The 284,208-nt window shown below is 48.4% G+C and overlaps 8 protein-coding genes across 14 annotated transcripts in view; 4 read left to right on the top strand and 4 right to left on the bottom strand.

Moving 5' to 3' along the window:
- The first annotated feature begins 12,168 nt into the window (after positions 1–12,168).
- Positions 12,169–147,295, top strand: Evl (Enah/Vasp-like). Of its 5 annotated transcripts, none has more exons than XM_051196586.1 (14): positions 12,169–12,379; positions 99,309–99,477; positions 111,396–111,573; positions 132,932–132,995; positions 133,881–133,942; positions 135,344–135,573; positions 136,076–136,197; positions 138,909–138,969; positions 140,333–140,396; positions 142,064–142,130; positions 142,218–142,280; positions 144,998–145,064; positions 145,281–145,338; positions 146,813–147,295. In XM_051196586.1, the coding sequence occupies exons 1-14, from the start codon at positions 12,375–12,377 to the stop codon at positions 146,848–146,850; spliced, it is 1,248 nt and encodes a 415-aa protein (XP_051052543.1). In that variant the 5' UTR covers positions 12,169–12,374; the 3' UTR covers positions 146,851–147,295. The 5 variants fall into 5 exon arrangements, with proteins under 5 accessions (XP_051052543.1, XP_051052540.1, XP_051052541.1 ...); XM_051196583.1 differs by lacking the exon at positions 12,169–12,379 and adding an exon at positions 53,518–53,797; XM_051196584.1 differs by lacking the exon at positions 12,169–12,379 and adding an exon at positions 83,387–83,542.
- Positions 63,303–64,344, top strand: LOC127231134 (3-hydroxyacyl-CoA dehydrogenase type-2-like). Its single transcript, XM_051196591.1, has 2 exons — positions 63,303–63,914; positions 64,044–64,344. Exons 1-2 carry the CDS (start codon positions 63,320–63,322, stop codon positions 64,232–64,234), a joined length of 786 nt encoding a protein of 261 aa, XP_051052548.1. The 5' UTR covers positions 63,303–63,319; the 3' UTR covers positions 64,235–64,344.
- A 600-nt stretch (positions 147,296–147,895) lies between the features above and the next one.
- Positions 147,896–159,833, bottom strand: Degs2 (delta 4-desaturase, sphingolipid 2). Its single transcript, XM_051196592.1, has 3 exons — positions 159,665–159,833; positions 149,403–150,145; positions 147,896–148,300 (listed from the first exon to the last, which is right to left on the bottom strand). The coding sequence occupies exons 1-3, from the start codon at positions 159,744–159,746 to the stop codon at positions 148,154–148,156; spliced, it is 972 nt and encodes a 323-aa protein (XP_051052549.1). The 5' UTR covers positions 159,747–159,833; the 3' UTR covers positions 147,896–148,153.
- Positions 159,834–207,983: 48,150 nt separating this feature from the next.
- Yy1 (YY1 transcription factor) lies at positions 207,984–235,449 on the top strand. Of its 2 annotated transcripts, XM_051196606.1 has the most exons (6): positions 207,984–208,802; positions 221,771–221,933; positions 228,129–228,189; positions 229,787–229,945; positions 230,554–232,645; positions 233,573–235,449. In XM_051196606.1, exons 1-5 carry the CDS (start codon positions 208,130–208,132, stop codon positions 230,734–230,736), a joined length of 1,239 nt encoding a protein of 412 aa, XP_051052563.1. In that variant the 5' UTR covers positions 207,984–208,129; the 3' UTR covers positions 230,737–232,645; positions 233,573–235,449. The 2 variants fall into 2 exon arrangements, with proteins under 2 accessions (XP_051052563.1, XP_051052564.1); XM_051196607.1 differs by lacking the exons at positions 229,787–229,945; positions 230,554–232,645; positions 233,573–235,449 and adding an exon at positions 229,015–229,205.
- An 11,625-nt stretch (positions 235,450–247,074) lies between these two features.
- On the bottom strand, positions 247,075–254,354 carry Slc25a29 (solute carrier family 25 member 29). Its single transcript, XM_051196608.1, has 4 exons — positions 254,160–254,354; positions 251,009–251,052; positions 248,076–248,159; positions 247,075–247,833 (listed from the first exon to the last, which is right to left on the bottom strand). Exons 1-4 carry the CDS (start codon positions 254,191–254,193, stop codon positions 247,075–247,077), a joined length of 921 nt encoding a protein of 306 aa, XP_051052565.1. The 5' UTR covers positions 254,194–254,354.
- A 2,493-nt stretch (positions 254,355–256,847) lies between these two features.
- On the bottom strand, positions 256,848–257,358 carry LOC127231142 (40S ribosomal protein S14-like). Its single transcript, XM_051196609.1, has one exon. It carries the CDS (start codon positions 257,347–257,349, stop codon positions 256,894–256,896), a length of 456 nt encoding a protein of 151 aa, XP_051052566.1. The 5' UTR covers positions 257,350–257,358; the 3' UTR covers positions 256,848–256,893.
- Positions 257,359–263,711: 6,353 nt separating this feature from the next.
- Positions 263,712–269,454, top strand: Slc25a47 (solute carrier family 25 member 47). Its single transcript, XM_051196610.1, has 6 exons — positions 263,712–263,806; positions 265,964–266,007; positions 266,316–266,387; positions 266,852–267,034; positions 267,925–268,249; positions 268,631–269,454. Exons 1-6 carry the CDS (start codon positions 263,779–263,781, stop codon positions 268,909–268,911), a joined length of 933 nt encoding a protein of 310 aa, XP_051052567.1. The 5' UTR covers positions 263,712–263,778; the 3' UTR covers positions 268,912–269,454.
- Positions 269,455–272,596: 3,142 nt separating this feature from the next.
- The window catches only part of Wars1 (tryptophanyl-tRNA synthetase 1), a 32,204-nt gene continuing 20,592 nt past the window's right edge, over positions 272,597–284,208 (bottom strand). For both annotated transcript variants that reach the window (XM_051196604.1, XM_051196605.1), the window contains exons 7-11: positions 280,852–280,952; positions 278,990–279,102; positions 278,635–278,808; positions 275,305–275,445; positions 272,597–274,052 (exon numbers count right to left, since the gene is read on the bottom strand). In XM_051196604.1, coding sequence (XP_051052561.1) covers positions 273,891–274,052; positions 275,305–275,445; positions 278,635–278,808; positions 278,990–279,102; positions 280,852–280,952 — 691 coding nt within the window. In that variant the 3' untranslated portion in view covers positions 272,597–273,890. The remainder of the gene's footprint in view (positions 274,053–275,304; positions 275,446–278,634; positions 278,809–278,989; positions 279,103–280,851; positions 280,953–284,208) is intronic.

Below are 284,208 nucleotides of genomic sequence, written 5' to 3' on the forward strand. Positions count from 1 at the left end.
TCCAGGCTTAAAAAAACAAGTAGGTGTCTTAGCATCCGTACGTTGAAAGCGGTAGAGGTATTTAGCTTCACTTTGAACTCGGATTAAATTTAGTTAGTACTTCCTGAGTCCTTGGACAGCTCTGCTGTCAGGCGCGTCCTGCCACCTAGTGGCCAGACAGCAGAACACAGTCCATCTTTCCCCTCAGCACTGTGTGGAGATCTTAGTCCGTTGAGTGGTCTCTGCTCTGTGTAGGGGTACGCACAACCTAAGCAGGAAAAGACGTCGGGTTTTCAAAGAGTGACTTCCTCCCTTGAGGGTCCCCCATCTGAGGCTGGAGGGGGTGCTACTGGGCGGGAACCAAGGTAACATACTCCAGCTGTCTTGCATGGAGGAGGCTCAGCTCCTGTTGTTCTCACGCGCATGACACCAGCTTTTTCTGGGCACATGGCTGAGAGCTGATCTCTTTCGCTGCCACCCTCTCCCCCAATAAATCTTCCTCCCAAATTCCTTTAACATATTTAAAAAATAATTTGATTGCATTTGTTGATTCAGTGGGGGGGGGTGCAGGTGTGTGTACCTCTGTGCACATGTGGGAGTCAAAGGCCAGCTGGTCAGTCTGTCTGTCAGTTCTCTTTTATCCTGTGGGTTCTGGGGCTTGAACTTGGCTCCTTGGGCTTGGCAGCAAGCACCTTTGTCCACTGAGCCATCTCTCTAGCCTGTCTTTTTTTAATTTCTGATTCCCGGCCCTGTATGTCTGTCTTGTGCATGAGAGAGTCTAAGAGGCTCCCTGGGGTCTTTTATAGCCTGTATCCTGACCTGTGGAGCCTTTGAAATGCTCTATTAGATCTTGGCTCAAGGTCCAACACCTGCTTACATCACCAGTGCCGCTGTGACAAGCCTTAGACGGTTTCTTTGTGCATCTGTGCGGTGGGTTTCCATCTTCTCTGTCCTTCCTTACTGAGGAATGGTTTGGCTGTGTTCCGGCATGGACCCTGAATATTGACAAATCGTCTCCCAGAATAAAAGCAGCAGCAGAAAGAGGCAACCTCTGTTCTGTTTCTCCACCACAGCTGGGCCCATCATTTCGCTTTCAATAGCCCAGCAGCCCCAGAATGGTAAACTAGCTGCCTTCTGTGAGCATGAAGCAGCAGACGTGAGGGGTCAGAGATGCTTGCCCAGGGTGTCTCCAGGGCTGGTGGCAGAGACAAGGGAAGAAGTCTCAGTTTTCCCAAGCCATGTCCCACAGTTCTGTGTGAGCCTATCAGAAGAACCCACCGGAGTCCATACTAAGAGAAGGACAGAAGGTAGTACATGCTATGTGCAGTCTGCAGCGTGCAGAATGAGGGCCAGCTGCCTAGCCTAGGTCTGGACACTGGTGTGACTACAGAATTGGCCATTTCCCCGACTAGAGCTCTGGACATTTTCTCTTCCAACACCGATTATTGGATCAGGACTCTACACATACCATCCAGGTAAGTGCTAGCGTGGGACACAATTATTGTGATGGTTAATGTTGATTATGAACTTGATGGGATTGGGAGCCACCCTGGAAACAAATCTCTGGTCATATCTATCAGGGATTATCTGGATTAGGTTAACAGAAGCGAGAAGATTCATTTTAACCGTGGTGGCACCATTCCATGGGCTGGGGACCTGCACTCAGCAAGTGAGCTAGCTGAGCAGGTGACCTTCTCTGCTTCCTGCCCACAGATGCAGTGTGACAAGTCACCTCATGCTCTTGCCTACCACGACTTCCCCGGCATGGTGGACCGACCCCTTGAACAGTGAGCCAAAATAAACCCTCCCTTCTTTAACTTCTCTGGTGGCAACAAGACAAGCAACAAATATATTCAAACAGGCTTAACAAAAAGGAGAAAGGGAAGTCAGGGCCCACCCTCCTCCATCCTCACCTCTCCAAGCACTGGGTGGGAATGAACCAGTGTGTGGGGTCCTCATAGTTCCCATCAACTTCTTCAGGGTCTCGTGACAAACATCTTCAGCAATGGAGCGGGCTCCTAGACAAGGGAGGACTCCCCAGACAAGGGAGGACTCCCCAGACAAGGGAGGACTCCCCAGACAAAGGAGGACTCAATCTCAATTCTCGTTGGTGAGTTGCCATGGCAATAGGCGAGCGGGACAGGCAGAACGAAAGACCCTAAAACAAATTTGGTGATATCATTTCTGCTTATAACATAGCAGGCCGATCATTCCCCCTTCCCAAACCTGAACTAGGAAGTTGAATTTCTTCCTGCTCTGTGATATTTTGGGACAAATGAGTTTCTATAAGATTGCCAGAAGACACTCAGATCATGGCTACTGGAAAGGAGAGTGGGTATAGCCCAGCATCCTGCCCAGTTTCCCAAGTGCCCCCCATCACTCCCACAGTGATCCTCTGTGGTCCATCTTCCTCTAGCGTACACAGAAGTGGCAGGCTTAGATATAACATGTTTGGTCAATGTCTGCATCTACAGCAAGCCATGGGAGAAGCCAGACATATCTGTGACCTTTGGGCTCTGGGGGTCACCCTATCCTGACTTTCAGTCATTGCTGGTTTATGCATGGCTTTGGCCAATTTTAAAGCATCCCCAGACACCGACTTTTCTCTCATTCTGGTGAGTCCACTCCTGTTCACCTTCCTTCCCAGGAGAGGAAGATTCAGGGCTTAGGCACCAGTGGAAAGCAGGAGAATTCCCAGCATGCTCAGGGCAGACAGGCAGAAAGCTATGGGGCTCAGGATAGCCAAGCAGCCACCATTTGTTTTACCATCCTAGAGATGTCCTGGCCAGTCCCTGGCACAGTTGCAGTGAAGCTGAGGGATGGGTAGTCTTGGAGACTATCCCACAGAGTGTTTCATGGACCACTGATGCCAGAGACTCCCGATTTGGAAGGCACTCAATAGACTCTACTAACTTACACCATGAGTCCAGAGTGGATGCTGTGTCTGTCTGCCCACCCACGTTCTCTCTTTTCCTCCATTCCTCCCTTCTTCCCTCCCTTCCTCTGAGCCAGGCATGCCCTCAGGCTAGGGATCTCCCCCTGTCATGGAACAGTGATTGGAGTTGGTGGCAGAGAGGCAGAAAGGGTACCAGATAGGCAGGTGAGCAGGGATGGAGGCTAAGCCTAGCACTTGAGTGACCTTGAGCAGCCAGGACAGTGGCAGAAGGAGAGAGCCTAAGCCTGCAGCCATCTGGGGGATCCCTCAAGCCCTGAGGCATTCCAGCCATGTCCTTCTTGCACCATGCCGCCATGCCAGACCACGACTAAGAGCACACCATGGGGAGACAGCCTCCTCCAGATCACTTTTGTTAGCAACAAGGGTTTTGTTTTGTTTTAATTTGATTTTCTTTCTTTGTTTGTGTTTTAATACTGAGAATCTGGTACTCTGACTCAGGGTCTTGCAATGCTAAGCAAGTGTTCTCCCATTGTATTGAATCTACATCCTTTTCCCTTACAGATTAGAAGTAGATTTGCCCAAGGTCAATATGATCTTCTCGGGGACAGTACCAACTGCCCTGTTTGCTTCTCTTTATAAAATAAAGGCACTGTTCCTTTAAATGATAAAATTGTACACTCTTATTATAGCAAACTCAAAAAGAGACTCAGCTGCTTCTACTACCCCAAAATAGCACAATTGCCTCTTAGTGTATGTCCTTCCTATATTTTCTCTCTATAGTCAATCTTTAGATCTATTTCCCTGGTTGACATTTTGCATGCATCAAGCTATATAACTTTATGTGTATTTCCCATTACAGTTTTTTATAAATAGCTCACGTATATAGTATGGTGATCAATAGTGTGTGACCTTGACCGATGCTCGCACACTGATGATTATGGCGATGGTGGTGGCAATGGTAGCAATAATGCTAGTAGTGATGGTTATGATGATGATAATGGACCTGATGATAAGGATGGCATTGGTAGTGATGGTGACGGTGGTGATGATGAAGAGGATGGTTGTGGTAGTGATACTGACGGTCATGGTGGTGACGACTGACAGTAAGATGATGGGGTGATGGCGATGATGACAGCAATGAGGACTGTGATGATAATGGCGATGGTGATCTTAGTGATGATGATGGTGAGCCTGGTGGTTGATAAGGACAGTGAGGATGATGTTAAGATGATAGTGGGGCTGGTGCTGATGACAGTAATGTGAACTATAACGATGATACTGATGATGGTGTTGATGGTGATGATGGCAATGCTGATGGTGATGCTGGTGATGCTGATTTACCCAAGAGTGGGCCTGATTTATTTAGAAGAACTTTGGTCTCTTGTGTTCTAATCTAAAAGAAGTCTAGTCTAAGAGAGTAGTCTAAGAAGAGTCTAATAAAGAATAGAAGTAGGAGAAGTCCTGAACAGTGGCACCCTCTCTCTATATATATTGAACAGCACAGCAAATGTAGTAATGAAAAGGAACAAGAAACCTTTGTCCCAGGCTCCTACTGTAGTCTCAAAGGACAGAAAATTGACCCAGAACACAAGACAAAGCCGCAGCTAGATGTTATCACACTATACCTACATGTGGTTTCAAACATATTGGGACGCTGGCATTGCTTTTAGTGCCTTGCTGCTTTCATGCCCCTTATCCCACCGACTGATTTCCAGCCCCTGGTCTGTAAGGTCAGCATCACAATCACCCTGCCCAAGCTATCACCTAGCACAGCTGGAACTAAACTGTCATGTTTAGTGAGCCTTGACGGACAAATATGAACATTCGAGCGTGTTTTGCATCCATTCTCTGAGACCCCTTCTAGAGCTCAATATCATGAACGTCCTTTCTTGGGGGCAAATGCCCAGGGGTGGAGTCACCCACTTAAATGACAAGAGTGCCTTGATGTCTCCTGACACAATTTGAAAAAAATAAATAAATCCAAAATTCCAGTGGCAACGTGGTAAGCTTTCTCTTTTTTAGCAGTTGACTGCTTTATTTCCTTTAAAGTGTCTTCCTGGAGGAAGGTGCCCAAAGCTATTTTTTTTTTTTTTAACCTAAAGGCTGTAAACCACCTCATGCTCAAAGGAGAGTAACAGCAAGCGCGAGGTCGCTGTCTGCCAGCCTCACAGCCCTGGCCCCACTGGTCCCTGAGCCCTTGCCTATTTCTAGGTCATTCGGGAGAAGTATATTTAAATTATGTCTCAAACTAAGATGTGGCTTTGGGAGAGGAGCTAAGTATTATGGAAACGTGAATGCCTTTTCTATCAAAGGGTTAAAAAAAACAAAGGAAGCTCCATTTTTAAATAAATTCTTAGAGGGCCATCTGGGGGATGTCCTCCCCTCTCCCTCTGAGTCAACTTTTTTTTTTTCTGAGATCAAAGCTCCCTTCTGCAGAGCTTTTTACCCTTGCCAAAATATTTGACCTGTATGGTCATTTTCTGGAGAACCCAGACCCATTTCTAACAGCGGTGAACATTTTTTTTTTTTTTTTTTTTTTTTTTTTTTCCTGTTGCTCGCTTGCTTGTTTGAGACAGGAGCTTGCTACATAGCTCTCACTGTCTTGGAACAGACCAGATTGACCTCGAATTCAGAGGATTTGCCTCATGAATGCTGGGATTAAAGGTGTGCACCACCATGCTCAGCTTGGTGAACATCTTTAAGAAACTAGGAAGCAAAGCCAAGGAACTGCAGGAGAATGTTAGAGGTCAGAGCAGAGCGGGCTTGGGAGTCAGGGTCATTAAGTTTTCAAACAGTCCACACAGACACAGCTTCCTGAGTGTCAGCCCCAGAGGGCTGGGGAAGCACCATTTCGGGATGTGTCAAGGACAGTGTTTCCAGTAAGTGAAATGACCCACCTCTCCAGTAGCTGAGCCCCTGAACCCAACCAAGAAATGGAGGGTGAGTGTGCTCTGCCTCAGCAGTGCCCCATCTTCTGTGGTGGGTTAAGGCTCCTATTTCTCAAGCCTTTGTGCTTAGACTGGGTCCTTCTGGTCCATCTCCTGGTTCTTAGAACTTGCCATTTGCATCAGGATTTTGCCTGTTCTCTTTGCGTTAGATCCTGGGTCTTCTAAGCCTCCATGATTATAGGTTCCAGCCTATCTCTACAAAAAAATCCGTGGCTCTCTATACCTTGGTTCTCCAAGGAACCCTCAGAAGCACAGTCTTTCTTCAGACAAAATCCTATAGGAAAAGCTACCCTGCACAAGAGTTGCCATTGTTGCTCTAGCTGAAGCAGCCAGAAGGGCAAAATAGCCCGGAAACACCCATGCTTGTCCTGCCAGCGTCCTGTTGTAGTTGATTTACTCTTAGCTCTTTGAGGGGCCTGCCACCCAGCTCCCAAATAAATCACACGGAGGTTTGTTCTTACTCATAAAAGTCCAACCCTAACTTGGCTTATTTCTAGCCAGCTTTTCTTCACTTAAATTCTTCCCCTCGTGCCTTTTGTCTCTGGGATTTTGTCTTTCTCTATTTATGTATTCCTTTCTTCACTTGTTAGTCTCAGCTTGCTATGTAGCTGGGTGGCTGGCCCCTGGAGTCGTCCTCTCTTTATTTTCTTGCTCCTTTCTCTTTCTAGTGGTCTTCTATTTATTCTCTCTGCCTGCCAGCCCTGCCTATTTCTCTCTCCTGCCTAGCTATTGGCCATTCAGCTCTTTATTAGACTATTCAGGTGTTTTAGACAGGCAAAGTAACACAGCTTCATGGAGTTAAGCAAGTGCAGCATGAAAGAATGCAACACATCTTTGTATCATTAAAATAAATGCTCCACATCATAAGCAAGTATAACACATTTTAAAATAACATTCTACAATACCTGGTCCTCACCCCTGTCACTGGCTGTCTCCAGCTGCCCTTCTAGAGTCTACTGCCTTAAATGTACCTCTGCAGGAAACAAATGACAGGACCTCATGACCTGTCCTGCCCAGCTCAGAATGACTCTCTGGAATGCTTCCTACAAAGACACTTAGAAGCTTCTTTTGCTAAAACAGTGCTGATCACGCACTTGGGCTCAAAGATAAGTAACTACAGAATGAAAGCCCGGCCTCTGTGCCTGCGTCCTGCCTTCTGTCTCCTTTACTCTGGGTTACCTGCTAACCCCTCCATGTAAGCATGCTAACCACCCAAGCATGGCCTAGGAAGGACCAGTGATTCCAAACTTAGCTCATCCTCCCTTTCAAGTCTGAAGCCACAGAGATCAGAGAGTACAGGACATATCTTACTGTCTGCTTCTTATGGTGACCTTTTGCAGACTCCACACAGGCTCCACAAGGTGACACCTGCCATAACCGTTGACTCTCAACAATAGAGCCTCACAGACCGCACACCACCAAGGAGCTGAGGGAGGCTGCCCAGGTGCAGAGACCATTGTCTTCTAAGAACCAGCGTGTCTCCTCAAGCAATAAGGACCTCCGCTGACTACCCATTCGAATCAAAACTGAGGCAGAGATGGAAAAATAGACTCCCTGACCAAGGGTGTTAGTTCCACATATGTCTTGCCCTCCCCAGTGCTCTCTGTGTCCTAACCTAAAGCTCATGTCGGGGAGTCAAAAGGCAGACTTGGGGTCCCTGACCCCTTTATCTGCTGCCCCCATGCAGCCAGGCAACTGCCAGCCAGATAGGCAAGGAATGGAACATACAGAGAGAAAGAAAGGTAAAAAGCCTGGAGGCAAAAACCGTAGGTGAAGAGAACTAGGTTAATTTATAAAAGCTAGCAAGAAACAAGCATAAGATAAGGGTGGGAATTTGTAACTAAGAAAAGTCTGTGTGTCATGATTTTTTGCCAAATGTAGCAGGCTTTTTCATTTGGACCACCAACCAGCTCCCAAATCATGACCCAGAGGCTTCTCATTATCTTTGCTCTCATTTTAATGTTTCTCTTTATCTGTGTTTTTCCTCGGGGCTTTTTAAATGTAACATAAACAAAAGTAACTCATCTTTACACAATTAAAGCAATATTCCGCAGCACAAACAATTGTAACACATCTTTACATAGTTAAACATTCCGCAACAGGGGAACACATGGCATTTCTCATATATTCGAGTGCCTTTTTCTCACCCCCAGATGTCTGAGCTTAGGGGCTGTGATGCAGGTTACATGGCAAAGGGGAATTATAGTTGCTAGTCAGAGGGCCTCTGTATTAACCCATTTTCCATGTTATCACAAAATGTCCTAGTAATGTGCAAAGAGGTTTACTTAGCAGTGTTGAAGTTGGTAGTCCAAACTGCTGCTCACCAACTCTGTCGAGGGCTACTGAGTGAGAGTCCGTGGGCATGAGTCAATACACGTGGGCAGCTTCTAACACATGGACAGGTGAGGGACACAGTTTACCAAGCCTCCAGAGGACTCAGCTCACCCCACCCCTGCATCAGACATCTGTAGAACCATACAGTCATACTATGTTCTGTTTCAAACTGCCCAGACCTGTTTATTATTTGCTTGCTATGTCTGCCACAGACATGGATGCAGAATGTGGAAGACAGATTTAGCATGGCCCTCAGGTTTTTAACTGTGGCCGAGAGCTAGATGCTCAGGGGGTCTCTGAGGGAAAAAAGACTATGGGCCTGCCTAAGACTCCATTTAGTATAGCAGAGAAAACAAAGGTTGGCATGCCTAAAGAAACCACGTCTTCCAAATCTGTTTTCTCCAAAACCTGGTGACTTCTGGGTTTGGTTTGTTTGTTTGCAACCTCACTGAGCTAGAATTTGCATCCTCTCCAGCTCACCTGGTTAAAATGTGCACTCAGTGATTGTCAGCATATTCTAGAGTGTACCAGTGTCACTCCTAATTTTAGATGGTTTTTCTCATCTCTCCAAAGGGACCTCATTTGCTAGGGCTGCCATGACAAAATACCATGGGCGTGTGATTAAACAACAGCTGCTTATTTCCCCCACAGTTCCGAGGGCTGGAGTACAAATAAAGGTACCAGTAATGTTGTATGTGTCATAAGCTCATGTGTTTGAACACTTGGTCCCAAATTGGAAGATTGTGGAATTTGCAGGAGGTCTTGCTTGCAGGAGGAAGTGGGTCACTGGGGGTGGGCCTAGAGGTTCTGTCGCCCCCGCCCACTTCCGGTCCATTAGCTTCCAATAATGCAAATGTGTTGGTAGTCAGCATCTGAATATAGAGAGCTATGTGTAACTTGATGTTTCCACTGCTGTATTTGAAAAGGCCTTGATTTATGGCTTTCTTTTGTTCTGCAACCCTACCTACTATTTTAATTTTATGTGCAATGGCATTTTGCCTGCATATTTGTCTGTGCAAGGGGGTTGAAACTGGAGTCAGAGACAGTTGTGAGCTGCCACATGGATCCTGGGAATCAGTGCTTTTAACCATAGAGCCATCACTCCAGCCCTGTTTTGCAACTCTAAAAGCTTCTTGAAACTGTTACCATGTTGGAGCATGGTATTTGAGGTAAGCTGAATCTGTGTTGCTGGGCCACATTCACTCATATTTTGCTCCAGAATAAACTCTCTCTAATTTCCTTTGAGATGACAGCTTTGCTTTTGAGCTGACCACAGAAAAGTGGGCTATTTTTTTAAATCCTAGATAAGTGTCTCTTTTTATTTTTTATTGCCTCCAATTAATTTTTTAATTTTTTGAAATTATGTATTTTTTGTCACAATTTTTTTTAATACCCAGATTGCCCTCATTCAGTGTCTTCCTGTCTTGGGATGATGAGATGGCTCAGTGGGAAAAGGCATTCAGTTTGTTGCACACGAGTAAGACATTCCATTAGCAGCCTTCAGCCTTGTGAAACTCAGCATTGTCTACTCACAAGGTCCCTCTGAGGTGCCATGTTGCTGCATTGGACACTAAGTTCCTAAAACCTACTGTTTGGGAAGCACATTGAAACACCGTAACAAGGCTCCTCCAGAACTTCTGGCCAGTCAGCCCCGGGAATGTGGTTAGCCTTAGCCGCAACCCTTAGCTTAGCTCCAGGCAGGATTGCGACTGCCATGTTTTTCAGTCTCTCTTCAAGACCAGCAGCTCCTTCAGGACAGCCATCCTAGGTTCCCTCCCACCTCACCAGTCTAGCCTCCCCTCAGGGGTTTCCTGTCTTGGTATCTTCCCAAGCAGGGCAGACAGCAAGGCCCTGGTGCAGGAATTACTCCCTTCCAAGCTGTGCAGTATAATCTTAAGGACAGTCACCAGAGGAACAGAGGGACTCAAGAGGGGATGAGTCAAAATAGAAAGCCCAGGCTAACCTCAAGTTGTGAGAACAAAATGGACGAAAGGTAATTTTTACTTATTGCCAGAACCAGAAAACAAGCACCCTTTGTCAGTCTTCCATGCCAACTACAGCAAGTATTTCTGTAGAAAAGGAGATAGATATTCTGCGAAAGGGAAGGTGATCATCCCCACACCTCTCAGTGAATTCATGAAATTAGCAGTTCAGGCCCTAAGGAAGTTTCTCCAATCTGTTTATTATTGACAAGGCCACCCCATCCTCTGCTGTGCCCTGCCTCCCTGTGCAGGATGCTGATCTTTGTTTAAACCTACTCTAGGATGCCTGCAGCAGCAGACAGATGCTCCACATTTAATGCCATGGGAGCGCAAACCTCTTCAAGGTCCTCATCCAGTATGAGGGAACCCTAAAGCCACCTGACAGGCTGCTGAGGACCAGTTGAGGCACCAATGTCAGCTGAAAACAATCTCTATTTAGCAAAGCTTGCACTAACAGAATGACAGCTTTATTCCTTGGAAATAGAAGAATTTGTGTTTTCCACGCTTGATAAAAAAAACGTTACAAAAAGTTAATACTTTTGAAACATGTGACCTCAAGAAGATTTTCCTGAAGGCCACCAGTCCTTGGCTTTGAAAATGGTTTCTCCACAGTGTCAATGATTCTATGACGCGTGGTGTGTGGGGTAGAGAGGAAAGACAGTATCTTCACAGCCAAAACTTGATATTTCCCTCCAAGTTACAGGATGGTGACAACTTGTTAGACCCCAGAGGTAGCAGGTAAGAAGACACCGACCGGATCTGGAGATCAGTGGCCACGTGCAGGAAGAGCAGCAATAAGCCAGGCAGCAACCAGGGCTAACCCCGTCTCCCCTGAGCACACCTGGGATGCCCTCGGGTGAAGCGAGGCTTGAATATCATCTCTTCAGTAGCAAACCAAATCTGGATCCCAGGAAGACAGGAGCAGATGAGGTTAGCAGGGCTACAACCTCAGGCACTGCTACCAGTTCAATAGGTTAAGGAATCCAGTAGAGATTGCTGTGTTCCAGCTCTGTGAATGCCCTGGAGAGCCTGTCCAGTAGGGCTCCACGTGCCACCTGGCACCCTCCCGGCTCAGTCTTCCTCCCCAATCACGCCCTTGGTCCCGCCACCCCTCCACCTGCCCTGCCTTCTCTTGGCTCTAGCATCATCGGGGCTTCCCTGGGGGCTCCGCCACACCCGGCCCCGCTTTGCTCCATGTCTACGCTCCCAGCTCCGCCCCCAGACCCACGACCCCCAAGGCCTTCCGGCGGAGCTCCGCCCACTTTGTCTCTATTAACTTCTTCCCCACGCCTCTCCTGGATCCCCACTGCTCTGTCCCCAGGCGTGGCCCTGATCGACAAGCCCGGTCTCTAGACACCCTTACCTTGCGTTTTAGCCCTGCCCCCTGCGCCCTAGGCCACGCCCACTACCCCGCCTCCTAGATCCGAGACCCCCAAGGCTTTCCCGCTGAGGTTGGCACCTGTCATCCTTTTGCACACAAGGTCCCACCTGCTGCTCCGACTGACCTGGAACTCAGTGAACCTGTTCCTCTAAGCTACAATTTCGCCTTTGGGCCCTAGGCCCCGCCTCCTTCCCCGCCCCCAGGCCCGATTGCCCGGCCGCCACCCGTTCCCCAAGGCTTCGCCCCGCCCCTCTGGACTCGGGCCCCGCCCCGCCCCGCCCCCTCGCGCTCCGCCCTCCTAGAGGCGCGGACCGTGGCTCCCCGCGCCTTTTGTGTGGAGCTTCGCCGCCGCGCGCGCCCATTCCCTCCGCGGCTGCCGACCGGGGGGCGTCGGCGCGCGCAGTGCTCTCAGCGGGCGGAGGGGCCCTCCGCCCCGCGTGCACCCCGCACCCCGCACCCCGCACCCCGCACCGGATCCGCCGCCCGGAGTCTCGGACGGACGTCCGCGCGCGCGCGCGCCCTCGCTCGCTCCCGCCCGCCCGCGAGACCCCGCCGCTCGCCCCCTCCCCCGGGCCGTCGGCGGGCGGCACGCGCACGCGCCGGCCCGGGCACGCGCGCCCGCCAAGATGGCAGGGGCCGGGGCCCAGCTGTCAGTCGCCGCCGCCGCCGCAGCCGCCCTGCTGCCCCGCAGCTAGCGGCCCGGACGCCCGCCGGAGAAGATGAGCCCCCGCCGCCGCCTGCAGCCCAGCCAGACGCGGAGCCGCCGCGCCCGGGGCCGGCTGCCCCGCTAGCGCCCCGTCGCGCCGCGCCTTCACCCCACCCCCGGCCCCGCGCCCGCCCGGCAGGCAGCCACGATGAGGTGAGTCGGGGCCGCGAGCGCGGCGAGGCCGAGGGCACCGGGCCTGGGGGGGCGGGGTGCCCGAGATCGAGGCGGCCCCCCGAGCTCCGAGCCGGCGCCCCATGCGCCCGAAGACGCGCAGGCCGCGGAGTCCGCGGGAGGCCGCGCCCGCCCCGGTGTCTTCCCACCGAGCGCGCCGCCGTCCCGCTCAGTTTGCCATCGGGAGCCCTCCTCCATCAGGGCGCTCTCCTCTTCACCTTCCTCATGACCTGTCTGTCCCTTTTCTCTTGCAAACCTGCCATCCTGTGTAACCCCCGGAAGGAATGGCCACTGATGTGCCGTTCAGCCCGGGAGCCTTGTCGACACCCAGAAACTCGCTCTTTCGCAGCACCCTCCCTTCTCCAGGTTAATCGTGTCCTGATTTCTGGGGTGGTGGTAGTGGTGGTGTATGATTGTTTTTTTTTTTTTTCCCCTGTGTATTTTTTATCTTCTAAAAACGTCTTCCTTAAGAACTGTAGTGTCCAATTGTAGATTCATCTGTTTTGTGAACTGTATCTAAATCAAATAATGCTCTAAGTAATTTTGTGTCTGGCTTCTTTTATCAAAGGTATTTCTGAAGTGCATCCATCACTATGATCTACCGCCCTACATAGTATTATAGATAACCCACAGTTTATCCATTCTACTACGTTAGTGGACTTTTGAATTGTTCGTTGCTTTTGGCTGTAAACGCTGCGGTGAATATACCTACGTACTGTATACTTCCTAAAGCCTTCGTTTCTCTTGTATAAATTATACTTACCCACAAGCAGGGTTTATTTTTATTTTATTTATTTTTTTGTTGTTGTTGCTTGTTTGTTTTGAGACAGGGTTTGTCTGTGTAGTCCTTGCTGTCCTGGAACTCACTTTGGAGACCATTCTGGCCTCAGACTCAGAGATCCACCTGCCTCTGCCTCCCCAACATGTGTATCTTCTGCTGTAGTGGATAAAGCAAAATTCCCAAAGTGGTGGTCCAGTTTACACCAGCAAGCATTTAATAGCTCTTGTTTAAAATCCTTGACACCCCTTGCTAGTGTCTGTTTGAAATTTTAGCACGAGTGACAGTCCATCACTGTTTTAACTTGCAGCTTCCTGCTGACTAATTAGGCTGGTTGCCTTTTTGTGTTTGTTTGGCGTCTCTTGTAAAGTGCCCATTTAAATACTGTCTAATTTTTCTTGGTGGGCTTACTTGTCCTCCTCCTAATTTGTAGTGTTTCTATTCCCAAGTGAAGAAGATAGCTTGTTGACATCTTGCAGAAATCTCAGTGTTTTGCTTTTCACATGAAATGATATCATTCACCTGGAATTGATTTTTATACGATATATGAAATAGGAATTATGTTTCATTTTTACCTCGCACCGTTTATTCCTTAGTGTTTAGCAAGGCCATCTTTTCCCTCAACTGCATGGCCGCCTTTGCCATTTTCTCCCTGCAGAACTTTTAGTGTCTGACTGTTGCAGTATTGGGTATCAGACCTGGAGTCTTGCATGCCTCCACTGAGCCATAGCTGCTACAGCTTTTGTATCTTTTATGCATATGTGTGCATGTGTGCATACTGTTTGCTTGGGCGGGCACACACAGGTCTGAAGTTGGCATTGGGAGTCTTCCTCTGTAGCTGTCAAACTTATTCACTGAGACAGGGTCTCTCAGTTGAACACACAGCTGGACAGTATGGGTAAGACTCAATAACCACCCTCTTGGTCCTGGCCCTTCTAACAAGGGGGCTGCCACACCCACACAACTTCCCCGTGTTTGCATGGCTAGCAATTTATCCTTGGGACCACCTCCTCAGTTCATCTTTGTGTTTTTCAGACAGGGTCTTGTCCCATAGCTCAGGCTGCTTAGGAACACAGTAGCTCAGACTGGCCTAGAACTCACCATCTTCCCTGTCTTTCCTGCCTGCTGTGATTCTGAGTGTATACGGCTAGGCCCGATCACTTTAGTGTGTGTGTGTGTGTGTAGGATTTACTAGCAACAGATTTAGATTTTTGTTGAAAATGTTTTATCCTTTACTTTTTTTCTGGTTCATAAACAACTTTATTGAGATGTAGCTCATACCACAAAACATCCATTAAAGCATACAGTTCGTTGGTTTTTAGACTATCCAGAGTTGTGCAACCATTTGCATTAGGACCTTTTCCTCCACTTCAAAGAGTCTTTTCATTAATTTGTTGCAGAACTCAGGATTTCCATTGCTCAAGTATTTGAAAGCCTTCTGGTAGTCTGACTTGATTGTTCCTGTTGAGAGTCACTTGTTATGTTGTTGTTCCTTTGATAATAGTTGTTGATTTAGATAGGCGCTCACCCTGTAGTCCATGCTGGTTTCTATTTCAAGGCAGCCCTCAGCCTCTGGAGTGCTAGGATTACAAGCCTGGGCCGCTACACCTGGCTCTGGTGTTTAAGCATTGTTCTTACCTTTGACTTTCCGTACCCCCGCCTCGTCTCTCTGATGCAGTCTAGTCTCACCCACACCGGCCTTGAGCTTGAGCTCTTCCTATTTTAGCCTCTCAAGGTCTGGGATGACAAGTGTGTATCAGTGCTTAATCTCAGTCTCCTGTGTTTTTGTCTTTATAGTTGGGTTCTTATGGCTTCTTCTTTTCTTTTTTCTTTTTTTTTTTTTTTTTTTGAGACAGGGTCGTTCTGTAGCCCTGGTTCCACCTGCCTCTGCCTCCTTAGTGCTGGTTTACCACGGCCTGCTCCCCAGGTGTTTTCTAATACAGCCCAGGACCCCCTGCCTAGAGGTGGCATTGCCCTTGGTGGGCTGGGCCTGTCCGTGTCAAACATTAGTCAAGAAAATGCCTCACAGACTTGCTTACAGGCCAGCCTGATGGAGGCAGTTCCTCCTCTGAGTTCTCTCTTTGCAGATGATTCTAGTTTGTGTCAAATTGACCAACTGCCTAAGTACCGTCTCATTCTCTGACAAGCCCTCCCGCAATGGCTCTAAGCAAGTGTTCTGTGTTATCTCTGGTGTTTATGGTTCTATTTAGCTAAGGGATTCTTTTGATTTTCTTAGTCTACAGTTATCAGAAAAGTCCTTGGTTTTTGCATTTTCCAGAAAGAGTTCGAGTCCAAACTCAGTTCTGGAGATCTGTGCTGCTGAGTAATAGAAGCTCTTGAGAATGGTAACAGGCATTGCTTGTGTTTTGTCCCAGCCGTGTTTATTTGTCTCTATTAGTTTGTTAAATGCTTTTGGAGTTGGAGCTTTTTTTTTTATTATTATTATTCCCAAAATGCGGACTCCTTTTATATATAATTAATTTAATAATGGCCTTTTAGCTCAGGGATGTAAGTAAAGGATTTGGGGGGGAGTGCGTTTTCCTTCCTGCTTACTTATTTCTCCTGTGTGGTTTCTTTAGTTGTTGATTTGATAAAAGGTTATCCTATAATGGGATCTTCTGGAAGAGACTCTTCAGTGTTCGACCAGAAATAGCACAATTCCCAGTCCCTGTCACTGGGTCTAGTCAGAAGGCAGATTGTAGACACATGAGTTCTTAAATGATTTCCAGGATGAGTTGTTCATTCACTTATTCTTTGTCCTTACATTTCATTTTGATATGGTTTTAAAGTAGTTTAACTTGGATCATTGTTGAGAATATTGATAGCTGGGTGTCTATAACATTTATATTTACTTGGAGGTATTTGGCTTTTGCAAATAGTGAGACCAGGGTCCTTTAGTCTGTAGTTAACTGTTGATTTGATTAGGGTCTTTGTAAGTACAGGAAAACGAACTATCTCTCCTCCACTTTCATGTCGTAGTGATCAGCATAAGAGGCATGCACCTGTGGTTCCCAGGAGGCTGGGGCGGGAGGTCCGTTTGCCTAGAGGAGTTCAAAGCTAGACTGGACAACATAGCGAGACTCCTATCTCAAAAATAAGGCACTTTACAGGAAAAGAAATGGAAGGCTTTTGTGACCTCAAAGGTGTGGAGATTTCCTCCACTCTGCAAGAGTGGATACCAGCGAGTGTCCTCCAGTTTCATCCAGTCCTTTTTCTTTGTTTGGACTTGATTTTCTGAGACAGTTTTCCTAGTATGTGGCCAAGGCTGACCTGCATATCTCAAGTTGTCCTGGAGCTTACACTCCTCTTGCCTCTACCTCCTGATAATGTCTGGGCCAACTCCCGCAAGCCAAGGACGAAGTCCTCAAGACTGCGCAACAGAGAGCTACCGTACCGAGAGAGTCCTGGAACTTACAGGCTTGCTTCTGTGCCCATTTAAATTGGCAGTGGTTTCCACTGTCATCCAATCTCGAGAACAGTATTGCTGTGTAACCATTCTTCCTTCTTACACACTTTAGTCATTTGTCTGTTGGGAATACTGTCTTCTGTGAGCATTTCCCCAATCTGCGTTTTATCTTTAAAATATTTAAGGTATAGGAATTTTCCCTTTTTATGTCGTCATTTTCCTTGTGGTTTTCCCATCATTTTTACACTTTAGGATAGTTTTGTCTAGAAATTTGCTTATTAAATTGGGTGGGGTTTTTGTTTTCTTCAGAATTCCTGGTCAGACACTTGACTGCATCAGTGATTTATGTGACAGCCCCTGCATTTTACTGGGGAAATGTGAGAAAATGTATGTTTATACTCTACAGGGTACCAGTGACATACCAAAGAAATGATCCCACCCAAGTCCAGCTGGGTGAACCAGTGTGAGTGGGTTGGGCAGCTGCACCACTGAAAAGCCCACCCCAGCATGGGTGATAAACCATGGAATCTTCATTCCTGGAATTCTCTGTATAACTTTCAGGTAGCTCTACCCAAGGGCCTTTCCTTTTTCGCAGCCGCAGCCATTGTTTACTGCTGTTACAACCTGAGAAGTGCCTTGTTCAGTGTTTCCCAGCCTCCTTAGTGAGATTGCTGACTCTTAGGAACATCTCTCTAGAGGGAATGTTTCAATTCAGAGGAAACGGCTACACAGCAATAGTGTTCTCTAGATTAGATGACAATGCTAACCACTGCCAGAATCCAAAGGTCTTTGATTGTAGCAGTAGTGTCTCATGAAGCGAGGATCCTGTAATCTCCAGAAATCATACCTGCCTCTGCCAGGACCAGCTGTGTTTGTGTAAGGCATGGCTAGTCTAGCACATGAACAGGTCTGTGTAGTGTTGGGAAAATGTGGCCCAGGGCTCTGAGCTAGTTGTGTGTTATGTAGAATGCTTATATAGTAAAGGATGCTCAGATACAAACAGGCCTTGTCTATTCATCATTACTGATCACCTCTTGCTAATTTAGCTGCTGGGCCACATACCTTTTTGAACTTACTGCTATAGGCTGAGGGTAGGATTGAATTTTCCAGATGTTTTTTCCATTATGTTAAGATCAGTTTTAAAGGACATGGGTCATCCCAAGGTCGATCTCTGTGTGTGTGTGTGCGCGCGCGTGCGTGTGTGTGTGTGTGTGTGTGTGTGTGTGTGTTTCTAGGTTCCTGGTTTAGGGTCATTGTACTTCATGGACAGTGATGGACATGTGGTTCAGTGGTAGTGTGCTTGCTCAGCTTATGAGAGACCCTGGATTCTACTGTTAGCACTACAAAATCAATCAAAAATCAAATCAGCCAGTTAGTAGATCAGTCAGAGGCTCACAAAGTGTTGTCAGTATTGTTTGGCTTAATCTACATTTTTATTTTGCTCATCTGCTTTTATAGACACAAGATACTGAGATTTAGTTTTAAAATTATGAACAGTCTCATGAAAATAAATTAACCAATGTTGTTTCCTTAGGTAGTCCCTCTAAGGGGACTCTGTACAGGGAGGGCTGAGAAGCCCTACAATAGTCCTTACACTTGAAGAAGACTCTTGAGTGGTAAGCAAGTCCTAAGTGCTGCACCACGCTCAGTAGTAGAACAGGGCACCTCCAGTGCATGACCTTGGATCCCTGAAGCAATCCTAAGTGGAGGTTTCTCCTATAGCCTAACAGAACCACTTCCACGGAAGTAGTTCCCTAGCGGACATTTTCTTTTTCTTTTTTTTAAATTTAAGAAGCTCTATTTAAAAAGTCATTAAGAATGTTGGCAGTGGAGCTGTTATCCACTGCACGACACTTGAATAGACTTGGTGTTGTGGTATATTGCTTGTCAGGCATATTTCCTTCCCTTCCGTGGATATTCTGTTGGGAGTAGCTGCAGTTCACGCAGTTTGCCCGAGCCCAGGCTAGAGCACCTGTCTTTCCAGCTTCGTCAGTGTGAGTAACACTGGGATGAATGCCTGTGTGTACCTCTGATTATGTCCGCAGGGTAAGTTAGTAACCAGATTGCTGGTGCCAAAGAGCATAAACATTTTAAGGCCTATCTATATGCCACCAGCATGTTACATCTAAGTGAGGGCAAAACATAGAGCTAGGGAGAGCAAGTTTAACCCTGGAGGTTTACGTCAGAAGTTCTCCCTCAAGGCGAAGGAAGGGCTCTAGTGAGGTAGAAAGGGAGATCCGAGAGTTATCCGTAGGTGATGACTTGGGTGGTTAATACAGAGACAACAGCTGCCTGAAGTCAGAGAATGTGTGAATGTAGCGTTTGGCCCTTAAGAGGACCCCCCCCATGTGTGTGTATGTCTGTGTCTGTCTGTCTCTCCCCGTTCCTCCCCCTCCCCTCCCCCAGGACTCAGGGGCACCACAGAAAGAACGTAAGCACCAGAGGTTAGGGAGGTGTGCTTTGAAACCACGTCTTCTGAGCATGGTATGGCTGATGTACTCTCTTAGCTCGTCTGGTATCCTGCACAAAACCTGTAAAAATTGGGCCTCAACAACATTTCATCATGGAATGGGGAAGGGCTCGGAAGACCCTGTCCCTCCCTGTGGGACAGCTATGGTGGCTGGGGGAGGGTGTCTTTCTCCTCATTGGTGTAGCCACAGATATGTTCCCCATGCTCCTGTAGGCGGCCGTCTTTAGACTCTGGGTCACATTTACACAAAACACAGGTTAAGTATAAGGAGAGCTTGCTGTGAAGAGTAATTTCAGGGTTTCAGTGTTTTGCTGGGATAATAAGGGGAGGAGGAAGCTAGGTAATAGGGATCGAATAGGACTAAAATTCATTAGATACCTGTATGAAGCAGTCAAATAATTAAAAATATTAAATCAGAAAAGGGTGGGTGGGTGGAATTAAGGGAAGGAGCCTAGACTTAGAATGGTGTAGTTCCACCTGTCCACCAGTGGAGGGAGCCCTGTTCCCAGTTCCTCTGTAGGTATTATTAGCCCTTTAGGGCTGTGTGAGTGAATGCAGCTTTTTATTTATATTTATAAATTTGAGTTTAATTTATCCAGTATACTTTTAAGCATCCCTAGTTTGAGAGTCAGGAAGCCTTGGATTCTCCCCAGGTTGCTGCCACTTAGCTAACCCACACTGAACAAATAATTTGACTTCTATGAGCCTCCGTTTGCAAATGAAATATAAATATGGCAGTCCCACTTCCCAGGGTTTTGTGACATCAAACGAGAACATAGTAAAAGTTCTTAGCTGTGATGTTTATCCCACTCCATCACAATTCTTCTCTGAGGAAGATAGCCCTTGGAAAATATGAGATGATTCTGATTTCAGTTATTTTCCTCTTTTGTCAGATCACAATAGAATGTCCTCCATGTGTGATAACCTAGGAGGGAGGGGTTAGAAACAAAAGCTGTTACTGGTCCTCAGTATTTATTAGTTTACTTATTTAATTTCTGTGCTGGGGGTCAAACCCAGGTTTTACACATGCTAGATAACAGTCTGTCGCTAAGCTACATCTCCTGTCATTGGTTTGTTGTTGTTATATAGACTGGCCTGGAATCCAAGCTCCTCCTGTCTCAGCTTCATGAGTGCTGGGATTACAGGTGTGTGTTTCCATGCCTGATAGACACCTCAGTTCTAAAATGAGTCAGCATCATGTTCTATAAAAGTCACAAAAGGTGACTGTTTAAAGTAAACAGGAGATCTTGTTCATAGGTGGAGAAGATAATAGTACCAGAAGTGCAGATTAAGGAAATACATACTGCAGCTGAGTACACGTGACTCTAAAACTCACAGAACACACCAGACAAGAGAACCTCATAGAACACATCAGAGCAGAGAACCTCACAAAACATGCCAGACCAGAGAACCTCACAGAACATGCCAGACCAGAGAACCTCACAGAACACATCAGACCAAAGAACATCACAAAACACACCAGGCCAGAGAAACTCACAAAATCCATGCCAGACAAGAGAAACTCACTAAAAACAACAAAAACAAACAAACAAAAAACATCAGACAAGAGAAACTCACAAAAAAAACCACACCCAAGAAGAGAAACTCACAAAAAAGCAACAAAAATATCAGACAAGAGAAACTCACAAAAAACAAAAAAACAAAACAAAAAACCCCACACCCGACAAGAGAAACTCACAAAAAACACACCAACAAGAGAAACAAAAAACAAAAACACCAGACAAGAGAAACTCACAAAAAAACAAAAACAAAAACAGAAGAACCACACCAGACAAAAAAAACTCACAAAAAGCCACACCAATAAGAGAAACTCACAGAAAACAAAAACAAACAAAAAACAAAAAACCACACCAGACAAGAGAAACTCTCTCTCTCTCTCTCTCTCTCACACACACACACACACCAAGAGAAACTCATAAAACCACACCAGAGAAACACACACACACACACACACACACACACACACACCAAGAGAAACTCACAAAAAAACACACCAGAGAGTCTAACAAAATCCATGCCAGACAAGAGAAACACACACACACACACACACACACCAGACAAGAGAAACTCACAAGATCCATGCCAGATAAGAGGCCTGAGCCGCTTACTCTGGACTGTGAGACATGCTTTTTGTAGCTCAACATGTGTCTTCTTCACATCTTTCAGAATAAGGACAGTTGAGCTTATACAAGCTTGATTTGGGAAGCCTCTTCACACCGTCTCTGTCTTTTGCCCTGACAGGTCTGCCCTTTAAAGGTTCTGCCTACCACCGGTTCCTGTAAACACTCTATATTTCAATTGCCATACTCATTGCACAGTTGATCAAAGTCTTGCCGTTGTCACCTTGCTAATTCCCTAGCCTTCAAATCTGGACGTGGGGATTTGGCTTAGTAGCATCCCTAGCTCAGGACCACCACCACCACCACTATCCACTTCCCTGAAAAAAAATTCAAAGCTTGCATGTCACTTCCTTGTGGAAGTTGTCCTTGCTCCATAGCCTGCATGAAGGACCTTCCCTGTTAGTTGCCTTTGGACCGTCCCATGTTTTCTCTTACATACATGTTTTTAATACTTAATACAAGCTTTGCAAAAGGAGAAATTGCTCCTCTTTTGATAACTGTTGGACCCGTAGGGCCTACCATTGTGCCTGGTACTTGGTAAATGCTTTGTAAGTATTGGCACTAACACATACAACTCAAGTGTATAGTTTACCATGGCATCGTTCCAGCTTGGCTTAGATTTTCCTAATTATGATTTTGTAGACAGCCGCGTCAATTGGTAGACATTGGCACAGAGGCAAAAGCTGTTTTCATTGTGCTTAGAGAATTAACGCATCGCTGGGTAGCTGTTCCTTTGTCTGGTGTCATATGGCTGCCATGAAGTATTTGTTTGATGACATGGTGAATTTCCCCCATTATTCCCTTTGTGACACTGTAACACTCAGTACCTCAGCTGTCCCTCAAACTTTATTGTGTGTGGAAATCATTAGAAGCAAAGTGAGTGTGTGTGTGTGTGTGTGTGTGTGTGTGTGTCCAGCTGGAGATCCCAGGTCCCCTCTCTATAGAGAGGGACAGAGGGAGGGAGGGAGGGATGCTCTTCATGTTTTAGGGTTTCAGTTTTGTAGAAGACAGTTCCCTCTCTTGCCATCTGGTGCATTGGAGTCAGGCTTCTATTGAAACAGTATTAGCTGGTCTGTGTTTATTCATGGTTTTTGTTTTGGATCCTTTTTTATTCCTCAGGCTCCTCTTGATGGTTTCCTCTTGAAAGTTTCTCTGACTTTCTCTTTTCTTTTTTTGACAATTTATTTAAAATATCTTGATTGCACATATACGTGTGTCTGTGTTTATGCACATGTGTGGAGGCTGGAGACTGGACTGATTGGAGTCACAGAAGATTGTGAGCCACTGACATGGGTGCTCAGAGCACACTACACTCTTAACTGCTGGACCATCTTTCCAGCCCCTGGCCTGTCCGTTCTTTCCCTCACCTTGACTGCTTTGGGGGACTTCTGGGTGGGCGATGGTGAATGTGTCCTATTTGCTGTTTTTTTTTTTCCAGTGGTGAACCTGGGATTTTAAATTTGGAGGAGAGGGAGCTGCAGAGGTGGAATGCTGGGTTCATCCTTTACACCGAGGGCAGGCACTAGACCTACTGTTGCTGACCTTGGTCACCTACTGACGCCATATTCTTTCTTTCTTCTCTGCTAGCTTCCTCTTTCCCCTCTGTGTTACTTTTCTCGGTGAACAAATACCTCACGGAAACAATGCCAGGCAGGGAAACTTTGTTGTAAAAACAGGGTTATCAAGGGCGTTGATAGGTACTGGCAGCAGGGGGACCTGCCAGGGACAGACAGGAAGGTTCTTCAGTTTCAAAGGGTTGCTTGCCCCACACACATGTGCAGAAGCTCATGGGGACGGGAGCATGTGAGAGGAACTTCTGCACCCTGATTCAGGCAGGAAGCATGCGGAAGCATGCGGGAAGGAAGAGGCCCAGGGGACAAGACCCCACCCCCAAGGACATGTCTGCAGTGACCTACTTCCAGCTCGGCCCGACTCCTTAGTTTCCAGGACTCAACATATAGCACCAGCAGCTGAGGCCCAAGGGTTCAACACATAAGGCTGTGTGACACATTTCATAATCAAATAGTGACACCCTTCACGCTGCACTTTCTCCATGGAAGCCATTGTGCGCAGCCCACGTGCAAGTGGTAGGCATTTGCCACGCTGGTCAGTGGTTTTGAAATGTTAACAGCATGTGTTTATGTTAGTGCATATTAGACAAACATCTGCTAGTGTTTTGTGTATTTCCCAAGAGGCTGAACCTGAGATCAAGGCTTATGTGAGAGGGATGTAGAGGGAGAGACCACTGTAGTTACCCAGTCTTACAGGCCCTGACATCTGAGAAAGGGGAAAGCAGGCATGTGTTAGCTCCTACCACACTTGTCAGAAGTAACCCAGCACACCAAGCACCTGAGCCGGGCGATAGTCATGGGGGGGGGGTAACAAGAGGGGCTGCCACGACATCTTACTGGGGCAACAGCGGAGACCCCAGGAGTAGACTCTTGTAAGCACTTGTTATTCTTTTAAATAGAAGGAAAGCATATTTCATTTTCCATTCTTTTCAGTCACTGCTTCTCAGTTTTTAATTTTAGCCCATAAATTCTATACACAACTGGATTAAAGTCAGCCATTTTATTTATTTATTTATTTATTTATTTATTTATTTATTTATTTATTTAGAGATAGGGTTTCTCTGTGTAACAGCTCTTGCTGACCCAGAACTCACTCTGTAGACCAAGCTGACCTTGAACTTACAGAGACCCTCTGCCTCCTGATTGCTGGATTAAAGGCGTGCACCACCACTGCACACTTCCAGTGTTGGGAGTGCAGTTTTGTTTTTTTTTTTTTGTCATAGATAATCAATTGTACCTGTTTCTAGCTTTTCAATTTTGTTCACCTGGTCTGTATTTATCCCTGTGCTGATACTAATCCCTGACTTTTAAGTTGGCTTGAGCTTTTTGTAGGGTTAGCACTACCGTTGCTCTGGTTAGAGTCCATGAGGTTGGATGTCTCAGCTGGTTTTCAGTATACTCTGGACTCGCAAAGAAGTAGGCCACAATGGCAGCAAAGGAATGGACTTACCAGGCAGATCAAAAGCAAGCCAGCAAAGAGGGCAAGCATCCTTCTTCCAGGTTCTTTATATAGGCAGACATGAGAAGGGGTGGCCCTGACTAAAGGTGTCTTCCTACCTCAAACATTCTGGATTCACTGTGTTCTTCTCACTTCAAAGGACCAGGATTAAAAGTGCATCTTCCCCACCTCAAATGATTTAATTAAGGAAAAAAAAAATCCCTCACAGGTATAAAGCCCAGTAGCTTGGATTTTAGCTAATTCCAGATGACAACCAAGAATAGCTATCAAAAGTCAGCCTTCGTCAACTTGATACACAATCATATCTCCTAATCATGCTGAATTTCCAAATGAAAGCAACAGCCAGATTATAATTACACCTGCTGTAGCTTGATTGAATGAGAATAGGTTCATATATTTGAATGATTGGTCATTAGGGTGTGTCAACTACTTGAGAGGGATTAGAAGGTGTGGCCTTATAGGAAGGAAGGATCTGGCCTTGTAGGAAATATGTCACTGGGGTGGGCTTTGATGTCAAAAGCCCACATCAAAAAAGAAAACACAGTGGGTGCAGTGGCACACCCCTTCAGTCCCAGCACTTCTGAGGCAGAAGCAGTCAGATCTCTGAGTTCGAAGCCAGGCTGATCTACATAACTAGTTCTAGGACAGGGTTACAAAGAGAAACCCTGTCTCCAAACAAACAAAAGCCCACGCCAGGCCCTGTGCCCCCCCCCCTTCCTGCTGCCTTCAGACTCAGATGTAGAACGCTCAGCTACCATGTCTGCCTGCACCCCCGTGCTCCTTGCATGAGGGTAATGGACTAACCCTCTGAGAGTGTAAGCCAGCCTCAAATAAACCCTCCTTTTTGTAAGAGTTGACATGGTCAACATTGACGGTGACAATACCTAACAAGGCATAACCGTGCCACAAACAACTGCAAACATATTATGAATGTGAGTAGGTGGCAATGTCTATTGAGGGACATTCTTTTAGTATCTCAAACTTAAAACTGAAACCACTGATATTCTCTTAATTGATGTTACATGATAAAATGAGGAAAGAAAGCACAAATATCTGTACAAATAGATTCTTAACAAACTATGACAGAAAACCTCATATTAATTATAATCCTTGTATCTGGTCAGATGGCCTTAGCTGGTTTTCATAACTATCTTCCTCTACTACCCATTCTGTATTTTTTCCATCCTCAGCAAGCATCTCAGGCAGGTGTTGACTCTTTTCCTGAAGGGTCAATGACCTTTGTCATCTGCCTGGATTGCCCTTTAATCACAGGACATGATAGCACAAGAGAGACCCTAAAGCAGTGGTTCTCAACCTGTAAGTTGCAACCCCATTGGAGGTTGACTGACCCTTTCACAGGGATCATCTGAGACCATTGGAAAACAGAAATTTACATTATGATTTATAACAGTAGCAAAATTAAAGTTATGCAGTAGCAACAAAAATAATTTTATGGTTGGGAGGGGTCACCACAGCCTGAGGAACTATGTTAAAGGGTCTAAACATTAGGAAGGTCGAGAACTACTTGCTACCCTAAAGGATCTCCTGCACTCTAGACATAATGTCTTACCTCCATTGTAGAGGAGTAATCCAGTTTCCCTTTAGTAATCTGGGTCACTTGCCATTCCTAACACTGTTATTATTTCTTTCTTAGCTTGTTGGCTTAAGGGCATCAGAAGCCCAAAGTGGTTATTGGGAGTCTGAGCTTCCAGTTCAATAGGATATTCACTGTGGCTCCTGGAAGGAGCATTCCCCACTCTAGAACCAAAACTTCTGGGCCAGCAGAATTTTAGGAAGCAAAAATTCTTAGAGTACTTACTGGGGGTGATACTGTGTGGGACTATTCCAGTTTATACCCCTTGATTCTTGGACCCATGGATCCTGCTGTGGGGGAAAACATACCATATATTGGACACTGACTCAAAGCATATACCACCGTCTGGGGAACTCTGCCTCAGCCCTCCAGGCTGCGGTCACCTAATTGATGATGGTGTAACGTGTCTTCAAAAGGCCATTCAATCTTTCTAACAGGCCAGTTGCTTCAGGATGGTGGGGGACATGGTCAGACCAATGGATTCCATGGTCATGGCCCAGTGTTGTACTTCTCTGGCAGGGAAGTGAGTTCCTTGGCCAGAAGCAATACTGTGTGGGATTTCATGTCTGTGGATAAAGCATTCTGTAAGTCCATGACGGTAGCTTTGGCAGAAGCAATAAGTATCTACTCCAGTAAGGACAGCGCGCTGTCCTTTCCACAGAAGAAGTGGTCCACTGTAGTCAACCTGCCACCAGGTTACTGGCTAGTCACCCTAGGCAGTGGTGTCACTGGGGCTCAGTGGTGGTCTCTGCTGTTGGCAGACCTAGCACTTAGCAGCAGCTGTAGCCAGGTCAGCCTCCGTGAGTGAAGTTTGTGTTGTCTAGGCCATACATAACCTCCGTCTCTGCCACCATGGCCTCTTTGTTTATCGGCCCATTGGACAATGACCAGAATGGCTTGAGAAAGAGACTGACTGTCCACAGGATGGGTCATCCTATCTATTTGATTATTGAATTCCTCTTCTGCTGGTCTCTTTTGATGAGTGTTTACATGGGACACAAGTATGCTCACATCCTTTGCCCATTTGGAGAGATCTAGCCACATACTTCTTCCCCAGCTGTCTTTCTCACCAATGTTCCATTCATGCTCTGTCCTAGCCCCTCACAATCCAGCCAATCCATTGGCCACAGCCCGTGAGTCAGTGAATAATCACACATCTGGCCATCTCTCCTCCCAAACAAACTACATGACCATATGCACTGTCCAAAGTTCTGGCCCCTGTGTGAAGATTTCCCTTTGCTGCTGTCTTTCAGGGTTCTTCCAGAAAGGGGTTGTGATGCTGCAGCTGTCTGCTTCTGGGTGGCGCCTGCATAGCGTGCAGAACCATCAGTAAACCAGGCTCTAGTCTTCTCTTCCATAGCCAACCAATCACAGGGCACACCCTTTGAGACTCTAGGTGCATGCTTGGCAGCAGATGGCTTTGTAACGGGAGTAGAAACCAAGCCATTTGGGCAACATGTAATTTGGTTTTGCCTTCAGGACCTGCTCAGGCCCAATCACAGTTACATCACTTCCATTTATTAATGGGTGCATGTCCTGTGCATGCCCTACTTTATGACTTGGTGAGACATATAACACCCAGGTTATGATGGGAAGCTCAGGTCACATGATAACTTGGTGGCCCATTGTCAAACATTTAGTTTCCACTAAGGCCCACCTGTAGGCCAAGAGCTGTCTTTCAAAGGGAGAGTAGTTGTCTGCAGATGATGGTAGGGTCTTGCTCCAAAACCCCAAGGGTGACTTCTATGATTCACATGTAGGCCTGCCAAAGGCTCCAAACAGCATCACTATCTGTTACTGACACCTCAAGTATCATCTTGTCTGCTGGATCATATGGTCCAGGTGGTATAGCAGCCTACACAGCAGCCCTGAGCTTGTTGAAGGATCTGCTCCTGTTCCAGGCCCTACTCACATCTAGCAGCTTTCTGAGTCACTCTTGGTATATGGGCTGGAGTAACACATTCAGATAAGGAGTTTACTGTCTCCAGAATCCAAATAGGCCCACTAAACATAGTGCTTCTTTCTTGGTTGTGGGAGGGGCCAGGTGCAGTAACTTACCCTTCTCCTTGGATGGAATATCTGCATGCCCCACACCACTGAACTCCTAAATATTTCATTAAAAACCCTTGAATTTTTGGTTGGATTTATTTCCCACCCTCTGATGTGCATTTGTGTTACCATCAAGTCTAAAGTGCACCCACTTCATCCAATCAGCATAATGTCATCAAATAGTGAACTAATGTGATGTTTTGTGGAAGAGATAGATGATCGGGATCCCTTCTAACTATGTTACGGCACAGGGCTAGAAAGTTAATATATCCATGAGTTAAAACTGTAAAGGTATACTGCTGGCCTTGCCAGCTGAAAGCAAATTGCTTCTGGTGGTCCTTATGGACAGGTACTGAGAAAAAGGCATTTGCACGATCAATAGCTACACACCATGCACCAGGAGATGTGTTAATCTACTCAAATACCACATCTGGTACAGTAGCTGCAATTGGAGTCACTGCTTGACTGTCATTTTTGACAATCCATCTGTTCTTCTGTACTGACCAGAGAGGAGAGTTAAAGGGATATGTGGTGGGAATCACCACCCTGCATCTTTTAAGTCCTTGATGGTGGCCATGATTTCCACAGTTTCTCCATGGATGCCGTACCGGTTTTGATTCACTATTTTCCCTGGCAGAAGCAACTCTAATAAAGGCTTCCATTTAGTCTTTCTAAACATAATAGCCCTCATTCCACAGGCCAGAGAACCAGTGTGAGAATTCTGTCAACTTCTATCTATCCCAATTATACATTCTAGGGCTGGGGAAATAACCACAGGGTGAGTTCAAGAACCCATTGGATCTACTGTGAGTCTAACTTCAACCAAAACTCCCTTAATCACCTGACCTCTATAAGCCTCCATTAACTGGAGGGCCACTGTGTTTCTTGGGATCTTCAGAATCAGCATCATTTCAAAACTAGCATACAATAGTCCCTGAAAAATCTGGTTGTGTCCCGTCTGTGTCCATCTTCTCCCCCCACCCCACCCCCCTGTACAGTTACCTTTGTTAAAGGCCACAGGTCCTTCTGGGAAAGGCTAACAGTAAACCCTTAGGTGTTTTATCATGGCCCTTTCTTAGGGGACCCTGGCCATTCTTCAGTCAAGGAGTTCTGGGTCTGCAAAATGGCTCAAGTCTGGAAATTGATACATGGATCAAGATTGCCTTTTACTATTATCCAATGGAGCCTTTCTTTCTTTCTTCCTTCCTTCCTTCCTTTCTTTCTTTATTTATTTTCTTCCTTCCTCCCTCCCTCCTTCCCTTCCTTCCTTTCTTTTTCAGTTTTTTTATTAATGTATTTTTTACATTCCTATCCCAGTTCCCCCTCCCTCTTCTCCTCCTGTTTTCCCATTCCCCCACCCCACCCCACCTGCTCCACAGAGAGGATAAGGCCTCCCATAGGAAGTCTTAAGTCTATCCCATCATCTAGTTGAGGCAGGACCAAGGCACCTCTCCACACCCACACCCCTGGGCGAGGTGTCTCTCCAGTGAGCCTTTCTTTCATTTGTTTGCGAGTTTTTCCTCTTATACAGATAAAACAAAAACACGGTAGCATTCTCCTTTCGTTTTGTTTTTGATGTTTGGTTTTTCAAGACAGGGCTTCTCTGTGTAGTCCATGTAGCCCAGGCTATCCTGGAACTCTCTTTGTAGACCAGGCTGGTCTTGAACTCAAAGATCTGCCTGCCTCTGCCTCCCTAAATGTAAGGATAAAAGAAATGCTACATTACTAACAGGCATGGTAGCATTCGAATCTCTGTCATGCCTGTGGAGACTCCATGATTGATTAGCCAGCACCAGAGGTGCATTTGAATCATGCCGACATAAAATCACTTTGCCTGTGCTGCCCATTGTGGATTAGGACATTATGACATTGCTTTGCCTGTGTTACCCATTGTGATAACCACAAACACTTTGCCTTTGGTGATTCGTTGCTGTCACCTGGCCCCTGCTACTCCCAAGGCCCGATCAAATCCATTGCATTTAATCTATCCAACTGAGATGAGAGCGAGTCTCCAACACTAAAGTCTGTCACAAGGAAGGGTGACAATAACACTCTTCAACTGTGCAAGTGCCTGTCTGACCTTTGCATCTTACAGGATTGGTGAAGGGCATGTCATGTCTTCTGGGCCTTCCCTTTGTGGAAGATTAGGTTTTACACAACGTGTCTATGCTAGCATTGGATTTTCCCTCAGCCTTAAAAAATCCTTCCATCAATGCTAAACCAAGGGATATAATGCATCTCCAACTCCTTTTCATTAGGCCATCTTTTGACAAATGCTTCAGCCAACCATTCAAACAAACTTTTTTGATACTTTTTTTTTTTTATTGTGAGAGCTTCCACATTAAACCTAGAATCTCCACTCATCATCAGTAAACTCAGCCTGATCCAGTTTTATGTTCCTTCCATCATTATCTCACACCCTTAAAATCCATTCCCTCACATATTTCACAGACTTATGCTAGAATGAATTAGCAACTCATTAAGCTCTTTAATGGCATATAGCATACTTCACCTCCTCATGGACTACACTCTACTTCCCTTCTAGGAGCCTGCTTAGCCAGTCTTCTGTCTGGTTATAGTTCTAGAGGTAACTATTGGTGGGCTTTGAGGGACATCACTATTGTCTTGCCTGGCATTCCCTTCAGAATGTCTGCTGCTTTAGCAGACAATGAAGGAATAACTTCCTCTGTCAAAGGTGAAATAGGATTAGATGTGGATCATCTCACCTCAAAAGATTTGGATTAAAAGTGGGTCTTCCTACTTCAAATAATTTAATTAAGGGTAGATTTTATACGAGTAGATTCATTAACTCAAGAGTTCTTACCTTAGGGATTTTATTAGTCTGGGGTCATGCATTCATTTGTTTGAAGTCTCCAGACACTTAAACGTGCAACTAGAATTGAGGACTACTCAGCTAGCCCTGAGGTCAAGGCCATGCCTGACTCATCTGGCACTGTAGTCTCAGCACCTATCAGAGTAGCTCAAATATGGGAAGTAGTGTTGAACGTTGCATTAGTCCCTCTTCTTCCCCCCATCTTTAACGGAACTCTCTAGTCCATTTCAGTAACAATAAGGTTTTTAGAATACTTGACAGTTAAATTTTTTAAATGTATTTTTTATTTTTGGTTTTTCAAGACAGGATGTTTCCTTGTGTAACCCCTGGAAGTCACTATGTAGACCAGGCTAGCTGAACTCAGAACCCACCTGCCTCTGCCTCCCAAATGCTTAGACTAAAGATGTGGTTTGTTTATTTTAATTAGGATTCTCTTGGCTTTCTGTTAAAAGTGATTTCAGGTCCATCTTCCCATATCACAGCTATATCCAATCTTTTCTGTTTGTTGTTTGTTTTTCAGGATGGGGTTTCTCTGTGTAGCAGCTCCAGCTGTCCTGGAACTCACTCTGTAGACTAGGTTGGCCTTGAACTCACAGAGATCCTTCTGCTTCTGCCTCCCGAGTGCTAGGATCAAAGGCGTGCACCACCACTGCCGGGACTTGCTATATATATCCAGTCTCTCCAACAATGGTGGGGATCAGATAGGAGGAGCTATAATGAACTACAAAGGGTTATGTAAAGAAATTGCCCTGATTCTGTGTGTGTGTGTGTGTGTGTGTGTGTGTGTGTGTGTGTGTGTGTGTGTGTCTGTGTTCTCTGACTCACTTTTAAAGGACTGGGTTCTAGCAGTGATATATTCTGTTTGGACCAGTCCAATAATAACAAGAAAATACTTAAGAAAAAAAATTGAAGGCATAAGAGGGAGGTACAAGACCAAGATTTAGAGGGATGGAAACCCTGGGAGATAAAGGAGACATTTGGCACCGTTTGTCCCTTTGAAGCAGTTGCCATCGGTGAATTTGTTACCTCAGATCAGGGCTCTAGGCAGATCTGTGGAACCTAGAAGATGAAAGCTGGCATTCTGTGTACCAAGGGGGAAGAATGATAATAAATGCCCCACTTCCCCCAAGGACTCTACTTTGGGTTAAAGTAAACCAGAAATAGATTGTCCCAGAAACCAGGAGGAGAAAGACATTAGGGGCAGACATCAAATCACTGGATTATTCCTAGAGAGTAAATGGACCTTTCCTTGTCACTGTGCCAGTCTCAGCCCAGAGGTGAGAGCATATATTTTTGTCCCTGTTGGGTACCTGTGAACAAGTGAGTCTGCCACTTCCCCTCAGGTATGTGTTCATGAGTGGGAGTGTTTTACTTAATTTTATATCATGTGATTTTCAGGATGGGTTGAGAAATGAGACTGAGTGTCATGGGCATTTAGAGTTTAGAGCCAGAAAAGCCCCTGCAGTTGGATACTATGACCCTATGACCTTGCCTTGTTTATTTATTTGTGTGTGTGTGTGTGTGTGTGTGTGTGTGTGTGTGTGTGTGTGTGTGTGCAGGTGTGCACTTTCCATGGCATGCATGTAGAAGTCAGAAGACAACTTTCAGGAGTCAGTTACCACCTTCTACCTTGTTGAACAGTGTCTCGTTGTTTCTGATGTCCTGTGTATTGCAGACCAGCTGGCTTGCAAGCTTCTGAGCACTTCCACATCTGGCTTTTAATGTGGGTTCCGAGAATCAAATTGAGGCAACCAGCCTTGTAGCTAGTGCTTTCCCCCACTGAGCCATCTTCCTGGGCCTGACCATGTAAATTTGCACATGCCAAGGGATGGAGGTGATCAGAGGGCAGTTTTATGGAGTTAGTTCTCGGCTTCCACCTTTACCTGGTTCCAGCAATCAAACTCAGAGCATCAGACTTGCATGTCAAGTGCCTTTACCCAGCCGAGCCACCTCACTAGCCTGCCTTGTGCATTTTATGTTTGAGACAGTGTACCTATCAGTTTTCTGATATATACACACTGAATACAGTAAAAGTGACATTAAATATTTTATGTAAAACTTCAGGAATGTTGGCTTCATGTAGTTTCCATAGTTAGCCTTTGATAACTGTCAGTTTTGAACATGTGTGGACTTGCTTCTTGCCATTCTTTTAACAGTATAACATAACAGCGGATTTACATAGTATTTAATGGAAGGAGGTATTCAAAGCCACCTAGAAGTTGATTAGCCTATTCTCTCGCCTAGTTGTCTTTTCAATATACTTGAGCAAATTTCACTGGGTCTAGCTGCTCGATGACTTACCTCAAATTAGATTTTTTCCTGAAGGCCTGCCTTCCACTGAGCCCAGATTTGTTCAAGTCTTAACAGTTAAATTCTTGACAAACAGGGTGGTACACACCTCTGTAATCCCTGAGGCAGAAAGATAGTGATTTTAAGGCCAGCCTGGGTTACTTATATACAGTTCAAGGCTAACTTGGGCTATAAGAGACCAATCTCTAAATAAATAAATAAATAAATAAATCAGGCAAAAGAAGACAAGCAATTTAGAGTCTCACTTTGTGTTGAAAATGAACCCTGTGTACAGAATAGAAACACATCAGTGCTGGAGCTAGTCTGCCCAGGGATAAAAATCAAATGTGTCCACTGGCACGGCTTCCTCCTGGCAGCTGAGACTGCTGGGCAGCTCAAGGCTCTGTTGATAAACAGTTCCTTTCCTGGGCAGAAGGGAATTGCTGTCCTTGATTCATGTCACTAAGTAGAACAGAATTGTAAGCAACAGACTGAAAGAGCCTCAAACGGGAGCAGCACTAAGAAGGACCAGTTGGCCCCTTGGCAAAAGCAGGCAGTGATGTGTCTCTGAGTGTCGTCTGTGGGTGATGAGGCAGTGTTACTGTCAATCTCACAGATGGGTCATGACTCATCAGACATGTATTTCCATTAGGCTTCTTCCTGGGCCATGTGAGTAGAAGACATGGTCTTCTGTGTAAGGAGTATGTTTTTCCTCCTGCCGCCGGTCTGGTCCCACTGCCGCGCCAGCCCCAGTTAACACACCGAGACTCTGTATTTGATATAATGCTGTTGGCCAGATACTAGTTTCTTATCGGCTAGCTCTGTCTTAAGTATTAACCCATTTCTATGTATTTCCACGTGGTCTTACCAGGGAGAGGCGGCTGGCGGTTCTGTCTTCTCCAGACTCTCCATCTTGACCCCTCCTTCCTCCTTCCTCTTTCCTCTTTGTCTCCTAGTCCCTCCTGTCTTCCTTTCCTATTGGCCAGTAGTGCTTTATTCATTAACCAGTATGAGAAACAGATATACAGAATGACATCTCCCATCACTTCTGTACATGCAGCTCCGATCAAAGAGCACCACGTGCCTCAAGCCTGTCTCAAACTAGACTTCACTACCCCTACATTAATGAACATTTGTCAACAAGGGTGCCAGAAAACCATCAACCGGGGAAGTACTTTTTAACAAGTACAGAACAGCAGGATATCCATGTAAACTTGGACTCTTCCTCAAACCATAGTGTAACCCATAATGAATCGGAACCGAAGTACATCTAAACATTTAAACCTGTAAAGAGCTGGGGGTATATCAAGTGTAAGAAGGCTCTGGATTTAATTGCTGACTCCAAAGTGCTAATGAGGGCCCTGTCACTCTGGGTATAAAGCCCTTATCACACGCTTCACACATTTCTTTCCCCTTTTAGGGATTTTGTTCTCATTGTTTGGATAGTGCCATTTGCAGGATTAGCTTTTAACATTGATGACATTCAAGTTGTGTTGTGTTTGTTGTGCAGTATCGGGATCAAACCCAAGGCCTTATATACGCCAAGCAAGTGCCTGTCATTTTGTTTTCTTTTTGTTGTCTGCGGTTAAATGTAGAGCTTCCTTCCACCATCCAAAGTGGATTCCGGGTTTCACTGCATGTAGTTGTGCAAACATGACCACGGTTGACTCCTAGAGTGCTGTCTGTCATCATGCCAAGAGAACCTTCTGCTCACCAGCTGCCACTCCCCATTCTTACATACCCCCACCTGAAACGTCTCATTGGCTTTCTGTCTATGAACTCATCTACTCTGAAAATGGACTCATACAACATAGGGGGTTTTCTCTGATTGGCACCTTACATTTGGCACAGCATTTCTAAGGTCCATTCATGCTACCTCGCTTTCAGTACTTCATTCCTTTTTATCCCACCCATGGACATACCACACTTTTTGATGCATGTCTGGATTTTGCAGTGTAAAATGGCTCTCATTAAAAGCACTGGCTGCTCTTACAGAGGACCTAGGTTTGATTCCCAGCACTCATCACATGGTGTCTCAGCAACCATCTGTAACTCTAGGTCCAGAAGATCCAACGCCACCTTCTGGGCTCTGTGGACACTGCACACATGTGACACACACACACATGCATATATGCAGGCAAAAACACCTATACACATAAAATAAACAAATAAAATCTTAAAAAACAAAAAATAACTGGACTTACTACCATCTTCCAAGAATCTGAATGCATGGAGAGGCATATTTTGTAAGCGAAACAGAAAACAGACCTGATAAACCACTTGGTTCCCTGTGTCTACATCCAGGTAGACACATCATTCTGATTTCTTCCTTGCCCTTGCTTTTCTGCTGCCATGGTACTAATTGAAGCCTTGCCTGTATTGTGCAAATGCTGCCCTGCACATTGTTAAATTATTAACACTCAAGTCCAAGGGAAAACTCTTTCTGAGTGCTTTCAGGCCGTTTCAATATCTCTCTGGATAGCTGTGACCCTTTAGCATAGCTTGTGGCCTCTCACATGAGCTGAGCTCCCAGCCTCTTCAGATTAATTTTCTCATTATTATGAAGCCACGCTCACATGTTGTTTATAATCTTCCTGTTACTTAGTGTATGATAGTCTTGATTTGAGTGCCAATTCTAAGTGATTAATAGTCACATGTGGCCGATGTCTGTCATCCAGCCTTGTAGAAAGGCCTCTTGGAAGGTGCTGGTCTGCCTAGATATTTGGTATAATAAGCATTTAGCAGATACTTATGGAATGGCTATTAGCTATGACAGGAAGTCATGCAACTTCTATTTTTGTACTTGAGCATCCCCAGCCTGGGTTATGAAGCAGCGTATTGAACTAGTAAGCTAGACCCAGGTCTCTCTCCCTTCTTCATGTACTTGGGGTTACTTACTTCTTTAAAATTTTTACCTACTAATCCATTTTACCTAATCCCGTAAGAGTGCCTAAGAATTAGAAGATGCCAATCATTTCCCCAGATCAACTCTGCCCTAAGTTAAGGACTGCTCACATGAGCCTCATGCGGCTTGGTCAGTGGGCTCTGGCATATCAATGATTTTTACTAATATTGAGTCTAGATGCAGTGTGCCCAGGGTAGAACTGGACCCTATTGCCTCTTTCTGGCAAGTCTGTCTGCCCAATTATAAAGTTCATATCCAGCCCTAAGATTAGCAGTTAGCACACTAGATAGCCAACAAGTCAACCACTGAATATATGGTGATGAGCTTACACACACACACACACACACACACACACACGTATGTATAATTTATTTGTTTTTTTAAAGCTTAACACTTTGTAGGATTTTTGGAGGGGCACTCTCTGTTGTTAAGCACATGGGCAAGTCAGTCTTGCTCATTCTTGCCGAAGATTACCTCCTGTCTCTCTGCCGTTGCACTGCCTCTTTTCTCTCCTTGAATAAAAATACTTGGCTGTTTTAGAAAATGTAAAGAGCATGGATAAGGAGAATAGGAGGAAAAGCGGGCGGCCTCCTGTGGTCAGAGGTAGTTGCTGCTGACTTACTGCTATGTACCATTTCCTCTGAACACATGTATCACAGAGTGTCACGGACTTTGTTTTCAACAATATGTCATGTATAACTGTATGCTTTTATCATTTAAGAAAAAAAAAAATGAGACTTAGTTACATCCAGTGGACATCTACTTTGAATTTAGCTCTGCTGTTCTCTGTCCATGTTTTCTACCATTGTTTAATTAAGAAATGACATTTAATATTGTATGTGTGCATGCGTATGTGCACACACGCAATAATAATAATAATGTGCACATGGAGGTCAGAAGACGACTTGTGGGAGTCTGTTCTGAGACCCACGGATCAAACTCAGATTGCCAGGCTTGCTGGCTTTATCTACTGAGCCATCTAATCAGGCCAACTTCCCCCCTTTTATTGAAAATATATTTTTTTTCTCATACAACATATCCTGATTACAGTTGCCTCTCCCTCTCCTCCAAGTTTCTCCTCCCTACCTCCCTTTCCATCCAGATCCACTCCTTTCTGTCTCTGCTAGAAAAGAACAGGCTTCTAAGAGCTAGTAACAAAACACAGCAAAATAAAATATAATAAAATAAAAGAACAAAATATCACATTGAAGTTGGGCAAGGTAAACCAACAGGAGGAAAAGAGCCCCAAGAGAAGACACAAGAATCAGAGACCTACTTGTTCACACACTTGAGTCTTCTAAGAATACTACACTGAAAGCTATAATACGTATGCAGAGGACCTGGCACGCCTGTGTGGTCTTGCGCTTGCTGCTTCGGTCTCTGAGTTCATGGGAACCTTGCTCAGTTGATTTAGAGGACCTTGTTCTCCTGGTGTCCTGCATCCCCTTTGGCTTTTACACACTTTCCTCCTCCTCCTCCACAGGGTTCCTTGAGTCCTGAGGGGAGGGATCTGACGAAGATATCCCATTTAGAGCTGTGTGTTTCTCTCTCTGCATAGTGTCTGCTGTGGGTCTCTGTTTGTTTCCACTTGCTGCAAGAGGAAGCTTCTCTGACGATAGCTGAGCAAGGCACTGATCTGTGAGTATAGCAGAATATCATTAGGTGTCATTTTAGCAATACTTTTTTTTTTTTTTTAAATAGACTGGTACTATTTGTTTTACCCTAGGTCTCTGGGCTACCTAGTCTCTGGTTTGTGATCACCCAAGCAGTGTCAGGTATGATGGGTATCATCTTGTGGAGTAGGCCAGACACTGGTTGCTCGCTCCCACAAGCTTTGCGCCACCATTATCCTAGCATATTTTATAGGCAGGGCAACATTGTAGATCAGAGGTTTTGTGACTGAGTTGATGTTTACATTTCTCTTTTGGTAGCCCGAAGAGTACCTGTACCAAAGAGACTAGATCATAGGAGTGAGAGCTCTGTGTCAGCACCAGCTCAACCTCTCCACATTCAGTGAGTTCTGTGGGTGTTTCTTTGGCAACTGGGCCCTGCTGTTAGCTTGTAGAGAGCAACCTGTTGTCTTGGCAAAAGCCTGGGTTGTTTGAAGATTTCCACGGAACCCCTTTGGCCAACAACTCTATTGGATATGACTCAGTCCTGGTACTGGAAGCTTAGTTTGGTGACAAGAGCTATCCATTGGTACTCTGTCTCCTTGATTATTTAGAGACATCATAGGATTGCCCTCTATATTTTACAAAGTTTCCCCTGTCCTAGGTTTCCATAATGCCCTCAAAAGCCTTATTTCTAGCTGTCTCCCCCCACTTTACCTTCTCCCTCCCCACCTGGTCTATCCATTCCTGTACTCCCTGTAATTTATTTAATGGCTACTGTCCACTGTATGCCATATTTATCTTTATGGGTCTGGGTTACCTCACTCAAGATAATTTTTTTTCCTGGTTCCATTTGCCTGCAAATTTCATCATGTAACTTTTTTTAAACAGCTGAGTAATACCCCAACGTATAAATATACCACATTTTCTTTATCCAGTATTGTGTTGAGGGACATGTAGGTTGTTTCCAATTTCTGGCTATTATGAACAGCACAGCAGTGAGCATGGTTGAGCAAGTGTCCTTGTGAGAGGATGCAGTGTCCTTTGGTTGTATGCCCAAGAGTGTTGTAACTGGATCTTGTGGTAGATGGATTCCCATCCTTCTGTGGAAGTGCCACACTGATTTCCATAGTGGTTGTACAAGTGTGTACTCTCACCAGCAGTGAACGTGTGCTCCCTTAGTCCACATCTCCAGATTGAGCAGTCACCTGTATTAGTGATCTCAGCCATTCTGACAGGTGTAAAATGGAATCTCAAAGTAGTTTTGATTCGCATTTCCCTGATGACTAAGGTGTTGAATAAGTGTTTTTTAGCCTTTTGAGTTTCCAGTATTGAGACTTCTCTCTTTAGATCTGTACTCCATTTTTTAATTGGGTTATTTGGTTTTCTGATATCTAGTTTCTTGAGTTCTTCATATTTTTTGGATATTAGTCCTCGATCTGATGTGGAATTGGTAAAAATACTTTCCCATTTTGTAGGCTGCTACTTTGTTCTAAGGATGGTGTCCTTTGCTTTACATAAGCTTTTCAGTCTCATGAGGTCCCATTTATTACTTGTTGATCTTAGTGCCTGTGATAATGGTGTTCTGTACACAAAGTCCCCTATGCCAGTGAGTTCAAGGATGTCCCCCACGTCCTCTTCTAACAGGTTCAGTGTATCTGGTTTTAGGTTGAGGTCTTTGATCCACTTGGAGTTGAATTTTGTGCAAGGTGACAGTATGGATCTATTTAATCAGCCCAAATTAAAAAAAAAAATGTATACAATGTCTCAACTCTCACAAGATCATTTTCCTGGCTGACCTGGAACTGGCTATGTAGGCTGGCCTTGAACTCACAGAGGTCTGCCTGCCTCTGCCTTGTGAATGATGTATTAAAGGTGTTTATCTACCATACCCAGTCCCAAATTTTATTTAAGGACTCTGAAGCACTTCATTTACTGAGAATATATGAATTGCTCAGCTAATCCTCACTGTTGGATGTTTGGGTCATTCTCCATCTTCGTTTCATTCCCTTGTTGAGTTTTGAGATGTCATCGTATGTAATGCTTAGCTGACAGCTTCCGTTTTCTTAGTGGTATTTCAAGGAGTATTCATATATACATACATGTGTGCATGTGTATGTACATATGTATTAGTTTTGGTTTTTGGTTTTTCTAGACAGCATTTCTCTGTGTAGCCCTGGCTGTCCTGGAACTCCCTCTGTAGACCAGGTTGGTTTTGAACCCACAGAGGTCCACCTGCTTCTGCCTCCTGCATGCTGGGATTAAAGGTATGTACTATCACTGCCTAGCAAAAATGTATTAGTTTTAGAAACAAGTTTTGCTGCGTAGCCTCATCTGGCCTCAGACTTGGATACTTGTCCAAGCCCTTTGCCCATTTATGATTTTTGTTCTTGTTATTAAGATGCAGGATTTTCTGACATATTCTGGATAGTAAATACTGACCAGATAGGTAATCTGCAAATACTTTCTCCTGTTCAGTAAATTGTTTTTTCAGTTTATTTCCAATGTATGCAAAAGTATTTTTCTTTTGTTTATTTTTATTTGTGTGGGTGGGCACAATATGTACTTGCAGAGACCAGACAGACGTTGACATCATGTGACTTCACCACTCTCTCATTTACTTATTTATTTATTTAGTTAGTTAGTTTTGAGCCGTGTTCTCTCACTGAACCTGGAGCTCATCAATTAACCTAGTTTGTTGACCAGCAAGCCGCAGGGACGCTCCTGTTCCCACTCCCCAGCTCTGGGATTACGGGAACATGGCTACCATACTTAGCTTTTTGTGTAGTTGCTAGGCATCTGAACTCAGCTTCATAGCTGCACAGCAAGTACTTTACCAGGCCCTGTGTGCAGAAGTTTTAAAGTTTCACGTATTCTCATTTGTCTCTTTTTATATTTGCTTTTATAACTGAGAAATTGTGAAGATTTAGTATCCTGAAACTTTATGCTTTCTCTGGGTGTTTTATGGTTTTAAGTCTTGATTTGATTTATTTTGAGTTTACTCTTCATGTATGGGTTTGAGGTTCAACTTTATACTTTTTGTGTGGGGATGCAGTTTTCCCAGCACTGTGTGTTAAGGCTGACCCTTAGAAGCTTGATGAAGACCATTTGGCTGTATATACAAGGGTTTGCTCCAGGATTTTCTATACTGTTTTACATCCTTATATGTGTCTTTATGTTAGTGCAATACCATCTTGGTGATTGTGTTGTGTGTTTTAAAGTAAGACGTGTAAAACCTCCAGCTTCATTCTTTCTCAAGGTTATTTTGGATAATCAGAGCCCCTTTAGATTTTGTATGAATTTCAGGAATATTTGTTTCTTTTGTGTCTCAGGTATGGACTTCCCATTGTAAAGCTCAGAGTTGATATATAGCCCCTGCTGGTCTTGAGCACAGTATTCCCCGCCTCATCTCCCCAGACCCTTGGATTATAAGTGTGTGTCACCATGCCCAACATAGAAGACTTTCTATGTCTGATTTTTCAAAATGACGTCAGGATTTTGTTTTGTCTTAAAATAGTGCCTTCCACTGATGCCCAGGCTGGTGACAAATTGACGTGCTCATGTGACCCTCTTGCCATCGCTTCCCACTTTGCTGGAACTATAGGTGGATGTCACCCATCAACATTGGGATTTTAACCTATCAGGAATAAAGATATATTTTAAATGTAAGAGGATGACAGGGGAGGGTGGAAAGCTAAGAATAAAGAAACATAAACAGCTGTAATGAATCACAGGAGGAAATCGCCAGGAGAGCGCCAAGAGTTACGGAATCTTTCCGGACAAGGGTGTCAGACCTGGGCCAAAAGCTGCACACTGACCAGTCAGTATTCAGAGCTAAGGGTCCCGGACTTCCCAGGCCTACAAGACACGTTAGCATTGTCAAGGGCTGAGGGTCTCTCAGGCTTTTCTGGAAAGCCAGTGCTAGCCACACACTGAAGAGTCCCAGTCCCCTAGGCCCAGACGGCTTGTGCAGCCATACTTCCTGGTGCTGCCACCAGACGGGCCACTACCTGTTGTTGCTCCTGCCTGCTTGCTGCCCCTGCCCATTATTGCTGGTGTTGAGGGAAAGAAAGTGTCAAAGACCAACCCTTGAAGAGCTCCTTGCCTGGACCAACCCTCAAGAGCTCCTTGCCTGGACCAACCCTCAAGAGCTCCTTGCCTGGACCAACCCTTGAAGAGCTCCTTGCCTGGACCAACCCTTGAAGAGCTCCTTGCCTGGACCAACCCTCAAGAGCTCTTTGCCTGGACCAACCCTTGAAGAGCTCCTTGCCTGGACCAACCCTCAAGAGCTCCTTGCCTGGAACAACCCTTGAAGAGCTTACCTGGCACCATTTCATAAGACGACAGCAAACTCTTTGACAGCGGTCACTGTGTCTTCACTTACTTTTGCCAATGCTCGAGTCATGGCTTCGAGACCCAGCGGGAGGTGTGTTTATCTTTATTATTGTTGTCTCTCCTGGTGAACTGATCCTCTTATCACCATGTAATTCCATGCTTTTGTGTCCTGCGATAGTTTGAGGTTCAGAAGCATATATGTATAGGCCATCTTTTCTGTCATTTCCAGCCTGCTATGCATTTAGCTCTAGAATGGCTCTATCTGGATCCGATTTTATCCACTAAGCCATTACTATTTTCTGTTTGTCTACCCTTTCTTGTCTTGCTGCCTTCTTGTTCTTTCTTAGTGATGTTTTAGTTTCTTTCTCGTTTCCTTTTGTTTCTGTAGTTTTTGGCATGACAGCTATTACAGTTACATGAAACATCTTAAAGTTACAACAACTTCCTTAAACTGTAAGTTTCTGATCAATTAACTCTTTTATAGCCCACTTTATTTCCCTCATTTTATATTACTTATGATACAAATTGCTGCTTTTTATTGCATATTCAGTAAAATGAATTAGTAGATCACTGTTGCACTGACTGGTGAAGTAAGCTTTCTCTGGGGCCTAATTTAACCACTACCTATAATTTGTGAAAAAGCGATAAACTCTGACCACTACCTATAATTTGTGAAAAAGCGATAAACTCTGAGCTCAAAAGTTCAGCTTCGTAACTGGACCTGAGCTCTATTCCTCAATTATTATGAATGATAATAGCTTATGTTTTTTGAGGACAGACCCTGGTGTTGTAATCATTTAACATAGATCATCTCATTTAATCTTTGCAACAATCCCAGGAGCTAGATGCTGTTATTGCTTCCTTCTTGTAGGGGAAGAGCTTAGGGCAAGAAAAGTCAAAGTAATGGAGTAGCGTATACTTACTTGGTGGACCCCAAGCTTGGTGGTCACTGTACTAAGTAGATGCTTAGAGTTGTACAGAACTTCTGGATATTCTGCACATTTGGTATCACATTCATTCTTTTTTTTTTTTTTTTTTTTAAAAACCTGTAGGTGTATTTTGCCTACGTGTATATCTGTATGCTAGGTGCATACCGTGCCCACAGAAGACAGAAGGGAGCAGCAGATACCCTGTAATGGAAGCTGCTGATGAATGTGAGCAATCATGTGGATGCTGGGAATCAAACCTGGGCCCTCTGCAAAAGCAGCAGTGCTTGTAACTGCCACACCTTCTCTCCAGCCCCTTGCATTCATTTTTTTTTTTTAATTAAAAGGATTTACATTTGGGGTGTGTGTGTGTGTGTGTGTGTGTGTGTGTGTGTGTGTGTGTGTGTATACACGTGTATTCCAGTGTGCACGGAGATCAGAAGACAACTTGTGGAAGATGGTTCTTGCCTTCTACCATGTGGGTCTGGGGATTGAACTCAGGTCATCAGGCTTGGTGGCAAGCACCCTTACCCACTCTTCCAGAGTAATTAGTCCATCATCTTTATTGTGCCTTCCCAGGAAGTCTCAGGGATAGACAATATGGAGAGCAAATGGCCTCTAGTCTAAATAGAGTCATGGTTTCCATGTAAAATACATCAGCAAGGTAACTGTCCACATTCCTGTCAGTGTTCTGTTCCTTAAAGCCCCATTAGCATAACTAAATACCAATTCCAGCCTTTTAGGCTTTCTTTATTCTGCCTCGCCAAACCTGCCCACTTGTGTGTGTGTGTGTGTGTGTGTGTGTGTGTGTGTGTGTGTGTGTGTGTCTGTGTGTGTGTGTCTGTGTCTGTGCACGTGGCGCGTGCACATGCATGTTTCTGTACATGCATATGTGTGGATACCAGAAGTCAACTTTGGGTGTCAAGGTGCCATTTACTTTGTGGTTTTTGTTTGTTTTGTTATTTTTGTTTTTTGTTTGTCTTTTTGAGGCACCATCTCTCATTTCATCTGAAGTTCAACTAGGCTGCCTGGCTAGGAAGCCTCAGAGACCTGCCTGTCTGTTCTTGCTCAGTGCTGGGATGACAAGGATGGACCCAAACTCACATCCTCATGCTTGTGTGGCAAGTGCTTTACTGACTGATCTATCTCCCCAGCCCTCTCCAAGATTTCTCTCCTGCAAACCAGTTCTAAAGCATGTCACCACCTGTCAGCAGCCACTCTTCTAGTACACATTTTCTTCATTAGCTTTCCAACCTTGTCACAGAAAGTTCCAGAACATTTGACTTAGAAAGATGAAAGATTTACTGTGGCTCAGTGTCAGAGGTTTCTGTCTGTGGTCCCTTGGTTGTTTCCTTTGGTTCTAGTGCAACACACTACAGCATAGTAGAAGCTTATGGTAGAAGAAGCTACTCATTAGAAGCCAGAAAAACAAGAAGATAGGTAGGGGTTAGCATCCTAGTGTCCTAATGGCTGGCTGGCTGGCTTCAACTGGGTTCTACCTCCTTGTATTAGTCATTTTTCTTATTGCTCTGATAAAGTACCTGAGTAGAAATTAAGGAAGGAAGGGTTTATCCTGGCTTACAGTTTGAGGACAGTGTTCCATTGCATCTGAGGTCAGGAAGTGGAAAGTGAACAGTAAGTGGTGGGTGCCAAGCGATAAAACCTCAAGGCTTACACCATAGTGACCAAGTTCCTCCAGCATCCTCCTAAAGGACGTTCCTAAAGGTTCCACAACCTTCCTAAGTGACACCACCAGCTTGGGACCAAATGTTCAAACACATGAGCCCATGGTGTGTGTGGAGGGGGTGTATTAAACATCCGAATCACAGGACTCCTAACAATACCACTGCTACCTAATAGCTCAACAGGCTGGCAACCAAGCCTTCAGTATAAGCCTTTGGAGTCCGGTCTTCATTTGGGAAGGTGTGAATTGTGGCTTCATCGTTGACTTGTCTTACCTGTTGAGGATCAAGCAGCGCTAGCCTAGTAGGTGTCACTGGTGAAATAGTTCTCAATTGATCACAAACTTATATCGCTTGCTTTTTATTTTCCCAGTTCTCCCTCTATTCTGGAAATGTTGTCTTGACAAATTTCAGTACATCCGGGACAATACTGGAACAGCAGCTCCCTTGTTCAAAAGGGTATTCTCCTATTTGATCCAATTTTATCTTCCTGTGAAACCTCTCAAGTCCACTGACATCTGATTCACTCACCAACTAGGTGAAGCTCCATGTCTGATTCTGGAACAGAACAGCGAAATGTGCCAAGCTTCTCCTCACAGAACTTACACTTCCTTAGCCTGCACTGCTAGCTGTGTCTTAACTTTTAAAAGAATATTTAGAAGGGTTTTTGGTCTTTGTTCTATTCTATTAATATCTAAGACCACATGAAACAAATGAATGGTGAGAAAGATTATCTCTATACATAACTGAGATCAAGCTGTTTTGTCTACTGCTGCTGTTGATGCCAAACTCTCTCCTTCCTTCCTTCCATCTCTCCCTTCCTCCCTCTCCCTCCCTCCCTCCCTTCCTTCATTTCTTTTTAATGTTTATTTATTAATTTATTTATTTTGTGATCTGGGAAGAAGATACCTGTGTGCCACAGCACTTATGTGGAGGTCAGAGGACGACTTGGAGGAGTGGGTTCTTTCCCCCTACCATGTAGGTCCCAGGAACTGAACTGATTCTGGGCTTGGCAGTAAATACCTTACTGACTAAACCATCTTGCCAGCTCCCATCGCCTTGTGGTTTTTTTTTTTTTTTGTTTGTTTGTTTTGTTTTGTTTTTAGACCAACCAATTATTCATAGTGGATTTCATTACATTTGTATATAGTGTATTTTGATCTTCTTTTATCCTTTCTTGTCCCCCCCCCATTCCATCTGCATAACCAAGTAAGTTACATTAGGGTTGTTCATGGGTACACAGACACCTTATGGGTGGCCACACCATTGAAGAAAATGTCTTTCCCTACTCTAGCAACATTAAGTGCCTATAGGCACTCGGGGAGGGTGGAGGTGAGGGTGATGCCCAGTTTATGGCTGAGCATTAGATTGCTTCCTTTCTCATCACATTGACCAGTTATGAGCCCCTGTAGTTACCACTGCCCACTGCAAAAAGAAGCCCTGGCCGAAGCTGGTGATGGCAATGGCGCTCAGGGTTTTGGTCCATTTGGATTGATTTTTTGTTGTTGTTGTTCAGGATGAGATGAGAAAAAGAGACAGTCTTATTCAATTTGTATTTTTGGCATCTTTGTCAAAAGTTGTGTGGACCTATATCTGGGTCCTGTGTTATAGTCCACAGATTGTGTGTGTGTGTGTGTGTGTGTGTGTGTGTGTGTGTGTGTGTGTGTGTACACTGTATTGTTTTTATTGCTATGGCTCTGTAGTATATCTTGGAGTCAGGATTGCTCTGGCTATCTGATTTTTTTGTGTTTCCATGTGAATTTTAAGCTTCAAATTTTATTATCACAGCATTGGTAGCGCAGGCCTTTAATCCCAGCACTCAGGAGGCAGAGGCAGGAGGATCTCTGTGAGTTCAAGTCCAGCCTGGTTTACAGAGTGAGTTCCAGGACAGGTTCCAAAGTTACACAGAGAAACCCTGTCTCAAAGAAAGGAAGGAAGGAAGGGAGGAAGGGAGAAAAAGAAAGAAAGAAAGGAAGGAAGGAAGGAAGGAAGGAAGGAAGGAAGGAAGGAAGGAGCCGGGCATTGGTGGCGCACGCCTCTAATCCCTGCACTCGGAGGCAGAGGTAGTTGGATCTCTGTGGGTTCAAGGCTAGCCTGGTCTACTGAGTGAGTTCCAGAATAGGCTCCAAAGCTAGAGAGAAACGCTGACTTGAAAAAGAAAAAAAAATTATCTCTTAACTGTACCAGTTTATAACTGATCTCTCTGTGTCCATTTTCTATTTAAAAAATTAGAACCAGATTGCACCAGATTGTACTATCCCATCAAAAACATAAGCCCTCTTTGAGTCCCTATCTCATAGAGCCCCCTACCTTCCTCTGTTCAGCACCTGTTTACCTTGTCTGTCCCTCCTGTCCCATTTGAGACGGATGAATGCTAAGTTATTTTCCCTTTATCTGGGCCTTTTCACAAGTGATTCCTCTGTGTTTTAGAATCATTCCCTGATACTTGATCAACAGAATCTTTGTCACTCAAATCTGGGTGCAAATGCCATTGTCTTTTTTTTTTTTTTTTTAATCACCTATTCTCTGTTCCCCCGGCTACCCACCACACACATACTTGAAGCATTCCCTGGCTTATGATCCGTTTATCATCTGGCCTCTAACATTAGAATTCAATCACTAAAGGTTAACATTAGAATTAAATCTCTAGATGGAGGTGCATATGTAACTCTAGGGACCGAGGCAGACAGATTTTGAGTTTGAGGCCTGAACTATGTAGGCAGACCCTGGCTTCCTGAAAGGATATAGCTACTACATTCACCGCTCTGTCTGTTGACCATCTGAAATGTTTAGCACCAAGAGCCCTTCAAGTATTGTGTGTGTGCCCGTGTATATGCATGGACTCTAGAGGTCAGTGCTATTGTCTTCCTCATAGGATCTCCATCCAGCCTTATGTCTGGAGACAATCTGTCAAGGACCTGGAGTTATTAACTCATCTAGACTGGTGGTCAGCAAGCCTCAGGGATCTTCCTAGGTGCACCTCCTCAGTGCTAAAATTACATGCCTATGCCGATCCCAGCGTGCCTGGAACCCTTATTCAGACCCTTACAACTTGTGCTTAAGCACTTCATAGACTGAGCCTTGGCTCCAGTCCCTCCTTCAAGTACTTGCTAAGGGAATGCAAGCAAAAATCTCAGAGAGAGTGGCGATTTAATGGGAGAGCCTGCTATGGATGGGGATGCAAAAAACGCCACACTACTGAGCAGTAGTGAATTTTAAGATATAACTATGTTTGCTTTCAGTAGAACATTTCCTTTTGGTGTCTTAATTTAGATTTCCTCAAAATATGGAGTGGCTTTACATTTTTATTTTGAATATCACTGGAAGTCCAGTTGAACTGTATAATTGGAGGAGGATGTAGTTTACAATGTAGCAGTCATATATTCCCTATCAGTTTAAGAAACGTTTGAGTTTTAAAATTTTTTTAGGAAAAAATTAACTCATCTAGAATTCTAGGACATTGAGTAATTTCAAAACATTATTGACCTAAGATTTCCTATATATGCCTAACTGTTCTATTCTCTGATAGCTCAGATGGGATTTAAATACAAGGGTCACAGCTAGTGACCCCTCACTTTTAAAATGGGAAAATTTGGGAATGGTGGCCTGAAAGTACAAAGGAAATTGAGGCCTTGCTTACAATTCCAGAGGGTTAGTTCATTATCATCATGACAGGAAACATGGCTCGGAGAACTCACATCTGATCTGTAAATTGCAGGCAGAGAGAGAGCAAGACTGGGCCTGGCACAGACTTTCAGAAGTTCAACCCCAGTGACACAGTCCCTCCAACAAGACCACACCCCTTAACCCTTCCCAGATAGCTCCAGCAGCTCCAGAGCAGGCATTCAAACATCTGACCTATGGTGTCATTCTCATTCAAACTATGATAGGTTGTATGCATATTGTAAGCTGTAATAATACCTGGTGGCTTCTGGAGCTGCCTCCTCCAGTCTCCCCAGCCAGCCCTGTCAGACCTGTACATTGTGTACTTAGAGGCTTAGGGCCTGTGCAGACCAAGTTGCTCAACATAAGACAATATGTGGGGTTTTGTTTTATTATTTATTTTCATGGTAAGTTTCGAGTTCTGGCTGGATTAATCGGGAAGGGGATTTGGCAAGCTTTTGACACATACACTAACATGAGCCTTCATCAATTGTGGTTACTGTGTGCCATGAATTTCATCATTTTTACAACAGCCCCACAGTCTCTGCAATGTGTGTGGAGCTTGAGGCTTACTTAGCCTTTAAGAATAAGCCATGGTGTTTCCCAGTAGAGAGCACTACACCAGGACTCGGAGCTCCTCCTTACTGTAACCACTGTGGGGGAGGCAAAGCATTTTGATTGGGGGACCAAGGAGGACTGGAGGTGCAGCTGCCAGAAATAGGGAACCAAGTCACTGAGGACACCATCCTGTGAAGCATCCGGGTTGTCAGGTGTGAGAGGCAGACTGGAGTCCAGGACAGAGATGCCCTGACTGCTCAGCTGCGGAGCTGAGACTTTACAAGGAAAAGGTGCTGCAGAGTTGGTGCAAATGGGTGCAGGGAGGGAGGGAGGGAGGGTAGGAACAGAGTCTTAATGGGAACTGAATGAGACTAGAAAGACGGGCATCCGAGGACACTCCCAAGTGCTCCCTTCTCATTGGAAACACCCCTGGTTGGGCCATAGGATGGGAGTAGTGTTTTTAGGCATGCCTCTGATTTCCATTTCTGTCCCCTGTTTCTTCTCTCCACAGCAAATAGTGAATGTTCGTATCCATAAATGTCAGGACTGCTTTCTTATTTTACTTGATTGGCATATCAGACTCTGCTCATATGCTCGGTTCTTATTTTGTTTCACGTACATCATGGCTGTGTGCCCATAACCTAAAAATGTGAAAGGGAAAACAGTTGCCAAATAAAACTGGTAGGACAACAGGATTTGAAAGGCTCCTCTTAGTCTCTTGTGCGATTGAGCGCACAGATCAGACGTTTGCTTTCTTGGAAAATTGGTCATTTCACAGAAGACAGCATGTTGCTTCTGAAACCCAGGTGTTCATGTTAGCCCACAATCACTTGTTTAAAATATTCTCATTTAGCTTTTGAAAATTGTCAGGGACACGGAAACATTTGTGCTAATAATGTTGTACATAGCATCCCAAATTTGTTTGTTTAGAAAAGCCCCAGGCAGCCATTGTCCTGTGACTGGGGAAGAGGGCTCTGCCACGGTTGCAGGGACTGGCCACAGACCATTGTGGGACTGTGACACTGGAAGAAAAGGAGACCAGGCTTAATGAGGGCAGCCGTGGTGGTCTATGGGAATAGCACTGACAGGATCTGCCAGAAGCCTGATGCCATTCAAGGTGTGTCTGGGTGGTGAATGGCATCTCACAGCAGGGCTGTAGCCTCCTGCACCTTCTGCAAGAGCCTTTCTATTGTGTCTAAGGTAATTGTTTTGTTTAGGGCTGCATGACAGTACTAATTTAAAAACTAAGTAGCTGAAAAACTAACATGTAGTTATTCCCTCCTAGTACACAGGGAAGCTAAGTCCTAAAGCTGGAGTATGTGTTTTCTGCACCTCAGGTCTTTGATAGATACCTCCGAGTGACCATTTGTGTAATTTAACATTTTATGGTCACAGAAGCACTCTCTGGCCCTATTCCAGAAAAAATTGGGGCTGTAGATAGAAGTCTTGGCCAATCACTTCAATTACTATTCCTTGCACTCCGTTCATTACAGTGTTGACAGAACCATGTGGTCAAGGGTCTGCTGGTCAGAGAGGCAGCAGACTCCATTTCCCAGTGGTCCCAACATCTGTAAGCTCGGGTTTCTACCCGCTTTCTTCCTGAGTGTATCGAAGGAGTTTAAGCCTTTTACAGGCTTCTTGCCTTGCCATACATCTGTAATCATAACATGCAGTCCAACTATATAAGGTATCATACACAGATCGTAGTGTCCCAGCCCTGTGTTATTGTTTACTTTCTGCATTGCTGTGACCAAATACAGACCCGCCACGAGGCAACTTAAAGGAGAGGAATTGATTTTGCCTCCTGGTTTGAGGGTATACGGTCCATCATCGCAGAGAAGCAGTGGTGGCAGGCAGCTCTATGATAGTAAGAACATGTGTCTGGGGCTCTGTCTCAGACAGAAACCAGTGATGGGACAGGAAGCAGAGCCAGGCTGTAGCCCTCAGGGTCCTCCCTGAACAGCCCACTCTCTCCAGTGAGGCTCTGCCTCACCCAGAGCAGTGTCACCGTCTGGAGATCAAACATTCAAACCCAAGCCTATGGGACAGTTCATATCCAAACCAAAACACACCTTTCCTAGAGCCACTAGCTGCACACCGTCTACTGAACAGATCTTCTGGAGGCAGCTTGAACTAGATGGCTCATTGCTATTAAGACACCAGTACAGCATGTTAGAATTAGACAGACCACTGTCTGAACCATTGCTCTTCCACCGACGGCTGTGTAATGTTGGAAACATTATATTAACTACACCAGACTTTGCAGGCTTTGTTTTTATTGGCAATTGGAGGATCCTGGACAGTGATGTTTAAAATGAACTTGCTAATAGGATTTGATTTGTTAACATTTGTGCTACCAGGACCTTAGGATATAGTCCAAAAAGGTATGACCAGCCCCCCACCAGTGAGTTATTAGTGGGAAAATCTACAGGGCCTAGAAGTCCTCCATTCCCATGTCATTCTGCATGGATAGACTTTTTTTGTTATTTCATAAAACAATTATTTATGTAGGCTTTATGTTATTGTTACATAGTATTACATATTATATGCTATCTAATGGTGAGTTAAAGCATATGGAATATATATACATATACACACACACACACACATACAGATACAAGCAAATACTATAGCATTTTACATTAGTGACTTGAACATGTGTGTATTTATCTATTCAGAGACCCAATATCCTTCAGATACCAAGAGACAAGTAAATGCATCTCCCTAGACCAAGACAGGGGTTTTCTGTAACTCACTCTGTAACCCTGCTGGCATTGAACTTGGTGATCCACCTGCCTCAGCCTTGAGTGCTGAGATTAAAGGTGTGCATCACCACCCCTGGCTTGAAGGTGGCCTCCCTATGAAGAGCCCCCAATAATCAGGGCTATACTATGAGAGAGGACCTTATGAGACAGTAAAGATTGTGCAGGACATTTATTTAATGTTGTGTGCTCTTGTTGGCATGTACGAGAGATGCATAAGCTGTATTAATGTACTTCAGCTTTACCTGTGGGGTATCTCGCTAACCAGCAATTAGCATTACTAAGTAGGGCTTCTGGGATTTAAAGCCAGGCTGTTTGATAGTGTGGATGGAGTGTCCTATGTCTGCTACAGTGTGATTCAGAGGCTTGTGAGAAATACTGGGGAAGGTGTTCCAGATCAGCTTGGTTGGGGGTAGTGTGATTCAAGGAGGGGACCCAGGACCCTAGATCTCCCTTACTCATCTGTCTGTTCCATGGGCCTGGTCATTGTATTTCCCTGAATTGAGTTCTGGTGTCTTCTTTCTCTGTGAGACGGAGATAGCCACATGAAGAGCTTCACCTCAACCCAGAGCACCTTTGTGACTGTGAACACTAGATCGCTTTCCTCCCAGACCAGACATAGGGTGCAGGCCAAAGGAGTTTCCTTCAGCAAGCCCCGTCCGAGTACCCTCTTTCTGCCAGGGCCATCCCAGGTGCATATGAACACCGCTGCTGTGGTGGGACCCCCACCCCCAGGTATGTGGGGGAGATGCTGCGATGCTGTAATGCCGCACAGTCCACTGCAGAGAAGAGAGCCACTAACAGTCCTTGATGGCTCAGAAAAAGCAGGTGCCTCTGCAGCCACACGGCAGCAGATTGTTTGTATACCTGGCCTGGCTGGGACCAACCAAGAAAAGAAGAACCACAAATGTCTGGCTGAGTTTTTGTTTGGGGTTTTTTGTTGTTGTTGTTTTGTTTTGTTTTGTTTTTGAGACAGGGTTTCTTTGTGGAGCCTTGACTGTCTTAGACTAGCTCTATAGACCAAGCTAGCCTGGAACTCATAGAGATCCACCTGCCTCTGTCTCCTGAGTGCTGGGATTAAAGGCGTGTGCCACCATTGCCCAGCTGGTGTTTGTGAAGCTTTAATTGGAGAAACAATACCTCATAATCCACGGTTTTTGCTTAGTCTTGTGGGCACAGGATTAAAATAAGGTGGCATCAAACTCATATTTGGAAAAGTGCTCTGACAGAGTTTTAGGGTAGAATGTGATAAGGAAGTCCAGTTACTGATGGGAGACATACAGAAATGCTCTGGCAGTAGGTGTGAAAAGAGCCTCCAGAACCTTCCTAAAGTGAAACCACAATTAGTAACTAGTTTTGTTTGTAAAAAAAAAAAAAAAAAAGTTGAGTGACTCACAAGTTTTTATTTGAGTTTTTCCCCCTTATTTTATAAAAATTTGCAATCCAAATGCTGAAGATTTTCCTTCATGGCAGGTTTCAGGAGGCAGTCTTTCTCTATACACTTGCCAAATCTCAACAGCCTGAGCTTTACAAACGGGTAAACATTTCTCTTTTGGCTGACATCTCATTTCCTTTTTCTTCCATTCTGAAAGTATTACAGCAATTTTTGTACTTCAAGGAACTAACATCATGCACCCAGTAAATGAAAATCAAACAAAGGAGACCACTAATTACGGTGGCCCTTCAGGGTCATTTTAGCCATGGCATGATGATCAGTGTAAACTTTGTGGCACCAGATTGTATGTGCCCTTGTGCTAGTTTGGCAGTAGGTCAAACACTTGATTTGGAGGAATTGTTCCACTCTCTGGTTGTCCTTGATAAGTAGCCTGACTACCACTTGCATGATGCTCATTTGTAACATGGGTCATGTCTGATCTTTGTAGCAGCGACAGCCTTGGGAAGATGAGGTCATTAGGCAGATCACAATAGAGCAGGTCTCATTCTCGTGGCAGAAAGCCCACCCCACCGTACTCTATACAATTCTAGGAGGTGGGGTGTGTTACATGATTTACCCAGGATCCTAGGCGCATCCTGGGTTTGACTTATTTCTCTAGACTAATCCAGCTTCCAGCCCGAAGTCTAAGCATTCACTGCATTAATCAGACTTGCTGGAATGATCACATGGTTTTCTAGCTGCCTCCCCTGTTAGCTGCCGCTTGTCAGCAGCTGGCGGAGCTGGAGGCTGCAGGCCCCTGTCTGCAGAGAGCCTTTTACTTCAGAATATTGGGGGGTGTGGAAACCTCGCCTCTTTTTTTCTGCACTTTGCACCATCTGACTGACTAAATGGTTGTCCTCGGTACCAAAAAGGCTGCCATACAATCCAAGGAAATTGCCTCTGACTAGGTCATGTTTGCATTTGAAGAATTCAGGTATGTTCTGGGTTTTCTCTCAATCTGATGCTGGGTTTTTGTTCTCTCTAGGTTTTTGCTGTGTAATGACTGCTTAGGCTCTGGCTGGTTCTACACACAAAAAGGGGTCCTTGTCTGCATTTGGTGGGGTTTATGGAGGTGGCGGGGGTCAGAGATGTTACTGCATGGAAGTGCAGCATGGATAATTGGTTTGATCTTGTGTAAATTCACAGAAGACCCCACCTTGTGCATCCTGCAAGCTGTTCTTGCTGGTGTAGAGTTATGAATATAGAATAGCAACTGTGTCCGGAATGAGTCTTTCGCTATCTTTTGTTTTCTTCCTTTGTCAAACTCATGCAGTCTACTGCTGCTTTACAAAAAAAAGGGGGGGGGGGCTATAGCATCGAGGGTGAAAAATTCTGCAAATGGATCTGCATGGCTGGGTTGGATTTGGCTCTGGTTTCCTGTCAGTAAAGCCGCAGCTAGGCTGCTTTCTGGGATATGCCTTGACAGCGTTTGTTAGCAGGATGCTTCTTTCCGGGGCTCTACCGCTGTTGTCATCATTAATGTTCCAGATTAGATCCTTTGTGAGTTCTTCCTTCTGCCTCCATCTCTTCCCAGGGAAGCTATACCTGGGTCTGAATATAGGAAGGGATGTGCCAGCAGAGCTAGTGTGTAAGAAATGAGAATGAAGGAGGCAGAACAGAGGCAGTCAGAGCATTCTGTGCCCATTTCTGTGGACAAGTGTATGTATGTCTGTGTCTGACAGCGCCTCCTTCTTTCAGTGGAATCCCTGTGTGTCTTAGAACTGGGTATAAATACCACGTTGACTGGCAGAGAGGGTGATTGTGGGCACCTCAGCTTTACTCTGACAGACCTTTTTTTTTTTTTTTTTTTTTTTGTTCCTTGTAAATGTTACTGTAATAGACATTGACCCTGTGAGAGAAGAACCAGCCAACCAAGAGAGTAGATGGAGGACCGTTTCTGTGTGGAGTCCCACATAGGAAAGTAAGCTGCAAAGAGTGTCCCCGCCCTCTGCTCTGAACCTGATGCTTCGGTTCTGGAAGTTATCCTTTGTTTCAGAGCATGTGTCTGCACTATTCTGAATGGAGTGGACTTGTGGAAAGGAAAGCCTTTCCATGTGACAACATGCCCTGATGACATGAGACCCTGTGCCCTTTCAGGGTGGCCATACGTGGTGCTTAGAATAGCTCCACTAGGGAACTGTTATTCAGTGTCTGCTGTGGTGTAGTAGCTGCACACTTAAGGAAGGAATTGGGAATCCTGGGTTCCAGCCTTGGTTTCAAGGTTAGCCTTGCATATTTGTGAGAGGCACTTAGGTTCTGGTCTAATAAGATGAGTCAGCACGCAAAGGTGATTGCAGCTAAGACTGAGAACCTGAGTTTGAACCCTGGGACTCACCTGGTGGAAAGAGAGAACTGACACCGATTTCTACAAGTTGTCTTTTGACCTACACACACACACACACACACACACAAATGTAATAAAAAATGTAAGAGTTACACAAGTTCTATAAATCGTAGAAAGCCGTGATGGTTTGAATGAGAACAGCCCCTAGAGGTTCATATGTTTGCATGTGAAGTCCCCAGTTGATCCCGCATTAGGAGGTGTGGCCTGTTGGAAGAGGTGTGCCACTGAGGGTGAGTTTGAAGTTTCAAAAGCCCACGCCATTCTCTTAGTTTATGCCGTTCTATTCTCTCTCTCTCTCTCTCTCTCTCTCTCTCTCTCTTCCCCCCCCCCATTGTTGTGTCCCAAGATGTAAGTTCTCAACTGCTGTCATGCTTGCCTGATGCCATGCTTCCCACCATGATGGTCATGGCTTCATCCTCTGAAACTGTAAGCCCCCATAAGCCTTTTCTTCTTAAGTTGCCTTGGTCATAGCGTCTTGTCACAGCGATAGAAAAGTACCGTAGATGGCTGTACTGTGGTGAAGTTAGATTTTGTTGTTAGCATTTTCTCTGGATGGAGTCAGCCTTTAATGCCCCTGAGCAGAGGTTAGAGTCCCATTGTGATTCAGGGTTAAGGAGGAAGACAGAGCAGCAAAACTGTTTTCACTGCAGTAGACTCTGGCCCAGAAGCCAAGAAAGACCTGGTGGGAGTTAGGTTAAAGGCACCTGCTCCGATTAACTGAGAAATTGTGGAAAGGACACCAGACATGGGAGTCTGCTATTCCCTGCTTCAGGGTTCTGCCCAACTTGACCACAAAGAATCTTGCTAGATACAGCTGCATGCTACTTCGGTACTGTAAAGACAGATGACATTCTAGTCCAGGAGCTTGTGTACCTGAGAGCCAGGTGGTGGTGGTAGGACGTCCTCGGGATTAGAGAGGAGTGTGGGAGTTTAGTTTAATTTAGGGTGGTTCTTAAGATTCTAGAAGCCCACAGAATCCCAATGACTTATTGGGAATTCTGTGACATTCTAAATAAAAAGTTCTTATAGAATTTGAGAATCAGGTTTTTTTTTGTTTTGTTTTGCTTAGCTTGTGTGTGTGTTTGTTTGTTTGTTTGTTTGTTTTGAGACAGGGTTTCTTGATGCACCAGCCCTGACTGTCCTGGCACTCATGCTGTAGATCAGGTTGGCCTTGAACTCACAGAGGTCTGCTTGCCTCTGCCTCTCCAATGCTGGGGGATTAATTGCTGCCACCACCTAGTGAGAATCAACGTTTATAATGAGTTCCCAGGTGATTTTGGTACTGCAAGTTTAGGGACCAGACTTTTAGATCCATTGAGTTAGGAAAAACAGACATATTTGTCACAGAGGTGAGAAGTTCATGGCGGGGAGGGGAGGGGGAATCTGCAGAGAAGGCATCGGGAGCAGAGAAGCGGCTCAAGTTCAGCCCTTCCGTGCCATCTATGGCTCGGTGGGTCCAGAACTCCCCTCAGGACACTACACTAAATGGAGGAGTTCGTGCATGTCACGTGTGTGTATTCCCCTGAATTCTATAAATCACCTCGTGGTTACTTACAGTGCCAAATACATGTAAATGTTGTGTAAAATGCTATGCTGTATGTGCAAAGAGTAATGCCAAGAAAGCAGCCTGTACGTGGTCTGTAGATGCAGACTCTTCCATACCTTCCCTTTCTTCTTCTCTTTCTTTCTTCCCTCCTCCTTGTTTGTTTTTGAGGCATGGTCTCATGTTGAGCCCAGGTTGACCTCACACTTGCTATGTAGCCAAGATAACCTTGAATTCTGATGTTCCTGCCTCATCTCCCAAGTTCTTGGATTGTAGCCTTGTGCTACCATGCCCAGCTTCCCATCTTTAATGTAAGTTTGGTTGAATCCTTAGATAACCTGCTGTACAAGTCAGTAGATCAGCCAGGTGTGTTTATGAGGCTCAACTATGGCCAGTCTGACACACAGCCCCTTCTTCTGTAGAGGTCTTGATGAACAGGGGTTTATAACCCGGCTGCTGCCACATATTACCTCCATGGGCCTAGCAAGTGTCTAGAACTTTCTTAGTGTCAATCTTCTCATCTGGAAAATGGGGATGGCCATTCTTGCCAGAAAATTTTCTGTTGCTGTCAACATGAGATAGGATAATATAAACTACAAATTATATTAGTTCTTTCCACATGAAGATAAAGGGAGAAGAGGACCCTAGGACAGCTCCATCAGATTGTCTACATGTACTTTCAGGTCTCGTGTATGGGCACCTTTCTCCATACACACCCCGACACTGAGGGCACAGTAGCCACATTCATCTCAAAAGGAACCTAATTTTGATACAAAATGTTTGCATGCTGTCTCTCCTTATTGCACTGTGCATCCCTTCAGAGCTTTGGTGAATCCTGTTTCTTAAACGTTCTTTCCTTGGTACTTAACACTGCTTGACATACAGTAGGGCTGTACTAAGCAGTCACCACAATTCATTAATCAGGATTCTGTGAGGAATAAAGAGCAAGCAAGCCACATGGTTAACTTGGTGCTCTCCTGAGATCTGTCCTGTGTTTTGTGCTAGACCAGAAGAGTATGTAAAACAGCTGGTTGCTGACCTGACAACCCTAAGAAGTTTACCAGCCCAACACCCTACGTGCGGGAACACACAGGGAATTTACTGCTGCGTGAACCCTACACCTACATCCTACACCTAGAGTTACAAGAGCCTAAGAGCTGGAGAGGTGGCTGGCATTTCCTAGTGGTTATAAAATTTTGCCCACCACAGAACTATAACACCAGGCAGACTGGTATAGCTTGCTGTCATGGTAAACATGGGTCATTTATGTTTGGCCCTTTTAATTTTGCTTTCTATGATACTGGAGTGGTTTTGCCTACAAAAACAAAACAGTATTTAGAGACCTAAGGAAATAGCTTAACCAGTCAAGTGCTTTCTGAATACTCAAGGATCTGGGTTTGAATCCTCAGAACCCATGGAAACCCAGGTGTGGTAGCATACACCTATAATCCCAGTGTTCATTCAATGATGGGCCCTGGGCACAGGAGAATTTCCCCAGGTTTCATAAACCTGTTTTTCAGATCCCTTAGTACTTGATGATTCTGATTATTTTCAGAAGGGATGCTGTACGCCAATTCCAAGATCCAAAACCCTGTTGGAACGTATCAGTCACCTGGGAAGTTACTATTTTGAGTCTGTTTTGGTTCTGTTTCATAAAACTGACATCTTTTTCTTTATTAATTTTTATTGAGATCTGGTCTTGGTGAATGTTATAGTTTTTTATTTTTTCCCTGCCCTCTTACTGGAATGTTGATGGGTTAAAATGAGTAGTGTCAGAGAAGGCATGAAGTTTGTAAGCACCCATGCAAATGTCAAGGGCCAGAACCTGGCCCCTCCCACTTTCAGAATTGCTGTCATGTGGTGAGTGGTCCAGTACTTCAGTGGTTGGCTGCACAGTGCTGAAGAATTACATCTCAGGTGAAGGTCAGGGAGAAGCAGGCTGGGAAGGGAAAAGAAAGGGAAAGAAACTCACAGATGCTGCCAGTCACATTCTACATGGTACCCTCAATCCATATAGGATCTTATCACTGAAGGCGAGAGTATGACCCAGACCCCACCTCTAAAGCCCAGACCCATCCTTGTCTCTGCTTGCTTGACATCAGTGCAGGGTAAGTACTTCATTCACATTTAGCGCTGCTCACAACTCTTCTACTCTTGCTCAAACCTGTTCTTTCTAGAGTCGTCCACAGACCAGCCAGTGCCCACCCCTTTTCCTTATTTTTCCATCTCATCCTGTCACTCTCCCTCAGAATGTACCCAGCTGTAGTGGGATATTCACTTTGTCTCCTTCTGTGGCACTGACCACGCCCATTGGGGGGTGGAGCCATGGGCGGAAGTGACCTGTGAAAGGAGGTCGGAGGGGGCCAGGAAAGGCGCTCTCTTTCTGGCGTGACTCGGACAGGAGAGGATCGGGTTGAATTTCCTGGTGTTCATCTGTCTAGGTTGTAAGTTATTTCTCCCTGAATAAACATCTATTCGGCCTATTTGTTTATCCTGATCCTTATTTACCGCAATATCTGGTGTCAGAAGTGGGAATTATGGTATTGATATGATTACTTTGTTTTGGAATGGATTTTCATTTATTGATACAATTTAAGGTCAATTTTGTCATATGTATATTTCTCCTCTTGTTTGTATAGCTCATTTAGAAATGTAATGTATAATGTAGTACAGATTATAGATAATTACCTATGATAGTCAAAGCTTAGAGTTTAGTTAGGGTTTTCAAGATACACAGAGATGTATTTAAGATAGATAGGAATTCTTCAAACCTTTCAAAGACCTACAGAATATGGCATTTAAAATGGTTTAGGGTTTTACTTGACAATGAGACATAATTGCTCCTGGTAACACCACCTGCGTCAAAAGGGAAGAGGGGCATAAAAGAAAAAAATACTGCTTTGGGGGGGGGTGGTTGGACTTTGTGCTATATAAACTGGACATGCAGGACCCATAGAAAAGTGATTGTTGATTCAAGATGGGCATTGCTATAGAGTTCCTGCTTCATGGAAGAGTCTGCCAGACAGTCTGCAGGACACAGAGGAAAGTGACTGACAAACTGCCAATACAAGAAGACAGTTTAACGTTTCCTGCTTTGCGAAGAGGCCGGAAAAAAAAAAGCTTGGGGGGAAGAGGGAAGAAAAAAAGGGGAAAAAGGGAAGGGAAGGGGAAGAACAAAGAAAACAAGAAAAACGGTTAATAATAAAGCACTGTTGGCCAAAGGAAAGGAAGATAGGGGGGGCTGGGGGGAAGGGGGGAAGGGGAAGGGGGAGGGGGGGGGAAGGAGGGGGGGGTGGGGGAAAACAGTATGCCACCGGCCCCGGAGAATACTAGTCAGCAGAAATGGGTTAATAATTAAGGCAGAGGTAGCCGATAAGAAACAAGTAACCGGGCCAACAACATAGTATCAAATACAGAGTCTCTGTGTGTTATTTGGGGCTGGCGGTGTGGCGGCCGGACAAGACCGGGCAGCGGCAGGGCAGAAAAACCGTACTTCTTACATCCAGCCACTCCCATTGCTAGTCTAGATTGCCCATGTCTTCCTTGAATCTCCATTGCAGCCCTGCCTTTCAGGCTTCCTGCCTTGTTCCTGTAGCCTCACCCATTTTTTTCTTTTGAAATTTAAATTCAAGTCATGTCATCTTGTACTCTAACCTTGCTGAGTGGGAGAGCCCAGACTCCCATGATGCCTTGCATGTTTTGGTCAGCCTGTCTTGATAGTGTCCAGATTTCATGTCCAACGTCACTTATGGCCTTTGCTATCCCAGCTACACCAACCATACCAGCCTTGTGGTGTTTACATTGTCCCTCTCCTCCCTGAGGATGCTGCCTGCACTCCATCTTCTCTCTAGGCCTGCACTCAAGTGTTGCCTGGAGTCTCTTTCAAAAACCTCTGTTGTGGGCTCTCCCCTTTCTCCTTTGCTTTATTGGCCTATAACACCATCTATACATTCTAGATGTTACCCACTGCTGTTTCCAAGTGTTTTGTATGTAAAAGGTTCTAGTAAATGTGTTAAATGGGTGAAGGATATGAGAAAGGTTAGGTAATTTGCATGCAGTCACCCAGCAGTTAGAGGGATGTCTGGTCAATTTCATATTCTGTAGTAACATCTTGTGAATCGGCCTGTGTCTTAGCAGTTAACACAACCTGCAAAGACTCTTCTGGAATCCCAGGATCTGTCATGGTGCCTGTCACATACTCCATTGTTGTAGGAAGGTGCAGGACAGAGGATCCTCTAGAGTAGAGTGACTGACTCTTCCTGCTGCGCACTGATTTTTTTACCCCATCTCTGCACAGTGACTGGGTCAGAGTCATCATGCCATGATTGACTTTTCTAGACTTGGCTGTACATAAACATGAGTGCTTCAAGTCAAGGGGTTATCTCAACACTTGTTGCCAGCATTCCTCTGGAGATATTACATATCTGCTGGATTTGAATCAAGGCACAGTTCCTATGAGGCTTACACTTTTGATTGTCTAGAGCCTCTTCAGTTTCACAACCATGTGGGGTCTTTAGAGGAGACAGTAGAGCACCTGGTTGGAGGAAATCAGCACAGAATGGGAAGTTAAGAGTGAGGAAAGGGACTGGAAACAAGAAACACAAATGATCTTCACCGATGCCACAGTTTTGTTAGTGTCTGACAAGCCACAAGCAAAACAAACAAATCAGCTTCCAGGATGGCAAAGCAGAGCATGCCAGCCTGCCTCCCCACTACAGTTAATGTTGAGTCTGCTCAACCAGAGGCAGTGCTGTGAGTCTGCAACCCAGAGACTGACTTCAGCGCTTCCAAGAGAAGCGTGTTGTGACTGTGAGAAGTCATTCTCACCCTGCTACCTGTCTTATGTAAACAGGCTTTGGGGTCATGTGTAGAAGGACTCGATGAATCATTGCTATGCCTGCATTCTGTGTTTGTGGATCTGTGAGCTTAATCAGTGCTTAGCTGGCTGAGGTGATACTTAAAACAACCCTGGTATTTCTTAACCTTTGCTTAAGGCATAGTAAAAAACAAACTGAAGAGACAGAACAAAATCCATTACCTGAAGAAATGAGGTGCTATTACCTGAGTCCCAGCACATTCTAGACCACCACCGTGGAGCCATGCCGTCCTTGGCAGTGACTCTGGAGAGTGTAGATGTCATCCCATTGCACAGGCTCTACAAACTCTAGGAGTAGCTTTTTGGAAGTGGGAAGATGGGGGGGGGGGTCTTTTCCTGAAAAGTGACCAAATGGAAGCCATAGTTGAGCATGGCAAATATGAACATGTCTTCCAGAACTTACTGTCCTCAAGAGCTTCTGAACACATGCCAAAAGCTTGGGATGAGGAAGCCAAGGGTAAGAATTCCACCTTGAAATCTGAGCTGGAGGAGAATGGCAGTCCTTGAGGAGGAGGTGTCTCCTGAAGTGAACCCCTGGACCAGTGGCATGAGTTGTGGCACTGGTGGGTGGGAATTCTGAGGACTGTTGTGGAGTGTAGGAGCTTACTGTGAGGAGCAGAGAAAGGAGTTGTGTGCCGTGTGTATTCTCCTTCAGGCTTTGGTCAAGAAAATCCAAGGACAGACTTCTCATATTTTGATGTGTGGCAAGGTCTGTCTTACAGAGGGTACTCTTTCCACCGAGAAAGTGATATAAGTTCTTTGTGCTTTAATTTCCCTGCCTTTAAGTGGTGCTGTTACCTATTGCAAGAGTTATTGTGCTTAAATAAGACTTCTCATGGAAAGCATCTACCAAGGTGCCTGCAATTTAGAAGACATTTAATACATTAATATTTCTACATTTACTGAAAGCAGCAGGGCATTTCTTCAGACCCTTGTCTTGGATTTGAATTTTACTCGAGAGAGGGAAACGGCCAACACATTGACCAGACAGCATTTCTCTTATCTGCCTACCCACTTTGAGACTTAAAATGCTAATGTCAGTCCTTGGGAGATGATTCTGTTGGCAAACGAAGTGAAATAAGCATGGTGTGATTAGTCAGCAGAGAGCTGGGATCTGTGCTTGACTGGTATATAGACTCCCTTGTCTGAGATGAATTAAGTCCATTGCTGTTGACCTGTTAGGACTACACCACACAGTGATATGTGGGTCTTCAGTGGGTTCCGTTGAAGGGAGAGTTAACCAAAGTGAGTGTTCAGTGATGAGAACGTTCCACAAAATGGATTGTTACGGTTTTAACAGGGTGTGTGTGGGTCGTAGCAGGAGCTATAGAAGAGCTTTAAAGAGTGACTTTAACTAAAGAATCCTTGTACAGGTTCTTAATAGGGGTGGGGTGAGTGGGAAAGATTGCAATCTAAATATGGGCCACTCCTCACACCCCTCAAGAGACAGGAGGATTGCTGCAAGTTTGAGGCCAGCCTGGTCTACAGCAAGTTCTGAGCCAGCAATAGATACTTAGTAAGACTCCATCTCAAGAACAGAGCAGTGTCGTATTCAGTGGAATACCTTTCCCTGGAGAGAGGACACATTTACAGACACATACACCCCAGGACAGTCCCAGCACCATGGGATAAGGACTCAGTACCTTTGTCTTCAAATGCGGGCACACGCTTCTGGTGGCGAGACTGGTGCAAGATGGCTGCGGCGTGTTGGAGCATGAAGGGCTTGGTTGCTGTAATAACTGAAGGATCCTCTGGCCTTGGCCTGGCTACAGCCGAAAGACTGGTGGGACAAAGGGCCACAACTGTGCTTCTGGACCTTCCTAACTCAGGGGGTGAGGCCCAAGCCAAGAAGTTAGGGGAGAGCTGCATGTTTACCTCAGCCAATGTGACCTCAGAGAAGGATGTTCAGGCAGCTTTGACTCTAGCAAAAGAAAAGTTTGGCCGTATAGATGTGGCTGTCAACTGTGCAGGTATTGCAGTGGCAATTAAGACATACAACCAACAGAAGAACCAGGTCCATACCTTGGAGGACTTCCAGAGGGTTCTCAATGTGAATCTCTTAGGCACTTTCAATGTCATCTGCCTGGTTGCTGGTGAGATGGTCCAGAATGAACCAGACCAGGGAGGCCAACGTGGAGTTATTATTAACACTGCCAGTGTGGCTGCCTTTGAGAATCAGGTTGGACAAGCTGCATACTCTGCATCCAAAGGGGGAATAGTGGGCATGGCACTGCCTATTGCTCGGGATCTGGCTCCCATAGGCATCCGTGTGATGACAACTTCTCCAGGTTTGTTTGCCACCCCACTGCTTACCAAAGCTGCATACTCTGCATCCAAAGGGGGAATAGTGGGCATGGCACTGCCTATTGCTCGGGATCTGGCTCCCATAGGCATCCGTGTGATGACAACTGCTCCAGGTTTGTTTGCCACACCACTGCTTACCACCCTTCCAGAGAAAGTACGGAACTTCTTGGCCAGCCAGGTGCCCTTCCCCAGCCGACTGGGTGACCCTGCTGAATACGCTCATATGGTACAGACCATAATTGAGAACCCATTCCTGAATGGAGAAGTCATCCGGCTTGATGGGGCCATTCGAATGCAGCCTTAAAGGGTGAAGGCAGGAAAAATGCTGGCTTCTTTGCAGCTTGAAGGAAACCTGACAGCCATTTTGTAACTCTGCTCTACTCACCCTCTGTGCCTAATAAAGTCTAAAATTTACAAGAAAACAAAACAAAAATAAATAAATAAAACAAAACAAAAAATAAATAAATGTGGGCACACTGGGTGCCATGGATTAAGTTCTTGCCACCTGCACCGAGTTTCTGGGCTGGGAACATCTGTGAGGATCAGATTCCTGGTGTGAACAATGTGTGGGTCAGCTCATCCTTACCCGTGACTGAAAAGTTAAAGGCAGCTTCCTTCAAAGACGTGAGAATGGGGTGAATGGGTCCTCCTGCTTTGGGGACAGTCCTTAAGATATGATGCAGAACTCTGTCCATTGCTGGTTCAGCTTCTCCTTTGCTGCAGATAAAGTTCTTTGTGGTCTTTCTGCCCTTTCTCTTGAAGCTCAGCTTGCAGAAGTCTAGAAAAGTGCTTGCTAGTGTAAACTTAGAGTCCCAGCACTGTGGAAGCTGAGCAGGGTAATAAGCTTGAGGCCAGCCTGGGCTACTGAGCTATATAGGCAAGCCCCCCTTAGAGGCTGGGGGTAGGGAACCTGCTGTAGCTGAGGGTCTGTGCGTGCCTCCTTGCCCCTGTCTAAACCCTTGTTTTCCCATTAATGACATCCTCTAAAGCCCGGGCTGCGCATGCCTCTTCCTCGGATGCTTTTCCAACTTGTGTACCCCGAGTGTTTCTCTTCTTTTCTGCATTTCTCCATATCACTCTTAAGAGACCTAACCCATAACCTACCATCTAGTGTTTCTCACATAGGCAGAGGGTGACCAGAAGACGGGAACAGCACACTTGACCAGAGCCAGGGAGTCTTGGCTTCCCATTCCCAGTACTTGCTGTGTTCCCATTCCTTCTTTCATTTCCTGCTACATTCAAATCATTGTCACAGAGCAGAATAAAAAGTGACAGGAAAGGGGACAAGTGCTGCCATTCGGGTGTCTCATTTTTAAACATGAGAGTCTATGAGGGGTTTGACAAAAGTATTAAGATCTGTTGCAGTTGAGCAGAATTTATCCAAGTAACAAGCAGGAAGTATGTGGTGGGTTTTTACAATTCCAGGAATCGACAAAATGTTTGAGCTGTAAGAATTCTTGTGGCCTTTAAAAGTTCTTATTTGTTTATTTTGGCTTTTTGAGACAGGTTCCAAGTAGCCCAGACAGATCTTGAACTCACTATGTAGCCAAGGCTAGCCTTGAAATCCTGGTCCTCTTGCCTTGGCTCCTGGGTGCTGGGATCACAGGTGTGCACACCATTCTCAGCTGAAAGTCTTTATGAATTTAAACATAGTTCCTTCCTGATTGTTCCATATTCAACAGGATAACACGGTGCAGGTGTGCCTTCCATGTTCCACTTAGTTATTGTATCTTATTTTCACAGTAGTCCATGAGTAGAAAGCAGGATTCCAGTGTTGGGTACATTGTGACCATTTTACCCTCCAGGTACCTAAGTTCAGAGAGCTTACATTACATCTCAGAGACTCACTGGGTTACTGCCAGTGCTAGAGTTTGAATCTGTCTTTTAACTTAAAAAAAATACCACTGTTTTTTTTAATTATTCCATCGCTATCTCCCATTCTAATTTATAGAACAATGACAGTCTGTTAGGTATGACAGTTATCTTCATTTTGCATAACATTTAGCTGACTGTTTGGACCACACACACTTACTGAACCTTGTCAGTGGTCTGTAATCTGCTGTCCCCTTTGTTTATGTCAATGCACGCCCTTCTGTCCTTAGAGCCGAGTGAGGGAGCTGCTGCTGCATGTCCGTTTCATGACAGAACTGAGGCCTATCCTGGTTAGACGACTCCTCTCGTCCTACATCAGTCAGCTGTTGTTTGAACATGGGACCATCCTGATTCTGGGAGCTGTGCTTCAGCTACTGTAACCCGGGTCTTCCTGGAGGCTTGGGGAAAGAGTTCACAACGAAAGGAATTGTAAATCCCAGCCTGCTGGAAAAAGGCAGTACACAGTATCAGGAAGGCTCTAAGATCTATGAGGGTAGATCCTCAGAAGGAATCCCGTTGCTTAACAGTTTGGAACTTACACTCAAATACCGCTGTAGTAAAAGGAGAATCTTGACATGGAGCATAAAAGAATATTTAGGAGAAAGAGATGCTTAAGTCAAAAAACCTAATGGAAGGAGTCCAAAGTGTATAAGATCAAATATCCCATTGGAATGTGGGCTCAGAGTTGTAGTTTATATAATTTGGGCTAAATCACTTATTCTTATACTGAGGTGTATGCATCATTTAGATTATATACCCCAAAACTCCTTGTAAGCAGAAAAGCTCAAGATCCTTTTCAAAAGTTTTATTTTCCAAGCTCACATTGTCATAGTAGCTAGGACAGGACTTCCAGATCTCAGAAGGACGGTTCGAGTTTGAAACAATTTAGTGGGAGAGCACTTGCCTAACAGGGCCTAATGAGGCCCTGGGTTCGAGCCCTAGCAGGAGGTTGTTTGGGGAGAGGGTGTTGAGTGGAAAGACAGTGAATTCTGCTTTCTAACTCTTTAGGTTTTCTGACTGACATGTTAGAGCTGAAAACTTTTAAATAAGGCTTCCTTCCTTCCTTCCTTCCTTCCTTCCTTCCTTCCTTCCTTCCTTCCTTCCCTGACAGGGTCTCTCTACTAAGCCGCTCTGGATGTGGTTGTCATGGAACTTGCTATGTATGTAGACCAGGCTGGACTTGAACTCACAGAAATGCCCTCAAGTTATTGCCTCATGTATTTGTCTGCTAGGATAGTGTTGCTATTTCTATACAGCTGCTATGTTTGTCCAGCATCTGGTCTGGAGAGGAGGAATTGGGTGGTAAGGATCTGGTGTCCTCTGTCTTTAGTGGCTCCTGGGAACCTAAACCTTTAACCTTGATGACTCAGACCCGGCCAGGCTGAAAGAGACTCATTCCTCTAACTGTGGTTATTGGCTTACGGACAGGGCTGTCGTGGACCTGTCCCTGTGAAACTCAAACTGGCACCATCCGAGATGGTGCCAGGCCCATTCACAAAAGACTGAACATCCTGGAGGCTTGCCAGCCTTGGGAAGCCCACAGAGAAGGAAGAGAGAACCCGTCATGGCCGAGGAAGTGTGTTCTCAGGGCAACTTTCACTAGCCTTCCCAGGCAGTTACCTCTAACTAAGCCAGACTTATCCATGATTTTTTTCCTCCTAAGAAAAATTCCATCTATTTTTTCTTGTTAGATTTTATTAGTTAAAATGTAGAGAATCTGGAGTAATGTGGAGCTGGAAGAAATGAAGAATAGTAGGAGTTCTGCTGTTAGGCTGACATCTAGAGGGGTAACCATGGCAATCACCTTCAGAGTTATCTTTCTGTCTAAGGATTAACAAAGGACTTGGATACCCTCTGGCATTAGTATAAACTAAATTGTGTTCCCTCAAATTAGCAAGTTGGTGCCCTAGTCCCAGTTGGACTGGCGATATATGGGCCTTTAAGAAGATAAGGTTAGAGGCTAAAGAGATGGCTCAGCAACTAAGAGCACTGACTGCTCTCTCAGAGGACCCAGGGTTCATTTCACAGCATCCACATGGCAACTCACAACTGTCTGTAACTCCAGTTCCAGAGGATCTGACACCCTCACATAGACACCATGTAGGCAAAACACAATGCACATTAAAAAAAAAAAAAATGTACTGGGGATGGAGCCTCAGTCCAACATGACTGGGGTCCCTGTGAGCAGAGGAGGGCACCAGAACACTCATGAACAGAGAAGAGACCATCAGAGAGAAGGTGCCTGCATGCCTGCCAGCCAGGGAGAGTAGTGTCCAGAGAAAGTTGCATTGTGGTGATATGAGGCTGCCCCTACGTCATGGCTGCAAAGTGTAGCTATAATGTAAACAGCTACAGAACAAGGATCACCACCCAGGTCCAGAAAGACTTTTCTAGCAGTAGCTCTCACTCTGCTTGAGGCCTGCCTTCCCCTCCTGCTCCTCCAGGCAGAGGGAAATCTCCTTCTCTCATACTTTAGGACTACTCTGCCCCTGCCTGTTTCTGTGCTTACCACGCCCTCTGTCACCACACACACACACACACACACACACACACACACACACACACACACACACACACTCACACTTAAAAATGACGAGCTGCTGCTAGGAGCAAATGATGAGCTGGGAACTTGTTGTGGCTCCTGGACTGGAATGATGAGTGTGTCCTGTCCCTGAGGGTGTTATCCCAGGAAGCCCTGGCACAGTTAAGAGCCTCCGCAGCAAGAATAGTGCTCTGCAGATCATGCTTTGAGAGCGGCATTGAATTCTCACTTCCTTCAAGTAGAAGTGTCAGGGTCTCCTGAGGGACTTCCAGTGGGTGGGGGGAGTACTGAGTAGTTTCCCAGGCATTCTATGTAACTGTATTTCCTCCATTCAGAGTTAGATGTTAGCACTATAGAAGAATATACCTTCTGTTGACTCAGCCAAGATCTGTATGTTAAAAAAGTACTATTTAATTAACACCATACCCAGTAAGTCAGATACTGATGGCAAGTTGAGTAAACAAACCTTCAGAGGGCCAGAACTTGGCTATAGTTAGCAGACTAGTAGCAGACCAGGTCTAGAACTTTCTTCTGGTTCCGCTTTAGTAGTAGTTTCTTGCTTTGACCTCCTCCATCCTGGGTGAGAAGCCACAGACATGACAGCAAGAAGCGGCATCAGTAACCAGGTGGATTGTAGATTCTCTGAACTGCAGCCAAAGAGCAGAAGCCATGGCGTGAGCTGGCAGAGGAGGCGGACCTCCACCTCCTCTTAGTACCGTGGAATCTTAGCTGCCAGGCTTAGTCCCAAACAAGATTGCTGTGCTGACCTGGTGAGGAAGACTGGCCCTGCTTCCCCTGTGTTTGTTCCTTGGCTACCTTAATATCATCCCCCCCCCCCAAACCTGCCTACCTGCCTGCTGGCAGGCTCTCACTGGGTAGCCCAGGCTGGCATAGAACTCCAGATCCACTGCCCCAGGCTCCTGATCGCCAAAATGGTGCTACTAATGCTGTGACCACCAGCAAAGGGAGACAGCTTATAGTACCCTTGGGTATAGTCCATCCCACTGAGGAAGTCATGGCAACAGGCGCCAAGGGCAGCTGGCCACATTGACTCTAGTCAGGAAGCAGAGTGCTACTACTCAGCCAGTTTCTCCTTTAAATTGTTTTTAATTTATGTTTTACATTTCAATTCCAGTTCCATCTTCCTGCTGTCCTCCAGCTTCCCCCACTCCCCCACCCCCATCTGCTGCTCCAGAGGGTAAGGCCTCCCCTTAGTTTCTGCTTTTTATTCAAAGTCTAGGAACCCAGCCCCGGCCGGCATGGCACTGCCCACATTCAGAATGTCTTCCCACCACCGTTAACCTTGTTTAGGTAATCCCCTGGCATGGCTGGAGGCGTGTCTGCTAGGTGATTCTAGATCTATCATAATTGATAATATTAGCCGTCACAAGATTCAACAATTTTCTTTCTCATTAATTTATTTCTCTGTTTATTTATTCATGTGGTGGGGGAGCAAGCCATGGCACACGTAAGTCCAACAACGGCGTCATGAAGTCAGTTCTCCCCTTTTACTCTGTGGTTCCCAAAGGTCAGGCATGCTAGCAAGCGCCTTTACTAGTGGAGCCATCTCACCATCCCTGGGCTGGCTTTGTTAAATACAAAATGATACACTGCTTACAATATTAAAACTCAAACAATAACATTATGTCTTCAGACACCCTTATGCTCTCAGTGAAGGCCATGGGTTGGGCGGGAAGCTGTCTGTGATAGCCTAAGGTACATCTCAGGGTCCTGTGTGTTCTAGGAATCCCCCCTCCCCACCCCGTGTGTGTGTGTGTGTGTGTGTGTGTGTGTGTGTGTGTGTGTGTGTGTGTGTGTGTGTGTGTGTGGTGGGGGGGGGGTTATGCTCTAAAGACAAGTGTTTTAACCTCCTAAGGGTTAGAAGTTAGGTTGGCCGGTCTGGGTTATTGGTTCTTTAAGGATTCTTCCTGGGTACTCTTGAATGTACTCTACCTCTCCCCGTGCTGATGGACTCTTCAGGAGTCCTCAGGGCGTGGAACCAATTTCTGCAGAGGAAATATGGTGTGAAGAAAACAGGCATTAGCCAGGGCACCAAATAAGCATGAGCCTCAGAGGAAAGGAGGACAGTCGGAAGGACATTAGGGCTTTTCTGAGTTTAGCCATGGCACCTCATATACTTCCTCAGTCTCAGACCCTCCAGTTTTTCTGCTGTGGTAGACTTTCATTATTGTCTTTAAAAAAGAACTTTAAATCAACTATACAATATGGATGCAGGAGCTAGGTTTACTGAAATGCTGGGTATACCACAGGCAAGAAAACTCTGCTGAATGTCTGAGTAGACTGCCTAGTGAGGCCCTGCCCCTTCACTGATGGTGCCAAGGAGCTTGCTGCTCTGAGCTGCCCGTCCTCTCTCCTTGTGTGACCATATCCTTGAGCTGCTGCTGGACATGGTGGTTTCGGTCCCTTTCTGCTTTGCGTCTTGGCCCTGGGAAAACTTTGGTAAACAGCTCGGTGCATAATGTGTTACTAGTGCTTTGCTTCGTTGCTCCAAACTCTTAACAGCCCCTTCTCTTTCTTTCTCTCAATTGTGAACGTCCCTTGTCATCCCCTTCCCTTTTGAGCTCTTCCGTCTTCAGAGCTGCTGTTCGGTTCCCTTCTGACTGGCACCGGTCCCCTTCCTGTGGACTCCCAGCATCCTCTGGTGGCCTGCCTTCACCCTGCCTTGCTCTGTTAGAACTGCTTCTATCTGTCATGCTTTTCTTAAACTGCGGGACAAGAAACAAGAAATGGCTCCTTCCACTCTGCCCCTCAGAAACAGCTGTCTGGCAGAGCATGAGCAAGTGTATGTGCTTTGGTGGCATTTCATTTATATCCAGTGTATCACAATATATTTGTAGAGACAGTTACATTGTGGTTGGTATATGTGACTGTTGTTAACAGAAAAGGCCTCCCTTCTGGAAGAAAGTTCTGGAGCCACTGTGATGGTTCACCAGAGTAAGGCGCTGCCACTAAGCTTCCTGAGTTCAGTCCTTGGAATTCAGATGGTGGGTAGAGAAAACTGACCTCTGTACACATGTACCACGGCGTATGTGCTGTGGCGTTTGTGACCCGCCCCTTTCCCCACAATGACGTGTACAAATATTTTAAGTCCTGATTGGAGACTGGGGAGGATCTGTTCCCTCTCCTCTCCCATTGGCAGTCTTGAGCCTGAGCCTCCATGCAGATTGGATGCATTCCTTTAAACAGAGAATTTGAATGTTCCTGTCTACTTCTCAGAATAGTTTGGTAAATGAACAGCACAATGTGTCTGGAGAAATTCTGTAAACTAGAGAATGGTGTGAACATAACAGAGAGCAGAGGTTGTGGGGTGGAGGGCAGGTCAATGGTATAAGCCGTGGTTTGGTGTCCTCTACTAACTAGCCGAATGGCAGGAGCGACTCTGAGCTTCAGCCTTTCTCCTACTAGAAATAGCATAATGATGATAAATGTGAAGATGCTGACACATAGTAGGTGCTTTTCAAAGAGGTTCTCGTCAGGCCTTTATTGTGGATATCACACTTAGACTTAGGTTCTGGGTAGTTCCCAGATGTGCTTTGCAGTGGAGTCGGATATCTGTAAATGAAGTTAGTATATTTTCTCATGCATTTGTGGCCAACTGTTTTATGTATGTGCCAGACTTAGAACTCCTGTTTGAAAGCTTTGCCTTTGATTCACAGAATAAAAAAAAAGTCCAAGATGGGCATTCATTGGTGACTCACAGGTGGAAAACAGACTAGAGAGTAGTCAGTGTCTTCCTCAGAACACGTAAGCCACAGATGGGAGCCACATGTAGAATGGAAATCATTTATAGTACCATTAACAAAAATGAAAATATTGTAATAGTATGTGTTTAAACTTTGTGGCCAAAATATTATGATTTGAACATGTGACCAGCATGAAAATTATTAGTAAGCTACACTGTATTACTTTTGTGCAAGCCTGGTATGTATTTATACCTGTGTCACTTTTCAGTTCAGAGTGGCTATGTTTCAAGGGCTCAGTGGAGCTCTTATCCCTGATAAGCTGAGACCCGGAGAGTAACTAAGACAGAGATTCTCTTGAACACTGTTTAGAAGTACTGGGCAAACCATGTCCAGTTATTATGGCAAAGCTTGTTAGGTCTGTTAGGTTCACCAAATGTTTGCCATCCCAGCATGCACTACAGCAATGGGAACGTGTTGGAGCTCCCTCTTCTGGCCAGGTGAGAACTACAGCAGAGCTTCAGCAAGCTCACATGCTCGCTCTCTCATTTCCTTTCTCCGAAATGTTTTAAATTTTAATTAAAATGTGATTACATCATTCCCCCTTGCCTTTTCTCCCTTCGAGTCCCCTTAACCCTTCACATTCGTGGCTTCTTTTCTTTATTATTGTTACACGCACAGTCACATGCTCAAAAGTTTGCTCCTTCTGATAGGAAGGACTTCTTTGGGAGGTCAGGAGTCACTTTGAAAAAGATCACTCTCTTAAGCTGAAATACTGCATTGGCTCTGGATTTTATGGCCCTGAAACCCCTGTTCTGTAACAGTGTAAACCAGTGTGTAGAATCTATGGCCTAGGCATCATCTAAGTTGAGAAGTTACAGGAACTATTGGGTGAGTGATTGGCCTGGCATGTCCCTGGTTGTAGAGTGAGAGCACCCAGCAGTAATGTTTAATGGGCAGTCACCATCCCAACTGACAACTTTTAAATGCGTTAGAATAGCCCCTCTCCCCCCCCCCCCCACTTACATTTGCTTTGTGGTATAACGTTGGCTTCTGGGTCTGTCCTATGGAAGAATAAGGACAGGCGATGAAACAGGCCCAGGGCAGCAAGGAGAAGAGGGTGGCCAAGAGTTCCCCAGCACATGGGCCTGCAGCCACACCCTGTGGTTTCAGTTATCCAGGCTTTTCACACCAGGCTTCCAGGCAGCTTCCTCTCCCAGCACCCCAGCGCCTTTGTTGCTCAGTTTGCTCAGTTTGCTGGTGGGCTACTGCAGCCTGTCACATCAGGCTGTGCCCCACAGAAACTTCTCTGTGGGTGCTGTGGATCCTGGGTAGGGAAGGAGGGAGTCACCTAGGCATGGCAGGAAGGGTTTCACAGACAACCTGAGTGCTGTGGAGCAGTGGGAGTTTCCTATGTGTCCTGCTTGCAGGGTTCTCAGAGAAGTTTCTCTGAGTCAGTTTGGCAGCAGCATGGTTGCCAAGGCTCCCTGGAAGTTAGGGTTAGGAAGAAAGACAAACAGGCACAGAAACCCTCAGATGTGCACTTGGTGAAAAGAAGCCATCTGAAAGGCTGCACATAGCAATCACAGCTGTTCGCCATTCTGGAAAACTAGAAACTAACAGTGGCTGTCAAGAAATGGGTAGAAGGAACAAGTCCTCAGAATGCAGTCTTTAAAAAAATAGTTAAGTTCATAGCATTATTGAGAAGGAGGTAGATATTTCCCATACTCCCCACCCCCACATACGTATGCCCTCCTCCATTATAAACAGCCCCAGTGGAATATACAGTTGTTAGGATCAGTGAACATACACGATCACTGTCTACCCACCTGGTCCCATCATTCTTGACATTGTGCACCCAAGTGTTTGTGGGTTTACACAAAGGTACAGTGACATGTGTCCCTCACTATAAAATGGATAGGCCATGCCTATTGTGGGGGCAATAATACATGGAAACACCTCTGCCTCCATCTCCATTTTGCTGTGTGTCGAAACTTCTCCTTTCTTTGTAAGTCTTTAAGGGGGCCTGAGGAGATAGTTCAGCAGTTAAGAAGGCTTGCTGCTCTTGCAGGGAACTGGAGTCATTCCCAGCACCACTGTCAGGTGGTACACACATACCCATAATTAACAGTAAGATGCTTTTAAATTTAATTAAAAGGGAAAGGGAGATTGAGTAATGAGAGCTAATGACCAGGTGAACACCCAGCCCTGGAGGACCCTGAGGGCCTGGGAAATGAAGGATCTGGGTCTAGGTGCTATCTACAGGCAACTTCAAGGCTAGTGGCTTTGAGAAGAACTCACAGGAGTGCAGTGAGTGGCTGGCCATCCAGGGAGGGCAGCAGCTTTATATGTCTACTAATATAGAAAGACTTGACTGGCATATGGCAAAAATGAATATGTGTGTTCTAGACTTAAATGATAGGGATAACATTTTTTTTAGACAGTAAACTCAATAGAACAATGGCTTGTTGTTGCTAGGCCATACAAATTACACAGCGAAATGGAATTCAGTGAAGTTGAGTCCTCTGGATAAGGAAATAACAGTCAGGTAGCTGAATGTTTCTAAGGCGCTTTCTAACACGTGTGGAGTGTGATTTGACCCCTCCCTGCAGGGCCGCATTGCAGCGGAAGGCAGTGAGCAGGTTGGAGAGTATTCATGGCAGCCGTGTGCTATGCGTGTTCTCTGCAGTTGCTTCCCACACCATTGAGTCCTCTGAGAACCACTGAAAGAAATCCCGTACATGACAAATTGTCATCAAGATAGTTGCCATTAGCAATATTAATAGAGTGCTAACTGAGGCTGTCCTCTCTAGCAAGCACCCCTGGTTGGTGACATGCTCTTCTGTTCCGGAGTCCTTCCCCATGACTGCTTTCTGTCGTCTTCACAGCCAGGTAGGCTGAGGCAGGAAGGCTGCCTTTCAGAGAAGCCACATTAAGAGTGCTCAAGGCCTGACCCCTCATCCTCAGGATGAGGAAAGCAAGGTTTCCAAACAGAGCAGACAAGTTTAAGTTGGCCCGTCTCCAGATGCCATATTATTGTCAGGGGCTGTGGCTCTCCATCGCCAGCTCAGCACACCCCAGAGCATAAGCCATGAAGCTGCATTAACTTAAGGGTTTCGTTTGAAAAAGAAAATTTGAACGATTTTTTAAAAAAGGTTTCAGTGCTTTAGAAAATTAATTCCTTAACATGTGAGTATATTTCCTCTCAACCAGGCTAGGAAACTACACACCACTAGCTGCCTCCCTAGTAACAGTTTTTGTTGGCCACATTTGAAGCAGTACCATTGGCTTTAGGAAAAGAACATTTTAAAATAGAACATACTCCTGTTTTTAGCGCAGTGTCCCTCTCAGGAGGGTTGGGGATACCCTGAGGCCAGTTGACTGTCCTGAAGTTATTCAAGTTGCTGGTACAAACACAGATGTCAAGTCCTCACCCCAGCCTCACCCCCATGCAGCCAACCCCTTTTTATCACACTTTGGTTCCTAGATCCTTTTTGAGTACTTAGTCCTGACTCTGGTTTACCTAGTGTCTCATGAGTCCCTTCAGTCCCGCTTCCATGAGCTGCGGAGGGCCCAAGGAACAGGCATGCTCAGAGCTGGTGTGAGGCTCTGTGTTGTGGAGTTTATCTTGGAGTCCCGCCCTTCATGGCACAGGGCTGGGACCTTAGCCATCACATTTCATTTGAGCAGGCTTCAGAAATTCAGAAGACTGATCTTTGCCTGTCTGTTTGATTTGATTTTCCTCCCTATTTTGTCATCAAAAAGGGTTAAAATTCAAGGGTGTAAGATTCCTTTTCCTGCAGAGGTCTTTGAGCCCATGATCCAAAAGACCAGAGACCCAGTGGAGAGGAAGAGCTCAGGGAACAGTTTATCTCTGAAGACGGTGCTGGCACTCTTAGCAGATACAGTATTGGTTTGAGAATTTTGACCAAGTAACCATCCAAAGCCTGGCTTCCAAACTCAGAATGCAGCCACAGTTGGACACCTTGGACACAGCTCTTCTTTCATGTGACGCCAGTCTATTTTTGAGAGAATGAGGGCAGAAATAGTCATCTGTTGAATGGAGGTATTGAGCCATCTTTGGCGGCTGTACAATCAGAATGAAAGTAAGTCGTTGAATCCAGTCTCTTCCCTAAGGTAGCTAAAGGTACCCTGCAGTTCATTACCACAGAATCCAAATAACTTCCCCATGGAACTCCCCCATTATGGAAGTAGGAAGTTTCCTATCCATCGTCTGGACCCTAGTGCCAGCACAATGCTTGATGCTAGCCACTGATCCAACTTTACTCCTTCAGGTCACAGGTGACTTTGTTTCCACTGAGCTCCATGCCATAGGTTCAGAGCTAGTGCTCACACTGCACACCTTTGGAGGCCAGGATGGCACAGCCCTGCTTTCCTTGGCCTTCATTGCTTTCCATTGGCACTATCTCAGCTCCCTCTGAGACTATTCTGGTTGGAAGCACCCCTCTTAAATTCTGACATTGAAACTCATGTCCATGTGCTGTCTAGCCTAGGCAAGAGAATGGGTCGCCTGTCTCACAGCCTGTATCAGAGTAAATAACCCAAGCACCCATCAGCATTCCTGCTTCAGGGTTAGCTTTGTGCTATGACATACATATGGTACCAGCAAGTTTGTCATGTGTGTTTACATGGTCTCTTATGGGAGATTGAGTACTTGCAGACTCACCCCAAACATGTCAACTGATGCTTACTGGAGGCATGAAGATGACTCAGTGATGAAAGCTTAGCTTGACAAAGGGCACCTGAGTGCCCATACATCATACACAGACAGATCTGCTAGGGAAGAGGGTAGTTCACCAGACAGCTGATATAACCAGTCAGTGAGCTTCAGGTTCATTGAGAAATCTCAAGTGCCCTTATCAAGCTGTTTACACTTTATTTTCCAAGCCCCATAGTTTAAGAGAGAAAGCATGTGTGGGCAAGCTCCAAGCTGAGGATGGATACTTGGGAATTTGGGTCTTTTCATTTTGTGGGGTGAGGGGGTGGGGGTGGGGTAGTAAGCTGGTCTTCACAGAGCTGGTCTACTTAGGCAGAGACTACAGCATGAGCAGCAGCCCTGCTGTATGAGTGAGTACAGTTGGCTAGCTGTGTTATTTGAGTGTAATCCTTGTTAGAAATGCCTGGAAGGCAGTCACGGAAAATACAAGAATCAGCCTAAGCACTGGTGGCATCCACCTTTGATCCCAGTACTGGGGAGGCAGAGACAAGTGGAGCTGGGTCAATTCTAGGACAGCCTGGTCTATAGAGTGAGTTCCAGGACAGCCTGGTCTATAGAGTGAGTTCCAGGACAGCCAGGGCTGCACAGAGAAACCTTGTCGTGAAAAACAAACAAAAAAGAAAGAAAATACAGAAAGCTCCAACAATCCAATTTCCATTTTGATTTTTGAAGGCATAGTTGCTCTCTAAAGACTCACCCAGATAATGACAGCACGAATAACACATCACATTAAAAGGCCCAGTACACACTGCTAATGCAACTTCATTAAGTTGGAGATGGTAGCAAATCAGGGGTAATGATTTCTCTGCCTTCCTTACTCCACACCTCCTTGCTTTCTTTTCAGAAAGCCCTGCCTTCCCTATAGAGGAAGTGCCAGTTCTACAAGGAGAATTATCTCCTGTGCTATCAAAGTCCCTTTTGCTGTCCCAAAGGGATGAGTGTTCAAAGTTGACATCCCAAAGAGGTGTTGAAGGAAGAGGTCATTAGAGGTCACCAGAGGCACATCCTGGAAAGTGTGGAGGGATCATAGCTCTCCATGTATGAGCTTCCTAGTCAGCTTTTTTTTTTTTCTTTTTTTTTTTTTGGCTCTGCCATCTGGTTTTGCCATTGTGTGTCACCATTACCAGAGGCCCAGAGCATGGGGCTGTCTAATCTTAGACTGGACCTTCAAAATCATGAGTTTAGTCACTTCAGTAGTAGGTGTCCAGGCATTTCATTAATAGTGTGACATGAAGGTGTCAAACATGCTTGTGAGGTTGCTCCTTCAGGGAACACACAGACTCTTGAAGCCAATTGACAGTCTTTCTTCGCTAGCCAGGGGACCACACAGAGAACTTGCCCAAGTTGTGTAACAACGAGCCTTACCAATCTTAGCTTTTTATGCACACAGACTATATCCTGGTTCATACATTTTTGTTAGCAAAAAGTTACCAATAAGCAGAGCTACAGAAGCCAAAAAGTAAAGTTCGTATATGTAAGGACCTTCCCAGAACTGTGGGCATGCTGAATTAGGTCTTTATTCTCATTTTAACAGGTGTCCGGGTCCATATGCTGGGCTCTTAAGTCAGAATGGTGCCTTGGTATCTCCAATATGGCGTCAGTTGTGCTAGGTTCTAGGGGCCTATTGTATGCATTGCACTAAGGTAAGATGAACAGTGCTTCTCCTGTTTGCCAGTCTCTCGTGGAGGCTTCCTAAGTAAGGGTGTTCCTAGCTTAGGGTTAGCCCTGGCTTATGTTAACAGACTCCAAGTTCTCTGGAATCCAGCCATGTGGAAGTACCTCCTGCAGGTCCGATGGATGTTTCTGTGCTGACATACCAGCCAGAGGCTTTGGCCGGTCTGCTGAGGTGTTGGTGTCTTTCCTCTTGATTCATTCATATGTTCCTTGATGCAGTTTCCATTTGCCCTAAGCCTGCAAGGTACCTTAGGAACCCTAAGCTCTGTGCTGGTACTGAGCTTGGCTCATGGTATCATATTTTAAGCTGCTTCTTCAAACAGGATGGGTTTCTTCCTCACTACTTCCTTAGTGCCAACATCCCCTACCCTATGTTTCCAACATTTTCTGTTGTCCCAGCATGATTGATTTAGGGCCTGTGGTGCATAGTGCTTGGTTGGTTGGTTGGTTGGTTGGTTGGTTGGTTGGTTGGTTGGTTGGTTGGTAGGTTGGTTGGTTGGTTGGTTGGTTGGTTGGTTGGTAGGTTGGTTGGTTGGGTTTGGTTTTGTATGTGGGCAGGGGCGCATGTGACAGAATGTATGTGAGGTCAGAGGACAACCCGCAAGAGTCAGTTCTCTCCTTCTACTGGGATCAGGCTCAGGTCGTCAGATAAGTTGTCAAGGCCTCAGCCATAGATTTATTTATTTTTTTAATAAAGCCATTCCTTTCAGTAAACAGATGAGGAAGCCAGCCAGAGTTGAGGGTGGGGATGATAACCAGGGAGCTCTGCATAAAGCAAGGGGCAGGCCAGGGCCTGTCTCCTTCCTATAATTCTGCTAAGTGCGTTATTAAAATTCTAGGGTGAGTTGAAAGACCTCCAAGAAGGTTCACTCTAGCTACCTGCTTACTGGAACCAGAAAAGATTGTGGCACTGTGTAAAGGACAGAGGAAGTGGGGAAGGAAACTGAAAGGCACTTTCTCACGGAGATAGTTACTCATGGGCCAGCATCTTCAGGAAATGGAAAAAAAAAGAAAAGAGGCTTTGCTAGTGTAATAACCATCACTAATTCTGCTTCTGTCCTTGATGAAGTGATGGTAATGACTTACCTTAAAAACAGCTGTAGAATGGAAACCACAGAGTACTGAAGCTCACAGAGTACCAAATCCTTGCTGTTTCTAGATGTTTAACAGACAACCTAGGACCCTGATTACTGAGAAGAAACACCATGATAAGCCCCATAGTGGCCAGATCCATCTGTCTCTGTGTGCTTTTCTGTCTTAGGGGAAATGGTGGCGCCTAAGATAAAGAGGCCACAGGAAGCCGACCCTGAAATTATATGTAGTAAGTAAGACCTGGTAAGGACTAGAGGAGGCAGAAGCTCTGTGGGCTCAAACAGAAGACACCTGAGCTGTGTGTAAGACTTCACCGAGCTCTTGCCTCGGGGCTGCCTGTGCATGTTTGGTGCCCTGCTCAGAATGCACTCTCCAGAGCTAAGCACCAACGGATGATGCTGGAGGTCATATACTGCTGAGGATGAGGGACAATCACCTCAGCCTGAGCCAAGAGACCCACTGTGATCTGAATGTAAAACGTCTCCCTTGGGCTAGTATGTTTGAACCTGTAGTCCCCAGCTGTTTAAAAAGGCTGTGGGAGCTTTAGGAGCCTCACTGGGGGAAGTAGGCCACTAGAGGTGGGCCTTTAGGGTTTATCCTCCAACCCCACTTCCTGTCTGTTTTCTGCTTCTTAACTGCTGACAGTGTGACCAGATACCTAATATTCCTACCTTCCCTGACATAAAAGACTTTCTCCCTTTGTTCATATATTTGACAGGGTCTCACTCTGTAGACCAGGCTAACCTCGAAATCACAGAGATCCACCTACCACTGCCTCCCAAATACTGGGATTAAAAGTGTGTGCCACCACACCTGGTTGGATCCCTTCTTAAACCATTAGCCCAAACAAATCTTTCCCTGGGGTTTTGTCACAGCCACACGACAAATGACCAACACATAAAAACTGGCACTCGGACAGTGCGTGCCATGCAAGCACAAGGACCTGAGTTGGGCTCAGATCTCTGGCTGTGTAAAAGGCAGGTGTGACAGCATGCATCTGTAACCCATCAAAGTGGCTGAAAAGGAGGCAGGATTACTTCCAGCTTCAGTGAAGGACAAAGATGGAAAATGGTAAGAAGTAGACGACACCCAGTATTGATCTCTGGTCTCCGTGGGCACATACAGGTGCACAGTCACTTACGTGCTCACACATACACACACGAACACATATGTACAACATATACAAGAAATGCAGACAGTAGAAGCCTGGCTCATAAAGGTTTCAGAGTGCAACAAGAACTTTGTCAGGGTTAAAGTGCATTCATGTGATATTCTGGAGAAAATGTATGCCTGTATTCTGCCTGTGTCCTGAGAACTTGAATAAGGATAAATTCAAAAACAATGGACTACTGGACCTGCTGCCTTACACCTTTAATCTCAGAACTCAGGAGGTAGAGGCAAATGGATCTCTTTGAGTCTGAGGCCAACCTGGTCTACATAGTGAATTCCAAGCCATCCAGGGCTGCCTAGTGAGACCCTGCCTTTAAGAAAGAAAGGGGGGGGGGGAGAACCAACTGAACTCATTTGTTTGAATACATATACCAAGGAACTTGTTGGACTTGGAGGAGGTTCATGTTTGTGATACTAGCTAGCACCTGGGAAATAGAAACAGGATCAGGAGTTCAAGGTCATTCTTGTCTACATAGAACTTGAGGCTAGCAAAAATCAAAAGAACAGAAGGAAGGGTTCCTTTGGAAGAAGGGTCAGCATGATATATTGCATGCTTTAAAAATGAAGAAGCAAGCCATGGGCCAGGTAATGTGGGTATTATGTAGGATATGGGAAAGAGAAGGGGCTGCCAAGCCGGAATAAGGAAGTATGGCATTTCCACCATCTTAATTTAGCCTAGTGAGATCTGTGTTGAAAATCTGATCTATGTTGGACATCTGGCCTACTGTTACCCTACAGAATTACAAGATAATACATTTTTATTGTTGTAAGCCACTATGTTTGTGGTTATTACAGTAATAACAATAAAGAATATAGAATAGAAGGTGTCCTTAATAAAAGCTCCAAGATGCATAAAATAAGTATTAACAGAACTGGAGATGGAGAGAAATAGCTACCCTTAAGCTCCTTAGAGATTTGAAGGCCTTTCTCTCAGCAGTTGATACAATGTTTAGAGAAAATATTAAGGACAGAGAAGTTCAGCACCTATTAACCAACTGACATTGGAGAGAACACACTCTCTCTTGTGACCATGGTAGATTCACCAAACTGGACTGTATGCTGGACCCTAAAATCTCTATACAGGTTAAAACAATCGACACACTGGAAATACAAAAGAAGTCATATTAGGTGCAGCTGTCTAACCACGGTAGAGCTAAGTAAATAGCAACAGAGCGAGAAAGCACTAAAAATTTTGAAGCAAAACAAAGGTGAATAACACACTTCCAAATAATCCGCAGATAAAAAGAAATATTCACAAGGAAAAATAGCAAATATTTCAACCAGCAAAGACCAAAACCACAAGTCAAAAACATGGTTTGCAGCTGGCATGTGCTCCACAGGAAATGTAGGTCTTTAATGCCCCTGAAAACACATTTTCAATGTTTAGAGGGTGCTCATGTCTCCTGTTAGAACAAGCCCTTTATGCTGTCCTCCGCACAGCTATCTTCCGCTGTTGCAATAATCTTTCAGTGCATCTGTTTGCCCAAAGACCATCTATCCACTGCATCCCTAGCCCTTCTTCCCTTTTTCATAGGATCTCACAGTGTATCTCAGGCTGGCCTCAAACCCATTAACCTCCCGAGTGCTGGCACTGCAGGTGTGCCGATTGCACCAAGCTGTAGGACTCTAAAAGCTGTCTAAAGACAAGGCCTGCCCCTCCTTCTAAGTCTTTGTTTTCAGTTTCTAGCCCAGTGTATGACTTTTCATGAGCTTTCTGCTAAGTTAAGGAAACCCATGGGATAAGGAAAAGACTCACCCATGTTACAGTTAAGGAAATAGAGGCCAGAGTCTCTGATTGCTAATAAATCCAGGTTCCCCATGTTCCTGCAGTGTTCTTTCAGCTGTGGATTGCTGACTGTAGTATCCTTTCACAATCGTGATGCAAATTCTACCCTGGAGTCAAATGGTCGGTCTGTTATAGCTGTACACACTGTACAGGCCCCTGCTCTCAGAACCCGCCAGGACTTTCTGAATCTATCAGCCTTCTCATTGGGTCCTATAGGAAGTCATCTGCCATGACCCTGCACTGTGTCAAGTAGAAACCAGAGCCCAGATTCTGTGTAGTTCTGACCTAAACCAGACAATGATGCCACTAGTCACTGGTGGGCCAAAACCACAGCCTTGTCCCCATAGCTCCTGGCTAGCTTTGTTAGTTCTCAGACCCTGGACAAAGGGCTAACTAAGGTGCCTATTAACATATGAAAGTGGACTGTCCCCTAGCCTCTCAGCATCACCAGTTCTAACACTCTGACCCTACGCTCAACAGCCCCGGGCTGGGCAGTCATTCCCCAGCTGCTTCTCCCTGGACCTGCAGCTTTTTAGCTACCAGTCCTCTGGGCCTCTCTGTCTCTGAGTCTCCTCGTCTCCTGGCTGTCTCTCTTCCCTGCCCCTCTCCTCACATGACCCGGTTCAGTTTGCTGGCCTTGTCCACTCTGGTCTCTCCCTTTTATCTATAATAAAAACCTCAACCCCTTAGGAGCAGCCAAGCCCTCTTTATTTCTTTCTCGAACTCAACAGGAAACTCTGGAGCTTGAGACTGCCAGTCTCGGGCCTCTGCAGCAGACCTCAACCGCCCACACTGCTGGGCCCTGTGCTGTTAGCTTCTTGTTTCGCTGTTTTCTACATAGGTTTCAGTTTTTCACTTGGGTTTGTTTCCCCTTTGTCTCTTGTTCAGCTTCCTTTTCCTGTTTGGTTTTAAGTATAGTCTGAAGTCATAGCTGTCTTCATAGGGTCTGTGGTCCTCTGAGCCACAGAACCTGGTGGGGCACAGGACTCAACCTCTTCAGGCTCCCTGTGCAGCCTTCGTTCAGCCATGGCCCCAGGGTGAGTACGGGGACCCAGAACGGGACAGAGGTGTGTGAAGGTTCTGTAGAGGTCATCTCTGGTCTTCTTAGATACCAGTCAATGATGGGAATATCTAGGACCAGAGGGCAAGGGACTCAGCAAAATCCTAGAGCAAGTCAACGACCTCAGCCCCTCTGATCATTCCAGTCCCTGGTCTGCGCTTGTGGATGCCGATGACCTTGAGTAACTTGAATCAAAAAGACTTACTCAGAATTGACCACCCACTTTACAGGTAGAGGGGATTGTGAACTCTGAGGGGAGTGTCTGGCTTACAGGTATGAGTGGTGGGTCTAGGCTCTGTACCTTGTCCTGAGGCAGCTTGTACGCTGTGCCTCTAGACCAAGATGAAGGACCTGAGTTCTTCTTACATTAGAAACTGCATGTGCTATGACCTGTGGAGAGATTTGCCCCCTTTTGGCTTCTGCTCTCACAGACAATGTTGAGCATTGTTGAGTACCAGTCATCTGCAAACCATGTTGTATTGTGAATGGACATGAGCGCCCTTTTTCTGTAACTACATCAAAGGTTATGATAGGACCAAGAGTTATTATCCTCCAAGGTGTGGAACTTTTATTTAAATCATTATAGCCTTGTGTCTTCACATAAAATAATAATCCCCCACTTCAAAATTTATTTGCTTCCTGGCACACACCTTTAATCCCAGCACTCGGGATTAAAAGCAGAAGGGTCTCTTGAGTTCCAGGCCAGCATGGTCTACAGAGTGAGTTCCAGGACAGCCAGGACTACACTGAGAAACCCTGTCTTGAAAACAACAAACAAAAAAGTTATTTGCGAAGTCCCACTTCGTCACCTGTCTTCTCTTGCCCTTCTTTGGCTGGATGAGGAGAGCGTTAGTGCTTCTGCCTGTGGCTGAGGATGCTGAGGCTCTGAAGGGCTGAGGGACTTCCCTAAGGCCCACCTGGTTGAAGAACGACCAGGCCTGGAGCTTACTCAAAGTGCCTCATCCAGGCTCTTGAGCTACTCGAGTGAATGAGACAGCAAGTCCAGCCTGCCGGTTGCTCCTGGGCAGCCAAGGAACACGGCCGCCTCTCCTGTTGGTCTCTGCTGAGGAGCTGCTGCCCCGCTAGGCCAGAGAAACACTGGTTTGTTGCTTGAGTTATGGTGACTTTATTCCTCCTCCTTTGCCAACAGTTTTCTGTCATTTTAGTTATTTTTCTATAGCTTCAAGGGGTTTTGCTGTTGTTTTGCATGGAGCTGTGAAAAACAGAGAACACTTTCCATTCAGAGGTATGATATTTTCAGTCGTAAATTACACTGAGGAAGCTTACTGTTGGTTACTGGTGGTAGAAAATAGTACCAGGAGGAAATAGGGAGGAGGCACGGAGAGTTTTTAAAGGCCTTTAACCCTTAGACATTGGAGAAGTTGCAGCTGGAAAGCACCCTAGAGACACTGACTGCATGTCCAGGGCAGCAGAGCTTCAGACCTTGAACTTTCCACTCCAGTGAGAATAAGTGCCCTGTGCCCCGTATGCACTCGCTGCCTTGTGCTGAGGAAAAGCCCTTTGTGCCGTATTGTTGTAAGGGGTGATAGGTCTCCAGTCTCAGTTCTAGCTTTGGAGACCTAGAGTTGGGCAAGACTTGTCTGCAGTGGGTTAGAGGCCGAAAGTAGGGCAAAAGCCGGGTTTTCTCCTGTCTCTCTTCCTCATCAAGGTTGTGTGTGCTTGTCTATGCAAATAGGCTCATGACTTGACAGTGGGACTATCCATGTGAGACATGAGAGCATCTAGATTCCCCACTTCCCCTGGCATCCGTGGCAAGGCTACAGAAGGATTCCCATCACCAAGGCACCCTTTTCTGAGCACCTAGTCACAGACAGGAGCTGAATTCTCTTGCACACTTGTCAGGGCACAGACCAGTGTCTCACAGCAGTCCTGATGAGGATAAATGGGGGGAAAGGAGCCCTCCTGCAAGCCTCAGCAACCAAGCCTCTGAAGTACAATGCTGGAGTGATAGGAAAATGGTGTCAAGATGGATTGTGCACACATCACATCAAGGCAAAGGAGGCACCCAATGCCCAGAGAACAGTCCACCTAGAAAGAGAACTGGGCTTTTGGCTAAGTGAGTGACATGCTGTCTGGGTGTGTAGCTTCCTCCTGTGACACAGTACATGGCCCTATAGGAATTCCAGAGAGGGTTGTCATGACAGCTGGATTCTTTCTAAGAGATTGTCAGTGGACAAAGGAGTCTAGGAAAGCCCCTCTTACACATTTGCTATTGTCTGAAGCTAGAAGTTGTCCACACACCAGCGTCACAAACTAGGGGACAGCATTCTTGAACTCCTTCACAAATACATTTCTGTCTCCTTCACAAATACATTTCTGTCTCATAGAGAAATAAACCAAGAGAAGGAGAAAGAACTGGACCAGAAGAGTAGCTAAACTAGTAGGTCCAAGCCTGGAATATGAGTCTCCTGACTGCTGTGCTGTCCTCGTCCTTAGACCAGAGGTGATAGGAGCTATGAGGGGGTGAGGAGATACCCTGTATAGAACAGTGCAGCACAGACAGTGTGTAGGCAGTGTGTAGTCTACATTCCAGTAATCCCAGCACTTGAAAGACCGAGGCAAGAAGGTTGCTGTGAGTTCGAGGCCAATCTGGTCCACAGAGTGAGCAATTTAGTGAAACCCTGTCTCAAAAACAAACACACAAAAAAACATAGGTAGTGTGAGCTTCCATGGTTGAGAAGTTGGGACTGTTGGGAGGAGGTGGCCTCTCAGAAAATGCTGAAGCTCAGGAAGGGTCTCTTTCAAGAGAGAGAGTTTTACCAGGAGCAGATGAAGGGCAGGCAACAGTTAAGCAATTATCAAGAGAGAGCTAGAAAAAACAGCTGGGGCAATGTGGAGAGAGCATGGCCGGCCACCACCCTAGCTGTCCTTAGTGGGAACATTCTTTAACCCTGCAGTGGCCACATGAGACAGCCATAAAATCTAGGAATGAAAATGCGTGTAGCAGAGAGGGGCACCAAGTGCCCTGAGATGAGAGCAATTTGCTGGACCAGAAAAAGCCAGAGAAAGGGTAGGGAGGACCAAGTCCTGTGACTGTGGGGAAGGTAGAAGGAAACGGGAGCCAAGGACGTGGCACACGAAGCCTGTCAGTGCACACACAAGTTTGATTTTACTTGTCAAGTTGGGAGACGCTTTGGAGGGAAGGACGTCTGACTGAAGTCAGCGCATGCGCACTGGCACTGTGGGTGACAGTGGCCACTGTGACAAGAATGAAGGCAGATAGGCTTCTTGGGAAGCTGCCTCAGTCTTCCAGGTCAGAGGCAGAAGACTGGTGGTGGTACTAGGACACGGTGGGGACAAGTGGCCAGATGCAGTAGGGGCGTGGGAGGGATGGCCTGAAGGACTTCCTAGGGTACCCATGCGGGTGTGAAGGAAGCCCTGGGGTCTGCTGTCATCGGGCGGGCGGTGGGTCCTCCGGGAGCTGGGCCTGATTCAGGCAGCCTGCAAGAAGCTGTGGGCTTTGGACTCAGTACAGCATACATCCCCCAAAATGTTTCTTGCACAAGGCTGACAAGCAGGAATTAGCCAGTTTCTCAGGGTGGCCTTGGGGGATACAATGTGAATGAGTGATTATCTACCCCTTCCGGTGTGAGCCAGTTCCGTTCAGTCCTGTCCCTACTCTCCCAGTGGGCTTATCATGTGTTGGGTTTTTTTTTCTCAAGCACTCATCACTTCCTGACATACTGCATAACTATTTGTTTTCCTTCTACCCCAGCTAGGACACCAGTTCTAAGACAGCAGGAACTTTTGGTCCTTTTAGTCCCCTGGTATTTCTCCAAAGCCTATGATAACGTCTGGCAACTACACTTACTGAATCTATAGGTTGAATTCTGTTTGATACTCTATGATTAGAGTTGCGTGGCTACCATAGCTGCTGCTCAGCAGAGCTGCCTTCTGTGTCAGGCCTTGTGGTTGCTCGAAGTGGGGAAGGGATGGTTACCCCCTGTGCAGTTGATTCCGTCGATAGTTGTCCCCGCTGCTCTTAGGGGCCTGCAGATGTCCTGGGAGTGAAGATGTATGAAATCTTGAACAGTATGAGTCACCCACAGCCTCAAAGAGCTACTGGAATTTCCTTCAAGGTCATCTGTCCCAGAAGCTTGCGACCAAGCAAGCCTCAGAGATCATATAGTTACTTGTTTTCCTTGGAACTGAAACCACATTACCCAGGAGAACTTCTGAAATGTTTGCCCTCCTTCATCCCCAGTGGTTCAGTGGCCTAAGTGAACAAACCCATGGTTGCTCACAACAGGCATCGGGTTCCTCGGGCACCAGGTAGTGAACACGGGAGAACTGGTCAACCTCGGTGGCTACCCTGGGGAGAAGTCCAGCAGCCGCCCTCGTGTAAGTGCTGGGTGGCGAGCAGTCCACCAGCAGAGCTGCATCTGTTGTATGTCATCTCCATCTTCTGAGGTTTCGTCTTGCTTCCCCCCAAGTGAGACAGCGCTGGTCACGTGACCGTTCTACAGCTGGGATTCGACAGGTCTCTTGTGCCACATCTGTCCTCTCAGTTGTAGCTCCTTGAGGGAACACAGTTGCCCCAAACTGTACTCACAGTTAGAATCAAGGCCTCTTACTCTGAGTGTTTACAACCTCGGTCATTCCATAGTCACTAACACCGCCCTCCTGTCTAAAGTTTTGCATCTCTCTGGCAAGGATCTGTTATCCCAGATGTGCCCATCAAGCCTAGAGCTGCTTGGGGCAGGATGCTTGTTGCTCATTTCTATCTGTCCCTGTGTCTAATAAATAGTATGGGTTACTCAGCTGTTAGTTGAACTGAGTCAAAGGGCTGTGCTGAGGATTGTGTCTGTTGTTTAAGACCCGGTGCTCATTCCCAGGCTCCTAATTTACCCCCAGAGCTGAACATCACACTAGTCCTTCTCACAAACTGGATCTCCACAGCTGTCTTGAGGTTGTGCTGAGACCCATTCTACTTAATCAGAACCACAAACTAATAACAGTTTGGACTGGAACATATCAGACTTTTGAAAGATGATGTAGCCTAATGTTGACATTGCCAGTTAGGCGACTTCTCAAGTAAGGGATGAAGTTGGTGGCTTTGAGATGGTTTAGGAAGTGCTATGAGTCTAAGAAAATGAGATTTCCTGAACAGTTTGTTGGGTATTCTTTTGAGAGTCCCCAAGTCTTCAGAGAGAAGTGGAGACCAGCTCTCTACACATATTAGGATGGTGGCCTCATAGGTTAAAGACCAAACTTCTAGATTCCCTGTGACCTCCCAGTCTGAGCCTATAACTATTCTGGATGGAAGAAAAGATGTCTGCACTTAACATGGAATTTAGGCTGAGTTTGTTCAAAGCCTTTATTTGTGATAAAGGATGATCAGACCATGGCACTTTGTGTTTGCACAGGACTGTATGCAGGTATAGTTCCTTGTTTTTCTTTCTGTAGTTTAGTGAATTACTAAATGTGGCCAGGAGATTGACCTTTTTAGGATTTCGTCAAAACTATACCCAGGTGGTAGCGGCACATACCTTTAATCCCAGCACTCAGGAGACAGAGGCCAGTAGATCCCTGTGAGCTCAGATCAGCCTGGTCTACAGAGTGAATCCCAGGCCAGACAGGGCTGTTACACAGAGAAACTCTGTCATGGAAAACCAGAACCACAAAACTGTATCTATATTATACCACAGTTTTATTACCCTTGCCTCATAGTTCACAGTGGAATTTTCCAGATACTCAACATATTGTTGTATTCTTAAAACTTACTTTGCCTTCCAGTATTGTTAATTGCTTTCATCGCATTACTATGGATATGCTCGAGGCAATTTATAAAAAGAAGGAAAATGTATTTAGTTCCCAGTCCACCATTGGGGTGCTCTGTTACTTTTGCGTCTGGCAAGAGTGGCCCCTGACAGTGGAACCATTCACATCACACAAGAATGAAAGCAGCTGAAAGGAAGCCCTGCAGCCTCTGGTGGGGACATGCTGCCAATGCCCTAAGTGCTTCTCGCTAGCCACGCTTCTCAGGGTTCACTGTCTCCCAGCAGTGCTACCACAGGGACCCATCCTTCAACACGAGTGTCTATGAGAACATTTATCTGGAGAAAAGCCGTGGTAGATAATGCAGACTGAGCCGGCATCAACAGGAGCTGTGTTCATCTGAGAGCCTCACCTGTAAGCTAGCCATTTAGTTATCCTATGAGTGGTCCCCGTAGAATTGGTAATTGACCAAATTTGGGGGGGGTGGTTTCCAGTGCAGAGGGGAGGGCACAAGGGTCTGGGAAGACAGATTCACGTTGAACCAGCAGCTTTGTGATGGGACTTCACATTTCCCATCTACAACTGTTGGAGCGCAGGAGCCTACACCTGAAGTGGCGCCACAAAACAAGCGTTGAAGTCCACGGCTGACCCTGTTTCAGAGCTGTCCCGTTTAAGGAACCGCAGAGCCACCCTGTAGATGGTTGTAAATTCTCATGGGTAATCTGGTGACCACCTCTGACTAATCCCTTTCCTCAAACAAAAGACAGCCTGATGTTTGGATACTAGGATGGATGGCATCATCCTCCTAACCTATGCAGTACAGAAATGGGGGGGATCGCATTTTAAACGAGGGGCCCAAATTGTTCACAAAAACATTAGTATCAGTGAAAAAAAAAAAAAAGTAGCCTAATATCTTATCTTAGAGTAAGCAGACAGCACAGCCATATGTGAAGGCCTGAGTAGATCCTGGGTCCAAAGTTTCTAAAACCTTTCTTGGAAAAAGTATAGACTCTGTATTAGATTTAAAGAAAACAATTTCTTTAGTACAATAATGCTGTTTAAATTATATATTAGAATACCTATTTGATCATGCTGGGCATGGAGCCTAGGGTCCCACAGATTGTAGGTGTTTTCCCACTGAGCTACATCCTAGCTAGTATGTTCTTATTTTAAAGAAATGCATGCTTAGGAACCTAGGTTTGAAATACCATGTCTGAAAATGTCATCTAGTTGGAGAAAATACACATAGGGGCTGGAAAGCTGGCTCAGCAGTTTAGAGCACTCATTGCCCTTACAAATGACCAGGGTTTGAGTCCCAGCACCCACGTGGTAACTCCAGTTCTAATGTCTGATGTCCTCTTGGCCTGTGGGCACCAGGCAAATACTTGGTACACATACATTCATTCAGGCAAAGTAATCATACATATAAAATAATAATCTGAAAGAAAGAAAACACACACACACTAATCACACGTGGCAGACTGTCTGCAATTCTGGACAGTTTAGATGAGAGGGGTAATGGTATGCATCCCACATCTCTGTTGGTTTGGCATTTTTCAAAACAGCTTCAAAATAATAAGGAAAAGTTGGAGTTGGGGGTTTTCTCCTTTGGTAAGTAGAGTAGAAAAGCCCACCGCGTGGCAAAAGTGAGGACTATAGTGGAGGTTAGGCACTTTGTACATTAGCATAGCCTTGGGCAGGCAAGCCTGTCTCTCCCATGGAAAACAAACTTACAACAGATGTTTGTCCATTACTCTGACTCCAAGTGTTTCTCAGTTGCTGAACAGGACATGGTAATGGGATGCAGATTTCCTCATCCCCTGTGGGAGGAGTGTCCTAGTGAGTGAGGAGGTTCTGTGCCCAGTACTGCCCCCATCACCAGCCCCCTTCCCTCCTCAGCCACTTGCTCTCCCCCACAGCAGTTCCTGTGATCCCTTGGGCAGCATTAAATGGACCTGCTTCTTATGCTGGTGTTTGGGTCCTCTAATAGCTAGGTTCACCTGAGTATGCCAGTTACAGAGGCAGTAGTGAAAAGCAAAGAAAGGAGGTTTGTTCATTGTGGCCACACTGGGAAAAGAACAGATAAAGAGTTTCAGTGACCCTCAAGTTAATTCTGGGGGAACTATCTTCAGGATTAGGGTTAAATAAGGGCAAGAGGTTTGGATACTTAGCCAACCTGGTCAAGGCCCGTCAGTGATCTATCATTGTTTTACTCAGGTCTTTCCTGCAAGGTGGTAATCTGATAATATGTTAGAACAATAAAATCTCTAATAGAAGGCCAGTTCCTTTTTTGGCTAACACAGTCTTTCCTTTTTCCCTGACAAGGGATTCCTAGGGAGGAGCACACGTGTTTCTTTAAGATATCTTCTGTCCTGCCAAGACAGTTGCACTGGGGGTATTTTGCACTAGAACATAGGACTACAGCATCGTGGACCCAGTGTATTCACACGTGCACTCCATCTAGGGAGAGGGACCACTGTATCTTTTATCTGAGAGTTAGCTGATTGTTTTTTTAAGAACTAAGCATGGAAATGGATTTGATAGGTACTCAGTAAATAGGGTGTTTGCTTGGTTTACTTCTTAAATGAGTGTAGTGAGAGAAAGTAGAGGTAGCCAGACCCCAGGTGCATCATCATCCCTAACAAAAGCTCTTTGAACACCAAGAAATAGAACACTCAGCAGAACTCTGTACACCTAGAAGCCAGCATTTGCTGAGCAATCATGTGGTCCCAATGGCTGAAGCCAGACAGATGAGTGGTACTTTAAAAATCAAACAGACAACTTGTCTTAAGGACTTTAGGTTCTGGTCAGACAACAATCTGTGGTACACCAGGCCCAGTGGCTCATGTGTTCAGAGACCCAGTACAGAAATCCTCAGTGAGGCCTGAGGTGGGAATCCTTGCAGTGGACCTCCAAGATACTCTCTGGTACTGGGATGCGGCACTACAGACAGGACCCAACAGTGCTTCTCCAAACCCTTTTGAAGAACCTTGGGGGTTCTCCTTGGGGGTTGAGAGAGTAAGAGGCAATAGTGGCTATACACAGACCCTTGGAAGGAAGCTGCATACCAAGGCCTCCTGAGAGCATAGCATGTGTCAGTTTACTGCTTCTCTGAACAGATGTTTCCCTTGTTCAGGATGCTCTTAGCTGGGTGCTAATCACATCTGGTTGACTTCTCTCCTGCTTCCTCAACCTCACTTTCATCTCTAGCAGACTTGAAAGGTAGTCCTGCACGAGTACCATTCGTACTCTCAGTTATGTGCACCCATATACCTGCACTATGTGTGGCAGAAAGGAGAGCTAGCTGGGGCTAGACCTTGCTTTCTGACTTTCTCCAGCATTCCTTCATAGCCATGTTCTCTGACACACGTGTGTATGTTCTTGATCATAAGAAGAAAAAAAGCCATGTAGACAGGCACCATGTTAGTGCTGCGTTTTAACCCATGGCAGCTTTGAGGATGAGAAAGGGCGAGACCTTGGGGAAGGCAGCTAGGGTAGGGTGTGGGGGCAGAGCAGGGGTGGGGGGACAAGGGGAGGTAATGAGGGCAGGCAGGGAGGCCGGAGGAACCCTCCGGTTGGGCTCCCAGCCAGTGACATTTCCCCATGATCCTCACATAACCAAGTCAGTGTGAAGTGGGAGGAAATGGAATGACAACTTCATAGCGGTGGCTTTGAGTGCCCACCAAATTATTGTAGGCTTTCCCACACAATGTTCCGCCTTCTAGCATGTGACAGCTTCCCAGAGAGGTTGGAATTAAGACCCCTGCTTGCCTTACCCCCAGCCTCTTCTAGCCCATCCTAGAGCCACCAAATAGGCTCTCAGGAGGGACTGCCTTGCTCCTAGCTGTGGGGTGTCTTTAATGATGGTCTCAGCCACTTTTAGGGATCGTTTTTGGTGTTATATATTGAAAGCAAACAAGTCAGGGCTTTATGCATTGCCTCAGAGTCTGGTCCAATTTGTTGACTTGGGACATGTGTCACCACTCTCCACCACTCATTCCAGGGTGCCAAGTCAAAGGCACTGGCTACGTCAGGTGGATGTGGGGTGGGAGTCTGGCATTTCACATGTGTCCAGACCTCCAGAAACTTCAGGTCTTAGGACACATAAGCTCTAACTAGCTTTTCATTTTTTGTGTTTTGTTTTGTTTTCAAGACAGGGTTTCTCTGGCTGTTCTGGAACTCACTTTGTAGACCAGGCTGGCCTCAAGCTCACAGAGATCCATTTGCCTCTACCTCCCCAGGGGATTAAAGGCGTGTGCCACCACCTGGCTCTAAGTAGCTTTTATAAAGCCCCAAACTGACCTGATACACACAGGACCTGCAGTGGGGCCAGAGGCAGGGACACCTCCTGGGGCCATGAGTGATGCCGTGTGTGTCTCTTAGTCACTGTGCACTCTTCTTGTCCTGGGCCATCATCCCCAGGACAGATAGGTCCAGTGCAGCACGCCTTATTCTTAGCAGCTGTCAGGTGGTAGGAATGAATGGACAGGAGTTTTCTCAAGGCGGTGGCCCTTCATCTGAGCTTTGAGTCAAACCTCTGGATGTAGGAAGAACACATCTTAGGAAATAGTTTCCCTAATTACTTGAGTAATAGTGAAGTCATTTTAAAGGCCAAAATGTTGTGGGGATACTTTTTCTGCCAAGCGCTGCTGGTGGTAAAACCAGGCACAGCCTGGCCTTCCTCGATGAAGTGTGCTAGGTGGGGTAACATCAGTTCCAGGACATGGAGAAGGGAAACCCCTCCTGGTCCTCCCAACGTGGGGATGGAACTATGACCTACATGTTTCAGATCAGCGTTTGGGGAAACCTGTCAGGAGGCATTGTCCAACAGAGGGACCTAAACTAGACAGCTGTTGGAGTAGCTTGTAGGAAAACACTTAGGTGGTAGGCTTGGGGCATGATAGTGGAGTTCAAAGAAGGGTCACCTCATACTTCAGCTTAGGGCTTTTGCAAAGAAGTGACACACCCCACATGTGGTGGCACACACCTTAAATCCCCACACTCAGCAGGCAGAGACCAGCTGGTTTACCTAGTGTTTCAGATCAGCCAGAGCACATCGAGACCGTGTCTCAAAAGAAAGATAACGTGTCTGAATTCTGTACAGATTAATGGGAATTAGCCGGGTCAGTTCAGCCGGAAAGCGTATCCTAGGCAGAACAGAAAGAGCTGGACTAGAAAGGCCACAAAAACAGTACCTGTTAGGAACCCTGAGTGTTTCCACCAGACTAGGTGGGGGAGGGGCTCAGCCGGGGGCCAGTTGGGAGGCAAGAATGTGAAGAGTTCTGAGGAACTGCCAGGAGCTGGGTAGTAACACACACTCTCTGAGGCTGTGCCTTACATGCTGACACAGTGTCTTATCTTAATTCTGCCAGGTAACCAACCCGTCAGGGAAATGAGGAAAGAGGAAGGAGAGCAGATAGTTGAAGGAAGATGAGCTATACAGACAAGCAATTTGTCTGAGGTCATAATAGCTGTAAGTGGTCAGGTTCCCAGTGAGGCTTGAAGAGGCAGGCCGATCTGCCCCTGAAGTTCTTCCTGTGACCTCGTGAGAGTATGTTGGGACTCAGGAGACTGGAACCCAGAGATAGGAAAGTAGCCAGAAAGCTATTGTATTATGATGGTGTAGATAAGAAATAACAGAGGAGCAGCAGACCTGAGATATGTTTAGGAAGTCCAACAGCTGGCCTGTTGGCCACAAAGGACGAGGAGCAAAGAGGTGAGTATCTGCAGTGACTCAGGTGTCAGGCCTGGCCTTGAGGCGGGGTTGCTGGTACTTCGCAAAGCAGGAGACACTGTGAAGGCTCCCTGTTTGAGCATGTCGAGTTTTAAGGTACTTAAGGTTTAGCCAGTAGTCCAAAACACAGGGTCAGGGACAGATCTTCATTAACCCAGGACCTCTCAACACACTGGCGGTCACCATGAACCCTGGCTGTGGGCGAGGTCCGTGAGGAGACTCCTCTAGGATTGTTGGCACAAGATCTGCAATCATGTAGAGACCCAGGCCCCACCTGAAACCACACTGAGCCAGAGCCACACAGGAGATCTGGGGACTTGTAATAATCACCCTGTTAGTTCTAACAATGCACACAGTTTTGAGAGACGTGGGCATGGAGTGAGAGAAAAAAAATCGGAAATAGCTCACGTTTGGGAATCAAGAGTTAAGGTAAGCTTTAAAAGTGATTTGAAACAAGGACCCATTTGAGGGCGTGGCCAAGGCAAACTTCACACACCCCCATCTTTACAAATGATTTCAGAAGTTCTTAGACATACCTTTTCTTGGCCCCAGCTAAAGAACCTGATAGAAGAGAAATGTAGTAGACCCAAAACGATGAAGGAGGCTGAAAAACGTATCCCTAAAACCACCATAGAGAACCAGGGTTAGTAGGATAGGCTTCAAACTAAAGACAGCAGTCTCCGGGAGCAGTCAAGAGACTTGGGAGACTGTCTTCCAGGGATCCTCAGAACGGAAGCCAGCTCCAGTGTGGTTCAGAGAGTGGAGGACAAGGGGTAAACGGAGACCATCCCCTTGCTGGAAGAAAGGAGCTGGAGGGGAGCCGCAGGAGTAAGGGCTAGCCCACTGGGGTTCGCTAGGTGTGTCCTCTGACTGAAGATTACGTCTTTAACCCTGAGCCGCCATCAGGGTGGCCACTTTGTGCCAGTGTGCATGGACTGTTCCATAGGGAATGCCCCACCTCCTGGGAAGTCCCTGAGCCACATACGCTTGTTGGCAAGATGAAACAGACCTCCAAACCAAGTGGGTGAGCTGCTCCGTCTGACAGAAACCATCAAGCTGGCACACTGGGCCTGAGCAGGACACGTACATCATTTCTGGGTGAAGGCTAGTGATTCTTGTCCCAGGGAATGGTCCACACAGCTTCTCTACTCTGCTGGGCTCTCCTGGGCTGGACAGAGGCAGCTGACAGCCTCAGCAGCTTCCGTCTGTGTAGCTGACCACGCTCAGAGTTGTGCTTCCTATCCTAGCCCCTTGCGAAGCACAGGAGTCCTCTCGGTGGTCTGTGGCAGATGCTGTCAGTAGCCACACTGTCTCTGAGAGTAGGGTTAGAAGTGCCACTGGAATGTCCCTTTTGCACACAATCACAAGTGTACCTTTTCTCCCACACTCGAGTCATTGTTCAATAATTGATTACTGTTGTGGGGCCGGCTTCAACAAGAGTGTTGTACCTTCAAGAGCTCAGTCTAGGGGACAGACACTGAGAATCAGGGCACAAGTGCTGTGATTGAGACAAGGAGAGCATGTATGTCTAGTCAGACAGGTGCAACCAAGTTCTTTGCCTTTCCCTAGTACATGATTAAGTTTCAGAATCATATTAGAAGGTGTGGGTGTATTTTGCCTACAGGCATTCAAAAGTATTCTGTGGTGTACAGTCTAAAAGAGTCAACTGTTTAGCCAGTGACAGTACAAGGCATATTCCTTCCCTTTTCCCCTTCACACGGTGCCTGGCACTGGGCAGTAATAATAACCCTGAGTACCTGGCAGTCGTCTGGAGCGCCTGAGATCACAGGGTGCTCTTCAGGTGCAAATGAGGAAATGCTATATCCCTCCTCTCCCACAAAAGTACAATTTGAAGCTTTCTGGAGTGTGTCTTGAGGGCACTTTGAGAGAAACTACAGGCTCGCTGATTTTTACACTCTTCACAAAAGCCTGGATGGCAATGAGACCGAGCCGCTCTCCTGCCTTCTACCAGGGAGGAGCCTTTCATTGGACATTGCACACACTGCAGTGACACTGTGAAGTGTCCCAGGAGGAAAAGCTCAGCCTGGTAGCTGAGTATCATTCAGAACAAATCACAGTATGTATTCTGAATCATCCCCTCAAACACTGACATGCACACAGTTATAGTATGACCATATAAAAAGCCTGTAAGATACTGGGACCTCATGAGAATCGCCCTCATCCTTCCTCTCCAGCTTTGTGGGGGTTGAATTTCATCAAAGCCATGGAGCGCCGAGGCCATGTGCATACTGGTCTGAGTTACCATGGGCCTGTTGAGAAGGAAGCATTGGGTTTTTTTGTTTGTTTGTTTTTTGTTTTTTATTTACAGGTCTATTTTAAAATTTCATCCATATATTTAGTAATGTCTTTTAATAGAATCTGAAACCATCGGGTTTCTTCAAATGATAGCTGACTTAGTTCACTGGAGTGTGTGTGTGATGCTGTTTGTATTCATTCAAGTGAATGAGCTGAGAAGGGAGTTGAACAGCTAGAATTCAGCAGCCATGACAGCTGCATAGCAGTCAGGATTTTACTTCTCTCCCATCTCTGAGGCATAATAAGCCCACATTAGCAATGTAAATAACAAGACTAATGTGCACTTGTTTCCATTTAGACTTTAGTAACAATAAAATGAGAGACCGAAAGGTATCATTCAAATGAGAGAGGGGGAAAAAATGGTTTTTGGTTAACCACAAGTTTAATTTGAACCCAAGTGTTAAAAACAACAGCCAAAAGAGAGAGAGAGAGAGAGAGAGAGAGAGAGAGAAAAGGAAATAGGCACCTGTGGCTATCATTACAGTAACTAAAATTGCCATTGGCACTAAAGTGTCTAGCACATGACAGCCCAATGCAAGTGCCTTACTTCTTTTCTCTCTTCCTAAGACCGCTGAATAGCGTGTGATAACCCAGACACATTGCACCCACTCTGGGAATACTGTGTGGTTCTTGCCTCTGCCTCTGTTTGGGCTGCCTGTCTCCTTTGCCTAGACTCTTACATCTGCTTTATCTAGGAGCTGAACATGCATCTTTTAACCCCAAACTACTTTCTTCATAAGTCTCCCCCGGCTGCCCCAAATTCTCCTGCATGAGTAAGATGTGTAGTTCTTTGTCTGATTCCTAACCTTAAGCTCCCTGCAGGCATCAGCCACTGCCCTAATCATCTGTTTTTTGACTCACTGATGTCTGTGCTGAGGTTAACACACACTAGAAGAAAAGGTGATAAGTAAGGGACTCAATTGAAGAGAGTTACTGGAAGGGCAAAGGGGTTGGTAGGTAGCTTTGTCATGAGGTACTGGGTAGAAAGACCAAGATGTTCCTTCAGTGGTCTGGTGAGCTGCCGTGGGCTGTTCAGAAAACACTCTGTAGCTGGAAAGCAAGGACGAGAATGCACTAAGTCCAAGGAAGGCTGTCTAAATTGGCCATTGAACCACCAACAGGCCTCTTTAGAGAAGAGCCGGTCAATGCTCAGTTACTCAGAGCCTTGCTGTGTGTGGTCAGGACTGCTCTATTGAACGCCATGGCGATTTGTATTATACTTGGGGCTCTTTTCAGCTCTGAGAGTCTCCAGTGAACATTTATTAGACAGTTGCTGTATGCACTCTACCGAAAGGTAGCCATATCCTAAAGCACTGGATCTGAGCCACAGAGGACCGACGAATCCTTTAAAGCACCATTCCTGTGCTGGGCACTGGGCACTTTCCCCAAATATTTTGGTTCCCTGACCTTACTGTGATAAAATGAACAGAGTGTGACATTTTTTTTGCCTGCTTGGTCTGGTCCCTATGATGTCCCAACAGTAATTACCGTTCACTTCTCTGTTGTTGTCCTGCATGGTCTCCTTTCTAAGCACTGTCTGTCACCCTTCGATTGTCAACCATTTCTTACCTTTTTGATTTGGGAATCCTTACATACCACTAAGACTGTGTTCTTGGGCTCTGAGAACTAAATAGCTGGCTGGTGTCTTCGTATGTTCATTTTAGTGGTGACGTTTTACCTCTCCACAGACTGCTTCTGTGACATGTTGTGGACAGGTGAAAGTGCTTTGCCAAGTGTAAGTTAAACAGAACTGGCTGGGTATCTGAAACTCCATTCCTGGGTCCCTGGAAAACCCATGTGAATCCTCTCCAGCATTCAGCCACTCTTTCCTTGTCATCAAATGGGGGTGATTAGTGGCTACTTCATAAGCCATGAGGCAGCAGTGCTTAGATTCAGGGCCAGCATTCATCCATCATAGCCAGGTGTGACACTGCAGATTTCCTTCTTTCTGCAGTGAACAGAGTATCTGCCAAGCGCGGGCTTCCGTGATGGTCTACGATGACACCAGTAAGAAATGGGTACCAATCAAGCCTGGCCAGCAGGGATTCAGCCGGATCAACATTTACCACAACACTGCCAGCAACACCTTCAGAGTCGTCGGGGTCAAGCTACAGGATCAGCAGGTAAGTTCTGGGGTCAGCATCACACCCCTGAGCTGGGAGCCTTCCAGTGCATGCTTGGTGAAAAGAGGCCCACTTCATCTGGAGAAAGATCTGAGTTCAGCTCCAACTCTGCAGCCTTATAGCCAAATCTGAGACCAAAAGCAAATTTTCTTTTCTGAGAGTCACTTCCCATGTCATATGCAAACAGTAAGCTATTTTTCTGCCCCGTTGTGTCAGATCAGAATACAATGACAGATAAAATAGTAAATAAAACATTCTTTCAGATCAGACTAAAATAACAATCATGAGAAGTCTTTGAAAAATACAGTACACATGGGCTAGGGAGATGGCTCCGTAGATAAAAGCACACGTGTAGGAGAACTAGAACTTAGGTTCCCAGAATTCATTAACAATCTGGGCAAATGTAGTGGCCACTGGCAGCCTAACACTCAGGAAATAGAGATGGGGGTCCCCAGGGCAAGCTGGCTAGCCAGACTAACTAGAACCTGCAAGCTCCAGATCCAGCCAGACACACTGCCTCAATAAATAAGATGGAATTATCACCAGGTATGGTGGTGATGCACACCTTTAATTCCAGCACTCAGGAGGCAAAGGCAGGCTAATCTATATTTGAGATCAGCCTGTTCTACACAGTGCTAGTTCATAATGAGACCCTGTCTTAAAAAAAAAAGAAAAAAAAATTTTTTTAAGTAGAACACAATTAGGAAAGACACTGACATCAACCTCTGGCCCCTACACTTACATGCAAATAAGTATACATACATGTGCACACCAAGCATTCAAAAAAGAAAGACAAAAAATATATATAAATGTTTTTATCTCATTCTGTGCTTACCTATCCATTTATAATTTGTTATTGAGATTTTGGGTTATAGCCCCTAAACTTGACTTTGAAGAGAATACCAAGATGATAGGAAGATGGTATCATCTCTTCCTAGCATACATCCTGGACAAATCAGCTGAGGCAGTGAACTGTTTTCCTGGTAAATACCTGTGCAGGTACAAGTAATATCTCCTGCCATTCATGTCCTACACAAGGCAAAGTAGTCTAATGTAATGTGCTTGCCCATAGTGACCTTGTAAGTACCTCTGCTCCCCATCCTGTTGCCTCTGGGAGGGTTGCCAAGACATTTTGATCAGTGAGGCTAAAAGAGCCGTGGCTTTGTTGTTTATTAAAACAGCAGCTAAGATGCCTCAGCGGTTAAGGGGCTGTCCTTCCAGAGAACCTGAGTTCAATTTCCAACATCCATATGGCAACTTACAACTGTCTGTAATTCCAGTTTCAGGGCTTCCAGTGTCATCTTCTGGTTTCCTTGGACATCAAGTGCTCACATACATGGTGCTTAGACATACATGCAGGCATATACATAAAAGCAATAATGATCATAATTATTGTTGTTGTTATTTTTAAAACTTCTCCTTAAACAATGTTTTCTGGCAGTTTTGTGGTCAGCAGGTTCCCTGCTGTCTCTGAAGCCAGCCGCAAGTTAACAATGTAAAGAGAAACATGGAGTTTTGATTTAAGTGTTGCCCACTGGACAGGCTTTTTCATTGGCCAAAACAGCCCTAGTAAGTTTCAGAGTCTGTGTCCCTTTTAGGCAAAAGAGACAAACACTTCTGAACTCCAGGTCTAAGGTACTTTTCCTAACCCTGAACTTGTACTGCCTTTCCTTTCCCTTGTTGATTTCTTCCTAAGCATCTCCTTTGATATGAAGTCCATTGCCTGGTACTATTCCTGCATTATAGTGGATATCCCTAAGTGATTGCTCTTTTTTGTTATATATAAATCTGAAACTGAGGCTGGGACTCTCAGCATCCCATGCATGATAAGCTAAGCAAAGGCTTCATGCATGCTAGCCAAGCACTCCACCACTGAACCAAAACTGTAGCCCTTTGCTGATGACTTTTAGCAAATTTTCTGTGCCCATCATACCATTTGGTGGCTCCTGAACCTCTAGTACTGTAAACAGAATAAATTTCTTTTCCTTATAAATTTAGCCTGCTTCTGGTACTTCATTATAGTAATGAAAACAGTAGAACAGCATGTTTACTGTTAGAAGATGCTGTGTCTGCCACTGTGAGCCAAAGAAGTGAGCTGCATTTGGGGAAAGATTTGAGAAGGTGATTCTGTCATGAGGTGGAGATTTGGGTCTCCGAGTCTTCACCTGCCTATAGGTTCTATGTCGTTTCTAGATCCTAGCCTATAGCACAGTGGCCAGAGAGATTGTTCTCTACCAATAAGCTTCTTTCTTTGTAAAAGACCTTTAGATTATTTTTATTCAGGAGTCTCAAAAACAATGTTAGACAGTATTTGGAGTTTCAAGGGCTTCCTAAAAAAAAAAAAAAAAGAAAAAGGAAAGGCACTCCCATGCACTCCTACACTCCCCAAAATAAACCGTGCACACAGTGTGATTATGAGCCATGTGCAAAGTGCAGCATTTTAAAATAAGCTTATCCTTCGAAAGTACCTAAATCAATCCTGCTGAATCCTGGAGAATTATCTTTAAAATAACCCTGACTAGAAACGGTTGGAAGTGAAGAGAGAGAAAACCATAACCCTTATCTACACTACCATAATAAGCTGGTAGCCGGAATGTATGTCAGCTATGACAGGCAACAAGTATCCCACAGAAAGACTGACCTCTTTAATAAGAGGACCCATCAGAAGTCACAGCAGCCCTAAACTTGAATGCATCTAATAATGTATGTTCTAAATATATAAGCAGAAGTGGGCCGGTCTAAAGGTTTCAGGAAGTAGACTAATTGTGAAGCCTACTTGCAGATTCTAGTCGTGCCTCCAAGTAGCGTGCTGAAGAAGCAGATAGAAATGGGTGGAAACAAAAGATTTTTTTTTTTTTTTTAGCATTATTACCAGCCTGACCTGACTAACGCTGTGGCAACTGCAGCCAACAGCTCTACAGTATTACAGGTGTCTTAGTTGGGGCTTCTTGCTGAGAAGAGACACCATGACCACAGCATATTCTTAATAAGAAAAACATTTCATTGGGGCTGGCTTACAGTTCAGAGGTTTAGTCCCTTATTGTTATGGTGGGAAGCATGGGGGCACACAGGAAAACAGGATGGTAGGAAAAGAGCTGAGAGTCCTACTTCTGGGTCATCAGGCAGCAGGAAGAGAGGGTGACAGGGTCTGGCTTGAGCTGAAACCGCAAAGCTCACCTCCAATGACACACTTCTCCAACAAGGCCACACCTCCAATAATACCACTCCCTTATGAGCCTATAGGGGTCATTTCCATTCAAACCACACGTTAAGTACCATCTTAGCCCTTATGCTAGACGATGGAGCATACCAAAATGAAAAAGGATCAAAATCATAGTGTATTCTTTTGAAATTTCTATTATTATTTTGTCTGTATTTGGTGCGTGGTGTCATAGTGTGAGGCTGTGGATGGGTGCACGTCACCACTCATGCAAAGGTCAGAGCATAACTTTATGGATTGGTTCACTACTTCCGCTTTTACATAGGCACTGAGCATTGTAAGACTTGTATAACAAGCACCTTTACCTGCTGAGCCATCTCACCAGCCCCTAGAACATAGCCTTTCACTACAGAGGATCAAACCAGAATCAGTGACAGGAAAATAACTAATAAAATCTCCACATTTGCTTTTGTTGTGCAGTCAGCTAGTGCGTGATAGTTATGAAAAGTAGTACATTACTAACTGAGTCATGGGACAGACAAGAAATGGAAATGTTAGATAGACAATTATTTGTACTGCTCAGCAGTGAATTACTGAGTTGCTAAAACAGTACACAGGAGAAATTTTGTGTTATAAATATCTATATTACAAAGGAAGGATAATTAAAATTGGTGGTGTGTGCTTTTTTTTTTTTTTTTTTTTTTTTTTCCTCAGGAAGCTAGGGAAATAGTTAAATCCAACAAAAGTAGGAAGAGGAAAAACCGTACTTTTTTGTTTGTTTTGTTTTTAACTAACTGGGTCTGGAGAGGTGGCTCAGACACCAGTGTTTGCTGCTCTTGCAGAGAACCCAAGTTCTGTTGCCGGCACCCACACCAGGCGGCTCCCAACCAGCTTCAAGGCGTCCAGCACCCCTCCTCTGACCTCTTACACACGTGTGGCATTCACACACACGGTAAATACATAAAAGTATTTTAAATGAAATTTAAAATCCTTAACAATATAAAGCGGGTGAATCATAGAAGAAAATAAATATCTTGATTGCTTGAAGTGAAAATGTTGGTCCTTAAAAATAAAATTAATAAACTCATAATAAGAGTAGTCGAGGGATTTTTTTAAAGAAAAATACATAGTGTGAATATCAGAAATCAAAAGGGTATTATTCCTATCACACTATAAACATTAAAAATCAGTATGTTGGGAAATTAGATGGCTTAGATGAGGTAGACGGATCCTCAAGCTGCCAAAGTGAATGTGAGAATAATAGAAAAACTAAATAGTTTTACACAGTAAAGCAATTAATCTATAATTCCCAGTGGAAGCTTCCCACAAAGGAAACTTCAGGCACAGGTGGCCACCCCAGTGAACTCTTCCATGCATTTGAGGAAGAACAGTACTAGTCTTACATAGCACCCAAAGGTGAGAAGATGGATCCTGCATGGCCTTGTTACTACGATAAGAGCATTACAAAGCAGAATACCATAAGCCAAAGAATTAATGACTTGAACCAAGTAAATATTCTTTAAACTCCTTATAAGTGATATGATTTATTAAAGGAATGTAAAATTAACTTCACAGAACAAGGGGAAAATGTATAAATTAGAAAAGGCATGTAATATTCAGGAACCCTTCATGACAAAAATTAAGAGGAAACTGGGAAAGATAATTTGGCAAATAGTACCTATAGACAACAAAACCTTCACTCACTACAATGCCCTACATTCCAGAAGAACAAGACAAGGAGGAAGGACAATAAACTTATCTTTCATTTCAGATGATCTAATAGTGTAGAGAAGCGTCAGCAAGATGGCTCAGCAGGTAAAGGTGCTTGCTGACAAGCCTGGAGACCTGAGTTCAATCCCCAGAACCCACATGGAGGGAGGAAAAACCTGACTTCCACCAATCCTCTCACCGCCATGCTCACGCCCTGGCACACACATGCATACACACATATGTGCACAAATAGATACAATGTGCAAGCTTAAATAGTGAAGACAGTCTGAATTGCCTACAAACTATTATGGTACTATAATTACTGTAAAATATATGAACATATTGTTATGCTAAATGAGCTTGGCAAACACCTGTATTTTTTAACAGATTAGCAGTAAATAACATTAAAATGAAACCATTTCAAATTATACTTGGAAGCTCACCAGAATATTTCAAAGGCTTTGGAACCAATCTCACTGCAGCCACACACCTTCTGTACCCTGGAAGCTGTTCAGACGGCTAAGAGCACGCGAGTGGCCAAGTTACTGAGGGAACTGCCCGTGTTCATGAACAGAGCCCTGGTGCCATTAGCTGTCACTTCTTCAAAACCTCACCTACTTAAAATTCCAGCAGGTGTCTTGTAGAAACTGCAAGTTTGCTTCTAAGATTCATATATGAAAATGTATAGGATCTAAAAAAGCTGAGATCATCTTGAAGAACCAAGATATGGGGGCTTGCACTATCATATTTCAAGTCTTACTATAAAGCTGCGGTAACTAAGGCAGGAAAATACGGGCATTGGGGTTAACCAACAGACTCATAAATTAAGGAAAGGCTAGGGAAAACTACATTTATGTGGTCCTTTGGTTTATGACAAGGCATCTTTATGTTCAGCAAGGAAAAGATGTTCTTTTCAGTGAATAACCCAGGTCAGTCCATGTAAAAACATGCTTATGCCACCTCAGAATTATTTCAGCGTAAACACTAAAGGCAAACAGTAGCTGAGCACTCAGGAGGCTGAGGTGGGAAGACTGTTTCAGACCAGCAACCCAGGGCTAGCCTGGGCACTGTAGCAAGGCTCCATCTTGAAAGAAACATGGGAGACGGGCTCAGAAAACAGTAAAACTTGGAGAAGAAAGTACAGGAAAGTCTCCTCATGACTTTAGGGAAAACGGAGATTCTTGACCAGACATTAAGAAACAGTAACTAGGGTTGGAGAGATGGCTCAGTGGTTAAGAGCATTTGCTGTTGTTGAAGAGGACTCAGGTTCAGATCCCAGCACCCTCATGGTGGCTCACAACCATCTGTAAATCAAGTTTTAGGGCATATGATACTCTCTTCTGGCCTCCACTAGCACCACAGACTCACATGGTACACAGATATGCATGCAAGGAAAACACATTAAATAAATCTGAAAAAAAGAAAAGCATTTGCTATAGAGGACAGATTATGATTGAACTTCATGAACACTGAGGACTTTCCTTAACATGCACTAAGAGAATGGTAAGGCAAGCTACAGCCTGGGAAAGAATACCTTCCCCCCCCCCCAAAAAAAATGCATAGCAGCGCAATTCAATCAGGAAGGATACATGCAAAGCTGAAAATTAACTTTTAAAAAGCAAAATAACTTGAGCAAGGACTTCCCAAAAGAGCAGTGGGCAGAAGTGGCAAGCTGCTGGTGGGACGATGCTTGAGGAAGGTGCTCCGCCATTCTCTCTGGGGAAACACTGTGGAAACCACCCTGGAGTGGCACTCCACACAACCAAGGGCGCCACTCGGAAGCAGACAATCCTGAGTGTTTCTGGCCAAGGGGATATCTCTCAGATGTCGCTCAGGAGAGTGGACATTGGTACCATCTCCTCAGGAACTCTCGCCAAGGCTACTAAAACCAAATGCACACAGACCATACCCCTTTCTCCTGGGCAAAGATCCAAAGAAGCAAGAACTTGTATCCACTAAAAATAAAACTATTTGAGCCAGGTGTGGTGGCCCATGCCTTTAATCCCAGCACTTGGGAGGCAGAGGCAGGAAGATCTCTGTGAGTTCAAAGCCAGCCCCGTCTACAGAGCGAGTTCCAGGGCAGCTAGGGCTGTTACACAGAGAAACCCTGTCCCAACCTTTTCCCCCAATATATTCAGAGAACAAATTAGCCAAGGGTTACAGACCAACTCAGAAGCTCATGAGCAAGAGCATGGGGAAGTTTCCTGTGGTTAAAGTGGATGTGTAGCCCACAGTGCTGGTGCACACCTTGTAATTCCACACCTAGAGAGGAAAGGACACAGGGTTCGTAAGTCTGAACTTCATGCTGCATAGCAAGTTCCAGATCAGCCTGCACTATGTAGCAAGACCCCATGTAAGCATGGGGGCAGGGAGATGGATTTCACAGACATGTTAAATGGAAGGAGCCATGAGTAAGACTGGATGCCTCATTAATCCACTTTTAGTTTAAGAATTGGCAAGAACTGCTGATGGTGATAAAAGCTGGAATGTGGTTATCTCTGAGGGACACTGTTGAAAAAACAGACGTCAGAAGAAAGCCGTTGTTAGTGTTCAGGCATCTTCGCTGGCCTGCCCTTGAGGTCCTGACAGAGTCCACCCTCGGCTGCAGCCACCAAGAGCACCACCTGTGCACATTCACTGTGTTCCCTTTAAAAGGGCCCCGCCCACCTCCCATCTCTTTTTTTCCTGTCTGTCCCTCTCTGTCTCTCTGCCTCTATTCTGCCACTCCTGTCCCCAGAGGTCAGTCTCCCCTCCCCGCTTTCCCATTCCTTTCCCCCAATTAAAACAAAAAACAAACAAAATAAAACCTTCCCACCATCTCTGTCACGTGTCCTTCTCTCTATCACTGCGTTCTTAAATTACAACATTGGTTCCCTGACCGGGAAGGCTCTCCTGTAGTCTCCTCCGGCCCACAGGTAGTTTGGGGCACGCCAGGACCCTGGAACCTGGTGCACATACAACAGCCTCGCTTCTCAGAATCACTGGATCCTTCCATCCAGCACAGGCATGATTGGTGAGCCTCTTTCGCTTTCCCACCAGTGAGGACTCCTCTCTCAAGCGTGGTTTCTCACCTTTTGGTCTCGTTAAGCCCTGGTACCAGGCAACCACAGCTCTCTCCAGGCCCAGAGCCTTTGCATGATGACTCACTGGGTGGCCTGTGCCTTCCTCATTTCTCAGACCCTCAAGTTCCCTTCAGGCTTTGCCCTTTGGCCCCACTCCTTGATTGACAAGTCCCTGAGTAACTTGTGTCTTCCTTGCTCCATCCTCGCTTGGTAAAAGCCATTGAATCTTGTTCTGCCTCACTCACAGAGAATAAACCTACCAAATATCTGCTTCCTGGCACTTTATATCCTGATATTGTATGGGACCTTTAGAACATTCTGCCAGCAATCCAGGTAGACGGGAGGAGGCATCACCCTTTCACTTTCCGCTTTTCCCCTCCCCCCAGTAAACCTCTTACACTAACTTTGTTGCATGCACCATGTTTGCTTATTAACAGAGCTCACACTGGGACCCTACCCACCTGCTTCACCCTCAGTAGATCCACTCTCTTCCACCTGCAACAAATGGAGGCTTCGCCTTCCATTCAGTATTGCCAGTCGGGTCTCTGGTGGGGCTACCCACTTCTGACCATTTCCCTAGATGTGAGGCTTCATTTCTTAAGCAGTCTTCTCCTCACCTTCTGGCTTTTCTTGGAGTCCTGGTTCCAGGTAACTGTGTCTCTCTCAGGCTCAGAGCCCTTGGCCCCTGATGTGTTTGACAAATCACTGAGCAGCCTATGCTGTCTTGAAATTAACCCTCTCTGGGACTCTCGGAATTGCAGACCCTCAGGTCTGTCTTGTCTGCCTCACTCATGGGAGCTGTGCCACTGTTTACTCCTCCTTCATCCCATCGGGGTGTGTTTTGGAGACCCACTGCCCATTCCTAATCAGCTGTTGCTGCAGGACCACCAGCTGTTGGCCACAGAGCTGGAGGCCCAAGACGACCAAACGTGTCCCGGTGATGCTGTGGAGATGGTGCTTTACGCCCTAGGGAGTTGACTTGGATCCACCAAGAACAGCATTTTGACAGGTCCAAGTGACACCTGACGGTTCCACAGAGCCTGGGCAGTGAAGTGAAACAGCCAGCTACCCCAGGACATGGCTGGCACCCCAGCTTTCCAGGTCCCCAAAGATGAACGATGCCCCCAGGTCAGCAGGAAGTAGTCTGAGAACATGGCGTCCTCATCCCTGCCTCGCCTGCTACCCCTTTCTAAGACCCCATCTTTTTATAATAAACAAACGGAAGGGATGTTAGTGTTCAGGCATCTGTACTGGCCTGTCCTTGGGGTCCTGACAGGATACGCCCTCAACCGCAGCCACTAAGAGCACCTCCTGTGCACACACACCATGTTCCCTTTTAAAGGGCCCTGCCCACCTCCCATCTTTCTTTTTCCCCTTCTCTTCATCCATTTGTTCCCCCCCTCTCTCCCTCCCTCTCCCTCTTATCTGCCACTCCTGTTCCCAGAGACCAGTCTTCCCTCCCATCCCCAATCAATACCCCCTCCACGGGAGCTCTGTCCCATGGCATCTTTCTCTCTTGCGCTGATGTTAAAATAACAGCTGTCCCATGGCAAGGTGTCTACACCGTGATCTGAATGCCCAGCTCTGTCCTCTGACTTACTCTAAGTAGAACGAGCAAAGGAATGGAGCTCCAGGTGAGCACTAAGATTTGGTGAATGTCAGGCTTCCCTCTGTCTTTGACTAAGTGACACATTAGCTATGCATCATCTGCTCATACATTCAAGGCACACTTTATAAGAGGGTGGTTTAGAAGTTGTGAAAATAAATTTTTAAATGTTGGTATCTCTCTGATAGTTCAGCTTACAGGAGCTATTAGGTGATATATTATCCATACTGTTGTCGTTACTTTGCATTTGATGGACTCTGCCCACAGTGGCTCAGTGGAAAAGGAATAAACAGGATTCAGTGGTCAGTGCTTTGACTCATAATTCTCTGCTCATTCCTCATAGCAAGAGCCACCTTGTCTTGAAAGCAGCTGTCGAATGTTGGGGTGTTTGTAGGCTCTAGGGGTAGCAACAACAGAAATAACAGGTCCAAGAGCTTCAGGAGGCACTCAGCCCAGAGACAGACTACTGTAGGAGAGATGTAGCCTCCATGAAGGTGCCACTGCACCCTGACTGTATAAGGTCTTAAGACCCTGTGCAGCGGAAGCCATGAGGGGCTCCAGAGGTGGAGGCCAGCCACAGGAAGTCAGGGAACAGCATTAGCTCATGTAGCGGGCAGTGAGCTGCAGCAGACCCCTCTGCAGGCTTCCAGCTCCCCCGTCCGTTTTCTGTGTAACTGTGTACACGTGACTTGTTTTCCCTGGCCCTGACTTCCCAACTGTACTGAGAATTCCTAAGATCCCTGTGGGTTCTCCTCAGTGACTGTGCCTGCCACGCTCTTCCTGTGGCTGGGATGGGTATCATCCCCTCTGAGAACACAGGCAGTCTGCTCACCTCATAGACTTGGAAGTCTCACTTCCCAGAGCATCTCCCCGGGCAGCCTTGATTTGTTCTCTCTCAACCAGTCTCAGGAGGATGTCACTTCCAAGCCTGTCCTTCACAGCTTCCTCTTTTAGCTTGCTCTGGCTCCTTAATGTCCATCAAAACCATAGAAGGAAAATTGAACACGGAACATCTGCTATGGGTTGACTGGGCCAGAATGGGGTAGGTTCTTAGCTCCCTGATCCTGTGCACGACTCCAGCCTCTAATCCAGTGGTCAGTAGTTCTTAACTTTCTAAACTGCGACCCTTTAATACAGTTCCTCATGTTGTGGTGACCCCCAACCATAAAAGTTTCTTGTTGCTATTTCATAATTTTGTTACTGTTATGTATGAATCATGATGTAAATATCTGTTTTCTGGTAGTCTATGTGACCCCTGTGTAAGGGTTGATTTGACAAGGGTCATGACCCACAGGTTGAGAACCACTGCTATAACCTTAAGAGCCATCTGCTTATCAATACACATGTATGTGTAAGTCTGCTCCTACTCAGGAACCTCTGTGTGTGTGTGTGTAAATACCTACCCACCTGCTTTTGTATGGCAAGTGAGCTGTGAAGTGGTTGCATCTCTCCTGATTTGTTCACTTCATTAGAGGTGGACCGAAGTCTACTTTGCATGTGAGGGACAGCTAGGATGATGCTATTCTAGATATTGTCCATAATTGCTGTTCTCTGGATTTTCCTGATGCAATAGCACAGCAATATGAGTGGTTAAGGAGAGAACAAACCATTGCCCTATTCTTCCCACTTCACAGGCAAGAAGACTTAGCTGGAGTATCGTCAGCCCACCACTGACTTCACACTAAATAGCCTGAAATCATTCCCTTTCAGTATCTAGAAGAGCAAACACCTAGAAGCCAGCAGACCTGCTCTTGAGTCTCTGCGGTTATGGCCCCCTGAATGTCTGCCTTCTCTGTCTTTCCCTGCCTGGCTTGGCATTGCACCTGACAGCTGTGATGTCTTTTGGTTGATTAATAACAAAAATGACAATGAGGTTGTATGTGTGTGTGTGGTCATCCTTGAAAACAGAACCTGTTTTAATGAAATTGAACACTCTGATGAGGGCTATGGAAACTGAGACCAAACTGCAGAAGACCGTTACCCTTAAGGAGCTTCATGTCTAGAAGATATAGAAAGAGCATAGATCAGACAGCTGGCACCAGGGAATCTTTCAGAGTCCCCACAAGGTACCTCCATCTTACTGTTGGAGAAACTGAGCCTCAGAAAACAGCACTGATGCCCCAAGTGGTAGATCGAAAAGACTAGGTCTGGACCAGAACCCAACCAGGGAATCAGACCCTCACCGCAGACCTCGTTAAGGGAAATCACAAGTTTTCCAGCTGTTGAGCTATGGTCTGAAATGCCTGACCACGCTTTCCCTGCTGTGAACCTCCTGCCCCGCCCCTGTGGTTGAAAGGACACACTATCCTTGCCCCGTGGCAGCTCTCTCCAGCTCACTTACATTTTATTTATTTACACGTATTTCTCTCTTCTCCTCCAGGTTGTGATCAATTATTCAATCGTGAAAGGGCTGAAGTACAATCAGGCAACACCCACCTTCCACCAGTGGCGAGATGCCCGTCAGGTCTATGGCTTAAACTTTGCAAGTAAGGAAGAGGCAACCACTTTCTCCAATGCAATGCTCTTTGCCCTGAACATCATGAATTCCCAAGAAGGAGGTAAGCAGAGCTATGTCTTTACTGAATGCCAAGATGCGCGCTCTCTCTCTCTCTCTCTATCTCTATCTCTCTCTATCTCTATCTCTCTCTCAAGCTCTGGTTATCTATCATCCTGACATTGCTACTTCATTTATTCACATGAAGTGGAGCCTTAAAAGCCTGTTTCTTGGCCTGAGGTTCACAGGAATGACTAAGAATAAGGAAGAGAGAATAATGTGCCATTTGTGAAGTGCAGGTTTGTACCCATGTGTTCCTGAAGCCCTCTGTGGGACGTGATGTATATTGGCCATCCTATTGCCATGTCCCAGAACACATATCTGACAAGAAGCTGGCTAGACAGAATAGGTAAGAAGTGAATGGAGTCCTGCCCTCAAGTCATGTTAGAAATTAGAGCTCACATATTCATAAAGAGCTAACTTTAATGGTTTACAGTGAGTACTGGAGTAAAATATGTGCAAAGTCCTTGGGGACTGCAAAAGGAAACAAGTAGCTGCCCATCTGGGCTGTACGGGAGGCCCTGACTGCAGTGGTGGCATATGAGCTCAGGAGCAAGGATTACACTAGGCAGGGTGTGATGTGGAGGAAGCTGCTGCTGCAGAGGTGGAGGTTGGAGAGCTTGCATGTGTCAAAACAAAAGAACACAATGCAGTGTGCCTCGGCCTGGGTGCAGATGCACGGCAGCTAGATGAAACTGGGCAGGATGGACCGTCAGGCTTGGGAGTTGGACCAACAAAAGCACCTGAGCAGAGCAGTTAGAGCAGAGCACCAAACTGCTGGCGGCGCTCAGCAGCTCTGAGGCAGGCCTGAGCCTTCCCAGTGAGGGTGGGTTGCTGGCCGTAGACGTGGCCCTGCAGTTGGCAAGCATCTTAAGCTTGGTGGAGCACCGTGGTTACGGACCAGGCTTGGAGCCACTCCTCTTGGTTTAAGCTCTGGTTTGCTGCATTCCAGTCAAGAAACCATTGAGCAACTTACTGAAGGTTCCTGAGCCTCACCATCCCTGTCTACAAATACAGACGTGCAGAGTTGTTTTTACATTTAAGTGAGCTAGATGGTTGTCATCTCTTGATATTAGCACGTGTATTACGTCACTGCTGTTGCTACTGCCTGCAGCCGCCACCACTCCTGCTACTGCCACCACCAAAACTCAGAAGGAGACAGGCGCCCATGCTGCTAGAGGGAGACGGCATTAAACATACATTGAGCCTGACATATTGATACTTTGGGCCCGGCTTAAACACTTCAAGAGGTTTTGCGAGATAATAAAACTATACAGAGTGAGGTTCTGTGTGGGTTCTCTCTTGCTGGGTTAGAGCATCCACACAGCCTCCCCCTTCATACTGCAGAGTTGTTTTAATGGATTTTGAACTTTTGATTACCACAGTTGTTTGCTCTGTATACAACTCACTGCTCAAGTCACGTGGATTGTGTAGTTGCTTGTAGCATGATATCTTGAGTCCCAAAGTTATGCAGGATTCAGGGCTTAGGGTGGCATCTAGCACCTCATAAACAGACACACCCCTTTCTCTCCCTTGCCCTCTGAGGAATCTATTCTAAGGAAAATGTCTGGTTCCTGTGACCTTCTGGAGGCTCCTGTAGACCTCTGTCTCTACAAGTGGGTCTTTCTTAGCTTTTCCTACCACGCAGGATGTAGACAGACACTGGTGTGGACTTGAGATCCTTCCAGGCCTGCAGACACACACCATTTTGCTGTCCCATCTTAAAGTAAGCCATATTTGCCACCCTTCCCCCAAATACCAGAGCGTGTGTGCCTTTGTGTCTTCAAGCTCTTGGCTCACTCTCACCGTGTCCCTGGAAGATGGTGTCTCAGGCACCCTCCCTGCTCTCGGGACCAGGGACCAGGGAGCCGCAGCTCAGGCAAGAAGTAACTGCCCAGAGATCCCATAACCACTGCCGAAACTCAACACTGGGACCAAGTTGTTTGCATAGTTGTCTTTTCTGGGTGCCTCAAATTATTTCTTTTATTCACTTCTTTCCACAGAGGAATGTACTGACTTGTTTTTGTTTTGTCTTGTTTATTTTTGTTGGTTTTTTTAAAACAGAGTCCTCTATAGCCAATGATGACCTTAAACCCCTGATCCTCCTGCCTTGACTTCTAGAATACTAGAATTACAAAGGAGGCACTATCTTGTTCTGTTTTGAAGACAAGCTTTTTCTGTGTAGCCTAGGCTTTCTCAGACTTGCAGTCCCCCTGTCTCGCTTTCCTGAGTGGTAGGATCGCAGGCATACACCTCTGCACCTGGCCTGAAAACACTATTAACTCAGGCTCCTTCACATTATTCCGGAAGAGGACAAAGTATAGCAAAACAGTATTTTTAACTCTCTGAACGCTCCATGCAAGAGATTCTCAGGCATTTGACCCTTGACAGATCTGCTTTGCTGACTTTTTTACCAGCTACCTACTGGATCTAACTTCTTGTTTCAATGAGTTTTAGATACTCAGTCTTCAACTTCAGGCCTAACCCGGGGAAACTAAAGTCAATTTAGCAGGTACAAAACTGTTGTGTTGAGGCCAACACAACTCTGAGCTCAGGAATTGTCCTTGGCGGAGGTGTGTGTGTGGGGCGGGGGGTGTTCCAGTCTCTGACTTGCTTAGGCTTTTTCTATAGATGTTGACATCTAGAAGTTGCCTGAGGTGGAAGGGCTGTTTGGCTCTAACGCTACCCCCTTCAGTGTTGAAGTGCTACAGCCTAGCAGTGGTGGCTGCCACCTGTGTCTACTGCTGAGCTACAGAGTATGCCCCACAGACCATGTGACCCAGCTTTGCCTTGACGGCCACAGACGGTACTTAGGCTCAGGTGAGACTTGGGTAGAGGCCTACACTTTTTATTTTTCCCCAGGCCTCATAGCCAGGTGGCTCTTCCATGGTTCTTACCAACCCAAAAAGCCACTTCTGGCATCTCCAACATCTTGAGTTCTCCAAGGCAATTCAGGCTTCACCTTCACAGCTTCATGAAATGGCCTCTCTGGGCCTCCATGCAGGGACACCTGACACATGCCTGGCCTCAGTACTTTCCTTAGTTGCTCTTTAACTCTAAAGCCAGACCCACATGGCTGAAGCTTCAAAGTTCTGCTGTTTGCTGGATTTGGGAGTTGGTGCCCTTGTTCAATTACATCTTCACCAACTTTCTTCACTGCCAAAGCTTGGCTGGCCTGAAACTGGATCTGTAGACCAGGCTGGCCTCAAACTCAGAGATCCGGCAGCCTCTGCCTCTCCAGTGTTGGGATTAAAGGCTAGCACCGCCACACTCACTTGGCTCTCAGCTTTTCTTTGATTTCTTTTTCGTAAGTTGGAAATTTAGCTGGGTGGGATCTTGCCCTGAGATTATCGCTCCCTTTATTCCGTTTCTTAATCTGTTTATCTCCTTGAACACAGGGTTTTGCTCCATTCTACTTCCTGGGGCTCTTTTTCTCCTCAAATTGTACACTTTGTATTTTTCCTTTCTCAGCTTGCTCTTTTTCATTATAGGTTTTTTTAGGGGGGGAACCAAAAAAAAACCCCCTTTCATTTGAGATTTCCTCTGCCAATGGAATTAATTCAAATCTCTTCACTTTAGCTTTGGGTAGACTCTTTGGACAAGAGCAAAAAGTGGCCACATTCTTCACCAAAATACCACAAGACCAGCCTCTAGGTCATACACTAACATTCTGCTCCTCTGAACCTCTTGATCCAGGCTCCCACAGTTCAAATAATTCTCAGCACCACTGTCTTCCATGTACCTCCTGGGATGACCCACTAAGCAGCATTTAAAGTGTTCCTCTGCCTTTCTAATCCACAGTCCCAAAGTCCATATTCCTTCCAACAAAAGCATGGTCAGTTCTGTCACAGCAGTACCACACTCCTGGTACCAACTTCTGTCTTTGTTAGGGTTTCTATTGCTGTGAAGAGACACCATGACCACAGCAACTCTTATGAAGGAGAAACATTTAATTGGGGAGGCTTACATTTTCAGAGGTTTAGTTCATTATCATCATGGTGTGACATGGTGGTGTGCAGGCAGACATGGTGCTGGAGAAGGAGCTGGGAGTTCTTATATCTTGATCCAAAGGCAACAGGAAGTGGTCTGAGACACTGGGCATATCTTGAGCATAGGAGACCTCAAAGCCCACCCCCACAGTGACACACTTTCTCCAACAAGGCCACATCTACTCCAACAAAGGCATACTTCCTAATAGTGCCACTCCCTGTGAGCTTACAGAAGTCAGTTAATTCTCTTGATTCAGTAGGAAGAGTCCGTCATTCAGAGTCCTGTGAGTCAGGAGACAGGGTCAGCTCCCCTGCTGCACTGCAGAACTCAGGGTTTTGTTTCTTTACCTTCACTGCTGTTCTAGACTTTAAATGGCAGGGTTGGTGTAAATAGACTATTCCACAAGGAAGGCATGGAAAAGTGGACAGGTCATGTTGCAGCACACGGGTCAAGCCTACACATGAAGTGCTTCAGGCCAGGGTGGTGGTAGCACACGCCTTTAATCCAGCACTCAGGAGGCAGAGGCAGGAGGATCTCTGTGAGTTTGAGGCCAGCCTGGTCTACAGAGCAAGTTCTAGAACAGCCAGGGCTTCACCTGTCCTATCAGTGCATGAAGGTAGAAAACATATTCTTAATTTTCTGAGCCAGAATTTTTTCTTAAGGGAAAAAAAGTACTGTTTTTTTAAATAGTTCTAGAATGTACTAAATTTTCTAGGAATATAATTGTGGCATATATCAAAAGGAAACTGCTTAATTCTGTTTGTAACTTTACTGACAGTTGTTTTCTCTTTTGGAAGACCCTATCTCTAGCATTGTAGCTATGATATTTTTGTCACCAAGATGACTTTCCTGTAACAAATCCATCTGTGGCAGCCACGTTTCCTCAGAGTCTGTGGGCAGGTGCAATCAGCTCCCTGATTCTGTCTCCTGCTGTAGGTGTGTCTGACCTTTTACATATGCAGTGGACGCTTTATTATAGATCATTTCTCTGCCTCCCTTTACAGAACACTTAAGGCGCTACCCAGATTTTTCTCATCTATATAGAGCAGTTGTATAATCCCTGAATTGCATTTCAGGGTAATAGGAGACATTTCAAAATGTTGGTTATAAAGAGGAGCCTTGACTCTGAGAGAGAGAGAGATGGAGAACTGCTTGGCGTGGAAACTATATGAAATCATACTCACTTGTTGCATATGTGTGGTTTCATTTTATTATCACTTCTCAGTACTCCATGCCACAGTGGGGGAAACTGAGTCTCAAAGGAAGGAAATGTGGCAAGCACTTGGTACCATTTACATACTGACTTGAATCTATAAAGGAAACAGTGAGAAAGAACATTGCTTTCCATTAATCCTGAGACAGTGGATGTGGAGGTTTGAAAGAAAATGGCCTCCAAAGGGAGTGATACTACGAGGTGTGGCCTTGTTGGAGTAGGTGTGGTCTTGTCACTATGGGGATGGGCTTTGAGATCTAATATGCTCAAGCTACTCCCAGTGTCTCAATTTCCTGTTGCCTTCTGATGAAGATATAGCCAGCACCATGTCTACCTGAATGCCGCCATACTCCCAGCCACCATGTTCCCTGCCATGATAATGGACTGACCCCCTGAAACTGTCAGCACCACCTCAGTTAAATGTTTTCAGTTGCTGTGGTCCTGGTGTGTCTTCACAGCAGTAGAAACCCTACCTAAGACGGCGGCTGTCAGAGGAAAAGAGCATGGTGGGAAGAGCCAGGCTACCTTGACTCAAATTGCTGTTTTGCTGCTCGGGCCCTGAGCATGTTGCTGCACCTGCAGATGGTCATAATGCCATGCACCAGTAGTAATCATGTGACCTGGCTGTTGTGTGAGATGCCTCGTGCTAGGAGATGTCCTTAAGGGCTATTCCCTCACTGTAAGCCACTCTTTTCCCACCTCCAGCATTCTGTCAGACCGCTTTAGTTCTCTCAAAGCTCACCACAGACATCTTGTAACAATGTTAATGCAGGCGAGCAGGACCGGGATGGAGCCTGAGGCACCACACCTAGATGATGGGACTTTGCCCCATCACTCTGCTTCAGCTGGCATTTCCCAAGGAAATGTTCAGCCCCAGGTGGTGGTGGGGTCTGCTGAGTTAGAACAGGGGAAACCTTCTGTGTCATGAAGCCAAGTTTGTTACCCATGGATAGGGTCTGGGGCTGGTACTTTTAGGTTCTTGGTCTCTTATCTAAATGAAAATTGGAGTTCTCACAGATTTGCAAAAAAAATAATAGCAAGATAACTTATCTGGAGCAAAGCCATAGTGCAGAACACTGTCAAGACTACAGCAGGCCACGTGAGTGTAAGGGGACACTGGGGTCCCAGCTATTGTTTGAGGCTTCCTCTTAAGGGATCCAGGCAAAGGAGGGACTGGTTACTAAGGGGTGTAGTTTGGGTGGTTTTGTTTTGATTGGTTAAGTCATGTAATCATTTTTTTTTTTACTGTGCATGTCTCGTCTCGTAATGCATCTGATTTTAATGATATGATATATGCATGCCCAATTAAACATTGCCATAAGATAGTAAATAGGGGTTCATCCTAAAAGTTTACTTAGACAAATTTGCTTTTTCAGTCAGAACAAGTTCAGACCAGATCACTTCTTCTGTTCTTCCTACCTACCTAGATACGTTAGGAATACACTTGAATAGAATCTCTAAACTTGATACCTGCACATGCAGAGGAACTTACACTACTGTTTGGGGGGTGGGGTACGTGTATCCTGATGCCATGCAGGTGGGGATCTGAGGTTTTAGGACATTGTTCAGAGAGGGGATGTGTGCATAGTACATAGTGGTGAAAGAGCTTGGTTGCAACTGCATTACTACAAGAAGGCTGCTATCCCGTGTTTACCCGCCTCAAGTTTACATTTTGTAGGTTACAACTAGCATCCAGTCTGGAGTGAGGCTCACACAGTAGGTAAAAGCTAGGTCGACACCAAAGGGTTCTCCCTTTACCCAGGCTGTCTGGGTCTGAAATGCTCTTTCTTCCTAGAATCTAGGGTCAGAGTGGGGCTTTAGAAATGAGGCGGGGCAGGGCCTCTTTTGTCTTTTGGCTCTTGGCTGAGGAAGACCACCTCCTTCTCAGCAGGTATAGTGCAGAGCCCACAGACACTTCTGAGAGGCCGCCTGCCGTATCCAGAACTTAGAACTCTTCCTTCCGGCTTACTGGGAAGACTCTTGTCCCCATGATCCTGCAACTACAGTGTGAGAATGAATTCACAGCCCTGTTCTTGCTGACAGGCCGTCTGACCTTGAGCAAGACTTGGGCCTCAGTTTCCCACCTTAAATGTGATACCTAGCAGAAATGAGATCATAGAGGTGAAAAATGCTAGCAACAGGAGTTTTGAAGACAAGTTGGGCAGGACAGCCTTAGCCTGAATTCAGTTAGGGATTAGCCACAGAGGTGTGTCCAAGCTCACTGTGGAAGTAGATGGCCCCTTTAAAAGCATGAACCTGATACCAGAAGTTGCAGCCTGGGGTAGCCTCAGATGTTAGACGTGGTTTGGAAAGGGGCAGGGGGTGGAGCGGGAAGATGTCCAGTCAAAGGCACGATTGCAGGGTTAGGGCTGGATTCAGCTGATTTCAGACTGCTTGCCTGAGGAGTGCCAGGGCCAGCAAGCTACCCCAGGGTCTCACACTGAGATCGTCCAAGTAGTCCTTTATTGATGTCATGTAGTGGGACTCTGAAGAAAAGAGAAATCTTTCAGCTTAGTGGAAATTTACATTGGGCCACTTGAAGTGATGTAGAGTGATCTCAGAACACAATGGTATGTCCCTTTCATATGTGGCTTGATGTAATAATATCATGACTATTAAGATCTGACCATCCTGGGGCTAATAAATGTTTTCCCCAATTCTCCCATCACACCGCCCCCAGCCCCCGTGCAATAACCTCGTATCCTCATTCACTGCCTAGTGGCCCACTGGCTGCAGCGTGCTAGGAGCCAGGGGACCGAGCCCACCAAAGGAATACCTAGCCAGACATTTGTGAGTGGGAATAGTCATTTCCTCTCTGTGAAGCTGGGAGAAATCTGAAATCTCAGCCCCTTGAAGTCAGCTCTAGTTTTGCTTCCCACAAACCTTTTTTTTTTTTTCTTTTTGCCAAAAATTATCAAACCCCCACCCGCTAAAAATTATCAACCCCCCCCCCCATAAATAGAATTCCTAAACTGGTTTTGCATCTCCCTGGCTGTGGGGCGTTGGCTTTTGGTATGTCTTCCTCCCCGGTGCCTTTTGGGCTTGGTGGAGCCAAGGTCACACTCCCACCCAGGCTTTGTTCCAGGCTTCTGCCTCATCCTGTCTGCCCTGCCCCCTAGTGGCCACACTGTAGAAGTTGGAGCTTTGTGCTTGTCCAGCAGGTTCTTTGTAACATTGTCTATACCACCAATATACATTGCCACACTTTGCTCCTGCTCGCTTTTCCCACCTCTGACCCCTTCTCCCTCCTTACTTGCCTGACACATTCAGAATCCCATAGTTCCTAGCTTTCCCCAGTGTGTCCCATGGTGCTGTATATTTTGCTTTTATCCTCACTGAGCAGGCATAGACTAAACATGGGTTTAGTCAGGTTTGGAAATTTTAAAATGGTCCTTTTTATCGCTAGAATCTCAAAATCTATGATGTAATTTACCAGCAGTGGTGGTCCACACCTTTGATCCCAGCCCTTGGGAGGCTGAAACAGGTAGATCTCCAAGATCGAGGCCAGCCAGAGCTACACAGAGAAACCCTGTTTTGAAAACCCAAAAACAAACAAACAAAAATACAGCATGATATCGGGGGTAGGTACCCTCAGTATACCCTGACCAGGCTTGGGGAGCAAGCCAGGACCAGGGAATGTGGCAAATCTGGAGTTCATTTACTAACTGGTAGTCCTTAATTAAGCTTTCAGTGGCTTAGACCATGTTTGGGGGGGACAATGTATGCTGGCCTGTGGCCCAGGAGAGCTCTGCTATCTCATGGTCTCTTTCCAAGGCCCTTGGCCACATACATTTACTGTTCCTCTCCTGAAGTGCAAGGACAGACCTACCAAGTTCTCCTTCACTTCACCTTCCAGATGAGGGCCAAGCATCCATTTGGCCCAATTGCTGGGTCTTCTTAAGTCGCTGATCTGCCCAGCCCTCCACAATTCTCTCTGCCTTTGACTTCATGCCTTGGCCCTGTGTTCTCCTGCCGGTGACCTGTTTTGTGCATTGCTCTGTCTGTGCAGCCATCCCAGATGTTCAGAGAACCTTGACCTTTCTTTAGCTGTGAACACACTGCTGCCATCCTATTGGCCAGAATTCTTGGTTGTGTGGATTAGGCCATGAGCTCCTTTGGAGCTTTCCATATCTGTGTTTATTTGCATACTAAAGAGATTGATATGCAAGTGTTTGTGGTAGTGAGTGAGTGAGCGAGCGAGCGAGTTCACCATGTGTTCCTGTGTCATTCTGTGTACCTTGCATACATACTCCATATTCCCTGCCTCTGTATCCTCTTCTGAAGACCACGATGAAGCTTCTGAATCACCAGCACCATTTGCCACCTGTGAAACTGGGCTCAAGGTGAGGGGTGCTATCTGTGATTGAGGGACATGGTCAATGGAATTGTCTCACACAGAAATCGCACCCGTCACCTTGGCCTGCTGAGCACCACCCCAAACCAAGAAGTGCACCATCCCACCAGCGGCCCTGGTGAAGGACCTCTGACCGTGATTGTGAGGAGTGTATGTATGTGTGTCTATCTGTCTTCTGTGTGTGTGTTGGAAAAGGAGCTTCAGATATGGACCTGGACAGTATACAGTCTCTGTGACCACCATGGCCAGCAGAATAACAATCTGTGAGAGATAAGAAAGTAGTTTGGTCCAGCATGACTAAGTAGCTGGTGTTGGTTCAAACTGTAGGACTCTGACCCCGAGTAGTTTAGTTTGGGCATATTTAAGCATAGCACAATTTAAAGTAAACTTTCCTGGCAATAATTAACTCAGTCCCATATACATAATAAAGCTTTGTAAAGTATATGTGACACCTTCCATAAAGATGGGTTCTATAGATTAACTACATGTGACACCTTTGATAATGCTAGGTTCTATAGATTAGGAAACTCAGGAAAAAACATCTGGGGGAGGATCGGTGTGGTCTCTGCCACACAAGACATAGCAAAGATTATCAGGCTGTTAACCACATCTGCTCCCAGCCTTCTAGTTGGATAAACAAGTTATGCATTCCTCCCTTTGAAGGAACAACCCTGTGAGTTTAGTGTTCTTGTTTACCTTAGTGCTGAACTGGGAGTGCAAAGGCTTCCACACCTCCACCTGTGAAATGGGTTGTCACACCTACCTCACAGGGGTGTTGTGAGGGCAGCACAAGACATTGTACAAGTTCTTTGTTACCTGAAAAATCACAATGGGAGCTTGAAATTCCTCTCCTTACAAAGCAGGAGTTCCTATGAGCAGCCACTCAGGTGTCAGTGCCCATAGTGCACTGGGGCACACAGGATGAAGGGACATGGTGTCTCTCTGCATGTGACTTGAGGGTTTACATCAAGGTCTGAAGAAAGGCTGTGCCTGGACTTTAGGGTATCCTTTATGGAGCCCTTTGATCTCTGAGCATCTCAGTCCTCCTGCTGGCCCAGAAGAGAAAGGCTGTCTCCTCCTCCAGCACCAGGGTCACTCCCTTAACACTAATGGCAATGTGCCCTTGGGGCTTCAGGCTCCTGAAACAGCACATGCCCAATGAGAATTTGTGAGACAGTGAGCCTGAGCATGTGCACCAGATGCGCTCCTGTCCTGGGACTCAGAGAGCAGCCAGGTAAGGCAGGTATCTATAGTCAACCCCAGCAGTTGGCCGGAGGCACACAGACTGGAGGCAGGAGAGCCTGCCGTGCCCTAGCTACCTGCATCTGCTCCACACAGTTATCCTTAGCAACTCATTCCCCACACCCTCAGGCCAAGTCTTAGTTATCTTTAAAGTGCACAAAGGGCTAATGAGATGCCTTAGTTGATGAAGGTGCTTGCTTCCAAGCCCGACAACTAGAATTCCATCCCTGGGACCCATAATGGTGGGATGAAAGTTGTGCTATGACTTCCATACATACACATAAATAAGTGATGGATGGGTGGGTGGGTGGGTGGATGGATTTTAAGGCCTGAGTTATGGTAAGGGAGACAGGACTGTGACTTATAAGGCATGAAGCACTGTGCATATTCAGTTTTTGTTGGTCTTGGAGCCTTGGCCCCTTTGGATCTTAGATTGCTGGTATGATACCCTGGGACTGTCACAAGCTCCTTACAGAAAGGAAAAGGCCTTTCTTTCCACACCATTGTATAGTCTCCTAGCCTCCCTGTGTCTTCATAGTATCTCCTGGATCCTATAAGAACAAAGGTTATAGCGAAAGGTTATAGCATTCCATAATTTGCTGAGTGCTACACTAGTGAGAGAGATTTCAGTTTTCAGTCCCAGACTCTGCCCAACAGACCATCTGCCAAAGAGACTCTGCTTGTCTGGTGGCTAGCACAGTGTCTAACGTTAACCCATCATCAGGGTATAATTATGAACACTTCCCTCTGCCCGTGTTTATGGGCAGAGACTCTAGAGTAAGTGGAGAATTCATTTTTGTTATTTCTTTTTCTCTCATAGCACGTATAATCTCTTTCCTACAGAACAACTCCATAGCTGGTGTGGTAATCCATACCTGTAATCCTAGCACTTAGGAGGCTGAGCAGGAAGATAGCTTCAAGTTTAACACCAGCTTGGACTACATAATGAATCACTGTCTCAACAAACAAACAAAAACACACAACAACAATTTCACAAGTAGCCTTTTGCCAACTTCAACTCTTGTCTGATAAGAGCCAACTCAAATACAGTAGTAAATAGCCATCCCCAGGGCTCAGAAAGCCAAGCCGTGAGGTTGAGATGCAACCCTCACTTTGTAGAGTACATAGGCTATGTGATTATAAGGCCCGTGCCCACCTGCTTGTCTGCTGCCCACCTTCATCCATCTATCCATCCAACACAAGTAGGTTTTTATAACACCCGCCAGGTCAGTTTGACTACTCCTGCATGTAGCTCTCCTGAGTCTCTTCCATACAGCAAGCAGACCTTTGCAGTTTTAGATATAACCTGATCACCTCTACTTCATTCCGAGCTCTCAGAGCCATCGGTCATATATCATAATGAACCCCAAGCCTTTACAGGGTTTGCCTGCTCTGGTCCTGGCTGCCTTTCTCAATTCCCTCCCCTTAACTCCACCTTGGTTTTTCTAAATGCATTGCTCTGCTACCATTCCCCAGAGATGCGAGGGCTTGATTCAGGATCTACACAGAGTGTATGCATGCTGCTCCTGGGGAGCACAGAGGAGCAGGGATCACGATGAGGAGCAGCTCCATGGAGTTCATCCATTAGATAGAGAAGGGAGGAGTCCCACAGACTCAGCTGCCTGATCCAAGTAGGGTCACTGGTGAGAAGAGGTACAGAGAAGCTAGGTCAGGAGTTTAAGGCCTCAGATCCCAGACTGGGTGTTTCCCATGAGAAGCGGTGTGGAATCTTTACAGTTCCCTGTCCGAGGAATGCTGAGCAAGGACTATACCTTCTGATCTTCGACCTGTAAACACAGGCTTAAGGAGGTAAGCCTGGGAAGAAGTCAGTGGGAGTCCTCCAAGTAATGACACAGAGGCCTAGCTACAGACAAGCCAGAGAACGTGCATTTACAGCTTAGGGGAGAAATGCCAGAGACCAAAGGCAGGAGAAACCACAGTAGTTGTGAGGAAATAAACATCTCTTGTAAACAGTGCTAACTTCAGTATCCCATATAGAGTGCGGGTACCCTATGTGTTATGCCACGCCCTAACCTGGGGTGCTGGGAAGCTTGATTGGCCAGCATTCCTCACTACTGATAGCAAGCACTGACTTAGGCCACTCAGAGAAGCCCACAGTGGAGGAGACAGAAAGGAAGCTCCTGCCTCAGCCACCTGGATAGTAAAGGAAGGCAATGAAGTCTAGAGAGCTGCTGGTGCATGTTCTCCCCGAGTCATGAAGCAACATGTGTTCGGCCCAGATAGAGGGAACCAACTATCCATCCATGTCCAACACAGACCAGTGTGTTTACTGGGAGATTCAAGATCAGCTCTGCCATCTCCACCCTTCTACCTTGCTATATGCTTTGACACCCTTGCGCTAGGGGGAGAAAGGAGTTTGTTTGGCTTACAAAGTGTATATACCATCCCTTCAGGACATCAAAGCAGGAACTCAAGCAGCTAGTCACAACATTCAAGAGTGAAAGCAAATAAATGCACCCTTGCTTGCTCTCAACTAGCTTTCTCCTCTGCTGGACCCCTGCAAGGCTGTTTTTCCCAGGTGAGGCTGTGTCACCTGGGAAACAGTTATAACTTCCCAGCACAACCCCCCAGAGCGTGAGCAGCTAGAGGGTAGGGAGGGTAAAGCTGTCTGGCGCCTCAGGGCCTGCTGGCGCCTCCCATCACTCTCCCCATGGCCCTGGGGTTTTGCCTGTCTCATGCCACAGCTGCCAGCAAGGTGCTCTGCAGCCGTTATAGCCGCTCTACGCTGGGAGCTGGTGCTTGTGTGGCACCCGAAGAAGTAACTACTACAGCTGCAGAGCCAGGCCTTGTGAGCCAGAGCCCAGAAGGAACAGGAACACTAGCCTGACACACCGAAGACGCTGTCACTGTACCCACAGGCGTGGCAGCTCCGAGGCAGGTCTGAGTGTGCATTGGCCCTGCCCAGAGACAGCAGGGCAGTGTGAAGATGAGTGTTTGCTACCTTAGAGCTGGGAAGGCTAAAGCCCGCTCGGGAATGACAGGAGCACATAAGAGAAACACCAAAAAGGTGACAGGAGCAAGAGGCCTAAGGAGGAGCAGGCAGGGTCCAGGGGCGAAGCTGCAGAGCGCCAGGGATCCGTGTCTGCCCGCCTGTCCTCTCTCCCTGCACACACCCTGCCTGCTGCTTCCATCAGGGTGGGGAGACGAGAGCTGGGATGGGAGGTCCCTTCAGACAGACACCTGGTATCCTTGAGGCCCGTGAGCAGAGCTGCTACAAGGGGTCTGCACAGTCCCTCGGGGCCCATGGAGCGTGCTGGAATCAGGTAGCAGGGAGGGTTCTGATAGGTTAGCTGGGAAGCTTCATTAAAGATTGACAAGGTGAAGCCCACTTGCCCACAGGACAGAGTATCGGTTACCACTGCACCAGCCAGGCGGCTGAGGAAGAGGAGGTAAGTGGCCAGGATGCAAAAGGCACCTTGCAGACGGTGCCGAGGAGCCCTGCCCGTAATGGTCAGCAGGGAGTGGACCCTTCACTGCTTCTGCTTCTGCCACTGTCACTGCACCGTGCTTTGCAGAGTGACCTGTAGGTGACGGAGCTCCTCCCTCTCCTTCCTGCTCCTCCTGGGATTTTCCTCTATTCCCAACTGCTGGGGCTGGGGTAGGGGGCTGAGTGCTGCACCTTGAGGCTCATTTGAAGATAATTTTGTGTCCTTTAATGAGTTATGGGGAAAGAGGAGAAAAAAATTGTTACTGGGGAAAGGTCTTGCCTAAGCAGACTACCTGAGAAGGTCAAGCCTAAGGCTGGTGTGCTTGGCCTGGGAACCAGAGGCTACGCTCTGGTTGTGTATTGACTCTGATGTGGACATAACCTTGGACAAGCCGCTGCCCTATCCCTGGGCCTCAAGACCCCTCCATGCAAGGAGAGGGTAGGGGACCATCGAAGGGGTACTCACTGGCACCAAGTCTCTAGCTGTCGTCTGTCAAAATTAGAAGCCCAGGGGCAAGGGCTGATCTGTTCTTTTCCGTGTGGCCTGGTCTGCTTGCTCGCTTCTTGGAAGCAGTTTCCAGTCTGTAAGAGAGGCCTTCCTATGCAACAGGGCTTTCATAGCATGAGCTCTTGGGTTAGGAGGTATCTGCTGGTTATAAGGAGTTGAGTTCTAACTATCCAGCCCAGGACCAGGGCTCAGGGATGAGGGACTGTTGCTAGAGTATCAGGAGTGGCAGACCAGCCAACACAGATTCTATCGGAGTACAACAGCCAATGGCCATCAGCCATCATGAGCCTAAATTGCTGTGCCAGAGACTAGGCAGAAGAAACTAGAAAATTCATACAGCATTCCTTTCAGCAAGCAGCTAACCCAGCATTAAAATGTGGATGTGGCCAGGCCAGTGGCACACACGCCTTTAATCCCAGCACTCAGTAGGTAGAGGCAGGTGGATCTCTGTGAGTTCCAGTCTGGGCTACATAGCAAGTTCCAAGCTGGAAGCTAGAAGCTGGTGATGGTCAAGCATCTGTTCACTGGTGAGCTTAACACAGGGCCGCCTTTGCCTTATAAGTATGGATGTAGAGGTGTTTGTATAGCCAAGACTGAACATGGTATGTTTAAAGGGCTCCAGTCTTGGGTTGGGGGACATTTGTCCTGGGAACTTGCTTCAGCCTTCCTTCCCATTCCTGTGGAGCTTGGACCAATCCTGGGCCGCAGCCTCCACTCTTACACGGGTACCTGTCTGCATAGCAGCAGGAACAACACCCATACAGAAGGAAGGGCCTAGTCTGCAGCCAGAGGGAAAGAGGAAAAGCAGGGAGCTGGGGAGATGGCATGGAGGGAAGTGGAGAGCAGCTCACACACAGTCTGGGACACTGCCCACCTCAGACCAGGTGGCTGTCGTTTGCTGGCCAGAAATTACATCAGGCGTTACTGAGCGGGTGTAGGTCCTTTGTCTCTGGCAGTCCCGGGATCTCAGGTTCCATCTTTTCAGAAGGCCAGGAGATGCCTTCCCTATCGGGGGTGGCTGGAAACTTAGCCTGTGCTCTGTCCCAGAGGAGCTAGGGCTGCTGTACTGAGTCTTATGGGTAGGTAGGGCGAGAGCAGGAGACCTTTGTTAGGAGCAGCAGGCAGCCTTGCCTCATCTACCCACCTCAGAGTGTAAAGTTACACAAGACACCCAGGCAAGCTGGGGGGAGCCCACTATCCTGAGATGCCCAGTGTTAACTTTTGCTGTGTTTCCTTGTTTGTCCTTTTGAATTGTAGAGATTTGGAAGCGTTGCTGCTCAGAGGCAGAGCACTGGCCTAGCTTGCAGGAGGCCCCAGATTTAATCCCTAGGACCAAAAGTGGGAAGGGGGGATAGAGAGAAATGATCCTCATTTCCATCCTTTTCATGTAGGAAACTGGGGCCCAAAGAAGGAAAGAACTCCCCACAGCACTTACTTAGTGGCAAACCCAGCAGTCTAATCCCACACCCACGAGGATGCAAGTTCAAGACCAGCCTGAGCTATATAGCAAGACCCTGTCTCAAAATGCCAAAAATAAATACAGTGACATAAAATCACCCCGAAGGAGATTCTGTAAGTGTGGGCATGCTAGAAGAGCACAGCCAGGAATGGGAAAGAACTCAAAGGTGAAACTGGGGGCTAGCGGGAGGCCTGGAGCGTGGTTTCCCCCAGAAGGCCATGAAGGACCCCTACAAGACCACGACTTCTAACCCAGTCAGAGTTCTGGAGACAGCTCTGACCAGAAAGTTCTCAAACGTGAAGGTTTTTCTGCACAGGACCCAGTGCATAGTACAGTTACTGCCCTGTGTATTCTAGTCCTTTCCTCCTCTACCCCAGCCATAGTGGGTGACCCAGAGGACCTCACCTACTCTGTTGTCTTGAAGTTTATTGGGTATGGGCTCTGGCTTAGCCACCATTTGAGATTCTGAACGATAGACCGCTGCTGCTTTCTAAGATTTTTGGGGGGTGGGGAGGGTGTCACCGTGCTGGGAGTCTGGAGGTGTCAGTAGTGGAGCAATGATTAAACTGCTGTGAATCTGTGCTCTTCCTGTCTTCCAAGCCTAACAAGCATGCATAACATGCCCTAGTGAGCACAAAAGCTCAGCATGAAAAGCCAGGCGTGGAGCACTCTGCACCTGGGCACCCATGACCTGGCTTGTCCATGTCCCAGCATCTTAGCCAGTGTGAGGGTAATGGGGGGAGAGGGGAGCTGTCTACATCTGTGTCGTTCTTTCCTCTGCTCTCTCCTCACCCTCTCCTCTACTGAGGCAGCATCCCTCGGTGATGCTATGAGTTATGAGGTGTCGTGGAGTCCTCTGTAAAGGGGCAGTACACTGCCCAGGGGTGCAGCCAAACCCTCTACAAAAGGCTGATGTGTGCTGCTGGGGAGGAAGGCAGAGACAGGCAGACCCCTGGGGTTCACTGGCCAGCTAGCTTAGCAGAATGGGTGAGTTCTAGACTGATGAGAGAACCTGCCCCCCCCCAGAAATGGATGGCACCTGAGAAATGACACACGTACACATGTACACACATAACCCTCAGACACATGTGCTCATGAAGAAATGCATGTGTGTGTGCATACACTAAGAGGGAGTGCAGAGTAAGTAAGGCAGAGCTGTTTTGTCCTGAAGTACGCAGCCACTGAAACTGAAAGGAGTTTTGCAAATGCACGTTTATTCACAAGGTGCCAAGCTTGGAGATGAGAGGGCAGGTCTCAGATCAGCCTCCCCCGGGTCTGCAGATACTCATGAGCTAACCGGTGGCTGGAGCAGACTAATCCTTCATCTGCGTGCGAGTAGTCATGTTCACAAACCATCCTGGAGTTGTTTCAAGAAATCACAGCACAGCTAGGGGTGAGAGCATAGGCCTGTGATCCCCAAATTCAGGGAGCCAAGGCAGGAGGACTGTGAGGTAAGAGCCACCCTATGCGATTTAAAACCGCAAAGAAAAAGGATTGATGCATGCCTCTACCCCAGTGTAGGAGACAAAGGCAGGAAGTTCAAGGCCATCCTGCCCAAAAATGAGGTGGCCAGAGGTATGAGGACATTAACGTGATCTCTGAGTGGAGTCTGGGACCTTCTGTTGCTTCACGATCACCAAAGGGTGAGTGGTTTCCAAATACTTACAGAAAACAATCTAGGTGAGCATTGTGACCACACATCAGCAAAACTAGTAGGAGACTGATAATATAGTAGGTGCGTGTCCTCCCAAAATAGTGGCTTTGTTTGCTAAGTCAACTGAAAGCATGGCGAGGCACGTGTCTTTTCTTTTTTTAGATTTGCCTCAGTTTCAAAATTAAGATTACTCAGTATGTTTATTGTTAGCTTTTTTGTTTGTTTCTTCAAGATAGGATTTTTCAGTATGGCCCTGGCTGTCCCGGAGCTCTGTAGACCAGGCTGGCCTCGGACACAGAGACCTGCATGTCTCTGCCTCTGGGATTAAAGGAGAGCACCACCATGCCCAGCAGGCTTTCTTAGTCTTAAGGAAGCCTGTGAAGGGTGGGGGAGGATGCTCTTACCTGCTTGTGTGTTCCTTCCCCGCCCAGTGCTGACTTCTCTTAGAGTGGGTCCAGTTTCCTGGCCCTTTCTGTCTTGCAGTTCCGCTCTGCCTGGGGTCGCTCTGCTCCATCCTCTCCAGCCTGCTTCCCCCTGGGGTTGCTCTGCACCATCCTCTCCAGCCTGCTTCCCCCTGGGGTCGCTCTGCTCCATCCTCTCCAGCCTGCTTCCCTCACTCCCCCTGTGGTTCTACCTCCTGTGGGCACCTGTGGGCATCTGTGAGCCCTTAAGTGGACACTGGCCCTCTTCACTCTCTTCTGGCTTATTTCCTGTGATGGTTCCCACCTTGTGACATCCTCTGATCTCCCAGAAGTTTGGGAAGAATGAGTGGGTGGTGGCACTTGGAATCGAGGCTGGGAAGTGACCTTTCCCCGCATGGAGAAGCCCTTTCTTCCCGAGAACCATCGCATTGTGGTGGCCTTGCAACAGGCAAGTCTGGGTTCTGGTTTCCACTGAGGCTCTGCCTCTGTCTTCTAGCAGCAATTTGTGTTCTGAGAGGAAATCCGTTAGGACCACCCATTTCTACCTCTTCTCTTCCATCGCTTGCTGCCAGGAGTAAGACCAGCTGCAGGGGCTGGACTCACAGGTATCAGTCATGCCCTGTGGTTACAGACAAATGTCGCCACTTAAAGCTTTTACATGGGTGCTGGGGACACAGTCCTCAAGTTTGTGCAGCAAGCACTTCACACCCCATGCGGCCACCTTTGATTCCAACCGCAGGGAATCCAGTGCCCTCTCTGGCCACCATGAGCACCCACACTCTGCAGACACAGAGACACATACACATAAATAGAAAATAAAATAGTCCTTTTCTTTAAATACCCCTAGGTACTAAGTGAAGAAGGTAGATCAGGGGATCCGGGGCCTCCTTTTCCTTGCCCTGCCCCCTGCAGCTGGCTCAGGAGGTAAGAGGTGAAGCAGTAAGTCTGCCATCTTGGCCTGTAGTTACAGCCATCAGGGAAGTTGTCTGCAATAGTCAGTATAGGACAGGTGAGTGTCTTATTAGTCAAGACCAGAGCTTTCCTACTGACATCTACTCCCATTGAGAAGCACTGCCTTGCTGAAGAGGCCTTGTAAGTGGGCTGTTGTCCAGGCTTCCCAGGGAACCAACAACCATTCTGGAGGGATAAGCTTGTCCCCAGCCCTTCTAGCTGACCCTGCCATGGGACAGTTGGACCATAGGGAAGATGGAATCCAGGAGCATCTTCTCTTGCTTTCAGCTGGCTCTAAACTATGTCTTCAGGACAGAGCTCTGGGCCTGCAAGGGACTGTGGCTCCTGATGGCCTCCCCCTGCTCTCTGTAGTAGTAGGTGAACTGGGAGTTTGGGGAGTCTAGGCCAGCACGCAGGTTGAAGAATCCAAGGGTGTGACAGCAGAGTACTGTGTGAGCATGGCTGCCATCAGACGTCTTAACAGGGCAGGCCAGAGGCTGCAGCTAGTGTGGACCAGCCATCCAGCATCTTAGTCCTGAGGTAGTGACCACACCTCAGGCAGCAAGCAACACAAGGTTGCCACAATCGGAACGGAACGCAGCATGCAAGAGGGGGAAGGGCAAAGTCTGAACTCAGGGGTGAAGCTCAGCTGCTCGAGTTAGAGCCTACAGCCTGTGCGTATTAGTTACTTGTCTGCTGCTGCAAAGAAACACCATAACCAAAAGCAGCTGGCTTATTTTGGTTCACAGTCCCAGGGGGCAGAGTCCATCGTGGTGGGGAGGGCGGTGGCAGCAGCAGGAAGCAGAGAGCTCAAACGGAAAGCAGCGCAAGGCTTGAAGGCAAGGCCCTGAACTCCCAAAGCCTGCCCCCAGTGACAGGCTCCCTAGTGTCCCCAAACTGCACCATAGCCAGCGCTATGGAGGACAGTTTTCATTTAAGCCAGCACAGCCTTGGGCAGACCGTCAGCGGAGTCCCGGAGCGGAACGTAGGGCTGAGGTGTTGTGAACCCTGCCTTCTGCAGAATGAGTGAGGCTGGGGTGAAGGAACCCCTTTCTGCTGAGCAGACACAAGGGGACGCCTGGGAGCAGGACCTGGGGGCGGGGAAGCGCGTCTGTCCATCGTGGTGAGAACTTGAGGAAGAGTGTGACATTTAGCAAGGGTTTTGTCTTGCTCTGCATCTTGCACGACCTTTGAGAAAGCCATCTATCCTTCCTGGGCGTGGTTTCCTTAGTGGTCCCAAGCCCGCATAGACACCTCCTAGCTGTGTGAGGGTTACAATTGAAATTTAGATTAGGTTAGGAAAATGCCTGGGCGTTGCTCCGATCAAGTTCCCATAGTACAATACATTTTCTGCCCCTGAGAGGGTTAGGACAAAGAGAGTAGGAGGCTGAAGAGTCTCCCTGCTGGCTGAGGCTGTAAACTTGCACTCACTTCACCCAGAGAGGGAAACAAAGCTCGCACATCCCCCCACAGCCCAGGGGACACCTGGCCGTCTGAAACAATCAGCTCTTTCTTAGGTTGGAGCTGCAGCCTGGATTTCCCTTTAAATGTGGCACAAAGCGGGCACCAGCCCTCCTATGACTGTGAGGCTCGGCAGTGGGGTCCCGCCCTTCTGGGTCCAAAGTGGATATGGCCAGGGTGTTTCATGGCGGCCCAGAACAAAGGGAGCACGGCAGGACCTCAGTCTGCTGCTCATAGCTCCAGACTCCCAGTGTGAGCAGCAGGCACACGCAGGGGCCACCTCACCTGTGCAGTCCCTGGGTTCAGTCCAGCCCTGCCTCTCAAAGATCCTTCCGAGCTGGCGATTCTTAACGCGGCTCAGCGCTGATGATACGCTAAGGAGGCAGTGGCAAGTGAAGAGACAGACAGGTGCTGTTACAGAAAGGTGAATGGGTGTCAACAGTGCACACTTGGGGTCCCAACTGTGCTTCAGAGGGAGGAGCCACAGGAAATGAAGAGAGGAGGGGTGAGCGAGAGATCACGGCATGCAGGTGCTGCACGGGTGGGGTGGCAGGGCCCGCTTTTACAGGAAGGCCGGAGGGATGCAGCGTGCCACTACAGTTACTTGTCGGGCCTTTCTTCCCGCTACTGACCACTCCACTCTGCATCTCTTCCCTACAGGCCCCTCCACACAGCGCCAGGTGCAGAATGGCCCCTCTCCAGAGGAGATGGACATCCAGAGAAGGTAACCCCATGTTCCACCGCTGCCTGCCTGGAAGCACCCTTCAGCTAGTCCAGACATACACAGCTCAGGCTAGCACTCTCAGGCCAAAGGAACACCCAGTGCATGCCAGAGATCTGTGATACATGTATCTGCATACAAACCGGTACTTCCCTAAACCCCTTCTGAAACATATCCAGTAGCCCTGTAGGTACCAGGTGGCCATCTGATGGGGGACTAGGAGGAGGCATGTGGTCCTCTGGCCATTTCTTCTGAGGCCACGTCTATATTGAAACCATAGGCTGCAAACAGCCCACTCACTCCAGTGAGTCAGTCAAATCAGAGGGTCACACAAGCCTCTTCCAGGCGCTTCCTGCTCAGGGTTTCCTGGCTCCCCAGCCCTCTTCCATCCAGGTACTTGAACCCAACACATCCCTCTCGTTCTAGAGGCAACCTAGGGAGATGGGGGATAGCTCAGTCAGTAAAGTACTTGGCAAGCACTAATCAGAGCCCTGGTGCTCTTTTTGTAAACAAAAAGTTAGATATGGCACTATCCACTCTAATCCCAGAGTTTAGGGGGCGGAGATGGCAAACCCTAGAGCTCACTGGCCAGCCAGCCTTGCCTGCATGGCAAGTTTCAGTCCAGTGAGAGATCCTGTCTCATAAGAGAGGGAGGGAGAGAGGGAGGGAGGAAGGAAGGAAAGAGAAAGAAGGTGGATGATGCCAAGGAACAACATTCGGGGTGATCCTTTTGTCTTCACACACGTGTGCACACGCAAACACATACACACAACACACGCTCACACACACAGCCAGTGCTGCAGCTCTCAAGGGTGCCGTGGAACCAGATTTCAAGCCTGGGTTCTCAGGCACGGAGAGGTCAAGGCACCTGCTCTGGTTGCTTTTCAGACAAGTGATGGAGCAGCAGCAGCATCGCCAGGAGTCTCTGGAGAGAAGAGTCTCTGCCACAGGTGAGCGAGAGTCTCCTTTCTGCAGCTGCCACCCACACTGCCCCCGTGGCCCAGCTCGCAGAGCTCTCCCGCTTCAGGCCACCTAGGCTCAGCGTGTGCTCATCCCTGCAGAGGAAGCAGGCTCATCCCTGCAGAGGAAGCAAGCTCATCCCTGCAGAGGAAGCAGGGCCAGCGTAGGAGGAGGGAGCCTCCTGGCTCTCCCGCTGCTCAGCTCTTCCAGTAGACATGTGCCGGGACACCAGGAGCTAGGGGTGTGCTCTCAACAAGGCACACAACAGTGCCTGCCCCCAGGAAGTCATACTTGTCCTAAGGTGAAATGCACACTGTGCCATGGGTGCTGAAAACACCCAGAGTCAGGGCTGAGCCCGGAGAGGAAGGTTCCTGGGTGCCAAGTGGGGATCCCACACCACAGGAAGGGTGTCAGGTGCATTGATGGGGCAGGGCTTTCGCATTTGCCCTGTGCTCTGTAGCCTCATCTTACCTAACTTGCTCAGTGCACTTTCAAGTTCTGCCGTGCTCATGGGAAAGCAGCCTGCGCTCAGGCGATACTACCCTCTCACCGGGCACCACAGCGCCGCCTCCCTGCTGCCCGTGCCCCTGTGCACGGTCCTTGAGCAAGTCTAGTTCTGACATCATGTCAGCCCCTCCCATCACCCTGGGACTCAGCTCTGAAGTGCAGCCTACCCTGCACCCCCCCTTCCCACATCTGCCCCAGCACCAGCCTCTCCTCTCCTTCCTTTCTGTGCAGGCGTCCCTGCTCTTGCTCACCCCTGCTCCCCTTCACTTAACCGGACGCCTGATCCCCTGTCTAGTTGCACGAACTTCAGACTTCACAGGCATCTGTTCCTGGTAGAGCTTGCCTTGTAGCTGTCTGTGTTCACCCCTGTGATTTGTTCCCTCCTCCTTAGGCCTCAAGCACCCTGAGCTGTTTTCCTGCACACGTGACACAGTGCCTGGCATACGGTGAAAGCTCAGGCAACGCTCTGGTAGAGGGTACTGGCTAGGTGCACAGTGAATGCCAGCACTCAGCATTAGTGGTTCCTTAACCAAAGTCCCAGTCCCCAGGGACCAAGGGTTAGACCCCGTTACATCTTAGGACCAACTTCAGTCAGTGCCCAAGATGGAGCCAAGGACTTAGAATGGAAGCAGGCTCTGCCAAGGACTCCTCCCACTAGAAAAGCTTGGGCGGAGTGAGGAGGTTTGCTGAGCTCACGGTGTGCAGCCACCGTACACTGGAATAGAGAGTGATTGTAACAGGCCCTTCCGAGAGACGCAAACTGTTCTGTCCCTCATCTCTGATGAGCAAGCTGCCCTTCATTCTTCTCCAGGGACCTGCAAGAAAAACAGCAGGCTGGACACCAGCTAGGTGCCGGAGACTGACTGCTCCCCATTGTGTTTCAGGGCCCACCCTCCCACCTGGGCACCCTTCAGCGGCAGCCAGCGCCACCCTCTCAAGTAGTGGACCTCCACCCCCACCTCCACCCCCAGTTCCACCTCCACCCACAGGGGCTACGCCCCCACCTCCGCCCCCTCTGCCAGCTGGAGGAGCCCAGGGGGCCAACCACGACGAGAGCTCTGCATCAGGACTGGCTGCTGCCCTGGCTGGAGCCAAGCTGAGGAGGGTGCAGCGGGTAAGAGGGTGGGCAAGACGGGCACCCTTCACACATGAGCAAAGCCCCTCTCACCCTGCCCTCACCCCATCAGGGAGACGCTCACTGACCAGACTTCAGGCCAGGCCAGCCGGCCCTCTGCCAGTTATTAAACAAGTAAAGGGACGGCACTTTGTCAGCTGCAAGCTGCCTTAGTTAATAAGTGCTGAATCTGCCTTTGCTTTTCCCGTGGACCTCACTTCCCACTGGTTCGGTCTGCTCCCCACCCTGGTGCGTGTGCTGTGGAATGAGCAGCATGTGGTCATAAAAGATGCATATCTCTGGCTTGAAATCTGCTTCCCTCCTCTCCTGTGACCAGCTGACTTTTGCCAGAACTCAAGCCTGTCTAGATGCTTCTTTTCTGACCTGTGAGTTGGGAGTGTTGAACTAGCAGCCTCACTCCTGAGGTCTTCCTGCTGCACCCTGCATCCACTGGGGCTGCTGCCACTGTACCCGTGTGTGACACACGCTTCCTCACCCTCAGCCAGAAGATGCCTCTGGAGGCTCCAGTCCTAGTGGGACTTCAAAGTCTGATGCCAACCGGGCAAGCAGCGGGGGAGGTGGAGGAGGCCTCATGGAAGAGATGAACAAACTGCTGGCCAAGAGGTGGGTGTAATGCCTTCCAGAGCCCATGTGCCTCTTGGGAAGCTAACGTCCTCAGCTGAAAGTCATCGCTAAGACACATACATTCAGGGGACAAGAACAACCCTTGCACTCAAAAGCCCAACAAACGCAAAGCACACTCCCAGAGTTTTTGAGCGCTCTCTAGAGAGCGTGGAGGAAGGTGCCCACTGGCTCGTCACAGGAAAGGCAAGGATGGAATTACAAGATGGCTTGAGCCCAGACAGACGGGAGAAGGTCGGCCCCTCTGTGTCAAGGTTAGCTCTGGGCCTGTTTTCTGGTCACCCCCGCAGGTATGGTTCTATCCTGCACAGGCCATTACTTGTCATTCTTAAGTGTGACCAGCAATGCTGACTGTGGTTACTAAGGCTATGGCTGATCTGAAGAACCAGAGGGTACAGTATCAGAGCTCTGTGCACCTGAGTAAAGCTCGGCACAGGTAAAGCCACAGCAGAGGCCACTCTCTCTGGGGTGGGCAGGCCAGGCACCGTCACACATCAGCCAAACACACCCTGCCCTCACCCATCATCAGGCAGACACTGAACAAAAGGCCGTCCTCCGTTACCGGTAGGTGGGCCTACCCTGGGGTGAGGAGACAGCTGTGTGAGCCCTGCTGCTTCCCCCTCGTTCTCTCCCGTCTCCCAGGCTGACCAGCCCGAGTGAAGACTGTATGCCTAATTCATTGTTGTCCTCATTTGTCCCTTTAAGTCCAAGAGGGAGGCTCTGTGAGCATGAAGAGAGGAGACGGGCCCAGCCATGCAGGCAGCCAGGCCGTTGCTTCATACACAGCAGATACTGCATTGAAGACTAGCATCAGAGGCCAGTGAGGGGGTCTGTAGCACTGGCCTTCCCAAGTCCCTTAGAAGGCCTAGGCAGACATGCAAGCAGCCTTCACACCACAGTAAGAAGGCCCGCAGGAGAGAGAGAATAGGCCTCACAGTGGAGGCTCTGCTTACAGGGTTAGGGCCTCTGTGCTGAGGGGATAGCAGAGATGCCAGGCAACATTCAAGCCCGTGTGGAGAACTCGGCTGGTGGGAGGGTGGCTAGAGCCAAGGCTGGAAAAGTATCTGATTGCCCAGATGGATTGCGTCTCAGAACACTCAGAGGTGAAAGGGCTTCAAATAAGAGTAGAAAAGAATATGTTTACACCTTCCCAGTGAGCTTAACAACTTGGCCTAGATGCTGTAGCCCAAACTACACCAGAAAACTAAAAACAGGAAAAGGTCAGAGTTGCCAGGAGCCATGGGGACGCCAGGTGCTGGGGTGGGGTGGGGTGGGATGGGGTGGGGTGGGTCAGGCCCTACAAAAGCAAATGTGCTGTGCAAGTCTGGAACCCACCTCAGTGAGGTCGATGGGCCTGCGGCTCTTGTCTCCTACTTCTCCTCCAGCAGGGCTCTGCCTGCAGTGTATAACAGGATGTGAGCACTTAGGGCTGCCCTGTGGCCAGACCTGTCCCAGGCGTTTGCCTATAAATCTTAGCAGTGTAGAGCAGAGTGGCTTGGTGTCCAGTTGCCTATATTCACTTCTTACGGTGTTAGGATGGAACTCATGGCTTCTCACATGCTAGGCAAAAGCATTGCCAGTGAGGCACACTCTAAGGCCAGGCTACCCTCTATTTCTAAGAGATAAAACATGGGCTTCTGGGCATCAATGGAGTGAAATGGGGTAGAGTGACTGGCTAGACCCGTGAAGACCAGTGTAGTCCAGGTGATGGTGACTGGCAACGAGTTGTTGGGAGTGAGGACTGGGAAGAGACCTAGAGGTAGAATTAATGAGATTTCATATTCCTGGTTGTGGAAAGAGTAGCTAGACCCATCCTTCTGGGAAGACACAGCTTGTGTGGGCCCTGCCACTGCAGGCAGAGGCAGCTCCTCACCATGCACCAGGCCCACATCACTCCTGGTAGGCCACTCACCTCAGGGTATGAGAGGCTAATGCTTGGGGCTCACAGAGTTGCAGACTCACCAGAGCACATCGTTGGCACGCATGGGAGGCCTGTGGCGACCTGGGAGGGAGCCAGCTGCAGATGGCCATTGACCCGGAGCACTGTAAAGTTAGTCCTGTGAGAGGACATTTCCTGCGTGTGAAGAGAATGCTTAGGTTATCAGAGAGCGCCCCTGATGCTCTTGGGGCATCTTTAGCTCCTTGGTGTTGTCCTGAACTGGGAAGGGTCTGACTAGGTTAACTGAGGCCCCGGACAGGACAGCAGTTAGAGAAAGCCTTCCTCCCTGTGACTTGATGCTCAAGGTGAGGTTTCCCAGCCCGCCAGCTGTAACAGAGCCTTCTGCAGCCCTGCCCTGGGTACCAGTCTGTCCACAGGCCTTGGGTGTCTTGAGAGTATAGCCTCTCAGATAAACCATGTCCTTGGAGGCCTAAACAAGGTACAGCCAGCTTCTTTCTCCCTCAGAAGCTATGGCCACCACCAGCTGAGCTGAACAAAGAAACACCCAAGGGTTTCCTTCCTGCCTGGACTAGTTTGGAGTCTAGGTCATGGGGTGAGCACAGAACGTTCCTGACCTTGGCTCTTGTGAAGACAGGTACCTGACTGAGTGGCCTGTTCACATAAATGGACGTCTCAGTCCACACAGAATCTACTGGGCAGCTGACTGTGGGCATGGAGGCAACCCAAAGTTCCAGAACACTGTGAAATCTTGGGAAGCTGATTTGTTTTTTTGTTTTGCCTCCCCAACATCCAGGAGAAAAGCAGCCTCCCAGACAGACAAGCCCGCTGACAGAAAGGAAGATGAGAGCCAAATGGTAGGCACCACTGTCCCAGCCCACACCCTCAGGCTTACCTCCACTGTAAGCAAACCTCCCAGCAAGGTCACTGGGAGCTGGAGACCTGGTTTGAGGTGGCCATGAGGGAGGGAGAGGATTCCCTTCATGGTGCAGGTCCAGCCAGGCTTTCACCTTGAGCATTCTCTTGGCCAGACCCTTGGAGCCATCACTTAGCAGGGAAAGCAGAAGTAGTCAGGAAAGCCACAGCCACTGGGAATGCTTGGAAGAGCCCAGGGAGCCACTGTACCCCAGGGCAGGGTCACTGTGCTATGACACCAGGGCTGCATCTGCTGAAGGCTTATGGAAGTCCCAGCAGTTTTATTTCCAATTCCTCATCATTCTAAACACTGCACTTGAGCCTGCCAAGCCCTGTGGGAGGGAGCTGAGGCCCCCAACCATGGCAAAGGATCCTGGAAACCTGGGCTCTGTCCTTGGCAGGCACACGAAGCCCCCATCCTCAACTTCTGTTTATAGTCACCAGTTTTCTCAAAACAAAAGCATGTGATTCTCCCGGGGCCACTGAGTGTACACCTCAGATCTAAACAGTATGAAGGCTGGCTGCCCGCCTAGCAGCACTGTGTGCCTAGGGCCAGTGTGTGCTCCCTGACCCCTCTCCCCGCCTGCTCAGTGGGGCTAAGCCTGGCCACGCGCAGCCTCTCTGCCACCAGCTCGCTCCTCAGCCTGTACTTGCACATGGCCTTCACTCCCTACAAGTGGCCTCTCAGACCCTACATTAGCAAGGTCACCCCCATTCTTGTAGCTCTGCTTCTGCTATGCCCTTCATACACTTAGGGTTGTCTTGCAGACCTGCCAGAGGCCAAAGTGAGGTCCTCACCCACTGACCTGTGTCTTGCATCCCTGGGGACTTAAACCACACATGCTGGAAATACAGAGGCCATGTGGCCAGGAACCGCAGGATGTTTACGTAGGTGTGTTAGGACCTGTTTTTTTTTTTTTTTAGGTGGCAGCCAGGCTTCCCCAGCCCCAGCTTCACAGTACCTCAGGCCACAGAACTTTGAGGAGTGGATTTCACTGTTGAGGCCCTATTGAAACCCTTCTCGGGTCTCATTTTTCTCCACCTTTTTTAGGCAGAGCTTCCTGGGTAAATCGGGCCCAGGTAGGGTGCTGAGGACCAAAAAGAAGTCCTTCCTGAGCCCCTCCTCACTGCCCACAGTCTGCACAGGGAACTGCTGTGACACGAAGGTTCTGTTCTTTAATGACAGACATCTACTGATCATACCCCTTGAGGACATTTGGAAAGGATGCTAGTTAGTGCAAAGGTGTCCGGCCTTGTCTGGCCTTCCTAACAGACTAATGAAGGGGCCCTTCTCTCCTGTCTTAGGAAGATCCTAGTACCTCCCCATCACCAGGGACTCGAGCCACCAGCCAGCCACCTAATTCCTCAGGTAAGAGGGTACCTGGCCCAACAAGTCCTGAGGTTTTAGAGCAAGTGGTCAGCTAATCTGACTTCACTCTGTGCATGAGCAGAAGGGGCAGGACTAATGAGTTCTAGAGTCCCAAAGCTTCCCAAGGACACCAAGCAGTAAGCTGGGCAGGCATGGCAAGGGGGTCGTTGGCCCTGGTCCAGCTGAGAGAAGGCGCTAAGAGTACCATCCACAGTGGGATGTCATGGAGGGCCTGGTCAGGGCTGGGCTGCTGGGAGGTTTTGGGGTGGTGAGGTTTGGGGTTTTTTTTTTTTTTTTTTTTTTTTTTTTTTTGGAGTTTTTGTTTTGTTTTTTGTTTCTTGTTTACAGTTCAGAGCTTCTCCATGTTAGTCTCCCAAGCTACCACTTAGACACACCCTTGGCCAAGAAGCTATTTAATGTCATATTTGTGTAGTGCCAGCTAAACTGATGCTACAGTTAGATCACCAACTGAGCCTACTCTATCGGATGCACAGCCCGGCCTGGCCCTGCCCTGGCCACTGCAGCCAGCTGTGGCAGAGGGACTGTGGTTAGGGGAGTGTCATGAGGCTTGGCTGTGGGAAGAAGACCCAGATGCTGTTCATTCAGGGTCACTCAGCGCACACAGTAGTGTCGCTTGCACTGAGCCTGGGGCTCATGCACGTGCTGAGGAGAGGCTTCCCCACCTGACAAGTGGATGTCCTTGTGAGCTCGTCTGTACCAGTGTACATGTCTGCCAACCTTCTAGGACTTCCTGGGCTGGTGCTCCCTGCACTGCAGACTCTTTGGTCGGTGTTATGTCCTTATTTTCCTACTGTGTGGGTTAAGGGATTTCCCTTGCTTGGCAGTTTTGGGCTCCCTGTGGTAAAGTATTCTGCTTGAGGCCACACATCTGGAGTATAGCTCTGGTCCCAGGTCTTGTTCCTAGAAGCCCAGTGCATCTGCCAGGTGGCTTTGAGGTAACCTGCCTCGGATCTGAGGTTGGTCTGCAGACAAGGCTCAGCTTAGGGCAGGACAGCCTCAACCCCTGGCTAGTGTGTTCTGCTCAATTTAGTATGTTTCCTGTGAGTTGGAGCATGAATTGTACAACAAAGGTTGAACATCCCCCGTCCAAAACCCCCAAATGCTCCAAGTTCTGAAACTTTTCCAGCAAGCTTCAGATGAACCCTGTACCTGCCACGCCTCTGGTCCTACGTGTCTCAGATGAGGCCCTTGTACCACTAGACTTAGAAAAGGAAAAGTGGCTTCCAGGCCCAGGAAGGGGGCAGGCCAGACTCATTGTGAGGAGACAGCAGGATCCCAGAGAGCCTGGCCAAAGGAGCATGAAGGAGTACAAAAGTAATGAGTGTTGGGAGGGTTCCCCGTCTGCTCCTTGTGGCTGGTAACCCTGCTTTCCTATCATTTGGACCAAGCTCCATGTCGAGGACTCAAGTTTGAAGGGAACCAGAGCCCTGGAGTTGGGAAATGGGGTGACAGTAGGGCTGCCTACAGTCCCAAGGGTACCCTGGCTTGGGGACTGAGACACAGGAGCCAGGTTGCAGCTCCACCCTGAGCAGCCTTCCCACAGTCGCTCTACACCCACAGCCTGGGCAGGCTCCTGCAAGGGGTGTTTAGGAGTGGGGTGACCCTGAGTCCTCTCCACTCTGACCCTTCGTGAAATGAATTGGCAGAGGCTGGCCGAAAGCCCTGGGAACGGAGCAACTCTGTGGAGAAACCCGTGTCCTCGTTGCTGTCCAGGTGAGCTGCTCTGGAAGGGCCGAGAGAGGAGATTCATGGGTGGGCGTTGCCATTCGTTCACATATCTGTTTCGTTCCGTTGCCGTAGAACCCCGTCTGTGGCAAAGAGCCCCGAAGCTAAGAGTCCCCTTCAGTTGCAGCCTCACTCTAGGTACCGACAACCCCTGCTCATGTGTTACCTGGGCTCTGGGGCCTCCTCTGTCCCCTCGCACATGACTAACAACTCCCAGCCCTGTCTCGTGTCTTGGTATTAACAACTTGCTCTGGGAAGGGTGGTCTGTTCTTTCAGACCTGGGGAGAGGGAAAGCTAGAGACCTTCACAGTGGTGTAGGCTGGCTCCTCCTCTCCTGAGGTGTGACTTCTAGAGGGAGAGAGAAGCAAAGCAGGGAGACTTGGGTCCTTGCCACCCAGGGCAGCTGTGGGGACTGCTGCACCCTCGGCCCAGCACGCTGATCCTTCAGGTCATTCTTGGTCCCCTTCCCTTGCATTCGGCACACCTAGCCAGCCTCCACCACAAACCAACTGACCATTTCCCAAACCAAATGCCAGTGTGACAGCAGGGTAAACTCCGGAAACTATGCTGGCCCAAAAGTCAGAGTTGGTGACAGAAGCCAAATATGCCCGCATTGAAGGCCCCTGAGCCCACACACACCAGGCATTATCTCCACTGGTCACCCCCAGATGGAAGCGAGCAGCCCTTGTCACAGAGCAGGTGACACCAGAAGCCCCTCACTTGCAGAGTGAGACAAGATGATGAGAGGGGCAGAGCTCCAGCGTGGCCCTGACGGGCATGCCCATGGTCGGCCAGGCTGTGTGCCACAGAAGGCTATGGCCCTGGAGAGGCTCTGGAGGAGACTGGGGACGGGGGTGGTCTGGGGTGGGAGCTTTAGCGAGGGGGGAGAGAGAAGTTGCTGCATAGACATTTGGGAGGCAGCCTCCAATGTGACGGGGTAGAAGGTGCTGATGCCTGACTATAGCCACCCTAGCAGAGTGAAAGGACAGGCCAGTATGACCAGACAGGGCGAGAGACGGGAAGGGTGATGTGAAGATTGACTGCAAGCTACTTTCTGCTTGCAGGGCCCCTGCAGAGCGTGTGAGCACAGGCCTGAGCCTAAAGGGAGCTCACCCAGTCAGAGGGGAAAGAAAGTGACAGGGAATGGAGGCCTTGGCCTTCCAGCAGAGCTGGCCCTGAGAGACAGCTAGTGGATTCTCAGGGTGTCCTGTGGCCAGGTGTCCTTCCCTGGACAGAAACACGGATGAGGCCTCTCTCTTAGAACAAAATCTCTTTGCAGCTTTAAGTCAAACCTGATCTTTTTTGTTTTATTTTGTTGTTTGATTTTGGTTTTGGTTTTGGTTTTTCAAGACAAGGTTTCTCTGTGTCCTGGAACTCAAACTCACAGAGACCCACCTGCCTCTGCCTGCTGAGTGCTGGGATTAAAGGTGTGCGCCACCACCCGGCCTTGCCAAATCTGACCTTTGGTTTCCGTGAAGATGTACATTGACCACCCACCCACTCAAAGCACTCATGCTGGTCATGATTGCTGTCAGCGTGGTGGCGTGAGAGCTGCGGCTTAGAGAAGGAAGGCAGGTGACCCAGGTCCCTGGAAGTCACTGCTGAAGTACTGCCTGCGACCCACAGGAAGGGTCTGAAGCTTGGGTTATTTGCTTACCGTGACCCAGAATTCCTGATAGACCTGCTCAGCACCATGATTAACATCTGTGTAGCTCACCCAGTACGGATGCAGGAACACTTCATTTTTCAGCCTCCTCTTCCTAGTTTTGCAGATCATTGACCCTCTCTCTCCTAACATGACCCCTCACAACCAAGCTGTCCCCACAAGTGGACATTTGAATTCCATCACATCCCAGTCTTCCTCCCTGGTTCCAGCCACATTTCTTCCCCTGGACCACACAGGCCTTCATAGCTGTTCTCTCCACGTTGCCAGGGAATTAGGTCTAGAATGTGTCTGGCTTTAGCACCTCCACCATGTTCTCAAAGACCCTGGAGCTAGGTTCACATTGTGACTAGTGAGTATCCGGGGAGAACGCCTGTGCAGGAAGCATTGAAGTCTGGATCAGGAATCTCAGTCCAGAAACTGTGTAAAGTGTCGCTGGCCCAAAAAGTCAGAGTTGGTGACAGAGGCCAAATATGCCCGCATTGAAGGCCCCTGAGCCCACACACACCAGGCATTATCTCCACTGGTCACCCCCAGATGGAAGCGAGCAGCCCTTGTCACAGAGCAGGTGACACCAGAAGCCCCTCACTTGCAGAGTGAGACAAGATGATGAGAGGGGCAGAGCTCCAGCGTGGCCCTGACGGGCATGCCCATGGTCGGCCAGGCTGTGTGCCACAGAAGGCTATGGCCCTGGAGAGGCTCTGGAGGAGACTGGGGACGGGGGTGGTCTGGGGTGGGAGCTTTAGCGAGGGGGGAGAGAGAAGTTGCTGCATAGACGTTGAGGAGGTGGAGCCCAGCATGGAGCTAACTGTTACTCCACTGCTACACGCTGCCACCATTGGCTTTCACCAACCTGAGTTCAGCTGGGACACAGGCTCCATGTGGAGGGAGACAGGAGGCGCTAACATAGTCGGCCTCGGTTGCCTCCTCTGCCTAAGGCCTTTCAACCCAGAAGACTGGTCCTGTACGACCCCATGTCCTGACTCGGACTGGGAAGTGTGGCTAAGGGACTGTGGGGACTGTTAAGGGTTAGGACATTCACATCCTTTCCCAGCAACCCCACAGTAGGAAGGCCGGGGAGCAGGTGCCGCTCGGACCCTAAGCAAGGGGCCTGTGACACCTCAGGCTCCCTCAGTGTGGGTGCCTGTAGACCCTGGCACCCACCCTTCGACCCCTGCCATCCTTCTTCTAGGGTGAAGCCTGCTGGGAGTGTAAACGATGTGGGCCTGGATGCCTTAGACTTGGACCGCATGAAACAGGTGAGAGCCAGTAGCAGCCAGCAGGCTGGGGCTATCTCCAGCCAGTGGGTCCCACGCTTGACTGCCACAAAGGCAGGAAACTCGCCAGTGGACAAAAGGGGGCCTGGGCGCCCTGCAGCCTGCGTCGGGCCGCCCCCTGTGGGCCCCTGCCACTGTGGACTGAGGGGTGCTGAGAGCAGGCTGTCTGCCCCTTCACTCTGAGATTCTGCCCAGCAGGAGATCCTGGAGGAGGTGGTTCGAGAGCTCCACAAGGTGAAAGAGGAGATCATTGATGGTGAGTGGGGTCACTCCAGCCGGGGATGAGCTCCTTGTCCTCCCAGCGCCCCACACGACCCAGCCTGTAGCTGCTAAGACTGAGGCTCACAGAGTGAAGTGGGTTCCTGAGGACACACATCTCCCTGGGGCATAGCTTCTGTGTCTGAGATTCCCTTGCCTCAGCTTCCAGAAGTTCGCCCTGTGGAGGAAGCGGTGGGCCTGGAGACACCCTCCAAGTTCCTGTCCTTTCCTGTTCACTTCTTTGGCCTGCCCAGCCCTGACAGCACTGCCTCTAGAGAGTGCCTGAGCTCCTTCATAGCCTCCATGGCCCTGGCTAGGGAGCCCTTGGCTCCAGAAAGTGGGACTGTACTGCTCACCTCGTCCCCACCAAGGCCTTTAAGGGGCTGGCTCAGCCTGGAGCAGAGCCACAAAGCGCAGCCTGCCCTCACCCCAGCTGCTGGCCCCACCTATCACTGGCGCCCAGGCTATCAGCAGTGACCCGAGCTAGGAAGAGCCATGAAGCCAGAGGGGTGGCTAATCACAGGCTCCCCCAGGGGAGATGGGCACAGAGGTGCTCCTGAGACCTAGCAGCCAACAGCTACACTAGCTACCCTCCATGGCCACAGAGCCCACACTTCCTGTCTGTCCGGTGCCAGCAGGGGATGAGGCTGGGAGAGTGTTAATGAAATGTGGGTAAGAGCCAGCACAGCTGTGGAAGAGTCCGCTGCCTTACTGCTGCCCCGCAGCCTGGTCTTTGGGCTCCCTTACTGGCACCCAGGGAAACCAAAGCATAGCCCAGCTGTCTTCAAGAGAGATGCCTGGGGAGACACAGGCAGTGGTACGAGTCTCAGTCACTGCCTGCCACCGTCCTGTAGGCCCATGCCAAGAGCCTCAGGAAAGCCTGTGAGGGCCCTGGCCCTGCAAAGAGCCTGTCACCTAACGGTGGTTCCACTCTATCCACTGTGAGGGTACCAGAGCAGAGGCCTGTGGAGAAAGGGGCGATGTGGGGAGCGAAGGGAAGGGAGCCCAGGTCTGGGGAGGAAACAGGATGAGGGGGTGGAAGAAGGGAGAGAGGAGTGTGGGAAGGCTTAACGGGTCTCAAGCAGGCAGAACGGAGCCAGCCCTGGAGGAGAAAGGCCGGGCCCTGGCACCAGCACAGTCCACCGCTCTGCCATCAGAGACCCCTGCTGTACCACGTGCACAAGGCGTGCGGGGAAGGGACTCAAGGCCTCTGAGCAAATGTGAGTGCCCACCTTTAGGCTCTCGAAAGACCCAGGTCCCTCCCACAGCAGCCTGAAGGAGCTCTGAAGCAAGGCCTAGTCTGTGGCTTTTTCAAGTCTCGATCATTGGGGCGGAAGCCCACGAGGGCTGGGTTGTCTGGCCAAAGGTCTGTCAAGCTGCCATGCTGGTGGGCCTCTAGCCCATGTGTGGTCTCTGGCAGCCTGAGCAGGGTGCTTTCTGCTACACTGAGCCTCCTTCTGTCCTGCCCTTAGCCATCAGGCAGGAGCTAAGTGGGATCAGCACCACGTAAGATGGCACCAGCCCTGGAGGATTGCGAGGAGCCGTGCTGGCCGCAGCACACAGCGAGCCTGCGGAAGCTGGGATGTACTTAAGTCTCAACCTGTGACACAATATTAAAATGAGGAAACAAACTTCAACTCCTGCATTTTTAGCGTATCTGACACAGAACACCGGGTCTATTCTTTTTTGTATTTTATATTTGCTTATTTAAGTGTACATTTCTTTGGTTTATAGAGGGAACACCCCAAAACCACCTGCTTTATTAGATGGCTTCCGAGTTTTCTCCTAGGTGGCACTGTTAGCCCCTCAGCTGACAGTCAGAAGCTGGGTGCAGCGTGGCCTTTCCATGCCACAGAGCTGTCGGAATGCAGCTCAGCCCCAGCAGCCACCATGTTTGAGTCTGTCCACGCAGTGCGTGTTCTGTCCACACAATAATAAACCGTTCACTGTCCACACTTGGGCTCTGGCTCACTCTCTCATGCGCCGGCTCTTGGCTGCCTCTTTACAGGGAGTGCCCAGGACAGAGGATGCAGGATTAAAGAGCTAAGAACAGCCTCAGAGCAGCTTGACTCCATCAGAACATCCCCAGGACCCAAGAACATGGCCAGGCCACCAGACACCACCTACATGTGGAGCTGAGCTCAGGTCCTGCCTGTGGGGAGCCACTCTCCTGGACTCGAGGGTTCCATGGGCAATCTGCCTGTCCGGTGCTGGAATTAGATCTGGGGCTCAGGGAGGTGAAAGAAGCTTTGGCCCCATGGACTCCCTGCAGCATTGCCAGGGACAACCCTTGACAACCTAGGGAAGTCCCAGTACTTAATTTTCATTGTGGCTACAGAGAGCTTCTGACCCTTGCTCTCTAGGCCAATGTCCATATGGCCAGGAGTCTAGCAATGGGAGCCTTGTGACCATACCCCGTGTGACATGCCCTTCTTGAGCCTGAGGGAAGGGGACACAGGCTGGCGTTCACCCACATGGATTCAGTCAAGCCTCATTCTCTGGAGCCCAAGTTCAGGCCAAGACTCCTTCCTGCCGGAGAAGGACAACACACTGACTACAGACAAACGTTAGGTTTAATTTAGGGCACAAGAACAGAGAAGCCAGCTCCATGGGACCATAGGCACAGAGATTAGGTAAGCCTGGTGACTCCACCCACAGCCTGTGTCCCCTGTTGCTGAGCCCAGCAGGGCCAGAAGCAGCGTGGACTGCAGGAGCTGATGGAGGCGGACAGTTCTGTGGCCCTGGCCCACGGAGGGAGGAGATGTGAGTGTGAGACATGAGGCTGCTCGCTCGGGGCTGCAGGCTGGCAGGGCTCACAGGCGGTCCTCTGCCAGTTTACACTTGCGCTTAATCCTGGAGTAGGGTCCCAGGGAGTCCTCAAACACAAAGTCCCAGAGCACCTTCACCCACGAGTGGTGCTGGGGCAGGTGTGCATAGTACTCGGGGGCAATCTTCCGCACCTGTGGAGAGGGAGTGGGGGTCAAAGCTACACCTTGGCTGGCACTCACACCTCACAGACTCACTCACGCTCTGTCTCACACTCACACCGCTGCAGGTGAAAAAAGACCCCAGCAGGGAGCACCACAGCCTGAGTGCTCCCCCTCAGAACCTACCAGCTTTCCTACCCTAAAGGTCAAGGTGGGTCCACTGTGGTCCTGCAGAGCTCTGAGGCCTACACCCTGCAGGCCTTGAGTGACGCCTCTACCCTGACCTGATATGTCATGTCTCCCTCCTCCCCAGGAAGTGTTCCAGCCACAGCAGGTGCTCTGTGGAGACTGCTCCCATCAGAGGCAACCTCCATAGAGACTCAAGCTTGGCATCTGCCCCCTTCTCAAATGTGCATTGGGGTAACAGTTGAGGAAGGGGCAGACAGCTCGCTCCATGGGTTGCATTAGCATAGCATTGGGACAATCCAAAGTCACCCAGCCCAGCAATGTCCACACACTGGACAAGCATGCTCGAACACACGCACGCATGCGCACACGCGCGCACGCACACTCAGGAATGAGAATTCTCACTGCTGCCCTTTGCACACTTAGCAGCCATTGGCATTCAAGGCCTCTTGTCCTCCCCTCCCACCCCACCCCCAGACTCCCCTCGCATAGCCTGCCCCCACGGGTTGTAAGGACCTGTGTAACCTGTCAGCTCCAGGTTGGGAGCAGTGTGCCCACGCTGCCACAAGGCTGTGACAGGAAGTGAACAGCAATAGATAGAAGACAAAGCAGCGTGATTCACACGGTGCCCACTGCCACAGAAAGCGATGCCAAAACAGGCAAGTGTGTGAACAGGGACATACCGTCACCATCAGCTATCCCAGCAGCTGTATGTTAACCTAAGCTGCTAAACTGCACCTGCCTGGAGACACTCTATCCTATCTGGGTCTGCTTCGTCCATCTCCAGCCAGGCACTGGCTTGTGTGGTATAACCTTTACTGCTGCCCTGAAGCCAAAATGAGTGGCCATCTTACCAACACACAAAGGAGAAGTCAGCCTGGGAAGGGCAGAGCCCTTTCCCTCCCTCCTCGCTCCTCCCATGCCTGCTAAGCCCATGCTGAGCACTCACCAGTGGCAGGTAGCAGCCAGGGATGCTGGGGAAGTCGTGATGCTCCATATGGTAGCCCACATTGAAGGTGATCCAATTGAGGGGTCCATAGTAGGAGTAAGTCTCATGGCCCTTCAGGAACATGTAATGCTCAGCCACAAAGTGGCCAGAGATAGGGTGTAGGCCCAAGCCCAGGAAGGAGCTGGCTAGAAGGTAAACTATGGGTTTGATCCCCCAGAGGGCAAAAATGGTCATGTCGACTGCCAGCTGCACCAGGGTATTGAGTATCTCCATACGGGTCACTGCCTTGGGGTGCACATAGAGTGGCCGCAGCGAGTAGAAGAAGGGTTGTAGTGCCAGCCAGAGTAGCTTGCGGGCCGGTGTACAGAAGAACCAGCCTTCAAAGTTCGTGGGGATGTCCACATCCAGCCCGTCGCCGCCCAGGTAACGATGGTGGTCCACGTGGTACTTTTTGAAGGATGTGGCATAGGGTATGCCGATGGGCAGATTAGCAAAGATGGCAAACCAGCGGTTTCGGGAGGCAAAGTTTGTGCCAAAGGCAGTATTGTGCGAGATGTCATGGATGGCCAGAGTCAGCGAATGATTGATGCAGCCACCAAAGGCATATGACCAGAACAGCAGCCATCGCCAAGAGAGCCCCCGCACCAGCCAGCAGGCCAGCAACTGCACCAACACCATTCCCAGCACTGTCCATTTGAGGTGAGGGTCTGGTCGCATCAGGGACTTGATGGCTGGGTACTTGGCTACAGGGAAGACAAGAGTGATGAATGACTTGGCATTTATTTAGTTGGTTATGTTGGGGTTTTTTGCGTAGCTTTGGAGCCTGTCCTGGAACTTGCTCTGTAGACCTTAAATGTACAGAGATCCACCTGTCTCAGCCTCCTGAGTGCTGGGATTAAAGACATGCGCCACCATCACCCGGCTGACTTGACATTTATTGAACCCTCATCCTCTTACCACCTCCCATCTTCAGCCCCCAGTGGTGCCCGGAAATTATGCAGGATTCACCCCATACCCTCAAGGGACAAGGTGAGGCATGCCATATATATACTCTGTGTCTTGCAAGAGTTGTAGCCTCGACTATGGTGTGCAAAGGATCTCCTATTTCTGACCACCTTCAGGAAGATGCTGGGAGACTTCCCAGGGTGGGTGACATTTGCCACCAGCCTCAATAAAGCACAGGTGTCACAACAGGTCACACAGAGATAATGATATGCTAGAAACCAAAGTAGCACCAGAGCCACAAGTGTGCTGGCCCCCAGTGTTCCAGCAAACACACGTGCATGTCATGTGTGACTGGGTACTTGGACGAGGCCAGGCCAGAGAGGGATGATGTGGACTGGTCACTCCCAAACTCGTCAGGCACTTGGATCGGTCCCTAAAACAAATAAGCACTGTAAAGAAGTGTAGCCAACTCTCTCTCAGGGCATCGGGTGTCTGTCCTTCCTTACAAAGTTAGTGCTTTTTTTGTATTTTGTTTTCTAGAAAAGGAGCAAGACTAAGGAAGGGGTGGGGCAAAACAACTATGCCTTCTAGAAACTTCTGCAGAAGGTGGCAGCAGGTTCTGGTCAGACAGCAAGTGTGGCGTCCAGGAACAGAGGGTCATCAAAAACTTAGGGTGACAGATAATCCTAGGTCTGCTCTGTCCCCTGGCTCCCTGGACAAGGACAGACATCCCAGAGATGGGGCCAGCACTGTTCTGCAGAATCTTATCCTAGGGCCCTTCAGTCTTAAATTGCACCAGTATTCAGCATCAGCACCACGTTGAACAGGCAGTAGCCTCAACTTGCCTTGCCTAGGGCTGGTCTGTAGAGAACGTCTCCCAGAAATAGAGCAGGACTGAGGCCTTGCCTGGGATTGGAACGACCATATGAATAGCAGCGATAGCTTTATAACAGGTCACAGCCATTAAATGCTTCCAGCTTGCACACCCAAAGTGGCAGGGTTAGCTGAGTGCATTCATCCCCAGCACCGAGTGAATGGAGTGTGCCAACACACACCTGTAATCCCAGCACTTGAGGGTGGAGGCAGAAGGATCAGAAGTTCAAGGTGTTTCTCAGCCACATAGTGAACTTGAGGTAGCCCGTGCTGCATGAGACCATGAGTGAACAGGCAAGTCATGTTTCACCACAAGAAAAGAATGTTTGGCTGGACGGTGGTGGCTCACACCTTTGATCTCAGCACTCAGGAAGCAGAGGGAAAAGAGGGCCAGCCTGGACTACAGAGTGAGTTCCAAGGCTGTTATACAGAGAAACCCTGTCTCCAAAAACAAAAGGGGGTGAGGGGAAGAGAGAGAGAGGGAGAAGGAAAGGGAGGGAGGGAGGGAGGGAGAGGCCCATAATGGTACATGACTTTAATCTCAGCACTTGGGAGGTAAAGGCAGGTGGATCTCTGTGAGTTCAAGACCAGCCTCTACAGACCAGCCCTGAGCAAGGCAAGTCCCAGAACAGTCAGGGAAATGTTGTCTCCGGGGAGAAATTTCCAGGTCCAAAATACCTCACCTGAGCAATCTGGCATGGTCCCGAGATAAAGCCTTTCTAGCTGCCTGAAGGATCTCAGGACTTCGGGGCCAGGCTAAGGCAGCTGCCAGGGACTGTTTGTCAAGGTTCATGGTGGCATGTGGTGTGATGATCATAGGCACGTACCATTAAGGCATTCGTTAAGTGTTTCCCTTTCAACACTGCCCACAGTTACTTAATGCAGGGCCCCAGGTTCCTGGAAGCACCTGTCATTGGGAAATCAAGCTGCCTCCAGACAGTATGTCTTGTCTCTATCTTCAGCACCAGTGGTGAGCAGAACAATACATCCCCCACATGCTAACCCCACAATCTGTGACCACCTTAGGTAAAAGATCAAGAAGAGGCACATGTATCATCAAAGTCATCACAAGGCTCCCCAGGCATGCAAAGAGCCAATCTGGGAGCCAAGAGCTAAGCTAGGCATGAGGAGAGAGGCCACCTGTCTTAGAACAGAGAAGTTATATGAAGAAAGCGGGTGACTCCAGAAGTCAGGCAAGATCAGGGAATCTGCTCCCCCCGGGGAGCTTCCAGAAGGAGCATATAAATGCTAATGTCCAGAGCAAAGGAGACTGTGACAGGGCCATACACCCAAAACTGGTGACTCCATTCAGGGTCCCCTCCTCCCAGCCTTGGGACAGAGGCCAGCGAATGTGGCCTGGCCTCTGAGGGCCCTGCTGCTCACCAGTCCTAGCAGGATGGGTAAGTCAGGAAGCGTCATCCCTCTAGACTCAACAAAGGTGTGGCCCTGGGCACATAGGACAGACGGATATGTGAGCCACACTCTGGCCTTCCACTGGAGGGACTGCTCTTCCTACTGCCACCTGGGGAGTTGGGAGACAGGTGCAGGGCCAGGGTCAGAAGGACACCACCAGGGAATACCTCAGTGCTGCAGAAAACAGAAGGGGCCCCGGGACCATGGGGAAGGCGGCATGTCTCCATGACAGAGCAGGACATCTGCAGAAGGCTTTGTCCCCACCAGGAAAATCACATGCAAAGTGTCTTGCATCTGTGCATGCCACTAGCTTCCAAGTCCCCGTGGGTGGCCTCTGTGTACCTGCCTCACCTGCTTAGCTTCCCTCGAGCAACCACCAGACTCCCTCTCTCCTGCCCAGGAGCCCACTAGTTCCAGCTAAGGATTTCCAGAAGGCAGCTGCCCTTGCTTCCCTTTGGAAGGGAGCCAGGCATCAGCACAAGAGGGCGGGTTCAGCCACACCTGTACCAGGTGAGCCTCAACAGGTGAACTCCAGGGCAGCAGGGCCCAGGCCCTTGCGTAGTAGGTATAAGCTAGCCCACGCAGGACACGCCTCAGGATAGAGCCTAGCGGCAGGGACGTATGTGGAGGTCTTCAGACTGTGGACTTGTACTGGATGGTTTTGTGTGTCAACTTGACACAAGCTAGAATCAGGGGAATGAGCCTTAGTTGAGGAAATGTCTCCATGAGATTCCAGCTGTAAGGCACATTCTCACTTAGTGATCAAACGGGAGATCGCCCAGTCCATTGTGGGTGGAGCCGTCCCTGGCCTGTGGGTCCTGCCTTGTATAAGAAGGTAGACTGAGCAAGCCATGGTAAGTAAGCCAGTAAACACCTCCCCTCCATGGCCTCTGCATCAGCTCCTGCCTCCAGGCTCCTGCCCTGTATGAGTTCCTGTCCTGACTTCCTCAGTGATGAATAGCAATGCTGAAGTATAAGCCGAATAAACCCTTTCCTCCCCAGCTTGCTTTATGGTCATGGTATTTCATCACAGCAATGGAAACCCTAAGATGGGGCTTCTTGCTCAATAAGACCCTTCCCTTCTTCCCTGTGCAGGAAGCTCTGTGTGCCCCACCCCCAACAGCTCCCAGAAGGACTCTCCTGCACCTTGGAGTCTTAGCTGCCCTTCTGCCTCAGGTCCCTCACTGGACCACCCGTAAAGGAGAAGCATGAGAGGATAGTATGTCCTCTTCCCAGCCCATCCCGACGCTCCCAAGCAGCCTCTGGACAGACCCTATTCAACCCATATAGCTGCTAAGTCCCTCTGCCCGATGAGCATGCCACTTAAATGTCTCCGGTTGGTAGACACTGGGCAGTATCCAGCCTCTAGTCTGGATACCCTATGCATGCATCAAGAGTTCTCAGCTCTGCTGCCTGGCTGGGGAGCCCAGCCTTGACAGCCACCTAGAACTCCACAGCCAAGCATCACTCAAGCCAGTGCTTCCTCTCGGGCTGCCTTCTCTGCTCCACTTCTGATATGCTTTCCCTGACAGCCCACAGAAGCAGGCTGGCATTGGAGGTGGCATCTGCCCTGTGGGTGCATGGCCACTGAGTCTAATGTGCAACGTGCCAGTGTGTGTGTGTGACTTGTTCTTAAGGACCCAGAGTCTATGAGACCCAGAGGCATCCACAAGACACCCTTGTTTTGTTTTTAGGAACAGGGTTTCTCTGTGTAGCCCTGGCTGTCCTGGAACTCACTCCGTAGACCAGGATAGCCTCGAGTTCAAGAAACCCACCTGCCTCTGTCTCCTGAGCCCTGGGATTAAAGGCGTGAACGTCCACAGCCACCACCACCCAGGCCACATGACACTCTTAACCTGTACCTCTGAGGAAGCCTTGGTCTTTCTAGAAATTCTCCTGATGTATCAACTGTGTCATCAGGGATGATCCAGAGCTAGGCAAGAGAGCAGCAGAGAGGGCCGCCGGCTTCAGGCCTCTCCAGCACACCCTCCCTGTTGACCCGTGGAGATGGGGACTCCTCTCTCTGGTCTGCAGTAGGGTGTCACCAGGGACTCTTCACATCACTTCTGTTCTGAAACCATCAAGCCCCTCCTCTCCCGGCCTGACATCAACACCATCCAGGACAGGATTCTCCCACCCCTTCTCCAGGGATGCTAGTTAAAGCACAAGACTCCAGGGCACTGATCTTGCCTCCTGGTCATGGGACCCTCCAGCAGTTCAGCCTTCCCAGCTCCAAACTGCTTAGTGATGATGATGATGCCGCCAAGTGACCGTGGGCAGAACCCTCCTCAGTGGACCATGCAGTCACCCAAAGCCTTCCTAGACTCCCAGCTCCACCTCAGACTTCCCGGGTGCCTCCCCACTACTTTGATCTTTCCCAGCTGAGTTCTGAGCCACAGGCAAGCCTGGCCCCTGCCCTAGCATGTCGGAGGCCCCTGGGAGATCCACAGTGGTCTGGAGTGTCTTTCTGCATCTTACATCTGCCTCCTCACCCGCCACTTGTTAAACCTGCCATGTACCCTGGTGGTGGTTTTGGATACAGGTCTCTGTCTGGGGGTCCCCCACTGAGGAGAGATGAGGGTCCATTAACTTAGAATTAGGGGCAAGTGTGTAAGCTTGTACCATGTGCTGGACCCTTGAACTGAACCTTACCCACTGAAGAGGTCAGGGCAGTTGGGGGTAGAAATGGTCTCTGACCCTAAGGATTCTTTGTGGTGATGGAGCCATGTTACAAACTGAAGACCACTGGAGTGTGGCCTTAAAATGCCTCGTATGACCTCCATGAAGCTGTTAAAAACTACAGAAGGAACATGGCATTAAGACAAAGTAAAGCTGGCGTCCCGGAACATGTAAACCATGCTAGCAAAGTATGTTGGGGACATGGATACAGTGCTCCATCTGAGCAGAACTCAGGCAGCCCAAACTCAGATCCCTACATGGCCAATTAGGAAGTGAGGCCTCAGGGTGATTAAGTCCCAAGATGGGTCCCCCTTGTGATGGGGTCAGTACACCAGAGTGCTCCCTCACCTCTCAGCTGCATGAGAACATAAGGACAAGGAAGTGACCCTTACTAGATCATGCATCTGGCACCCAAGCTGACCCTGGCAGCCTTTGGCAAGGGGTGGCAAAGAGGTTTAAGAGGGTCTATTGCTTCTGTTTCCCTAGATTCCCAGAGCTACTGGGCACCAGACACAACAGAGCATTGAGTGAAAAAGGCCGATGCAGACTCACCTGGGGACAGAGGTAGAGGGTGTGGCATCCGAAAGGACAGCAGGGGAGAGGAGGGTACCGGGAGGGGTGGTGGCATGTGGGTTGACGCTTTTCCTCAGCTCTGCGTCAGGGATGCACCCAGGGGTGTGGGAGCCAGCCATGATAACAGCTACGAAATTCACGGCTTTCAGTTCCTTCCAGAGAGTTTTCACATTTACCGTATGCCAGTTTGCACACATACATGTGCCTGGGTGTGCACTTGTATACATACTTGCGCATGTGTTGCCAGAATATTTGTTTGGAATATTTGAAGCTAAGACCTGAAGAATACACAGGGAAGTCAGTTGATAAAATGGGAAGAAGTCGAACCGGCACTCAGGAGGCAGAGGCAGGTGGAGATCTGAGTTCAAAGCTAGCCTGGTCTACAGGGTAAGTTCCAGGACAGCTAGGGCTACACAGAGAAACCCTGTCCCCCCTCCAAAAAAAAAAAAAAAAATCAAGGAGGAGGAGGTAGTCATCATCGTCATCTAGCTACGGATGGGAGGGTCCTGTGCTGGCCTAGCCTGTGCCAGGTTCTGGGCTCCATCCCTAGTGCCATAAAAATAAGTAAAGAGTCCAGCACAGAACAATGCTTTCAAAGGCCAGGAAGTTGCCTGGGCCTCCCAGATTGGGGAGAAGGCGAAATGCAGAAAAGAGCTACAGGGTCAGCAGCTGGGTGTCTCTAATAGGCCAGAGTAGACGCCAGAATTCTGCAATGGATGCTGTAATAGAGCTATTAACTCCCGCACTGCTGGGGGCCTGTCCCCCACATCCCATTTCGAATCCCTGCTTGGTGCAGCACTATATACACCTGCCCCTCAGCACAACACTACCCCTGACCACAAACTGGGGCAAAAAAAAAAAACCCACCAGGCCCCCAAGGAGACCCTGGCACTAAGGATGGCCACAGAACTGGGCAGGAAGGCAAGCAGCTCCCTCTCCTGTAGTCTCAGGCCTTGCCTGGCAGAGGAGGCCTCAGACTCAACCAGATCCTTGCAGATCCCAGCAACAGGTAGGCTTCCTGCCAGCCACCCTGGAGTCTGCATGTCCCTGGCTGGGTGACCAGAGCCTCCTCGCTTTCCTGTCAGCCTCTCTGCCCCCTAGACTCTCTGGCGGTATTTCAGTCCTCTGCTCTTCCCAAAGGCCATGGCCACTGAGAGAAGTCTAGGCCTAGCCCTTCCTAAGCAAACAATCCAACCACTGACTTTTATTTCCTGGTTTCGTGTGTGTGTGTGTGTGTGTGTGTGTGTGTGTGTGTGTGTGTGTGTGTGTACCTTGCTTTCATATGTTTTTTTTAAAAAGCAAACAAAACTACAAAGCTATTTATCTTCAAAAAAAAAAAAAAAAAAAGCCAACCCAAGCTTGTGTTCCTGGGCCTGGCTCAGTGTGTAATGGATCAGCTTCCTGCCTGCCCTGCCCCGGGAGCCACATTCTTGGATGCTGCCATGGACCCTATTTTATTAGGACTTGGTGCCAGGAGAGCATGTTCTCATCCCAGGCAGCAGCAAGAGGTGGACTTTGGTCTTCCTGCAGAACACCCAGGGCCGACTCTTAGCAATGACTTCCTGGGACCTGACTGGGAGATTCTGATCTTAACCGAACACCTGTCAGGGCTGAGAGCCTGATGTAGCCAGCTTTGTGGGCTACAACTAGACCTGAACTAGTCAGCCCTGGGCAAGCTGTTCCTCCTCTCTGATGGGCACTTGGCTTCACAATTATGTGCAGGGTCCCTCACCCCAGGGTGGGGGAAGGAGAGATGGCGGGGCCTCTGTTCCCTTCCCCACCGAGTCACCAGCTCTGTGTGCATGAGGTTGGCACTAACAGCTTCTGGGGACATGTGTGGGGATCCTGGCCTGAATGCTTCACACGTCATCTCCCAAGTTGGAACAGCAACTTCGTAAGGAAGACTGTCTCCCTCCTTCCCTCTTACCCAAGCTGCAGCTTCCTCATCTGGACACTGAGTCACCCTTAACTCACAAGTGACTCTTGGAATCCTGGCCTGGGATCAGCCTGTCTGCTGCAGAGCTGGGAGCTTGAGCAATGGAGCTGGGGAGCCAATGCCTAGAGAGTGCCTTCACCTGCTTGGTCAGGACCATCAGAGCAGCCAGTGCGGTGGGGTGGAGGCTTTCCTGGAGGCGGGAACACTGAACCATCTTGGCCAATGCAGGAAAGACCAGAGCCCAAGCAGATAAAAGAACACATATCCCAAGTCACCTGCACAAACTGGTCAGCAATCAGGAAGCCACAGTCACTACAGCAGGGGCATCAATGAGGGCTCCATGAACATGACCACTTTTGCTATGCGTGGACCAGAGTGCCCCCTCAACACCACGCGGCTCCTGCCCTCCTGCCTTTCCCCACCAATCTCTCTAGAAAATTCTGGATTCATTCTAGGGCCCATGGCTTCTCTGGTTAGAGATATTTAGGGCCAGACTGTGGCTAGGCAGTTAGAGGGTTTGTTGCTTAGTGTGTGCAGAGCCCAGCACCCCATAAATATTAGGTGTGGGGGTGAGTGCCTATAACCGCAGTATAGGAAGGCAGTCATCTGTGGCAGCGTGAGGCAAAGGAGCTCAAAAGAGAGAGCTGGCCCCAGTGGAACATATCTTTAATCCCAGCACTAGGGAGGCAGAGAACAGGACCACAAATTTGAAGCCCGCTTGAGCCTGTGGGAGAGAGGGAGGTTTTCCTCCAGTCCCTCAGGAACCCTGCCTTAGCCTCTCAGTGCTGTACAAGACAGAGCGACCGGACCATTTTACAGATGGGGCGGGCCCGCAGGGGGTGGGGGAGGGCGAGGGCGCAGTTTCCAGGGGCAGCCTGCCTGGACTCCATGAACACCTGTAGGCAGCGACACACAGCTGCCATGTGTGTCTCTGCTCACAGGTCTTCTAAGGCCAGGTGCCCAGAGAATTCAGGAAGAGAAGCTGGGGAGCCAGGGGAGGGGCTTTGGAGGCCCCTACTCCATCCTTAGCACAGCTGAGCACCTCAGTCAAGGCACCTGCCCTCCTGCTGTGGCCAGAGTGCCTGCTGAGTTCACACAACCACAAGTCACAAACCCACAGGACAGTTTCCAGGCCCTGAGCTCCTAACTGCTGCGACAGCGGCCCAGGTGCACCCTGAGTTTGAAAGATGTAAAAGTCAGAGAGAAACTTCCACAAATTCGGGGCAGGCCAGGAAGAAACACACACACACACACACACACACACACACACACACACACACACTCATTCACAAAAACAAAACCGAGAATCTTAAGGAAAAGACCCGAAGACAACCTAGAGACCTGGACACTAGCAAGGAAAACGGAAGCCCACCGTTGAATAAATGCGAGGTAAACCCCGTTGTAGTCCACACAGCCAATCCAATGAGACAGACGGGTTAACAAATGCTAGAGCGCCAAAGAGATGGGGGAAATGAGCGCTGCAAGGAGTCTCCCCTGCACGGGAGGCTTGGGGACATCAGAGGAAGGCACTCCTGTCACGCACCCTCCACCTGCGGAGCCCGAGACTCCTGCCCTCCTGGTGGAATCCGCAGGACGGGCCCCACCCCGGGAAACGACCTCGCGGAGGTCTGCTGCAGGAAGAGTCCGATCCTGGGGGTCTCCTGCTTCCAGAGAGGGAGCTCACATATTCCCGCAAATTCCCACATATTGACACGAAGCAAGGGAGTCTGCACACAGCAGGTGCCTACTGGTTGCCGGTGAAGAACCCTTGGCACACACTGACCAACTCCCCGCCTCCCGCCACGCGGCCACCAGGTCCCCAGCTGTGGTCGCACGCGCTCACCGAGCATCTCCTTGCGCCTCTGCGTGTGCGGCTGGTCACTGTAGACCCACTCGAAGTCGCTGCGACCCGCGCTGTTGCCCATGGTGGGGACTCTGGGGCCTGAGCGCGCTCCGCTGAGTTGTGTTCACCTGTCGCAGGGTGTTCTCTGCGGGCGGGGACCTAAGGACTCCAGAGGGGGCGGGGTCGAGGCTTCAGTGCCTTGTGGGCGGACCTGGGGCGGGTCGCGATGGTTCCCTGGAACCCAAGGAGCATGGATTGGGAGATGCAGCCCTGCCACACCCTGGCAGCCCTGTAGAGGCCACAGGGGACGCGCGGAGTCCTTGAGTCCCTGACCGCGTGCCGACGCTCACTGCCACTTGCAGGCTGTGCCTCCAAAGCACCTGTCTCCACGCTTGGCTTGCCTCACCGCGGAGCGCAGTTCACTCTGATCTAGATGCGGGCGTTTGGGTCTTCTGACCCTGGCATCCTGGTCCCCACGGAGGAGTAAGTGGGAATGAATGTTGGGGGGCGAAGAACTAAAAAGAGGTGCCTGCAAGCCAGGAGTTTGGGACAGGTAGACTCCAGCAATGTCTTCCCTGCTTGTCCCTTTCAGGCACGCAAGGCAGAGGGACATAAAGACTCAACAAAAGCCAGGAAGTGAGTCGATCATGAGGGACAGAGGTGTAGGGATGATTCAGAGTGATCTGTGCCGTGCATGGCACAGATCGGCTTTGGAGCAGTTTTTGCACTGGACCTTGTAGGACAGGTAGGCAGTCAACAGCAAGAGAAAAGGAAAGGGACTTGATGGTTAAGGCAAGGGCCAAGCACATGGGGATGATGTCCGCTGGGAAACGCATGCGCCATGCTAAGAGAGCACTGTGGCTAGATCTGCTTTTGAAAGACTACCCGAGATGCTGTCACAGAAAACTCTGCTGGTCAGACCACTAGCCAGGCTCCTCAGTCTCCTCTCTGGGGTGACTTCAACTTGTCCTTTGGACCTTGGAGAGGAAAGTTGGGGGAAAGAGGAAAGGGAACAGAAGGAGTTGGCTGCATCCTCCAAAAGTCACTCTGGAGGAACTGACTACATGGTCAGGGGCAGGTGGGGCTCTTTCCTCCTTCGCTTCCTAGTGACAAAATCGTATTCCAGAAACGTTTATAATCCTGGGTCAGCCTGACCTGGAGGTGTTGTGTAAGAATGTTAATCCAAACACTCCACCCTAGACAGAGGCTCCTTTGGACTCTGTAAGTAAACAATTCACCTCATGAAGCCCCTGACACGGACTAGATTCGCAAAGCCCCTCCCGCTCAAGGATATACAAACAGGAGGAGTTGCCTGGACTCTGCAAGTTGAACAGAAAGCAACGTCCCAGCTTTCATCTGTTGCCATCTGTGCTGGGGTGACACAGCTTGCCTTCAAGTTATCCATCCTTCTATAAGTAAGCCTCTACCCATAATCCTATAAGGAACCCTGGTAAAACTGCTTCACCAAGTTGGAAGAGAGAGAGGAGGAGCTGCCTCGGACATCCTTCAGGTGAGGACTTAGGTCGGGGGTGGGATGGGGTGGGGTGGGGGGGTGACAGAAGAGGTCTCACCTGCTGTCTACCTGCTTCTGTTCCAGAGGCTCGGAGCCTTGTCTCTTCGTGGCCCTGTCTGGCACAGCAGCCAAGGCCACCACAGGCAGGCATGGGATGGAGCATCTCCTCTCCTTCCTAAGGCCCAGGAGCATGGACCACTCTCAGCCCTGCTGGAGCTGAGGAGGGAGGCTTAGACAGCTGGTGACATCTGGGTGGGGAGGGGCACCAAGGGGAAGACACGCAGCCAGACACTGTCCCCACTGCTGTATAGGGCAGGCCCTGCGCCACAGAGGCGGAGTCCATCTCTGCCACATCCCACCAGCTGCCAGATGGGGGGACTGAGCCAGATGAGAACATCTTACCTCAGGCAGGCAAGAATACAGGCAGGTCCCAGCGGCCAACCTCGTCAAAGCACTTGCCATGTGCTGACCTCCACGCTGACCTCTGTGTTCCTTCCATATTGATGCCTGTACCTGGGTTTCTGCTCTGTCCTCTGCTCACCACCTCACCTGCCAGCTTCCTGAGGCCCAGGTCAGGGGTGAGAAAACATGCTCTGCTCTTGGGAAGAGCCCAGAGAAAAGTCAGTCAGGGTACTCAATTCATAAGAGTACAAAATCAAGGCCAACCCCTGTGCTCAGGAGGCTGAGACAGGAAAATTGCAAGGCTGAGGCCCTGTCAAGGGAATGAGGGAAAGAAGAGAGAAAAGCGAGTTTGGGGTGTTTTGCACACACGCACACACACGTGTGTGTGTCTCTGATGTCTCCACGAGCAACTCTTGTTACACAAACAACAGTGATCCTGTGAGATAAGGGAGCTGAAGGTCCCTGTGGCCAAACGCCGTGGTAGCACATGCACCCTCACAGTGTCTGAAGGGACGCCAGTGGGGCAGATGTGTAAAGTCACGAGGTACCCTCGTGAGTCACAGCCTGTGGTAGTCCATGGCAGGCTGTGCGTTTGGCATGCTTCATGCGGTCATCGCCGTGTGTTCCTTGTGCTTACCGAGCAATACATCCCTGAGGCTGCCAGTGTGCCTTCGGGGTAGAACCCTTGCTTGGCATCACAAGGCTCACGGTATTTACAATGGGGTGGATGAAACGGAACTGTGAGGTATTGTACGTCTGTTGTGGCCTGTTATTTCACTGCCTTGTCTCTAGTGCAACATTTAACCATGTTCTGTGCATGGCTGCCTCAAGAGCAGCAAGCAACGACACAGAGGTTAGAGGCTGTGTGCTATAGGGTTGTGTAAACACGCTGTTACACTATCCTGTTAGCACAATGGCCAATCCCCTGGCCCCACGTATTATGAAACATGTCCTCACTGTCAAGTAAGGGCATGTATACATCTATGCACACACACACATACGCAATTATGCTTATCTCTATATTATATTGTTATTTAGTCTCTGGCAAGTTGGTAAGCAGAGACTCTCATGGCCTAGAAGTGGGAGAGAGCTTGAATGCATCTCATGTCCCGAGGCTTGGGAGCAGCCTGTGGTGGCTACTCATTGGTTCCCACTTAGTGTTGTAGTTTAAGAAAAGCAGGCTCTGGAGAAAGACCCATGCAACAGGGTTTGAGTACAGGGCTTTTTTTTTTTTTTTTTTTTTTTTTAATTAGGGAAAGGGATCATAAAAAGGGGAAAGGTGAGGGAGGAGACCAGCCTCTAGGACAGGAGCAGGAGGAGAGAGGGAGGAAGAGTAAGGGGAAATGGGAGGAGGGCAGGGCCCTTTAAAAGGGAACATGGTGTGTGTGCACAGGAGGTGCTCTTAGTGGCTGCAGTTGAGGGCGTATCCTGTCAGGACCCCAAGGACAGGCCAGTACAGATGCCTGAACACTAACATCCCTTCCGTTTGTTTATTATAAAAAGATGGGGGTCTTAGAAAGGGGTAGCAGGCGAGGCAGGGATGAGGACGCCATGTTCTCAGACTACTTCCTGCTGACCTGGGGGCATCGTTCATCTTTGGGGACCTGGGAAGCTGGGGTGCCAGCCATATCCTGGGGTAGCTGGCTGTTTCACTTCACTGCCCAGGCTCCGTGGAACTGTCAGGTGTCACTTGGACCTGCCAAAATGCTGTTCTTGGTGGATCCAAGTCAACTCCCTAGGGCTTAAAGCACCTGATCCTTTCCCATCTCCACAGCATCACCGGGACACGTTTGGTCGCGTTGGACACGTTGGTCTGTGGCCAACAGCTGGTGGTCCTGCAGCAACAGCTGATTAGGAATGGGCAGTGGGTCTCCAAAACACACCCCGATGGGATGAAGGAGGAGTAAACAGTGGCACAGCTCCCATGAGAGAGGCAGACAAGACAGACCCGAGGGTCTGCAATTCCGAGAGTCCCAGGGATTCAGAGAGGGTCAGTTTCCAGGGAGGCTCAGGCCACCCAGTGAGTCGTCACTCAAAGGGTGGGGGCCTAGGGCTCTGAACCCAAGAGAGACACAGTCACCTGGTACCAGGACTTTGAGAAAAGCCAGAAGGCGAGGAAAGAGCTGTGCTGGAGGAAGGAAGCTTCCCATCCAGGGGAATGGTGAGAAGCAGATAATTCCACCTGAGACCCAATTGTTGGTATTGAATGGAAGGCAAAGCCATCAGCAAACAAGAAAGCAGATTCATTGCAGGTGGAAGAGAGCGCATCTATTGAAGGGGAAGCAGGTGGGTGGGGCCCCAGCATGAAGTGATTACAAGGTGCTGGGAAGCAGAGTTTTGAGGGGCTTATTCCCCGAGAGTGAGGCAGAACAAGATCCCAAGGCCACCAGAGGGTCGTCACACAAAGGGTAGGGGCCAAGGACTCAAAGCCGGGAGTCTGATACCTGATACCAAGACTTAACAAGGCCAAAAGGCGAGAAACCAGGCTACAGAGATGAGTCCTCACTGGTGGGAATCGACTAAGGCAGAGTGGCTCACCAGTCATGACGATTTTGGATGGAAGGGCCCAGTGATCCAGAGAATCGAGGCTGTCATGGTGGAATGGGTTCCAGGGTCCTGGCGTGCCTCAAACTGCCTGCAGGCCAGAGGAGTTGCCAGGAGAGCCTTCTGTCAGGGAACCAATGTTGTAATTTAAGAAAAGCAGCTTGAGAGAGAAAGTGCCATGCGACAGGGTTCAAGCAGAGGGTTTTTTGTTTTGTTTTGTTTTGTTTTTGTTAGGGAAAGGGGAGGGGGGAGACCAGCCTCCCAGGACAGGAGTATTAGGAGAGATGAGGGGGGGAGAGTAAGGGGAAAAGAGAGGTGGGGAGGGATGGGAGGCGGGCAGGGCCCTTTAAAGGGGACATAGAGAGTGTGCACAGGTGTGCTCTTAGTGGCTGCAGCTGAGGGCGCATCCTGTCAGGACCCCAAGGACAGGCCAGTACATTTGCCTGAATACTGATCTTTCTTCATAGGGTTCTGGTGTGGGAAGCCATCTGAGGCCTTGGGTACTGTCTTTTGATGACAGAAACCAGGCCAGAACACATTGCTATCACACACACACACACACACACACACACACACACACACACACACACACGCCCTTCCTGGCTCATGGCCGGGACCCAAAGTCAGTGGCCTCCCAAAGAGTCATCCTAACAAAGAAAGACAGCCCTCCAGAAAGGGGGACAATAGGTCCCCAGGAAGAGAAGGAGTAGCATTGTTTGGGGTGGGGGGGGGAACATGGAGTGCTAACCTCAGAGGCAGGAGACAAGTTCAATAGTGTCTCATTAACCAAATAACTAAATACATACATTCCCCAACACAGTAAGTCAGAATAAACAAACAACCAAATAACACTCCCCACAGTGTTTCATGCTTGAAAACAGAAACCAAGGTTGGGAATGCATCTCAGTGATGAGGCTTGGCTCCACCTCCACACAAAATAAATATGAAAATCCACTCAATCAGTAAGTAATATACATCAGCTAGAAGTGATTTTAAAGCAGCACTCTCGCAGACCAGAGTCCCCTGCTCCGCTCTCTGATTTTTAGTCAACCCAGATGGGAGGGGTCCCAGCAGGAGGGTCCTGCATCATGAATGCCAGCATGCCTGCCCCACCCTGAGGGACAGCAACCTCCAAAATGAATCAAAATAAATCCTTCCTCCTATAGTGGCATTCAGGTATTTGGTCACAGCTGTGGGAAAAGTAACGAGGCATCGTCTCCTGGAAGGGACCCAGCTACTTATTAACTCAAGTGCACTTAGCCCTACAGTGTTGGAAAATCATTATTTGCTGGGTGGGTGCGGTAATGAATGGAATTTGAATTACAGAAATTTTATACCTAGATAATGATGGGCACGACGTATGTGACGTATGTTCTCAGAGAAAGGTCACTGCTCCACTGCTCTCCACTTTGTACTTTGAGGCAGGGTTTCTCCCTGAGCCCACAGCTTGCTGGCTGAGCTTAATCTGGGGAGCTCCTGTCTCCTCATCCCAAGTGCTGGGACTGCAGGGGACCACCATGGCGAGCAGGAACTCACAATCTATTATTAGTACTGTTACTATTATTTGTTGTGGGAGTTCTGTTGCATGATGACGTATCTCTCTTCTACTGTTTTTTATACAACACTACTGAAATGTCTTTAAAGTGTAAGTGAGAAGACTTTTGAAAAAGAATCCCTTTAGGGCTGGGTGTTCAGATCGATGGAATAATTCTTATTTAGTAGCACACATAAGCCTGACCTTCACCCTCTCAACACCAAGTAAAAAATAAGTGAAATTGCTGGGCAGTGGTAATGGACTCCTGTAATCCCAGCACTCAGAAGGCATAGGCAGGCAAATCTCTGAGTTCAAGGCCAGCCTGGACTATAGCGTGAGTTCTAGGGCAGCCACGACTACACAGTGACACCCTGTCTCACCCCCCCACACACACACAATATAATTAATCTGCTGCCTTTAGATCAAGGTGTAAAACTCTCAGCTTCTTCTCTAGCACCATGACTGCCTGAATGCGGCCATGTCCCACTATGATGATGACGGACCAAATCTCTGAAACTGTAAGCCAGCCCCAACTAAATGCTTTCCTTTATAAGAGTTGCTGTAGTCCAGCTGTCTCTTTGCAGCAACAGAACACTGACACAGGCCACACAGTAGGTTTTATCAGATCTCCATATACACCCAAGCCCCGTGGGATGTACAGAACCTGGACAGGTGACTCACTCAGTGACAGGTTTCTCAACTACTGTAATTGTGTAGGGTCCCTGTTCTAAATGCAGCATTTCTTTGATTAGCATGGCATTATGTGTTGTGTGGTTAGTGTCTTATTCTCTAGGAAACATCCCTGGTTTCACCCACATGGAAAACAAACCTGGCTAGGGAGATGCTCTCTCATAACTCACAATGGCCCACTAAGAAGAGAGTGATGACTCGAGTTAAATGACTAACAGGAGGGAGGTGGAAGTCTTCAGACTGAAACGGGTGGGGCTGCCAGCTTTGAGATCTCTTCCGCCACACGCAGCTGCACACATCCCGTGAGAGTCCATGGGCTCGGAGGCAGTGAAGACTTCATATTTTAACCCCCTTGGGTGCAGGGATCTCCTCCATACTCTTGTTTCTAACCCTCAAATGGCAGCTCAGAACCTAAGGGCTGAACAGAACCCGAGAGACCTCAACAGAGATGCAGATTGGTCAAAGGAGCTTCCAAATTAACAAGGCTGGTCTGCAGAGGAGTGATAGTCAAATAATTCAAATGCAGTTCAAATGGTGATGACCAACAGTGGTTCAAAAGGAACCCCAGCAGCTAATAAGAACCTCCCAGTGGTAAACACACACCCCCAAACCAAACCAAACCAAACCAAAAACAAATCGGAAGGTGAAGCGGCAAGTACCGTGATGGGGAGAGACTTATGGAGGTTAGACTTTCTCCAGAATCCAGAGCCCAAATATTCCTGTTCTGTTTTACCTGGCTGAGACAAAAATGCTGGCTGAAGTGGGAGGGCTGGCTGGAGTCAGATGGCCCGCAGCATCTGCTGTGACCCTCCTTCCTTCCAGGTTCAACTTGCTGTGACAGACAGCCTCTCTCCTGGCAGCCCCACCAAAAGTGTTACTGAAGTTAGAGTCAGAACCTGTGCCCTGGCAGCCCTAAAAACCCAGGTTCACCATTTATCCTCAACAAAACCAGCTAAAGGAGTCAAACTGATAGGGAGAATCAGAGGAAAGAGATTCGTTCAACGGAGACACACTGGAAAGAGGGTCAAGGGGATCCCGTGACTGTCCTAGTCCATCTTGGGAGTCATGTGAGGAGAAGGTTTAACTAGAAGGCAAGAGATGCACAACTCTAAGCAGAGCCTTCTGATGTTTGCTCCCCACCCACTGTGGTCTGAGCCCCAGTCCAGCAGCCTGGCTGCAAAGCTGTCAGTCTTACCAGAGACAAGCCAGTCCCATCTCTGTTTGGCTCCAGGGTTTCAAGGCGGATTGTTTTGTTTTTTTTCTCAGCATGAGATTCCCAGGGCAACTCCAATTTCTTGAGGGCCCACTATTTCATTGGGGAGCAGTGCCTTAATAGTTGATAGCCAAGTGTCTCTTTAGGACATTTCCCCATCATGGTTAATTACAGCCCTCTGGGCTTTGGCTCTCCCAGCCCAAGCTATTGTGTGTCCTGTTACTCTTGTGTGTTCATGGGTACCCATGCTCAGTTCTCTTGACTGTAGACCAGGGGGGAATTCTAGCCTACTGTGGTTCCTACAGTAGCAGTGAGGCACACAGCCACCTTTGTCCCTGGAGCGTCTGGCAATAACCAAGTAGGAAACCTCTGCCCACTTCCCTCCGGGGTTTCTGTTTGTAAAATTGAAGGTACCCTGCAAAGCATGGTGATTGGCATACCACTTTTCAAGTTTGCAAGAGTGCATTATGTTGGGAGATTTTTTTGCATGCTTATGATTGTATGCATATTTTGCCTGCATGTATGCCTGTGTGCCACCTTTGTGCCTGGTGCCCTCAGAGGCCGGAAGAGGACATCAGATCCCCTAGAACTGGAATTACAGACAGTTGTGAGCCACCATGTGGGTACTGGGAATTGAACCTGGATCTGCTGGGAAGGCAGCCCGTGCTCTTAACCACTGAGCCATCTCTCTAGCTGCAATGTGTGCATGTACGCGTATTCAAATGTGTTTGGGGGTGGTTTGGGGACTAGGAGTCATTGCTTCAGAGTCTGGTTTAAAATGCAAGGATTCAGAAAAATCTGAATTTGAAGCAATGAAAGGAACTGGTTTTACTGGGCAGCCCTATCGTAAAATGTTTACTGACTGGAATGTAATCTTGAGCTGATTTCCTTGAAATGGTTTCGACCCAGGGCCTTCAAATATCAATTGTGGAAATGGCTGAGGAATAAACCTGAGTTTTAAAAATCATCTCTTGATTTTTACAGAGAGATAATTTATAAAGCAATTAAAATATTAAAAAGGGTTTTTATGAAATGACTCAGAAAAACTTCAAACTGCTTTTTGCTAGGCAGATGCCACATATAAGATGAAAAGATAAGTTTTAGGACTGGTGTGTATACAGAGATACTTTCACATGTTTCCCAGGCCTTAGTCCATTTGAAATATATGACTTGTTATCAGTGTAAGATGAGCTGACTTTGGCATTAGGATAATTGCTAAGTAATAATATATTTTGTTGTAAACATTGCTGTAGAATTAGGTATCGGGATGGTATATATTGCTGGGGGATCAGGTTTCCTTTCTACATGTCCTTAGTAATATATTTTCTGTATCTCAATAATAGGTTTCTCCACTGATGCAATAAGCCAGATCAAGCAAAAGAACATGTTTATTTGAGCAAAGCAATTCCGGGGTGAGTTCTCCAACCCCAGAGATCAAGGCTAGATAAGTCAGGGCCCCAAACTAAAGCAGAGAGGTTATATAGCCTGTAAGAGAGGGGTGCTGATGTGTCCACAAGCTAGGTTTATGTCCAAGTATGGTCAAAAACAGAACGCTTTTGGTGGGGACTTAGGCTGCTGGCTACTTCAGGGGAAGAGCTACCACAACCAACAAGAATGCACAACTGGGCCTTTTGGCGCCTTGGTTGAAGATTCTCTGAGAGGGCGGGGTTTGGTTTCCAGATCCTGCAGAGGTGGGCTGGAGGTTCCAGCTCAGCACTTACTATTGCTAGAAATTTGAAGACAGACTCGGGAGACTCAAAGATCACTTGATGGAGTCCGAAGAAGAACAGGAGGAGAGACAGGCTGTAAACCTTGGCAGCTGCAGAGGGAGATGGAAAGAGAAAAAGCATGCCTTTGAAGTTAGAAGTGGGGAAGCAGGAAGCCTCGGGCGGGGTCTGTGCTGAGCGAATCGGGGCGGGGTCTGTGCCGAGCGAATCGGGGCGGGGTCTGTGCCCAGCGAAAGGAGAAGAGGGGTCAGGCCTGCTTGAGGTCTGGGTCAGTAACTGAAGAAGGGGCAGAAGTGGAAAGGGTTCAGAAAAGCAAGCAAGGGGCTTCCAATATGGCTCAGTGGGTAAGGACACTTGCTGCCAAGCCTGAGTTCAGTCCCCTGAACCTGCACAGTGGAGGCAAGGAGAACAAGGGATGGAAACCAGTTAAAGACTAAGCAGCAGCTCTGAGAACAGCATGGTTCCTGGTCCCTTGACCTCTCTGCCCCTTGGGGCATGTGAGGCTATGGCTGGAAGCTTGTGTTAACCCCACTGGGCAAGATGAAGATCACTACCAAAATTTTTAGCCAAGTTTGAAGCAAGCTTAATTAAATAGACGGTGGACACTGTCCAGGTCCATACCCAGGACTCCCAGAGAGTGGCCTGGAGTTGCCTTAGTCAGGTGCTTATAAAGGCAAAACCCAAGACTGCACGATCCCACCTTCATCCAACCGGGGGCAAGCATCCATCCTGACATACGTCCTGCCTGCATATCTCCCATCTACGAGTGATCAAGCACATCCTGTGCGGTTGGAGCAACTGATCTTATCTACAGAAGTGAAAACAGGTGCCCTGTGATCTTACGTAGACAATAGCCCCCAGCACTCCAGGAAGGTATCTGTCCTTGGACAAGTGGGGCTTACAAGTTATAGGTATGTTTGTTTTATAGATCTCTCAATTACAGTAATTAAAACTTAAAACATAATTAAAAGCTGGGTGATGGTGGCACATAGCTTTATTCCAAGCACACGAGATGCAGAGGTAGGTGGATCTCTGTGAGTTCAAAACAACCTAGTCTCCAAAGAAAGTTCCAGGACAGCCAGAGCTTGGAGAAACTCCATCTCAAAACAAAACAAAACAAACAAACAAACGAAGCCATAATTAAAACATAAGCATGTGGGAGGAATAAATATCCCATTAGTGGGCTCATATACTTTTACTTCCCAGAAGCTCTGGTCTTACCCAGCCACTACCATGTAATGACCCACATGAGACAGTTATCACAACCATGCTAATTAAGCTAATTGAAAGTTTTAAGACCTTTTAACTGATGGTCAGACATAGATCCACTTGGCCTCTGAAAGTCTCTTAGTGCTCAAACTCAGGAATACAGAATGTTTAAAGGCAAAACCCACAAAGTTAGATGAGGCTCAAAGTAACCTTGGAACTTTATTCCTGGCAGAGCATAGTAATTTGTTTAGACATAACATGCTGGTTACTTTGGTTAATGCATCTGGACCATGGTCAAGGCCATGGAAATCTCAAATGTGTTGCTGAAGCAGACATGACTGTTGGGAGAAAGGGGTGGAGGGCTGAGCAAGTGTAAAATGGAGTCAGGACAGGATGACCATACCTTCGTCACTTCCCATTTCCGCACCGAACTCAAAGGTTCATTGCTTGGTACAGTCTAGAGGGATAAACAGGGGCTGAAACCCGGTAACAGCTGTGTCCAGAACTGGAAGAAAAAGCTCCATCCCCACACCCTCCCTGAACTCATAAAAGCGGCAAAGGGACACTGGAGCAGGATGCAGTGTCTCGGGGCTTGTGACACTGCGACCACAGCAACTCTTTTTTTCATTACTTTTTTAGTTTTGGTTTTAATTTTACATCAATCTGAGGTCTCTTCCTCCCCTCATCCCACCCCCCCCACACCTTCCCTTCAATCAAGCGATGCTTTCCTGATTTCTCTGTCAGCCCATTTATCATCTGTTTATAGGAGGGCTGCTGAGGTTTTTTGAGTTAATCTTGTATCCTGCCACATCGCTCCAGGTGTTTATCGGTTGTAGGAGTTCCCTGGCAAGAATTTTTGGGGGTCGCTTATGTATGCTATCATATCATCCACAGATAGTGAAAGTTTGACTTCTTCCTTTCCAATTTGTATCCCCTTGATCTCCTTTTGTTGTCTTGTTGCTCTAGCTAAAACTTCAAGTACTACATTGAGTAGATGTGGCACAGGCCTTTAATTCCAGCACTTGGGAGGCAGAGGCAGGTGGATCTTTTTAAGTTTGAGGTCAGCCTGGTCTGCCTAGTGAGTTCTAGGACAGCACCATCTTAACTGCTGAGCCATCTCTCCAGCCATAACATCGAGTTTTAATCAGTGGTGGTCAGAAAGGATGCAGGATGTCCTTTCAGTTTTCTTGTTATCTGTTGAGACTTGCTTGTGTCCAAGCATGTGGTCTATGTTGTAGAAAGTTCCATGAGCTGCAGAGAATAGGTGTATTCTTTTGTGTTTGGGTGAAATATTCTGTAATTATCTGCTAGATCCATTTAATTGGTGATGTCATTTAGCCCTGTCATTTCTGTCTAGTGAAGATAACTTCTAAATTGAAGTTATAAGTGAGAGAGACAGCTCAGGGAGCACTATCTGCTCTTCCAGAGGGACCCAGGTTCAACCTCCAGCGACCACACAGTTCACAAGAGGCTGTAACTCCAGTCCCAGGAGATCAGAGAAGGCTTAGTCAACACGGGCTGAAAGAGGGATGGACAAAGGGTCCAGAAATCCCAAGTTCATCACTGGGGCAATTAGATCAGCTTCAGGTTTAAATAAAGGAAGAATAAAGGGCAACATCAGGCTAAAAATATGTATAACTAAGCAATCCTAGACAAGGTACATAAAAAATAAGTTTTGTTAAGATTTACATGTGATGAAGTTGACTACAACCAAATGAGTCTTTACAATTTTGCTATTTCTTAATTCTTTACAATTTTGCTATTTAATAGTCAAAGCAACCTGACTTTCTTAAAATATTCACATAATCGTTTTTTAAATTCTATTCTTGTTTGTTTGGTGATTTGTTTTAGTTTTTCGAGACCGAGTTTCTCTATGTAGCCCTGGCTGTCCTGGAACTTGCTTTGCAGACCAGGCTGGTCTTGAACTCACAGAGATCTGCCTGCCTCTGCCTCCTGAGTGCTGGGATTAAAGACACACACCACCACCACCTGGCTGAAAATTCTTTTATTTTTTGTATATGAGTGTTTTGTTTCCATGTGTGTATGTGCACCACATGTGTGCAGTGACCAAAGAAGGCATTGGATCCCTTGGAACTGGAGTTATGGGCCGCTGTGGATGTTAGGACCCAGGTCCTCAGGAAGAGCAGTCAGTGCTCTTAACCTCTAGGCCATCTCTCCAGCCCTTCTCTTCCATTTTTGTTTATTTAATGGGGTGGAGTGTGCATGCTGTGGCACATGTGTGGAGGTCAGAGAACACCTTTCAGAAGTCAGTTTTCACCTCCCACCATGTGGCTCCTGGGGATGGGTCATCAGGCTCCGTGGGAAGTATGATTCCCATCTCACAAGCCCTTTTCAAGCTTTTTAACAGTCAAGGATCACTGAGTATTTTTTCTCACTTTGTTCATTTGTTTTGGCTGTCCTAGAACTCGATCTGTAGACCAGGTGATCCACCTGCCTCAGCCTCTCAAGTTTGGAATTAAAGGCATACACAACCACTCTTGGCTTATTTTGTTTTTATTTCAGTGTAAAATATTCTTTGTTTTTTGTTTGTTCCATGTAGCCCAGGCTGGCCTCCAGTGTGCAGTTGAGGATGGCTTTGAACTTTAGCTTTCCTGCCTCCGTCTCCTGAGTGCTGGGATTAGGGATATCTCCATCTCACCAGTTTCTACAGGGCCAGGGATGGAAGTGGTGGGCTTCGTGTATGCTGGGCAGGCACTCCACCAACTGAACTACATCTCTAACCTCTAAAATACAGTTTTTTTATTATTTTGTTTTGCATATATGGTGTTTTGCCTGCATGCATGTCTGTGTACCATGTGCATCCTTGGTTACCATGAAATCCAGATAAGGGTATCAATCAGACCCCCTGGATCTGGAGTTACAGATTTCCAGTTATCAAGCGGGTGCTGGGAATCAAACCTTAGTCCTCTGTAATAGCAGCCAGTGCTCTTAGCTGCTGAGCCATCTCTCCAGCACCCTTTGAAATCTTTAAAATGAGTACATTATAGTGCTAATTAAATAGAACATGCCTGCCATGGCCTTTTACATCAGGTAAAAGTGGATCCACTTATGGTCAGTGGTGTTGTGTTTTTAAAACTTGTAATAACTAAAAAAAAAAAAAAAAAACAAACTGCAAAGCTTCTAAATATTGCTTCAAAACTCAACATTTTTGCATAACTGTGACTCATATTCTATGTTTGCAAAATATATCTTTGCATGTTCATGATCCTTTCCTGTTTAAGTCCTCTAGAATGCAAAGTAAAACACACGGTGGGGGTGGAGAGAAGGCTCAGAAGTTGCAAGTGCACACTGATCTTGCAGGGGACCCATGCTCCATCAGCCATAGCCACTTCTGACGTCAAAACCCCTGCACTCATGTGCACATCCTCCCCACAGACATACACATAATTAAAAATAAAGTTTAAAGAAGTAAGAAACCCATCTCACAGTAAGACAGCCTGTCATGCAGGTCTGGTGACCTAAGTTCAATTCCTAGAATCAATACGGTGGGGGAAACTGAAAAACGCTGGTGATATGGCCAGGCAATGAAGTTACAGGATCTTTAGCCACAGCTAGGCAAAGCTGAGATGTATAGAGTTTCTAGCAACACTGGAACATTAAGCTAAGACCTGGATTTACAGGCATGTGTAAGTCTCACTTGTTAGACTTAGACCAAAACTTCACTCACATCAGCAGATAAGACAAATTTATGGCTAGGTGGGTGTGGCCAGGCATGCTTTTTCTGAGCTTTGGACAAACAGGGCCTGCCGGTGTATAATTCCCTTGAATGCAACCATGTGTGACAAAGTTAATAAGGCAATTGGAGTTCAGGGTAAATTTGAGTTTTAAAATAAAATTAGAGCTGAGCAGTGGTGACCCACACCTTTAACTCCAGCACTCGGGAGGCAAAGACAGGCAGATCTCTGTGAGTTTGAGGCCAGCCTGGTCTACAGAGCATGTTCCAGGTCAACCTGGTCTAACAGTGAGATCCTAGCTTAAAAAATGGTTTTCCTTAGGAGAACTATATTTAAACAGTACTTCAGCTGACCAGGAGATAGCATTACATACTTAACTACCTCCATCAATTTCCTACTTAGAAAACTTCCTAACTCTTTTCTGTGTTAAAAACAAACCAAAACCAAAACCTTAAAACTTCGCATTTTATTTCTTTTATTCTTGTTTTAAAGCTTTGCATTTTAGCCTGGTGTTGGTGGTGCACATCTTTAATCCCAGCACTAGGGAGGCAGAGGCAGGCAGATCTTTGAGTTCCAGACCAGCCTACTCTACAAGAGCTAGTTCCAGGACAGCCTCTAAAGCCACAGAGAAACCCTGTCTCGAAAACAAACAAACAAACAAACCCTTTGCATTTTACGCTATCAGAAATAATTATGTTCTTCCCTAATAAAAGAACTAGGATCAACTGGCATTTGCGATATTGGGAGGTACTCTGCACACTGCCAGAGGAGAAGAGAAATCACCAAACTCTGCACCATGCAACACACAACCCTAAATAGTATGTCTTCACCAAATCCCTCCCCTTGGAGCTCATAGACCTAAGTGGAGGAGGAGGCAGGAGACCCTAAGCGCCAGAGATCATGGATAACTCCAAGGAAACTGTGTCCCAGACACAACAGACCTGTGCGCCTGTGGACTCAGAGATCTTGGCATCACACGTAGGTTCCAGCCTGACAAGGTCCTATTGCAGAGAGGGGGAAGTGGACATCGGATCCCATCCCTAACCAAGAAGCTAACTGCAACTGAATCCCTCTGGCAAAGAGGAACCAGTTGTCTCCAATGGAGTTTTGCTGAGTAGAGTAACCACATCTCAGCGCAGGCCGGATGCCCAGGAGTAATTGACCAACACAAAACTTATTTTGTTGGCATTTTGTTTCCTTATGCTTTGCATGGATATTTTTTGACTTACTGGTCTTTTGCCTATTTGCTTTGTTTTTTTGGTTTTGATTTTTGTTTCTTTGTTTTATTTGAAAGAAAGAACATAAAGTTGGGTGGGAACACAGGCAGGGAAAACATGAGAGGAGTTGGAAAAAGGAAGAAACATGATCAAAACATTGCATAAAAACTTTTTCTGAGACAGGGTCTCACTGTGTAGCTCAGGCAGTCCTAGAACTCACTAGGCAGACCAGGCTGACCTCAAACTTAAAAAGATCCACCTGCCTCTGCCTCCCAAGTGCTGGAATTAAAGGCCTGTGCCGCCACCAAACCTAACTCCATACAATTTAAAAAAAAAAAAATTAGAGCCAGGTGGTGGTGGTGGCGGCACAGGCCTTTAATCCCAGCACTTGGGAGGCAGAGGCAGGTGGATAGCTGTGAGTTCGAGGCCAGCCTGGTCTACAAGAATTCCAGAACAGCTAGGACTGTTACACAGAGAATCCTTGTCTTGAAAAATAAAAAAGAGTATAACTGTGTGAAACCCTTGGGTTAGTCAACAGAAGGCCACACTATGGACAGGTGAAAAGGGGTTGATTTCTTAATTATTTATTGATGGGAGAGGACTCAGACCATTATGGGTGGTGCTATCCCTGGGCTGGTGGTCCAGAGTTCTTTAAGAAAGTAGACTGAGCAAGCCATGTGGAGTAAGCCAGTAAGCAGCTCCCTCCATGGCCTCTGCATCAGCTCCTGCCTCTGTGTTCCAGCTCTACTTGAGTTCCTGTCCTGACTTCCTTCGATGATGAACAGTGATGTGGACATGTAAGCCAAATAAATTCTTTCCTCCCTGACTTGCTGTAGTCATGGTGTTTCAGCATAGCAATAGCAACCCTAGCTAAGACAGGTTCTCAGTCCTAAATGGAACATTTGTATTAAACCTGCACCACAACCCTGCCCCAAGGCTCAGGGGACATCGTGGAAGAGGACACAGAGAGCATGTAAGAGCTGGAGGACAAGAAGAAGCGCTGTGAAATGTCCTCTGGAAATGCCATGGCTCTTGGACTCATGAACTCACTGTAGCCATGGTTACCTGCATACGATCGGGTCAACAAGACCTGTCAATGTTGGCAGGACTACTGGACTCTGGGGTACAGGGTAGGGGGTGAGGGGGCGTGTGTCGGGGATGTCTTGGAGACTTGGGTTCAGAGTGGGTAGGCTCTGTATACATGTATGAAGTGTCAAAGAATAAATTAGAAATATTTTAAGATGATGACTCCAACAACAATGTTGTAATCCATAAATGACATCAGAGCCCTCAGGACTCAACTCTCTTCCTCTTACTGGCAACCAGGCCTTGAGCAAATGACATTTGAGGGGACATTTAAGATTCAAATCTAACAAGCCTCCTTCCCCTTGGGTACATGCAAATGTCATTACCCTGTACCGGAGCTTCACCAAACTGTGACCTATGGCTGTTACCTTGACAGGAACCCCCTGGAACAGTGTGAGTGTTGTTGTGGGGTGGATGGATAGGAAACAGTTTTTAACACACTTTTCCACTCCAGCAGGGGATTACTGTGGACCTGAAAAGTTCAGAGCTCTTTTCTTGTGTATATCCAATGTGGTAACTTCCTCTCCACTCCATTACACGGAGCTCTGTCAGTGTAAGGCAATTTGCCCAATCAAGACTCTGGAATGCTCGTTGGATGTGGGGCTAGGTAGAGTATGACTAAGGTAACCCCATGATTAACATTCCAGTACAGCGCCTCCCTCTCCACTTGCCCTGTCCTGTCCTCCGTAGGTACAGTCAGGGTTCAACTTTGTAGAGCAAATCCTGGCCCTGAGATGCCTTCTGACACACAGGTCCCTGTGAGGTGCGTCCCAGGGGAGGAACCTTGTGCTGGAGCAACCCACAAATGATGCAAGCAGGGATTAAAACAAGGAGCACCCCCGCCCCTGACTCCAGGAGTCTGCCGTCCACTGAACGTGACTGTGTTTCCAGTGGACAATCTGTATGAACAGCCATACAGCTCTGAGGTTTCCCCAGGGGCCTTAGCCATATCCCTCAGGGAAGTGTCACCACTGCGTCCTGCCCCTGCTTTCTCCTCTCCCAACTTTGCCTTCACACTCGGGGTATCTTCCTGAGGTCTGTAGCTGGGCCATGTCCCAAGCCCACAACCCCAGGGCAGCTGGCCAGCCCCTGAAGAGTTTGGTTTGGTTTGACAGCAACCTTTTCAGTGCAGGGGAGATGATGGGATGGGGACACTAGGAAGTGACAGGAATAGGCGGATTGGGAGCTGGTGTTTGTTATAGCAACTTTCACAGCAAACCTGTGCAAGTAACGTGGACAGAAATCCATGACTGCTCTGACTACCTGTGCGTGCGATACTGTGAGGGGGTAACAGAAGTGAGTTCCTATGCTGTGTAGGAGGCTGGCACATTTGTCTTCCTGCATCCTTGCCTGTGAGCCACAGTTTGCAAGATCTAGTCGGCTGCTCCCATGATAGGTAAGGATGGATGGCTTAGGGAGGGGATGGGAGGGCTTTGGGGCAGGAATTTTATTGCTTATTCTTTAAATTTTACAAATATGAATCCCTGGCAGCATAAAAAAAGGATCTAAGTTTTTTCCAGTTAGCAGGCTCTTTCCAGCCAGCAACTCTATGGCCACCAACTACAGACCCTCTTGCTTCAATCTGGTAAGTTCTGGGATGACAGGCATATAAATAGGACTTTTTTTTTTTTTAAATCATTTGTATGTATGTTGAAGTAGGCAAGTGTGCCAGGTTCAAGGAAGTCAGAGGACAATGTATGGCTATCAGTTCCCTTCTCCCACCATGTTAGAATCCTGGGGACTTGGTAGCAGGCGTCTCTATACTCCCTGAGCCACCTTGAACACTGAAACTTTAAACAGTTTTCAGTTTAAGGACAGTTTTCTCAGGAAAAGGGCAGCCTTTCTGTTTTCAGTTTTGCAAGACATGCCCCCAACAGCGTTGGGGAGCTGGGAGATTTCTCTCTGGGGTCTGGGGTCTCCCCAGGGGAGACTGGACCCAGGGGCAACCTCCTAGTCTCAGTTACTATGTGCCTAATGCAGACCTCAGGAATACGAAAGGGTATCTAGGTGACACAGCCTGCTCTGGGTGGACAGGGGTTACAGGGATATGGTTGAATAGGAGAACCATGGACCCTAGGTGACCTCAGGCCATTGCCAGCAGCAAGGCAAGCCAAACTATTGTGACCAGAGCCATCACAGCGTGTCTTGGCACACTCGGTGCCCTAAATTCCAACTCTCAATGCCTTTTCAACAATGGATGCCAGTTAGTCCCCACTCGAGTGCGAAAAAGCTGATGTGTCAAGTTCCCTCTACTGAGATTCACTGTTAACCAGTCACTTGCCCTGTGCTAGCCTTGGGAGGGAACGATCTAGCTGATACCATGGTTAGTACAGTGACATACAGGGAAAACAATAGCAGAGTAGCCAGGCTCCAAAGGCACGTGATTTCATTTAGACAAAAGACTTAGCTATGGCGGCACACATCCAAATAGTAGTTTTCTTGCATGGGGACTGGTGGCATTCCTGAGGACTGCCATTGTTGGAACTTGATCTGGGCAGAGCCGCAGGTGGCATCTCTGTAAATAAAATACAGCAATAAGCTATTGTGATGACATGCCATAAGGACTAATAGGTCCCTGTGTTTGAACCCCTCACAGGCAGGCTGGACTTCTTTGCATAGCCAAGGGCAGCCATCCATATGCTCAGTGCGGTGAGAACGTGGGGATCTCTAGTTTATAACCAGGAAAACTCCAGAGATCTTTCCAGAAAACTGGAGCTGCTAGCTCTCTGATCTCAGGAAAAGAGGCATAAACTTGAAGCCTGGGATGTCAGCAGCAGTAATACCATAGCTACTAAGTTAGAATTCAAAGGCATTGTGGTTTGCTTCCTGCGGGTCCTTTCCCTTGCATGCATACATTCATCTGGTTTTCTGGCTTCCAAGGGCATGCACACATACATAAGTAAATAAAAATAAAATAAATATTTAAAAAGATGCCAAGCAACAACAACAATCAAAAAACAAAACAAAACAAACAAACAAACCCCCAGCATGGTGTCTTCGATGAAAGGGACACAAGATTGATACTTATATCTACACATAACATTGGTGGCATGAGCGTTTTGCCTTGACATCTTCCTCTAAAATTCTCTTGTGGTAAGGATGGAGGAAAGGAGAGAAGACAGGTTTAAAAACCAAAACCTAAGTGTGATGACCACTCCTAGTCAGAATCACAAACTCTGTAGGGAACTGAAAGATTAAGAAATGTAAGAATAATAAAAAAAATTTTCAAAAATTAAAGAAAAAAAAGCCAGGAAGTGGCGATACACAGTTTTTAATCTCAGTATTTGGAAGCGGGCGGATCTCTGTGAGTTCAAGGCCAGCCTGGCCTACAGAGTGAGTTCCAGGACAGCCAGAGCTACAAACAGCAACAACAAAAGCATGTAAGAGTTCAGGACTCTTACCAAGGGTAGTTGGGACAAATTTTACCAAAGCAGAAGCTGCAGTTGCCAGTTCCAGCTTCAGCTCCTTGATGTTCTCCTTGGCCAAAACACACAAAGCCTGGGTGGAGAGATGGCTCAGTGGTTAAGAGCAGTGCCTGCTCTTCCAGAGGCCCTGGGTTCAGTTCCCAGCACCCACTTGGCAGCTAGCTCACAAGCATCTGTAACTTCAGTTCCTGGGGATCTGATGCCTTCTTCTGTCCTTCTTGGGCATCAGGTACATCTGTGATGAACAGATGCAGGTAAAACACCCATAAATACAGTAGGCACCTGATCTCCATGACTAATATTACCGTAATGCATTAGCAAGCAGCATCTGCCATTAAACTTCTAGAACCTGTTCCTCCCAAGGGAAGAGAGTTCAGTAGTCATGTCAGCTGGTATCAATGAATTGCTTCAAAACCAACTCACAAATGAAGCCTGGCCAACGAATCATGTATTTATTAAAATATGGTATATTGGGAGGGGGCTACCTTTGAAAATTAAAAAAAGAGAACTTAAATATGAATACAATTACCAATATACCAGAAGGAATTACATGCATCAGATTAAACACGTTTTTCCATAACCTACACAAATATCAAAAGGATAATGTCACTGACTTTGAGACAGATGTGTCACATCAACGTATGCAAATTTCTTAAACTGAATTCTAAAAGGAAATGCCCGCCAGATGGTTCCCATGTGCCTAAAGTTGGCAGCCACAGATGACCCCAAGCAGGGGGACTGAGGAGGGAAGAAAAGGTCTGCTGGGGTGAGGGGTGTCAGGCAGATGTGAGCAAACAGAACGTGCGGGTCATGTTCAAGAGAAACGCGAGTGTGGCCGGGACGAGCATTTTGTGATCAAGACGACTGCAAAGGGCTGTGAAAATGTGACCCATGTGACGAACGTCATAGCAGCTGGGACTGGACCGCAAAAGGAGTGTGCCAACGAAGGAGAATGCAGCGGTGCCCCGAGGAGGGGTTTTAACTAGCTCCTCCAAGTTTAAGCGTACAAAAAAAGAAAAAAATAATAAGATCAGAGGGCCAGGAAGATGACAAATTGGTAAGGGCTATTGCCAGGAAGCCTAACGACCCAGGTTCAACCCCTGGGACCTATGTGGTGGAGGAAAGAGCAATTCTGCAAGTTGTCCCCTGACTCTGACACGTACACTGTGGCATGAGCAACACACACACACACACACACACACACACACGATAAGCAAATGTAATAAAATCCTTTGATAATAAGATTAGAGATTATATACTAATGTAATTATTTAAAACCGTTTTGGTCAGTTATATTAAACTCTCTGCCCCCATAAAAACGACAACGCTAGGACCAGCAAGGTGGCTTCCCAGGAACCATGAGGACCTGAGTTCTATCTCTGGGAGCTAAATGGTGACTGTCACATTGAGCACTGGAGCAAAGCCTATGCCCCCAACCCCTACACACAATAAATCATACTTAAAAAAAAAAAGACTACATGCTGAGTCAGCGAGATGGTTCAATGCGTAAAGGCTCTTCCTTCAAGCACAACAACCCAAGTTCTATTCCTGGGGCCTACATGGTGGAAAGACAGAGAACCAACTCCTGCGAGTCAGCCTCTGAGCTCCACCTTGGCAAGCATAGGCCCAGAAACAATAAATGATATTAAATGTTTTTAAACTATGTATTCATTCTTTGTGAATTTCCCATCATGCACCTCAATCCCACTCATCTCCCCATCCCTCCAGATCCACCTTCCACCCTTGCAACCTACCTCCTACAGAAAACAAACAAACAAAATCTCGCATGGAAGCTGTGGTGTGTCACAGTGTGCCACTAACCCTTTCGCCCAAACAGCTTTACTGGCAGATGTTCACTGCGGTGAGTCACTGGACTGGTTCGAGGCCTCTGGCTTCTGCTACACGATCAATACTGGACCCTCACTGGGTTCCTCTTGGTTTTTCTGCTGTTGCCCTGTGTCCTGGAGATCCTGCAGCTGTGGTCCTGCAGGACCAGCCCCTTCACAGGCTCCAGCAGTTCATGGGTGGGGTAGATATTGGGGTGGGCCAATTCAAACCCCTAGGCCTGGGCCCAGGTGGTGGTTGAGTTGGTCAGTCCGCCTGCTCTCCACACCTGTGCCACCAGGGACAGCTGTGCTGTGCTACCCAGGGGAGGTGTGCTGAGCTCTCCTGAGTGCTTCAGCCAGCAATGTGGGGGAGGGGAGCCAACTCTCTTGAGGCCATCGAAGGGTGGGGCCAGCTAAGCACTGCACTCTGATATCAAGGTTGCTTCGGCAGCAGCCCAGACCATGGACATCCACTTGGCCTTTGGTGGCAACCCAGACCATGGACATCCACACAGACCCAGCTGCAGTAGAAATGGCCCTCTGCAGCAGCACAGGCCTGGATGTCACCACAGCCTCGGGTGGCAGTACAGACCACTCTGATTAGTTTGGCCCCTGGCAGCAGCAGTGTCCCTGGACATCTGAATGACCTCAGGTGACAGCCCACCACAGACAACTGTACGGCCTTTGGTGGTACCTCAGGCCACGGATGTCAACACAGACCCCTGCTGCAGTAGGTCTGTGACCCAGACATGGCCTTCCTTGGCAGCCCAGGCCAGGACGTCACCATGGCACCAGGTGGCATTCGGGCCACTCATAACAGTTTGGCCCTTGGCAGCAGCAGTGTTCCTCAACATCTGAATGGCCTCAGGCAGCAGTCCAGGCCACAGATATCTGAGTGAGCCTTGGTGGCAACACAGGTCATAGACATTAACATATAATCTGCCTGTGGCAGAGCCACAGCCCAGACATGGCCCTAGGAGGCACCCAGGCCTGAAGATAGGGTTTTCCTATGTAGCTCTGGCTGTGAAAGAAATCACTATGTTGTCCAAGCTGGCCTCAAACTCACAGGCATCCACCTGCCTCTGCCTCCCAAGCACTTTATTAAAAAACAATTTTTTTAAAGGATTAGGGGGCATTAGGAGTGGGCAGGTGAAGGACAGCCACAGGCCCACCAGTTTGTTTTAATAAACAACAGAAAATAATAAAATGACAGAAACTAGATGCAACTGCATTTTACAATTAGGAGGGAAATCAAACCAGAAATTAATAACAATGAAAACCTGAAAGGCCTTACTACCTGCAAAGTTTAAACCTCTAAAATTATTATTGGGCCAGATGGAAAATCTCAGAATATCCAGGAAACAACTGCAATATCACTCACCAGAACCTAGGATGAACAACTAAGGCCGTGTTCAGAGGGAAACACATAGCCTTTGACACTTAGTAATAAAGATGAAGGGAACTAAGTGTCAAAGAAGTAAAGATACAATGTAAAGTTTAAGAAGTAAATTACGGTAGTGAGTGGTACACAGCACCCAGGAGGTCCAGGCTGGAGAATCCCAGACCAGGGATACATAGCTGAGACTTCTGTCAAGCAACCAGTCTGGAGGAGTGGCTCAATTGTTCAGAGAACTTGCTACTGCTGCAGAGGCCCTGAGTTCCATTCTCCACACCCACACTGTGGTGCTCACAAACCCTCTAACTCCAGGACTCTAGAACCCTCTTCTGACCTCCACAGTTACCTGAACCCACATGCACACAGAAATAAGCAGCCATATACAAATAGACAAAACACTTAGGGAGGCGAAAGACAGGCTAAAAGAGAATGAGTAATTAAAAATTAGATTCAAGCCAGGCAGTGGCTGTGCACGCCTTTAATCCCAGCATTTGGGAGGCAGAGGTAGATGGATCTCAGTGAGTTTGAGGTCATACTGGTCTACAGAGTTCCAGGACAGCCAGAGCTACACAGAGACACCCTGTCTCGAAAAGCCGAAATTAATAGATAGATAGATAGATAGATAGATAGATAGATAGATAGATAAGAAAGAAAAATAGGTTGAGAATGGGGGGGGGGGCTGGAGGGATGGTTCAAAGATTCGCCGAGGGCCTGGATTTGATTCCCAGAACCCACATGACCGCTCACAACCGCCTGTAACTCAAGTATATAGGCAAATGCACCACCAATGCACACGAAATAAAAATTTAAAAAAGTTCGCAGGGTTGATCTAGTCAGAGGAGAAGGGATTGAAATGCAAATTACACTAAAGTAAATGCAAGTGGAGGTGACTTTTCACGACTTTACAAGCTTCCCGTACGCTGGAGGATGGCAGCCATGACCCCAGGAGAGTCCGGGTCAATTTCCATTTGTTCCCAGCCATGGCTTCCAGGGCGAGTGGCTCCCCAAACCTACCCCGTTCCGAGCATGTCCCGCAAGGCGCTGTTTAGGATGTCTCCCTTTAACGAACGCTTATTTGCACTCATTTTCAGAAGTGAGGACTAGTACACTCGCCTAGGCAGGGACATCTCCAGCTGAGGGCGCTCAAGGTCGCGGCCGAGTCGGGTGCGCGTCCTCAACCTCTGGCGGCCTCGCAACTGGGAAGCCTTGTCCCCATTGTCCACTCCGCAAGTGGTGGAGTGTGAGACTCAAACGAGGCAGACCGACTCCGAGAGCTCAAGGATAGCGGCGACTTGAACTGTGCGCACCGCCCGGCCACGTCCCCGCGGCGCCTCCTGCTGGCGATCTCTCTCCGGCCCAAGGACCTGGGGGCGGTGCTTCGGGGGACAATATGACCGCCCCGTACAGGGATTGGCCAGTCCGGTCACGTGTATCGAGGGAGGCGGGGCCTGCGGCGGCCTTTGGTCCTCAGTGCAGAAGTCAGCTTCAGCTGTGCATCCTCCCCTGCTAGCACGCCGCCGTTCATGTCCAGTTCGCCGCTCTCTGAACACTGGGCGGTGTGCGCTGTGGTCGCTCGGGATCCTCAGGCTCTGGGCACCTTCCTGCCACCTGCACCGACACCCTCTGGTCCGAACCGTACCGCTGACTTATCAGCAGGGCCCCCCCTTCAGGCAGAGGCACTTAACAATGTGCGGACACAGATATGGGCTAATGTCGGCGCCCAAACACTTTTCCTGGGGTCCTGGTTAGCTTTCCCATTGCTGTGAAATATCACTTTGACCAAAAAAACCTGGCAGGATGGGGGTGTTAGGTCAGTTATGGAGGGGAGCCAAGCTGGGAGCTCAAGCTGGAATCTGGAGGTACGAGCTGAAGCAGAGACCACGGAGGAAGGCTGCTGCGTGGTGGCTTTGCTCCCCATGCCTTCTGATACCTGCCCAGAGACAGCAGTTAAGGAAATGACCCCACAGACGTGCCCGCAGGCCATTCTGATGGAGGTAAAGCGGGATTTCCTCTTCCCGGGGATGTCCGGGTTGTGTCCAGTTGACAGAAATTGTAACACTAGGAGAGAGGGTTGTTCAGTGCAAGCTCCCACAGGCTGATGACTGGCCAGACTCCCTAGGCAGGACTGCCTGGTAACTAACAGTGCTGGGGACACCTTCGTGCCAGTCTGCTGAGAGTCTAGAGTTGTGATGGAGGAAAATAGGGGGCAAAGCCTGAAAGGGTCAGGGCCCAGGGGTGGGTTGGAAGAGAGATTAGGGAGTATAGGAGTACATCTGGGCCAGCCACAGGCAGTTACTGTCACGCTGACCTCAGGATCAATGAGGACCAGAGAGACCCCTTGTCAGAACCCTCTTCTGATCTGAGTCTCAACCTCTCCTAGTTGCTTTCACTCCAAGTCCCCTTCTCGGGACATGCTGGCCACCTTGCCTTCCAGTTGAAGCTATTCCGGGGTACCCCACTCTCCATACACCTGGTCTGGCTCAGCACTGCCCTGAAGCTCCTCAGGGGTTAACCCTGGAGTCAGTCTGCCCCAGGGCTGGCATACTTAAGGCTGTCTTGCAGAGCACCTCCTCCCTGGACTTGCAAACAGTGCAGGTTGACTGATTTGCTGGGGGCTTCTGTGAACCAGCTAGCAAGGTCTGCTGAAGATGAAAAGGGCCTCTTGGTTTCCCAAACTGTTAAAGTTGACATCTGCCTTCAGTAACAGCTGAATGTTGGCTGTCTCCAAGACCACTCTTGGGAGCTGGACCCTCTGCATGTACAGGGCTTCCCACTCCCAGCAGCAGGGCTGCAAGGGTCTCACAATCTCAGATCTGAGCTCTAAGAAAGCTAGGCAGGTTATTTAATTTCTGTGCATCCATTGTTTTCCTCTCTTTTTTACTTTTTTTTTTTTTAAATGAAGTTAGTGACAGGAACACACTTTGTTATTTTTGTTTTGGTCCTAATTTGTACTTTAGCATTCTACCTCTGAGATACACTCACCACCCCAGGTACACACTGTTCTGTTTTTGAGATTAGGTCTTGCTATGCAGCCCAAATTGGTTTTGAACTTGTGACCCTTCTGCCTTAGCCTCCTGAGTGCTGGGATTGCAGGCTTGTGCCACCATGCTGGGCTCAGGTACACATTTATATTTTTTTGTATGCATCTGTATGTATAGTTCTGTGAATGTATACATGTTCACATATGTGTAGGTGCAGGTGCATGTGTTACATATGCACGTGTGTGGATGCACTTGGTTGTAAGTTTGCGAGGGTCAGAGGTCATTGTTGAGCACTGCTCTCAATCACTCTACACCTCATTCGGTTGGAGATAGGATCTCTAACTGAACCCTTTGGGCTAGTCTGGCAAGTCAGCAAGCCTCCGGGATTTGCCTGTCTCCTCCTCTCCCCTCCAGCACTGGAGTTAGACTCTTCCCACCAGTCCTGGTTTTGATGTGGTGCTGGGACTAAACTCAACCACCTCCCCGGCCCCCATTGCCCTCAAGCACTTTACTGGGAAAGCCATCTCCCAGTTCTTCAGGTTCTTATCTCCACGTTTAAAAGACTTATCTAACAGTACCAATTATTCACTGCCGGCCTTGAAAAGATAAGGGTTCAATTGTTAAACCTCCTCACCACACTCACCTCCTTGCCCTGCCCTCACAGGGGAATCAAGACTCCCATCTGGAACTTGTGTGTCCCTTCTACCTCTGGTGAGGATGGCTGGGTCTTGAGGACGGCAGGGTTACTTGGCACAGAGCCAGTGCAGCACACCAAATGCACACACTGGTGACATCTGCTGGAGGGTTAACGTGTTTTTAAAGACTTTGTAAACACTTTTACTGAAGTATGTTGTGTATTTGGGCACATGTTTACTTTTTTTCTTTGAGACAGGGTTTCCTGTATTGCTTTGGAGCCAAGCCTGTCCTGGAACTTGCTCTGTAGACCAGGCGCCACCAACACCGGCTTTGGCCATGTGTTTATGCACACATGTGCATGTAGGAGCTTGAGCAGGAGCAGAAAGGGGGTTGGATCCCCTGGGACTGGAACTGGAGTTGTAGACTGTTCCGAGCTGTCATGCAGGCGCTGACACAGAACATGGATCCGCTACAAGAGCAGTAAGCATTATTAATCGCAGAACTCTCTCTCCAGTCTTTAGTTTTGAGTATAGCTGGGAGAAGTTTCAAACACACAGGATATAGACCGAGGGGTGTGACAAACTCCAGGGTAGTGAGGGATTTGCCCTGCCCCCACCTGGCGCACTGACCACGTCCATTGGGGGTGGGGACAGTTGCGGATGGTATCTGGAAGAACTAGGTCTGGGGTCTAGGAATCCCAGAGCTCTCTTGCTTCCTGGTTGGAGACAGATAGCGTCAGGAGGCACCCTTGGGACGGGAGGGGACCTGCTGGTGGTCCCTGGTTGGAGACAGATAGCGTCAGGAGGCACCCTTGGAACGGGAGGGAACCTGCTGGTGGTCATCTGTCTCTGTTGTAAGTTATTTCTCCCTGAATAAACATCTATTCAGCCAATCTGTTTTCCCCATCCTCATTTTTCCACGATATTCCAGGAATACAACCATCACAACTATCACCAACCCACATGCCTAAAAGTAACTACTCTTATTATTTCCACTATTTCCTTTTTTCTTCCTTTTTGTTCTTGTTGGGGTTTGTTTATTTCATTTTACTGCATCTTTAGCCCAGATTGACCTTGAACTCAATACGCCTGGGTGACCTTGAGCTGCTCGCTCTCCTGCCTCTGCCTTCTGAGGGATCACAGGCATTCACCGCCTGGCCTGGTGCCCTCTGTTTTGGTAAATGATGACACACTACACACAAGATTCAAGAGCTTCCTAGGTAACAGTAGGTGATGATTATATATGGTACATGTTTATTGCAGAAACTGGGCAGTAGACACATGTCTACCCCTAAACCTGTCACGCACCCCTCCTCAGGACCTCCATACAGGACCACATAGAAATTGACAGATCTAGATATTTTCCTACACTGATTTAAAAAAAAAAATATCTATGAGGCTAGAAGGATGGCTTCGTGATTAAGACTAATTACTGCTTTTGTAGGAGAGCTGGGTTTGGCTCTAGGATTTACATGGTGGTTCACAACCAGCTGTAGCTCCAAGGGATCCAATAGCCTCTTCTGCTCTCTGAGGGCACTGCACCCATACACATGCACACAAATAAGGAAAGTAGACTTTAAAAATTAAATAGACTGGGCTGGAGAGTTGGCTCAGTGGCTAAGAGCACTTGTTATTCTTACAAAGAACCTCAGTTCGATTCTTAGAACCCACATGGAGGTAAACCACCTCCTTAAGCACCAGGCCCACATGTGGTGCCCAGACATACACACAAAATAATAATAATAATTAAAAAAAATTGATCATCCTGTTGAACAAGGCATGGAGGTAGGGCCACCTTGCAGCTTGGCCTGGAAGGGCTGTATTCCCTACAAGTTCATAAATGGTTATGGCTTTGAAAAAAATTAAATGCAAGATAACCTATCCTGTGTATGCGAGTGTGGAAGTAAATGTGCCAGAATATGTGTGGTTAGAGGGAAAGCCTCGGCTCTGGAGATGAAATTCAGGTTGTCGGGGCTGTGGCATCTCTCTTACTTTAAAAAGTGTTTTGTTGAAGTGATGGCTCAGTGGTTAAGTGTATCTATGAATCTTGCAGGGGACCTGGGTTTGGTACCCAGCACCCACACCATGGCTCCCCATTGCTCACAACTGTCCCGTAACTCTAGTTCCAGGGGATCCAATACCCTCTTCTAACCTCTGCAGCCACACACATGGCATATCTACACGTGCAAGCAAAACACTTATAAAAATAAAACGAAAATATTTTCAATTGTTTTATTCATTTTATGTGTATGTTTTGCATTCACATATGTCAGTACACCACATGCATGCAGTGCCAACAGAGGCCAGAAGAGGATCCCAGAAACTGGAGTGACAGACAATTGTGAGCCACTATGTGGATAACAGGAACCAAATCCAAGTCCTCTGGAAGGGCAGCAAGTGTTCTTACTCTTTTGTAGGCAGTTTTCCTGTCCAGACCACCTGCTCCCAAATAACCAACACAGAGACTTATGATTACTTTTAAATGCTCGGCTAATAGCTCAGGCTTGTTACTAACTAGCTCTTACAACTTAACCCATATGTGCTGCCCCGAAGCTCATGGCTTTTACTTCTATTTTCTGTGTCCGACTCATTTTCTGACTGGCTGGCGACTCCTCTGACCCTGCCCTTCCTCACCCCATCATTCTCAGTTTGGCTTTCCTGCCTAACTACATCCTGTTCAGTTATTGGCCAGTCAGTTTGCTTATTAAACCAATCATAGTGCTATCTATTCACACAGTGTGCAGAAGGATAATTTCACAGCATCCGTTAGGTTATCTCTCTAGCCCTAAATAATACATTCTTAATAAATGTGCTATGCTCCACTCGTTTAATGCCTACTCCATGCCTTAATTTCTTCCTAATAATTTACACACGTTGCATATTTTATTATTTTATACCATGGCAATGATGTTAGACAAAAAAACAACAAATCTTAGTAATTTCTCCTATCTGAATTCACAATGGGTTGTACAGCAGAGACAGCTTGCAGTGCCAAGGCATCTGCTAGTGAGCTCAGTGCAGCAATGGCCTTGGGAGTTGTGCAAGAGCCAGAACCTTGAAAACGAGGGACTCAGGGGATGGCCATCAGTTGACAGCAAACAACTGAGGACAATCACTGAAGCTGGCTCCCTTAGAGCTACAGAAGGTGCCAATAACCCAGCGTAGACCATTCAATAGCCGTTTGGCATTTGGAGCAGATCGGAAAGGTGGAAAGGCCGCTAAGTGGTGCCTCATGAACTGTGAAAATAAAATCCCATTTGTACCGTTGTCCTCTTTTGTTCTGCATTGGACTCTGATGTACCATGAAAAGTGGGTTGTATGTGACAACCAGTGATGACACATCAGTGGCTGGATGAAGAAGATGCCCCATAGCACTTCCCAAAGCCAAACTTGAACCAAAAAAATATCACGGTTACTGTTTGGTGTCTGGGTTCTGAGTCCTGGCGAAGCCCTTACATCTGAGGAGTGCGCTCAGCAAACCCAGGAGACACGCGTGCCTACAGCTGGCACCACCGGGCAGTGGAAAGGACCCGGGTCTCCATAACTACAACCAACTGCACATTGTACAACCAGCTTTTTCAAAAGTTGAACACATTGGACTCTGGGGTTTGTCACACTCACCTGCCACCTGACCTCTCTCCAATTGATGATCAAGTCTTCAAGCATTTCAGGAAACACCTTGTTTCTACCACCAGCAGGGTGCAGGTGCTGCTCTCCAAGAGTCCTTCAAATGCCCACGCAAGGATTCTCATGATATGGGGATAAATAAACTTACTTCTTGTGTTAACCCATTGGCAAGAGTAAGACACTACCACAGTTCAAAGCCAAATTTGAAGCAAGCTTTAATTAAATACTGGCCAGGTGGTGGATGAGCTCTGGTCAGGTCCATTCCCACAGGTTCCCGGGAAATGGCCCAGAATCGAGTATGGCAACCCGTAATTCATTGCATTTCCCTTCAGGTCCAATCAGGCGCAAGCATACATCCTGAAGGACATCCAGCCTGAGAACCTCCAGCCTGTGATTAAGCACATGCAGGGCCGATGGGTCAAACAAACTTGTTCTGGGAAATGAGAAGCATGTGGCCTGATAACCTCCCAGAAACAACAGCCTCCAGCATTCCAGGAACTGTCTGTCCTTGGGCAAGGGGCTTGCAGATTAGAGGCATTTGTGTTCCATGGATCTTTTAGGCATAGCAATTCAAACTTAAATCGTAACTTCGGTTCTCACACTTGTTGGCAAAAACATGTTTCTTTTGATGGTTCCCATTTTGGTTAAAGGATGTGTATGGGCCAGGCCATAGTGGTTTAGAGCCACTGTCTAAAACCTCAATCTTTGTGCACCAACCTAATAAATATGACTTCTGGGGAAATAATATTTTTGGCAGGGTGCATGCCTTTAATCTATTCACGCCTTTCATCTAGCACTCAGGAGGCAGAAGCAGATAGACCTTTGTGAGGCCAGCCTGATCTATATGAGAACTTGTCTCAAAAACAAACAAAAATGATGCTGTCCTGTCTCATTCCAAAAAGAATTAGAGATAGCTTATGACTAGAATGACAATAGACAAGAGGCTGGAAGTGTACCTCAGTGCCTAGCATGTGTAAGGCCCTGAGTTCAACTGCAAGAAACGGGGTGGAGTGGTGGTGGTGGTGGGTAGGACAAATATTCAAGACTGCAGAGATCGTTTCCTGTCCAAATGCCAAAAACAGGAGGAAGAGGAAGTTGACCCCGACATGGAGCTTCCTGGTGTCCAGTGCAGAAAAGAGAAATAGGGTGAAAGGCATGAATAGGACCACCCATGTTAAGAATTATCAGTTAGACTAAGAAAGATTGTTATGATCAGGTTTTCTGCCAGCCTGGTCCCAGTGCCAAGCCAGCTCCAAATGACACTCAGAGACACTGCATTAATTAGATATAAAGCTGCTGGCCTGTTACTAGCATTTCTTATTGGCTAGCTCTCTCTTAAATATTAACCCATTTCTATTAATCTAAGTATTTCCACGTGGTCTCATCTTACCGGAGAGAGGGGCCGGCGTTCTTCTCTCTCCATCCTACATGTTGAATCTCCTCTTCTCTCTCGGTCCTATATTTTATATCTCCTCCTACCTCTCCCCAAAACCTCCTTCTCTCCTAGTCCTGCCTATCTTGCTTTCCTATTGGCCAATATGAGAAACATATTCTAGAATGCCATCAAGAGATGGCTGGTGTTTAAGAGAACTTGCTGTTCTTCCAGAAGACCTAAGTTTCACTCCCAGTACCCACATCAGGTGGCTCGAAACCTTCTGCACACACACATCCTCCCACACACTTAAAAAGAATGAAATTATCAGTTACTGAGGTTTTAGGGAAGAAGCATTGGCCATGGGTCCCTATAAAGGATCCTCTGTGAGTGGAGGGTGTGTATTGGGATGTTGGGGTAATGTCCACTGTTAACCAGTTCTATTCTGATCTACCTTCTTCCCAGGGTGGCCACTGGGCAAACTCACCGCCAAGGATCCCGGGGTCAGCTTTGGGGGACCTACGATCCCTCAACCATCCTCCACAGAGCACCAAAGCTTCCTGGGTCCCTCTTTGACACCCCAGCTCAGTGCTCACCCTTCCCTCGACTCTAGGCAGCCTCACTGTCCCATCCCCTCGTGCACGCACTCCCGTCTGACCCCCCCACTCCCTCCCGTCTGACCCCCCCTGCACACACTCCCGTCTGACCCCCCCCCCCGCACTCACTCCCGTCTGACCCCCCCCCCGCACTCACTCCCGTCTGACCCCCCCCCCGCACTCACTCCCGTCTGACCCCCCCTGCACGCACTCCCGTCTGACCCCCCCCCACTCACTCCCGTCTGACCCCCCCTGCACGCACTCCCGTCTGACCCCCCCCCACTCACTCCCGTCTGACCCCCCCCTGCACGCACTCCCGTCTGACCCCCCCCCACTCACTCCCGTCTGACCCCCCCTGCACGCACTCCCGTCTGACCCCCCCCACTCACTCCCGTCTGACCCCCCCTGCACGCACTCCCGTCTGACCCCCCCCCACTCACTCCCGTCTGACCCCCCCTGCACGCACTCCCGTCTGACCCCCCCACGCACTCCCCGTCTGACCCCCCCCCTGCACGCACTCCCGTCTGACCCCCCCACTCACTCCCGTCTGACCCCCCCCCCCCCCGCAGGGAGTACCAAGGAGCCCTGCTCAGGAACCTCTTCAGGAGGTTGGCTCTGCTATGCTATCGCTATCCCAGCGCCCATGTAGGAAGGGGAAGCCAGCCACCCATCTCCTGGCTTTGTGCTGCAGGTATCTCCACCACGCTAGGTCCCAGGGGTTGATCGTCCAAGCTGACTTGGGCCTGTCCCACTGGGCTACTAGGTTCACCCAGCAGCCTTTGCTTCATCTTCTCTCTCCAGCAGGTTTCTGTTCCTCCCACACATGGGCAACTCCTGCATCCCTCACCCCCCCCCCCCCCTTAGCTGCTTTGATCAGACAGCTTGCTTCTGTGGTCTACACTCTCCATTATCTTGGTGTCCATAGAGGCTCATTCCAGGGAGAGATCCTGGAAATGCTCTTTGGAAAGCAAGGTGCCTGTCCACTCTATAGCCGGGCCCCAGACTACCAGCTGCGCCTCTCACACGACCCAGCTGTAGGCCCCTGTGGAGCGGTGGGTGTACCTGAGGCCTGTGCACCCCGGTGGGGTCAGGTCTATCCGACTGTCTCAAAGACTGGTGCCTCCAGGGCTTGCCTGGTACTCTAGGTACTTCTTCCCCCTGGTCTGGGACTGTTTTTCCTGTTCTGGAGGCTGCAGCATGCATATGGTCCCAGCAGCGGAGGCTGTGAGGGGTGGAGGAGAGGTCAGGAATGCATACAGGCCAAGTGACTACAGGCCAAGCGACATATCCCAGACCACACGAGCAATCAGCTGGAAGTAGGCCCAGGGATACCCAAGCCTCCGACTACCCACTGTGATTTCTGTTCCTAAGTAGCCATGAAGATAGTAGGCAGCGCAAGCAGAATTGATGCACTCTTCAAAAACTAGACTTGAGTGAGGAGTGCAAACCTGAGCCCCAACAGGGGCAGTCTACTCCACCGTGATCTGGAAATTAGCTTCCCAGAGAGGACAATCAATGCACTCCTCAACCAACCCCCCTCCCCACCCACCTTGATGGTGCATGGCCAATCCCAGCATTTGGGAGAAAGACGCAGGAAGATCAAGATCATCTTTCTGAGCCTGGGGAGATGGCTGAGCAAGGGCAAAACACATTCTGCTTTTCCAGAAACCCCCTAGCTAGCTTCCCAGCACCTATGGTTAGCAGGTAATAAGCATCTTTAGCTCCGCCCCAGGGGATTTATCACTCCCCCCCTGGCCTCCTCCACCATCTGCATGCATGTATACAAGCTCTGGTTTTCATATGCATTGTGAAGGGTAGGAAAGGATGGGCTAATACATTGACAGATTCTGGATGGTTTAAATTTGGCTTTTTACCCCCCCCCCCATCCAATGAGAGATATTTACCCCTCACTAAACCTGCTGGGTCTAGGCCTGTCCCCCACCCCCATGAGTCGCTCCCTTCAGTGGTTACCTCTGAGCTTTACCAGGCTCTGGCAAGACACAGATTAGAGGCGGTCCTGTCTTTTAGGGGCTTAGAGGGTGCTGGGAGAAGCAGGCTGGTGAGCCTTGCCCCCTGTCCATCCTGGTTCAAGTACACCTACGGGCCTCCTGCAAGTTACAAGTAAAGCCCACATGGAAACCAGCAGAAAACAAACAGGTCAGAGTACCCTGGGGCATTTTCACAGGCACCATAGTTTAAACCCAAGGTCAGTGCAGTAAGCACCAGAGACCAGCAGATCTGGCTGGTCTCCTGTTGTGAGCCAGATCTCCTACTTCCTTGTGCGTCCTAGAAATGGTCTAGAGCTTTCCCTCAACTCCCTACCTTTAGTCTCACTCCCCTTGACCACCAGAACTGCGTACTTGCTGGATCTCGGGGACGTGAGGTTTTTTTTTTTGTTTTGTTTTGTTTTGTTTGTTTGTTTGTTTTTGCCCAAAGCCATGCATTGAGACCTGTCAGCTTGATTGGATTAGGAATCCCTAGAAAGCTGGTAGAGCTCTGTTCTGGGTGTGTCTGTGTCTCTAGGCAGCCCTGCCCTGGGAGGCAGGCTCAGCACTCAGAGCAGAGGGAGGCCTTCCTTCTATAGCCATGATATCAGGGTTTCAGCTTGCTGGCCTTGTTACCCAGGCTTACCCCAGCAGTCCTGAGTTCCAAGGTCTTCAGCCATGAACTGAGTTATACCAGGGCTTTCCCGGTCCTAAGACTTGAAGACTAGGGCTGAGCTCCGTAATTACAGGGTCACACCCCTGCCAAGCCCCAGCCAAGAACTTGACAGAAGAGGGACTCAGGCCCTGGGGGAGTCAAGTGACTGACCTCACCTTTTCCTTAGCACGGTCAGAGCTCTAGCAGCTCCAGGGCTCAGACACCCTGACTAAGTCCCCTGCCCCAGCCTGGATCTTCTGCGGCATTTCTGGTCCCAGGCAGATGGAAAAGTCCCTGCAAGCCCAGGCTGCTGGGCTGTCCTGTCTTGTGGGGTCAGTTTCCTTTTCACCATCTGGGCTTTGTCCCAGTTAACTCCCCATCTTTATCACAGACTTTATGGTTGGCCATTCTGAAGGCAGACGCTGGGAAGCCGACAATGACTGCCTGGTCTCAGCATGCCATGCATCTACCCCACTGACCGGCCTCGCTACCAGCTTCCTGGACAGCCAGCCCACTCCAAAGCGGACCCGCTGTTTCACAACCAGTAGAGAGCTGACCCTCTAGCCCTAGAGGGCAGAGCTGAGCCTTCCCCACAGTGAAGCCCGTGTAACCCTGCCACCAGGACAGTGAGTGACACCAGTGAGCAAGGCCCCGCCCTGCTGAGTACTTACTTCCTGGATGGAATCCTGCTGTTTGCAGAGCCTTTCAAAGCCGTGAAACAACTTGGTTGAACACAGAGGACTTGCCATCTTAAAGCTGCCTCTGTGTGACAGGCTCGTTGTAATGCAGGATGTGGCAGCGGGGCCCGTTTCTATGCAAGCTGGTTCCCAAGGCGCGGTTGAAAGGGCAGGAGATGCCTGTAGTAGCTGTGTTCCTGGCTCAGCATCTTTATGCTGGTGGCTGCGCGTCCCCTCCCCGTATCTCAGGCTGCCACTTGTTAAGCAGACCCCGGCTCTGGGCAGCAGACCCTGGAGAAAGTACCCAACAAGCATAAGTGGTACTCTGTGGAGACGGGTGGCGTGGGGGAGCAGGAACTGGGAGGCTGCAGCTGGTACCGGAAGGTGCTGCCTGGATGTTCCAGAGACAGAAGGGACTATCCTGAGTCTAAGGAAGTGTGGGAACGGTGTGCATGACAGCTAGGAGGGAGCAGGATGGGAGTGGGGGGTGGAGTGGGGGTGGGGGCGGGGAGGAAGAGGGGCTGGGGGGGGGGCATCAAGCCTAGTTAGGAATGGCTCAGGAAACCATGAATGTGTGTTCTGAAAACAGGCCAGGAAGGCTGTTGATGCCCTGCTGGGCCTCTAAGACTCAGCATGTTTCACAGAACCCAGTTCACAGGGAACCCAAGGACTGGGGTGACCCAGAAAGTGTCATTCTGCCAGTGTCTGCACCCCAAAGGATATGTGGGGAAGAAGGGGACTTAGAGGGAAGGACTCAATGAGACTCCCTCACAGGCAGGACCAAGGCCCACCCCGAAGTTTCTGTCTGGCGTAGTGGGTGGTGGAAGGGATGCAGGTGATGGGCCACTGACGACCTTTTTGGGAGTGCTGTCCAGAGCTCCAGATCCCCTGCTTCAGAGAACACGGAGCTTTCCTACAGAAGTCTGAGGGTCCATGGGAAGAAAAATCAATTAAAACTCATGAAGTTAAAAAGAAAAAAAAAAAAACATGTCTGCTGGAATATTCTTACGGGGAGGGGGAGGGGGGAGTCTCAAAGCACAACTCATCTATTAATAACACTGGAAGCCATAGCTGAAAAATAGGACAAGTGTGAAACCTATACATTAGTGCTCGCTCTGCTAGGCAGGAGGGAAGGGTGGGAGACAGAGAGGGGGCATACCCCGGAGAGGGACAGGGACATGGGGACAGAATGCACGAGAAGGCGCGAGAAGCAGGGAGCAAGGCAGAGTCCACAAGGGGGCGAGGGACAGGGAGAGCACCGAGTAACACAGCTCCAGGCAGAGGAGGAACTTGGTGTTCCTGTGGCCGCCTGGCTTCCAGCCCCTCTGCTCCGGGTCACGATGTCACACCCTCACATCGGAAATGTTCCTTTCACCCAGCCACCTCTGTGGGAGTCAGACAGTAAGGTCTCATCCACTCTACTCTCTCTCTTGACTCTCCAGCTCTCACTGCAGAGGGACAGAGACAGGAGGGAGCGGAGGTTCTCTCTCTCTCTCTCTCTCTCTCTAATATTCGGTAAGGAAACGTGACTTAAAATTACACACATGAGAAAGTAAGCAGTGGCTCATGGGCAACTGGAGCTTTACCTTTCCCTCCCATGCTGGGGCCACGCCCACGCTAAGCTCGTGTTCTTTCTCCTTGAGCCCCCAGCCCTGGCTCACAGCACTGCACATTAAAAAGCTTGAATCTGTACAGACAGGGCCACGCTGCTGGACAGCTATCCCCTGCAAGTGGAAACTAGAATGATTCTATTTGCTCGTGTAGTAAGAGCTTGAAGAAAAAGTTGGTATGAGCAGAACTCAAGAAAAATGACCTCTGAATGGCTAGAAGAGATGTTGAGTAAACCTACAAACACCTCGCTCTGCCTGTGACCTGCTGACAACCATTCAGTTAAGGCATCTGGGGACTGGGCTCAGAGGGTACAGTGTGAGGACCTGAGTTTGAGTTCCCAGTTTGCTCCCTATTGCTTTGATGAACTCCGTGACTGAAAACTTGGGAAGGGAAGGACTACAGTTCATCATGAAGGGAACTAAGAGCAGGAACCTGGAACGCAGGACACGAAGCAGAGGCCACTGGCTTGTTCCACATGGCTTGTTTAGCTTGCTTTCTTCTATCATCCCCCTAAAATCAGCATATCGTACAGAAATGGGTGTGGTGTCAGTAATTGCAGTGTTCCTACAGTGAAATGGGAAGTTCTTGGGCCAGCTAGGGAGGCGTGGACAGCAGTTTAAGAACATACAGACCCTTGTCTCTAACAAGTCTAAGACCAATAGCTGAGGTTGTCCTCTGAACACCACACGTACAGCACAGCACACATTCACCCCACCCCTCTCTTACACACACACACACACAGTTTTGTTTTTGTTTTAAAAAAAAAAACAAACCCCATCACTGAACATGCACTTTAGCTTTGGACATGCGAGACCCCAGGCTTCTATCACAGGAAATGGGCTCCTTCCTGGTGGTTAACTGTGACAGGCTTTACTGCTGACAGCATTTGCTTTGGGAGGGCTGGCTGAGACAGCATGCCAGCTTTGCCCAATTCTCTCCCACCGCACTGCCTACTTCAAGAATTCCCTTAGGACTGACTCACTCTCCTTGGAATACATCTCTGAGAAAATAAACACAAACAGACATCACTTACATGTAGTTTGAGGATAAACAATTCTTCATGTTATAATTATGACACTAATGATTTCTAATTTTTCATACTTTTTCATGTTTATGTGTGTGCCTGAGTGTATGAATGCACACCAGACAAGCAGGGGCTGTGGAGACCAGAAGAGGACATGGTTGTGAGCCACCACGTAGGTCCTGGGAACAGACTCTATTCTCTGCGAGAGCAGCAAGTACTCTAACTGCTGAGCCATCTTTCCAGTCCTGTTTGTCTCGAGACACGGTCTCACATATCCCAGGACAGCTTCCAACTCTCCGTAGCTTGAGGATAACCTTGAGCTTACCCTCCTCCCTCCACCACGTGAGTGCTGTGGTTGCAGGTGTAGGGACACCATGCTGGTTTAGACAGTGCTGCCTTTGGGCATGCTAGGCCAGTACCTGCCAACCGGGCCAAGTGTACAACTGACCGAACCAAGATTTCTCAGTGTTTTGTTTTGTTTTGCTTGGTTTGGAGTTATTTAAAGATTTGTTTATTATGTATACAGTGTTCTGCTTGCATGTATGGAAGGCTAGAAGAGGGCACCAGATCTCATTATAGATGGTTGTGAGCAACCATGTGGTTGTTGGGAATTAAACTCAGGACCCTGGAAATGCAGCCTATGCTCTTAACACCTGAGCAGTCTCCCAAACCCCCTGTTTTGTTTTTGCTTTTTGAGACAGGGTTCCCCTATGTAGCCCTGGCTGTCCTAGAACTCACTCTGCAGGCCAAGCTCAGATCTCTGGTCTCAAGCTCAGAGATCCACCTGCCTCTGCCTCCTGAGTGATAGGATTAAAGGTGTGTGCCACCACTGCCTCAAGATTTCTTATGTTTTAAATGACCTTCTGGAGCTGTGTCTAATTTTCAGCTACTTTTGTTGTTTGCTTACAAGTGTGGCTATTCAAGAGACTTAAGGACTTACTAATGAAGGACCCAGGTTCTCAGAAGGGCTGGTTCCTTTTCCTTTCCCGGAACCCCGTCAAAGGAGACTGCCATCTCCTCACAGGGCAAGTGCTCAGAACCATGGAGAGCTACAGAAACAAAGATAAGATCTTCCTTAGCAACTCCAACCCAGTCAATTGTCTCTGTCCCTAACAGGACCACTGTGTCCAGATTTAGGCCGGTTCTTTCCAATCTGTGTTAGTTCTCAAAGGTTATGTATTTCAGGAGTGCAGTGATGGCTGTTCTTACAGAGGGCCAGGATTGATTCCCAGCACCCATATGCCAGCTCACAGACATCCATAACTCCAGTTCTGGGACTCGACACCCTCTTCTGACTTGTGTGTGCAACAGGCACACACATGGTGCACATACACACATTCAGGCAAAACATACACATTTAAAAAAAATTCATGTTTCTTTGGAAAAGCAGAAACACCATGGGGCATGTTCTTATAAATACACAGACAACAGTTTGGGCAGAGTGATACAAAAATACTTTCCAAGGATGCTTCCAGGAGATGTCATCCTAACTACATTTCAAGAAAAGAAAGCCGAAGGCGATGAGAATCTTTAGACAAAGATATATACTACCTTCAGGGAGCAGGAGAGGAGGACAATGAGACCTGAGGCTCACATGCTTGTTGAGTAGCTACTCGAAGCTGAGGCCCTTGGAAAAGTTTGAATAAGTGCTGAGGCTGTATATTAGTGTCAGAAAAATTAAGGAATTCTTTGGGAAAGGAGTGGATACAGATGAAGTCAGCTTTTGAGCCTTCATGAAGATTCATGTAGTAGCAGGATTAGGTATGAATGCTTGAGAAATATTTAGGAGGTAAAATTACCAAATTGGTATCACTCAAGGGGAACTGAGGGAGTCAAAGATGGTCTCTATAGCTTCCGAGAGACTGGCCTAGAGGCATGCCTATGAGCTATATTCTTGGCTAACGTCGATGTGAGAGGGCCCAGTCCCCTGTGGGCAGGGGCACCCTGGGCAGGTGGCCCTGGCTAGTATAAGCGAGCTGAGCAGCACTCTTCCATGGCTCCTGCGTGGGTCCCTGCTCTGACTTGATGATGAACTGTGAAGTTTTAGTGTACACTAAAGAAGCCCTCTCCCTTGGCTTTTGGTGACAGCGTTTATCACAGCAACAGAAAACCCAGCTAAGGCAGACAACTTAGAGAATTCGGCTGTGGGCAACTGGAGTAAGGAGCAAGGGGGACTGCTGAGATGAAGCAGGTGAGATGGCGAGGCTGGGTGAGGAGGCAGGCTCAGTGTAGGCGCCAACTGGACACAGAGCCCTGAGTTCATCCAAACCAGAGGGCTGGGAGCGGTCAGCATACAGGTGACTGCTAATGCCAGGGCAGGTGAAGTGACTCAGGGGGGCAGGCAGAACAAGGAGAGGAGCACGGCCTAGGAAAGGAGCACTCTGCTGCTCAGTTCACAAGGAGCACTCTGCTGATCAGTTCACAAGGAGCACTCTGCTGCTCAGTTCACAAGGAGCACTCTGCTGCTCAGTTCACAAGGAGCACTCTGCTGATCAGTTCACAAGGAGCACTCTGCTGATCAGTTCACAAGGAGCACTCTGCTGATCACTTCATAAGGGAAGCGGAGGCCGCTGGCATTTGTGCAGATGGGTTCTCAACCTTTCCACTTGATTCCATTTTAAGAAGGGTACGCATGGCTACACAGCCCAGATTAGTCATCATGTCCGGCCCCTTCAAGTTCCCTCATGTAGAAAGCTATGGACTTGTGTTAGGGAAGTAGGGCCTAAGTAGATTTGTTAAGAACTTGCAGGAAAAAGCTGACATGATGATGTAGGCCTGTGATCCAAGTATGAAGAGATGGAGAGAAAGGTCAGAGTTCAACATTATCCTCCAAGACAAAATGAGTTTGAGCCTAGCTGGTGCTGTGGAAAACTGTTTTAATAAACAAAAAACAAAACTCTTCTTGCGGGGGTGGGCGGGGGGCATGCATGCTTAGGCAAGCACTCTAGCAATTGATCTATATTACATCCTTCGCTCAAACAATTTTTACTTAGCATTAACTACTCAGCTGGTACTGGAGCCATTGATAAACTAAGGTAAAAAGTCTACATGAGTGTTTTCTCCAACAGATTCCAGAATTCCACAAGCAGGGATAGGTGAGGTGGCCCAAGACTTGACATTTATCAGGTACACGCACCAGAAGGAGAGGGAGATTAGAAACTGAAGGCCTGGGGGCGGGGGTGGGGTGGGGTGGGGTGGGGGCCTATGGTGGCCCACATCTGTAAAGTCAGCATTCAGAAGGCTGAGGTGAGAAAGCTTTGTCTGGCCTTCATAGTGAAAGAGGCCAACCTAGGCTACAGAGAAAGTCACAAGACACACACACTACTGGAGGTCTTGGGTAGAAATGAAGGGACAGTTTGAGAGAAAGCGCTAACACCTGGGAAGGACAGGCCATCTGTGATTCTGGATCTGAAACTGTTCTTAGGAACTATCAGCACCAAGATAAAGCAGCTGATAAGAGTGATAAGGAAGGCAGGTGGAATTGTAAAGGTCAAAATGCTGCAGAGATGGCTAAGTAGTTTACAGTGCTTGGGGCTCTTGCAGAGAAATCTGGCTCCCAACACCCACAGTGGGTAGCTCAAACTGTATGTAACTCCAACTTCAGGGATCTGACACACCCTTCTGGGCTCTGCAGGCGCCTGCACACGTATGTGCACACTGAAACAAACACACTCATAAGAGGTGTTGAGATGACTAATGGCAGCTAAAGGCCTGGGATAGCTCAGGTGAGAGGCGAGGCCTGCGGCAGCGCACAGGTGATAGTGGCATGGAGGGTGGCGGCTTTTAGCAGATTAGGTCAGAAAATAACTAGGGAAAGACGCAGGCGCTCTGCAGTAGAACCCTGAGTATAATGAAGATGCCACTTACGAAACAGTGCGGGAACACTCCTAATCCTTTCCTCAGGTAGTAACAAGATGCCATGGTTGTGTTTTTAAGATGGTAGCTCCCTTTTACAGGCTGGCTAACACTAAGCAATCTTTCCTGTAGTTGGGACTACAAGGGTATATGACTCTGCTGGGCAGTGATTCTGAGTATGATAAAGTCCTTGAGTGCCTTTAGTTCCCCAGTATAAAACCATACAGGACACAAGGGAAGAAAGTGTCTGTCTAGTGGCAACTGTGTAATGCAATGTAGTTCTCTTGGAACATGAGTGATCTTTCCTTCCTGCTTCCCTAAGTGTTAGCTGCTTAATTCCACCATGATAATGGCCTTGTGGGCTTCTAGGGGAGGAGCAGTGACAGAACCTAGGGACCTGCACATGGTAAGCACATACGAGAATTACATAGAATTCTAGCTTAATTTTCATCATGAACCCCTAAACTCAAGTGTCAACTTGGAACAAAAAAAAAAAAAAAGGCACATAAAAATGAAAAAACAAAAACAAACCAGTATGGTCTAACGTGGTGAGCAATGGCTGTCCTCCACCGTTTCTGTGAACTGGTTAATTTAGTGATGTTTTCACAGAGTACTGTGACTTGTCTCAAATGTTTATAACTTCATCAACTGACTTTTATGAGTCCTTCACACTGAATCTCCCACTGAAGGCGACTCTGCAGCAACGCTGGCCTGAGCACTTCATGTTCTGCTCACGTCCATGTCACAGCTGGGATGCTCCTTCCTCTCAGAGGTCTTTGATGGGAGATTCCAATATGTTTATATGTTTCTCATACTGGTTAATGAATAAAGCACTGTTGGCCAATAGGAAAGGAAGATAGAAGGGACTAGGAGACAAGGAGGAAGAGGAAGTAGTAAGGGGGAGTCAGCATGGAGAGACCGGGGAGACCAGATGTCTGCCCCATTCCCTGGTAAGGAAATCGCGTGGAAATACATAGAAATGGGTTAATAATTAAGACAGAGCTAGCCGATAAGAAACAAGTAACAGGCCAACAGAATTGTATCTAATACAGAGTCTCTGTGTGTTAATTGGGGCTGGCGCGGCGGTGGGACAAGACCAGCAGCGGGAGAAAAAAAACCTTACTCCTTACAGGTCTTTATTCTATGAATTGAGGATGGAACCTGTCCTCAACCTCTCTGCTCTTCCTGAGAGATAAGTAAGAGGGCTGGAGAGATGGCTCTGTGACTAGGAACGAACATGTCCTGTTCTTGTACAGAACTTAAGTTCAGTTCCCAACTGTGGTTGTTTACACACAAGACCCAGCAGCTACAGGGGATCTGGCACCTCTGGCCTCTGAGGACACCTGTACTCATGTGCTCAACACCCCCATAATTAAAAATAATAAAGTAAATAAAAAGTAGGTAAGTACTAGTGAACTATGTGTTCATAGTTAGCCTCCTCTCTGGCCCACAGGTTGCCAGCTTATTAAAGACTCTATCCCTCTGGCCTCACAGATGATGGACTCAAAATCCCTTGCAGAGAGGACCAGATAACTCCCATCTGTACAAACTCTTCATATTCTACCATACTGACCTAACACACACACACACACACACACACACACACACACACACACACACAAATCAACTCCCTGCAAATTTCATATTGCAATAGTGATGCCATGAAATGTGTGTTTACAAACACTACTATGGTCATGCAACCTATCAGAAGATAGACACAGACACACAGGACATGAAAGTAAGGGGCTAGTTGGGAAGAGGAAGTGGGGTTTAGCGGGAGCAGGAGTGGAGTTCCAGTGCAGCTTTCAAAGTCACAGAGAAACCCTGTTTTGGGGGGGGGGGAAGGAAAGAAATACATTATGTACATGCATGAAGATGTCATATAAAAATTATTATGTATCCATCAGAAAGCACTGTATGAACAAATAAAAATAGAAGTTAACTTGTGATAAAAATCTCAACTTTCTGCCTGGCATTGGTGATGCACACCTTTAATCCCAGCGCTCAGGAGACAGAGGCAGGCAGATCTCTGTGAGTTCAAGAGTCCAGCCTGGTCTACATAGCTAGTTCTAGGACAGTCTCCAAAGCTCCAGAGAAACCCTGTCTCAACCCCTGCCCCCCCAAAAAAACAAACAACTTTATTTATGAGCAATAGTCAGATTCAATTACCACAAGCCATTTGACCTAGGAGAATTTGACAAAGGCCATACAAAATAAATAAGAAATATTGAGTAAATAGTGGTTTACAGACATCAGATGATTCATGTACAGTTAATTATTTCACCTCAATTCAAAATCCAAACCTAATGTATGTATTAATTTTAGGGGTTTAAGTATCTCGTTTGCAGCCCAGATGTTAGGATCTAAAAGATCTCTAGCTCCTACTGTAAGGATTCAGACATTATGCTGGCCTGCCCCTGTCACCTGGCAGAATGCATTCAGGCAATATCCTGGTCAGCCCAGGGTTCCATGGATGCATAGTCTGCACTTAGGTTCAAAGGACCCCTTTAAAAGAAAGATCCCCACACACTTTCGCTCTATTTCCCTCTCTCCTTTCGGCTGTTCCCCTGGGGCACTCAGTACTTTTCCTGTTTCCCTCTTCTCTTCTATCCCCTCTCCTTTCTAAAAATCTTCTCACTTAAGCTCTGTATGTCTGCCATGGAATCTGCTAAGGTCCCCCACAAACTTTTATAACACCTACAACTAAAAACATACTCCACTTTTTCCTGTGTAGCTTTAATAGTCTCAATTCTTAACAGAGCCCCAATTTCGTATTTGAATTAACTACAAAATAACTAGGCATTAGAACTAAACTAAAAGCACAATCAGCCAGGTGTAGTGCTGTGTGTACTGTAATCCCACCACTGGGGAAGTGGAGGCAAACGAATGGCTGTGGGTTCAAGGCAAGTCTAGGCTGAATAACAAGACTCTCAAATAGCAAAACTACAAAAACAAAACCCCCTGCCAATTTCACAAAGCAGTCATATTACTTGGCTGTAAAGCAGATAGCAAGAATATAGAGCTTGAACTAACCCCAACCTACCAGATGTAGGATTATGATACAATTAGACATTTTTGTTTGTTTGTTTGTTTTGAGACAAGGCCTAGAGGCCCAGGCTAGCCTGACTCTCAGTAACCTTCCTGTCTCAGTTTCCTGAGCACTGAAATGACAACCATGAGTCATCATGCTTGTCTACAAATACTTAATGGCTGGCCTGAGTTTATTCAAAGGAAGCTGGAGACTGGGCACAGACCTTTAATCTTAGCTCTCAGAGGCAGAGGCAGGTGAATCTTTGTGAGTTTTAGGCCAGCCTGGTCTATATAACTAGGCCAGTCAGAGGTAATAGAGACCCTGTTTAAAAAAAAAAAAAATAAATAAAATAAAGAAGGCAGGCAGGCAAGCAGGCAGGGTTGTAGATGTGAGGCAGATTGGGGTTGTAGCTATGTGAAAAAAATGTTTGCCTCACACAAGTAGCTCACTGAACACAGCATGGATAAGAGGTATCAGGCTCCCTATAACTCACATTTCTTCTGTCCACTCTTGCCCTCCAGCCTTCCCATACTCACACTTTAAAGCAAAGGAATTTAAGGTAAGTTCCAGACAAATGGGAAAGGACAGCAATTTCAGAGACATCAAAGGAGTTCTCAGCTAACAGGCCACAACTCTATTCTGATGCTGTCCTGGCCAAGTGGTCAAAGAAAACATTCTTCACGGGTATGTGTCACATTTTCTCAACCATTAACAAGCTCTGATTCCTACGACACTGGAAAGTTTTGCACAGCTGTCAAAATCCTTCAATCTTGTACACAATCCTATGTTTGTTCTAGTCTACCTCCCCAGTAAATGAGAAGACACTGAGCAAGCTAGAAACTCTGAAGGGCTCCAAGGCCTAAGAAATGGCAAGAGTACACAGAACTTTAGTCTCTGCTTCCATCTTACTTTATGGAAGAATCCAAAAGTGAATAATCACCCCCCAGGTCTATACTGTAGACAGGTCAGCCAAGCCTGTGTTCATAAGGAAATCAGCATGCAACTACTGTTGTCAGAGAGATGCATGCCAATAATCACATCTTCATGCCCAGATAAAGGACTCCAAGGTACGATGTGGTGGCACAAATGTCTAACTTCGCACTTGGGAATCAGGGGCAGAAGACTGCAAGTTTCAGGGCAGGCTGGGGAGCTATTTAGTTCAGAAAAGAGCTTCAGGTATACTTAAATATACCTCTGACCGATCCCACTCCTCCTAGTTTATAAGGTAAATCTTGCTTGGACTGTAGGTTCAACACTGTAAGGTGTGTAACTGTTTCAACTAGTTTGATCAAAGATGCACGGAATGTACTCTCCAGAAGACAAGAGCAGACCAGAATGATCAAAAGACGGTGCGTGTGTGTGTGTGTGTGTGGGGGGGGGTTTAAATGTAGAAGCAAGTATACAACGACACACTTCCCCAAAATTCCGACTTTTCGTGATTCTCTTGAAAAGGCATGCAATCTATGTGTTGCTTTAAACTACATGTAGTCGACCGAAAGCATGCATAGGGGCAAGAAACACTTCGCTACAATGTATCTTTAGCAATTTAACTTGATGATTTATGACCGGAAAAAGGAAGCCGTTACAGCTGTAAAGAGGAACGCACAAAAGAAGCGCAATTTCCAAGGGGTCAAAAGAAAATTTATGAGAGCGAGGAATAGGCGAAGCCCGTGTCAAGGTATCTAAAGACAGGAAAGTTTAGAACGCTACAAAAGCGGATTCCCACTACTGGAGCGGCCGAGACCCTCAGTTCCAACAGGCACCCAACGGCTCAGTCTCCGGTTTCCGCGGGTCATAAAAGAATAACGGACGCATTTCCAACGGTGAACCCGAGGCTGCGCGCGCCGCTTCCGCACGCCGCGGTCGGGCCAGCGCGCGCCGCCCACCGGAACGCGAGGCGCAGAGCCCGGGACCGGCACCCGCGGCGGAGCTTGCCCTCGGCCGCTCACTCCCCGGTGCCGCCGCTCGCCGAACCCAGGAGTCGAGGACAAACGCAAAACAAAGCAACAAAAACACAGCCACAGGCGTTTCTCGTCAGAGCAGACTTTATTGCGGCGACGCGGCCGCTGTTCGCACGCTCCGCCGGCAACGCACCAGCCCTCGGCGCGCGCCCCCCTCCACCCCAGCTCTAGTTACCGTGCGCCGGGGTCGCGCGGACCGTTCGCCGGCTCCTGAGGCGGAAGGCGCAGCGCCGACGCCCCGCTCCCGAAAGCGGCCCGGGCCCCAGGCGGCGGTTTTGTCGCTGTTGCACCGCGGAAGGCGGGGTCCGCCCGCGCGACGCGGAGAGCCGTAAAGCGACGGCGGCGCGTAGCTGACGTCACGCGCCGGGGGCCAGCCAGCGCGCGTGCGGGCCACCACGCCCCCTGCCCCAGCGGCTCCAATCGGGGAGGATCCCGGGTGAGTAGGTGGGGCCTCGGCGACCAGTGGGGCAGCGCGATTGGTAGAGAGGGAGGAGCGAGAACCAGGAACGGCGAGTGGGAGCGAGGCGGGGCGGGGCGAGGACCCCGCGGAAGTCTCGCGAGGCCGGAGCCGGACCAGAGTGTGGCGGCGGCGGCGGCGGCGAGATCTGGGCTCGGGCTGAGGAGTTGGTATTTGTGTGGAAGGAGGCGGAGGCGCAGGAGGAAGGGGGCCGCGTAACGCCGGCCCGGAGGGCGGGAGGAGGCGCGGCCAGGGCGGGCAGCTGAGGCGAGGCGAGCCAGGCGGGGAGCAGGACCGGCAGCGGCCGAGCGAGCGCGGGGCGCACCGAGCCAGGGAGGCGGGGAAGCCCCGCGGCCGCCGCGCCCGCCCCTTCCCCCGCCGCCCGCCCCCTCTCCCCCCGCCCGCCCGCTCGCCGCCTTCCTCCCTCTGCCTTCCTTCCCCACGGCCGGCCGCCTCCTCGCCCGCCCTCCCGCAGCCCAGGAGCCGAGGCTGCCGCGGCCGTGGCGGCCGAGCCCTCAGCCATGGCCTCGGGCGACACCCTCTACATTGCCACGGACGGCTCGGAGATGCCAGCCGAGATCGTAGAGCTGCACGAGATCGAGGTGGAGACCATCCCGGTGGAGACCATCGAGACCACGGTGGTGGGCGAGGAGGAGGACGACGACGAAGACGACGAGGACGGGGGCGGGGGCGACCACGGTGGCGGGGGCGGCCACGGGCACGCCGGCCACCACCACCACCACCACCACCACCACCACCACCCGCCCATGATCGCCCTGCAGCCGCTCGTCACCGACGACCCGAGCCAGGTGCACCACCACCAGGAGGTGATCCTGGTGCAGACGCGCGAGGAGGTGGTGGGGGGCGACGACTCGGACGGGCTGCGCGCCGAGGATGGGTTCGAGGACCAGATCCTCATCCCGGTGCCCGCGCCGGCCGGCGGGGACGACGACTACATCGAGCAGACGCTGGTCACCGTGGCGGCGGCCGGCAAGAGCGGCGGCGGGTCTTCGTCGGGCGGCGGCCGCGTTAAGAAGGGCGGCGGCAAGAAGAGCGGCAAGAAGAGTTACCTGGGCGGCGGGGCCGGCGCGGCGGGCGGCGGCGGCGCCGACCCGGGCAATAAGAAGTGGGAGCAGAAGCAGGTGCAGATCAAGACCCTGGAGGGCGAGTTCTCCGTCACCATGTGGTCCTCAGGTGAGTGCCAGCGGCGCGCCGCTGCTCGGGATGTTTTTGTTTTGAAGGGAAGCCATGTTTTATGTGTGTGATGGGCGCCGCCATCTTCTCCGCCCGGGCAAGTATGGCGGCCCAAAAAGATGGCGGGGGCGGCGGGCCGCGAAGATGGCGGCGCGGGGGAGGGGCGGCGCCCGGCTAGGCCGCAATGGCGTAGTTTGAGCGAGCGGAAGCGGGCTGTGGCGGCGGGCGGGCGGGGAGGGAGGGGCCGGCGCTCCGGCACGCCGGTGCCAACGGACGTGCGGCGGGGCCGGTTGAGGGCGCCGCCCCGCGCCGGGCCACCCGCCGGGCGTTGACAGGGCCGGGGCGCGGGGCGGACGCGCGCCGTTCCCCCGCCGTCTCCGGGAGGGGGTGGCGCGGCCCCGCCCCGATTCCTCGGACGCGCAGTGTCGGCCCGGAGCCCTTCCCGGAGCGGGCGGCGCCGAGCCCGCCGGCCGCTGCTGCCCCGCGGTCACGCTGGCCGGGGCCGTCGCCGCTGCGGGGCGGGACTTGGGTGGCGCGTAGGGCTCGCGTGTGCGGGTTCGGCGGCGGTTGGAGCCTGTCACCCGCGCCGCCAGCGCGCTCCTCGCCTGTTCGACCCGAAACGGGAGTTAGGGAAGGAAGGGCCCGGCAGTTCACTGGCCTTTTGAGTTTTTCCACGCCTTGTGGATTTTTTTTTTTTTAAAGTGGTGGGCCGTATGCGGATGGGCTGGGCTGGTTTGCACAGCAGAGGGCATTTGCCACCAAACTAATAAAAGTCGTAGTTTCCAATATCTGTAGCCCTTTAACTTTATACACAGTGGTGCTTGTCTTCTCTATGAACAGAATTACAAGAAGTCTCTTTTACTGTTTTAAACGGTTTTTAGCGAAAGTCAGGAAGACCATGTAGGGCCCCAAACAGCCTAAACTGTTAGAGAGGTACGGAAAAATGTTGACTGTTGGTTTTGTGCAGTACTACGTTAACATGCTAGCCAGCTTCATTGTTGGGGTACTACCTAGACAGAATAATAACACCGTAGCTAGTTCACCTAGCTCTTGTGTTAATAAAACTTGAGCTTGAGAAGCCCTTAACGCTTTACTAATTTTCCACGTTTGGGCGGAGTCTCAATATGATGTGATTTGCTTATTAAAATGATAACATTCAGAGGAGTGAGTGAAACAGATGAAGCTCCTGAAAGGCAAAGCTGGTCTAGTAGTATCGAGATATGCAGTAAGTTTGACGGGTCTGTGGTTCAAGGAGGAGGGCGAGCCCTACGGAAATGTAGTAGGAAGTGTTCAGGGCGCTGTTCTTCACTGAATGAATCTCTGGTTAGAATATGCTCTGCAGTTTCAGTCTCATCAGGAGCTGTATGTTTACATTAAACCCAATTAGCTAGTACCTAATAGTAAATCAGACGGTGCCTTGCACACATTTTGGTGTCTAACCAGTAGTTTGTATACTGACATATTTAAACCAAAAGCCTTTTCCCTCTTTGGTAAAAATAGAATAATGAAAGCAGGTTTGAGGCTTTAGATGGATTTACCAAATTTGGGGTACCAAATACATATTAACCATTTAAAATTGCTTCTTTTATCTGTTTGGCATCTGACCTTACCAAATTGTTAACTTGCTTTTCCAGACAAGGAAAAAAAAAAAAAAAAAACTTGGTATTGTGTGGTATTAAGTACTGTGTATCAAGACAGACAGTTTAGGGGAGAAAGTGAGGGGCCTGACTAATGTAGGTTAATTTGCAATTAAGTCAGCATTTAGTCATTACTGCCCTTGTGTGACTGACTGCTTACAAGGGCACATAGAGCAGCTTGGGGGCGTTTTAATATCTATTTCTTTAAAACCTTAATTGTCAAGTGTGTTACTGAGTAGTCTGCAAAAAACGGTTGATATGAATATTTGATGGCAATAGCAAGGGATGGCCTATTTCCTCAGAAATGTCTTGGTGGTAAATGATCCTTCTTTTTTGCCTTTGTGGCTTGCAGTTGTTACCAAAAAGGAGCTGAGTGGTGTGTGGTCAATTATGCATGTCCCAAGTTCAGATTCTGAAAATAATCTTAAGGACTGAATTAAGACTGTACAATAAGTGAAGAAATGGAAGACTAGCTAAATTTAAAATGTCATGTGTGTTTTTGTGGTCGGAATGGATCTCATTTGATCCTAGTTGATCCTAGGCATGAGTTGCAACTCCACTCTGTATAGTTTATTGAACTAATGCATTAGATTAGATTGGCTTAATAGGTCACAGATTTACATAAGCACCAAACTTAGTTACCTGTAGCCCTTGTAAAAATAGTTGTACATGTGGTTAGTGTTAAGGATTCAGGCCTGCCCGTGTCACCTGGCAGAATGCACTCAGGCAGAACTCTGATCAGCTCAGGGTTCCATGAGTACTAACTAGTCTGCAGGCAGGTGTGAAGGACCCCTTTAAAAGACAGACACCACCCACTTATGATCTCTTTGCTTTTTTTTTTGCACTTGATCTTCTCACCTCTCTCCTCTCTTCTGTTCCCGGTGTCTCTGTGTCTCTTCCCTTCCCTCTCATTCCTCCTAAATAAACTTCTCACTTGAGCTCTGTCTGCCTGGTGTGTTATTCCCTTCACCTTGGTTACCCTCACCTGCTATGGAACCTGCTATGCTCTCCCACATGGTCCCTTACCTTGGGTCCCTCAACTCGGGACCACCCACCCCCTTCCAGCTTTATCCTATAACTAACAAAAGAACAACAGTTAGTCCTGTTATTTTTCGAGACAGGGTTTCTGTGTTTTCCTGGCTGTCCTGGAGATTGATCTGTAGACCAGGCTGGACTGAGCTCAGAGATGAGCTTGCCTCTTGCCTTTCAAGTGTTGGGATTAGAGGTGGGAGCCACCACCAGTAAGCAACAATAGGAGTGGGTAGTCTTAGGACACCAGTAATTTGTTTGTACCTCTTGGGTTTTTAACACATCTTAGTGGAAACCAGACAGATATTTGGGTTTTGTAGGTCTCTGTTTTTGTGCAGTTGTTACATCCTTAAACTTGAGAGTGATAGCATTGTTTGTGGAGGTCTTGTTTTGAATGAAACAGTAGCAAAGCACTGTAACCATTACTTGTAGAGGGCATGGAGGCCTGCCTGACCTTTCCCTTCTCCTCTCTTGGCTGTCATGGTTCAGTAGTTTATCATCAAATACTTCAATGATGTTGTGTTGACAAAACTTTTCTTTCGGAAATGCAACACACAGGTCGATAGGGAACCCACCCAGATATCACAGTATGCATACCACCAGAGGTCCAACTTGGTGAACCAGTGAGTTTTATTGGAATTAGTCACAGGAGCAGAAAAGACTCAAAGACAGCCATATCACGAAAGCCCACCCCTGCATAGGGGACAACTGATAAAGGCTGGGAACCTGAAACACACTGCACAGCCTTCGAGTAGCTCAGCATGTTGGAGAGTGCCCTTTCTAGTGCCTTGCTTGGTCTAAACCTCTTCCAGGCAAATGGTCTGGTGTGAGAGTCTTTTTTGTTGTTGTTGTTGTTGTTTTTTGTTTTGTTTTGGTTTGGTTTGGTTTTTTGCAGCTCAGCTTCTTTCTGGGGGTGGAGTGTCAACTTTTATTGTTTACTCTGGCAGGGAGGGACCTAAAGAATGGCTAGTTTCAGGGACTTCCTGAATCTTTTTGAGTTGTTTGCCTTCTTTAAGGAGCTTCTTAGAGGGCGGAATGTTTCAATTTCTCTAAGAAACTGTAACACAACAAATGATTATCACTTCTTGCAGCTTTTTATTGTTGTATGTTGAGACCTGATTTAGCCCTGGCTCCAGGCTGCCCTGGAACTCATTATATAGACCAGGGTAGCCTCACATTCATGGAGATTAAAGGGGTGTGCAACCATAATGTTTTGTATTGTTTTGAGGCAATAATCTTAACACTGTGGCCAAAATTGAGGAGATAATCATAAATCGCCACAGTGACTAAATCAGAGACCTGTGAGCAGTCCTGATCCCCTTAGCCTTTCTGTCTCTGTGAGTTTGCCTCTCCCAGGTACTTCATAGAGAATCAGACAATATTTTGTGTCTGAATTAGCATTTTTCATCCATTTTTTTCGTGGCAGGATGATATCCCATAATATAGATGGTTTTGTGATTAAAATTAAAGCCTATTAAACATTTTTTGATACTTAGTTACAGTTTGGCTGTGTTTTGAAATATTTGTAGTTTTCAGATTGGTGTTTAGTTTTTTTCCTTCGTTATTGACAGATTCACACAGGAATGACTATTCTTATATAACTAGTAATAAAGGAAATCACTTAGCAAAAGCATCCGGCTGTGAGAGAAACCTAGGTGGCTTTAACTGTCTTCTGTTAGAACTACTATGGAAGGGATTTGTGCCCAATTGAGTGAAAAAGAGGTGACCCTAGAAAACAACCAATACTAAGGTGAAATAAAACCAAATGTGTTAATTTTTTTTCTTGTTCTATACATTTAGAAAAACTCAAGGCTGGTCAGTAATGGCCACTTGCCATTCCTCTCATGTTGTTATCACAGGGTAAAGAGACCATAATCATGACTTTCCACTAAAGCAAGTCCCCAAAACTCTCCAAAGCAATCCTGTCAACGTATTGTATGCCCTACATAAGGCAACCTCAGTTTAAGACCCCAGTTCTGATTTGGTGAAGAGGAGTCCCAGCCTGCTACAAGCCGATGATGACCTTTGCCTTTGTCCTGCAGGTTATTTATTGACCTTTCCTTTAGCTGCCCCTGACAGTTGCTCTCCTGTCCTATCTGCTGCCACTAACACTTTTAGCTTTTGAAAGAATAGACATAAAACAGAGGTTGGGCTTGTAGATGGTCAGTGGTTAAGAGCACATATTGCTATTCAAAAGGGCCAGGTTTGATTCCCAGCACCACATCACATGGTGACTCAAAACTAACTCCAGGTCCACCTTTGCTCTCCTTGGGTGCCAAGCATGCATGCATGCATGTGGTGCACATAACATACATTGAGGCAAAACATCCATGCACATTTTGAAAAGAGGACACAGACCTACACTGGACTCTATCATAAATAAGGTGGTTGCTTACAAGGCATTTCTGCTTGTTTTGAAGTGTGCTTAGGCAGTCCAGCCTCTGAAAACTGAGACGCTTAGGACCCATGATAGGTTAATAGCATAACAGTCATTACAGAAATGATTTCCCAAGATCTGAATTCCCTTGTTTAACTCTTCTGGCTCTGGTGACTGATGCTGTCTGTGCTCTTGCTCCTACTTTGAATAAGAGTAAGAATAATTGAAATAAGAAGAATAAACAAAAGTGGAAACTTCATAGTGTCAAAGCTCAGAATATATGTTTGTATTAATTACATAGTTTTATCAGAAAGATATTCACACCTTGAGAGAGAGAGAGTGTGTGTGTGAGTGAGTGTGGGTGGGGGTTGATGTGTGTGTGGGTGTGTGTTCTGTGTATGAGGGCTTCCAGAAACCATAGTAGGATGTTAGCTGTCCTGCTGAGTACAGTCTTTGAGATGGGTCTCTCACTGACTGGCCCTGGAGCTAGGCTGGGCCAGCAAGCCTCCTATTTCCATTTTTTCCACTTCCCCCACAGATTTGAGTTTAACATGAGTGCTGAACTCTGAACTTAAGTCCACCAGTCTTACTTACTGAATTATCTTTTTGTGAGCAGTGCTTTTGAGGTAGCTCAGGCTGGCCTCATACTCAAGAGTCTTCCTGTCTCAGCTCTCCTGGTGCTGCGCTTACTTGTGCTTAATTCTCTACAGTCTATTCAGAACCATGGATTTGCTGATTTGATATCTGAGTCATGATTTGGATATTGAAAATGTTAATTTTATTAGTTAGGCTTCTAGGAAATGGTAGGGAGATCCTAGGTGCTTGTTGGCTGGCATATTGGTATGTATGTATTCGTGGTCTCTGAACATGAGGTGGGGGCATTTCCTCATTTGAAGTAACTTGTTAGTAAGACCCATTGTGGCTTTTTGTGGTGTGAGGATCAAGCCAGAGCCCTTCACGGGCTAGGCAAACTCTCCACTGAGCGAGCTGTCTCTCGTGTCTATGATTAATTTTCAGTAATAGACCAGTGGTTTCAGGGACTAGTAACCACATCATTCTTGTTCTCTAGAGAGCACTGGACAAGGCTTCTGACCTTGATCTTGGTATTTTTTGTAAAATAAAATGGGGAATTCCCCAGTCTTCTCCTCCTCCTCCTCCTCCTTGCTCTCCTCTTCATCCCCTTCCCCTCCTCCTGCAGTGTAACCCAACCTGCCTTAAAGTTTGTGGCATTCTTCCTGATTCAGTCTCCTGGGTGCTGGATGTGGACACCCAGTTTAATTTTGTCCTTTTGTTCCTTTACCAAGGATTAAATGGCAGGGGTTCATGCGTGTTAAATGTGCACACTTAACACTTAGTCACACCTACTCTCCATTTTTGATGTTTAGAGCAAAGAAACTGCACTTTACAAATTACCAAGTGTTTAATAGGAAGATGGGGAAGAACCTAGGTTCCACATAGTAGACAAGAGCTCTGATGAGCCACACCCCTGCCTTCAAAACTAAGATGACCATCTCTGAGAGAAAAGGTTTCTCTGTGTAGCCTTGGCAGCTCTGGAAATCGATCTGGAAACCAGGCTGGTCTCGAATTCAGAGATCCTCTTGCCTCTCTGCCTTCTGAGTGCTGGGATTAAAAGCTGTGGCACCACCACTGGACATTGCACAGTGATTTCTAAAGTAGTTAAAGGTAATCTTTGTGCTAATTATTACTGAATAGTGAACACTGCCATTTCAGTGTGTGTTTGGGGGTGTCAGTGCTGAGTAGCTGTCTCTTGATGGAAGTGAAGCTAGAATGGCCAGAGATGGAAGGCATGGGGGCTCAGCTCAGCCCAGCCAGCAAGGCGTGATAGGTAAATGTGTAAATTGGGAAAATAGAAGCAGATTCATTGGGGTCAACTCTAATGAGCTTCCTTTCTGACAGCCAAGATGAAGAAGGAAATTATACTCTCCTTGACACCAAGATGAAACAACTAAAAAGGCAGGTTTTTGGGTGTAACTAGGGGACTTAACATGCTTCACAGGCAGGAGGATTACATGTATGCATACATGCCACAGTGCATGTGGAGTTCAGAGGACAGCTTTCCGAAGTTGGTTCTCTTTCTATCGTGTGGGTTCCAAGGTCATTGGCTTGGAAACAAATGCCTTTAACAGTGAACTACCTTCCTGGGCCCCAAGAAGCCTGTGTTGCTTGCATATTATCCTTTTTTCTAAACACCTCTCTTGCTTTCTCCCCTAAATCTCATTTAACTCTGTGGCAAACTTTTAACAAATCCCAATTTTGTTTCAAAAAGAAAATTGGGGCTAGAGAAGATGATACACAAAATGAAAGAAAATTTTCTTCAATCAGCCTGATGTCATGTTTCACAGTGATTATTGGAATTTGCCAGAGGTGTCTAAAAAGTATAAAACTTGAATATCACCTAGTTGGAATTTCCTGTCTTCTACTTTTGTTTTTTTAAGACAGGATTTCTCCATGTGGCCCTGGCTGTTCTGGAAATCACTCTCAAATGAAGAGGTTCTCCTGCTTCTGTGTCCTGAGAGCTGGGAACGAAGGTGTGCACCACCATGCCCTGCTCTTCATCCATCTATCTCCTCCCACTCCCCCAGGGTTTCTCTGTGTAACAGCCCTGGCTGTCCTGGAACTCGCTTTGTAGACCAGGCTGGTCATGAATTCACTGATATCTGTTACCTCTGCCTCCCAAGTGCCACTATTAAAGGTGTGCACCTCCACCGCCTGGCTGTTCTTCCACCTTATGAATATACTTGTGTGATTGTTGAGCTTGGTGTTCTTTAGAGCCATTAGGCCTAGTGGAGAAAAGCTCATTTCATCAGGTGGTTTGAGTTCTGGCTTCAGAGGTGTGAAATGAAGGAAAGATTTAGATTTGGTGAAATACAATGGTGAGGTTGTATATTGAGTGAATTTACCTTTGAAATCATGCCTGGAGGGAGGGAGGGTGTGTGTGTGTGTGTGTGTGTGTGTGTAAGGGTTTCGTATGTTAAATTTTCAGCTTAAAGTCTTTATGTGAATATGTTGTGCTGTGCTGAGAAGTAATTGCCAAATATACCCAGGTACTCGGGGTTGTTTTATCTATACCTCTGATTAAACTAAGGTCCTTGAGGCAGGGAAAGGATCTTGGATTATCTAGGTGGGCCCTAAATCACAATCACACCTTGTGTCCTTGTAGTCACCTAAAGAAGTGGAGTCAGAGGGGAGAGGAGCATTGAACAAGGACGGGGTGATTAGGAAGCAAGAAGTGGCTGTGTTGTGATTGTGCAGGGGTTGTGAGCCAATGACTGGCAACCACCAACCCCTCCACACCCCCCAACCTCGAGTTAAAACCCTCATAGTGACCATAGCTCATACTGGTTCTGACTCCTGATCTCTGCACTATAAGCCACCATTGGAGGGAACTGCTGTGTGTGCACATTGTCTGCAGGTAGCTGACAAATCTGTTACATAGTGCAAAATGTGGTCCTCTCCAGTGGCGGAGGCCTACTGTCCCCCTGTCTAAAAATAAAACCAAAGCAAAACAAGACATCATATTGTCAACTCCATTATATCCCAGAGAAAAAGTTGGCATTTTTAACATGCCACCGCACTTTTAAAGTGGCTTGTGTTCTTGTTATGTAATGGGCGAGGAAACGACAGGCTATGAGTGGTAGCTGGGGATGTAAGAACCAAGGGCTTGGAGGAAAGAGGCTTCACTTTAGGTGATAGGAGGCAGACAAGGAAGGTTGTGTTTATTAAATGTTTTTTATCAAGCACCGAAAGCAAGCTCTGGGAAACCCTGTTTGGTTGGTACATGTTGGGTAGAGGAGACTCCTCTTGACTGCTAGACCTGGAGTGCTCTCAGGCTTTTCTTGTAGCTGCCTTGATTAGGTCTTAGTGACTGGAGGTTTTCAGTCCGTTGTTTTACTTATCATCACACTGGAGGTGATCATTGCTAACTGAACTACCAGGAGATGGACCAGGCAGGGCTGACTAGTCTGCCTGCCTTTCTGCCTTTCAGGCGGTACCATGTGCAGAAAGAGAATACTGAATGTAGGTGAGTGACACAGAAGTGTCAGCTAGACTCTGTATAGGGCTGCTTAGCGCTGTCCTGATAGTTCTGGCTCACCTGCATTCGGCTATAATGTTCTTGGGGAAATACAGGGCAGTTTTAGCGTAGCATTTTCTACAGGGTATTCTTGCCTTTTCAATCAGGGTCATATGTTTGTTCTCAGCCTTTTCCAAATAGGCCTTGGTTTACGCTGTCAAATATGGCTCTATGCTAATTTTGCCTTCAAAGGAAACTAGCAGTGAACCTCTTTAACAGATGTGTCCAACCTGAAGTCCATGGGCCATATGCAACTTAGTATGTATAGGAACATGGCGTAACATATTTGTAGATAACACTGGCCAAAGATTGGACATGTCCCCTGGGTCTGGTGCGTTAATTTTAGACTAGAATTAGGTCATTTGCTTTCCAAACAGTTTGCCTTGACTTGTGTACAGTATCACTGTTGTAGTTTGAAGAAATCAATAGTATATTTGACATTCAAAGTGAATCAGGTTGTCTTCTATACAGAAAAAAAAATTCAGTATTATGAAATTAAAAGAAAGCAATAATAGTAATAGCCAGTGCAGAAGGTTGTATGTGGTATGTGTATCCCTGTAACCAACACTAGCACTGTAAGGAGATGAGCTGGAAAAGCATGGGCCAGCCTGGACCACATAATAGGATGCTAACGCCGAAAACAAAATGGGGCTCTAGAGATGGCAGCTCAGTGGTTAAGAGCACGTCTGGTCTCGCAGAGGAACCCAGATTGGTTCTCCACATTAGCTAGTGGAAGGGAAGAATGCATATGGCGATGACAGTAGATGGCACAACCCTCCTACGGTACTCCTCCGCTTCTTAATTCCCTTCTTAACTGTTTGGTCTCCTTTGCAAGCTCTTGATTTTTCCATTGTTGGAATTGGGGGGGGGGGCTCTGGGATCCTTCTCCCTTTTCAGGGGGTGAGTTCAGTGTTTCTGTGGCTATAAATGAAGTCTGTATGCCAATTAACGGCACCATTCTCCAACCTTAAGATTCCTTCTTATTCCTTGTACTTGCTTTCAGACAGCTTGCATGGGCATGTCAAAGCAACGAGAGGCTAGATTTTGTTGTTGATGATCATCTCTTCCTTACTTGGTTACCTCAGCAAGTGACACCACCATCCTTCAAGAAATGTATCTTGTTTGGTACCAAGCTGTGGTTTGGTCTTCCAAAAGAAATCTTTATGGTGTTTTAAAAGGACCTGGAAATGTATTCATTTGGTAGCAAATCACATTTCTCAGAAAGTATTCCTTTTCCGAGTAGAAAAATTACTACTTTAATCCCCCTTTCTCTAAATAAAATCTCATCTGTATGTCAGGTGTATGAAAGGCCAGGTAGCAGTACTGGGTTTTTGTGGATTTGTGTTCTTTTTGAAAGCCAATCAGATCTCCATGTGTTTGCATCAGGAAAGCAGCCATAGGTGGCCTGTAAAGAAGTAGAAAGGATTGTATAAAGCAAACAATTCTGTTTGTAAAAGTAGTGGTACTTTTTTTTGGTTTTATATGTAGGCTTGAGTGTAATGTGAGCAAAGGTGTCAGCTGAGTCCAGAAGAGAGGGTATCTGATGTCCAGGAGCTGGAGTTAATAGGTAATTGTGAGCCATTGGGGATGGGAACTCAACTCCAGGTCCTCTGAAAGAGCAGTACACATTCTTAACCCCCCTGAGTCATCTCTCCAGGCTCCCAAACATGTTTTGATTTTGAGATAGGGTTTTACTATGTAGACAGGCTGGCCTCAAACTCCCTTTGCCTTTTCATCTGACTCTTGCCTGCTGGGATTAAAGGTGTGTATCATCCCACCTGGCCCCACCTTAATTTTGACAGCCTTCAACTGGGACTTGGATCTCAGAGATTAGTAGGCTAGATTGGCGGTCAGCAAGCCCCAGGGATCTGTGTGTTTTCTGCCTCCCCAGAGCTGGGATTCTGCATGCTGTGCCTGTGTTTTTATATGCATGTTGGAGAATGAACTCAGGCTTTTGGAACATGCATTTTATCACTGGCTGTCCGCTCAGCCCTTCTTTTGGGTTCTTATACCTTTGAATGTAGTAAGAACTGAGCCTCAAAGTGGGGCTTTTGTTTGTTTGTTTTTGTTTTTTTCCTGAGCGGGAGGTGTGGCTCCATAAGTGTTTCATCATCTAATTTTATTCTGTTGAATGTGCACCCTGAGGGTAGAGACTGTATAGTCTCTATGGCCACTTTGTCAGTGATGGGCATCTTCAAAGCCCTGGCTAATACATGTGAAACTAATGCAAAGGTTAATCTAGGTTGGGATTCTCTGTGCTGCAGATTTGACACTCATAATGTATTCCTAGGCTGGCCTCAAACTTTCTTTGAAGTTAGAGGATGTCCTTGAAAACACACACACACCCCAATTCTGGTTTATAAGCTTGTGGCCTACCATAATGTTTCTGTATAGTTAGATTATAGTGTGGTGGTGTATCTTGGTGAGAGACTGACCTTGCTAAGGACAACAGACTAAAAATTATCTGACAGTGTGTGGAGTTCCAGGTCTGTAACTGCTGTCAGTCACACAGCCTGTTTTAATTGATCCCTTTGTCCATCCATAGATGTGTATCTTTATCAATACACGAATGTATTAGTGTGTTCTTTCTGATTCCTAAGGAGACACTTGGGCTTAATGGTTCAGCACACAGGTCTCTGAATTAGGCTCAAAGAGTTTATATCTGATACATACTTGTTCTTTTAAAGGGGGTGGGGGAGCATTGAGATCCATCAGGTAAGCTGCAAAGCCCAGTGACCCTAGTTGAGTCCCTTGGCAATACATGGAGGAAGGAAGAGAACAGACTGTGGGTTGTCTTCTGACCGTCATAAACATCTCCCCCATGCATGCTTATGGTTTGCACACACAGAACTTTTTTTTTCTTTTTTTCTTTTTACAGTCAGCCTTGGGTAAGTTGCCTAACTTTTCGTGCCTTAGTTTCTTTGTAAAATTAAAGTGGGAATGTGTGATGAAGATAGCGCTATACATAAACATCGAATAGAATGCCATTGCTAGTATGTCAGATTTCTAGACTGAAGAATTGTGGAAGTAAGCTGTGTGAGGGTGGCTCACACCTATAATCCAGCATTTGGGAGGTGGAAACAGGAGATTCGGGCTAGCTTAAGTAAGGGGTAGGATGAGGCTCAGCAGGTGAAAGTGCTTGCTGAGAAAGCTGGTATGAAGGGAGAGCCTAGCCTGTTTTGTTTTGTTTTTTTGTTTTGTTTTTTGTTTGTTTTGTTTGTTTGTTTGTTTGTTTTTCAGGACAGTGTTTCTGTCATAGAACTCTGTAGACCTTGAGCAGAGAGATTTGCCTGTGCCTGCGTTCCTCCAGCTGGGATTAAAGGCAGTGTGTGCCACCACCTGGCAATAGAATGTTCTTAAAACAAAATAAAATTTGTTTACATAGAAAGAATTATGGAAAGTTAGAGAGAGGTTTGGTTTTTGTGTCTCCTTTGCTTTTCCTTGCTGTGAGTGATTAAACTTGTAATGATTGCTCGACTCTACCCCTATTCTTTTCATTTTTCATGTACTAATTTGTGAAATAGGTAAAAAGGCAAAATGGAGACATTAGATAGCTAGTTCTACAAGTGTGCGAAACAGCACACTAATGGGGAGCTAGCTGTCCCTGGTAGGCTAAATCAGAGCTTTAATGTGAAGGTCTGTGGGGCTTGACATGGAAAGGTTTAGGTGGCCCAGGAGAGAAATCAGAAGTTCAAAAGATGGAGGACAAGAGTGAGGGGTTGAGAAACTGAGTTAGTAGCTATAAATAGTGTTATGTAAAAAGATTACACTGAAAGGTATTTTATATTCAATGTATTCATCTAATTAAGATGATCAATCTCATGTGTTTCAGATGAAAAAAAAGATATTGACCATGAAACGGTGGTTGAAGAGCAGATCATTGGAGAGAACTCACCTCCTGATTATTCTGAATATATGACAGGCAAGAAACTCCCTCCTGGAGGGATACCTGGCATTGATCTCTCAGACCCTAAGCAACTGGCAGAATTTGCTAGGTAAGTTACAATAACTTTTACTTTTTTTATAGGAAGTGCTTGAATCTTGCCAGCTGTATTCTTTTGTTCCCAAGTGACCGTGATGGTTTGTATTCTTTCTATAAGGATACTTCTGGAAACAAAGGCAACCACTGTTGGTTTTGGTAATAGCTGATGTTGTTCATGTGTGAAGGGCACCTTCTAGATCTTTGTAGACTGAGATGAGGCAAATACTCCTTGGTTTCACAGCCGGTATTGCTGTGGAGTTAAGATTGAGTTTTTGTTGGTCCAAGTGTGTTGCAGTGTGTCCAGATTTGTCCTGGATGCTTTGACCAAAGCAGGAATTTCAGCAGTCACAGTTAGTGTGTGATGAGTGTAACTCCTAGTGTTTTCTTAGTTTAAGTTGGGACTTCTGTGGCTGTCCAAGCTGAGCAGTCAAGATCTGTACTCATTGATACTTGTTTGTTTTGCCTGAAATAGGATGGGTTCCTACAGAAGTCTCTGCTGTTTGTATTAGCTTTTAGTGTTGTGGGCAGTTTTTATGAGGACATGGTGGGGTAGAGAAGCACACATGTGTAACATTTTAAGTAAAGTGGAATTGGTAGCATCTACCCTTGTCCAGGGTTGAGCAGAGCCATTTATTTTTCATTTGTTATAGCTTAGTAAAGCTAAGGCTCTGTGCATTTGTTAATAACACTGCTTCCCAGATTTTGTTATTCTTTGTACTTCAGTTATTAGAATCAAATATTAAGCAACCCCCCCCCAGAAGCTGCAAATAAAAATTGAATATATCATACAGAGTTGGCAACAAGGTATAGTTTGGGGGCATACTAAACCAAATACTGTGCCTGAGTTCAACTTTGTGCTCCTAAAGTTAACTAACTCTTCCGTGGTGCTTAGCATGGAGTGAGCACACAAAGATATCATGGAGACATTAACAGTATGTTATAGATAGGTTGGCAGTGGATGTGGACCATGATGAGCCTAGAGTTTTAAGACTATCACTGTAGCCCAGGCTGATCTGGAACTTGCTGTTCATCCCAAAATGATCTTGATCTCAACTCCTGCTTCAGCCTCCTAAACCCTGGGATTAGAGGTGTGGATCTCCATACCCAGCCTAAACCTAGAGTATCATTGACAAAGGCTTCCATGTTAGGGCATGCATGCCAACACAGAATGGCACAGTAGAAAATACAAATATGTACAATCATGCCTGGGGATTGGGTTACTTAAAGAAAATGAATGGCATCGAGGTCAATTGGGATCAGATTATTTAGGTTGGTCCCTGAATGCTAGCCAAAGGTGTGTGGGCTTTTTGCAGAGGGCAGCTGCTAAAGACTTGAACAAGGAGGAAGAGCGTTGATGGGGTGGATTACTTCATTGCCAAGTCCAAGATGGGTTGATGCAGGTTGTCCATGGATGTGGGAGAAAGCTTCAGACAGAAGGCTTAATCTAGAATGGTAGGGTAGACAGTTAATATTAGAAATAACAGAAAGTGGGGGCTGGAGAGATGGCTCAGTGGTTAAGAGCACTTGACTGCTCTTCCAGAGAACCTGAGTTCAATTCCCAGCAACCACATGGTGGCTCACAACCATCTATAATGGGCTGCAGAGTCTTCTTGGTGTGCATGGAGACAGAGCCTTCATACACATAAAACACATGAATAAATCTTAAAAAAAAAAAAAGAGAGAGAGAGAGATGACAGAAAGTAAGGAATATTTGATCTGTGTCTAGTTGGAAGAAGGAAAAATAAAAGGCCACCAACATTTACCTTCAGTTATCACCTTCCAGTCAGTGTTTGGGGTAGGCAGTGTGTGGATCTGGGGGTTAAACGTTGCTGTGGACTTGATGTTTTAGAAAGGAAGTTAGCGTAAAGTCGTACTAGAATCCTGCTATTATGGAAGTTCTAAAAGGGGAAGTTTGGGGAAACCCTTGTTTGGAGAGTAAGAGGAAACAGCGAGAGTGGGAGAGAGACATTCGACAGAGACACTCAGCAGCGGGCAGAGGACTGAAGAGAGATTCTGGAGAGAGAGGGAAGCTGTACAGGTGAGACCCTTGGCATGTTCCCACTGCCTTCCTCCACAATACCTCAAAGCACCAAAGGTAGAGAACCTAAAGCCCAGGGAGAAGAGCACTCACAGAGAATGATGTTGTGGATGCCATGGCCACGGTGGGTGATAGAAGTGCGTGGTGTTTTAAGAGGAGCACTCGGTGGTAAAAGTTTTTATGGGGCCCAGGGCCTTGTGCATGCTTGGCAATGCTGTTGAAAGGCAGTCTTTTCTTTTACAGTCAGTTCTTGGGGCTTTTGTTTTGTATTAGAATTGGGTGTTGCCTTTCTCACTTTGCTAGTATGAAAAAACTGAAAGTTTGGCATCAAGGTTGACTGAGGATTGGACTCAACCCCATTTTGGACTATATCCCTTAAAAGACCATGTTAACCTCCATGGACCTGTTGGACAGTGGTGGTAGAGAGAAATATCTGAGTCTGTACGCATGCCCTGTTATTTTCAGGTCTCCACATCATGGAATAGGGTCTTCAGGAGGTCTTTGACTGGTACTCAAGTAGAAACACCAAGATTTCACCTATTGGGCTCACATGACACTGTATGATCTCCACCAGTGATGGCAAAACTTGTTCTGGCCTTCTTCCTGCCCTCTGTACTGTGATGGGAGAGCTATAATTGAGTCTTGAGCTCTTGGCTTGTGGCTGAAAGTTCTGTTTCTCTTTTCCATCCTGTGGCAGAGTGGGTATTCTGTCCTGGACATGAAGTTCACCAAAGAATGTCTCAGACCTGCAACATTCCATTAGACTGCTTAGCATATATGATTGCATATTTAAGTAGACAGATTGAAGTTTAAAAAAATGAATTTTATTTGAAAGTTTTGTCTTTAAAGCTGGAGGGGGTGTGGGCTTGCTGGGTTTTTAGAAGTGCTTGCGTTGCATGACTTTTCCTGTGTGAGTTTCTAAGCTGAGTGCTATCTATCTGTTAGCCTGTGCTGAGGAGAAGTACATAGTTATCCTAGGCTGCATAATGAAGTTGAGGCTAGCCCTGGGACACAGCTGAAGTTCTGTTTCCTAATGAAGCAGGCAGTCTTTTTGTTTATTTTCCTAGAGCTGCTGGCACTGTTAAGTCCTATCAGGTAAGCTGGGCATGAGTGCAGCACACCTGTGATTCCAGCACTTGAGAGGCTGAAACAGGAGGATTGCAGGTTCAAGGCCACGCTGGGCTTCCAAATGAGACCCTGTTACTTGCAGAGGATAGCTGAGTGACAGCAGAGACTGTCCTAGCGGCTCAGGTCCTGCCTGCTGGCTCTGGTCTGAGTCTAATGTGCATCAACTTAATTGGGACTTCGGTTTAAACAGTGCTCTGTTAAAATTGTGTTGGAAATTTGCTTCAGGGGTAAGTTGTGGAGTCCAGTCTTCATGGTGGGGCTTCTTGCATATGTGACAGTGTGATGTCCTGTCAAGTCCCTCAGGAATGCTGCAGCACGGGCCCTCTAGTTTTACTATTACTAAAGGTGCCTTTCTGCTTGTGCCGTTTGTTTCAGTCCCTTTATCCTTTGGATGAAAGATAATTCAGAATATCAGAACCTTATGGGTTGTTCAGCAAAAAAGACATAATTTTAAGGAGAGAATTTATTTTGCTGGGTGTGGTGGCAGAGGCTGAGGCAAAAGATTGAGAAGCTAAAGGCCAGTCTGGATTACATGGTTGGGACCCTGTCTCAAAAAAAGAAAAAGAAAAAAAAAAAAAAAGAACAAAAGGATGAACTCATTTCTAACCGCATGACCAGTGGTAGTATTAACTGTCACTCCTCAGGTGTCTAGTGTGTGTTGTCTTTGACTCCATGCAGCCCCGTAGGAAGATTTGTGCCTGCTTACAGAGCAAGAAATAGAGGCTGAGAAGTTGAGTGATTTGCTCAAGGTCATGAAGCTAGGAGGAGCCAGCTCCAAGTCACATATCCATCCTGTCGTTGTCCTCATCCTGTCTGGGTCTGTAAAGTGTCCCAGTCAATGAAAGAAAATGCATCCAGTGCTTGGGGGTGGGGGGAGTGGGAGTGGCCTTCATTTTTCACGTGGGCAGCAGAGCTTCTTTCTCCAAGGGACGAACCACTGCTCTTATGGACAGTTAAGTCCTCCATTGATTCTGAGTCTTAGATTTGTCCAAATGCATTGTAAGTGCTCATTCTAAAATTAATACTAAATGATAACACATGTTTTTGAAAATGACATTTTAAGGGGGAAAAAGTAACAGCACTAGAAGTAACATCTGTTACCAGCACTTGCTATGTGGAAATAGGAAGGTCACAAGTTCAAGGTTAGTCCTGTGTTACACAGCAATTTCAAGTCTGGGATATATTTGGAGAGCCTGTTTCAAAATACCCCATTAAGACTTGAAAGAAAGCCGAGTGATGGTGGTGTGTGCCTTTTTATCTAAGACTTGAAAGAAATAGAGGTGTTTGCTGTTTCATGTTGATCTAACCTCTAGGTGGCGGAGTAGCACTGGCCTCCTACCCTGCTATGACCCGAACCCCAAACTTGAAGATTCACTGGCATTTAAGGCAACAGAGACTGGTACAGATGACACGTGTAATTCTAGCGTTTAAGTAGAGGCAGGCATTTGAGACCAACAAAAGCTAAATAAGAGCAGGCACTTAAGTAATGCCTGGTGATGTACTTACAGTGTGCCTTTGGGGTTGGAATTGGAAGGGTGTTCTGAGATTGGTTATCAGGCACTATAGTAGCTTCCTGTGTTTTCTAGGCGTGGAATGTTTGTCCAGGTTGCAAGGTCCAGCAGTGTAGGAAGGGAGGACCAGTCATCCTCTCCCTGGGTTTGAGTGGAAAGAGTAACCTGGGCCTCTGTAACTGTCACCTTCCGTACTTTGTCATTTATTGCTACGAAACCATTGGCTTAGTTACCGGTTAGATAGCTATCAACCTTCATGGAATAGTATGATGTGGCAGAACTAGGGATAAAAAGATCTACTTTCAAATTTTAAATATTTTTAGATTTCTGTGAACTTAAATATTTTTTGCCCCTTGATGTTTAGAGAGAGTTTTCATTTAAAAAAAAAAAAAAAAAAAAGGTTGCTTGAGGAAGTAGCAGCTGGACAGGTTCTTTGTTGGCAAGCTGTGAGGATAGTAGCCTCGCCTGGGGTTCTCCCAGATACCAGACTACTAAAGTTATTTTCTCACAGGGAGCTAGCTCCCAAACCACAACCTGAAATTTTTAAAAATAAGCTAGCTGTGATGGGAAAACCTTGGCTCGAAAATAAAATAAAATTAAAGACCAACAAAACTGTCATCGCCTATTGCCACCAAAACGAATACTTTTACAAGCAGTTAAGAGGCAGTTGCTTACCTTAATCCCACACTTGGGAGGAAGAGGCAGGTGGATCTCTATAAGGTCAAGGCCAGCCTGGTCTACAAAGTGAGGTCCAGGAGAGCCATGACTGTTAAATAGTAAAACCCTGTCTTGAAACCCTACCCCAGCCCACCCAAAAAGAAGCAATGCCACCTGTCCGCCAGACCCTTGGAAGTAACTGCCAGTGCATATTGGTGGTTTCCTTTGTGAGTTAGTTTTTATTACATGGGTGTAAATAATTCTATAATTCTGCTTAAAAGTACTATTTGATGCATGCTTCCAAAATTACATCTCTGAAAGATTTGTGTCTGTATGACATGGGCCCTGTGTGCATGCGCGTGTGTTACTGTTTTTCAAAGATGTATATTTTTGAGATATTCTGATGCCCATTCCCTTTTTTATAAAGCTCCCTTGTCATTGAAGCAACTGATTTTTGGGTAGCTTTACATGAGCCCACCCTGACTAAGTGATAGTCTGATGTTGTCAGGGTTATTCTTTGTGGGGGTTTTGTTTTTGTTTAATGTGGTTAGGTGGGAAGAGCAGATGTTTGGAGTCACAGGATAATGGTGCTGATGGTACTGTCTTAGCCACACCAGGTTCTCAAGGCAGCGAATGCAGCCTTTTGTAGCACCAGCACTTACGTAGGAATTCAGAAGAGCACCTCTTGCTCTTCTGGTTCAAAAGTTTGGACAATTTGGTCCTTTCCTCTTTGAGGATGGGGAGCGCCATGAGCTTAGTTGGTGCCACAAGGAGAAATCTTGGGACTATTTGATTTGTGCTTGTTGAGTGTGACCCACTCCTACAAATCCGTCTCTCTCTCTTTTTCTCCTTTTTTTTTTTTTTCTTCAATAAGAATGAAGCCAAGGAAAATTAAAGAAGATGATGCTCCAAGAACAATAGCTTGCCCTCATAAAGTAAGTAATTCGAGGGGAGTGTTGGTTAGCTGCTGCTTAGCCTTCAGACAGTTTGTATGGAATATGTACTTTGATTGCCACTTTTGTAACTAAAACTGAGTGAGGAGTTAGGATTTTTGGTTTATAAACATGAGAGACTTAATTTTGTTTTGTTTAGTAAAAGACACTTAAAAATGTTAAGAGGGGCTGCTGTAGGGGCCAGTGTTCTTAATGTGTATATTGACTGTATTGTGTTAGGATTTTTTTTGGGGGGGGGATCATTAACAAGCCTGTCTTACTGGGTTATTCTTACCCACAAGTCTTTGAGACTCAGCTCATGACTGAAACTTGGAAATAAAGTCTTGGTGATTTCCTTCAGTTTTCTTTTTGCTCTGTTAATTGTGCTACTAGAGGGGTGCATAACTGTTTTCAAACGCAGCTCTGGTCTTTAGTGGGGTGGCTGAAAATCAGTTTGAGGTGTTTGGAGGTGAGAGTCAGTTTTCAGAGTTGATTGGGCTTCAACAGGGAAAAGGTGTAAATGCTGAGAAACAAAGGGAAGAAACCGTGAATGGAATAAAGAATTTTCCAGAACAGCAGTTGGAGAAGAATAAGTGTGCTTTGAGATGTCTACTGAAAAGACCATGCACCTAAATCTGTGTACTCCTTGTAAATGCTTGTGGTGTGGCGGTGTGGGGTGCATGGTGGCTTTTATAAGAGCCAAAATTAAGATGCATTTGAAAACCGTTATGCCATAAGTGCCGGGATCTCTTTGCTTCTCTGTGAATGGGAGCTGAAGCTAGAGGTCAAGGTGGAAAACTGGCTTTCCCCTCCCTTTTGCCTGTGAAGCTGTCTAGTGGTGACCTGTGCTGTCCTTCTGTCACGCTGTCTCACCATTTCCCCACTCACTCCACCATGGGCAACAACTGCAGAAGAAATTGTTGAGGACATGCTGCTCTCGGGCACCACACATCCATCTGCCTCCCCCGCACTGGTATCGCTCTGCCTGCCTCTTCCTTTTCCCAGTGTCTCACCGAATAAATTTCTTCTGTAGTTGCCATTCCTTGGAGACCCTCTTGCTTCTTTCTCTGTCAAGAAGGGGAAAGAGGCAGAGAGAGAAGAGGGAACGGTAGGCGATGGAGAATGACAGCCCATTGTTGCAGCACAGAATACGGGGCCCACCAAAGGTAGTGGTGGACTACCGTCATTTTAACTCCGTTTATTTCTCAGTGCTCTGTTACTTCATCTGGGGTCTGTAGCTGGGTGAGGCGGCTGTGGTGTAGCTGGAAGCCGGGGTGCTGGGTTCTACTCCCAGCTTGGCTGACTACTGCTAGTAGTGTGACCTTGGGCAAGTCTACTTCAATACATCTCTAAGCCTCAGTTTCCTCATCTGTAAAGCACGGGTTTGCGATAAAAAAGGCCTTTTTCTCAGCTGTCTGATTTTTTTACCTTTTTTTTTTTTTCCTTAATAGCTTAATGTTTTGTAATGCTAAGTTAAAGTGGGGGGGGGGAGAGCTGGGGAGGTTGTTTGCTGTAAAAACATAAGTAAAGGCTGTTGAGTGGTTGAGTCCTTTCTCACAGTTTGCAGTGTGACCCACTAAGCTTCTTTCTCTGTTTTAAGGGCTGCACAAAGATGTTCAGGGATAACTCTGCTATGAGAAAGCATCTGCACACCCATGGTCCCAGAGTCCACGTCTGTGCAGAATGTGGCAAAGCGTTCGTTGAGAGCTCAAAGCTAAAGCGACACCAGCTGGTTCATACTGGAGAGAAACCCTTTCAGGTAGAGCCAGTTCCTATTCCCCAAACTCAAGTTGGGGTGCTGGGCGGGGTGGTGATGTCAAGTATGGTGGGGTTGGTGGTCTTGTTCCCACTCCTGATATGTCTCCCTGGAGTGAGTTCTACCTAGGTGGATGGTGTCTGTTAGAGAATCAGGATTATGTGAGAGACTCGGGTCTGTTTTGAAAGTGTGTGTTGAATTACTGATAAGTGTGTATGAAGTGCTGTGGTTCCTTCCTTCCGGCTCCAGGTGAGACTCCCAGGTGCTGCTTACAGAAGCAAGTGGATCTGAACCACAATTCTTTTTGACAGTTGGCATCACTAAATGTCTTTAAGTATCTGTATTCTACTTTCTGGGATGTCTGTGGAAGTACTAGAGCTTTAAACTGGCACTTAGCACAGCACTTTTGGTTTTTCAAGAGCTAGCCATGGGCTTGTATTGCCAGAGATCCCTGTCTGTCAATTTTAGAATATGCCCAGAAGGTTCTTCAGAAGAGGAAGGGGACAGGCTCAGTAAATTAATGGTGGTTTTCCATCCAAGCAATGTGCCATCAACCTCTACGGTCTGGTCCCAGTTTCAAGTGGGTTGATGTCTATTTTTTCCCTTGACAGTGCACATTCGAAGGCTGTGGGAAGCGCTTTTCACTGGACTTCAATTTGCGCACACATGTGCGAATCCATACCGGAGACAGGCCCTATGTGTGCCCCTTCGACGGTTGTAATAAGAAGTTTGCTCAGTCAACTAACCTGAAATCTCACATCTTAACACATGCTAAAGCCAAAAACAACCAGTGAAAAGAAGAGAGAAGACCTTCTCGACCACGGGAAGCATCTTCAGGAGTGTGATTGGGAATAAATATGCCTCTCCTTTGTATATTATTTCTAGGAAGAATTTTAAAAATGAATCCTACACACCTAAGGGACATGTTTTGATAAAGTAGTAAAAATTTAAAAAATACTTTAATAAGATGACATTGCTAAGATGCTCTATCTTGCTCTGTAATCTCGTTTCAAAAACAAGGTGTTTTTGTAAAGTATGGTCCCAACAGGAGGACAGTTCATGAACTTCGCATCAAAAGACAATTCTTTATACAACAGTGCTAAAAATGGGACTTCTTTTCACATTCTTATAAATATGAAGCTCACCTGTTGCTTACAATTTTTTTAATTTTGTATTTTCCAAGTGTGCATATTGTACACTTTTTGGGGATATGCTTAGTAATGCTGTGTGATTTTTCTGGAGGTTGATAACTTTGCTTGCGGTAGATTTTCTTTAAAAGAATGGGCAGTTACATGCATACTTCAAAAGTATTTTCCTGTACAAAAAAAAAAGTTATATAGGTTTTGTTTGCTATCTTAATTTTGGTTGTATTCTTTGATGTTAACACATTTTGTATAATTGTATCGTATAGCTGTATTGAATCATGTAGTATCAAATATTAGATGTGATTTAATAGTGTTAATCAATTTAAACCCATTTTAGTCACTTTTTTTTTTCCCCAAAAAATACTGCCAGATGCTGATGTTCAGTGTAATTTCTTTGCCTGTTCGGTTACAGAAAGTGGTGCTCAGTTGTAGAATGTATTGTACCTTTTAACACCTGATGTGTACATCCCGTGTAACAGAAAGGGCAACAATAAAATAGCGATCCTAAAGAAAGATTATGGCAGAAAGAGGTCTGTAAGCACAGCCTTATTTTCTTCTGTTGTCCAGAATACTTATAATTCTTGAGCCTCCCAGAAATTGGAAGCTAAATAAAGCAACTCGAGTTTCCTTTATTTTGCACTCAGCGACAGTGACTGTGATGAGACCCGTGCATAGACACTTAATAACTTAATATTTCCTATGTGCCCTGAATCCCGAAAGCGTAGGCAGTAGGCACCCCGAGCTAAGGGACTACCTCAGAGCATACCAGATGGCCCATGGCCATCAGCACCGCCCTTGACATCATGGTGCATGTGGGAGGGATGCCTTTGGTAGGGCTTGATGCTTTCTGAAGGGAAGGCACCAACTGACAGTGGGTGCACCCAGGGAGGACAGGCCTTCCTTCCCATCACTCAGGCTGCCTTCAAGGGCAGTGGCTCCTTGGCTTGTCTAATAGGAAATCCAGTGCAGTCCTTATTAGATGCTAGCAGATGTAGCAATTGAGTGCCAGTAGCTGTTTAATGCTTGTAAACACACTAAGTGCAGAGCGGCAAGGCGATTAGATTATTAGAAAGTTGTACTCAGTGAGTACTTGACTTGTCATGTTGTGACCTCTTCAATGTATAATTTTTGAATTTTACTTAGAGTCAAATACCAGACTTGTTAAATATTTTATAAACTGCCGTGATACATCAAAATCTCATTTATTCAAAATGCAAACCTAACTGTCTGTCTTTCTGTGCTGAATGCTTAACTACAAGGTAAATGACAAACCAATACCAGATTTAGTCACAAAGAGGCCGGGAGACGAACCGGTTGGACATGTAGCCCGATTTCTTACAGCCTCCTGGGAGGATTGGTGACCTAGAAACAGTGACCCTGTGGCTCTGTGGAATTTTGAAGTGCCTTCTGAACCATAAATGAAAATCATAACTTGGGACACTTGTTTTTATTCGTCCAGAATCTGTTATCCAATGAGTAGTTGACGGGACTGAGCTCATCAGCAGACCCAGCTGTGCTTGGATGACAGGCTTTGCTGTGCCTGGCAGTCAGAAGAGAGGTAAGCCTAAGGAGGGGCCCCTTCCGAGCCAAGTGCCCCATGTGGCTCTCTGCCAGGTGTGGGCAGAGCTCTGCCAGTGCTTCTGGGAGCATCCAGCATCCAGGCCTCTGCTCCCTACCAGGGAGCAGGTTGAGCTTCCCTAAATGCCCTGCAGTAGGAGTCCAGAGCCACGTTACCCTCCCTCACCCAGTGTGTGCCACCTTTGCGTCTGGCCCGGGCACTTCCTCAAGACCCTTGCCCAAGGCTCCACGGCAGAGCAGATGTGTGCTGTGGAAAGGCCTGCCAGACATCGTGAGAGTCGGGCCCATGTGTGGAGTGAGGCCTCATCCTTTGTGCCTTGATTCCTTGGGGGATGCCCCTCAGCCATCTCTTCTGTCCCTTCCTGTCTGAGTGGAACAGCCATCGTCTTCACCCTTTCTGTGTTAGCCTTGTCTTTCAGTGTGCAGTTACTTCTGTTAGTTCATTCGGGGGTTCAAAGACAGCTTGGTATGTATGCAGGTCCTTGCTGACCGCAATTTGAGCTTAGGACAACAGCATAGGGGACAGATGTGAGTGGCAGTGGCCAGGGGGAGCTGCTTCTCATTGGCTTTGGTTTGGCTTAAACCCATCTTGCTTGTTAGAATTTATTATTTTGTTATAGATGTAATTTACTAAAATTTGAAATGGTGTTCTAACAGTGAGTCCATTGTCTAGAGAATTGATCTGATTTGTAAGTAATACTGATAGACCTATTTTCTTACATCTGAGCAGAAATAAATGCATGTTTTTAGCAAATGTAATGTACAAACTCCAGAGGATAAGTTTACACCTAATAAGATGTTGTTTTCTATTTTTGAATTTGTTACTTGCCCCTCTTTGGTAGTGGGGTTGGGGGCATATTATCTGTATACAGAGCTGTCACTCCAGAGTGACATTTATTTCCCACAGAGATGCTGAGCTCACGCCGTGCTGTCCCATGCGATGTGTGTACTTTGCCCAGACTCCAGGCCAGAGGAGCTGAGGAAAACCCAAGACTTTCCCCCCCATTTGGTTTCCATGCACAGGTTCTTCTGAAAGCCACTTGTCTAGCTAAGTTTGGGGATGTAAGACCCTTTGAGGGGATGATGCGTGTGTGCACTGTTTGCCCGTGTTTCTAGGCAGAGTTGTATGTAGCTCACGTCTTCACAGAAATGAGCACCTACAGTCAGTGAGGTGTGTGGTGCTCCAGGGGTGATACGGTGCTGGCCTGGCTTAGCACCCACCCACCTTCCGCTCTGCAGGGCTCACCTGTGCAGTAACCTCAGATCACTCATACTATAGAGCGCCTGTCTGGGACCCAGGAAGTCTTGCCTCCTGCTCTCACCCACTCTACCACAGGCAGAGGCCTGATTTCTACCTTTTCCTCTGTGCTCCACAATTGGCATGATTTTGTCAGTCTGCGGTGTTCATGTCTATTCTCTCAACGTCTGTCCAGCTTACAGCAAGAGCAGGTACTTCAGGGGTCAGAACAAGGGGTGAGCAGAGTTGGCAGTAGATGGCATGCCTACTAAAAGGCTTTGTCCTTGCAGCCCTACTGGCTGTGGAAGCTGGCTCCTTTTCTAGCCCAGGTTGTTTGGCTCTGGCCATAAGAGGCCCCGTCTGACTTTGCAGCCCCTTGGTGTTAGTGTGACTTAACACCTCTTCAGAGTCCAGGCCTAGCAGACCTGGCAGATGCACTCCACCTAAGATTTCAGCCGAGGCTAGGAAGTCAGAACTCAGGGGCATATGTGCTTGCTTGCAACTCTGGGCGAACACCTCAATCCTGCTCTTTGGCTAATCAGAACAACAGGTACTTCATGCTTCGAATCACTAACCTCCCAGCAGCATTGACCAGACAGACTGGTTAGGTCTCCAAAGTACTGACCTCTTCCTCCACTTACTTGTCAGTGTTCTCAGGGTGTGTTCAGGGGCCTTGCTTGCCTCAGGTGGCTTAAGGACAGGCCCTTAGGATCCGAGTGGCACCAGGCGGGAGAGGATAGGTGTGTGGCTAAGAGGCTTCCTGGCATCCTCTTTGGACCTAATGGGTCAGTATGGTGCCAGGAAGATCATCCTCTAGCCTGGACATTATTTAGACTTTACAGGAAGGGTGGGTGGCAATTGTGAACAAATGTCACTCTGTTCCTTATAAAACAAACCAGTAAAGCGAGTATTGGAGCTTGAATGTTGGCAGTAGGTCAAGCAGGGTGCACCTTCCACAGACTAGTACAAGGTATGCCCAACCAACATTCTGGAGTCCATTGAGGGAAGGGGATGAAATTAATTGGCAGCACATTGCCTGGCATTCCACAGAGTGGCAGGTTTGATGACACTTCTTAAGGCCACTCATACACCCTAAGAAATGACACTGGGGATGGGTGACTGCTGGGTTGTCTGCCTCCCTGCCTGGGGCCACATGGTGTCCACATACGTAGCATAATGGAGTAGAGAAGGCATCAGTACCAGAGTCACTCACCTCTTTATAATGCCAGCAGCTGTTGAGACTCTGATGTCTACAAATGACAAGAAAAGTTTTCATTTTCTGGGAACTCCTATATAGGCCCTGGCTCAAGGACTTTGCATTGTGTGTCATGTACATCTTTTTAAGTGTTCTTTGCTGTTCTGTAATTGTCCTTGGTTTTTCCTTAGCTCATAGATCATAGACACAGAAATATTGTAGTATTTAAAGCATCCGCATCAAGCATCAGATGGCTTCGCATCCAGGAAAACATGATTACTCAGTCTGAAGCACCAAGCATGTGTAACATGGCTCTATACAATACAATAAATGCTAATGTTAAGCTTTTTAATGCCTGTGGTTTTTGTTTGTTCATCACTTTGCTGAGTGTCATTCCACCTTGAGCCTGGGGTGAGCTCTATCCCCACCCCTGGTCTGAGGGGTCCTGAGTTCCCAGGGAAGATGCTGTGCTTTCCCTTCTCACTAGGAATAGGGTCATGAGTACAAGAAATGCTTCATTTCTGGGCCAGAAGGAGTTGTCGTTGAGAGCCCCACCTACTCTCCAGAAAGCACAGCCAAGTGAGTGCTTATCATGCAGCTGGGCTTGTGCTCCCTAGTACTGACCCCGGAAGCTCGGGAACCAAAGGGGGCTCCGAAACCAGGAGTCCAGGGCTTGGCTGGGAGTGAGCCTTTCTGACTGCCTGGGGCCCTGGAGCCTTACTGTGCTTGCAAGCACTGAAATGGGGCTGTAGTCATCATGTTGCTGAGGTGGCAAGGCCCCAGCCCCTCTGAGGCCAAAAGGGCTGAGCAGCTGGGGTTCCTGCATCTTTGGTTGGTAAATGGGCTGTTCTCTGGAGGCTCCCCAAGGCCTGCTTCTCAGAGTGACATGTGAATATATGCTTTCATCTCCAAACAACTGCAGGGATTGGGGAACATGCTGCACTAAGAGGGGAGAAGCAGCCCATTTAGCTTTCACTCTGATCCCTTGGCCTGGACTATCTCTCCAACCTCCTTTCAGAGAAGCGCCTGTTTACCCTTTACAAATACAGTTAGTTCATGGGGCTTTCTACCCCAGCTGGGTCATTCTGAGCTAGAACAGTAAGCGGCTGTGGACACAGGAAAGCTGTGCCAGTTACCCTCACTAGAGCCTTGCTGGCCTGCACTGTCAGTAGCCTGGGGCTCAGCTCCAGACCTGTAGCTCCCCATTTTGACTGGAAAATTGCCTGTTCCCATATAACAATTCAGCTTCAACCCAAGCCTGTGCTACAGCCTCCAGAGGAGTCATTGTGCCCAGGCTTGCCTCGCTGGGATTGCCGGGTTCGCTCCATCAAGGGCTTACGTATGTAGCATGCCCTGTTTAAGGAAATCATGACCCTACCTCAGTGGCGTTTGTACCTTACCTAGCAGAAGACCTTAAATGTCATGCTATGAAAACATGCATGCCTTCAATCCCAGCACTTTGGAAGGCAGAGGCAAGTGGATCCCTGGGATCTCTGGTTTCCAGGGCAGCCAGGGCCACACAGAACAAAAAGGAGAGAAGGAAGAAAGAAAGCTTAGGGAGAATGAGGAGGCGGGGCAGCTGGTACACATGAACTCGGGGAGGGGAATTTCCAGTTCTTGCCACATGTTCTGTCCCAGGTAGGGGCAGCCAGTACTTGGCCCATTCTCCTATCCTCCCATACCAGGAAGCTTTCTAAAACTCTGGCCTTTGTCCACTCAGAGTCCTAGACATGTCCTCCACTCCATGCCGTTCAAGCTGACCTTCCATCTTCAGTGCAGGAGGATGCTGTGGACCCTGATGTATGAAGAGCTGCCCGTGTCCCAAAGCTGCAAATGAGTTAAGGTGCAGGCCTGCCAGTTCAAGGCTTGGGTGTGTGTGGTACAGGGAGGCTGGATGAGAGGGGTTGGTGACAGGGCAAGTGGGGAGCTTGTCCCTCTCACCAAGTGGGCAGCCTCATCTGAGAAGCCATAGCCAGGTGGTCTGGTGCCAGGGAGAAGAGACATCTGCCAATGGGAAGAGGGTGTCCAGGCTGTGAATTCCAAAGGGGGCCTTTCTCAGGCCTGGGCTACATACTGTGTATTCCCCTAGAGCAGTGGAGTCCTGTCCTTGATGTGTGGGGAGAGCCACTATCCCAGAGATAGGTTAAGACCTGGTGGTGAGGGCGAGGGAGGGTATAAGGGCTGATGCCTGGGTGGAAAGGGACTTCAGTGAGTCTGATGGAAGGAAGGAGGTTTGGATCCTGAGATTTCACCTCACTGCTGAATCTCTTTAAGAAATGGGTTGGACATGGGGATACTGCCCTTGAAGAAGGGGTTGATGTAGTTCTCATGGGACCCCAGTTCTGTCTACCATAGGTAGATACAAACTGAGGTGGCCATTTCCCTCCCTTCTGACATGGTGGTTCAGAACTGTCCTGATCTCTTCAGGCACTGCACATGGTACACAGATATACTTACAGGCCAAATGCCCCTACACAAAAGTAAACAAAACCCAAGAAGATTGTGTCAATTTCTCTGCAGCCCTGTGGGCCACGAGTCCCCGTGGTAATTGTGGTGGACCTGGCTGGGACATGTGAGGGAGTTTTGCCAGCTAGACATGCGCCTGCTTTTCATTTCTGACCTCCAGCCTTGCTCTTCACGTTGCAATTTGACAGGAAGCCCAGAGAGGCAGACGAGCCCTGGGGGGGCCTTGAGGGGGCTGCCGTCTCTTTTGCACTGCCCCTTGGCTTCGCTATGTATGCTGCCAGATGCATCCATCACAAGCTTCGAGGCACAGCTAGAGGTTTATCTTGTCACATCTAGCAGCCACTGGTGGGTTTTGTCCAGGAAAGTGATAGGATGCGGTCTATGCTTTAAAAACCAGACTGGTGGGCCCAAAGAACAGAGCAGCAGATCAGGGTGGGGGCTGAGGCTTGGGGCATTTGAGCAAGTGTACCTAAAAGCCTAGAATGCTTCAGGGCAGACACAGTGTTCCCAGCATATAGGGCAGGAAAATGCTTCAAATGTTAAAAAAATAAAGTTCTGGAAGTGTTGGGTGAAGTCAAAGAAAGGAAACAAAACTGTAGCAGGCAGGATCTGGAAACTTCTGTGCAGTTCCTTCCTCGTCCCTATGGGTTTAAAGGGCCATGAAGGGCAAGGCTATAATCCATCTCTCTTGAAAGGATGATTTGGGAGACCAAGTGAGAATAGAGAGCAGCAGGGCTAAAAGACTGGGGCTCCTGCCCTGCGCCTTGGCGGGCAGCGAGTAGTTCCTCATGAAATAAAGAGCAGGCATGGCCCCTTGCTCCATGCCAGCAAGCCTCCCATAGGCCCTGTAAATGGAGTTCTTGGTTGATCTAGATGATAAAAGGTTGGAGTCAGATGAAGAGGGAAATGCCAGGACATCAGGGAGGAGCAAACCACAGCACACCTTACCTCCCTAGGGTCTCAGCAGACTAGAGAGCAAATTCCTGTTCCTCCTGCTCATGTACACACACGCACGCACTACTTCACAGCTGTGCCATGACATTCCCTCAACAGCTTTACAAAGTCAATGTCACAGTCTGGTTTTACAGGAAGGTCACCTGTGGCGTGGTGCTATCAGAGACCACAGTCCTCACTGTACCCACCATCCTTCACAGGGCAGCAGGAAAACCCAACAGCCAGGACTAGCCTGGGCACAAACACTGGGGAACACATTTGTATCTCCCCACTTCAGAATTTACTAACTAGCAATAGATTACTAGTTGGGTGTGGTAGCACACACATCTGATCCCAGCAGGGCACAGGCAAGGAGTTCAAAGGCAACCTTGGCTCGATCTATATATATAGTGAGTTCCAAACTAGCCTATAGGCTGCGTGAGACCATGTTTGAAACAGAAAAGAAATACACAAGTATTTGTCAAGCCAAACAATGGCAACCAATCTTTTGTAACACGAAAAATAAGAATTCAGAGACTGATACTGGGGTTCAAGCTCCAAGATCAGTAAAGCAAAGCAACTAAGCCACTAGCTCTCACCTCTACCTCAGGCTGAAAGGGCTGATCTGTTCCCATGAGCTCTCACCAAGCCTCAGACTGCTGCCTATCCTCAGCGTGGATGAAGACATCTCAGAATGCTGCCTGAGATGCTGAGCTCCTGGCTTTGTATATACCTCTCTAGGGCTGGGATTAAAGGTGTGAGCTAATTTTCTTTTAGACTGGTTCACTCTTGTGTAGACCTAGGAGGCCTTGAACTCACAGAGATCCATCTGCCTTTATCTCCTAAGTCCTGGGATTAAAGATGTGTGCCCAGATTCTATAGCTAATTAGAGTGGCTGGCCTTGCATTTTGGTCCTCAGTTACTTTAATAAATCATAAACACTATATCACCACAATCTTTTGCTTGTCTTTTTTTTTTTTTTTTTTTTTTTTTTTTAAGATTTATTGGGCTGGAGAGATGGCTCAGTGGTTAAGAGCATTGACTGCTCTTCCAGAGGATCTGGGTTCGATTCCCAATACCTACATGGCAGCTCACAACTAACTGTAATTCCAGTTCCAGGGGTCCCAACACCAATGCACATAAAATAAAAATAAATAAAACAGAGAGAGACTATAAAAATATATAAAGAAAAAAGATTCATTTTAGGTTTATTAGATGTTTTGCCTCCAGTTATGTCTGCACCATGTGCCCAATGCCTGTGGAAGTCAGAAGCGGGTATCAGATCTGGAACTGAAGTTATCGATGGTGGGAATCAAACCCATGTCTTATGCTCTTACTTAACCCAGTCTCTTCAGCCCTTTATTTCTGTCTTTACTAATGTTAACTGCCATCACACTTCACACATCACAACTGTACACAATGCAGGAGCGGCAAGAGGGTTTTTAGTTAAGTGAGCCTGTACAGAAGGCAGAGAGCCGACACAAGGAACTAGGGGCCAGGTGAGCCTTAGGAGCCACAAGTGCAGGCCTCTCGGGTGGGTTGTTTGAGGTGGGTGGGTTCAGAGCAGGTCAGAGGAAAAGCGTGGGTCCCAGGGATTGAACTCAGGTTGTTAGGTTGGCAGCAAGCCCCTTTCCTCATTGAGTCCTCTCACCAGCCCATTGCTCAAGTTGTAGTCCCCGGTGAGGCGATTCCACTCAGTGTGATTGGTAAGCTCATGTGTCCGGTGATTCTCATGTGATTTGATATAGAAATCATTATTTACTGGCACAAATCATCCGTTTGTGCCTCCCGGTACAATGGCGATGACGTTTGTTTGTGTAAACTAGATGTGGAGTCATTCTTTCTTGGCATTTACACTCAAAGCTGAGGAACTTAGATCAAGGCTTCGGCATTTATATAATGAAGTGACTGAAGGCCAAGCCCAGCCTCTAGACTATCATTCCCTACATCTGTGTGACTCCAGCACCTTTTAAATCCCAGCACTTGGGAGGCAGAGGCAGGCAGATCTCTGAGTTTGAGGCCAGCCTGGTCTACAGGGTGAGTTCCAGGACAGCCAGAACTGTTACACAGAAAAACCAAAAATAAAACCCAGAAAAACAATAAACAAAGCAAAAAACCAACAATAAAGAAAAACCAAAACAAACAAAAACAAAAAAACAACAACAAAGGAAAAAACCAAAACAAACAACAAAAAAAACAAAGGAAAAAACCAAAACAAACAACAAAACAAAAAACAACTCTCATATAGTACTCAATAGACTAGACTGAGTTCAAGTCAAGAAAATAAAATGTAAGCCAAGTTTGGGATTGCAAGATGGATCAGCAGAGAAGGACACCTTCCTCCAAGCTTGGTGACCAGAGTTCAGTCCCTGGAGCTCATACACTGGAAGGAGAAAGCTACCATAAGTTGTCTCCTAACTCATACCTGTGTGCCCCCCAGCACACAGTAAAGGAGATAAACTCACTAAGCACCACCACCTCTTTTAACCCACATTTGTTGTTGAGCCCCACCAGTCAGCTCTCACAGTGGAAGTAGGGACGGTAATGATGGTGCTACCAGTCGCTACTACTGAGGTTATCATTTCGGAGGAAGCCACAGGGCAGCCGGAATGGCTCCCATCCATCATTCCTCAAGCAAAGGGCTTATCTGTGTCTTGTAACCCTAGTACTGGAGGGAGGCGGCTGACTCGGACCCACAGCCTTACTTAGTTATGTTAGGACCTTTTTGGAAAGCATGGGTGTGTAGAGTTGAGGATTTTGGGGACCTAGAGTGCCTTGTGGCCCAGACCCTATCCAGACTGCCCTTGAGAAACAGCCACTAGGCTGAGAGGAGCCAGGGACAGTCTCCTGCATATCCTGCCCAGGGTGTAGCTTTTTTTTTTTTTTTTTTTTTTTTTTTTTTTTTTTAATAGCTAAGAGAGGAGAAAGACCAGAGTGGGGATGTGAGGGGGCGACAGGACACTGCTTTCTGGGCTTTCTGGGCCTTCTGGGCTTTCTGGCCTCCTGTCCTTAGAAGCTGAGCAAGTTTGATTTCATATACTGGAGTTAGGTGCTAAGGGTGCTGTGGCAGAGCTGGGACATGTGGGTACCAATGATCTATACTAAGTCGCTTTTGGGTTTTAGTCTGGGAAGAGATTCCTGGGAACAGCTTTTGGTGGCCATGGGAGGCAAAGACTCCGTGTGGCAGACTAGGGAGCCCTCTTCCAGGAAGCCATCCCTGATGCTGAGTTGGGTGGGCATGTTTGCCAGATATTTGATTACATCGTGTAAAGATATGTCACTGCGATTGGTTTAATAAAAAGCTATACAGCCATCAGCAAGGCAGGAGGTATAGGCTGGACTTCCAGACAGGAGCTCTGGGAAGAAGAAAGGGGGAGTTGCCAGCTGGAGGCAGAGGAAGTAGGACATTCAGGGAGACAGGTAAAAGCCACAAGCCTCGTGGCAACACTTAGGTTGATACAAATGGGTTAGTTTAAGTTATAAGAGCTAGTTAGAAACAAGCCTAAACCAAGGCTAAGCTTCCATAATTAAGAAGTCTCTGTGTTGTTATTTGGTTGCTGGCAGGACATTTGGTGTTCCAATGCTTGGCAGCGCCGGCAGGTAGGGGTGGAAGGGCCGGTCCAGCTAGTCCCTTCCTGGGGCTGAGCGGGATGGGGAGTGTTGATGACCCAGACCCTCCTCCTAGTCACCAGAGAGAAGCACACCGAATTGGAAGCCTTGTCAAAGCAGGAGCTCGTTTTATTGTAACAGGCATGCACATATATAATGTTGAGAAAGAGGGTGGCAACCTCAGGATGGGTAAGGTGTAAGGGCCAATAATTTCACTGAGTTAGCAGTAGCTGGGCAGAGGCAGTTTTGCTGAGTCACTCCTATGTAGAAGTGATAGGCCAAAGACTAGCCAGGCTCAGGAAGTTCCACTAGGCTTTCTGACCTGGCCTTTTTAGGCCCCACATGGCATGACCATACAGAGAAGTCATGCTCACCACATCGGCCTCTCCATGAGCAATCACAATAGGCTGCCACTCTGGGATACTCCACAAAGAGGGCTCAGCAACTTGCAAGAGCTGGGCCAATAGGTGGAGCTCCTGCTGTGCTACAGCTAGGCTGTCAGGGAGGACCTAGCTGCCCCTAGCAATATAAGTGTCTGCTCACATGATCAGAGAACACTCTGGGCACTTAGTAAAGCCAAGCCCAGGCCTAAAACAACCTCTAAGTAGGTATAGAATGTTGAAAAAAATGTGCTTAAATGCTAAAGGAAGAAAATGGGTATGGACAGTCATAGAAAAAAGTTTAAAAATAATAAAGTGAAGTCTTTAAAGAAAGTGTAAAGTAATAAAAACGTAAGCCACATAAAGATGAGACATACCCAGGGCACTCTGTTCCTGATTGGTACTTGGTTGACTTTGAATTTTTTTAAATGCTGACTGCTGAGAGACATAGGGTTATGCGAGGGACTGCTGGGTTAAACCAGCATAGACACTTTGAGGTGTCTTGCCTTCAGAACTGAAGTTGAAAAATATGTTGCCCTGGGGGAGAGGTTGATGCTTTAGCTTCTACAGGAAATGAAAGGCTATGAGATTCCTTCAAAGTTAATTGAGATTAGATTTGACTGAGGGAGATCTAAAACTCTTGGCTACAAGCACAAAAAAAAAAAAAAAAAAAAAAGAAAAGAAAAACTACAAGACAGCTGATGTATAAGCTGATTGTTTGACTTGGGAACAGCTCTGAGATGGGATGAGACATGATAAATCTTGTTGGCTATAGCATCTTCATGACATTATTATTATTATTACTATTTATTAGAGGTGGTTTTCAGTTTTTTTAGAAGTGTGATCAAGTTTTTTTTCAATTTTTTATTAGTTTATTTTTTATATTCCAATCCCAGTTCCCCCTCCTCTCCTCCTCCTCTCCCCACTCCCTCCACCTCACCTCTGCTCATCAGAGAGGGTAAGGCCTCCCCTAGGAAGTCTGCTAAGTCTGTCCCATCATTTTGTTGAGTCAGGACCAAGGCACCCTCCCAGCCCCCCACACCTCAGTGTCTAGGCTGAGCAAGGTATCTCTCCATACAGAATGGGCCCCATTAAATCAGTTTGTGCATTAGTGTTATATCTTGGACCCACTGCCAGTGGCCTCATATATTGTCCCAGTCACACCATTGTCACCTATATTAAGGGAGTCTAGTTTGGTCTTATGCAGGTTCCCCATTTGTCAGACCTGAGTCAGTGATCTCTCACTAGCTCAGGTCAGCTGATTCTATGGGTTTCTCCATCATGGTCTTGAGTCCTTTGTTTCATGACTTATTATTACATGACATCCTTTCATAAGGCATGGGTAGAGATTTATGTTACAGTTAGGTTATACAGTCCTAACAAATTAAAAGTTAAATGCCTTTTACCTGTTCAAACATAAAACAAAAAAAAAAAATCATTTTTAGCAGACTTGTGCACACTGCACATTCCATAATATAGTTATGTAGATATGTATGTTACTTTAAAAGTTCGTGTGTTTTCAGAAAAAAAAAAAAACAGATACCAATAAAGACAAGCAGCCTTTAATTCTAGCACTTGGGAGGCAGAGGCAGATGGATCTCTGTGAGTTTGAGGTCAGCCTAGTCTATACAGCTAGTTCCAGGACAGCTAGGCTGTTACACAGAGAAATCCTTTATATATATATATATATATATAGACAAAACCAAAAAGTAGCCCAGGTGATCCAGCATCTCAGATGCCTCTGTTGCAGTTTCCTCAGAGCTCTGCATCCAGAACAGCTTCAAGGCTGCTGGCTAAGGCGGTCCAGCATCACAGACCATTCTAGCCTGAACTGCAGATAAGCCTTGAGCTTTCCTATCGCAAAGACTAGACAACAAATGTTAGGACTGGTTTTACTAGGACTTGACATCATCTCAATTATTTTCTCAGGTCCCCTAAAGATGCCGTCCCCCACAGATAACAGAAAGCAGTGTAGAGAACACAACACCCACACTCTCCAAGAGGTGGGGTGAGTGGATTTTGGCCATTTGGTGAGTTAGGGTTGTTTGTCATCATTTAAGGGGGGGATATGGATAAAAGGGACAACTATTAACCTCAGATATTTTACACTGGTACGGACTTTGGCATATTGATACAAATTTAAAGTTATTTTTGTTATACTCCATGTGTCTACTCTTTGGGGCATTGGGCTCATGCAGCTCATTTTAAAATGTAACGAGTAATTAACAAATACAGATTGGTAGTCATCTATAATAAGCCAACCTGTAGTCATGTTAGGTGTGTTTTCAAACAGAGCTATATTTTAGATAGGCGATCTTCAAACACTTCCAAGACCCACAGAACATGGTATTTAAGATGTTTTAATAGCACAAGGCTTTTCTTGACGTTGAGGCACATCTGCTCCTGCCAGCACTGATCTACTTCAAAGGAAGATGATGGACATCAAAGAACCTCCATATGGAGTTTGTTTTATTGTGACAAAGTTTAATCACTGGGCAGAGAAACTGCCCTTGCCTCGACTGCTGACAGTATGCTGTCCAAACTGGACAAGCAGGACAAAAAAGAGACTGTCTCACTTTGCCAAGACAAGGCAGGATAGTCCTTCAAAATTCCTGCTTTGCAGAACAGTCTGTCAGATACTCCAGACCTGTGGGATGAAAATGGATGCCCAAATGTTACAGAGGAACCTTGGGAGACTGTCCAGGCAGCCTATTTCTGTCATTTCTACAGTTTTGGAAGTTGCTTGCTCTCTATTTCCTGTTTACTCTGATAACATTATGTCCTTCTTGGATCTCTGGTAGAGTTGAAAACAAGATAGTTATAGTTTTCCTTGTTACAAAATTCAGAAAAGAAACTCACAAAAGAGGTATAAAGAAGTGTATAAGGTTGAGAGGCATAAAAGCTTAAATTGTTCATCTTGAGGTCTAAATAGTTTGGGGTTGGTAATAGAAGTATGATAAAAAAAATATGGTTTAAGTATAAAACTTTGAACTCATCAAGATAAGATTAATAGGGTAATTTCTCCAAATTTGCCAAATACAAATGGACTGGATATTGTAAATATAATTCTTACCTTATAAGTGTTATTATTGTATATCGTTTTACTCTGTTAAGAGTTAAAACCATCTCCTTTTTATTTAGACAAAAAGGGGGAAATGTTACGAGATGTTTGATTACACTGTTTAAAGATGTGTCACTGTGATTGGTTTAATAAAGTGCTAAGTGGCCAATAGCTGGGCAAGAGGTATAGGCTGGACTTCCGGACAGACAGACCTCTGGGAAGAAGAAAGATGCGGTCACCAGCCAGATGCAGAGGAAGTAGGGCATGCAGGAGGAGAGGTAAAAGCCACGAGCCACATGGTAACATTAATAGAAATGGTTTGATTTCAGCTATAAGAGCTAGTTAGAAATAAGCCTAAGTTAAGGCTGAGCATTCATAACTATTAACAAGTCTCCATGTCATGATCTGGGAGTTGGCAGAATAAAGACTAGTCACAGGGCATACACACTCATAGCTTTCCTCCACCAGGGGACCACAGCCTCCAATTCCAGGAATGAAAGCCAATACTTGCTAAAGGGCATGCTCGTGATTTTACCTTAAGTAATCCTCATGCCTCCATTTACCACCACTGTGTGGACCAGGAAGGCTTAGATATACTCTTGATCTACTCAAATCATGTGTCCAGGTCCAAGTACATAAACCGTAGCCACTGAATGCAGCGTAAGGAAGAAGATGAATCCTTGCACCATGCGAAGGGGAGCCTCACACACTTAGGAAACGAGACTTTACTCCTTTGGAGGGTCCTGTATAACAGTGACAGCCAGCAGGAGAGCACAAACTGGCCTCACTATACCTGGTGCCGAGACCAGGGGCACAGGCACTGAGAATTCCCACAGAGACATTTACTGGGGGAGTGGAGCAATCCCACGCTGTTCTACTGGTCCCTCTGCCCACCCATCACTGGGAATCCTGACTGGTGGTAGTGAGCCAGACCTCGGCTGACCAAGGTCCCCATTTTACAGACAGGTAGCTAGAGGCCCATGGATGAGATGACTTCCTCTTGCCACAGCTGTCACACAGTTTCACTGTGGGGACACTGAGACCAGTGACTTGCTCTCCATGCACGGGCAGGACCCTCAACAGGCTCGCTGCCAGGGCCCAAGCCCCCACATGCAGCTCAAGGGTAACAGCTGAGACACGCCAGGCACACCCTACACTGGCCTCTGCCCCTGATGGTAAGAGGTGGCCAATGTCTTCCTGGGACTCGTGGGTGGAGGATTTGGGGAATGGGTGGGCCCTTGGCCAGCTTGTTACAGTTGGCTCAGGAGAGAGCCCTGGAGTGTAGGTCTTGGGAGATTCTCAGTGGCAGTGCTGTGTACGGAGTGTCAACTTAGCGAGGCTTGACCTTCCCGGATGTACCATGTATGACGAGAGTCCCCGTTTTACAGCGAAGGAGAAACAGGAGGTCAGTGGGGTGTAGCCTGGCTGCTGTCACCAGCCAAGGAGCAAGGAGCCTGGCTGAGAAGCCACATTATCTGTGTCAGGTTTCAGCCAAGTGGGCCCTGGGGAAGTTGATGGGATCACAGCATCACAGACTGGAAGGCTGGGCCAGGGCAGGCCCAGCAGGGTTGGCAGAGGTGCCCGGAACTGCCTCGCTGTCTAGCTGGGCCTCCCCGCCCCGGGTATACGAAAGTACCACAGTGACTGTGGTAAAGGTGGCAGCATTGACCGGGAAAGCACGCAGCAGCGTGGAGGCCAGCCCCCGCGTGAAGACTTGCCAGCCCTCAGCCCGGTAGCTCTGCCGCATGCAGTCGATGATGCCGTGGTAGCGAGGGGCTCCTTGCAGCCCATCGGCTTGCAGTCGTGACTTAACCACGTCCATAGGATAGGTGGAGAGCCAGGATGTGATGCCCGACGTGCCCCCGGCCAGCAGCAGCTTGGGCACCAGCAGGCGGTCATCCGGCTCGCAGCCCATGGCACGTGTCAGTACGTCGTAGGTGAGGAAGTAGACACCAAAGCTAGGTGTCTCGCGCAGAAGCGTAGACACCATGCCTCGGTTGATGCCACGCAGGCCCTCGTGCCGGTAAATCTGTACCAGGCAGTCCAGGGAGCCCTTGTAGGTTCGAGCAGGGCCCGCGTCTTGTAGCTGCAGCCTCGTCTTGGCCAGTTCCATGGGGCAACAGATGACACACTGAATGGCGCCTGCCGCGGCCCCAGCCAGGAACTGGTTGAGTGGTGAGTCCTGGCCCAGGGCCCTAAGGGTGTTGCCTTGCACCCCAAACACCAGCGCATTGATAAAGGTGAGCCCCATTAGTGGTGAGCCCAGACCTCTATACAGGCCCAGCACCTGCAGAGACAGAAATGCCATCAGGGATGAGGGATGCCACTCTGTTCCTGTTGCCCAGCCACTCTCGTCAGGCCCTCCATAGGCGAGTGGCAGCCCTCACCGCTGGCGGCTCATAGGCAGCGCGCAGACACAAAGCCCTCAATCCAAGATGGCCCATGGTCCTCTCCTGGACCTCTGGCCCGGGGTGATAGCTCCTCCAGACTTGCTCCCCAGCCCAACAATTGCCCCGCCCAGACACTCACACTCTCCTGCTTGACGATGGACTGGAAGCAGTGCAGTGTCCCTCGGTACTGGGGCTTCTCCATGTTCTGTACCTGCAGCCGTACCTGCAGGGGCAAAGCCAGTGAGCAGGGACCGGCTGAGCCACTGAGGCAGTTCCCCCGGCCTGCAGGGCACAAGGCCGGCAGCCAAGCTGCTTGTGAACCTGGGACTCCAGGGTGCAGTTGGTTGGGTGTTTGAGAGCTAACAGCTACAAGGACAGCCAGCTGCAGGTGGGCTTCGAGTCCCCAAGACAAGCGGAAGAAGAGAGGTCTCGCATGTGCATGTGCGTCACCAGACCAGCTCCTGGAACCAACGCGTGTTCAGCTGACACTTGTCCTCTGAGGCTGAGGCCACAGAGGAATCACAGCCTGGTGCCCCGTCACAGTCCTCTATCCGGGTGGGACACTGGACCTCCACTCTGCTCCTGCTAGCATAGCAGCCCTATGAGTCATGAGTGGCGGCAGGCAGCTGACGGCCTCCCTAGGCCCCCGTGGCAATAACTCCAGGACCTGGGGACACTGCCAGACCCAGTGGCCCAGAACCTCTTCCACATCAAAGCACTCTTTGTTGCCTGAGAACTTATCTGCTCTTGATATGCCGGCTTCATGGCGGCATGAGGAGAGGATGCATACCCTGAACTTGGAACCCACGTTACTGCTGTGGGGGAAACTAAGCTGCATCATGGTCGCAAGAGCTAGGAAGTCTCCTAGCCCTGATTCAGAAAGGGTCAGTCATGGGCTGGGGTTGTGGCTCAGTGATAGAACTATACTAGTTTACCTAGCACGTGCGCGGGGCTGATGAGGTGGCTCGGTGGTTAAGAGCACTGGCTGCTCTATGAGGGGACTCAGGTTCAATTCCCACTCTGTGGTTCAAATTTCTATAACTCCAGTTCCAGGGGATCCAATGCTCTCTTCTGGCCTCCATGGGCATCAGGTACATACATGGTACATACAGACAAGACACCCATATACGTTAAAGACAGACAAACAGCTTTTTATGGCCAGTTTGCTCGAATGCCAATAGCTCAACCATAGTTGGGGGTTGGTGGTGTACAAGATGATTTTCTGAAAGATCACTTTATGGGCATCTGTGGGCAGGGGATTGGCTCTCATGGCTGAATAACTGCAGAGGGGTGGTCGTGGGCTCAGCAGCTCAGAGGAGTTGGGGTTACCAGGACAAAGTGCTTTCATGCCCAAGGGACCCTGCTTCAGAAGCAAGTACCAGTCAAGTCAGCAGCCTCTGCAATGCCGGGCTGAGGAAGTGAATCCATGGCTCTTATTGGCTGGACACAGCTGTGGGAGGTGCTTGAGACATTTGACCACAAGATATAAACACAACGATGTGTGAATGTGGCTAACCTCACTGTGGGTGGGAGAAGGCGTCCAGGCAGACTGTGGGCATGGTGGGTCACCTTGTGGACAGGTTATACCAGGGCTTCAATCTTGCAAGCCTATGAGTGGAAATCATGGGCCACTGCTTGCCAAGTGGCTGCTCTCTGGCCTTCTCCTCAGGGATGCCAGGTGACAGGTCTATGCCCCCTAGAGCCTGCAATTAACCCATTAATGTGACACAAGTTATTCTGGTGCACTTTGAACAACGGGCCTTAGTAACCTCATCCACCCCATCACCTTGAAGATGCCTGGACCCAGGACAGAGCTTTGTTAAGTTCGAAGTCAATGCACAAGGCCAGGCCCTTACACCCACACTGGAACAAATCCCAGCTCTGAATTAATGAGCTATTATTTTCTGCGCCAACAAACACCTGGTTCTCTGAAGGAAGACAAAGGATGTGAAGCTCAAGCTAGCTTGGGATGGTGTGTTCAGCAGCCAGCTTTTTCCTCACACAAGTGGGAACAAAGCCAGGTTTAGAGCCTGGACTGATCACAGGCCACTGGGTCTGAGGAAAATGGCAGACGCAGGGTCCTGATGTGCCTAGCTCGAGCACCTACAGGGCTTTCCACCAGAGGATGTGGGTCTGTGTCCTCGACCTCTGTCCTGGGACGCTAAGGATCCAGAGCTCCAGTTAATTGAGGTGTGATTCAGGAGGTACCTACCCCGGGACGTCCTTCCATTTGAAAGTGTCCCTTAGGACCTTGCTGGGTGACACTGCCTTGCAGGTACATGCCAGCACTCAAAAAAGTTGTGACAAGCACTGATCCAGAAAGACCGAAAGATAAATAGCCTTGAGTTCATTTCTGGTGTCACGTGATCTTGCTATACAGCTCAGACTGACCTCAAACTTGTGGTGGTCCTTCTGCCTTAGCCTCCCAATGCCGCTACCACACCCAGCTGCTGAGGCGGGCTTTCCTAACAAGATGGTGACAAATTCTTAATTCTCCCCAGGACTGGGATTCCAGGCGTGCTACCTACCACACATGGTTCAGAAGGGTTTGATTCCTTATATTTCTGCCTTTTCCCACCTCTTATTTTCTTTCAGGAAGATGTTAGGATGGAGCTAAAGAGATGGCTCAGCAGTTAACAGTACTGGCTGATCTCTCAAAAGATCTGGGTTCAATTCCCAGCACCTGCACAGCTGCTCACAACCACCTTAAAACTCCAGTCCTTCCAGGAACACACGTGACGCACAAACATACACGCAGGCAAAACACATAAAACAGCAATTCAAAGGAGATGCTAGCGGAACTCTACATCAGAACTGGGTGGGCTTTCTCTCCCTGGCTGATAAGAAACCTGTCTGTCAACACCCCCAGTCTGTGCCTGCCAAGTAAAGCTGAGCCTGTGATCTCAGGCTGTTCAGCCTCTGTGGGAGACTGAACAATGCCCAGGAGGAAGGGTCAGTTGGCTCCTTAAGTGAGGAATAGCCACCCTGCCTTCGTTTAAAACTTGAGGGATGATCTTAACTGTATTCCCAGGCCAGAAATCCTGCAAGCCTGTACCTGGACAAGAGACTCACCTTCACTGTGTCAAAGGGGTGTCCCACAAGCACACCTGCCACACCTGGAAGAAAAAAGGTACCTGTGACCCAAATGCAGAACTTTGCAGAATCCTGGGAGGGTAAGGCTCTGCCAAGGAAAGGTAAACAGGCATGACAAATGGGAAGGAACCCTGATCAGGTCCCTACGGGACCCTGGGTATACGCCAGGAATTCCTGTAACTTCCCCTCTGGTAACAAGGGGCAGCCAGCATCAGCTTAACTCACAGATGTGGCCTTTGCCTTCCTCTGCAGTTCCCTGAGGTGATATGTCCCTTGGGGAACTGTACAGCACCATCCCAAAGCCTAACACTACAAGAGGCTCTGGAGATGCTGGAGTTGGAGGTTAGCCTGTCACTGGGATTTCAACATTTCACTGGGATTTGAACCTGGGATGTTGGAGTCGGAGGTTAACCTGCCACCAGGATTTACTTATCTTCCAGCATGCTCAGGAAGGGCTCATTGTCTTGGCCTTGGTCACCTGAAAGGCACTTAGCATCCTCCTTCCCCTACCCCCCACTCTAGGATAGCCTGGAGATTAGGAACCAGCAGGAAATACTGCCTGAGCATCCACTGCCTGCTGCCTGACACCTCCCAAGCACCACACTACCCTGAATCATGCCAGAGACCCCACCCACAAGAGCAGGGTTCACCTCTCCCCAAAGGCTTAAGAACATTCCTCAGAGTGGCCCTTTGGTAGTGAACATCCCCACACCCCCTGCAGCCCAGTGACCCCATCTCTCAGAACAGAAGTCGGCGGAGGTTTCCTTCTCTAGGAAAACTTCTACCAATGAGCCTCTTTGGGGCTGGCATGTAGCCAGTGCTGGGGGTTTGCTCACCATGCTTGAGGCCCTGGGCTACTCCCTTAGCAATGCAGGAAGAAAGAGGCCCCCTTTGGTTGCTAGTATTTTTATGTCTAACTGCAATGGCTAGTGTTGGGCAATGAACAATAACGTTACACACTGCCAGCCACTGTTCTTGGTTCATACCGATCCCAGCCCTCCCACTCCAGAGGCCAACGAACTCATTCTACAAACGAGGAAACCAGAACCCAGAAGCCCACAGCAGTACATCTATGGTACTGTAGTGATGCAACTGGAGCTCTAGCCATGCTTGGGGCTGTGTCCTAACCACTCATCTATCCTGGTCCTATCAGGGATGGCCCCTGGCCCGCATCTCTGCCGCTTTCCCATGGTTCCTCTCGGAGTCTGCAGGGTGACATCCAGTCCTGCAGGGGGGAAGCCTCATGGTTTTTGCAGGACACCTTGGAGAGTTTGCAAGTGGATTTTAGGAACATCGCCAGGGGATGCCAAGGGTGTGCCTGTTTCTTTAAGGCAACCCCCCTTGGCACTCCACAGCCCTCGGGTTGCAGATTCAGGCCCTCTTCCAAGCCAGGGAAATTTCCACTATAATCCCCCCCAGTCACCATTTCCAGGCAGGCTCCTTTTCCCCTGGAGCCCCTCGTGTCCTCCCAACATGACCCTTTCTAGTGGTGGGACCCTGTTTCCTCCCTCTGAAGAGTCACCAATTTTTACCCGCTTTTAACTTCCTGGTTAGTGGTGGCTGGGGCAAAACCAGGACTCACAGAGGCCAGTGGTTAAAAACATCCCCACGCTTCTTTCTACTAGATAAATTTCTACCAGAAACCATTCGTTAGTCAAGATATTTGCCCTGCCTCCCACAGAGGCTAAAGGCGCGGGGTAGGACGTGCATTGGGCCACACAGGCACACCCACAGTGCGTTCTTCCTCTGGAGAAGTGGCCTCACCATCAACCCTTCCAAGCAGGCAGGCAGGCACTTTAGGAGGCCAGATCCCCACATCCAGAGCATGCCTGACAGCATGCAGTGATGGGAACCCCAAGGCACACCCAGGGCATAATCAGATCATGCCCCTCCCCCAGCAGCCCCATCACTTCAGAGAGGCTGAATGTGAGGTTACAACCTCTTCCCATTTCTTTCCTTACTGGATGAGCCCAGAAGAGGCTCTGCAAGTGAGTCCCATCTCAGACCCACCCTGCATGACTTCCATGTAGCTGGGCACTCTGTGCACCCTGGGTGGGGATGTCCCGGGTAGGAAAGACTGGTTGAGCCAAGAGTCCAAGGGGTGGCTGAATCATGGGGGTGGTCTGGGTCTCTAAGCAGGTCTGGCCAAGGGGTGAATAGATGTTCCCTAGGACAACTGTACTGACCAGGTTGCAACCACAGAGGGAACCCTGGCCCCTGGGAGATTGCCGCAAAATAAGGGGACCTTGGTCATAGAAGGTGCCTTCATCCTTCTATGGGGCGAAGATGGGACCCCGTCTGGGTGTCTAATTCCTCACCAACTTGCAGAAATCCTGGGCTTTGTCCCCCTCCCACAGCTTACAGAGGAAAGCCTGGGGAACAGTCTGGCAACTCTCAAGCCCTTTGTGGGCACATCACTGTCCTGGGAAGGCATCCTGCCAGACCAGCCTTCTCCATCCAGGAAGAAGCAAGCACGGACTAAGCACCTAAGGCCAAGAGCAGTCAATCACTGTTTCAGGTGAGACCTTTCCGGGTAGGGCTATGATGGCAAGCAGAGGGAGACAAGTGGGTGAGGAGCCAGGCCTGGGCCTCGGAGCTGAACTCGACCTTGACATAACCAGCCAGACCATTGCCATATCGGCCAATTTACCTGGGATCTCAATGGTTAAAACGGGTTCTGTATTTAATACTTACTAAATAAACTGCCTCTAGGTAAAAGAAAAGACACTAAAGGTTCAACAGGTCTGTCTGCACAGCCAGGTCATGGGCAAAGCTGGTCTGCTCTCTGCCCCAAGCTTTCCCGAGTCAGGTTGTCCTGACCACCCAGTAGACCGTTTCCTCCTCTTCTGTGCCCTCTAGTAGCTCAAAGCACCACATGGGAAGCACTGGGCGCCTGGGACCAGGCCAACCCTCTGGTGTCACCAGCCTCACTCGGACAGCTGCAGCTGCCGGGAGGTAAGAATCAGAGGGCTGAGCGCCCGCATCCTCCCCTCTGTCCCTTCTTCTGGCCAAGGCGCGGTGCCACCGGGATCCCCAGACCTCACACCCAGTGCCCACGGAAGGGTCCAGGAGACACCTGTCCCCGTGCACCAGGCAGGCTGCGTGCCTGGCATGCCTGGAGTGCCCTTACCTCCAGCGCATCCAGCCAGGAAGTCGAGCGCCATGGCCCGGCCCCACGAGCCGCCTGAGTCCTACTACTCCTCGGTGCTCCGGCTGTCTGGCCGCCAGGCGCAAAGCTTGCTCCGGGTGGCGGCTGAGTGACTCCAAGAAAAGCGCTCCCCTGGCGTCCAGCACGCCGGGCCTCACCTCGCGCTGCGCACCCCGCCCTACCAGCTGCAGCCCCCGCGGGTGCAGAGCGCAACCAATGAGTACACGAGGCGCGGACAACACCCCCGCGCTCTGTCTGCCGCCGCCAAATTTCACTGGCTGGGCGCTCCGGGAGGGTGTGGCCTCGGACTAGGCGGGAGGGGCCGCTACGGGACGCTGCAGACAAAGACTGTGCTTCTCGGGCCCGCCCGCGCCGCACAGGGTAGGGGCAGTGCAGTGGACACATTGCGCACTGGACCCGGAACCTCCCAACTGCTTAGTGCTAGGGGCGGCGCTCGCTCTGCTTCGACCCTGGGGCCCCTCACGGTGTTTGGATGCGACTCTGCTGCTCAAACTCAGCGTCCTTGCCAGTGTCACGGGGACACTGTGGCGAGCACTCCCGTGGAACTCCGCGACTCTCCAAGGCCTGCGGGATTGGACGCAGCTAGTAAAGAGAGTTCTAGAACTGTTCCCCACCTGGAGGGGCCTCCCCTAGGCTTCCTGTCTCCTTAGGTGAACGCGCTGGGAGTCCGATGTCCGAGTGCGTCCAAGCAGGGTCAGAAACTTGGATTTGGATGGCACCTAGACGAACTTTTCAAACACAAGGGACCGTGGATGGAAGGGTGCTGCTGAGCCCTGGAGTTTGTTCCTGGGAGCCACTGAAGGTTATGGAAAGAGGGAAGCTTCAGGACAGGGCTGGGGGCCCCCAGCAGATTAGATCGGGGGCAAGCATTATGCAGCCCAGGGCCTTGGGACAGGGTGAGCTTGCTGGAGGGCAAGGAGCATGCACGCGTTCCTGACTTGGAGAACACCAAGGGCAAGAACCTGCGGTGTCCATTTACCTGGTTGCCTCTAATATTTCCAAGGCAAGGAGTCTTCCCGGTGATGGACACAACCACCACTCCTGGGATCTCTGTGAGTTGTGACTTTGTCCTGAGCTGAGAGTCATGTAAGAGCCTCCTATGGTCACCTTCACAATGCTCTTACCTCTACCCTCTCTCAACTGAGATGGAGTTGCCGGAGGGCAGATTTGATGGAGGAACGGGTCTTTAAAAGTTCCAGTGAAGCCTGGAGCTGAGGGCAGGGACCTCTTTAGAACTGAATGGACAATTTGTGAAGCCGACATCCAAGTCCAGGCCTGCTGACTCCTAGTCCAGTGCTTGTGGTGGCTACTGGGCCCTGAACTATGGGTCTGGAGGCCTGGGCTTGATCCCCACAGCCTCTGAGCCATCTGGATGCCTTCGGGACACGTACGCGTGTGTGTGTGTGTGTGTGTGTGTGTGTGTGTGTGTGTGTTACACACCGTCCTGAGGCCGGTGCCATTAAACCCATCAGTCCTCATAGAGGGATACAGTCTTAATGCTCTGTGGCCCAGGTGGTAAAGCTCACATCTCTACTCCACCTGTGGCTTTGGGTTCTAAGAAGTGAGAGGGCAACAGATGAGACAGCAGCCCATTCTGCTTGTGGCTTTTTTTCCTTTTGAGACGAGATCTTGATATGTAGCCCAGGGTGGTCTAGAACTTGTCCCCTTCCTGTCTCAGCCTCCTGAGCACCGAGGCTACAGCTGTGCACCATAACATCTGGTTTCCTTTTCTTCTCCGGAGGCGGAACTCAGGGTCTCATGCGTGCTGGCCAGGCAGGTGTGTAACTTGCTGAGCCTCATCTCTCCATCCTGTTTTTAAGAGAACATACATAAAAAAGCCAGAGAGAGAAGGACAGGGAGGAACACGTTAGAGCCTGCTTTTACACTGATGTCCTTCCTGGCCTTCTTTGTGTGGAGCTCTGACCCTCTAGGAGGGCTGGGGAAGGGCCCACAGGCCTGGTACACATCAGGTACTCTATAGTTGAGCTTCAGAACCATTGGAGAGGAGGCCCAGGGACAGTCCCTATAGGGATCTGGTGGGACCCTATGTGCTGTCATCTAGGTACATCGTAGGCTGAGCATGGGTGGGCCAGCTGTGGGGGCTGGTATTATGTCTGGAACTATTGGGTTTAGGGACAGTGTGTGAGGGAATGGAACACTAAGCTGAGGTTGCATGCTGCCCAAGGCGGGACAGGGCCTGTCCTGTGGGGCTGAGTGTGCCCTCAAGGCTCACTTCTCTGCATCTTGGGGACAGACACTGCTGTGGGAGAGGATCATTTGCTGTCTGAGAGCCTTTGCTCAGGCTTTTGGTGATCTGGGTCAGAAGACAGGCTGGGTCCAAATACTTGACCTTGGTAGTTAGCTGGGAAGAGACCAGAAAAAGCACGGGATGTCCACGTCTTGGGGCTGTACTGTTGTGTTGTTTTCTTGCATTTTACAAGGATAAAATTACACCAGGAATGTATTACTTCTTCAAACTCTGCCCCACAGGTCCTGGGGTCTGTTTAGCTCTAAGGATCCCAGCCAAAGGGCAAAAAGTAGGAGAGAGGCATTGTGGGGAAGGCGCTGTCACTGCCCACAGTGACATGTTTAGTTTGGAAATGTCTTTCCTGAGTTCTTTTTTTTTTTTTTTTTTTTTTTTTTTTTAGCTTATACAAAGCAATTTATTAACAGAAAGTAATTTGAGAAGCCCTGTTCACAGACGGCGACCACGACGACCTCCCTTCCTTCGGGTGCTGTCAGAGGGGATGGGGGTGACATCCTCAATCCGTCCAATCTTCATCCCTGAATGAGCAAGAGCTCTGAGGGCTGACTGGGCTCCAGGTCCAGGGGTCTTGGTCCTGTTTCCTCCTGTGGCTCGGAGTTTGCTATGCAAGGCAGTGATGCCCAGCTCCTTGCGTCTCTGGGCGACATCCTGGGCAGCCAACATGGCTGCATATGGAGAAGACTCATCTCCGTCAGCCTTTACCTTCATCCCACCAGTCACCCGACAGATGGTTTCCTTGCCAGAAAGATCGGTAACATGGACAAAGGTGTCATTGAAGGATGCAAAAATATGGCAGACACCAAATACATTCTCTCCTTCAGCCACTTGAGGCCCAAGGCTGATGACCTGTTCCTCCTTCTTTTCCTTCCCCTTTCGAGGTGCCATTTCTGAATGTCCAGACTTCTCCACCGGAAAGACATCTTTCCTGAGTTCTTACATAAGACAGTTTCTCAGTGTAGAGAAAGAACCAATCAATAGTGGCCAAAAAGAAGCACCATGTCCTATGATCTCCCTACCCTGGGACCTCCGTAGCAGTGACAAATGGGGCTCTCAGTCAGCCCCTACCTTGCTTGATGTAAAATCTGTGCTCAGTGCCAAGGACCATAACGACATGGCTGCACCCACTCGTCTTCCAGCCGTCTCCTGCTCAGCTCTGGTTCACATGCCAAGCTTGTTCCTGCCTCAGGGCCTGTGTGAAGGCTGCCTCCTTCAGGGAAGCCTTTTTCCTAACCTTGCATAGTTCCAGTACTTGGGCTCTACCCAGTTCTCACTTCACGGGCCTGACTGGCACACCGCTGTGGTCTGAATGTCCTCTCAGAGCAGTTCCTAGGTAGAAATCCTACCCCCGAGGTGATGCCATACTGGTAGGGCCGTACTGGCTAACCATGTCTCCCTTCTCATGGCTTGTGAAAGACAACAGGTGGTTCCATTTATTCGAAATGTATTTTTTAAAATTAAGAAAAAAAATGCCCTACAGGTAGAGAGATGGTTCACCTTCTCTTTCAGAGGTCCTGAATCCCAGTACCCATGTTTGGCTCATGACCACCTGTAACTCCAGCTTCAGGGGATCCAATGCCTTCCCCCACACACGCACACATGCCATGTGTGCTCATACATACGCACATATATAATAACATTTGATTTAATTCTGTAAGGCTGGATTAGATAGTTTACATCTTTAATCCCAGACTCAGTAGGTAGTGGTGGGCTGATCTCTTAGAAGTTCAAGTCCAACCTGGTATATATAGAGAATTCTAAGCTAGCCAGGGCTACTGTATTAGCGTTCTCTAGGTGAATAGAACTTATAGAACAAATCTCTCTCTCTTTACACACACACACACATATATATGTGGTGTGTATGTATGTATGTGTGTATGTATGTATATAATTTATGCCTGGCTGTGGTGGCTTACACCTTTAATCCCAGCACTTGGGAGGCAGAAGCAAGGGGATCTCTGTGAGTTTGAGGCCAGCCTGGTCTACAAAGTGAGTTCCAGAACAGCCAGGACTGTTACACAGAGAAACCTTGTTTCAAAAAAACAAAACGACCCCCCCCAAAAAAAAAAAGAAAAAAAGAAAAACAAAAGAAAGGAGATTTATTCGAATGGTTTATGATTTATAGGCTGTGGTCCAGCTAATCTAACAATGGCTGTCTGGGAATCCAATATCTGCTCATTCCACGCGGCTGGATGCCTCCGCTGTTCTTCAGCAGATGCTGGGGTTCCAAAGAAGTAGTCTTTAATGCCAGTGAAGGAATGGGTTTGCTAGCACAAGCTGGCAAAGAGCAAAAGCTTCCTCCTTCCATGCCCCTTATATCGGCTGCCGGCAGATGAGGCCCAGATTACAGGTGGGTTTCCCTGCCTCAAACCATCTGCGTAGGAAGTAGGTCTTCCCATGCTGAAATAAGCACAGAGCCCTCAGAGATGTGCCCCTCCATTTTGGGGTCTTAGTTAATTCCAGATGTGGTCAAGTTGACAACCAAGAACAGCCTTTGTAGCTACATAGTAAGAGAAGCACTCTATAACAACAAAACCCTGAAGAGGGGCCAGCTGGATGGAGTAGTGGGTAAAGGTACCCGACACCTGAGTCTGGTTCTTGGGACAGACACACATGGTAGCAAGAGAGAACCAGCTACCACCACCTGCCCTCTGCCCTCACACCTGTGCTGTGGTGTGCATGCTCTTCCATCCCCACACAAAACAAATAAGATGCATATGAAATAAAAAAGCCCAATAAGAGCTTGAGGATATGGCTTAGTCGGTAAAGTACAGACACAGTCCAGCTCGGCCTTCCACTCAGAAGGCTGAGGCAGGAGGGTCACCCATGATTTCAAAGCTAGCCTATGCTGTACAGTCAGATCTCTTCTCAGTTAGACAGGAGGGGCCAGGGCAGTGCTGGAAGGGACCAGCGCTGCAGAGGTACGGAACAACCCAGAACAGGAGTGGCTCTCTCGGCCTGGCAGGCAGCCACAGAGGAGGCTGGGGCTGGTTCGTCTGGCTGGCGTGCCCTCCGAGACAGAAGTTGAGCACAGATTCCCAGCCCCGGAGCACGAGAGGCAGCGTGCACCCAAGCCAGCCTCCCCGGCACATCTTAAGGGTTTGAGGGACAGTGCCTCAGAATTCTAGGGTGCTTTGCTTAGTTTTGCTTGGCTGTCCTGGCTGAGACCTTGCGGGCCTTTGTTTCAGGCCTGGGGAAGGAACCAGGGAGCAGACAGTACCCGCTCTGCTGTTGTCCCTGCTACTCACGGTCCTCTAGTTCCAGGAAGTAGAGGATGGGGATTAATTGAATAACTGTGCTTCCCAGCCCTGGATGTATGTGTGTGGGAGTCCTGCATTTCCAGAAGTTCCCCTGGGTCACCTCTTGGTTGACCAGAGGCTACATTAGCCTATTTCAGAACCCACTTGGCCTTCAGGAGTCAGCCGACACCAGAAACTCAAGATGGGACTTGGTATAAATAGCTACATGTCAATGACTTGATACATACGAATAGGCTTCAGGGGCCCTGCTGCTGGAGGTGCCCCAGAACGGGAAGGTCATGGGGGTCCCTGATGGGTGTCTGGCCACATGCAGTTTAGTGTGCATGCCCTCTGGGCTCCCACTGGCACACTGGCAGCCTGATGATGCCCGGAGCAGACTGTTCCCAGCCCACAGTGAGCATCAACAGGCCTCGGAGGGCAGTGCTCGCTGCACAGCCCTGATTTGAGGTGTGGTAGAACTAGCTGGCGTTGGTATCATAGATGGCAGGAAGAGGAAGAGGCAGCTGGCAGAGAGGACCCTGTGTCCTGAGCCCAGGCTGGTCACTGTCATAGCAGGTATGTCATTGGTAAAGTACAGACACAAGGAGAAACAGACACATGGACTGTGTCTATCTCCCATCCATCCATCCACCCATCCATCCATCATCCACCCATCTACCCATCATCCATCATCTAACCATCCACCCATCCACCCACCCATCCATCCATCCACCCACCCACCCATCCATCATCCATCCACTGTCTTCTCCCTGCCTCTCTATTAATCCAGCCCATCCATCTGCCCCTCAATCTGCTCACTCATCTGTTCTCATATACCTTCACTTAAGCACCCGAAGAGCAGCCCACCCTGAACTGTATAGTTTGGGTGTGGAGGAAGGGCCAGTGTAGCCCATCGATGTCTATGAGAAGTTTACAGCCAATAAGGAACCGGTACAAGGCAGGCATACACTCTGGCAGATAGTTGTAGTTTTGGTGAGTTGGGCATGTTTGTTCAGAAGACAAAGGGCAGGAGCCATCAGGCTATGGTGACCGAGAGCATGACTGTCCCAGTGTTACCTGCCCAATTCATATTCCCTCCCCTCAGCTCCCCCTACCTTCTCTTCTCCTCACTCCCTGGATGTCATGTGGCTCTCCTGAGAAGTGTAAAGAAATGCCTCTTCACTCCAGATGGAGACAGGGCCAGCAGAGCAAAGGAGAATCTACCCACGTCCAGATCGGGGAAGCAGTGAGTTTACTAGGGTTATTTATGAGAGACTCAAAAGGTTTTTATGCTGCTGGGAAGTCTCAATCTGTATTATCTGCCTCTTTAAGAAAAATTACATTTGGGGCCAGAGGGATGGCTCAGGGGTTAAGAGCACCAGCTGCTCTTCCAGAGGACCTGGGTTCAATTTCCAGTACCACACGGCAGATAACACCTGTAGCTCCAGTTCCAGGGTATCTGACACCAGTGCCCATTAAATAAATAAATAAAAATAAATATTTTTTTAAATCGCCTTTATTTATTGGTGTGTGTGTGTGTATGTATGTCTGTGTGTGTGTGTGTGTGTAACCTTAACCCTAACCCAGAGAGAGAGAGAGAGACATGGAGGAAGGGAAGAAGAGGAAGAGGGAGAGGGAGAGACTCCAGGCTTGGTGTGAGCTTTTGACACCTCAGAGCCCAGCCCCAGTGACACACTCCCTCCCTTTAAATGGTACCACTCCCTATGGGCACTGAGGGCCGTTCTCATTCAAGCCACTACACTCCATGTTGGGTAAGTGCCAAGAAAGAATGATCTTCGCATGGTGTTTCCACAGGTAAACACCACCTGCTGGCGCACCAGGCGGCACAAGCAGAGAATTCATTCGTAACCACACTTGTGAACATGCCAAATCACCCGAGGAACACGAGACTCATGAATTTATCATTAAACAAACGAAGCTCCTCCCCTTCAGCTCAAGTGCAGTGATCTTTGCCTGTGACACAGCCCATTCAAGCCAAGTCCTCAGTGGCTTGCGCCAGACACCTCTGTACTTAACAGCTCTCTGCCGCTGATTCGGGAAAGTTACCCTGATGCCTCTTTATAACTCTTCCTTAGCACTTTTGCTTTTTTAATGGTTTCTCTGTGCAGCTCTGGTTGTCCTGGAACTCGCTCCGTAGATGAGGCTGGCCTCAAACTCACAGAGATCCATCTGCCTCTGTCTCCAGAGTGCTCAAATTAAAGGCATATGCCACCACTGCCTGGTGAGCCCATTTTTAATCAGTGTGTGTGTGTGTGTGTTTGTGTGTGTGTATTACTGTGTCATGTGTGATCTGAGAACTAATATTAATAATTAAGATTGTAATAAAATAATCTGACTGCCAATGGCCACGCCATTACGTAAAATCTGGGCTACCTGGCAAGTCACAGTCAGTGAAAGGGACTTGTGTGTTGAGGAATTGTGCCATTCGTGTTTCTGACACTGTGCGCAGAGCTCTTTTTAAAGTAATCTTGGGGTGGAGAGAGGCCTCAAGAGGCCCAGGAGCCTGGCGCATCACGAGGGACATTACCAGACCCACGCTCTGGAGAGTGTCCGGTGGGCTGTCACGGCCGCTCTGCTTCCTAGTGACAGTCATGCACTACTGACCACACCAGCCCTTCCGATCACCTCTGGGTTCTTCCTGTCCCTTTAGGACTGTGTCACTGCCAGCTCATCAGGTCTCTAGGGCGGGGACTAGGTTGTTGTGTTTATCAAGGTGACTCACTGTTTGACACCTGGCATGTGTTGGTGGCATGCATCAGGAGCCTGGACAGGTGGGCTGCTGTCCAGGAGTAATGACAGTCAGGACAGAGCAGGCAGACAGTGGCAAACTGTCCTGCCTGTGGTAGTAAGGGAGGGACACCAAGACTGGATATGGACCGGAGAAAGACCTGTGGGGCCTTGGGGGGACACTCCAGTGTCTGGGTGGATGGCCCTACTCCACTGGCAATGTGGGACTGAAGGGACCTTGTCCTCCTAGGTGGGAGGTGTGTGTTTTAGGCTCCCTCACTGACCTAGCCTCTTGAGGGTAGCATCTGGCCCAGCTGATGCAGACCCATCGCCTCCCTCTCTCTGCGTCTATGAATGGGTTTGGCTGGCAATCCTGCAGGAATACTGCTGGAGCTCAAGACCTTGTCTCAAAGGCAAGCGGCAGAGCTGGGATTTGAATGCAGGCAGGTCAACTTCTAATCAGATGGTGATACACACCGCTCTACGGGATGGACAACAAGGCTGGCCTTGGATAGGCTACTCCCGGTGTCCCTCTATCTGCCCTCTGCCCTCTGCTGTGACAGCTCGCACTGCCGACTCACACAAAAGTAGACTACCTGTCGGGGTGAGGGGTCATCTCTAGTTTGAAACTTGCCTGTTCAAGGCCAGTGTACAGATAACAGGAAAACAGGTGGACACGTGGCCTCCTGCTGAGCCACCCTAGGGTCATCCAGACACAACTGCTGGGCGCCCCATGTTAGCATCCCCTTTCCTCCATTCTGCACGACTCTGGCCCTGAGGGTGGCCCCCAGGTCACTTTGTAGGGCCGCAGCCTGGGTCACTGGGCCTCTAAAGGGAACCAGCATGGTGGCCATAGAGACAAGCTTGCATTCCCTTCAAGGGCTGGCTACAGAGAGGGTGACTGTAAGATAGTGGCTGCCTTAAGCAAGTCCCCTTTGGGGTCTTGGTGGCTCCATGATTAGGACAGGCCCTTGCTCCCCTTCCCTTTCAGGACTGGAAGTCAACTATAAAGTGGGGACACATACGAGGGGCCACTGTTTATGCAGTCAGTGTGAACAGTCAGACGCCAGGCAGTCTGAACCCGGAAGGAAATGGAGGCAGACTTATATCTGGGGTTGGCCGTCTCCCATGACCTCTCACATGCTTTCCTGACGCTGGGGTCATTGACACTGGGATCCTTGTGGGGTGTGTGAGTGTGGGCATCAAAATAGCTTGTTTGCAGCCCTGTCTCCGCCTCTGCTCACAGCTATATTAAAGCTGCAGAATCGGTAGGAGCTGGCCAGTGTGGCACAGGCAGAGACCGGAGCCCTTCCCATTTCCTACGCTGTCCATGGATTTTGTTGCTGGGGCCATTGGAGGTATGGGATAGGAAGAGAGGGGTGCAGGAGTTGTGGGGAACTGGGGATGGTGTTTTTGTGTGTTTGGTAACGGGGAGAGAACCCTAGGCAGTTGGGAAGGGAGCAGACCCCTGTTGTGGGCTACGGATGCTGAAGGGGAGGCAAGTTCCCACACATGGCCTTGTAGTTAAGGCAGGATGCAGATATGGCTAGGATTCCTGGCTTGGGAACAGAAATTTGTCCCAGTGGGGTTAGGAGATGGCTGGGGTTTCTAGTGTGGGTGAATGAGTTCTAGGGGGCCAGACAGAAGGTTTCAGGGAAGAACAGTGCACCCAAGGGTTCTATTCAGGGAGCGGGAACTAGAACACAGAGCAGGCTGGTCCTACTAACATCTCGCCCCCTATGGCTCAAACCGTGTCTCTCCTGGGGAGAGGTGACAGAGGGGATGGTGGCTGCCCACAGGGACTCCATGGGCCATCGATCCTCGGACTATGTAGCTATTTTAGGCGAGGCACCCTTGGCCCTGCAGCGCTTGTGAAATAACTGTGGGTGGCTTTGTCCTTGCTGGGAACAGCCTGGGGACCGGAAAGGAAAGAGAGCACTAGCGTTGGGAGGACTGAGTCTTGGCCCTGCCTGGGGCTCTGGGGGGCCCTGATCTGGACCATACCAACATTTGCTTGCTGCTCCTCAGAATGGTAGCAGCACAGGAGGCCACACCCTCACAGCCACAGGAAAGGCCCTTGAGGTGGGGTCCTTGCTGTACCGGGTCCCAGGGACTCAGACCCAAGCCTTTCCTTAAAGAACTCAAGATGCAGAGTTGGCCATGGCATGTGGGGATTAGCAGCAAGGCCATTTGACACAGGTTCTAATCAATGTTTCCAGGCAGAGGCAACCAAGAACACAGTAGGAAAGCATAAGAGAGGAGGCCTTTGAGGGATAAATAGGATTTGGTGAGGGCTTTGAGGGATACACAGGATTTGGTGAGGTGTTTAAGAGACCTAGAGAGAGCTATTCTATCCAAGTCTTCGTCGGGCACTTGCTTCATACCCTCCGGTCCCCCACTCAGACCTTCATTCTTCTACTTGAAGGCATCTCGGGACACAACCCACGGGCCTTGTCATCCTCCATGGTGTCCTTAGCATCCTTGCTCCAGGGTAGAAAGCCCAAGGCCCTGGTTGGCTCTTCAGCTTCTTCAAGGCTGTGTTGGCTTTAGATGTGGAGGCCCTGGAGCTGGAGTGGTAGGGCTAGGGGGGCAGTGTGGCTCCCCTGGTTCAATGCCTGGGTGAGCACTATGAGCCCCTCTGTGTGTGTGTGTGTGTGTGTGTGTGTGTGTGAGTGTGTGTGTGAGCAGCCCTGTCCACTGGCTTCAGTTAACCTACTCATGCAGAGAATGGCTACTTAGTGGGCAGTTCCGAGGCTGTGACCACCAGGTGGCCCCAGTGCTTGGTCGGCTGTGTGGGTGTTAGAGGACAATGGCAGGGCAGTTCTCTGGGCCAGGAAGTCAAAAGGCAAGGGATTGCGATTTCATAGTCCCCTCCAAAATGTGACCCCAGTGACTTAAGGATATTCTGAGGGATCTGCCAATCCCACACGTGGGTCTCTGGGGGAGTCTCTCTGTCCAGACCAGATCACAGTAGCAGTGCACACCCTGTCCTGTGTGTAACTGTGGTTCCTTGCAATCCTGGCCCTTCATCGACCTGGTTGGGGGGTCTGGACTGTTCCCTTAGCCTTTACTCAGAATGTGCCCCTCCCCGATTCCTGCAAAGTGTGGGTGTCCACCTGGCTCCCACACAAACCGTGCACAGGCTGAAGCTTGAGGGCAAAGTTTGCCTGGCTCAGGGACAGGGTCAGCTAGTACAGAACCAGACGTTCTCCCAAAATGTGCCGTCAGAGGGGAGGCTGAGGGATGTTCTTGGCCTGGGCAATGGGGATGGGTACTGGTGGGCCAGGAAAGGGGTTGGGAGATAGCTAGCAAGTTTGGCAGGTGCATCCTGATCCTCAGTTTCTCACCTGCAAAACGAAGGCTGCAGATAGGTGGAGCCCAGGCAGGGCCAGTGGCAGTGAGGGGAGTGAGCTTGCTCAAGGCCACCTTTCCCATCATCCCTTGGGATGGGCGGGCTCTCACTGCCCACGCGGCCACCTCCTTCTGCCTCACTGGTTGCTCTGATTGCCTTGCAGGAGTCTGCGGAGTTGCTGTGGGCTACCCTCTGGATACAGTGAAGGTACAGCAAGGCCCTGCTTTGGTTTAGGTTACACTCAGTGGCCCCTGTACCTGGCTCTGGTCCTCAATTAGAATGCTAATGGGACCCAGTCCTTTCCTACTCTAATACCTTCAATGGTTCCCTATGGCCCTTGGGACTATCAGTCTCTCTCATTCTGTGCCTCAGGGGGTCTCCTTCCAAAAGCGGTTCGCTGTCCCTACTCACTCTAAAGCAGCATGCCTGATGGTCAAGGGCGGAGCCTAGGCCTCTACTGGCTTTGCCCCAGGCTTAGGACCAACCCTTTCTGAACCCTTCTCCCTTTCCCGTAGGTCAGGATCCAGACTGAGGCCAAGTACACAAGCATTTGGCACTGCATCCGGGACACGTATCGTCAAGAGCGGGTAGGACTGGGGTGGGTGGCATCAGGGGCTGGGACTTGCTAGTGATGCCCTTTCCCTTGAGTGCTAGCCTCTGGCCTTCCAAACGGGTGCCCAGCCCCAGGCTCTCCTGAGCTCCAAAATCTGAGCACTGCGGACTCTATATGGTACAAAACCAAGTCCCCTTCTCCAGGGGAAGGGACCCAGGGGGACCTGGGATTCCAGGGGAAGGTCTTGGGGACGCTTACGCTTAAACTTACGCAAATGACTTGGTGCAGGCAAGATCAAGTGAGCATCAAGTTGGTTCCACCATCATGGCCAGTCAGCTCTCTCTGCAACCCTTAAACATCAGGGCAAGTGCTAAGGTCCCAGGGGCGACCCTCTGGAGGCATTGGTGGCGAGGGAGATAGATGGTGACCAGTCCCAAATATCCCAGCGCCAGGGGGTTCTCTCTTGGGTCTTGTCCTGACTTGGTCCCTGTCCACCAGGTGTGGGGTTTCTACCGGGGCCTCTCCCTGCCTGTGTGCACGGTGTCCCTGGTGTCATCGGTATCTTTCGGCACCTACCACCACTGCCTGGCTCACCTTTGCCGATTCCGGTACGGCAGCACTGACGCCAAGCCCACCAAGGCTGATATCACGCTCTCAGGATGTGCCTCTGGCCTTGTCCGGGTGAGTAGAGGCAGTTGAGGGTAGAAGGGCATCAGAGATGCTCAGGGAGTTTGAATCGTACCTCCCGGCGGGTGTCAAGACCGAGGCTCTGTGAAGGTAGAGCCTACAGGGCATGGGGACTGTGGTGAGGGATGAAGTCTCCTGCCTGGGATGGGCTGGGCTCCTTTTGGTAACCCTCCTAGAATGCTGCAGTGGAGAGGAGGGGATGACCATAAAGAGATAGCATTCAGGTGTTTGTGACCTCCCAGCTGGCAGGTCTCCATCTTCAGGGTTTCCCGTAAATGCCTGAACACCATCTAGTGTGAGCATGGATACTAGCATCCCTCATCCTCAGTGAAGCTGGAGCATCGGGCACCACAGATGGGAACAGGGCAGCTGAGGTCCTTCATAGGCCGTGATGGAGCATGGAAAAGTTACTTGGTCCTTAATCGGGGCCTCCACCGGCTGAGGGGCTAAGTGTTATAGCCACTACACACGGTGCAGAGATAAAAGGCCGATAAGCCTAGCAAACCAGGCTTGACTCTTGAGCCTTTCTGGGCTGCCATCTCATCTGCAAGAGGTGTGATGAGAATTTAGGGAGACTGAGGGCGTAAGGACCCCAGGGCATCTAGCTAGGTCCCACAGTGACCACCATGCTCTGCCTTTAGCAATATGACTATAGTGCAAACTACTGTGTCCATTATGCTCTTGAACTTAGTCACGTTTACTTAGCACCTGGTATGTGTCAAGCTAGTGTTCCCAGATAGGAGAGATGAAGACCTTGGCTTCGGCCTTAATTCGGCTGAGCTGGCTTTCAACCCAGAACCATCAAAACCCAATGGGAAGGCTGGGTCTTTGAGTGAGTGGACAGGCTGTAGGCATGTCCTAACCTTGCTTGTTCTCTGTCCCAGGTGTTCCTGACGTCACCCACTGAGGTGGCCAAGGTCCGGCTGCAGACACAGGCCCAAGCTCAGACCCCGCAGCGGCGGCCCTCAGCCGCCTGGACGTCAGGGGCTCCTGCCCTGTGTGCTGCGCCCACTGCATGGCTGGAGCCCAGGCCTAAGTATCGTGGGCCGCTGCACTGTTTAGTCACAGTGGCCCGTGAAGAGGGACTGCGGGGACTCTACAAGGGCAGCTCAGCTCTGCTCCTTCGTGAAGGCCATTCCTTCGCCACTTACTTTCTCTCCTATGCCATGCTCTGTGAGTGGCTCACCCCTGCCGGCCATAGCCAACCAGGTGAGTGACAGGCCGATGGGGTTGGCCAAGCGGGATGGGGGCAGGGAGAGGAATCTGTGCACAGCGCAGCTCACAACACTGAATCAAGCTAAGCATTTTTGTATGTCTGCCTTATTTTTCAAGTAGGGTTTCTGAGGGTGTGTGTGTGTGTGTGTGTGTGTGTGTGTGTGTGTCCGTGTCCGAGGCCACACAGTGACTGTGATAGGGTTTCTGAGGGTGTGTGTGTGTGTGTGTGTGTGTGTGTGTGTGTGTGTGTGTGTGTCCGAAGCAACACAGTGACTGTGATAGAGAGGTCTATCTTGACTCAGTGAGCTGTCCTGGGTCGGGTCCTGTCTCTGAGAAGCTTGCTCTGAGACAGTATGGCCACTGTCTTTCTTGCAGATGTCCTAGGTGTGCTGGTGGCTGGAGGCTGTGCTGGAGTCCTGGCCTGGGCCGTGGCCACCCCCATGGATGTGATCAAGTCACGCTTGCAGGCAGATGGGCAGGGCCGGCAGCGCTACCGGGGCCTCCTGCATTGTGTGGTGGCCAGTGTGCGGGAGGAGGGCCCCAGGGTGCTCTTCAAGGGGCTGACGCTCAACTGCTGCCGTGCCTTTCCGGTCAACATGGTGGTCTTCGTGGCCTATGAGGCTGTGCTGAGGCTCACTCAGCGATGGTGCACATAGGGGCGGGCCCCCAGTCAGCATCAGCCAGGTCACAGCAGCTGGAGGTGACGGGGAGCGTGGGTGGGCTAGGACCCCACAGGGCTGTCACTGGCACAGCAGAGGGCCTTCTGTGCAGTGACTAGGTGAGGCCTGCCCCGCTGCTGACCATAAAGCCAGGGGGGGTCACGAGTCAAGGTTGTGTGAGTTTCCTTGATGAGGACACGTGTCACTTGGAGCCGTTTGTCACTGAGCAAGTGTTCATTCCTGAGTGTACTCCTTGTCCATACTCATGACTTCAGAGCATACCCTTACCACCCCTACCGAGCACTTGGCCTCGTCAACTTCTGCGGATTCACATTGTCCCCTGAACAGACAAGCGAGGGATCAGACAGCAAGCAGAGCCATCTGGTACACGTGGGGCTTGTTCCCTGTCCTTGGTTGTCATCACTGGCTGAGGAGCTGGTGTGGGAGCTCACTGGTATCCACACTCACACTGCTTGCCACATGAAGACCCTAGAGCCTGGGTCATGAGTGGTTGTCAATAAATGTTTCTGAGCTTGCTCAGCGGTGCTGCTGTGTGATCTGTGTGGTACTGCTCTTCCTAGTTGGTGTTCATCCGGTGTGTTTCACTGTGCGTCATGGTGAGAGAAGCGGTGTGTGTGTAGTCCTGGCCCTGGAGAATAAGATGGACTAGACTTCTTACTTGCATAGCCAGATGCCCGTTATGTGGAGGGTCGCTGTGAAACCCTGCACCGTCTTTTTACTTTCTGGGATGTGTAGCCTGTGATCTGTGTCATTATTGGGCCAGACGCCTGGCTGGAGCTCTGCACCAAGGGTGGAAAAGGGTGAGGTAACCATTCTAAGGTTTTATGAGCCACTGGCTTGGAGGGCAGGGTAGGAAAGTGTCTGCCCTCAGGCACGCAGTGGGATTTGCCTGTGCTTCTGAAGCCTAACCTCCCTCTTCAGGGACCCTGTGGCTGCCAGTGATGGGCCACTGGGAGTCAAGCTGGCTGTATGGCGTCAGCCCACTGGGCTTTGACAGAAAAGCCCTGTGGTAAAGCTGGCTGATACCCAGCTCAGCTACGCGTGCTCAGATGCAAAACCTGGCCGTGCATACATCTAATGGTCTCATTTTCTTTGTTCAGTAAGGCATTCCAATTTCTAGGAGGGGTAGGGTATCTTTCTGGGTCTGCTGCTGTCATGCAGGTCCTTTGGCAGCAGACCTTATGTCCAGAGCCCTTGCCTGCAAGGCCTCCCCCTGCCTGATGCCATCTCTTAGGCCTCCCCTCCTCCAGGAAGGTCTTCTGGTCTCCCTACCAGGTCATGGAGCCTGGGCAGCTGGCTGGTTGCTTATCTGTTCCATCTCAAAACTGGGAGCTGCCCAGGACCTCTTGGCGTCTGGTCAACAGGGGAACCAGAAGCTCTGCAGTAAGGCTGTGGTTATGTAGAAAGCCAGAGAGCTTTCTGTGGGGTTGGAAGGCTTGCTTCTACAGGCACAGGGTTTCAGCGGTCTCCAGCTGCAGCCTGGAGGGAGAGCTGGCCCAGACACCCTCGGCAGGCATCTAGGAGTGTTCCGTCACTCATCTGGCTCGTGCAGTCCTCCAGCCTTTGGGTGCTCTTCCGGTTTCAGTAAGGTTCCTCTTAAAACAACCGTAGTTACTTTGTGGTGATTTAGGAGCTGCTGGTGTGCGCGCTCACTTTCCTCGAATGCTACAAGCCCTGTGCCGCGTCTCTTGAATTGCAACCCTGAAGTCCTTTTAGTTTCAGTGCCTGAACTTGAAAGTTTACCTGGTTCAGACAGGTCAAGATGCTGGGACACTCTGGGCCAGTGCCTGGAAAAGGACAGCTAATACAAAGGGCCTAATAATTTACAAACTGTCAGGAGCCACTGGTGCCCACTCATTTTTTTTTTTTTTGGTGGTCGGGGGTTGTTGTTTGGTTTTCAAGACAGGGTTTCTCTGTATAGCTCTGGAGTCTGTCCTGGCACTTGCTTTGTAGATTAGGCTGGCCTCGAACTCACAGAGATCGGACTGCCTCTGCCTCCTGAGTGTTGGGATTAAAGGTGTGTGCCACCATGTCACTCATTACCTTGTGGGAGGTGAGCTCAGACAGCACACTCTTGGCTTTGATGTTCCCTGTTCACAAGGGTCGTGGCAGATGCTCTGGGTTCTGCTGACCCCAATTGCCATTCTGCTGGCCCAGCCCACGTCTCCAGGGCCATTGGTGGGGGAAGTGACTTAGCAGGAAGGGCTTGGAACTCAGTACACATCCCTGGCTTGCCTCAAATTCTCACTGTCTTCCTGTGTCAGCCTCCCAAGTGCAGTTTACTAGAGGAGTCAGCCCCTGGCCTCCCTACTGCTGTCAGGAGAATCAGAGGGGAGGGGCTGGCTGGCTGCTCGAGTAACACACCGGGAAGAGTCGCTCTCCCCACAGGGCTGTAGTAGAGTGCTCCAGTGCGAGTTAAGAGCTACCCCTTGAGGGCTCCCAAAGTATGTCGGGCTGTAGACAGACCTATGGGCCTGGAGAAGGGCTGATAGCATACCTCAGGAGTTTGCCCGAGGCCTGTTTACTCCTGGACACACTGCTCTACAAGGGAGCTGTCACTTGCTTCTGCATGATGTGGGTACCACTCCGAGTGAAGGCTGTTCTTCCTGGGAAGTCTCTGGACCATTTGGCATTGGACGCATCCCCAGGCGCCCCCATTAAAAGCCCTGCTTGAAGGTCTCTCAGGGACCTTCAAGAATCTTCTGGTTTCCAGCCAGTGTAGCAGTGGCGTTGAAGGCCCTTACCCTGACTAACAGCAGGGTTTCCTATCACCCGTGTTGTCTTACATGAAGGAGACGGAGCTCCCTACAAGTCAGGCGACTCCCCCAAAGTTGTGGCTGATGGCAGAAGGGGGCTAAGCCTTCAGGTGCTCTGGCTGGGTAGACAATGACAGCAACATCTCCCCTTCATCAGCACACCTGTACGTTCGTTGGGTACAAGTGACGCCAGCCATTCCGGGTCACAGTGAGAGCAAGGCAGTGTTCGGCATCCGTCTTACCACCCTGGCCACGGCAGCCAGGTGAGGTGTTGGCCTGTCCAGTGGGATGGGCCCTGAGAAGAGCCTGCATGAACTTTGTGCCATCCATACTCTGGCACTCTCTTGGGCTCTGAGTTCAGGCACTTGACCTCCCAGGGTAATGTATGACCTTAGTATTCTCCATGATAAGTCAGAACAGACTGCTCAGTAACAGATTCACTATGTGGCCTTAGATGAGTCATATTTCCCTCCAAGTCCCTTTTCCCGACTCGCAAACGAGGGCAGGCAGGTAAGGTGAAGTGCGGCTCCATTGTGACTGGGTCTGCCCTGGACGCCCAGTGGCCCCATTTCTGCCTGCGCTCATCACTCAGCATCCCCTGAGCACCCAGGTCTTGGCAGACAGGACAGACATCACAAGCACATGCTCTCTTCAGGCTGCTGGAACATCAAACAAGGCGGGGAAAGTAGTCGCAGGGAGAGGGTGGCTTCTCAGGACAAGCTGCCGACACAGCCAGCAGTCCCTGGGAGCCTGCTTCTAAGCACCATGGGATTTCACAGCTCTGCACGGCCTGTCCCTCTCTCCTCTGACAAGGGGAACGGCTACCGCCCCAGCACGGTGTAGTGTGGCTTAGGGGCCGTACGCGCAGGTAGCTCCGCAGCCTGCTTGGACAGACAGCAACGAAGGCAGGGGCACAACAAAGTTTATTTTTGCCTGAAAGTGATGCAAGGACACACTCGAGAGCGGCCTTTGTGCCTTCAGGGAGGGCAGACACCTCACCCAGGGGCTTTCCCTGAGATACGGCTTCTGCTTTGACAAGACTCTGAGTGGTGGCTCATTACACATGGTCGGCTCAGAGGGAGAACGCCAAGGCCTGGGCAGCTGATGTTCTTTCCTGTCTAGCTATGGTCCACCGGCCTGGAGCGGCCAGCGCACTGCTCTGTGCTGCCCTCCACTTCAGTCAAGTGTCAAAACAAAAGCATCTGCAAAGGCAACAGACTGTCCTTAGGGTGTGACGTCAGGAGAAGCCATCACTGGGCCATTTGTGGAAAAGTTAGTACAGTAAGGGCAACAAGCATGATTCTGGAGTGGACAACACGTGTGATCTGGAGTTTAGTAACCTCAGCCTCAAGTTTCAGCCACAAGACTCAGGCTAATAGACATGGTCCAGCCTGGGGTCCATAGTCAGTGTTAAAGGCAGCTTTTAGAGCTGAATGACAACCTCCCCACCACCTTGTGGTGTTAAAGACTGAACCCACGGCATCATGCACTCTAGGCAAGTCCTCTACTACTGAGCTACACCTACAGGACGAAGCTGAGTACTCCCTAGTGACTATAAAGCAAAGTTTATATATATATTACGTGTAAACATATATGTATACATATGTATATATAGAGTTGGTATGGGCTCAAGCACAGCATCTTTGCCCACTAATGTCTCGTCATCAGTTTTTCACAGCAGTTTTTAGTTTTACAATAATGACATTCTGACTCCATAGACTTGGAATGAAACACAAATTATGTCGGGCTCTTGCTGGGTAGCCCAGGCTGGCACAGAACTTGTGCCTTTGCCTACTGAATACAGAGATTATAAGGTGTGTACTACCGTGTGTAGCATACACACTTAAAAAAAAAACAAAAAAAAACTAAGAGATTCTGGGAATTTTTTCTGGAACCCTAGGCTGCTGGACGGACAGTCCTCTGTGGGCTCTTTGTGGGAGACTCTCGGCTGGGTTTCTATGTGACCACACAACATTAGCAGCACCTGATCATCAGCAGACTCCAGGCGGACAGACATCACAGAAGAAACAGCATCCAGAATGCACAAGGGCGTAGAGACCCAGGTCCAGGAATTAACGAGTGAAGAAGCCTAGGGGAGTGTGGCGTGATTGGTGGGCTGGGGTCATTGATAGGGATTACTGATGGGGCTAGTGATTGACAGGATTACTGATGGGCGGGGTCTGTGCACACAGAAAAGCATTACTGAAAGTGGAAAGACAGCTGCCGCGGAGTCATGAACTCCTTCACCGTTTCTTCGGTGACGGCCTTGCGTCGGGCCTGGTGCTCGGCGATCAGGGGCTGAAGGACATCGATGAGTGTCTTCTTGAGCTCCCCAGTGAGCATGGCTCCGCTGGTGTAATCCTGCCAGGAAGTTGGATGCGGTGAGCAATGGCTCTGGGTGTCCCAGCCACCCCTACCTGAGCTCTAATTCTGCTTATGTCCTTTTATGAACTATATTACACTTCATTATTAACCTGTAGGAGTCTGTTCTCTAAGGAGACACAGAAAGGGGTGGATACAAACTGCAGGAAGTGGGGAAGAATTGGGAGCAGCAGATTATGGGAAACCACAATCACAATCCACTGTGTCACCAACAGAGAAAGGAGAGCTGGATGCCGCTCCCAGCCCTATGGCTTCTACGCACCCTGGCGCTTTCTACGCACCCTGGCACTTTCCTTCCCGATGGTGCCACTCTCCAAGCGGAGGTGGCAGAAGGCTGGGGAAAATCGCCTTCCACTCCACACCACAGGTGCTAACCACCAACAGTGAGCGGCGTATTTCCTCTGAGAGTTCTTCCTGTGAATGTAAAGCACTCTCTCTCCTCACAGCCTTTCTTTCCCTACCCCTGCCACTGGCTCTGGTGGCACCGACACCCTCTCAATCCTTATTCCTATAACCCCAGCACTCAGGCGGCCGAGGCAGGAGGACTGTCATGAGTCTGATGTAAGCCTGGTCTCTATAGGGAGTTCCAGGCTACACAGTGAAACTCTGTCTTAAACAGTAACAATCAAAGACATTAATTAACACATCAGGCTGGGCATCTGCAACAATCCTCACCTGGCCACCCGGCTGGACAGACCACGCCTGTACCTTTTTTCTGCTACTGTTTCTGTATGAAAAGCTGTTTTCTATTCCACAGGATTTCTCTGGAAAAGACTCCAAGGCCAGGGACACTGCCTGTCCCCATCAGCTCACTGAGAGGCTGTCCTAGGGCCAGGGACAACTACGTTCCTCCCCTGGCAAGAGAGAGATCTCTCTATGCTCTCTCTCACCTTTGTGAGCTCCCAAGGGTTAGAGCCCTGAGTGATCTTACCCAGTTTTTGTTTTACACATGGGATGCTTCAGCAGGGGCCATGCTAATCTCTGTATTGTTCAGTTTTGGTATACACGCTGCTGAAGTGAACACCTGTTCTACTTTTTAAGTTCAGCATCTTGCTGTGCAGCCCAGGCTGGCCTGGGATGTGTAATCTTCCTGCTTCAGCCTCCTGAGCTAGGTCTAAATAAGCATGACGTTACTTGTATGGACCGAGTCACTGAGGGTGCTCTAGCAATACACAGGGCCTGGCTGGGCTGTGGGGCTCATGTGGATGGGTGGCAGGGCGGGGTTGCTCACCTGTCTGATCTGCTCCAGCCTGTCGTCGTCTTCCAGGAAGAAGGTCAGGTACATGAAGGACACATCCACTTCACAGTTGCCCCCAAACTGCCTGTGCTCCTCCACCGTGTCTCTTCCACCAGAAAACGCATGCTTGTTCACCTGCACCAGACAGAAGTCAGTCAAAGAGCTTCCCTGTCTCTGGACATCGGTCAGGGCCCAGGCGGTGGCAGCCACACTAGCGACTCATGGTGGGGGGGCAGGGAGGCAGGGAGGCAGGAGAGCAGGTCTTTGACAAGTGAGCTACAGAACAGCCCGGAAACCAAAGCACACTGGGCTAGAAACTGCGGAAGAGCCCAAGCCCTCTTCAGAGCTGGTGGCCAGCAGAAAGGGTGGCAGGTAGTGCTGTGTCCACAGGTGGCGGAAAAGCCCCAACCACATGTACACACGAGCCCCAAGGTCAGGAGAGCACAGCCGTGAGAAGTCCACCCTCAGCATGTGGTGACAGGGGAGGCCCGCAGGGAGGTCTCCACCCAGACGGGCCACGCGTCAGGTGGTTAAGAAAGCCCCAGATGGGCTAGAGTGATGGCTCAGTGACTGAGACCAGAGTTCAATCGCCAGTGCCCACACGGCAGCTCAACTGTCTGCAACTCCCGATGCCCCTGGGGATACTAGGCACAGACATACATGCAAGAAAAACACTAACACACATAAAACAAGCAAACAGACCCCCGAAACTAGCGACACAGAGCTGAGCACAGTGGCAGACACAGCACATAGGAGACCGAGGCAGGAGGATTACTTGTGTTCAAGAGTTCCAGGCCTACTTCAGTAACAAAGAGAAACACCATCTCAAAACAAACAAAAGGACTAATGAGAAGAGCAGGGCGTGGCCGTGCAAACCTTTAAGCTAGCACTCAGGAGGCCTCTGCAGGTAGAGCTGTGAGTCTGAGGCTAGCCTGGACTACAGTGAGTTCCAGAGCAGCCAGTACACAGTGACAGCCTGTCTCACAAGAGTGAGTGACTGAGTAAATAAATAAAAAAGAATGACAGCTAGGGGTAAAGGTCACTAGGACTTCGCACCTCACACAAGCTGCCTAGAAGGCTAAGGTCTTCTCCACAGTGATAGGGTCATGTTTTGTGAGAATATTTTGTCCTGGGACAAAGTTCCTAGAACCTGGGAATCTCCCAAATCCTCCCGGGGAACTGCTTGGCTCCCAGGCTGCTGACTCACAAGAGCAAATGGGTCCAGACCTGGCTGGACCCACAGCCTTCCTGCTTTATGATAAACAGATGGCGTTTCCCCGAGTTCAGTGAGCTGTCCCAGCAAACTGATGAAGCCTTGGTAGGGGCAGTGGGAATCGGGCACAGAGCGGGGGTGAGGCCTTCGGCTGTGAGTGCTGCACTCTCCAGGAAGAAAGCATCAGGACTGAACTCACGGAGGACACCAGCCAGCGGGTGTCTGCTGGAGACCCACGTGGCAGGCTCACACGTGGAGGGAAAACTCACCTTGCCTTGTGGACTCACAGGTCAAGGTAATCAGGGCCCCTGACGGTTGGCAGCTGTGTTAGCCAGGTTCCCTCACTGTGAGACTGCCCCTGCTGTGGGGTGTCTCGGCTCTGAGCTGTGGAGATTCTGACTGCAGCAGGGCCATTGCCAGGGTGACTGAGTCTGGACTCAGGAGAGGACCTGCCAGTGACCCTGACCTCTGCAGGCCCACAGATTCTACTCTCGTGCAGGCTCCTTACCTAACCCTTGGGTTTCTGCTGGCTTTTACAAATGGGAAATTCTCCAGAGTCATACAAACCGATTCTAAAAACCAACTTCTCAAACTGAGCAGAACTTGTCCCCCACCACACACCTCACTTCTCCATTGCCCTCTGTATTCTGGAAGTTTCAGGCAAAAGCAAAAGAGAAAGAAAGATTTCCCCAAATCCCCAATCCTATTAGCTCTCATGTTAGGCAGGGCAGGTGTAAGCCATTTCCGGAGGAAGGGCTGGATATGAAAAGTCCCCATTGTCAACCAGAACTTGTTTGGGACTTTCCAAAGGCTAGGGGGCCTGGCAGGGACTCTGACTATTATTGTAGAACACCCCCCAGATATGTTCCTCTCACTCCTCTTAGACCATCCAATCACAAACACATTACTTGGGTCCAAAGGAAACAGCAGTGACTTCCTGTAACCATGAAGGGCTCGCACTCACTGGCAGCTCAGCTCTGAGCAACAGTGCTCTGTTGCTCTGAACCAGGTGGATGTGCAAACTCCTTTCTAGTTTCAGTTTCCAATTGACTTGCAAATATATACTAAGTACCCACTGCCTGCCAGAAGGGCACAACCAGACATGGCAGTCCTGTTGGAGGGTACTTCTCAGTTCTTTCCAGGAGTGCATTCCAGAGAACGGTGGCCTAAGTTGCTGCCATCACTCTGGAGCAGTGTGCCAGGGTAGGAGCTTTACTTCAGGGTAGGACTCTGCTTCAAACCGAGCGTGGTGGCGCACACCTTTAATGCCAGCATTCAATAAACATAGGCAGGTGGATCTCTGTGACAGCGGGGTCTACCCTGACTCTGTCTCAATACATGAACCGTTTATTGAGGGTCTGGTGTAGACTTGAGGGAAAGGAAATTCAGAAACCACCAGCACAGTTACTGGCCCTGCCCCGTCTGACGTTCAGACTGAGAGCCATGTTCTACATTATCTGACAAGAGCTTCACTGATTATGCTTTAAAGAAAACTACCAAGACTCTGCTTCAGTGTCAACATGCTGTTAGAAAGACAGAAAAAGAGGAAAACAGAAAAATTCCCCAGGTTCCTACCTGTGCGGAGGGGATCAAAGACTAACAAATCGCTACACCCCAAGCCCCCGAACCACCCAAACCCCAGCTCTCCTGCTGTGCGGGCAGCGGTCCTGTGGGATCAGGCATCACTGCGGGAGCAACGTGGGACGGTGTTAGGGTCACGTGAGACAGCTGTGTGAGACGGTGTTAGGGTCACGTGAGACAGCTGTGTGAGACGGTGTTAGGGTCACGTGAGACAGCTGTGTGAGACGGTGTTAGGGTCACGTGAGACAGCTGTGTGAGACGGTGTTAGGGTCACGTGAGACAGCTGTGTGAGACGGTGTTAGGGTCACGTGAGACAGCTGTGTGAGACGGTGTTAGGGTCACGTGAGGGAGCGGCGTGGGACGTGTTAGGGTCACGGCACGTGAGACGGTGTTAGGGTCACGTGAGACAGCTGTGTGAGACGGTGTTAGGGTCACGTGAGACAGCTGTGTGAGACGGTGTTAGGGTCACGTGAGGGAGCGGCGTGGGACGTGTTAGGGACTTGCATGCTCCCTGCTCCTTTCGGGCTCACCTTGCTCTTGATCTGCTTGGCTGTGTCAGTGAGGAAGATGGACGAGTTGGGGTCACTGGCGCTCATCTTGGTCTGGGCTCCCTGCAGGGCAGGGAAGAAGGTCGAGTGCAGCAGGGCAGGTTTAGGGTGGCCGATCCTGGGGGCCACATCCCTCGTCATTCTGAAGTAAGGGTCCTAGGTGGAGAAGGCTGGGTGAAGACAATGGGACCGATGGCCAGGCAGGCTCTGGCCCGTGAGCCGTCCAAGCAGCACCATGGGGGGGGGGAACGGGACGGTGTCACCCCCACCTCCCCGGGACAGTCCTGCAACCACAGCCAGCACCACTCCACTCCCACAAGTCAGCTCTGCCTCCAACCTGGTCAATGGCGCACGGGATGAGGCACTGGATGTCCCTCCTGTCCCGGAAGATCTTCGGGAAAGAGTTGCTGAACGATGGTGCCGCCTGGACAGCAGGAAAACTGATCTTCCCTGAAAGAAGGGAGACACTCTTACGTGTTGAGCCAACCGCTGTTCTGGGTAATCAATCCAATTAAAGGGATCAACAATGGATTTCTTCCCACTGAAAACAAACTAAAGAGAGCCTAAAAATATAGCAAGGGAGCTGGGTAAAAGTTGAGCCCCACCCCGGGTCTCTGTATGATTTTGTTTGTTTGCCTTTCAAGACAGGGTTTCTCTGTGGCTTTGGAGCCTGTCCCGGAACTAGCTTTGTAGTCCAGGCTGACATCGAACTCACAGATCTGCCTGCCTCTGTCTCCGGAGTGCTGGGACTAAAGGTGCGCGCCACCACCGCCCCGCGAAGCCACCACCGCCCCTCGAAGCCCTGGTCTCTCATCAGTTTCTTGTCGCATTTCTCAGTGTGCTCAGCTGTGCCCATGCCATGCACTCCTGTGCAACTTTCTCCCTCCAATGTGTCTGGCTGCCCTGGACACCAGCACCACCCTTAGGGTGCATCACCACATCGGCCATTTCCAGGAGCTTGCTACTCCTCGTAACGGCAAGGCGCCTCCTGCCATCTTACAAACACTCACGATCAGACACAGGTGTTTACATAGCCTGCCATAGCTGCACACTGCAAGTGCATAGCTGAACCAGGACTGAAGCAAGGCAGAGATCTGTTACAAGACGCTGCTTCTTAGCTGCTCACCACCTCTACTGTGGGTCACCCTGGATGCTGAGACCCAACGTCAAGAGCCTCTCAGTAGCAGGAAGACCATGCTCCAATTGTTGGGAATGAGCTTGACTGAACTATCAAAGAGGAGGATTAGATACAGGTGGACACAGGCAATAGAAGGCCTGGCCACAGGTCTCAAATGATGGCCTACAAAGGCCAGTACACTGGAATGAGACTTGGGGACACAACCATGTCTATACAGTTGGCAAATACTGTGTGTGTAAGTGGGGGCAAAGCCAGGGGAGGAGAGTAGGGGAGGGGAAGGGCGTGTAGATAGTAAAACCCTCTCTTTTTATACACTTTCTTATTTGAGATAGGGTCTCACATTGTGGCCCCTGACTAGCCTGGGACTCACTATATAGATCAGGCTAGCCCCCAAACAAGAGATCTGCCTGCCTTGGCCTTTGAGGGCTGGGATTAAGAGTGTGCTGTCATACTCTGATAAAACCTCTTATCTAAGTGGAGAGACTGGGGACCAGGAAAGGCTCCCACAGAGAGCAGATCTACCTGCTCTCCCATAACTCTTCTGGACTCTACTAAGCCCTCTAGCGACTGGGGTCACACCAGCATGATGGAGAACCCCAGCCAGTCTTGTCTGTCTGAGTCTGGCGGACGCCCACCTCTGAGTGTTTTAAATGAAGTTCTAACATCTCAGGTCTCTAGGCGGGCACTTTAAGGAGCAGATACTTGGGATGGCGAGGGGCTCAGTGGTAGCATTTGCTGTATGTATAAATCTATCTCTTGGGACACACACCACACCCCAGGTATGTTAGCTCAGGCTTTGGTGTTGCTGCTTTTTTTTTTTTTTTTTTTTTTTTTTTGAGACAGGGTTTCTCTGTGTAACAGCCCTGGCTGCCCTAGAACTCACTCTGTAGATCAGGCTGGCCTCAAACTCACCTGCGTCTACCTCCTGAGTGCTGGGATTAAAGTCGTGTACCATCACTGCCTAACATTGCTGCACTGTGACTTTTAAGGACACTATCTAGTCTCCTCTGAGCTCCCAGTCCCACAAAGACAGGGGCCCCCAGGCAGCAACAGCCCCTTACCAATGCAGTCACTGTCAGTGAAGCCGAAAATGCCTTTCACTTGGTTGAAGGTGACATGCTTCTGAATCTTCACCACATTCTTGTAGAAGCCTGGGCTCTGCCTGCAGAGATGAGCAGAATTAACATGAGCTGGAGGACAGCCTCCACGGGCAACAAAGTTGCAGTGGCCAAAACTGGGCATCAGTGAGTGGCATGCCAGACACACACTGGGTAACACACCCAGACACACACTGGGTAACACACGTGTTCAGCTCATGCATAACAGGAGTACATAGAGAAGTCATGTGCAGGCAGACAACTATAGCCGTTACACCTCTAACTGTGAAGGGGCGTGAACAGAGACATTGCTCAGCATACTGTGGATCTCAAGGAAGAGGCCCTCTGCTGGCTGCTACACGATGGTGTGATGAGACTCGGGTGCCCAGCCGGAACGCAGGGAAACTGACGGGTTTCTCTGTATCCCTGGCTGACTGCAGCACAGGTGCTCCCCCAGCATCCGGCTACAGCATCCGGCCACTACGGTAGTGGCACTCTGCACTTAGGGCAGGGCTGGCTTCACACCTAGCAACAGGGTTTGCCTTACTGGTTGGTTTGAGCAGCATGACTTTTCTGGATGGTGAAAGCCATGGATCTGATGCCTTGATCTGTGACAGCCATGCTGATGCCAGAGGGAAGCCGGATGACAGAGCACAGAGGGCAGAGGGTAGCCACTGCCTCCCCAGTGCTGGGACTAAAGGCCAGCGCCATCAACGGCCGGCATGGCTTCTTTTTTAAACTTTTACTCATGAGTACTTTGCCTGCATGTATGTGCATCACGTGCATGCCTGGGACCCCAGAGGAGCGTGTTGGGCCCCTGAAACAGGAGGCACAGATGGTGTGAGTCACCATGTCAGTGCTGGGACCCAAACCTGGGTCCTCCGCAAGAGCAGGAAATGCTCTTAACCCCTGGACATCCCTCTGGGGCCCGGCCCCTACTCCTTACACTGTTTGCTGACAGCATCCCTTTCTTCAGCCTGGCCCTTTGCTACGCACTGGAAAGACAGAAAGGGAGGAGGTGTAGACGCAGCGCAATGTCCGGCAGCAGCTATGCTAGAGGCAGGCTCCACGGTCATGGCACTGCGGAGGCTGGGTTGAGGCTGCTGTTACAGAATGGGTTATACCTTCCTCCCTCCCTCTCTTCAATTCAAGGGTTTGCTTCCCTTGCTGTCTTCAGCTAGGGGGTGACAGATGCCAGTACCATGTTTTTACGCTGAGAATTGGGCACAATAAATGTCTTTACTAGGACTGGAGAGGTGGCCCAGTGGGTAAGAGCACTGGCTGCTTCCCCAGGGCCCTGGGCGTGCTCCCAGCACCCACACATGGTGGCTCACAAGCATGCATAGCTACAGTTCCAGGGTAGCTCCAGCCACTTTCTGGCCTCTTCGAGTGCTGTATGCACGCGGTACCCAGACACACATGTAGGCTGTGGTGGTGTGAATATCCTCAGCCGGTGGAGAATTAGAAGGTGTGGCCCATTGTGGAAGTGTGCCAGTGGGGTGGCTTTGAGGGTTAAAAGCCAATGACAGGCCCAGTGTCCCTCTGCCAGCTGCACATCAGTTCCCGCTCACACACATCGACAGTGTTCATCAATTACAGCTGTGTGGTACTCTAGAGAATGGGAAAACGCCGAGGCACATGTGATGTGGCACGCTGACCGGCACAATTCCCTTTGAGAAGCATGGCCTTGGCTTCTCAGATGAAGGCGGAGCCTTGACGGTCCAGGCCATGGTCACAGGCCCTGTGCACACAGGAGCTGAGATCTAACCAGGTTTCACCTGGCCCCAAAGCCTGAGCCTTTTGCGTCATGCCACCGCTGTGGTGCAGCTTCGCTGAGGTATGGACAGCCCCAGTGTCTCTGGGCAGGCGGGAGGGGGCAGAGAGCGGGGCACGTTAGTCCCCCGTATGGGCACTGGGTCAGCAGTGGGTAATCTCTATGGCTGCCACTCAGTAGTCAGCACAGGTTCGGGGCCTGGGTGAGCAGGGGGAGGGCAGTGAAGGAGCATCCCCACGTCTAGTCACATGCTCGACACAACAAAACTGCAGAGTGTGAAGGGGCTTCTGGGAAGCAGCAGCCATGTGCCCCCGAGGAGACCATCGAAGGCGGCAAGCATTCTGGGGATCAAGGTGACGGAATGGGGGTCACCCGTGAACTGGCCTTCTAGCCAGATCCTGCTGCACAAGATGTGCCCTGGTGGTAGCAGGATGGAGCCCGCATGGGGACAGACTCCACATGACTCTTAGCGCTGCCTGACACTGCACATCAACAAGGGGCAGACTCGACTGTGTCCCACAGCCGGACAAATGCCCCGGGAAGACTTCCTCCCACACACAGGCTCCATACATGGAAGACAGCTGAAAGGCGACATTGTCCAGGCAATAAGTGCCAGGCACCCTTAGAGGAGCTTTACACTCATCGGCTCAGAAAGTGTCCACAGGCTTGGCAGCAGGGACCATCAGCTCTAATCTTCTTTACCTCCACCTTTTCCTTATCTCCCAACACTAACCTCACTGTCTCCTAATTGTGCTAACTGACTGCCCCATTAGAAGATAAGCTGTAGAGGCTATGAATGCAGGTTACTGGTAGACACTTGCCTAACACGCACAAGGCTCTCAGTTCCATTTCCAGCAAAGAAAAGACCAAACTGGGAAATACAGGGACTTACCAAAGAGGAACCTGGAGCAGAGCGGGGACTGGATGACTGGAAGGGCGGCCCTCTGGGGTGTGAGCGGGAGAGGGACACACTGGGGATATGTCACTGGAAGGGAGGCCCCCTGGGGTGTGAGCGGGAGGCAGGTAGAGGGACAGACTGACTTCTTACTGACTTCTTCCTTCCTTACCAAGAAGAGTGGAGTCTGGCTTCCTTGTATTTGTAGCTCAAAGGACCTACAGGCTTGTTAGATCACAGATAAGATTCCAGATTAAGTTTAAGCCAGGAAAGTAGATGCTCAAGTGTTTAAGGAAATTCTTGCTGGGTGTGGTGGCACATGAGCTTCCTAACTGTAGTCACCAGTACTTGGGATCCAAGGCCGGGGCAACACAGTGAGAACTCATTTCAAAACAGAAAACAAAGAAAGAGAAGAAATTCTTAATGGGGCAGATGTGTTTTCTGATATTCAACTTCACCCCATACCCCTGATGAGAGAAAGTTCTCACTGAGGCCACCACAGACAGAAATACCAGCTCGGCTTGGAATGTGCTGAAAGGGGCCTAAGCTCCAGTCCTGACTTCCTTCAGGGATGGACAGTGATGTGGAAGTGTGAGCCACATAAACCCTTTCGTCCCCGACTTGCTCTGGCCATGGTGTCTCATCCCAGTAA

This window comes from Phodopus roborovskii, unplaced genomic scaffold (assembly GCF_943737965.1).
Source record: "Phodopus roborovskii unplaced genomic scaffold, PHOROB, whole genome shotgun sequence".
Lineage (NCBI taxonomy): Eukaryota > Metazoa > Chordata > Mammalia > Rodentia > Cricetidae > Phodopus > Phodopus roborovskii.

What these genes read in the sequence shown, in the direction of transcription:
- LOC127231142 (XM_051196609.1), bottom strand. Translation starts at nt 257,349, where the DNA reads ATGGCACCTCGAAAGGGGAAGGAAAAGAAGGAGGAACAGGTCATCAGC.
- Yy1 (XM_051196606.1), top strand. Translation starts at nt 208,130, where the DNA reads ATGGCCTCGGGCGACACCCTCTACATTGCCACGGACGGCTCGGAGATG. An exon ending in CAACTGGCAGAATTTGCTAG is followed by an intron (nt 221,934 to 228,128) that starts GTAAGTTACAAT and finishes TTCTTCAATAAG; the next exon opens with AATGAAGCCAAGGAAAATTA. An exon ending in CAATAGCTTGCCCTCATAAA is followed by an intron (nt 228,190 to 229,786) that starts GTAAGTAATTCG and finishes CTCTGTTTTAAG; the next exon opens with GGCTGCACAAAGATGTTCAG.
- LOC127231134 (XM_051196591.1), top strand. Translation starts at nt 63,320, where the DNA reads ATGGCTGCGGCGTGTTGGAGCATGAAGGGCTTGGTTGCTGTAATAACT. An exon ending in TGTGATGACAACTTCTCCAG is followed by an intron (nt 63,915 to 64,043) that starts GTTTGTTTGCCA and finishes CAACTGCTCCAG; the next exon opens with GTTTGTTTGCCACACCACTG.
- Slc25a29 (XM_051196608.1), bottom strand. Translation starts at nt 254,193, where the DNA reads ATGGCGCTCGACTTCCTGGCTGGATGCGCTGGAG. An exon ending in ACCCCTTTGACACAGTGAAG is followed by an intron (nt 248,160 to 251,008) that starts GTGAGTCTCTTG and finishes TTGCCCCTGCAG; the next exon opens with GTACGGCTGCAGGTACAGAA. An exon ending in CCATCGTCAAGCAGGAGAGT is followed by an intron (nt 247,834 to 248,075) that starts GTGAGTGTCTGG and finishes CTGTCTCTGCAG; the next exon opens with GTGCTGGGCCTGTATAGAGG.
- Slc25a47 (XM_051196610.1), top strand. Translation starts at nt 263,779, where the DNA reads ATGGATTTTGTTGCTGGGGCCATTGGAG. An exon ending in ACCCTCTGGATACAGTGAAG is followed by an intron (nt 266,008 to 266,315) that starts GTACAGCAAGGC and finishes CCTTTCCCGTAG; the next exon opens with GTCAGGATCCAGACTGAGGC. An exon ending in ACACGTATCGTCAAGAGCGG is followed by an intron (nt 266,388 to 266,851) that starts GTAGGACTGGGG and finishes CCTGTCCACCAG; the next exon opens with GTGTGGGGTTTCTACCGGGG.
- Evl (XM_051196582.1), top strand. Translation starts at nt 94,965, where the DNA reads ATGTTTAGGAAGTCCAACAGCTGGCCTGTTGGCCACAAAGGACGAGGA. An exon ending in AAAGGACGAGGAGCAAAGAG is followed by an intron (nt 95,021 to 99,308) that starts GTGAGTATCTGC and finishes TTCTTTCTGCAG; the next exon opens with TGAACAGAGTATCTGCCAAG. An exon ending in ACTTGGACCGCATGAAACAG is followed by an intron (nt 145,065 to 145,280) that starts GTGAGAGCCAGT and finishes TCTGCCCAGCAG; the next exon opens with GAGATCCTGGAGGAGGTGGT.
- Degs2 (XM_051196592.1), bottom strand. Translation starts at nt 159,746, where the DNA reads ATGGGCAACAGCGCGGGTCGCAGCGACTTCGAGTGGGTCTACAGTGAC. An exon ending in GAGGCGCAAGGAGATGCTCG is followed by an intron (nt 150,146 to 159,664) that starts GTGAGCGCGTGC and finishes TCTTCCCTGTAG; the next exon opens with CCAAGTACCCAGCCATCAAG. An exon ending in CTGGCTGCTACCTGCCACTG is followed by an intron (nt 148,301 to 149,402) that starts GTGAGTGCTCAG and finishes CCCTCTCCACAG; the next exon opens with GTGCGGAAGATTGCCCCCGA.